The following is a 273486-nucleotide window of genomic DNA, read 5'->3' as shown; positions in this document are numbered from 1 at the left end:
ATCAACCCTAATCTCAACTGCGACAACTTTTTTGTGGGTCGGTGGCTTTGTACTGAAGGGACTATGAACTGATAAGCTGCAGTAAGTTCATGCTCAGTTCAGAAAATATATGCATCATTGTACGAATAAAGAGGATGAGCTTTGACGTCGTCTAAGGCATCGTTTCTCCTCTAGTAATTGTTATTCCCTTGATGAGTTATTTCTTCACCTTGGAAACTGATGGACGTTGTTATCAGTCATTATGGCTGCAGCAACTTATTCCGTTTTATATAACACAGCAAATTAATTAAACTTTTCTAGTAGTGTTATTTGTTTTCTAGTAGTTACAAACTAGTTAATCAAAGTCGAGTGACATAACTGACTTGATCATATCATGCGACTAATGACAACTGTTTATAATTTACATTACCAAACCGAAACTTCCCAAAAACAATAGAAGGTTTTCCCAACACTATGCCTCATATACATTTATTCAAATACCGAGCAAGTCACAAAAATATCAAATTTAAAAGTAAAGACCAAATCGGATTAATAGTCCATGTGGTTATAGGGTATTCGGAAGAACGACTCCATTGTAAAAGATATAGGAATTAAGCTTTTGTGGTGAGATCCGTTGGGATTCAAAGCCAAAATTGAAAGTTTAGCTAATTCTTCCGTTAATTGGTTGGAATGACTCCCCTTCATTGGAGACTGTGTGCTTCATTACATTTGAATTTACTTGGCTTAACTGGTTTTCGATTTCCAAATTAATGTGCTTGGTTTTCAGGCTTCTTCTTCTTTATGATATGTGTTTTTTCTTTTTTTTCCTAACCCATTTCGTTTGAGTCGGGTTTCTCCGGAGTGTTGGGAAATTGCAAGGAAAGATGAAACAGGTTGATGAGTCCATCCAAAAAGTCATGTACTTGAACTGTTGGGGTTAGGGCTGAGGTTGCCGGAGTTTGGGATTTCCGGTGGAACATAGTTAGAGATTTGATTGGGAGTTTCTCCGTTAAAGAGCGTCATGAAAAAACGTAGTTGAAAAACGGACAACTCAATTATGAAGACACTAGTAAAAAACAATAGGTTGCACGACGACATTTTGCGCGATGAACAAAAATTCGTCGCACAAGATGCACTTGCGCGATAAAAAAAAACTTCGTCGCACAAAATAGAAAAAATAGAGAAAATAAATAAATTAAACTTGCGCGACGAAAATTTCATCGCTTTACGTATTCTTGCGTGATGAATATTTTTTGTCAGCTTAAAGTCAGCAAGAAAACACGGGTAATTTAATTTGCCGGGAAAAACTTGTGCGACGAAATGTTACTTTTGCGCGACAAATATTTGTCGCGCAAGTTCCACCAACTTTTCACCTTCCAATACATCTGAATCAGGTAAATCTGAGGCTATTTAATGCAGATGTTTGAGCGACAAAGAGTTCGTCGCGTAAAGATCCTAACTTTGCTATAAATAGGCACTTCTACTATCCTTTTCTTCACAATTCTGTTCGTGCTAAGATGGCGGATAAAAACAACAATGAGAGTGTGCGCAAGGCCGACGCGCATGATATGAGAGAACATTTTGCGTTTGCTCATGCAATTGCTACAACTATGAGGAATAATTGCCCCACTGCTGAGTGGCGTTCTTGGAAAGATGTGCCGGGAAATGTGAAAAAGCTTGTGATGGATGAACTATTAGTAAGTATATTGTTGATGGATCAATAATTTAGTTTGTGAAATTTTTAGTTATATGTTGGAATTAATTATATGTATAAATGTGTAACAGCGTAAGTACGTTTTTGATGATGAACCAAAAGAACAATTGATGAAGTTGCTGGAGGATGCGTTGGAGCAAGGTTACAATATGTGGCGTTATGAAGTCTTGACCTAATGTAAGCACCCTGGTTATGGTTTATATGTGTTTTTAATCTTTAATGAATATCGTACTTATGCTGAAAATAATTTTATGGATGAAGACATAAATTATTTGTAGAATAAATATTTAAGGTATTAACTATTTTTAGAATAATATATTAGGTATTAATTATTTATAGAATAAATATTTAAAGTATTAATTAATTTAAGAATAAATATTTAAGGTATTAAATCGTTTGTGAATATTTGTTTGTAATTACAAAGTTTACGTAAACATAGATATCTATGTTTACGTATATCTATGTTTACGTAAACTTTGTAATTACAATTATTTTATTCTATTCGTCACTCAATATATTGCGCGACGAATACATGTGTTTGTCACGCAGTGCGCTGTCTGAATGCGTTCAAACCTTCCAATTTATTGCTCATTAATGACACATTTTGTGCGACGACTATTTCGTCGTTCAAATTGGCCTTAGTGCTATATAAACACAGTTTCAGAGTCGAAGTTTTCAAAAAAAAATTTGTTTAAAAAAGAATGGCCGATTATGGGGAAGGCTTTGGGAAAAAGAAAGTTGTAGTACGAGTAGAAAGGTACCAACGGAAGCAAGTGCCGTACTTTGAAGGCAAAAATTTGGCTGAGGTGTACGCCGAATTCATTTATGACATTGGGAATTTGGTGCGGAGGGATTGTTCTGCCGAGTTTGAGTCTTGGAAAAAGGTCCCTGAGGAGCTGAAGAAGTCCATGCTGGGAGAGTTATCGGTAAGTTTATGGTAAATAATGAAAAATTATTTTTGATAAAACGTAATATTTTTTAAATTACTAATTTATTGTTATTGGCATTAATGTAGGTTCATTGGGATATTGATGAAACCGATGAGAAGCAACGAATTTATGTGGATGGGCTTTTCAAGCAGAGATTCCGGAAGTGGAAGTTTGATGTGTTGCAGGCGAGGGAGGATTGAAGTTGATGAGGGTTGGTTTTTTTTTGTTTTTTGTTTTTTTTAAAATAAGATTTTGTGGACTTTATGTTGAATTTAATGAATAAATATATGTTATGTGGATGAGTATTAATATTTGCAATCATTATAATTTTTATTTGGGATCCTAAATTAGTTTTGTTAATTAATTTAATGTTTAATTAGGTTTGAGTTTTTGATTTATAATAAAATAAAAATTTACAGTACATACAAATAAAGAAGGAAAACATAAAAAATAAAAAATATAATTTTTAGCGCGACAAACGTCTTCTTTCGTCTCGCAAATAACATTTGAGCGACGAATACAAGCATTCGTCGCGCAAGAAATATTTGCGCGACGAAAAAGTTTTCTTCGTCGCTCAAAGGTTCTTTGCGCGACTAACATATTATTCGTTGCGCAAAATCATTCGTCCTTTTTTTATCTAAAATCAGCCTTGTGCAGAGGCAAACTGCAAAAAATTTGTAGATTGTGCCTCTGCACTCATCCCTGTGATTTTGCTGAATCTGGTATACGTCATTTTCATTTTCTCTCAATTTCATCATCTAAACTACTCCCTCCATCTTCTCTAGGTTGATCGAGCTATCTCGGTGTGTCTGGTAAGCGTTTTTTGTCGTTACGGTAAAAGTATTAATGTAAATTCATACTAACGCCATTAATTTCGTTCTCTATAGGGATATTGTGTGTGATTAGCCATTGGTGGATAACGATTGAAAAGGTAATTTTTTTCGTTTTATTTTTTAAACATACACCATTAATTAAATTATGTTGAACTTAGTTTGTTATGTTTATATTGTGCTATGAAATTATATTTATATTATGTTGTTAAATTTGTACTTAACGTACAAATATGTGTTGTGATGTACGGAGTTAATTGAAATTAACTTCGTACTTGTTTTTTATTTTTAGTAAAACTTAGTTTCCCGTTTAAGGATTAGTTGGATTTTGCGCATGGATGTGAAAGCATGACTGCGGTCCAATTAATTCTTGAATTGTCCCATTATTTGGACAGTTTGGGAATGCACGGTTATGACTCGTAGTTTATGGTTGAAGGATTAGGTTTCAGTAGTGGAGATTTTGGTATCATCTCTCTACGTTCTTCGGGTCGTACACCTGAAGAACTGTATCGAGATGCTGCCGAAATTCATCCACGTCGAAATCTAATCAGATGTAGCTGTAACTTATGTGACATAGGGTGACATTATCAGTTTGTATGAAGTTGTTGTGATTGTTGTAGTGTGATTGTTGTATTGTTATTGTGGTTCCAAGAATTATGGACAAGACGTGGATACAGAACCCGAATAGATGCACAGACGCATACTTGGATGGAATCGAGGATTTTATTGACTTTGCAAGTACACATAACTCGGGTGCAACTAGAATTCGGTGTCCTTGTAGGAGGTGTAACAACACGTTAAGGGAGACAATAGAAAATGTTCGATTTCATTTAGTAAGGAATGGAATGATTGAGACATATAATACTTGGAACCATCATGGGGGACAATTAGACAATGCTTCGTCTTCAAATGCCACAAGAATGGATTATGTTGAACCTATTGTCGATCCTAATGAACAAGTCATGGATATTATAAATGATGTTTTTCCATTTGCATCGACAAACACCAATAATGAAGAGGAAGATGACGTGCCTACACCAATGGACAGTGCAAATTTCGAACAATATGAAAAACTATTAAAAAATGCCAACCAAGAGTTATACTCGGGGTGCGAAAGTTTTTCCGTTCTCACGACCATTGTGGAACTAATGCATGGAAAAATAAAGCATTGTATGTCGAACCAGTGTTTCGATTACTTTTTGGGGGTTTTCAAGAGAATGCTTCCATAGGGCAATTGTTTGCCGAAAGACCATATAGACGCGCAAAAGGTGTTGAAAGGTCTTGGATTGGGTTATGAAAAAAATTCATGCTTGCAAAAACAATTGTATTTTATTCTACAAAAGTATAAAAACATTGGATAAATGTCTTGTATGCAATGAGTCGAGGTTCAAAATGACATCTCATAATAGAACCACTAAGATCCCACAAAAAGTCATGTGTTATCTGCCCCTGAAACCTAGGTTGCAGCGATTGTATATGTCGTCGCATACTGCCACAAACATGAGATGTGATGTGACATCCTGCATATGGGGAAGCATGGAAAGAGTTCGATCGAACGTTCCCCGAGTTTGCTGCTGATTCTCGTAACGTTAGATTGGGACTTGCCACTGACGAATTTAATCCGTTTGGGGTTTTAAACCAACACCACAGTACTTAGCCGATTTTCGTATTGATAACTGAGGATCTTGGTAGGTCAATCGATGTATACTTAGGACCATTGCTGGATGAGCTAAAAGATTTATGGATACACGGTGTGCGCACATACGATAAATGTATTGGCAAGATGTTCACTTTGCGGGCTGAAGTGATGTGGACTATGAACGATTTCCCCACATATGCAATGGTTTCCGGGTGGAGCATCCTGTATGCAAGGAAGACGTAACAGCTAGTTGACACGCTGGAAAAGTTTGTTACCTTGGTCATCGAAGATGGTTGCCTTGGGACCACGAGTGGTGAGAGAAGGATAAAGAGTTTGACAGGGAGAAAGAGCATCGCCTCAGACCCAGAGAATGGTCCGGTGCTCAGATTTTGGAACAGCTTAACCGTTTTGATTTTGCTCATTTCGGGACCAATGTCACTAGGACAAGACCTGCTACACATATGAATTGGATGCACAAGTCTATGTTTTTTGAGCTCCCGTATTGGTCTAAACTAAATTTGAGACACAACCTCGATGTTATGCATGTTGAGAAAAATGTATTTGACACATTGGTCAGCACAATTCTAGATATTAAAAGCAAGACAAAGGACACGATCAAAGCTCGTCTTGATTTGGAACGAATGGGAATACGATGAGGTTTATGGATGAATAGGGACAATGATAAAGGCAAAAGGGATCTTGCATTTTTTTTCAATGAAACCAAATGACAAGAAAGAATTTTTAAAGTTTTTATCGTCTGTAAAGTTTCCCGATGGGTATGCTTTAAATATCGCGCATTGCATGAATGTTGACGAGGGTAAATTAGCTGGCTTAAAGAGTCATGATTGCCATGTGGTTCTGCAACGCCTACTTCCTGTGGGTATTCGACATCTCTTGCGAGTGTAGTGAAACCAATCATGTTGTCCAGTTTTTTTTCGCAATTGACGTAAAAAACGTTACAAAGAACGGACGTTAATCAGTTGCGCCATGACATTGTGTAAGTTCTATGAAAGTTTGAGATGATATTTCCTCCATCCTTCTTCACAAGTATGATACACATGATGGTTCACTTACCAGAAGAGGCATTGCTTGCTGGACCAGTTAATTTTCGATAGATGTATCCAATAGAAAGGTATATATTCCTCATCTTTTTTATTAATCGATATTAAATATATTACGATTAGTAATATGTGTATCGTATCATTTTCTTTTGGCAGGCTTCTCGAAGACTTGAAGAAAAGTGTACGAAACAAAGCGAAGCCCGAAGGATCCATTATACAAGCTTGGGTGTCATATGAGGCACTTGTATTTTGTGGAATGTATTTAAAAGATGTTGAGACAACTTTCAATCGTCCTCCTTGGAATAATGACGGGGGTGTGAGAAAGGAGAAACTTTCAGTTTTTGCCAAGGTCGCTCGACCATTCGGAGATCCGATTTGTGGCGAGTCATTTTCCAAGAAGGACATGGATGTAGCACATTGGTTCGTACTCAACAATTGTGATGAGACACTGTCACACCTAGACGAGCATGAAAATATGATGAAGCAGGCACATCCTTCACATTTGTATGCCAAGAAACACCGTGAATTGTTTCCACAGTGGTTTCTCGAATATGTAAGTTTGAAGTGTTTTGTATTGGACATATATATTGTACCAATTAAGTTGCTCAAACTAACAAATTTAAATTTTTGTCTAATATTAGGTGAATCAACTGAAAGCATCGAATTTCCCCGTGTACAGTGAAGAGTTATATAACTTAGCGTTCGGACCAATTCACGTTGAATTGTACTCGGGCTGCCATGTCAACGGCGTCAAGTTCTTAACGGGTGCACGAGATGACAAGTTGTGTACACAAAACAGCGGTGTTCATGTCCCCGGAGGAGGCGAAAGTATAGACATTGAATTCTATGGCAAACTAACAAGTGTCATGTAATTGCTTTATAAAGACCGGTGCCAAGTGATCCTATTTAAGTATCGGTGGTTTGATACACACCCAAATAGGCATGGAAGTGTGAAAACAGATCATGGATTACTATCAGTGAACACTACCAAAACTTGGTACGATGACGACCCTTACATATTAACAACCAATGCAAAACAAATTGTGTATCTAGATGACCCTAAATCCGGGAGGGGTTGGAAAGTTGTTCAGAATCATAGGCACGTGTATGCTTTACCAGAACAAGACCGTACTGACGACGACATCAACAATGTTGCTGACCAACGTCTTGAATCTTTCATGGAAAGTGGTGCGGAAACACTCCGAGGTACTAATCTTATCCAAGAACCATTTCAGATAAATAGAGTATCTTCAATCGAAATACCGATTCAGTCCATCACGATTGACCTTGGTAATATTCCACAATATGATGGTCCAGTGCGCATGAACGACGATGGTGACGTACCTATCGATGATAAGGAATGGGAGACTGAAAAGGATGATAGTGACGAAAGTGAAAGTTATTATAGTTCGTATTAAGATTAAGGCAATTTATTTGTAATTTTTTTGTAAAACACATGAAATGTTTAATGCATTATATAGAGTAACGGAAAAAATGGTATGAATGATTCCCATTTTATATGTGAATTACTTTGTAAATAAAGTTGTTTTGTTTGTATTTTATAATAAATTGTAAACAAAATAAAAAATAAAAAAAAACCAATTTAAAACACAATTGTGTGACGCATAAAATTTTTGTGGTCGTGCAAATATACTTTCCGCGATGAAATATATGTATTCGTCCTTGTGGCCTAAATCTAACCTAAGATATGTTTCTGGATTGAGGATATAGCATAGAAGTAACTCGGGAAAGTGTTTTCTAGATTTTCCGGCGAGCACCGTCACTTTCGAGGCAATTTTCGGCCAAACTACAACGATTTAGCCAGTGTGCAAGGTATCAATCTCTTCGTCTCGCCAAGTACTACAACTTTCCTTTTTGTTTCACCCAATTGTGTTGAGTATTGAAGAAGTTATACTCATTTGAATCTTACCCAGTTTCCGGCGACCTCCGAGGTTTTCAAGACATTTTCCGGTCAAACCATGGAGAGTTAGATGTCCTGTCAGGTATCATGCTCTTCGTCTCTTCGAGAACTACAACTTTCGTTTTTGAATCACTCGATTTCGTTGAGTTTTGACAAAGTTATGGCCGTTTAACGTTGATGTAAAATTCTAGCCTTCTTCTTCCTTGGGTCCGGCGACCCATCAAGAATAGGCATTTTGGGGCTTTCCTGCCGTGCCCAACCCAAACCCATTTCTGTTTTCTTATTATTTTGTTTTATTAAATTGTTTAAGTTAGTGGCCTTTGGGCTATTGTAAATCAAGGCCTTGGGCCCATCCTCCTTAAAAGCCAAAAACCATTTACTTTAAGTTGTTTTATCTTATTTACTAAACTAAAGGCCTTTAGGCCATTTTCCTTTAGGGTCTTAGGCCCGTGCATCCTAAGACAACCCTCTAACCTTTCAAAACCCTTAATCCTAACCAGTCCAAACCCTTTATGGGAAATATTCTGTTAGGGAATATTCTAAGAATATTCTATTGACTTTTACAAAATTTATCCGGGACCCTTCTTAGGGTAATTCGACGTCCTGAATCCGTTTCCAACATCCGTTTTCCCAAATTCAATTGTTATAATAGATTTTTATTAATTAGACCATTTATGTGCTTAGGGGCAATATTTGTGATGTTTTCGTGGTTGCTAGTTTGCGTGGCTCTTCGGCGGCTAAGTACTGTGAGTGGATCCCTTTTAAAAATGCATGTTTAATAGTAGAAAGGCATACATAAAAGGCATGATTTAATGATTACGTTTTATGAAACGCTTTGAGATAACATGCTTACTGAGGCTAGTTTGAATTATTACTATTTTTCCTATAACCCGTGTTCTTATAGAATATCTGATGGATGACGATATGATATTTAGAACATGTTTCGAACACCTTTTTATGGTATAGATGATGGATGACTTTATACTATGAAGTTGTTTTTCAATATATATATGTTCAGTGGTTTTGTACTTACCTAGTGGTCATTTCCGCTACGGGACGTAAGGATAGATTCTGGTTCATCCCAGACGACGGTTTGGTGTTAGCATAGGGCCTGGAGTGTGTTTCCTCTGGCTATTTAGCACAGGGACGGGGAGCCGGCATGAGGCCTGAAGTGTATTTTCCTTTGATTGTCTGCTCAGAGACGGGGAGCCGGCATGGGGCCTGGGGGTTATCGGACAATTCACTAGTGATTATTATATATACAAGTTATGATTTGAGACATTGCACGGCATGCTAGGTTTCGGAAAACCTATGTTTATCATGATATATATGTGTTTTCATAAAACCTGGGGGTTAGTACGTTGATAACTGTTGTACTATATATATATATATATATATATATATATATCAAATTGGTCCACTCATGATTGTTTTGCGCCCCCTTCAGAACTTAGAATCGAGACATACAATTCCGGCATCAAAGCACTTCTGCATTGGCATCTTCGAGTCCTCTCGGTGTAGGACCCATTCATTGTTCATTCAATTTTTATATTATTTCTTTTAGTATTCTAGTTAGTTATATGCTCTGAACACGTTCTTGAAATGCATATTCATTAGTCTTTTATATTTATAAGTCTTATTTACTCCTTATTTTCAGCTTTTGCACTCAATAAATGACTTTCGACACCCTCGGGTGTCAGCTAGCACATGCCTATCCTGGTATTTGGGGAATATCAGGATCGGGGCGTGTCACCGGGAGTTTGATGATCCGCATGTCGCTCTTGAGGAGGGATGTCCGAAAGAGTTGGAGGACCGACAAGACAGTTGGGTTTGGCTTTGAGGTCATTTTAAGGACCCAACATATGTGGTGCGTTTTTAATGACGACTTCTTTCATTTTACTTTTTTTATTTTTTAATAATGTTTATTATTAGTTTTTTTAATTTTCTTTAACTATTACAACTAATACATTTATTTTTTGTATAACAGAAGAAGGTGAAGGCGAACAAGATCAATCGAGAGAAGAAGACTCTTATCCACCATTCGAGTTCGAGGCCTTTCTCTTATAGGATGGAGGCGCAACGGAAGGTATATATTACAACTTTCATTTCCAATTTTAAAATGTTGCTAATAATTTTTTTTTCGTACTAACATTTTCCTTATCTTTTTCGATTTTAGGAGGGTTCAAAATTTCCGGAGATCAACGTCTTTGCTGACGTTTATGTTGGGCCTGGGAATGAGTTGACCCAGTCCCTTCATGTAAGTAATTTCTTATGCATTAAACATTTATACTAATTCTTTCATATTGTTTTCTATTACTAATCCATGTTTTTTTTCACAGGCAACTATGGTGGAAAAACGACAGGTGGTGCTTCAGGAGTCCGCCTCCCACCTTCCCTCGGACACGCCGATGGAGTCTGTGGATCCCCCTGAGGATGTAGGGTTTCACATTGTCACAGAGACGTTGGACCAGACTTTCGGTCGGAGGCCAGGGACATATTGTCGGGGGATGGGAAATGCCAGGCCTCGGGAGACTGGAGCCTCGTCATCCTCGCAGTCAAAGACCAAGGTTACGGCTTTGACGCAGGAAGTCGTTGGGCTGAGGAGTGAGCTGGCATCGTACAAGTCTCAAATGTCAATGCTTGTACAAGCCCTCAGTTCCTTTGGAATACATCTCCTCGGTTTTTCTACACCATCGCCCTCATAGCCCTTCCACACCGAGCAAGCACAGCAATCAGGCCTGTTGACCTCCGACCCCGTCCCCAACCAGCAGCAAGATTACGAAGCACCTCCGAATGACATGCCTATAGATTTTGCCTCTTTGTTTTCGTAGTTTTGTTCCCTTTTTTTTATAAACTTTATATTTGTACGTACATTTTTATTTATATTATAAATAAAAAAATTATTCATTAATTTTTTTTTTCTTTCTCATTAGTATGAAATCTGTTTTTTTTTTTTTCCTTTTATTCTATTTTTTAATTAAAAATTACACGTGCGCGACGACGAAATGTCGTCGTGCAAAATTAAGCGCGTCTTACTCTTCGTCGTGCATTACCACGCGCCTACTATAGATTTCTTCGCGCAAAAAGTTTTGAGACAAATTACCCACAAACGCACTTGTACTCATTTATATCGTACAACGAAAACCTTTGTCTGTATAACTTTCACGCAATGACTAGTAAAGCGTCGCGCAATTGTTAAGATGCGCAAAAAATTTGAAGATGTTCGTTGCACAATGTCTTTTTTTTCACGAGCTTTGCGCGACAAAATATGCGCGACGATTTTTTGGTTGCCATAGTTTATGTGCGACCAAATAATTCTTTGCGCGACAAAATGTCCCTAGTCGCGCAAACTATTTAATTTAGTAGTGAGATAACTCGGATGGAATGATTTATGTAAATTGTACAAATCTTAAGAGTGGTGATAAAATCATGAGTAAGAGATCTCAACGGTTTAGGTGTTTCAATTGTGTTTTTATAAACTTTATATGTCAGTATTATTTACAATTGTTTCTCAATTGAAAACAATTGTACTACGAACTAACATCCACAAATCCTCAATTGACAAAGGAAGCAATGTTTAATACTACAAAGTAAACATTAATAAAAGAAAAGCTATATGAACTGAAATGTTAGAATGAACAACTCTCCAATCAGTTGTTATAATTGAAAGGTTTTAACCATCAACTCTATAATCTGTTAGAATCAATGTCTTCAAATGGTTCATTTGAAAAAATTGAGACCCTTATGCATTGAAAGGTTCAAATCTTTCATTTGAAAAAATTGAAACCGTTATGAAACTGAAATAAAGGAGAATAAGATGAAACGCGGATGAAAATTTTGACCGAATTTGGTACAATTTGAATGAAAAAAGTTGATCAATTGAGTTTCATTTTTCAAGTTGAAATTTTATAAAAATGAATCAATTACGGTGAGTGTTGTGGTGGTTCAAGGTCCTGCCAACTAAGGGCCTAGGTGGACATCCGGCATGAAATCCTTTCAGCTAAGCCAGAGGCGATCATCTTTCGCTCGCGGAGATGCATCATCAGATTTCCGGCCATTATCTGGCGCAGTTTGGGTTGTTTTCCAGAGTGTTGGGAATCGCAAGCAGAGACGAAACCAGACATACAAGTCTATCCAAAAAGTCACCTACTCGAACTGTGGGAGGATTCTCTCGGGATCAACTTTGTGAGGATATTAATATTTGTGTTTAATTTTAAATAAAAAAAATCAAATAATTTCAAACTGCACGATACACAGTCAATGGCTAAGATGTGAGGATCATAGGATTCCTGCAATTTGGATCCAGATGGGATCCAAATCCTTATAATACACAGGCGGCTAAGCCTGCCCAATGATATTCGCATTATGCACAACACAGTTCAGATAGATTTATTAAACAAATATATGTAGTTACTTTGGATAAGCCGTCTGGTAATCTTTGCTCCTCTACCTAGCTATAAATATGACTCTGCACTGCCTCAAACCATCAACCACACTAAACACGATTAGCTTCTTACTAAAGCTAATCAATTAGAATTCCATTGTTCAAAAAGGAAAAATTAAGACAGTGGAGATGGCTAAGTCTGGCAACAAAATGGCAACACTTCTTAACTTGATTCTAGTGCTCTCTCTAGTTCTCATGATTTCCATTGCTGAGAGTAGAAAGCTCGGCGGTAAGAATATTTATTCCATTAATTTCATTTTCATCATCTACATACATTAATCACTTATTGCGTTTAAAATTTAAATTAATTCTTTTTAGTTTCAAATAAATATTAAAATAAGTTTCAAGTTTCTATATTAATGCAATGCAATGTTCCACTTGAATTTGCAGAAGAGGCTGTGGCTTGCGACTCGGTTTATGGTGCCGAAGAGGGTGATACATGTGAATCTGTTATTCAAAAGTTCCAATTGGGTGCTGACTTCTTTCTTTCAATCAACCCTAATCTCAACTGCGACAACTTTTTTGTGGGTCAGTGGCTTTGTACTGAAGGGACTGTGAACTGATAAGCTGCGACAAGTTCATGCTCAGTTCAGAAAATATAAGGATCATTGTATGAATAAAGAGGATGAGCTTTGATGTCGTCTTAGGCATCGTTTCTCCTCTAGTAATTGTTGTTTTCTTGATGAGTTATCTTTATCTTGTAAACTGATGGATGTTGTCATCAGTCTTCAGTGTTTAATGCAATGTCGCCCAGCTGCATGGGCTATATATATGGCTGCAGCAACTTATTCCGTTTTATATAACACAGCAAATTAATTAAACTTTTCTAGTAGTGTTCTTTGTTTTCTAGTAGTTGCAAACTAGTTAATTAAAGTCGATTGACATAACTGACTTGATCATATCATGCGACTAATGATAACTGTTTATAATTACATTACCACACCGAAACTTCCCAAAAACAATAGAAGGTTTTCCCAACACTACGGCTCATATATATTTATTCAAATACCGAGCAAGTCACAAAAATATCAAATTAAAAAGTAAAGAAAAATCGGATTAATAGTCCATGTGGTTATAGGGCATTCAGAAGAATGACTATGTTGTAAAAGATATAGGAATTAAGCTTTTGTGGTGATATCCGTTGGGATTCAAAGCCAAAATTGAAAATTTAATTAATTCTTCCGTTAATAGGTTGGCGTGACTCTCCTTCATTGGAGACTATGTGCTTCATTACATTTGAATTTTCTTGGCTTGCTTGGTTTTTTATTCCAAATTAATGTGCATCATGGTTTACATGCTTCTTCTTATTCATGATATGTGTTTTTTATTTTTTTCCTGACCCATTTCGTTTGGGTCGGGTTTCTCCGGAGTGTTGGGAAATTGCAAGGAAAGATGGAACAGGTTGATGAGTCCATCCAAAAAATCATTATTGAAACCGGTTTGTATGGATAGGTTGTATGTATGAGTTGTCATCCTCACTTTAGCTAAGTAGGCTAAAGTCACTTTCCATAGCTTGTCATTCACCTTACATCAACCTTTCCATAGCTTGTCATTCACCTTACATCAACCTTTCTTAGTTGCTTGTAAAAGCTTCTTTACTTGTAATTTGGTTTTTGCTTTTCCACTTGTTAGGGCATATATTAGGGATTGTGTTTGTGTAGTTATCCTACAATCTATTGTAGCTTTCTTTTGGCTCTCTATAAGAGTTGTCTTCACTCTCTTGTAACATTTATAATGAAATATACAACAAATATTGAAACTAAAACTCAACATGGTATCAGAGCAGGAACCATAGGGTCCTAACTCTGTTCTTTTTTTTACTTATTCATTTGCTCATCATCGATAGAGATGGCAGAAGAAAATGTGTCTAGTGCCGACAGTACCTCATCCTCCTCCCCAAACTTAACCCAAGGGGTTGAGAACAATCCAAATCAACGACTCTGCTCGGTGCTACTGAACGAGTTCAACTATCTTCCTTGGTTAAAAGTTGTGTCACTTGCTTTAGGAGGAAGATCGAAGCTAGGGTTTATCAATGGAAGCTATGAGCCCCAGAATCCACTTCACCAACTTACGATGAATGGCATACTACTGATCAGCTGGTCATGTCCTGGTTACTTAACTGCATGGAGCCAAAACTGTCTGAGCTTTTCAGCTACTCAGAGTCTTCCCTTCTCTTATGGGAGTCTGTTAAAGACATGTATGGCAGCTAAAACAACTCAGTTTGCATCTTTCAACTGAAGAAGAGTGTGGCTAGTTTAAAGCAAGGTGATCACTCATTTGTTCAACACCTTGGAAGTATGAAATCCATATGGAATGAACTCGATATGTATCGTCCACACACGACTGATTCCGCTGTGATACTGAAAATGGCTGATGAAGACAAGGTTTTTCAACTCTTAGCAAGCTTAGGAACGGAGTATGAAGACATGTGTAGTCACTTGTTAATGACTTAAGAGCTGCCCTCCTTTACCACTGTGTGTCATGCAGTCCAGAGAGAAGAAACTCGACGAAGAGTGATGAACGTTGAGCCCAAATCCAACTCTGAAGCTAGGGTTTTCACGACAAATCACAAAGCAACTGGTGATAGGGTGCTTGGCAAGAAAGTAGACTGGAAATGTTTTTATTGCAACATGAATGGACATTTGAGAGAAAAATGTTGGATTCTTCATTCGGAGTTAAAGTCTAAGTTTGATAGGGAAGGCAGGATGATCAAAGATAGGAAGGGTGGAGTCACTCCAAAAGCATTTCATTCAGCTTGTTCCTCAACTGATGGGATGGCTAATTTCTCAACAAATCATGTGTTCTTAATCAACGAGTTTGCTGCTTTTCTTCAAAAGAAGTAAGGAAGCACTGAACTTGATGAAATGACACCTGAAAACCCTATTGCAATGCCAGGGAAATTTGCTGGATTCTTGGCTGACTCGAAGAACACATCGAAAGGCAATATTTTAGGTATTATCAATGCCATTTCCACTACTCTTAATGCAAATGTTACACATGATTTTTGGATTATTAACTCTGGTGCCACTGATCATATAACTAATAAACCCTCTAGTCTCCATGATTTTCAAAGAACTATTGATCCAATTCATGTATCTGTTGCAAATGGGAAAGGGGAACCTATTCTAGGGAAATGAAAGATTAGATTGCTAAGTGAGCATACTGATTCCACTACTCTTTATGTACCTTCTTTTCCTTTTCAACTCTTGTCAATAGGAAAAATCACAAAAATCTTAAAATGTCTTGCCATATTTTCCCCTCACAATGTTGTGTTTCAAGACCGAGTTACTCATAAGAAGATTGGTGAAAGGTTCTTCTTGAATGGACTCTACTATCTCTCAAAGAAGTCTAATTTTGTCAAAAAGCTCAGTGTCAACTTAAGTCAAGTTCAGGAACACCAACTCTGGCATCAACGCCTTGCCCATCCCTCAGAACATGTGATGACCAAGTTGTTTCCCTTTTTTTTTTGTAAAAACACACTGGAGTGTGAAACTTGTCAAATGTCAAAAGCCACTAGATCCTTTTGTTTCCTTTAATTCTAGAACTAGTAAACTTTTTTAGTTTGTTCACTCTGATATTTGGGGTCCTTCTCGTGTAGAATCCTTTGATGGGTATAGATATTATGCTACATTTATTGATGACTATTCTAGAGTAACATGGTTGTATCTTTTAAAACTTAAAAGTAATTTTTTGATGCTTTTAAGGACTTTCACAACCTAATCAACAATCAATTTTCATCTAAGTTATATATGTTAAGATCGGATAATGGTACCGAGTACACTTCCAATAACATAAGTAATTACTTAAGCAATCATGACATTTTGCATTAAACAAGCTGTGTTGGTACACCACAACAAAATGGTGTGGCAGAGAGAAAGAATCGAGACTTATTGGAGAAGATTCGATCACTTATGATCCAAATGAATGTTCCTAAGAAATTTTGATCTCAAGCTCTACTCACTGCCATGTACATCATTAATAGACTGCCAACTTGGGTGTTGAATACTAAATCTCCTTTTGAAGTCATGAAAGGCAGGCCTATAAGCTTGTCTCACCTCAGGACCTTTAGTTGTACTTGTTATGTGTACATTCAAGCTCTCCATCGTGACAAACTCGACCCTCGAGCTGTCAAATGTGTGTTTATGGGATACGCCAATTCTCAAAAGGGTTACAAAGTGTACAACCCTAACATGGGGAAGCTGGCAGTCTCTAGAGATGTGCGATTTGATGAATATTCACCTTATTTCCACAAAAAGGTTGGAGACTAATGCTAATATGGAAGATCTTATGGACCTATTTCCACTACCTATTCCAGCAGAAATTCATGAAGTCACTCCTGCTCATATCAGCACTGATAATTCTCAACTCACTAAGAGTGTAACTGATGCAGTGCCAAGCTCTTTTGAACCATCAGAAGCTCAACCAAATCAGCAAGCTATAAGTGCACTAAGAAGAAATCCTACACGAGATAGACATCCACCAGTGAGGTTACAAGAGTATGTTACTTACACTGCAAGACATCCTATCTCTGCAGCCATTTCTTATCACAGATTCTCATCTTCTCATACTTCTTTCCTTAACAAAGTGTCCCACACTTTCGAACCAAGGAATTTTCATGAAGCCACATGCATGCCTGAGTAGCAAGATTCTATGGCTAAAGAGCTTCAAGCTCTAAATGGCAACCAGACATGGAGTGTGGTGGATCTTCCAAATGGCAAGAAGGTCGTGGGAAGTAGGTGGATATATAAGACCAAATTCAACTCCAATGGAAGCATTGAAAGACACAAGGCATGGTTAGTAGCTCAAGGCTTTACTCAAACCTATGACATTGACTATAAGGAGACCTTTGCTCCTGTTGCCAAAATGAACACAATGAGGGTATTGTTATCTGTGGCAATCAATAATGCATGGCCCTTATTCCAAATGGATGTGAAGAATGCATTTCTTCATGGGGATCTTGAAGAAGAAGTGTACATGAAGTTGCCTCATGGTCATCCAAGAGAAAATGAACCCAACAAGGTCTGCAGACTTCACAAAGCCATATATGGTCTCAAACAGTCCCATCGAGCTTGGTATTCGAAGCTTAGTTCATTCCTTGAAGCTGCAGGGTTCAAAATGAGTCATGCTGACTCTTCTTTATTTGTTCGAAGTAGTATTGCTGGCAAATTGGTTGTGCTTAAATATGTTGACGACCTAATTATTACAGGTGACAATATAAGTGAAATCAAGACGCTTAAGCAGTCACTTCACCAAACATTTACCATTAAAGACTTGGGGCCTTTGAAATACTTTCTTGGAATTACGGTGCCTACCTCTTCAAAGGGATTGTTCTTGAATCAAAGAAAGTATGTTCTCGATCTTCTAGATGAAGCTAACATGATGGAATGTAAACCAACTCGGACACCCCTAGCTAGCAAACTTCAGTGGCATGAAAAAGGTGAACCTCTCTCGGACCCTAGTGTTTATCAGCGAATGGTTGGGAAACTTATTTATCTCACTATTACTAGGCTTGATATCTCATATTCAGTTAGCCTAGCCAGTCAGTTCATGCACTCTCCTACTCTAGTTCACTGGGAAATCGTCAAGAGAATACTTCGATATCTCAAGGGCTCAGTAGGAAGGGGGATAATTATGAAGAACAATGGATCAAATCACATCTTGGCCTATACAGATGCTGATTGGGCTGGAAATGCCTTTGATCGAAAATCCACAACAGGTTTTTGCACATTTGTTGGAAGGAACCTTGTCACTTGGAAGAGCAAGAAACAAACTGTTATTGCTTGATCTAGTGCCGAAGCTGAGTATAGGGCTATAGCAGCAACAGCCTGTGAACTCATATGGTTGAAAGATCTTCTTTCCGAGCTCGGATTCACAAGCATGGCACATATGTCCCGTATTGTGATAACCAAGCTACCATGCACATTGCCTCCAATCCAGTATTCCATGAAAGAACCAAACATATTGAAGTTGACTGCCATTATATTTGTGCTCAAGTTCAATCCAAGGTGATAGACACCATGTTCACACGCAGCCACGATCAACTTGCTGATTTATTCACAAAAGCACTAGACTCTACTCAGTTTCAGCATTTGTTATGCAAGCTTAGATTAATCAATCCCTTGATCCAGCTTGAGGGGGTTGTATGGATGGGTTGTATGTATGAGTTGTCATCCTCACTTTAGCTAAGTCATAGGCTAAAGTCACTTTCCATAGCTTGTCATTCACCTTACATCAACCTTTCTTAGTTGCTTGTAAAAGCTTCTTTACTTGTAATTTGGTTTTTGCTTTTCCACTTGTTAGGGCAGATTTTAGGGATTGTGTTTGTGTAGTTATCCTACAATCTATTGTAGCTTTCTTTTGGCTCTCTATAAGATTTGCCTTCACTCTCTTGTAACATTTATAATGAAATATACAACAAATATTAAAACAAAAACTCAACAATCATGTACTTAAACTATAGGGGTTAGGGCTGAGGTTGACGGAGTTTGGGATTTCTTGCAGAACATAGTTGGAGATTTGATCAGAAGTTTCTCCGTTAAAGAGTGTCATGAAAAAACGTAGTTGAAAAACGAACAACTCAATTATGGAGATAACTCAGATGGAATGATTTATGTAAAATGTACAAATCTGAAGAGTGGAGATAAATCATGAGTAAGGGATCTCAATGGTTTAGGTGTTTCAATTGTGTTTTTATAAACTTTATATGTCAGTATTATTTATAATTGTTTCTTAAGAGAAACAATTGTATTACGAACTAACATCCACAAATCCTCAATTGACAAAGGACAAAGCAATGTTTAATACTACAAAGTAAACATTAATAAAAGAAAAGCTATATGAACTGAAATGTTAGAATGAACAACTCTGCAATCAGTTGTTATAATTGAAAAGTTTGAATGATAAACTCTGCAATCTATTAGAATCAATACGTCTTCAAATTGTTCATTTGAAAAAATTGAGACCCTTATGAATTGAAAGGTTCAAATCTTTCATTTGATAAAATTGAAACCCTTATGAACTGAAATGGAGGAGAAGAAGATGAAACACGAATGAAAATGTTGATCGAATTTGGTACAATTTGAATGAAAAAAGTTGATCAATTGATTTTCATTTCAAGTTGAAAATTTTATAAAAATGAATCAATTACGGTGAGTGTTGTAGTGGTTCAAGGTCCTACCAACTAGGGGCATAAGTGGACATCCGACATGAAATCCTTTCAGCAAAGCCAGAGGCGATCATCTTTCGCTCGCAGAGGTGCATCATCAAATTTTCGGCCATTATCTGGCGCAGTTTGGGTTGGTTTTCTAGAGTGTTGGGAGTTGCAGGGGAGAGATGATGAGTAGAATTTGTTGGTACCACACATATTGGGCCTCAGACTTTGACACATTGGGCCTCAACATTTGGGCCTCATTACCCATCCCATAATTATGTAAAAGGAGGAGCCCCTTATTCTATAAAAGGGGACTCATCCCCCTTCACAAATGAGACTCTGGGATACCCCCAAAACATACAAGTCTCAAACAACTCCGAGACAACACTCTCTTCCTCAGGGGGACTCCCCTTGAGCTTGTAATCCATACATACAGTTACATACATACATAATTAACATCAGTGTGGACGTAGCCCAAACATTGGGGTGAACCACGATACATCTTTGTGTTCTTGGGCATTTGCATGATTCACGGTCGGATTTACGTTGTTCCAAGACCTTCCAGTTTTGTGCATCAACATTTGGCGCCGTCTGTGAGAATCGATACAAAAAGCTATGTTGGTTCTCTCTATATTTTTCATCTCACCATCGTGAAACCTTCACAACCTCACCACTGTCCACTGTGGATCTGCAAAACCCAAGAAACAACCAACTCATCTCTGCTCATCTATCTCGCTCAACCACCACCTACATCGAGCACGGCCCCTGTACCTCCTCAACCAGATTACACTGACCCCACAGCTACCTTGACAGTGAAGAGTTATTGACCCAGTCCAAATACCAGAGTGAAGAAAATCCAGAAAGCAACAAGCTTTGAATGCGAGTGCAACTCGGGTGAGTCAGTGACCGAATCAGGAGGACCCTGTCGAGTCCGAGTTTGAGGGTGGCGGTAGAAAAGAAGTGGGTGGGCAGAGAGTACATCTCTCCCCGCGAGCTGGAACCTTCTCCCTCATTCCTTCAATTTTCTCTCGTTGTCTCTAATTTTCCCACCAAGCAAAAACCAGAAGAAAACTAGAAACATTTGCTTGCACGATCTCTGAAGCAAAATCCTTCACACCCAAAAAAAGCAAAGAGCAAGAAGGACTAGACCACTCTCTCTCTGTTTTCTCCATCTGAATCCCCAACAAATGGCCTCGCAAAGGCTTTTATCCTCTCTTGCCCAGTCCTCCGTTCACCGGGTGCCGTCTAAATCTTCGATCTCAACATCTAACCCGAGGGTCACATCCCCATCTCCGTCTTCCCGATCCGCTTCTCTCTGCGGCTATCTTCTCAACCGCACTGCTCAGTACGCGACCACCGCCGTCGAACCCCAGATGGTTTCAGCGTCTCCGAAGAGCAAAGATTTCAGGAAGGGAAAAATCATCGACGAATTCACCGGGAAAGGCTCGATCAGGCAGGTATGCCAGGTGATCAGAGTCGTCGTCGATGTGAGGTTCGAGAAGGGGCTTCCCCTCATCCCGAGCCAACCATATACAATCGACAGTCAAGATCAGAGCTTTTCCGTCGTCATCTCACCGGAGTGCCATGGATTCTGGTACGACGCCGTTCTGGTGGTTCCCGCAGTCGTTTTCATGGTGTACTGGCGTTTCAAGCCAAGAAGAACGTCATCAAGCTCTCCAATGAAGGATCATACATCATGATATCCTATTATGCCCTTATCTAGGTCGCCAGCCTTCTCAACCTCGCTTGGTGCGCCCTTCAGGCATGGCAGTGCTCAAGAGGATTATGCAAGTGGGGTTGAAGCTTTAGCTCTTACTTTCTTGGTCTCTGGGATTGTTGTTAGTGCAGTCATGTAAGACGGATCTGCTCACAATTCGGGAAAGCAACAATAAAAGCAACAACGAGCATCACATCTGACCCAATATGTCGGGAAAGCTTCGAACCCCATGCCCATTTTCTGAAAAAGCCATGAGAAAGAAGGAGATAAGATCATTTTCTTTTTTTTTTGTTATTTTATTACTTTATTATTGTCTATTAACATGATGGCATATTAGTTAAATAATAAAATCGTTCATTTACATGTGATATCACAATGATCATTATCATAAAACGTGGTAAAAGTCTGTACATCCATTACACCATTTACATTATATAATGATTTTGTCACATGCTCACTGTCAAAAACATTACAAAGCACATCACATAAAGTTATATATATATATATATATATATATATATATATATATATATATATATACATACATACATACATACATATATATATATACACACATACATATGTATATATATATGTATACATATATATATATATGTATGTATGTATATATATATATATATGTATATCTATATATATGTATATATATGTATATCTATATATATGTATATATATGTATATGTATATATATGTATATATATGTATATCTATATATATGTATATATGTATACTTTAGTGGAGTGATGATTGACGAATGGAGCAGTAGCTCCTCATTGTTTAGGCTCTGCATCTTTCTCTTTTCTCTGCCAAAAGAAATAAAACACTTTACTTTTTCTTTTCAGCAGACATCATTATGTTTTCATCATTTATTTAATATGTTATTGATATATGTTATGCTGAAAGTAATTTTTATTATTTAAACGTTATGATAAACAAAAGGAAAAAATAAAGAAAGCTTTACCTTTCCTTTTCAAAAAACATCATTATATTTCATCATTTATTTAATATTTTATTGATATTATATTATGATATTTGTTAACATGTTGACTAGTGACATATATTTAACTCAAGTACACGTCCATTATTTATTCATGGCCTAGAATATTATGATTGCCATTAAACTATGTCACTTATACAACATGTGATTTACCACACGGCTGAATAAATTATTTATTTATAGAAGGCACATAGTACAATATTTTGCCTTGACAAACTTTGTAAATTTAATTTATTCATTATACGGTCATACTTATACTGTCATTTATTGTCAGAAATTATTGAGCAACTAGATCCACTGATCAACATTGTTGCTGATTAAAGAAGTCTACCAATTTATAGACTGATGAGCCACGTGCTCATGGTAATCTCTTGTCTGACCGGACACCCATTTGCTCGGACATTCGCTTATTGGGACACCTATGTGCCTGGACCCAACTCGATGACCTTACAGATAGCCCTAACTTGATGACCCTCTGTATGGCCCCAACTCAAAGACCCGACTTGCAGACTAGATCCGTGGATCCGACACATAGACCCAATATGCGAACCCGACAAACGGACCCGAATCATGTCGAGAATCAACTCATACTGAGTGCATGTCGACATAAAGTAGATACTTGCAATGAGGAATACCATGAGCCGAGCCACCTCATAGCGAGCATAGTCTCTAGCCGAGTAGCCTCGCAACGAGCATCGCCTCCAACCGAGCAAACGCCTCGCCGCGAGCATAGCCTCTAGCTAAGCAGCCTCGCAACGAGCATCACCTCCAATCGAGCAGTCTCGTAACGTGTGATACCTCTAGCCGAGTATTGCTTTATGTTGAGCATTGCCTTGGGTTGAGTACTGGTTCAAGACATCTAGCTACTTCGGCCCACACATGGACTGGATTTGAAGTCTCCAGCCAAAAGACTCTCTTAACTGAAGATTTGGGGACTACTGTTGGTACCACACATATTGGGCCTCAGACTTTAACTCATTGGGCCTCAACATTTGGGCCTCATTACCCAGCCCATAATTATGTAAAATGAGGAGCCCCATATTCTATAAAAGGGGACTCCTCCCCCTCACAAATAAGACTCTAGGATACCCCAAAAACATACAAGTCTCAAACAACTCAGAGACAACACCTCTTCCTCAGGGGGACTCCCCTTGAGCTTGTAATCCATTCATACAGTTACATACATACATAATCAACATCAGTGTGGACGTAGCCCAAACATTCGGGTGAACCACGATACATCTTTGTGTTCTTGGGCGTTTGCATGATTCACAGTCGGATTTACGTTGTTCCAAGACCTTCCGGTTTTGTGCATCAACAGAATTTATATTATATATTTAACCCTATTCTTAGTATATTTTGGAAGAATTTTGATACTTTGAATTGTATTTCTAATATAGGACTTTTAACTTCTTCTGGAGCAAAATATGGTCAAATGGACGAATTTTCGAGTAATTTTAGTTGGAGGACGGTCGCGAGTCACTTAGCTTAATCTTATCAAAATATCATATTTTTCCACCAAGCGGTTATTTTCTGGCAATAAAATAAATGAGTGATGCGCAGTACTGAAATAGTGACGTTTTAGGCTTGAATTGCGTTTTTGGAGCCCAAGATGACCTCGGATGGGTTGTGGCCTTCTGGAGATGTGTTCAAAACGTCTTGATCTTCAAAACAAGCTATCATGGGCTGGATTTGGAGGATATATGAGGCTAAAACGTAGATGGACAAGTGCTTCGAAGATTCTCCTAGTTTAATTAGGACTTTATTTTCTAAGATATTTTATTATTATTTAGTTTCCTAGTTGGAATAAAAGACCTATGTCTTAGGGTCTGTGCGATGGCTTAGCAGATATATTGCTTTGTCGTCTACAGTTTTTCTCCACGCTTATTGTTATTCAACTTCAGAGACAAAAAACGTTGCTAGGGTTCTTGGAGATTTTCTACTTTAAGGTGTTATTCCTTTTATTCTTAATAATATTTTTTATGATTTCAATTATGAATATGCGTAACTAATTCCTTTTGTTAGAGCGAAGCCTTGAGCTTTAGCATAAATATGTGATTTTTATTTAATTGCTTATGATTGATTACATGCATACTTTGAATTATTGATCACTGAGATTAAAACTATCTAATTGTCTTAATGCCTGATCACCATTAGGATCTTTAGAAAAGTATTTTGATGCAATTTTGGTTGGAATGTTCCCTGAAATTGACGTTGGCTTCTTGTGATTAATAATTGTAATTTCACTTAGGATGAACACCACGTCTTAAGGGTTGCATGGTTTTTCAAAAGGTTTTCTTATAGCATAATGAGTCTCTCATGTTCAGATTTGATCCGAACGTCCGGACGGGTTGCATGTTAGATATACATTCTATGTTGGAGGTTCCAAGTAGAATATAAATTAGGAAGACCTAACCTTCAAAGTGGCATGTGTAGATTATAAGTAATTGGTTAAAATACATAGGATTGTTAGGTGATAGTGGAACCCTAGTACTCTTATAAATTGGTATTTAAAACTCTTTTCTTTTGTAATATTAGTTTTTAATTAAAATTCGTTTGTAATATTATCCAATTTCAGAATCTCTTTTCTCAAATTTTAACTAATTAGGAATTGTTTCTACATAAATTATCCAAATAGTTCTTGAGGAGAACGACTTTGCATAAGCATCTATACTACAACATCCTTGTATTCTTGCAAGTATTTCATGTGATTTTGACCCTATTTGCATAGATGTTAAAAATCATATCAAGAGACGAAACCAGCCCTACAAGTCTATCCAAAAAGTCACCTACTCGAACTGTGTGGGGCTAGGGTTGAGGTCTTCTGGCGACAATTAGTTGGAGATTTGAATTGGGAGTTGCCGTTGACTTGTTACAGAGTTGTGAAAAAAGATGATCAGATGAAATGAACAACTTGTGGATGAAAACATTTATGTAAATTGTAGAAAAATCTTGAAATTGTGGTGATGAAATGGAGAATATTGATGAATAAGTGATGGCTGTTTTTAGTATTTCAAATATATAAATGAATACACAATTCCCTATTACAGGGTAGATTAAGAACGGCTTTACAAATTTCTCCTCTTGATTTCTTTTAGTCCTCCTCCTCTCTTTGGATGACTATGTCTCCTCTTGTTTCTTCTCATTAATAGTTTAACTTCAGTCTATTTTATTGTTTCTTCAATTAAATTTTGATCATAAGACGGTAATTATTCAGTCAATTCTTATATACTAACTAATTAATACATGCATTTAGTTGATTCCAGTGTCTCAAATACATATGTGTGTGTGTGTGTGTGTGTGTCTACATATAAACTGAAATATTAATGGATTTTGATCCATTACTTTCTGCTATAGGTTGAAGGACGACTAAGCTATTCAGACAAAAACAAAAAAGAATGAAGAAAAAAAGTAAAAAAATGTTGAGCGCAGCAGGACATGACATATAAATTATAATACGGAAGAGATCCAAATCCTTATAATACACGGGCGGCAAAGCCTGCCCAATGTCCAATATTCGCATTATGCACAACATAGTTCAGATAGATTTATTAAATAAATATATGTAGTTACTCTGGATAAGCCGTCTGGTAATCTTGCTCCTCTACCTAGCTATAAATATGGCTCTGCACTGCCTCAAACCATCACCCACACTAAACACGATTAGCTTCTTACTAAAGCTAATCAATTAGAATTCCATTGTTCAAAAAGGAAAAATTAAGACAGTGGAGATGGCCAAGTCTGGCAATAAAATGGCAACACTTCTTAACTTGATTCTAGTGCTCTCTCTAGTTCTCATGATTTCCATTGCTGAGAGTAGAAAGCTCGGCGGTAAGAATATTTATTCCATTAATTTCATTTTCATCATCTACATACATTAATCACTTATTGCGTTTAAAATTTAAATTAATTCTTTTTAGTTTCAAATAAATATTAAAATAAGTTTCAAGTTTCTATATTAATGCAATGCAATGTTCCACTTGAATTTGCAGAAGAGGCTGTGGCTTGCGACTCGGTTTATGGTGCCGAAGAGGGTGATACATGTGAATCTGTTATTCAAAAGTTCCAATTGGGTGCTGACTTCTTTCTTTCAATCAACCCTAATCTCAACTGCGACAACTTTTTTGTGGGTCAGTGGCTTTGTACTGAAGGGACTGTGAACTGATAAGCTGCGACAAGTTCATGCTCAGTTCAGAAAATATAAGGATCATTGTATGAATAAAGAGGATGAGCTTTGATGTCGTCTTAGGCATCGTTTCTCCTCTAGTAATTGTTGTTTTCTTGATGAGTTATCTTTATCCTATAAATTGATGGACGTTATCATCAGTCTTCAGTGTTTAATGCAATGTCGCCTAGCTGCATGGGCTATCTATGGCTGCAGCAACTTATTCCGTTTTATATAACACAGCAAATTAATTCAACTTTTCTAGTAATGTTCTTTGTTTCTAGTAGTTACAAACTAGCTAATCAAAGTCGAGTGACATAACTAACTTGATCATATCATGTGACTATATGATAACTGTTTATAATTACATTACCAAACCGAAACTATCCCAAAAACAATAGAAGGTGTTCCAACACTACGGCTCATATAAATTTATTCAAATACCGAGCAAGTCACAAAAATATCAAATTAAAAAGTAAAGTCCATATCGAATTAATAGTCCATGTGGCTATAGGGTATTCAGAAGAATGCCCCGTTGTAAAAGATATAGGATTTAAGTTTTTTTAGTGAACTCCATTGGGATTCAAACCCAAAATTGAAAGCTTAGTTAATTCTTCCGTTAATAGGTTGGTGTGACTCCCATCCACCAGTGATTGTGTGCTCCATTACATTCGAATTTTCTTGGCCGCTTGCCTAGTTTTCGATTTCTAGATTAATGTGTATCTTGGTTTACAAGTTTGTCCTTCTTCATGATGTGTGTTTTTTCTTTTTTTTTCCTGACCCATTTCTTTTGGTGTGCCTTTGCATCTTGTTTTGCAGGTTTAGACTTTCTAGGTTTTCCTTTAGAGGTTTTAGGCTTTACATTCCCTCTCTTTTCTTGTATTTTGTTTGTTTTCTTAAGAGGGGTCAGGTTTATGTCTCACCCTCTTTTCTTGTATTTTTCAATTTATTATTATTTCTTATATTATCAAGAGTAAGGTTTATGCATCATGACTAAGTGTAACTTCTTTTTCTGATTCAATAAAAAATTTCCTACTATTGAGGTTTCCCTAAGAAAGAAAGAAAAATCCATGCATGAATATCTAAGGGAAAAAAAAACCTTAGCAGCTAGCATAAGGAAATGGATGGTGAGTCAATTTCATATTATATATTTTACCATATTCTTAGTATATTTTGGTTAATATTTTGGAAGAATTTTGATACTTTGAATTGTATTTTCAATATAGGTCTTTCGACTTCCTCTGGAGCAAAACAGGACCAAATGGACAAATTTTGGAGTAATTCCAGTTGGAGGACGTTTGTGAGTCACTTAGCTTGATCGTATCAAAATTTGGGATTTTTTCACCAAACGGTTATTTCTGGCTATAAAATAAAGGAGCGATGCGTGTTGTTGGAAAATGAAGTTTCTGGGCTTATACTACGTTGTTGGAGCCCAAGATGACCTCATATGGGTTCGTGGCCTTCTGAAGAAGTGTTCAGAATAGTCCAAGCTATTAATCCAGCTATTTTGGGCCAGTTTTGGAGCTAATTTGGGTTCAAAACGTGGCTGTGCAAATATTTGGACAAATTTACCAAGTTAATTTAGGATTATGTTTCTTATTTTATTTCAATTTATTAGGTTTCCTAGTTTTATCCTAAGACCTTTTAGGGTTTTATTTTGTATGAGTATAAATAAGATATTTAGCCTTTAGGTTAAAAGGGGGGGGGGGGGAGAGAACGCATGAAATTTTTGGGAGATAAGATTTTGTGCGAAACTTAGAGATTTCAAGACTTTTACTTTCAAGGTGTTTTCACTATTTTTCTATTTCAATAAAGACTTTATGATTTTTATTATGAATATGCGTAACTAATTTTCTTTTGCTAGGGTGAGGCCATGATCCTTAGCAAGAATATGTAGTTTCTTCTTAATTTGCTTATGAATTCATGCATGCAAGTTTTGAATTTTTAATCACTTATTTAAATTATCTATTTGTCTTAGTGATTCGCGACCATTAGGATATTTAGAAAAGTAATTTGATGCAATTTTGGCGGAGGGTTGTCCCTGAAATTGACTAAGGCTTCTTGTGATTAATATGTGTAATCTCTTAGGATGGATGACACGTTTTAAGGGTTATATGGTTTTTCAAAAGGTTTTCATAAAACTTAATGATTCTTACATGTTCACATTCGATCTGGACACCACAAACAGGTTGCATGTTAGATATACGCTCTATGTTGGAGGTTCCAAGTAGGATATATTTTAGGAAAACCTAACCTTCAAATTATGCATGTATGGTTCATAAGTAATTAGAAGAGCTACATAGGGTTGTTAGGGTGATAGTGGAACCCTAGTATCTTCTCATTTTGAATTCTAAAAATTGTTTCTTTCTCCTTCTTTAAAATTGCAGTTTTAAGTAATCTTTTTAATTAAATTCGTTTTTCTTAATTTAGGTCATTAAATCACCTTTTTCCAAAATTTTGTTCTAAATAATTAGTTGAGAATTGATTTGGCGTTAACCTATTTAAATTAATCCTTGTGGAGAACGACCTTGCTTGAGCCAACTATACTACGACAATCTTGTTTCTCTTGCAAGTATTTTAGGTGTTTTTAACCCTTTTGCGCAGGTGGTAAAAATCCTATCAAGAAATTGGCGCCGCTGCCGGGGATTGATTTAATATAGATTTTTGTTTATCTTATTCACAAATAATTATTCCCGTTTATAATTAAAAAAACAATTAATTTCATTTTTTTATTATATTTTATTCTCTGCAGATTGTGCATTGCATGGTTTGTACCAGATCATAAAAACAGCAACTTGCAGATTTTGATTCAGAACCTGAACGAACAGCTAGACAAAGACGAAGAGAGAAGAATCTGCAGTGGGAACCTTCACTGCAGGAAACAATTTTGCATATCCTGTTTACTGGGGTTTTGGATAGCACAGAAGTTATGGCATTTTTTCTACCAACAGCGGGTCAACCACTGAGGGAATCCCTAGCAGCTCATGCCATAGAGGTGCCAAGCTGCATTACCTATCCTGAAGTTGAAGATAGGTCTACGTTTGAGATACGACATCATATGTTGGAGATTTTGCCCTCTTTTCACGGTTTGTCGACAGATAATCCTAACATGCATCTAACTGAATTTCTGATGAGGTGCAAAAATATTTTGGTGAGAGGATTTTCAGCAGAATCTATCAAACTCAGACTTTTTCCGTATACTTTGGATGGTGCAAGAAAATGGTTACTTACACTTCCATCTAGAAGCATTACCTCGTGGAACCAACTCAATGCTGCGTTTTTAAGCAAATACTACCCAGCTTCAAAAACACTTGATATGCACACTCAAATTTTAACATTTGCTCAAAAGCCTAATGAAGCAATTCATGAAGCATGGGAACGTTACAAGGCTCAGGAAATGTCCACATTCAGGCATTAATGGTAACACTCAAATGAATTTATTTTACAGAGGGCTGAATTTGACTATTAAGACTCTTGTTAATGCTTCTTGTGGAGGAACATGTTCAGACAAAAATGCACTGCAAGCGTATCAATTGTTTGAGAACATGGCGACAGAATCTCAACAATGGGCAGTTGATATACCTCAGACCAAGGGTGTTTTTGAGTTGTCCAGTGGCTCACCTCATGTATCTGCACAAATAGAAAAGATGGAGAAAAAGTTAGAAAATTTTGATGCAAAATTTGACATGCTTTTACAAAGAATGGCAGCACCTGTGCAGAAGGTTGCTGTTCAGCAGCCTACTACAGCAGCGTGTACCATTTGTGGCATCACAACACATGATTTTACAGGCTGCCCACATAGGGACGCATATCCAGAGCATGTTACAAAATAGATTAATGCATTCAATAATTATCAAAGGCCTAGGAATGATCCCTATTCAACTTTTTATAACCCGGGGTAGAGAGATCACCCAAATTTCAAGTGGGATAGAGATCAACAGGTTAAACCACAGTTTCAACAACAAATACAGCAACCTGCTGCTCAAGCTAAACCTTCTTGGGAAGTTGCAATTGAAAAATTGGCAGATCACACTAAGGCAAGTTTTGATGCAACAAAACAAGAAATTCAGAAAACCAACCAAAACATTCAGAACATACAAGCAACAATGAAAGATCTACAGCAACAAATGGGGCAGTTTTCACTCCAGTTTTCGGGCAAAGAACCAGGAAAATTTATGACAACCGTGATGCAGATTGTAACGTTGTTAGAATATTGCGTTGTGGTAAAAGTTATGACAATAGTGATGCAGAAAATACAGAAAACAGTGCTGGAACTACATGGGCAGCACATGTGCAGCCACAAACAGGTTCTGAAATTTATGCAGAATCTGCACAGCCACCTGACAGATCTGAAAATACTCCAGTACCTGCTGAAGAAATTACAGAAAAGTCCGAACGAGTTTATGTGCCACCTATGCCATATCCGGAAAGATTAAAGCCACATTCAAAAGATCAACAATTAACAGATTTCATGAAGACTTTGGCTAAAGTTCAGATTAATCTACCATTAATTGAAGCAATCAAGAACATTCCCTTATATGCCAAGTTTTTGAAAGATGTGTGCACAAAGAAAAAGAAGCTTGTGGATTTCGAAAAAGTTATTCTCACAGAACAATGCAGTGCAGTTTTATTACAAAAACTACCACCAAAGAAAAAAGATCCAGAGAGTTTTACAATTTCATGCACAATTGGAAATTCTGATTTTAAACGCGCTTTAATTGATTTGGGTGCTAGTGTTAATTTAATGGCTTTTTCTGTTTTTCAGCGGCTGGGACAAGGAGAAATCAAACCAACATTAGTTATTTTACAGTTTGCAGATCGTTCGGTGCTTATCCAAGGGGTATTATTGAAGACCTTATTATCAAAGTGGACAATCTCTACCTTCCAGCAGATTTTGTGGTTTTGGATGTGGATGAAGATATGTAAACAACACCAATTATTTTGGGGCGCCCATTCATGGCAACTGCTAGAACTTTGATAGATGTGGAAGCTAGCACATTGACACTTAGAGTATAAGAACAGTCTGTTATGTTTAATTTATTTGAAGCAACTAAGAGGCCTAGTGATATGCAAGATTGTATGAGAGTTGACGTGTTAGAAGGCATCATGCATGCAAATATTATGCCCAGTTTGACAGCAGATCCACTGTTAAAATTTTACATGGTTTTGAAGACATAAAAACAGAAGATAAAGAGGCTTTCGAGTATGTTACAGCTTTGGAAAGTGTCCCTTTACACCAGCCAAAGTGGAGGCATGTTTTTGAGAGTTTGGGAGAACCAAAAACACCATTATAGCCTTAAAAAATACTACCACCTAAGCTGGAATTGAAGCCATTACTAAAACACTTAAAATATGCTTATTTGGGTGCTAATTCATCGCTACCTGTTATTGTTTCTGTAGATTTATCTCCAATTGAGGAAGACAAATTGCTGAGCATTTTGAGAGATTTTCAAGATGTCATTGGGTGGACAATTGCAGATATTAAGGGGATCATCCCAACACTCTGTATGCACAGAATTTTGATGGATGAGGGTGTTAAACCCACCATTGATACTCAACGCCGATTAAATCCAATTATGAAGGAAATTGTTCGAAATGAGGTTATGAAGCTTTTAGATGCTGGAATGATTTATCCAATTTCAGGTAGTACATGGGTAAGTCCTACTCAAGTGGTACCTAAACGCACTAGAATTACAGTTGTGAAAAATGACAATAACGAGCTTGTGCCTACACGTTTAACTACTAGGTGGTGAATGTGCGTTAACTACAGGAAGATCAATACAGGTACAAGAAAATATCATTTTCCTTTACCCTTTACTGATCAAATGTTAGAGAGATTGGCTGGTCGGGCTTTCTATTATTTTTTAGATGGGTATTCAGGTTACAATCAAATTTCAGTAGCACCAGAAGATTAGGAAAATACCACCTTTACATGCCCTTTTGGTACGTTTGCTTACAGAAGAATGCCTTTCGGATTATGCAATGCACCTGCAACATTCCAAAGCTGCATGATGAGCATATTCTCAGGTTTGGTTGAACGAGTTGTTGAGGTATTTATGGATGATTTTTCTATTTTTGGGGATTCGTTTGATCATTGTTTGCAGAATTTATCTTTGGTTCTTGAACGTTGCAAAGAAACTAATTTGGTATTGAATTGGGAGAAATGTCATTTTATGGTTAAATAAGGCATTGTTTTAGGGCACTTAGTATCTAGCAAGGGTATTGAGGTTGATAAAGCTAAGATTGATGTTATTGCTAAGTTGCCACCTCCTACTACTGTGAAGAGCATTCGTTCGTTTCTTGGGCATGCTGGGTTTTACAGACGGTTTATCAAGGATTTCTCCAAGATTAGCCAACCTTTGTGTAACTTATTGGCTAAGGATGCACAGTTTGTTTTTGATGATGCATGCTTGGAGGCTTTCAACAAGTTGAAAACACTCCTAACTTCAGCACCAATTATTGCAACTCCGGACTAGAACTTACCATTTGAATTAATGTGTAATGCATCAGATTATGCAGTTGGGGTAGTTCTTGGATAGCGGAAAGACAAGATTCCTCAAGTCATTTATTATGCCAGCAGAACTCTCAATGATGCATAGTTGAACTATGCAACCACTAAGAAAGAATTGTTAGCAGTTGTTGCATTAGAGAAATTTCGTTCTTATTTAATTGGGGCTAAGGTAATTGTCTACACAGATCATGTTGTTTTGAAGTATTTATTCTCTAAAAAGGATGCTAAACCTCGACTTATTCGGTGGATTCTTTTACTTCAAGAGTTTGATTTGGAAATTAGGGACAAAAAGGGCAGTGCAAATGTGGTGGCTGATCATTTATCAAGATTAATAAATTCTGCTACTGCAGAAGAAGACATATTGCCTCTTAATGAAAATTTTCCTGATGAACAATTGTTGGCTGTTCAGCACAAAACATTATGGTTTGCAGATTTGGTTAATTATTTGGCCAGAGGAGTTATTCATCCATATTTTAGTTATCAGCAGAAAAAGAAATTTTTGGCAGATGGGAAATTTTATTTTTGGGATGAGCCGTATCTGTACAAATATTGTCCAGATCAGAATATTCGCAGATGTATTCCAGAAGAGGAACATAACAATGTTTTACAGTTTGCACATCATTATGCTTGTGGTGGACATTTTGGGCCTAAAAGGACAGCAGCTAATATTCTACAAAGTGGGCTGTTTTGGCCTTCTCTTTTTAAGGATGCTAATAATTGGTGTAAATCTTGTGATCGGTGTCAGAGAGTGGGAAATCAGTCCAAACGGAATGAGATGCCACAACATGGTATATTAGTTGTTGAATTATTTGATGTTTGGGGTATTGATTTTATGGGACCATTTCCATCTTCACATGGCAATCAATATATTTTGGTGGCGGTTGAGTATGTTTCTAAGTGGGTCAAGGCGATTGCAGCACCAACTAATCAGGGATCAGAGGTTTTGAAATTCCTCTAGGGGTTATTTTTCCACGGTTTGGAATACTGCGAGTTATACTTAGTGATGGGGGAAAGCATTTTATTAATAAACAGTTTGTTACATTACTTGCAAAATATGGGATAACTCATCGTGTTGCCACTCCTTACCATCCACAAACATCAGGACAAGTTGAGGTTTCAAATAGGGAAATAAAGCGTATTTTGGAGAAAACAGTTGACGTCACTCGTAAAGACTGGAGTTTGAAATTAAATGATGCACTTTGGGCATACAGAACAACATTTAAAAAACCGATTGGGATGTCCCCGTTTCAGCTTGTGTATGGCAAGGCTTGTCATTTACCTATGGAGTTAAAGCATAAGGCGTTTTGGGCTATTAAGGAGTTAAATTTTGCTTACGATTCAGCAGGGGAAAAGCATAAGCTACAGCTCAATGAGCTTGATGAAATTCGTCGTGAGGCTTATGAAAATGCACGCATATACAAAGACAAAACAAAAGCATTCCATGACAAACAAATTCTCAGGAAAGAGTTCCAGCCAGGGTAGAAAGTGTTGTTATTCAGTTCCAGATTAAAGTTATCTCCAGGGAAATTGAAATCTCGTTGGAATGGGCCCTACTTGGTTACTAAGGTTTATCCACATGGAGCAGTTGATCTAACAAGCGAGATTAATGGCAACACATTCAAGGTGAATGGTCACAGGCTGAAACCATATTTGGAGTCACCCTTCAATAATGCAATCAAGTCAGTGACTATGAAAGATCCAGCGATTTAACCACCGGGCTTCTGTTCAGTCTAGCTACAGACATTAAATAAAGCGCTTATTGGGAGGCAATCCAATTTTCTAACGCTTTCTTTACTTTCTGTCTCTTTTATTTCATTATTTTCAGTCTAGATGCATCTAAATTCCTAGGCTGTCATTTAGTTTCAACAATAATCATAAAAAAAAAAAAAAACAAAACAAAACAAAAAAACAAAAACAAATAAAAAATAAAAAGTTTTTACTTGTTTAATTTTTAATTTACAGTTACTATTTTCTATATTCTATCTCTGATTTCATAATGTGGGTTTTTGCAGACAGCAACCAAAGTAACCAAGTAGATTATTCTAGGCTAGAATCATGCACCCAGCAGCAAGTCTACATTACCATTAACCACATTTCTCGACTATACTAAAATATAATGCAGAAATCTAAAGGATCTTGCAGAATCTCATATCCAGCCACAAAAAGATAGACTATTATACCTCTTTTTTGCTACGCGGCCATTTTTCAATGCAAGCCTTAGACGCCATTGAGCTGTTTTTGTGGATCTCCAGTGTTCATGCAACAAAACAAATCAAGTTGATAAGTACTGAGGAGCTTTCATTATTTTTATGCAGATCTACACCTTTTAGTTTCAAAGACGTCGGGTATGCCATTATTTAAGTTTGGGGGTGAGTTCTTTTTCCGTCCTCAGAACGGGTCAAGTCCAAAAGGTTCGTACATATGTTCAGGGGTGATCCAGGTTGTCATTCACGAATATTATAGGGAGAAGCAGTGTTCTAAGTTCCAAATGGTCCACATACATGGTCCCCATACAGATCTCAGTGTTATTTATTTTGTCCAGTAACAACAGTCTCTGGTTATTCCTTATATTAAGTTTGGGGGTGATCTCACAGATAATACATGCATGCCATACTCATCTACATAAGTTTACATATTCAACATAAAGGCTAGTAGAGATAAGGGTTATACCTTTCAAATTCGAAGTCGCTGCCACTTGGACTCTTGTTTTTCCATTTGAACCGCTGAATCTGCAGCTTGGGTGCTTTTTTTTCTCTCGGGTATCAACTGGATCCAAGCTATCTACACACACAGAGATAGAAATTTGAGATATGAACTGACATTTCACCTTATCTTTGCGGTACGTAGTAAGAACATTTCAAAACACGCATTTGTACATTTGCATGCTCGAATCTGTGCGGTCCGAGAGGTTTCTTTTGTTTTTCTCCCTACAGATGATGGATCTGTGAGTATCCTACACATATTTTCCCTTCAACTGTCATCATTCATGTAAACTAGCAGATCTTCAACACGCATGAATAGCACAGTCGCATGCGAGTATGCATTGTTACCTTTGATCTTCGATTTGTGTTATTTGTGTCTGGCTTGGCTGTTTTTTGTCAAATCTGGGGTCTTTATCCTTTCTTCCTTTGTCATGTCGTCATCCAAGCCTTCGAACTCCACTCTGTGCATAACTCAGAACACAGATGGGTGTTATATTTCTTTCCGTCTTTTGGTCATTCACATCATAGAGAAATGTTACTTAGAAACTAAAATCAGAACCAAAGTGTAGAGGAGACTGAGTTTCTACCTGCTGATGGATGAGTTTTGGATTATTAGCTATGGACCTATGAAGATTGGGTGTCGGTGCCCCTCTTTTGTTATGGATCTGAGAACCCTCGCAGAGAAACCAGTTGCATGTGTTAGTTCTGTAATTTTCCCGTGCAAATCAGCTTAATGGAACGCAATTGCAGCAAGGAAAGAGTTTTACCTTTGAGATTTCAGGTTTTGTTAACGCAGCATTAATGTTGCAATGAAGTTGGAGGAGCAGCTAGTGTTTTCCAGTGTAGAGAAATGAGAACCATTTTAAAGAAAAAAAAGGCTGAGAGAAATGTGAGACCTCTCAGTTTCTATAGAGCAACAGGCTTAGGAGTCTTCAATATAATCAGAAATAAGAGAGAGGAGAAGTTTTGAAATTGTGAGCTTTGGGCTCGAGGAAAGCAGCGAGCCGTTTGGCTCTATGCTCGAGTTTATAAGTGCAGGCATGGGAGGGAAATCCAAAGTTTTTCACAAGCCGGTAAGCATGTGAGGTGTACGGATGCATTCCGTGTGTCTTCATTGCTTTTGTATTCTTTTTAGCCCATCACGTTTGTTCTGCACAATGGGTTTACACCCACACGTTTTTCAATGGGCCCTTATGTCATCTTTCCACTGCCCAACATTTTTCCCATGCTCAATGGTTTCCAAGTCCACCCCAAGATGCTCAGTCAGCCTATATAGCGCCACTTCCAGGTCACAAGTTCGACTCCAGGTGTATCCACTTCCTTTTCTTTTATTTTATTTCTTTTGTAGTGGATCATTTTATTGTTTGCTTGTCTTTTGTTTTATTTTCTCATTTTATTTTTCGTCTTTCTCTTTCTAGTTATTTAAGGAGGATATTTATTTTTATTTTGTTGTGTTAGTTTTTTTTTCTTTCATTTTTATTCTATTTTCCACACCTTGAGGACAATGTGTGATTTAAGTTTGGGGGTGGGAATTAGAATTTTTAATTTTAATTTTTGAGTCAATAAAAAAAAATTCATTCTTTTTAAGTTAATATCCATAGATTATTTTAAACGTTAGAACAAATGGACATGGTGAAGATTAATCCCACAGTAGAGTCTTTTCTATTTATCGTTTCTTAGACACTAATTCATGGGTTATACTTTGACAAATTGCACATTCACATCAACATGGTTTTGTGGGGAGTGAGATTGAAGCATTTACTTTTAGTCTAAGTTTAATTTTAATCTTTGTTTTAAGTAAATAAAATAAATGAGCGATGTACAGTACTGAAATAGTGACGTTTTAGGCTTGAATTGCTTTTTTGGAGCCCAAGATGACCTCAGATGGGTTGTGACCTTCTGGAGATGTGTTCAGAACATCTTGATCTTCAAAACAAGCTATCATGGGCTGGATTTGGAGGATATCTGAGGCCAAAAATGTGGCTGGACAAGTGCTTCAAAGATTCTCCTTGTTTAATTAGGACTTTATTTTCTAAGATATTTTATTATTATTTATTTTCCTAGTTGGAATAAGAGACCTATGTCTTAGGGTTTGTGCGATGGCTTAGCAGATATATTGCTTTGCCGTCTACAGTTTTTCTCCACACTTATTATTATTCAACTTCAGAGACAAAAAACTTTGCTAGGGTTCTTGGAGATTTTCTACTTTAAGGTGTTTTCATTCCTTTTATTCTTAATAATTTTTTCTATGATTTCAATTATGAATATGCGTAACTAATTCTTTTTGTTAGGGTGAAGCCTTGAGCCTTAGCATGAATATGTGATTTTTATTTAATTGCTTATGATTGATTGCATGCATACTTTGAATTATTGATCACTGTGATTAGAACTATCTAATTGTCTTAATGCCTGATCACCATTAGGATCTTTAGAAAAGTATTTTGATGCAATTTTGGTCAAAATGTTCCCTGAAATTGACACTGGCTTCTTGTGTTTAATAATTATAATTTCACTTAGGATGAACACCACGTCTTAAGGGTTGCATGGTTTTTCAAAGGGTTTTCATAAAACATAATGAGTCTCTCATGTTCAGATTTGATCCGAACGTCCGGACGGGTTGCATGTTAGATATACATTCTATGTTGGAGGTTCCAAGTAGAATATAAATTAGGAAGACCTAACCTTCAAAGTGGCATGTGTAGATCATAAGTAATTGGTTAAAATACATAGGATTGTTAGGTGATAGTGGAACCCTAGTACTCTTATAAATTGGTATTTAAAACTCTTTTCTTTTGTAATATTAGTTTTTAATTTAAATTCGTTTTTAATATTATCCAATTTCAGAATCTCTTTTCCCAATTTGTAACTAATTAGGAATTGTTTCTACATAAATTATCCAAATAGTTCTTGAGGAGAACGACTTTGCATGAGCATCTATACTACAACATCCTTGTATTCTTGCAAGTATTTCATGTGATTTTGACCCTATTTGCATAGATGTTAAAAATCATATCAAGAGACGAAACCAGCCGTACAAGTCTATCCAAAAGGTCGCCCACTCGAACTGTGTGGGGCTAGGGTTGAGGTCTTCTGGCGACAATTAGTTGGAGATTTGAATTGGGAGTTGCCGTTGACTTGTTACAGAGTTGTGAAAAAAGATGATCAGATGAAATGAACAACTTGTGGATGAAAACATTTATGTAAATTGTAGAAAAATCTTGAAATTGTGGTGATGAAATGGAGAATATTGATGAATAAGTGATGGCAGTTTTCAGTATTTCAAATATATAAATGAATACACAATTCCCTATTACAGGGTAGATTAAGAACGGCTTTACAAATTTCTCCTCTTGATTTCTTTTAGTCCTCCTCTCTTTGGATGACTATGTCTCCTCTTGTTTCTTCCCATTAATAGTTTAACTTCAGTCTATTTTATTGTTTCTTCAATTAAATTTTGATCATAAGACGGTAATTATTCAGTCAATTCTTATATACTAACTAATTAATACATGCATTTAGTTGATTCCAGTGTCTCAAATACATATATGTGTGTGTGTGTGTGTGTCTACATATAAACTGAAATATTAATGGATTTTGATTCCTTACTTTCTGCTATAGGTTGAAGGACGACTAAGCTATTCAGACAAAAACAAAAAAGAATGAAGAAAAAAAGTAAAAAAATGTTGAGCGCAGCAGGACATGACATATAAATTATAATACGGAAGAGATCCAAATCCTTATAATACACGAGCGGCAAAGCCTGCCCAATGCCCAATATTCGTATTATGCACAACACGGTTCAGATAGATTTATTAAACAAATATACGTAATTACTCTGGATAAGCCGTCTGGTAATCTTGCTCCTCTACCTAGCTATAAATATGGCTCTGCACTGCCTCAAACCATCACCCACTCTAAACACGATTAGCTTCTTACTAAAGCTAATCAATTAGAATTCCATTGTTCAAAAAGGAAAAATTAAGACAGTGGAGATGGCTAAGTCTGGCAACAAAATGGCAACACTTCTTAACTTGATTCTAGTGCTCTCTCTAGTTCTCATGATTTCCATTGCTGAGAGTAGAAAGCTCGGCGGTAAGAATATTTATTCCATTAATTTCAATTTCATCATCTACATACATTAATCACTTATTGCGTTTAAAATTTAAATTAATTCTTTTTAGTTTCAAATAAATATTAAAATAAGTTTCAAGTTTCTATATTAATGCAATGCAATGTTCCACTTGAATTTGCAGAAGAGGCTGTGGCTTGCGACTCGGTTTATGGTGCCGAAGAGGGTGATACATGTGAATCTGTTATTCAAAAGTTCCAATTGGGTGCTGACTTCTTTCTTTCAATCAACCCTAATCTCAACTGCGACAACTTTTTTGTGGGTCAGTGGCTTTGTACTGAAGGGACTGTGAACTGATAAGCTGCGACAAGTTCATGCTCAGTTCAGAAAATATAAGGATCATTGTATGAATAAAGAGGATGAGCTTTGATGTCGTCTTAGGCATCGTTTCTCCTCTAGTAATTGTTGTTTTCTTGATGAGTTATCTTTATCCTATAAATTGATGGACGTTATCATCAGTCTTCAGTGTTTAATGCAATGTCGCCTAGCTGCATGGGCTATCTATGGCTGCAGCAACTTATTCCGTTTTATATAACACAGCAAATTAATTCAACTTTTCTAGTAATGTTCTTTGTTTCTAGTAGTTACAAACTAGCTAATCAAAGTCGAGTGACATAACTAACTTGATCATATCATGTGACTATATGATAACTGTTTATAATTACATTACCAAACCGAAACTATCCCAAAAACAATAGAAGGTGTTCCAACACTACGGCTCATATAAATTTATTCAAATACCGAGCAAGTCACAAAAATATCAAATTAAAATGTAAAGTCCATATCGAATTAATAGTCCATGTGGCTATAGGGTATTCAGAAGAATGCCCCGTTGTAAAAGATATAGGAATTAAGTTTTTTAGTGAGCTCCGTTGGGATTCAAACCCAAATTGAAAGCTTAGTTAATTCTTCCGTTAATAGGTTGGTGTGACTCCCATACCGGTGATTGTGTGCTCCATTACATTCGAATTTTTTTGGCCGCTTGCCTGGTTTTCGATTTCCAGATTAATGTGCATCCTAGTTTACAAGTTTGTCCTTCTTCATGATGTGTGTTTTTTCTTTTTTTCCTGACCCATTTCTTTTGGTGCGCCTTTGCAACTTGTTTTGTAGGTTTAGACTTTCTAGGTTTTCCTTTAGAGGTTTTAGGCTTTACATTCCCTCTCTTTTCTTGTATTTTGTTTGTTTTCTTAAGAGGGGTAAGGTTTATGTCTCACCCTCTTTTCTTGTATTTTTCATTTTATTATTATTTCTTATATTATCAAGAGTAAGGTTTATGCATCATGACTAGGTGTAACTTCTTTTTCTCATTCAATAAAAAAATTTCCTACTATTGAGGTTTCCCTAAGAAATAAAGAAAAATCCATGTATGAATATCTAAGGGAAAAAAAAAACCTTAGCAGCTAGCATAAGGAAATGGCGAAGAAGAAGAAAATATCTTACACATCGGTCATGTAAATAAGGAAAAGAGAGAAGGTATTAAACCCGGTAATCTGGGCAATGCAAGGTAAATATCTAATTTGGATACAGTCACGCAATTACCCTCATTGATACTACTATGTCAAGATTTCAGCAAGATGGGTCAACAACAACTCACAAACTAACCTATACCTTTCCCATCATATATCTTACCGCATGCACAACATGGCATGTACAAGGATTTTATCATAAAAGTCATCGACGTAATTAGAAGTTGAACCATTCAATATAAGTCATATTTAAACTTATCAATTATTCAATGTGAAATTCTTGTATTTTTTTAAATCATCACATAAATAAGCTTAAATCTAATTTAGTTACAAACTAGCTAATCAAAGTGGAGTGACATAATCATATATCTTACCGCATGCACAACATGGCATGTACAAGGATTTTATCATAAAAGTCATCGACGTAATTAGAAGTTGAACCATTCAATATAAGTCATATTTAAACTTATCAATTATTCAATGTGAAATTCTTGTATTTTTTAAAATCATCACATAAATAAGCTTAAATCTAATTTAGTTACAAACTAGCTAATCAAAGTGGAGTGACATAATTGACTTGATGTATGTCATGGAGTGAAATCTTTTGCAGTATTTCATGTTAGGAAACAACAAGAAAGAGAGACAAATGGGCGAGCAGGACATAGCAAATAATACAGAGACAGCTAAGCCTGCCCAATGCGTGATATTCCCAAAACACACAACACAAAATTGCCTAAACAAAAATATAATTACTTTGGGAAACCTAAGCAAACACACTAGAAAATGGACGTTAGCCAAGCCGGCTTCTAAATAGGCATACCATCTCTACCTATAAATATAGCTTTACACTCTCATCAAATCATCACCCAACACACTAAACACACTTGTTTTTTTTCATCATCTCCTTTGCTGAGGGCAGCCAAATAGGCAGAGTAAGTTTTATGGTATTAGAATTTTAATTATCGAATTATAGATGATAATCACTTATCATTGTTTTTTTTAAGGAGCTGCTATTGGGACTCTAGCAAGTATCATGCATTGCACACTCCCCTCCCCTGTGTAAAATACAAAACAAGGGGAAAATGCAGATTGACTTTTTAAGAGTGCTAACGACAGTTTTCTTTGTGGGCTTATAAGGGATATTTATATGTTGTATTTTGTGTTTGATTCCTGTTTTATGAATATTTGATGGTGTAGTTGGGTTTGGGGGTGTGAAAGCAACTGCAAGATGCCAAAACTTTTATGGGGTAGAAGCTGGGGATACTTGCAATGGAATCATGGACAAGTTCAAGCTGAGTGCTCACTTCTTTGCAATCAACCCTAACGTCAACTGCAACACCATCTGTCGGTCAATGGCTTTGTATTGCTGGAACAGCAAAATAAGTTGGGAGCCTGAAGAGGGAGAGTTCGAGTTCAAGAAAAATAAATGCACGAATAAATAGAGCACAAGCAAGAATCAGTGTTCTTTCCAGATTTCACTTTTTCTTTTAAGTTTTTCAATTTTGTTGAAAAATAAATAAATAAAAAGACGTTGTTGAATCTTATTGTTATGCTGAGCTTTGCCTCTTTATTTTTTTTATTTATTTTTAGGGAGCTTTATATATAGAGACAAAAACTTTTACCACATTTTAAGAAATTTCACTAGTTTTTAAACATGTCAAGAAGAGACAAAAATATAAAAACAACCAAAGTCAAGGCCAAAAAAATAGAAACAATGTTTTGAATACCAGTCATACCTCTAAGGCTCTAGGATTGTTAATAGAACTCAACTCTCACAACACCAACAAAATTAAGATGTGTCATGAGCTCAACCCATCCTCAACTATTTCTGCAAAATCAGTTTTGAAACAATATGTAGAATCAATTACTATCATTTATTACTAGAACCAGTTCAACCGTCCTCGACCATTTTTGCAGAATCAGTTCAACCCGTCTTCGATCATTTTTGCAGACTCAGTCCTTGACCATCTTTGCAGAATCAGTTCTCAACCATTTTTCCAGAATCAATTCAACCCGTCCTCGATTATTTTTACAGAATTAGTTCAATCCACAGCCTCAAAACCCCTAAAACCCTAAACCCCAAAACCCAAAATACAAACCCCAAAACCACAATACCCTAACCCCTAAAACCCAAACCCTAAGGGGGCGTTTGTTTGCCCTCACTAAGTATCACTAGACTAGACTGGACTAACTATTAGTCTAGTCCCGTGTTTGTTCCACAGTGGGATTATGTTTAATGAGACTAAAGGGGACTCGCACAGACAAACTCCTTCGCTAGGAGTTCTTAGCGAAAACCCCCAATACCCATGGGATTGCTAAGACCTCATCTACTCCATCTTTGTATGTTACATCTCATCCTCTCTCTGCTCTCTATTATCTTGAGCACCGACAACCACCATCACACCACAACTCGCCAACTCCAGTGAGATCACACCACCAGCCCACCACCACTCTTTCCCTCTCTCCTCACCCCGAACCCAAAATTTTGAACTAAAGAAGATCCTGCTCTTACTGTTGTTCGTCCAGCTCTAGTCGTCTACTCTGCTTCGCTGCACTTCGAACTCGACCTTGGACTCGTCTGATTCGCTTCGAACTCAACCTCGGACTTGTCGACTTCACACAATTGACGAGATCTTGTGAACCCAATGGTGGGTGAGCCACTAATGCGCTTGAAGGAATATGGGAGGCCAAGAACGCTGGACCCTACGACGGCGATGGAGAAGTTGGCTGGATTGGGACGACAACAGTGTGTTCTGAATCAAGGGCAGTAGCTTGGGATTCTTGTTTTCATTTGGTTTTGATTTAAATTGGGTTTTGATTTTGTTGATGCACAAAATCAGCGAGGACTTTGGTACAACAGAAAGGTGTCAGGTTTGTGACCTTCGCTTGGTTGCTTCGATCACTAGTGAAGATAAGTACGTAAATGAATAGGGACAGGGAACCAAACACAAGATGTATGTGGTTCACCCAGATCGGCTACGTCCACGGAGTAGAGGAGTTCTCATTAATTGTGAAGGGTTTACACAAATACATAGGTTCAAGCTCTCATTTTGTGAGTTCTAGTGAATAGTTTAGTACAAAATGACATTAGAGATTATTGTGGGAGAATGATCCTTATTTATAGAGGAGAGTTTCTAGTTTTGTTCTAACATTGACACGTGTCGTGTTATGATTGGCTTCTGATGTTGACACGTGTCGAGCTGTGATTGGCTTCTGATGTCGACACGTGTCGCATTGTGATTGGCCTCCTGGTTGAAGGGAAGCACTTCTGGGTCCTTGACGGTATAACGTTGACCGGTGCTCAGTAGTTTCGGGATTGGTCAAGTATGGTACAAACAGTGCTCCCCTAAGTTCCCGAGTGAGGAAAGCTCCTCGGTTGAGGACCTGCAAGATCTAAGCCATTGAGTAATCACGAAACTTCTAAGTACTGAAGTGTGGTATCATTTTCACGTGCCTTATCTGTCTCATATGTAGATGTGACATCTTCTCTGGAAGTACTTTTCCTCCATCCATGGGTGGTATCTTTAACCGATGAAGATGCACAAGGTAATGTATCAATTTCACTTGAAGCTTACTTGTAGTTTCGGGCTTGGTCAAGTGCGATACAAACCCTATAGTAAGAGTCCCCCAAGTCGCCAAGCTAAGAGATTTGCCGAAAGAGGTGACAGACAAGGTAAGCAGTCAAACTTCCAAGCAAGCAACCCAGGATCGGAGGTTCGACTTTGGCTTCCGGTTGATTGTTCTCCTTCTCCTTGTCTCTCATTCAGCTGCCAGGATAAAGAGAAGCAAATGGAGAAGAGATGATATGAAATACTTTTGCTTTTGAAGAAGTAACTTTCCACAGGCTTATTCTTGAACTGTGCTGGAGGGTTTTCTGGTTCCCTTCAGAGTATAAGGCCGACTCAAGAATTTGAGGGTCAAAACAAGTCCATCAAATCTAGAGTACGTTCGACCTTGATGATATGGGATACTTTTGCTGTTGACGGAATAATGAATGTGGTATGGAAAGGTGTCGTGCTGTAGTGATCTGTTTCAGCTCACCGTTGAACCTTCTGCTTCAATCTTTTGCATGGCAGAAGTGGTGTGCAACCTTTGCATTTAAATGGTCATTCAGAACATTCATTCATAGTGATTCATCCACGCTTGGCAGCTTCAGTGTAAAGAGCCAATATCTAATCAACTGTCATGAGGTATGTGCCAGTGGAATTCATGACCTTGACAGTAGTTGAGGATGAGTTCTCGAGAGCAATGCTAAGTAAGCAACCAGGCAAAGGTCTCAGGCAGTCAGTTCCAGATTGGAGGTTTGATTTCAGGTTCCGACTGATTGCTCTCTTTCTCTTTGTCCTGCAGGTGTGGACAAGGATGAAGACAAGGACAGGGAGAAAGCCTGATATGGGATACTCTTGCTTTCGACCCTGATGATATGAGATACTCTTGTTCTTGGTGTGGCTTATTTGCTGAGGTATTATCGGGGGGAAATAAAGCTGAGTATTTTGAGAGGTTATGTTGAGGGTGCTTTCTTGAATGCGAGAAAGGGTTGAGCATTTTTGCAGGTTTGCCTGTCCGTTGAGGAGGGAGGTCGATGTATATAGGGATTTCCCAATAACAAGTAGTAATGATATTCCTTTACCCTTCTTGGTCACAGCAATGTAGTGGAAGCTGCCAGCTTCACGTGTTTTAACTTTGTCAGAGCACTTTGAAAAAGTGGTATGTGGTATCTGGAAAGCTGATGTTACGTGTGAAGATTACAGACAAGCTTTATCTAAGGAAATCTGGCTCTCGAAGTTCTGAGAGCTGTGCCTCTTCGATTTTCGAACAAGCAATCCCGTCGAGGATCTGGCTTTCGAGATTCGGAAAGCGGTGCTGCTTCGGTTTTTGAGAAAGTAATTATGTTGGGAGTCTTTTCTCGAATGTGAGTAAAGGTTGGACGTTCTTGCCAGCCTGTCTTGCCGCAGAACACGAAGGTCGACACACATAGGGACTTTCCAGTTGTCAAGCAGTGGTGCTATTCCTTTACCCTTGTGGGTAATAGTAGGGTAGCTGGAACTTCGAAATTCTCGTGCCTAAACTTTGTCAGAGATCTTTGGCAAAGTTATATGTGGTATCCGAGGAGTTGATGGTGCGTGTGGAGAATGGTGATTGAACAGTAAGATTCACGTGCTTTCTATTTCACCAGAAATCTTCGACAGATTGCCCGTAATTTCCGCAAAGCTGAGTGTGCATGTGACAGGTGCTGATGAGGCTGAAAAAGCAAGTGCTTCTTCAATTTCTGAGATCGGCCCTCGTGGTCTCTGAGCAACCCAGCTTTTGAGAAAGGAAGCGCCTCTTCGATATTTGAGATCAGCCCTCGTGGTCTCTGAGCAGCCCAGCTTTTGAGAAAGCAAACGCCTCTTCGATTTCTGAAGTTCCGTTGAGTGCAGATTTTTATAGAGGCTGGCATTAAGTTCCACAGCACACCTGAATCTCCACCAGTAGAAGCTCCCTTCTTGCACTTCTAAGATCTTGATTTGTCTGACCTCTTCTCTCTTCAACACCTTTGAAAATGTCTGGCCCCTCCGACCGTCATTTTGACTTGAACCTTGGAGAAGAGGCAGCCACGCCTTCTCCAGACAACATATGGCGCCCATCCTTCATATCCTCTACTGGTTATCTTACCGTTGGGGATTCTGTGATGAAGAATGATATGACTGCTGCGGTGGTGGCCAGGAACCTTCTCACTCCCAGAGATAACAGACTACTTTCCAAACGGTCTGATGAGTTGGCTGTTAAGGATTCTCTGGCTCTTAGTGTTCACTGTGCAGCTTCTGTGTCTAATATGGCCCAACGCCTATTTGCTAGAACCCGCCAAGTTGAATCATTGGCTGCTGAAGTGATAAGTCTCAAACAGGAGATTAAAGGGCTCAAAGATGAGAATAAACAGTTGCACAGGCTCGCGCATGACTATGCTACAAACATGAAGAGGAAACTTGACTAGATGCAGGAATCTGATGGTCAGGCTTTACTTGATCATAAAAGGTTTGTGGGTTTGTTCCAAAGGCATTTATTGCCTTCGTCTTCTGGGGTTGTACCGCATAATGAAGCTCCAAATGATCAACCTCCAATGCTTCCTCCTTCTGGGGTTCTGTCCAGTACTGAGGCTCCGGATAACCACCCTCCGGTGCTTTCTCTTTCTGGGGCTCTACCGACTGCTGAGACTTCCCCTAAGCAACCTTTGTGAAGGCTCCCTTTTGTTTGTTTATTTTGACTCATGTATATGTACATATTTGTGGCTTATCGAAAATATTAATAAATAAGCTTTGCTTCATTTCAACATATTGTGTTAAATACACCAAAGCCTTCTTCAGAAAGTTCTTTGAATTTTTTCTTTTGTTGAAACTTGTATTGTTGAAGCTTTGTGAGTGAAGCATGTAGTTTGAGGTAGTGTTCCCTTAATTTCCCGAGTGAGGAAAACTTCTCGGTTGGAGACTTGAAAAATCCAAGTCACTGAGTGGTTGTGAGACTGCCAAGTATCAAGGTGCAGTAGCATATGGTGGGAGTCCCCCAAGTCTGCAGGCGAAGAAAGTTGCCGAATGAGGTGTCTCGCTTGTTACTAATTTGTCAAAGTAACGAATCCTTGTTTCGATGTCACACATTTGTATATGCCTTATCTAAAAATATTTCCAACTTTTGTGTGTTTGATGCTGCATGCTATTGACTAGACAAGATCAAGTGCAATTAGTAGCTTTTCTCTCTTTTTCATCTTTTCTTTGGTGGAATTGCTTTTCGTTTCCACTAATCAGCCTGAGTGGATGCAATATAACATCATTCTCTATAGCTCAGATCGCAAAGTCGTCTTCATGAAAGTTGTTCCTTATCTTGTGAACTACAACATATCCAAATTTGAGATCCATCGGAGTAGTACAACTCCAGAAATTCAGGTATGATGAGTAACTGTTCATCAATTTTCTGTCCCGTCAGACTTGTTGTGAGCTTCTAAACTCCATTTTTTCTTGTTCAGATCAACACACTTTCTTCATCGAAGTTGTTCCTCACCTTGTCAGCTACAACATATCCAAATTTGAGATCCATCGGAGCAGTAAAAATCCAGAAATTCAGGTATGATGAGTGACTGTTCATCATTTTTCTGTCAACCTGTCAGACTTGTTGTGAGCTTCGAAACTCCATTTTCTCTTGTTCAGATCAACATACTTTCTTCATCGAAGTTGTTCCTTATCATCTCTTTCATGACATATCAAAAATTCAGAATGAACTAACGTTTAAATATTTCCAGATCTTCGAAACATCACAGCAGTCTTTAAATCTGCGGGAATCCGACTGTCGTGTTTGGAGCCTCAACACTTTAATTTCCGTCGCTCAAACAGAAACGATTCCTTCTTGAAAGTTGTTCATCTGAACAACAACTATAGGGTGTCCAAAATTCAGCTCCACTGGAGAAGAGCAAAGGTTGCAGAAATTTGATAGATGAAAGGAGGCGGAAGAGGAAGAGAGGGAAAGAGGTTGCTTGGGTTGGATTTCTAGTTAAACTTGGGATTTTGGCTTGTTGTTTGATTTATTATAATATGTTTGGAAACATATACATAATTGCTTGTTTGGTTATGACAGGGATGTTGTGGGTGTAGAACTGATAGACGCATATTTATGCGACTTAGTTAACTAGTTTTCTTGCATTTACGTTATTAGTTCTTAGTTATTTTAGTACTTTAAGCCATTTTCGTGTGTTTGTAGGTCCAAATGGCTAAGGTAGCAAGAAAGTGCATTTTGGTGCATTTTGGAGCAGTTTTGAGCTTGTAATGGATTACATATGATATGAGCAAGATGGATGGACGAATTTGAAGACAAAAGAGGCTAGGAACATGCTAAAAATCTGGTGAAACAAATACAAGTTGCAAGAAGGGATAAATTTCTAGAAGGATTGGCCAAAACTTTACTCAAAACCATGCATACCCCATAAAATTCATCAATGCCGTGGCCTTCCCTTTGTTTTACTTCCACCAGATTTTTTAGTGATGATGCAATGCCTATCTCACTATGACATTTGAGTGGATGATGTAATGCTTAACTCACCATGACATTTGAGTGGATGATGCAATGCTTAACTCACCATGACATGTGAGTGGATGACTCAAAACCTACCCTCACCAACAATTCTCCACCTTGCCATGCCTTACCTACTTCATTCCACCAGATTTTTGCATTAAACATGTCCATCCTCTTCCTATAAATACCATGGCAGCAACCTCATTCAAATCATCCAGAAATTAACCATTCTCCAAGCCTTTCCTTGCCTCTCCTACATATCTAAACCCCTTCCCATCCATTCCTCCAAATAACCAACCCTTCAACATCATTCCAACCTTGTTGTGGCGGCAAGGAGAAGGAGAAAAGTCCTTGGACGCGCTTGCTATCCAACATGGATCGTTGGAACGTTTAGGTGCTTTCTTCCCTTTGTTTTTCAATGGTTAAATTTGTTTATCTTTGTTTTGTAATAATGAGGAACTAAACCCCCCTTGGCTAGGGGGGGATTCAAAACCATGTTTATGCTTGCTATATGATTTGATTACTTCCAATTGCGTTTCTTGAATTGTGAATTCAATTTACTTATTCGTTCGTATAAAAACTAATTTGTGTATGTTGGTTGAGAGTGCACGCTTAATTTTCATGCATGAATTTGACGCTAGAATATAAGGGAGTTTCACCTAATCGTTATGAACTTATATTCACAAGTAGTGAAGGTTGCTAGTCACAATCACGTTAAGTAAATTCTTGGCATAAGTTTCATGCAAATCATAGTAACGAGTGCCTCGTCAATGCTTATGTTTTTCATAGAACTTAATGATTCTTGCTTGTATCTCTATTATGCAATTCATGTAGGGAACTTGTAGGGAATGTTTTGGGTTGTCGTATGCAATCATCCAATCTAATAACTTGTTGAAAAACTGAGAGTTAATTAGTGCAATTCACGGTTAATTTGGGGCGTTGAGTATTCATAACTTATCGAAGAGCAATTGGAAATCATTTTGTATGCAAGCAAGACATGTGTGGAGAAGAACCCCTTAGCTAGCCTTCCATTATCCATTCAACCCAAATTTGTTTAAAATCTATTTTAAGTTTTTAGTTTATTCGTTTTTACTTTCAACTTCACCAAACTCAAATCCCCCTTTTACTTTCTTGTTTTAAAATCTTTTGTTTACATTTTTAACTTTGTTTCTTTTTGTTTTTGAGTTAATTTAGAATAGATTAGCAATCCCTCCTAATCCCCGGCCTAGAACGATACCCTACTTACATCTATACTACAATTGTCAAAAAGAGGGTTAATTTGTGTGTCAAGTAATTTTCGCATCAAGAACAAAACAAATGTTTGTGTTGACCCGTGTTTTTGTACAGGTTCAAGGGAATCTTGGTTTTGTGAACAAAATTTGTTTATTTGTCACAAGGTTTTGTGTTTGGGAAATAGTTTAATAGGTAAGGTTTATTGACTATAGATTTTTGCTTGGGTATATAGCGTGACTAGTTGAAGCTATTTTTAGGATACAAAACTTGAATTAGCTTCGCACTATCTTGACGAAGAGTGTGCGAAGCTTTTATATGTTTTGGTGTTGAAATTTTGTATTGTAGATGAAGCATTGGGGTTGAAGCTTGATAGGTGAAGCTTTAGTGTTGAAGCTTTATAGGTGAAGCTTTGTGTTTGAAGCTTTATAGGTGAAGCTTTAGGGTTGAAGCTTGATAGGTGAAACTTTATAGGTGAAGCTTTAGTGTTGAAGTTTTATAGGTGAAGCTTTGGGGTTGAAGCTTTATAGGTGAAGCTTTTGTTGGCACCATAAATTGATTTTGCTTCACACTATCTTGATGAAGATAGTGCGAAGCTTTTGAGATTGATATTTGTCCTCCATTGATGAAGCTTTTGTTGGCACCATAAATTGATTTTGCTTCACACTATCTTGATGAAGATAGTGCGAAGCTTTTGAGATTGATAGTTGTCCTCCATTGATGAAGCTTTTGTTGGCACCATAAATTGATTTTGCTTCACACTATCTTGATGAAGATAGTGCGAAGCTTTTGAGATTGATATTTGTCATCCATTGATGAAGCTTTTGTTGGCACCATAAATTGATTTTGCTTCACACTATCTTGATGAAGATAGTGCGAAGCTTTTGAGATTGATATGTGTTCTCCATTGATGAAGCTTTTGTTGGCACCATAAATTGATTTTGCTTCACACTATCTTGATGAAGATAGTGCGAAGCTTTTGAGATTGATATTTGTCATCCATTGATGAAGCTTTTGTTGGCACCATAAATTGATTTTGCTTCACACTATCTTGATGAAGATAGTGCGAAGCTTTTGAGATTGATATGTGTCCTCCATTGATGAAGCTACTATGTTCCCCCTTCGGATTTTTTTGGATTTTTTTTTTTTTTTTTTTTTTGAAGAGGGGAACTGAAACATTTGAAATTTGAAACTCCCTAGTGTTAGAAGTTTGAAGATTTTCCATGTGGGGCTTTCTCACGGTTTGAATTTGAATTTTGAATATCAATAGCCATGTTTAACTATATATAAGAAGGATAAGTTTCCATTCTTTACCTTACCTTCATTTGCTCATCTTGTAGTGATTTTTTAAGACATAGTGCTCTTTACTTGAGAGGGATTCTGACATTGCTTTGCTGCACCATCTTCAGGTTGGTAGTCTTCTCCACTAGATCGGATGTTTTCATTCTTGTTGAATTGTTTGAGTGTTCATGTATTCTGTTAAGAACATAAGGAACTGGTTGTGCTTTTCTGCATGCCCTATGAGCTTCCTTATGTTTTGATCCTTCATGTAGTGATAGAGTTTGTTTCTGTTTGTTGTAGATGTCGGAGTCTGGAAGTCTTAGTGATGAGGGCTCCCCTAGCTCTAGCTCTAGGTTTGAGCCTGCCATGTCAGGGTCTTCATGGCCTTTGTTAGAGTCTGGTATGAAAGAAACGTTGGATGATCCTCATAATTGTCAAACCTTAGCCAATATTGGTTCTTCCTCCATGCTAGTGGGTGAGGGGGTTGTTTGTGACGCCATACCCATATTTCGTTCTGATCCTCACAATTGTCAAACCTTAGCCAATATTGGTTCTTCCTCTATGCTAGTGGGTAAGGGGGTTGTTTGTGACGCCATACCCATATTTCGCTCTGAGTTCACAGCGGACCATTTAGAAAATAACTTGTTAGATAGCGAAAAGCAGCTTGAGGCCTTAAGGCGATCATGTAGTATCCCCCGTAGTGTAGGAATACGTTTGGTGCGTTGTGAAGAATTGCCTTCTGAGCCGCCCACGGGTCATGTTATGTTCTATACCCAAACATTAGTGACCTTGGGGGTAAATTTACCTTTGCATCCGTGGTTGCAACGGATGCTGTCTTTTATTGGTTATGCATGAAGAGAATAATAGAGTATATAAAAATGTGAAAGATGTTAACAGTTAGTTAAAGTTACTGTTGTAATAATTTCTTTTACTTTTGGTATCTTTAGTTTTACCACAGTTGATTGTATATATACTCTGTAATATTATTCTTTCAGATTAATGAAAAAGACTTTTCATTTCCTCAATATGGTATCCTCCGCCGGAAGTCTAACGACTTCGATCCTCTAATCATTTTCTCAGTACCCAAACAGATCCCTTCTGCTGTTTTCTTCCCAACCAAACAGATCTCTTCCACTATTTTCTTCCCTGATCCTTTGTATCCATGGCGGCTACTTCTTCTTCTCCGATGCCTGCGCACTCTCCTTCTTCTCAGGATGCTATTCCCTCTCTTTCTTCTACTCAGGTCTCGATCAATCACATCACAATCCAGAACATCGGAAGCATGGTTCAGACGAAGCTGAAACACCACAATTATCTCGTTTGGAAATCTCTCTTTGATCCGATCTTCCGTCGGTACAAGCTTGCTGGATTTGTTGATGGATCTGAACCTGCACCGCCTCAATTACTTTGTGATTCTTCAGGAAATATGATTCCTAATCCTGCCTTCGAGTTATGGTATGAAACTGATTAGAATATCATCATCTGGATTAATTCTACACTCTCTGAGGATTTGCTTCCTTTCACTGTTGGTGTTCAATCTGCTCGGGAATTATGGCAGAATCTTGAACGGAGATTTGGTGGTGTATCGCGATCTCACATTCATCAACTGCGGTCAACTCTTCAATCGATCACTAAAGGCACATCTTCCATCTCTGAGTACTTTCAGCGTCTCAAGGAAGTCACCGATGCTCTTGCGGCTGCTGGCGCCCCCGTTGATGATCATGATCTGCTGATGATCATTCTCAATGGCCTTCCTGATGACTATGATTCATTTGTTGATTCCGTCCAATTTCGTCTTGCTGATACGACTGTTGATGATCTTCATGGTTTCTTGCTTAGCAAAGAACTGGCGCTTGCACGGAAGCAGCATGCCAAAGGCTCATCTACTGAACCTTTTCAGGCTTTTCAAGCATCCTCTAACACCGCTCCTCCTTTGCTCCCTACACCATCTCTTCCCCCTAAACCTCAAGCCTACGCTGCTCAGCATCGTGATCAGCGCAATTCCTTCAACAACACTCGTACTCCGCGACATTACAACACTAATAACAATCGTAATCGATTCAATCGCTCCACCTCCAATTTTCAGAATCGCGGTGGTTCTCGTGGCGGCTCTCGGTTTTTCAATAACTTTAAACCTTCTCCTTGCCAGATCTGTGAAGACCCAGGCCACCAAGCCATTGATTGCAGTCATCGTATGAATCTTAATTTTCAAGGTTGTGTTCCTCCTGCCAAGCTTGCTATGTACGCTAATCCTCCTGGTCATTCCTCTCCTCCATGGCTCCTCGATTCTGAAGCAAGTTCCCACATGACCAATAACATTCAGAATTTGCAGAATCCACAACCATATCATGGCTCTGAGAAGGTTTATATTGGTGATGGCCAAGGTTTGTAAATCCATCACTCTGGCTCTTCTTTACTTCGCACTCCTTCTGCTACGTTTCAATTAAAGAATGTTTTACATGTTCCTCAATTAAAACATGATCTGCTTTCTGCCAATATGTTTTCTGTGGATAATTGGTGTTCTGTGACTCTGAATCCTTTTTACTTTAATGTCAAGGATCTTACTACGGGGAAGATGCTTTTTAGAGGCCCTGTTCACCATGGTCTCTATCCCTTCTCTGCCTTTCCTCCTCATTCCAGCAGATATCTTGCTACTCCTGCAATAAGGACATCACCTCATATTTGGCATCAATGCTTGGGACATCCAACGATCAAGACATTAAGATCTGTTCTTTCTCGGTCTTCCCTGCCTATTACTGCTTCTGTTGATCAGCTCTTCTGTTCCAATTGTATATTAGGCAAGTGTGCTAGGTTGCCATTTCATGCTTCTATTAGTGTCACATCTAGACCATTGGAACTTGTTCATGCTGATGTATGGGGCCCTGCACCATTACTTTCTGTTAGTGGATACAAGTTCTATGTTCTTTTTGTTGATGACTTCACCAAGTATACTTGGTTGTATCCTCTCAAACATAAATCGGATGTCTTTGTTACTTTTGTCCAATTTCAAGCTTTGGTTGAAAATGTTTCTGGCTTCAAGATTGGTACTTTACGCACAGACTCAGGGGGTGAGTTTCTTAGTTCTACTTTTAATAAGCATCTTGCTACTTGTGGTATTCAACATCATCTCAGTTGTCCGCACACTCCCCAGCAACACGGTTGTGCTGAAAGGAAGCACCGGCATATTGTTGAAACTGCCCGAACTTTATTGATTGCTTCTAAAGTGCCTCATCAATTTTGGGTGGAGGCTTTCTTCACTGCCACTTACCTTATTAATAGGTTGCCTCCTCCTTCCAAACCTTCTCCATGGGAACAGTTCTTTCGCAAGCCTCCTGATTACAGTCAGCTCAGAGTCTTTGGTTGCAGTTGCTATCCTTGGTTAAAACCCTATATCACTTCCAAATTGGATGCTAAAAGTAAACCTTGTGTGTTTCTTGGTTACAGTTTGATTCATAAAGGGTATCGCTGTTTAGATCCAATCACCAATCGAGTCTACATATCTCGACATGTATATTTTGATGAGACCTCTTTCCCCTTCCACACATTTACATCCTCTTCCCCTACTCCTTCTCCTACTACTTCCTCTCATTTTTCCCTTGACTTTCCCCACCTATATCCTCCTCCTTCTTCACCGTGTCCTGCTCCTCACCCTGCCACACCCTCTACCCAACCTCTATCTCCCTCTCCTATCTCTGCCTCTCCTTCTCCTGCCCCTCCTTCTCCCATAGCTTCCCCTACCTCTCTCCCTTCCCCTGTTATCTCTGCTCACCCTATGCAAACTCGATCTAAATCCGGCATCTTTAAACCTAAAGCATACACAGCTACTAAACATCCCTTACCCAATCCCTTAGACAGTGCATATGTCCCTTCAACCTATCTTCAAGCCTCTAAGTATCCCCATTGGCGGGCAGCAATGCAAGATGAATTTAATGCTCTGCAACATACAGGAACCTGGCAGCTTGTTCCTCATTCTCCTTCTCAAAACTTAGTCGGCTGTAAGTGGGTTTTTCGCATTAAACGCAAACCTGATGGCTCTGTGGATCGTTATAAGGCCAGATTAGTGGCAAATGGGTATAACCAGCAAGAAGGCATTGATTTTAGTGAGACTTTCTGTCCAGTGGCCAAACCAGTCACCATCCGGATATTACTTACTCTGGCAGCTCAATCTCACTGGTTTTTACATCAATTGGATGTTAGTAATGCATTCTTACATGGTAATCTGAAAGAGAATGTCTTCATGGCTCAACCCTCCGGGTTTATTGATCCCGCTCATCCTCATCATGTGTGTCACTTAAAGAAGTCACTGTATGGTTTGAGACAAGCTCCCCGGGCTTGGTTTGAAAAGCTTCAATCTGCTTTGTTTTCTATTGGCTTCCATGCTTCTCAATCGGATCACAGTTTGTTTATCCTTCACCAACCAGCTTTAGTCCTTGTTCTCGTCTATGTGGATGATATTATTGTGACCGGCCCCTCTTCTATTGCCTGTAACACTGTTGTATCTCAGTTAACTGCTCAGTTTCCTGTCAAAGATCTCGGCGATCTTCATTATTTTCTTGGCTTAGAAGTCCAGCGCTCTCCTGCGGGTGTATTCATTCATCAATCCAAATATATTTTGGACTTGCTCACAAGAACTCACATGGATGGTGCCAAACCTTGCCTTACTCCTCTCGGCTCTGCCAAACTTGATCACACTGGCTCTTTCCTTGAAGATCCTACTGAATATAGGAATATTGTTGGGGCTCTTCAGTATCTTACATGGACTAGGCCTGATCTTTCCTTTGCTGTGAACCTTGTGTGTCAGTTTATGCATTCTCCACGGGTTCCTCATCTCCAAGCTGTCAAACGTATTTTACGCTATCTCAAATGGTCTTTTGGTCTTGGCTTGTGGTTTCCCAAGGTCTCTTCTTCTCTCACCCTTACAGCTTACTCGGATGCAGATTGGGCTGGGTGCTCTTGGGACAGGCGGTCTACTGGCGGTTTCTGTATATTTCTTGGCCCTTCCCTCATTAGCTGGAGTGCTAAGAAGCAACATACAGTTGCTCGGTCCTCCACCGAAGCTGAATACAGATCCTTAGCCCATACTGCTGCTGAAATTACTTGGATTTGCAAATTGTTTGCTGATATTGGTTTTCAATTACCTGTTTTACCTCAGATTTGGTGTGATAACATTTCAGCGATTTCTTTGGCTTCGAATCCGGTCTTCCATGCTTGTACCAAGCATGTTGAAATCGACTACCATTATATTCGGGAGCTTGTTCTTGCTAAGCTTCTCACTGTTCAGTTTGTTTGCAGCCAAGATCAGCTTGCTGACATCCACACTAAATCTCTTCCTCGTCAACGTTTTCTTGATCTGAGGTCCAAGCTTTCCCTCCAATCCTCTCCGTTTAGCTTGAGGGGGTGTGAAGAGAATAATAGAGTATATAAAAATGTGAAAGATGTTAACAGTTAGTTAAAGTTACTGTTGTAATAATTTCTTTTACTTTTGGTATCTTTAGTTTTACCACAGTTGATTGTATATATACTCTGTAATATTATTCTTTCAGATTAATGAAAAAGACTTTTCATTTCCTCAATAATGCACCGGGGCAACTCAACCCTGGTTTCTGGGATACCTTGATCGGGTTTTATATTATATGGATGGAGTGTGGATTAGGTGAACCTTCCTTCCATCAGTGGCGCTACTGTTATAAGATGCGCCCGGTGAAAGCATGTACTGGTTATGATGAATGTGCATGTCGGAGTGAGAGAGAGCGTGTTGTTTTTTATAAGAGAAAGGCGTACTGCACATGGAAGAAACGTTGGTGCTTTCTTTATAATGATTGGGAGCATGCTAAGGGTGTTACGCATGAGCGACGTGTTCCTACTCACTTCCAGACTATAGGTTGTAATGTATCCATTTTCTCATTATTTGCTATTGTTGTGATTTTCTCTTGCTTCTAAGATTTTTCTTCATGCAGTGACACGAGGCACCATCAAACTCTCCGGACAGGAGCTAGCTGATGTAGAGAAAGTGCTGAGGGTGCCTAAAGAAGATAGACACTTGGGTAAGCTACGACCCTTGTTTCGAAAGTACGGTTTCCAGCCCTTAGTTTCCGAGTGCCAGAGACGAGCGAGTAAGTTGTATCCTCACTTGATCCTTGTTCTTCCCTTTTTTTTTTTATATAGATATATAATGTGGTATTCCTTACTTTGATTTTCCTTGTTCAGTGGAGAAGGTGGGCAAGAAAGTGGAGACTAGCACCAAGAAAATGAGAGTGCCCATGTTAGTTCCTTCAGAAGACATCCTGTTTCACAAGGAAGCTCGCAAGCACCGAGTGAGACCAGTCATTAAAACTAAGTCTCGAGAAGAAGTCCTCAAGGTTGCTGCCTCGAAGAGAGCTGAAGCTGAGGCCATTGGATATGCTGCTGCCATAGTTGCCGGGGAAGATAGGCGATTGTTGCCTCCTCTTCCTACTATCAATCCTATCTTTCCTCCAGTTAGGGAGCACATTGGGCAGAAAGGTGATCCTAGTTCTAGCAGCAAGGGTAAAGATAAAGAAGAGGTTGGCAGTGTCCCTTGGAAGGATTTGAAGGTTGCCATGCGGCCAAAGGACTTTGGGTATATCAATAATTGCCTGGCAGGGCGTCGATTCACTTTCGATGAGCTCGGAAAGCCTTTAGCTAAAGATGAATCAGATTGTGACCGGATGTTGAAGCTGTCTTCATATGTGAGTGTTACTTTGTCATTTCCTTGTTTTCTCCTTTTTATTAGCATTATTTTGGTAGCGATGATCGTCTTGTCATGCAGGTCATGACTGAGTATCACGACAGACTGCGAGAGGCTGAGCGGTGCAAGGTGAAACTGAAAGAGAATAAGCAGCTTGTGAATGATGCCAGGAAGACGAGCAAAGCTTTGGCTGAGGCCATTGAAGTCAGGGATCAACATTTTGAGAGTTTGAAGAGGCGGAATGGTGAGAACTTGAGACTCAAAGTACAGTTTGAGGCGACTAAGAAACAGTTGGAGACAACTATGCTCGAGGTTTCCAAGGTTAAAGGGGAGTTGGATAGTGCCTTGGTTGAGGTTTCTGAGCTGAAAAGTAGTATCCCGACTGAGAATGAAGCTGCTGTGAAGGAGTTCTTGGGTTCCCCGGCCTTTCTCCATGTCCTTAGACCTCGCTGTACCCGGGAAGTTCACTTTGAAAAAAAGGAAATGGATGGCTGTCCTTGATCGTTATGATGATGGAAGCGTTCTTCGAAAATACCGTGAAGAAATAGATGAGCATCATCAAAAAGGTGAAACCTTCAACCTTGCCGTTTATTCTAGCAGTGCAGATGAGTCTGGTGATGAGGCTAGTGCTGATAAGCAGAGTCATCAGGGTGATGATGAGTTTGGAAATGCAGAAAATGGCGGTAGGACTCATAGTGATATGATCAGGGGTTCAACCTCAGATGAGGATGACTAGAAGTGCTTTCACTTTCTGCATGTACTCTACCTGCACTAGTTTGTTGTTTGTATGGCATGTGCCATGTTATAAGCCTGAGAGTTTTTTTTTGTTTTGTATGTTTATGAGTGTTTGCATTATCAAGCAAGTGTTTGTATTGTCAAGCTTCAAGTGTTTGCCCTATCATTGATGAATGTTTGACTATGTTTGCATAGATCCTTTGTATAGTCTTGTTGACACATACTTAGATTTGATTTTGTATTGGAAACATTTGCGTTGAAGCTTCAACACTTGAGTGTTTCATTGTTCATAATGTAAAAGAGTTTAGGGCCGAGTTGGCTAAATCACCTCTTTATTGAATTCATACCAAATGGTCTTTGTTACATAGGATGCCGAACGGCTGTAGCTTAACACTTGTACAATGTGAGTCTATTTGTAATAGTACTTCAAGTGGTCAGCATTCCATGGATGGCCAAGGGTCTTGCCGTCGGAGTTTCTGAGCTTGTAGGAGCCAGGGCGGCTGATGCCGACGACCTCGAACGGTCCGTCCCAGTTAGGACCGAGTGTTCCTTCACTCGGGACCCTATCACATAGTAATCTTTTCTTCAGTACCCAGTCTCCCACTTTGAAAGAGCGAGGTTTGACCCTTGAGTCATAGTAGTTGGAAATGCGCTGCTTGTAGGCGACATTCCTCAGGTGAGCCTGATTTCTGTGTTCCTCGACTAGATCCAGGTTGAAGATTAGTTGTTTGTCGTTCTCACTCTGCATGTAATTCTGGATTCGGTATGTTGCTTGCTCAAGCTCAACCGGGACAACTGCTTCTGTACCAAAAGCAAGTGAGAATGGAGTTTCTCCTGTGGAAGTCCGATATGAAGTGCGGTATGACCAAAGAACTTGGGGTACGAATTCTGGCCAACAACCTTTAGCTTTGTCCAAGCTAGTTTTTAGAATGCGCTTGATTATTTTGTTAACGGCCTCGACTTGTCCATTAGACTGGGGATGGGCTGGAGAGGCAAAACATAAGTTGATGTTGAACTTAGAGCAAAACATCTTGAACTTCTTGTTGTCGAACTGCCGCCCATTATCTGTGACTATCGCATTGGGAATGCCGAATCTGCAAAGGATGTTCTTCCATACGAAGTCTTCTATTTTTCCCTCAGTAATGGTTGCCAAGGGTTATACTTCAGCCCACTTTGTGAAGTAGTCAACTGCAACGATTGCATAGCGGACTTTGCCCTTCCCTACAGGCATTGGGCCGATCAAATCAAGTCCCCATTGGGTGAAGGGCTAAGAGCTGATCATAGGAGTGAGCGGCTCGGGAGATGAGTGAGGGATAGTTGCGTAGCGTTGACACTTATCACATGAGCGAGATATTCTGATGGCATCTTGGTGGAGTGTTGGCCAATAGTATCCTTGGCGAAAAGTCTTGTGTGCTAGGGATCGAGACCCAGCATGATCTCCGCAGACTCCTTCATGTATTTCCCGAAGGACAATTTCCGCCTCCGCATGTGTAAGGCATCTTAGGTATGGTAGGGTAAAACCGCGCTTGTAGAGTTGGTCATTAATGATCAAGTAGCGGGCAGACTTGTATCGAATCTGCTTAGCTTGGACTTTGTCATTTGGGAGGGTGCCATGGGCAAGGAATTTATAAATTGGGGTGATCCAACTATCTCCTTGTTGTAAATTGCACACCTCCGCGACCATGGTGCTTGGTGCTACCAACAATTCAACATGAATTTTTCTCCCAATCTTGTCTTCCACTGCCGAGGCGAGGCGAGCCAAAGCGTCTGCATGACTGTTTGCCGCTCGAGGAACTTGGGTGATCTGGTAGTGGAAGTGCTTGAGCAAAAGTCGTGTTTGCGCAAGATATGCTGCCATGGAGCTATCCTTAGCATCAAAGTTGTTCGTGACTTGGTTAACCACTAATTGGGAGTCACTGAAGTTATCAATTTGTTTAACCCCAAGGTGCTTGGCCAGACGTAAGCCTGCTAGAAGGGCTTCGTATTCGGCCTCGTTGTTCGATGCCTTGAATTTGAAACGAATAGCGTATTCTATCGCCACTTTGTCCGGGGTAGTGAGGACTAATCCTGCTCTGCAGCCCTGTTGGTTGGATGAGCCATCAACATACAGACTCCATGCTGGGGTTGTTGATTCTATCTTCTGAGCTTCCGATGGTAATGAAGCTACTGCTTCAGGTGTAGAAGCAATGTCAACAGGATATGTGAAGTCGGCGATGAAATCTGCTACTGCTTGCCCCTTTTCGGCTGGTTTTGGTTGGTAGGAGATGTCAAACTCACCCAATGCTATCGCCCATTTAATCATTCGCCCAGACGTGTCAGGACTCTGGAGTATCTATCGAAGAGGGTGATTGGTAAGCACGATAATGGCGTGTGCTTGGAAATAAGGGCGAAGTTTTCGAGCAGACATGACCAATGCTAGAGCTAATTTCTCAATGTTGGAATATCGTGTCTCCGCATCTTGTAGGGCCTTGCTAGCATAGTAGACGGGCCGTTCGACACCACTGTTCTTTCGAATAAGAACAGAACTGACTGCTGAAGCCGAAACTGATAGATAGATAATGAGAGTGTCACCAACTTCTGGTTTGGAGAGCAGATGGGCTTTACTCATGTACTCTTTGAGGTTCCTGAATGCCTTGGCACATTCTTCCGTCCATGTAATGTATTTCTTATTTCTCTTGAGTGCTTTGAAGAAAGAAGCACATCTGTCTGTGGCCTTAGAGATGAATCTGGTTAAGGCTGCCACCTTGCCAGTAAGGCTTTGGATGTCTTTTGAAGTTACTGGCTCTTTCATGTCGAGGATTGCTTTGATCTTTTCGGGGTTAGCTTCAATGCCTCGTTGGCTAATCATGAAGCCTAAGAATTTGCTAGAGCCCACGCCGAAGGCACATTTGTTAGGGTTCAACCTCATTCGATACCTCTTTAGAATGGTGAAAGTTTCAGATAGGTTGGTGATGTGTTGGTCAGCATGTTTGCTCTTGACTAACATATCATCAACGTAAACTTCCATGCTCTTCCCAATCTATTCGGCGAACATTGAATTGACTAGTCTCTGATAAGTTGCTCCTGCATTCTTTAGGCCGAAAGGCATGACTTTGTAGCAATATAGTCCCCTGTCAGTAGTGAAGGCTGTGTGTTCTTGGTCTGAGGGGTTCATGAGGATTTGGTTGTATCCTGAATAAGCGTTCATGAAGCTCAAGAGCTCACACCCTGCCGTAGAGTCTATAAGTCTATCAATGAGAGGAAGGGGGAAACTATCCTTCGGGCATCCTTTGTTTAGGTCGGTGTAGTCGACACACATTTTCCACAAGACCTTTTGAAGCAGGAGACTTTCCTTGGTCGGATTTTTCTTAACAAGGACAACATTTGCTACCCATGTTGGGTAATTGACTTCACGGATGAAGCCTATGTCCTTGAGTTTTTCAACTTCTGCTTTCATCGCCTCGTATCGTTCAACATCATAAGATCTTCGCTTCTGTTTTACTGGTTTGGTCTTGGGATCAATACTCAAGTGGTGACAGATGATATCGGGAGAGATGCCCGGCATATCTTTATATGACCAAGCGAAGACCTCGGCGTTCTCTTGCAAAAAAGAGATCAGCGACAACCGAAGGGGTGGTGACAAAGTGGTGCCAATCTTCACCATGCGATTTGGATGGTCTTTGGAGATAGAGACATTCTCTAACTCTTCAGCGGGTTGTGCTTGCTGGGTGAATGAGTCATCTCGAGGGTCGTCGGGTTGACTGTTGCCATCATGAAGATCCGAGTTGGCTTCATCTGGACTGGTCTTTACTACCTGGTTATGTATAGAGAGGGTCTCCTTGGGGACAGGCAGGTGTTGTTGCTTAACTGAAGTGTTGTAACATGATCGAGCACTAAGTTGATCTCCCCTGATGTATCCATTGCCGAAAGGGGTTGGAAACTTCATCAACAACATATGTGTGGATACCATGGCCTTGAGATCATTGATGCATGTGCGCCCAAAGATGACATTGTATGCCGTCGGGCAATTGACCACTAGGAAGTTAGTGGTAATAGTAGCTGTGTAGGGGCCTGTACCAATGGTGAAGGGTAAGTGTATACTCCCTAAAGGTTGCACGATATCGCCAGAGAAGCTTATCAGAGGAGAAATCGAGCGATCGAGCAAGTGTTCAGCTACATTAAGTGCCTTGAAAGCTTCAGCAAACATGATATTGACTGAAGCACCTGTGTCTATCAGGATTCGTTCCACATCAAAATTTGCTATGTGAGCCTCCACGATCAGCGGGTCGTTGTGAGGGTATATGATACCTCTTTCTTCCTCAGGGTAGAAACATATTGGATCCCAGTTAGGCTTTTGATACTTGCCTCCCCTGATGTCTTCCACGTGAAACACTTGATGGCCAGGTCTCAAAGTTCATTCACTGTTTTTCATGGCCCTATTGGAAGATTCAGACATATGTGTGCCGCCGCTTATAGAATATATCACATTCACCTAGCGTTGGTTACGGTTATCCCTTGGAGGGTGAAGGAGGAACTGATCAATTTTTCCTTCACGTGCCAAAGCTTCAATATGATCACGGAGGATGACGCACTTCTCGCCATCATGGCCATTATACTTGTGGTAGCAGCAAAACATGCCCGTGTTTTTCGTGGACTTGTAATCTGGCTGTCTTGGCTTTGGCTTTGGTATCAAATGAGCTATACTGGGGTAGATGGCCGCACATGTAGCGTTCAAAGGTGTGTATGTCTCATACCTCGGGGGAAGGCCTGTCTTGACACGTGATTGGCCCACTGCATTGACTGCTTGGGGACGGGCGTTATTGTGACGATATCCTGAGTTATCGCGATAGTGCCCCTTATTCTTTTTATTAAAATGAGATTTGTGAGGATGAAAATCTTTCCTTTTGCCCTGGGATTGATATGTCTGCTGACTTGGCGAAGCATTAAATGAGGCAGGGGGGTGTGCTGCTACTGTTTGGAAGGTTGAGGTCTTCTCATTTGGTTGGATCTGGCTTCCACTCCCTACTTGCTGATAAGGGGTGACTGTAGGGGGTTTCCCTTGATATGTCATTGCCTCGGCGGAGGCATGGTTGTAAGCTTGTGCCATCACCTCAGAGTAAGTCTTCCAAGTGTTGGCATTGATCATGTACTTGAGGAAACAGTCACGTAAGCCTGCCGTGAAGGCCTTGAGGGCGGTCTTGTCATCTGCCTCAGTGCAACGAGAATACTCATGGCTGAAGCGGCCAGCATACTTTCGTAACGACTCGTCTGGCTTCTGGCGAATAGTGTACAAGTCATCTGCGGAATGCAAGCGATCGGTCTGGAAGATGTGTTGAGAGACAAACAGCTTCCTCAACTCTTCAAATGAGTCTACTGTCTCATGCGGAAGACGGCAATACCAGTTTAAAGCTCCGCCAGAGAGGGTGGAGGGGAAGAGAAGGCACCGTTCTTCGTCGGTGTGTCTCCGATATACCATGGTGGACTCAAAGAGGTTAAGGTGTTCAATCGGGTCTTCCTTTCCAGTATAGAGTTGTAAGCCAAGCTTCTGCTTTGTCTTTGGTTGGAAGAGGGTGTTGAGGATCCTTCTTGTGAGGGGCCCAGGCCTGGGTTGGTTCCAGTCAGGTATCTCGGCTTGACGTTCAGCCTTCAACTTGTTTACTTCCTCCAGGAGCTGTAGGACAAGGGGGTCCTGAGTGGAGTCGTGCACCACTGAAGGTTTCTTCCGTAAGTCCCCATCGCCTCTTGTAAGTAGGAAAGTTTGATCAAGATAGCGTGATTTTTCTTTGGACTCATCACACTGACTCCTAGAGTGAGTATGTCGGAACATTTCCGAGTCCCCTGTACCTTCATGTTCTTCTGGGACTTGTTGCCCATTCCCTAGATTAACTGCTGGCCTGGGTCGTGGGAGAGGACCGAGTCTTTCAGAAACTCTTGGGTCATTGATCTTCGAGCTTATGTGGATGGGATTCTCTCGACGTTGCTTTAGGAAGTCTCGACAATCGCGATAGACTGCTTTTGATCCTTCCACTCCTTCTGTGAGGATGTGCTTTCCTCTACTCCTTCTGCTTCGGGTTGAAGCAGCTGGGTTGAGAGAAGTCTCATGTTGATTATCACATTGATGTGTAGCTCGATCCTTATCAGGGATGTCCATGTTGGATATCGGTGACCCTCCGTGTTGGGGGGCATTCAGATGATTGTTGACCTCAGCAGGGGCGACGAGCTTGTGTGCTTGAGCATGCCTAGCCTCATGAAGCATCTCAAAAAGTTTTTCATACTGCTCCTGGAGAACCTCGTTCCTCATCACTATCTTGTTGTTCTGAGCTTCTAACTCATCGACTTTAGCTTGAAGAGTAACTCTATTTCCTTCCTGCTTTTGTTGCTTCATACTAGGTCCAATGGGGGTGTCATTCTGTGTGCTATAGCTTCTTTCGCTCCCCATGTCGGAGAGAGATGCTTGGCCAAAAGAGAGTGTACGAGCAGTGGAAACCAGCTTGATAAAGCTGAAGAGAGTGGGAATAAGTGTCGTTTCCCACAGACGGCGCCAAATGTTGATGCACAAAATCAGCGAGGACTTTGGTACAACAGAAAGTGTCAGGTTTGTGACCTTCGCTTGGTTGCTTCGATCACTAGTGAAGATAAGTACGTAAATAAATAGAGACAGGGAAGCAAACACAAGATGTACGTGGTTCACCCAGATCGGCTACGTCCACGGAGTAGAGGAGTTCTCATTAATTGTGAAGGGTTTACACAAATACATAGGTTCAAGCTCTCATTTTGTGAGTTCTAGTGAATAGTTTAGTACAAAATGACATTAGAGATTATTGTGGGAGAATGATCCCTATTTATAGAGGAGAGTTTCTAGTTTTGTTCTAACATTGACACGTGTCGTGTTGTGATTGGCTTCTGATGTCGACACATGTCGCATTGTGATTGGCCTCCTGGTTGAAGGGAAGCTCTTCTGGGTCCTTGACGGTATAACGTTGACCGGTGCTCAGTAGTTTCGGGATTGGTCAAGTATGGTACAAACAAATTTCAAACTGGGTTTGATGTGATCTGGAATTGGCATTTGATTTGCGTTGTAATTGTTTGAATGATCTGCACATGTGGAATGAATTTTGGGGAGAGAGGAAGAGAATGTAGAAAAAGAAAAAGAGACTAAATAATAAAATATTAATATATATTAGATTAAATAATATAATATTAAAATTTGTTATTATCTTGCTTCCAAGGTCTAAAATATCGATATTATCCCGATATTTCCATCGAAATTTCCGTGTTTTTTGAGTACTGATATTTCCGATATCATCGATATTTTAGACCTTGATAGGAACTCTATGTGGTACTAAGTCACTCATGTATCTTACCATGCAATGTATGAAGTGTAAAATATTGTACTAATTCATTATATATAAATGATTATGGTGTGTTTAAACTTCTTTCATTAATTACTACATATTTTATACACTCACAATGTTTGCCAGCTCGCTATATAATCAACTTAAATCAGTTAAATTCATCATGCAATGCATTTTCTTCCAATTTTTTTGTGATAAACTAATAGATAATTGACTAAATAAACATCCTGCAAAGTTTCAATAAAATTTTCCAAGTTTTTATTACAATTTCCGTGGTTTTTATTCAATTTTTATCGATATCGATAATATCCCAATATTTCTATCGAAATTTCCGTGTTTTTGGACTACCGATATTTCCGATATCATCGATATTTTATACCTTGTCTGCTTCTTAGTCTGACATTGCACCAAACGCTTCACTAAGCTAGTCCAGCTTAGTCTAGTCTAAGCCAGTCCAACTTTGTCCCTGAAGCTAGTCTAGTCCGAGACAATCCAGTAACAAACGCACCCTAAACCCATAAAACCCAAGCCCCTAAACCCTAAACACCAAAACCCAAAACCCTTAAAAAACCCTAAAACCCTAAACCTACCCTAAATCCTAAAATAACCCTAAACCCTAAAACCTTAAACCCTAAAACTCTAAACCCTAAACCCTTAAAACTCAAAAACCCTAACCCAAGGTTGTGCCATCACGGATAGGATTGCAAAGCAAATTGTGTATAATAAAGAGAAATTTAGTACCGATCATAAACGAAAATAAAAAAGATTAACCATTGAACTCTTGTTCTTGATCTCCCTTCCTATTGGTTTTGATCCAGGCTAAGGATAGAATTATAAAAGACACGTGATTCATGTAGTGAAGGATACGTCTATTGACCGGTAAGTATGTACAGAAAACGAGGGTAAGTGTTATTTACACAATGTCGCTAAATTTGTGAAATAACATTGTATAGTACATGCTCCATTTTCCATAATCTAATTAAATGTGCATTTTCCAATTCAAACACATCCGACAATGGGTGAAAGATGATTGGTTAGTCTTTCCAAAATGTAACGTATCGTTGCATTTAATTCACGTTAAATAAGTGTGATTTATTCTCTTTATTAAACAAATTTCGAAATTCGGATTCACATCTAAAAGTAATCATTGTGTGTTGAAATATTTGGTACTGTCAATTCGTACATTGGCAGGCGAATCGAGTGCATCAATGGTGCGGCCCCAACAATCAGTCAGGAAGTGAAAGACAAACTCCTGGGAGTCCATTGTGGTGTTTTTAGCCACGTAAATCTGGCAGCCTGACAATGTTAGTGTCATTCGTGGCAAGTTAAGAGAAATATGTTAATAATATCATCCGATAAATTAACGAAAACAACAAACATAACAAAAAGGATGAACCTTAATCTGAGATACTTTAACAAATTAACAACCTGTTTGTCTTCTCTATAAATATTGTGTACAAATAAAACTCCAGTAATTCAGCATAACCCAATGTACCATTGAAGGAGTTTTGTACAAGTGAACCAAAGTGGATTCGTCTTCAATCCAACAGACAGTCCCTTCAGTTGGGCCACATCTGATGAAGTGCAACGGAAGTTCACTGCTTGGAGAAGAAGAACTCAACTGACATATGCTTCAGGATTTGACTGGCAAATTACAATTGAAGATGAGCAGAAAAATAGGCTTGCTGAGAAATGGTAGACAAATGGGCCTTATCTTGCCTCAATTCTCGAATCTAAGTACAGGTTGAAAAACAGAGTAAGGATAATGAACATAAAATAATAGCAAATTGACTAATAAACTGGCTACAAACATATGCAAAAGGTAAAAACGAATCTGTCCAAAAAAACGAGAGAAAACATTAAATCTCGTATAGAAAGCAAACTTTAACTCAAATCGGAGCGTCTATAGGAGCCGTTTAGCATCCAACGGCTACGATTACATGGAGTCTCAGGCTAGCCCCAACGTCTAAATTTCTTCCCAACGGTCAAAAATCTCAAAATACAGAGAAAATCAATATCCTCTCTCTCTCTCTCTCTCTCTCTCTCTCTCTCTTTCACATCCAAGAATCGCAAATCAGCAGTTAACAGTACAAGAACCCATCATCTAATCTTCCATATCCTCCTAAAATCGTTCGAACCCAGTGAGCGAAAATGAGTGTTGTTGAATACCCAGACGCCATTAACGCACCAGACCTTCAGGTTTGGAACAACGCCGCCTTCGACAACGAAGACTCCGAAGGCGGCTCCTCCTTCGTAAAAGCTTCCTGGTCCGAGCTACTGCAACCCCTTTCGCTGAATCGTTCTTCCGAGTCATTTGATTCGGGTTGCAGCAAAGAGAACCTGAGCCCAGAGATTCTGAAAACCCCTGTCCGTGTCAAATCTTTGGTGCCCTTCAAGCCGCTGAACACAAATACGAATCTTGAGCCCATCTCGGTGGTCGCGAAGAAGAAGGGTATTGGGGAGGTTGAAGAAAGAGAAGAGAAAGTTCGAGATGAGGGAAAGATCGATGCTGAAATTGAAGAGATTGAGAAGGAGATTAGTCGATTGAATTCGAGGCTCGAAGCGCTTAAACTCGAAAAGGCTGAGAGAAACGAGAAGGCGGTAGAGAAGCGAGGAAGGGTTGTGGCGGCGAAGTTCATGGAGCCGAAACAGAGTGTGAATAATTTGGACGGGTTGAAAAAGATTGAGTCTTTGATGATGAGTGTGAGGCCAAAGGTTAATCGGAGAGGAATGAGTTTGGGGCCCTCTGAGATTATAGCTGGAGCAGGATTTCAGAGGCCGAGTAAGCTCGAGATCACCCCTGTTCAGGCAACGCAGAGTCGCCGGAAATCTTGCTTTTGGAAACTTCAGGACATTGATGAATTGAGGGCTACAAAAGAGCGGGGCAAGAGTTTGAGCCCGAAATCACGGAAAACTGTGTCCAAGGTTCAAGCTCCTAAACAGGCTGCGACTACTGTTGGAGGGTCTAAGAGACCTGTGAAGAAGGAAGACAAGGTTCTTGCATCAATTGAACCCAAGAAGCTTTTTAAAGACAGAGCCGAGAAGTCTGCGCCCGCCAAGAAAACACCATTCAAGCCTGGGAGGGTTGTGCCTAGCAGGTACAATCAGATAGGGAATTCGGCAGTGAGTGATGGCCGGAAGCGATCTTGGCCCGAGGATGACAAGGATGACAGCAAGAGGTGTGACAAGAGGCGGGTATCCTTGGCAGGGAAGCCGCGTGGCATTGGCCGTGAAATGTCCAGGAGTCAAGGACCGGAGTGCCGGGTGAAGAAGAGGTGGGAGATTCCAAGTGAGGTAGTGGTGTACCAAGGTGCGGCGGAGGATGGTAAGTCACCTTCAGTTGTTGCTGAGGTAGGAGATGTGCTTCCAAAAATTAAGACTGTCCGATGTGGTATTGATACTCCGAGGGGTTCGGGGCCAGCCAAAAGGGTTGCTGAATTGGTTGGGATGAAATCCTACTTTAGCACCAATGGGGAGGTTTGCCAGGGATTGAATTTTGCAGAAGCGGATGCTGAGGAAGAATAAGTGGAATCGCCGAGGAACTTCACCTCCACTGAAATTTTTAATTTTTGTTCTGAAATTTAGCTTGATTTTCGATTAGCCATAACTCTTGTTATGGAGTAACTATGCATTTTGTATTGTTTAATCGGGTTTGTAAGTCTGGTTTCTCTGCTATGCAATAATGGATGAAGCTACTTTTCTTGCTTCCTAGCAAGATGAGTTTGTTTCAGCCTTTACAATCTGAATTATCAGTCTGCTAATAAAACAGTTTCACTCAAAGAAAAATGTCGAATTTGATCATGTTTGATACAAATCTTTCGAAAATGGGCAAAGAAATTTATTTAATAGATACGATACCAATTGGCAATAGGAAGAGACACCTTCAAATCGAAAACCGAATAGTAACTCCTGCTTCTAACTACTTACAACGGTTTATTTCGTTTGAAATCCATAGGACCAGCAATTTGAACCTAATCAGTCTGCTAAAAACAACAATTTTGCTCGAAGAAAACTGTCGATATTTGAGTCATGTTTGATACAGATCATTTCGAAAACGAGCAAGGAAAGTGGACGGCAAATTCAAAGCACTATACTACACCAAACCATATCCCCAACTTCTAACTGCTTACAATCGTTTGTCGTTTGAAATCCATAGGACCAGCAAGCTCCAAACTACACGAATCCATCTCCTCTGTTAAACTCAATGCCAAGTCCACCTTCCCCATCTTCTTCAGGTTCGTGATCAGCGATCAATAAACATACAGGGAAGTTCGAATCTCCCTCACCTTCATCTCATCGAAGAATCGGCATATACAGTATGGACTGGCATGGTTTCATGAAGTAATTATAGACCTCCCCCACTGCCAATGTATGCAATGCAAGTGAGAAGAAATTAAAGTACAGAGAGTATAAAATGCCAAAGATGTTCCATGTACCGTAAAATACAATCGGCAAAGAGAAATCGACAAAATCCTTCCAAAACAAAGCTAAACAGAAACTATGCAAGCTCGTATAAAGATGTATGTTAAAATAACAGAAATTCTCTGTACATGATATCTGTTCTTTATTAAAAAAACAGACGCGCATCAATATTTTTAAAAATGTATTGATATTGGCAGTCTATTATTTTCTTTAATTAAAGAACGGACGTCATTTTCACGGACGGGCATGGTACTGAAAGTCACAACAAGAATCTTGGACAAAGAGTAACGTTGATGAAAAAGCCTAGACGCTGTCTCAAAGAAAGAATGTCCCCCATTGCGAAACCCAAATTTTTCTGTTTCTGATTCTTTACGGGAAGAAAAGGTTTAGAAAGTTACAATGGCAGAATATATTTTTCTTTAATTTAGAAATACGAAAACTGGGGAGCGACAGATTCTAATGGCCGGGGTATGCGAGGGTTCGAGGTCTAAAGGTTAATCGGACACACTGCTTTTCTGGGTCCGAGATTGACTTGTCAAACCGGAGAGTTAGGAATGGTAAAGTTAAAAGTGAATAGTATCATGAATGTTTTATTAAAATATTTTATAATAAAAAAATCAAAAGAAAACCACCTCACCACTTAGGAGCTTTTTCGGTATGCATATAACACGGGACAATAATCATATGTAATTATATAATTAAAAAAACCCTTGAAAAAAAAACCTTCTCGCTACTTAATAATAATAAGTATCGTACTGCCTAGAGTTGAAGAATCTCTCCACATAAAGGAAGTCAGCTACTAACCAATTTTTTTAAGGGAATTTTAACGAAAAGCTCCAAGTACTGTTCACTTTAATGAAAAACTACATTTTTACACTAAAAAATAAATCTTGGTACTATTCACTTTACCCTTTATTTTGTTTTTATTATTAAAACTCAAAGTTTCCAAACACTTTTCATTAGTTTTCTTTTTTTTTTAAATCATTAACTGTAATTTAGGTTTTTTGTTTCAAATAAAATTAAAATATACAAAAATAATAAAGATTATGCTAAAAAAGGAGCAAATTGCAACAAGCGTTCTCGTGGCATTCATTCGGTCAGTCAGTCATTTACATTCCACAACCATTTCGCGATTTGTCATTAAAGCATCTCCAGAGGTGGTAACATTTGGATAGCAAAAGCTAGATTAGCTATGCTGCTTTTTTTCCAAGAAAGTAACAACCTGATTAGCAAATTAAAGAATTAGCAACTCCAACGGGATCCTCTTTGGATCCTTTTGGTGAGAATATTGAAAATCTGTGAGTTATGTCTGTTCATCATTCATCGTATAATTAGTTTTTGTCAAGTACTGTTTATGTTTATTTTTAAATAAAAATATTTAAAATAATTTTTTACAATACGATGTATGACGAACATACACAATTCATGAATTCTCGAAATCCTTACAAAAAAAGATCCGTCGAGGATCCGGACTCTTAGCAACTTTGTATATTTACAAGTTCCAGTTATCAACTTTTCCAAGTTAGCAACTTTTAAAGAAATATTTTGCTTACCCTTGGAAATGCTCTTATATACTAATCAAATATGTATCGTGTGAGTCTGTGACATTGTGTTGATATTGTACGTGCCATAAAAGAATCAAATTATATACCCGAAAATTCTCATTCAATATAATGTATAGAACAACATATTACTGCAGTAAGTTCGACATATCGCACATTCAGAAGAATTGATAAAACAACCAATCTACTGCAGAAACGGCGACATTCGCACATTCAGAAGGATTTGATACAACAACATATTTACCACAGTACGTTTGACATTTCGCACATTCAGAAGAATGTACAAAAGAACATATTTACTGCAGTAAGTTTCGACATTTTGACAGTAAACGAATCACATAAGCAAATGCAAACACTCATCATGGCACAACAATGAACCTAGCTAATAAGAATAACAATTTACATGTGCCAGAAATGCGCTTTGCCCTCTTCAAATACGGCTTGAATCTCTCCCGAAAATGAATCTCCTGGTCCAGTCCGATACCACAAGAACCCTAGTTCGCCAGCTCACTTGCTTGCTGAATAACGAAACCATCGTATTAAATCAGATTCAATTGTGTGCGTATTGTATTACAACTTACAACAAGTAAGCAGATGTGGAATACCTTGCATATACAGAATACCAGAGCCATTGTGTGCTATGACCCATGGAAACCCAGTCTCCGGGTAGCTCCGCTGCTGCTTGCTCTCCCCCCAACGGAGCAAATTGCCCGAAATGCTTGTACCTAGTGATTCACAGGTTACCGTTAACACATTGGTTAGAAAAATAAAAAGAAAGCAAATGAGATATATAGTATGAACTTGATATTGTACATTGTGTCAAATGAAGAATCGTCAGAAATTTAGCATGAAAATAAGAAGGCATTTATGGAAGTTCTTGAAACTTTCATTGCCATTTTCAAATCATGAACAGAAGCTGCCATTTCATGTACTAAACATTAGGGGATGACAATTTTTGTGAAGCTATATGTGAACGAGTGATAGCACAATTTGGTTTCCACTAAATGCCATTAAGGCGAATATTTGTGTTGTTTTCCAGGTGAATCTTTGAAGTATATGGTTGAAAGACAAGTAGAAGTCAAAAAATCATATAACGTGAATAGGTTATATGACATGCAGTAATAAATGGCACGAGTGAGCACATACCGAAAGGGAAGAAACTCATGTTGCCCAGAACTTTTAAAACGCCTCGGACCTTCAGGATGCTCTTTGCAGTGCTCTCTCCGGTTAAAGCAACTAGAAAGATATGTTCCCTGTTGCGCAGCAACCTGAATGCCAAAAGAGTGTACAAATTGAGGTCCCTTTCTTATATTTGGTCGACCTGAAATCATACGTCACAACCAAGAAAGAAGTTTACTCCAACCATAAGATTAAAGACATATACCTGAGCAGTTGCAGGCAGACTCTTCATCTGTGAATCCACTTGAGAAAGGGCTAATTTAAATTCTTCCACGGTCACTTCCTTCTTATCACTACCATCGAGATCTTTCCATAGGTCTGTCACATCCTGCAGATGCCTGCTCTTTAAATAGAGTTCCACTTGGGGGTACCTTATGATGATGTCGTCAACTACATCTCGAAATTCATCAACTGTTAAGGTACCAGAGTTATCTTTGTCCGCAGCTTTAAATATGGTGAAGATATCTTCCTGAAGATGACAAGATAGTGATTAAGTATAAGTAAACAATAACACGTATAAAATAGCTTCAACTATAAGTTTAAAAAGGTTGAACACACTCTGCATACCATGATTTTACGTTGACTAATTGAAGCACAATCACCAATGGCATACACATCTTCACATCCCTTTACACGCAGCCATTCGTCAGTTACTAGAACACGTTTATCAGCCTGCACATTGAGCAGAAGATAAATTATGACTGAATAACCATGTCGCCCATAGAACAGTTGATTATACTGTAAATTCTGTATTTCTCGGTTGTGTATGTGCATAAAATTTATGAAACAAACCTGCCCAATTTGTTGCATAAAGTCCCTCACAACTGGACGAGTCCCAATACCAGTAGACCACACAACCAACCCATGTGGTATAGAGCAAACCTCTCCCTTCGATTTCACCTTCATCGTGATTTCCTTATCAGAAACACTGACAACCCGACATCCTGTTTGAACATCGATACCATCTCTAGTAAACTTCTTCTCGGCAAAAGTACTAATTCTGTCGTCAAACCTACAGTGTGAGGATATGAATTCTAGTTAGTTCTCTGAATGAACTTGCTATTTGCTCTTAGGTATAATAAAAGTTCATGATTAAATCGGGTTTATTATCAAAACGGTTCCAAAAAACAATCAATAATCTAAAACATGAGTGCATCCTTCTTACATGTTCAAGATGTGATCTCCAGATTGGATAACTGTTATTTTCACAAGATCCTTAACCATAGGATATAACTTGACTAAATCTTCTTGGAAATAATCATGCAGCTCTGCAGCAAATTCCACACCAGTAGGACCTCCTCCAACAATTACAAAATGAAGATTTCTCCTCCGCTCTTCTTCACTTAGACCTGGAAGTACAGCCATTTCAAAGCAATCTATCACACTCATACGTATCTTTTGAGCATCTTCCACTTCCTGCATGAGAAGCCAAATATGTTTCGTTAGAAAAAATTCATATCAGCACCTTATGAAAGAAGTGTAAAAGCAATACAGTTTTGCTGAAAAAGTTCAATAAACCGGACTTGCCTTCAGAAAATGACAGTTCTCCTTGACACCAGGGGTGTTAAAAGTGTTCACTTGTGCTCCTAAAGCTATGACCAAGTAGTCATATTCAAGGGAAAATTCCTTATTTCCCACCAAGTTTTGGTCAAAATTAGCCCGCAAGGAAACACTTTTATTTGCTGCATCAATCTTGACGCATTCTGCTTCCCAAAATTTGATCTCTCCATTTCTCTGCCATGAAATAAAAGTAAGGCACCCACGACTTGTATATCAAGTAAATGATGTTTAAGAAAGAAAAGAACAGTGCGATAATGCATGTCTCAATTTGAGACGAATCTCCATTAATTTTTCATATGAATTGGAAACCTTGAATTTGTCATTTACCTTTTTTATGATATTTCGAACGGGTTCTACTATGCTTCGTGCTTCAACCGTCCCACACGTGACACTCGGTAACAAGGGAGTAAACGCAAAATAATTTCGGGGTGAAACAACCTGAACATCATAAGCTGAAGCATCCAGGTACTTAAGGAAACTAGTACCAGCCCATCCTGTCCCAAGCACCACCACTCTCTTTTTCCTAGGCTCGTTTTGATTAGGATCAACAATAGGAGAGCCAACGTTGGACTGTGATTCTGCATACGCCAGGAGACCTCCGCTACTGCAATAGTCCAAACGGAAACCAAAACAGAAAAAATATGATCGACAATGAGGTTAAGCGAACGAAGTTTTCTTCTTTTTTTTATGAATTGTGCATTTTGTGTACATTTGCTTGTCTCTAAACATGTGGATGGATGTCAAATTGGCAAAAACAAAACATTGTGAACTACTAAAAAAGGTTACGATTCAAACAAAACAAAAAGGTAAAAAGACATGCTTTAATAAAGTATTATAAATCTTCAACATAACCCTTTTAGTAGTAGATCTATGTCAAGTTACTTGGAATATGTAAAGTAATTGTTAATCTACAAGCTAATCAAGCAAAAGGCTAACTTAAGGGGTGAGGATTCTTTTCCACAGTGAAAGATCACATGAAAAGAATTAACAACCTTAAAAGGCATGTTTGGTTGCTCAGAACACAGAGAGAAAATTAAATAAATTCAGCATAGCTAAGAATCCAAAACAAACATTTGCAGTCTATTTTCTCAGTAACCAAACAAAATCTAGTGTCTGGTGGCTGAGAAACTGAGATTCAAAGAAAAGTTTAGATTCAGAGTTAATGAGCTGACATTTTGCTTAAACTAGAGAAAAAAAAACTGACACTTCGTTGAAATATAACCAAAACTAAAAAAGAATGTGTCTTTATATGCTATGATAGAAAATATTCAACCCAACTCATTTTCTGGTCATGCATTTTCTCAGAAGCCAAACAGATCGAAAAGAAAATAACATGGTAGGCAAGAAAATTGCGAACCTGATAGTACAGAGCACCAGAAGCTTGGAGGCAGCAGGGTGGCCATTGAAAGCTCTTGAAGCTCTGGTGAAGAAGGACAAGATCGTCATTTGGGGTTGACCAGAATCCAGAGGCTGATCAAGTGAGAAGAGACAGGTCCTCAAATCGCTCAACAAGAGCAGGGAGTGAGTTGCGGAGCAACTGTATTATTCATTAATTGACTAAAATAAAATAAAATTAGTCATTATCTAATGGACGCGTGGCACTTGCTAACTTGAGTTATTTTGTTGGATGAGGAAACTGAGTTGGTCCCACTCCTCTCCATCGGACAGTCGACATGTAGCCTGTAGGTAGGCTGCACCCTACAGTATTGCCGATGTGTGATCCAATTATTTTGCGGTTTATCCTGAGTCATCTGTTCATCATTTACGTTTGAAATCAACGAATGTCTTCTTTCACGTTTGATTGTGATTGGATGCAACACATGAAGAACGACGTGATATCAGGGAAATGTTTTAATTTGGACGAGAGTGTCTGTCCTGCCGTACCTTTCTATTTTGTGTGGTCATAGTTAAGCCACGTCAACATTTTATATTGTTTTTTTATAGAAATAATAAACAAAAATAAATAGTAATATAAAATGTTGACGTGGCTCAACTGTGACTACACAAACAGGAGGACACCGAAAGTGAGAGAGCAGACAATCCTTGTCCTTTTAATTTTAATAGTTTAAGTATTACGTAGTGTTATCAATTATCGTCATTGCTCTATATTACGCATGATGTTCAAAAATTCAATTCCTATCGTACTTATACATGTAATGTTATAAAAAAATGACAAAACACTGACACACAACAATTAACCTGATGATCCTGTCCCACACAATAATTTTAAAAAAATTAGGGAATAAAGCAAGCAATGGCCAATGGGCAATGAACAAGACTACCTACCACTGACACAATCATGATCTATCCAACGCTTACTAAGCCACCTTATCTTCTCTCTTTTGATTGAAACAAGAACTACCTACCAAAACAACAAGATGTTCTCTTTTGCATTGGGTGCGTAGGTTTAGTGGCGTCACCTACCAATGAACGCTGTTTGCGATTTTAAAAAGTAAAACCTATATTCAATAAAAATCGGCACGTGACACATTTAGTTGGATAAGATAAGGCTATCTCTCCAAAACAACAAACATAAGTACCCTGCCTCCATTTTACATCAAAATGGGTAAACTTCACAATTGTAGGGACCCCATATACAAGGGAAACCAAATAAGGCAGAAAAAAAGTTAACATGAAACGATGCTACCTGCCTTACCTACAACATTCTTACTTAGCGATTTAAGCCATGAGATAAGAACTTGAATTTTAGAATTATAAAAACTAAATTGTTACTAGCAGTTGAGCTATTCATATCGTGAATCGATACGAATATTTGATGACTGAAAGAACAAAAGAAGAGAAAAAGAATATGAGTTTACAAGTTGCTCAAAGCCAATCTAGAAAATTTGTAAGAGAATCAACAATCAAATTAGGAATGCCAAACAGTTTTCTTTTTATTTCCCCTTTCGTTTTTCACGTCAATGCTTTATTCTCACAAAAGAAAACAAACATGAGGGAAACTCAAGTTCGAATCGTTGTTGATAAAAAATTGATCGGGCACATAGTTTCCTTGTAGTTCTAGTTGCCAAACTTTCTATTCCAACTCTAGGAAAATCCGTGTTGTCAATTATGGATATACTAATGTTAAATCCTTTGTTCTAGACCAATTTTGTTTTTAGTTTTTATCTTCTGAAAGTTAGATGTAAAAAAAATCTCCTCTTTATTCCTTTGATACAAGCGACATTCTATTTTAAACTAATACAAACGACATTCTATTTTATTTCCCTTTTGATAGAAGGGGTGTGGCGGGAACATATCTTGAAGTATGGTTACACGCACATTTGCACTTGAAAAATACATAACATAAATTTAATCTGCTGCTATTATAGGTTTAGTTTGGAAGGGCAAAAACCATACAACGCACAAACAGCTTGGGTAATGTGTAATTGAACCCTTGAAGTATTTGTATAAAATTGCTAGTCGTCGGGGTGTTTATTCTAATATACTATACTATTTTCTAAACTGCTTGCCAGTCATTGCTCTTCCAATGCCTATCGACCTTCTGGCAAACTCATGGTGACTATGTTTTGGGAAAAAATGGTAGGCGTTTCAGAAGAGTGAACATGACTGGAATTTCTGTGTGTTGAAAAGGCAGGTTCTTTGGAAGGTGGAAGAGATGTAGATTCATTGCCCTGCAGCATACGAATTATTGAAGACATTGTTGGTCGATCAGCTGGAGCTTCTTGAACACACAAAAACCCTACATGGATACACTTCAAAGCTTCATCAAGCAGACATGTTTCCCTTACTGATTCATCAATCACCTTCGTTCCTCTTCCGTCTTTCCATATCTCCCATGCCTAATAAAAATGTTGAACTTACGGTCATTTGCGAATATGGAAGGCTTAAAAACATAATGATAATGAGTTAGAGTAATTTTTCAATGCTTACCCATCCAGCAAGAGTCGGTGAATGTTCAAAGCGATAAAAATCAGCATTCTTCTTTCCGCTTACAATCTCCAATAACAACACTCCAAGGCTAAATACATCTAATTTCTCAGAGAAATGACCATATCTCGCATATTCGGGTAACATGTAACTGCTTCACATGAATAGACAGTATGTATAGAAGTAAGCAATAGAACATTACTTGAATGAAAACGTGTGCGAGATACATGTAGACTTACTATGTGCCAACAACCCTATTTGTATTTGCTTCAGTCTGATTCATCCCGAAAATGCTTGCCATTCCAAAGTTTGAAATTTTGGGGTTCAAGGTTCCATCCAACAGTATGTTACTTGCTTTTAGGTCCCTGTGGATGATTTTCAATCTCGAGTACTTGTGGATATAAAGTACTCCTTGAGCAATGCCGTCTATAATTTGAAAACGTCTTCCCCAATCTAATTCTCCTTTTTCAGATGCATCTGATGATTGGAAAAACCATGAAGAAAGATGAGCAAGTGTTTTTCTTTAATTTCCTTTTAGATCAAAAGTTGGACACGGTGCATTTGATCTTGCAGTACACGGCATTTAAACACAAGGAAAACAATTTGCAGAAACAAAGAATCAATACGTCATTATCATGCATATATATAAGTACACATACCAAACAAAAGTTTGTCCAAACTCCGATTGGGCATGTACTCGTAGATCAATATCATTTCCTCGTCTTCAAGACAGCAACCCAATAGCCTAACGAGATTGGTATGTTGGAGCTTAGCAATAAGTTTTAACTCATTCATGAACTCCTGTTGTCCTTGGCCTGACTTTTTTGATAACCTTTTTATGGCTACTTCTTGATTTTCACCCAAAATTCCCTGTACAGAGGAAGAAAAGTGCACAAGAGAAAAGTTTGTAAAAGCACAAAGGAACGGTCGTAATTTTTAAAGGATAAAATTATTTTTGAACACCCTTTTTTCTTCTCACATCTATGTGTAATTTGTCCTGTGATTCGTCTTTTTGGAATTATTTGATTCAAAAGTTATAAATAAACAAGGGTGTATGAGAAGAAAAATATAATAGTATTTGGAGTACACAATGGATGTGTCACCTTCTAGACAGGGCCAAATCCTCCCTCTCCGAGTTTATTAGCTTCGGCGAAATTGTTTGTAGCAGCTATTATAGCCCTTAAACCAAAGATAGGCAGTTCTGCATCGTTCTTTTCACCATTTCTTTTCCAATGCTCTCTTTTCTTTTCCAATGTTTTCTTCCGTAAGTAATAGCCAAAAATGACAACCAGCAAACCTGTGATTATTGAGACAATTGCAATCACAACACCAACATTCAATCCCTTGTTACTTTGAGAACTCTCAAACTCAGAAGCTGCAAGTCTGAGGTATAAAGTTCTTCCCTGTTTGTCACTTGATGTTGGTTGTTGCAAATCCAAGAGTTCTCCGTTCCAAATCGAACATCCGCTGCTGTCATAAGCAAAAGCAGTGCAAGAACAGCTTCTAAGGCAGAACGGTTCACATTCCGCAATACTCCCAACCTCCATAGTGTAATTATTTTTAGGCAATGACATGCTAGGAAGTTCAAGAAGCCGGTCTGGCTTTCTGCTCTCACTAGTAGCATTTCCACATTGCAGATCGGTTTTTCTCGAACACCCACCAGAGTAATCCTTTAAATCCCAATCTCTCTTCACCTTCAGCTCAAAACCTTTCAAGCAATTACAGGCGAGGGGACTTTCCTCATTGCAACTTCCGAAGGCCCCACACAAATCATAAACTTCGCATTGCTTTCTCGGTTGAGACCAAACCAAATTCCATTGCGTGGAATTCTCAATCCATGTCAGCTGTTGAATCTGGCCCGAAGTAAGCAACACAAATCGAGATATTCTCCTAGGATCATAAACAGAATAGGTGAAATAACCTTCGGTTGCGTTGGTAACATAGCTGAGGTTGTATATTTTTTTATTGAGCCCGGTACTTGCCAAGCGGAAAACCCTTAATTTTGCATCCCATGATCCACTGCTTCCGTTTCATGAAGTAAGAATTTGGGTTTGTTTGGTAACAGTGTTAAACCCAATTCTACCTCCTGGCAGCCAAGTATGCGTTGGATGATCAAAGCTCTGCCATAACGGCTCTGAACTATTACTAGACCCGGCTCTCAAGACCAGGTTTCCGGTATCCAAAAGACATGCAGTGGCGGAGGAGGAGGAGGTTAAATTCGTTGACCAAACAATCGCTTTGGACTAGTTAAGCAGGACTAAACTACCATCTGAAATCATTAGAACTGAAGAAAATATATCGGAAACTGGGTTTTCCCTGTTTGCCACCCAAACAATGGTCCTCTCGGATACTACTCGGTCGGTGTACCACATGCCTATGTAGAAGTTTGAAAGTTTACCTGGTTTGAAGAAACCGAGCTCAAAAATCCTACCTGGCGAGACAATGGTTTGATTGCCCGAGAGAGAATGGTTTTCGCTGATCGTGGCAGCTGCTAGGTAAACATGGTACTCGAGAAATGCACATAATAAAATAACGGAGAACATGAACTTTGAGTTTGGTTTGGTATTCATGGCTGCACAAAGAATTCAGCAGGCAGGCAAAGATTTACCGTATGCATGTTACTGGAACTTAACCTATATGCCCTTTTTGTGATGATCATTGCAAGTCAACTAAGTCAACTATTCAACCCTTCACATACGGTTCATTAGCTGGAAAATGAACAAAGTCTTTGGAAACTTAAATGCATGGGAAAGGGCATGAACATTGGCCTCACTCTGTCAAAGCTTCTGATAGTATTGCGGTTCTATTCAAATTCATCAATACTCTACGGTTACGGTTCTGTTCAAATTCATCAATACTCTATAGTCTACAATGTGTAAACCCTGGAGGCATCACATATCCAAAACCTGAGAAGAGATGGAGGTATGAGTTAGGATTAGAACATGTTCGAGTTAGATTGCTTCAACTTCAAGCTAATTTACCATACTAAGCACTCATGCTTACTGCAACTGGTAATGCTATGACGACCAAATTTCTAAACCAAATTGTTTAAATTAAATAATGTGGAACAAATAGGAAATAAGCACATTAAAAACATTCAAGTAAAAATCCAATCATCAACATCCACATCATTCGGTTACAAAATTTGGTTTAGAAATATGGTATTTCTAGCATTACTCTAATACAAATTTTGGTTCATGTGTTAGTGACGCTTTGAGCTTAAATGTTGATAATTATCATAATCTTTTCCGATCCATACAAGTTTAACTAACAAAAATTGATCACAAAAACAAAAATATGTTAAAATTTTCAAATTCCGATTACAACAAAGTTTACAACATTCATAGACAAGTAGACGTCCGTTTTTGGCCTGAATTCCAATAAAAAAATTTGTACAATCTGAACCCATCAAGAGATGATTAATCGAAGGTAATGATTTTCGCATGCCATTTTCTCCACCAAACATCCTCTTGTTTCGATCCTTGTTTGTACCAATTGATCCGCCTGCAAACAAATTAATCAGTACACAATCTAAATCCTCCAACAACAAATTGATTAGCAGGGCTTTGCGTTTGCCTGCCGATTTCTTTAATTCCAGCTCGGCCGCGAAATGCGCTGGGAACAGAAGATAGCTAATTTGATTGAATTCGAAAGCCATAATCATAGGGAAAAATAATCCACATACGAAGCCAAAAACGGCTGGGGAGAGGAAAGGTTCCATTTTCTAGGGCATTCGGTGGAGACGGGATGGGGCCTGTAGATTTTAGAAATTATTCACTATATAAATTTCTAGGGTACTCAGTGGAAACAGGGTGGGGCCTGTAGGCTACTGAGCATACATTTTGGAGTCTATTTTCTCTAATTAAATAAAGTCAGCATAGCTAGGACTCCAAAACAAACATTTGCAGTCTATTTTTCTCGGTAACCAAACAAAGTCTAGCGTCTGTTGGCTGAGAAAACTGAGATTCAAGGAAAAATTTAGATTCAGAGCTTATGAGCTATGACATTTTGCCTGAACTAGGAAAAAAATGACGCTTCATTGAAATACAACCAAAACTAAAAAAGAATGTGTCTTTATACGCTATGATAGAAAATATTTCAACCCAACTCATTTTCTTGTCATGCATTTTTCTCAGAAGCCAAACAGATCGAAAAGAAAATAACATGGTAAACAAGAAAACTGAGAACCTGATAGTACAGAGCACCAGAAGCTTGGAGGCAACAGGGTGGGCAGCCATTGAAAGCTCTTGTGCTCTGGTGAAGAAGGACAAGATCGTCATTTGGGGGTTGACCAGAATTCAGAGGCTGATCAAGTGAGAAGAGACTGGTCCTCAAATCACTCAACAAGAGAAGAGAGTGAGTTGCGGAGCAACTGTATTTTTCATTAATTACAACAACAACAACAACAAAGCCTTTTCCCACTAAGTGGGGTCGGCTATATGAATCCTAGAACGTCATTGCGCTCGGTTTTGTGTCATGTCCTCCGTTAGATCCAAGTACTCAAGTCTTTTCTTAGCGTCTCTTCCAAAGTTTTCCTAGGTCTTCCTCTACCCCTTCGGCCCTGAACCTCTGTCCCGTAGTCACATTTTCGAACCGGAGCGTCAGTAGGCCTTCTTTGCACATGTCCAAACCACCGGAACCGATTTTCTCTCATATTTCCTTCAATTTTGGCTACTCCTACTTTACCTCGGATATCCTCATTCCCAATCTTATCCTTTCTCGTGTGCCCATACATCCCACGAAGCATCCTCATCTCCGCTACACCCATTTTGTGTACGTGTTGATGCTTCACCGCCCAACATTCTGTGCCATACAACATCGCTGGCCTGATTGCCGTCCTATAAAATTTTTCCTTGAGCTTCAGTGGCCTACGATGGTCACACAACACGCCGGATGCACTCTTACACTTCATCCATCCAGCTTGTATTCTATGGTTGAGATCTCCATCTAATTCTCCGTTCTCTTGCAAGATAGATCCTAGGTAGCGAAAACGGTCACTTTTTGTGATCTTCGCTAGATTGCTCCGATCATTAGTGTGGATAAGTATATAAATGGATAGAGATAGGAAAGCAAACACAAGATGTACGTGGTTCACCCAGATTGGCTACGTCCACGGAATAGAGGAGTTCTCATTAATTGTGAAGGGTTTACACAAGTACATAGGTTCAAGCTCTCCTTTAGTGAGTACAAGTGAATGATTTAGTACAAATGACATTAGGAAATATTGTGGGAGAATGATCTCGTAACCACGAAACTTCTAAGTACCGGAGTGTGGTATCGTCTTGACTTTCCTTATCTGTCTCATAGGTAGATGTGACATCTTCTCTGGAAGTACTCTTCCTCCATCCAGGGGTGGTATCTGTAACTGGTGGAGATGCACAAGGTAATGTATCAATGTCACTTGAAGCTTACTTGTAGTTTCAGGCTTGGTCAAGCGCGATACAAACCATGTAGTAGGAGTCCCCCAAGTCGCCGAGCTAGGGGATCTGCTGAAAGAGGTGACAGACAAGGTAAGCAATCAGAGCTCCGGCTGATTGTTCACATTCTCCCTATCTTGCAGGCAGCATGAAAGATAAAGAGAAGAAAAATGAGAAGAGATGATATGGGATACTTTTGCTTTTGAAGAAATGCTAAAATGTAAACTGAATTGAAAGTAAAAGGAAAAGGAGGAATAAAAGGCAAAAGTTAAAGAATAATACCTCAATGTACCTAGCCAAGTAAATCCTGAGGGGCTCGATATAGTCCTCAAGCCCTAACGTGGCCATCGCCCACAACAAACCGTCGCCTTTGATGGTCATTCGCTTCTCCTTCTGGCACTTATCGCTGGCCCTAGACACCCCAAAAAACCCCAATTCAAAATCAACACAAAAAATTCCGATTGAAAAGCAAAGTCAATAACAGTAGAGACAGAAAGAGAGATAGAGAGAGAGGTGAAAATTACTCGCTGGTGACGAAGCTAATGAATTCGGAGACGCATTCCTGGACGGTGTTCGACTGATCGGCGCGAGCAGAGAGATGAGATCAGAAGGAGAGAAAAATTAGGGTTTGAGAGAAACCTAATCCCAAAATAGGTCGAAGAGGTATGAATGCAACTGAGAAAAGAACGGTTTGGAAGAGTGTAGAAGAGGCAGGGCATTAGTTTATTAAAAACTAAATTTACAAATTTACCCTTGGATTATTTTATGGAATCATTTTTGCTGTTTTGATTTGTTTTTGGCCTAGGGGCATTATGGTCCAAATATTTTTGTCGAAGCCAATGACACCAAATTGGCATGCTGGCTTTATATATAAGAGATATATAAGAGATTATTGACTTGATCTGCATGGTGCATTGAGATACCGTTTGGTACGCAGACGGGACGAAACGGGACGGGACGGAACGGAATAGGACGGGATGGGACGAGAAGGAACAGGATGGAACGAATGATGTAAATATTGAAAAAGATAAGAAGAAATTTTGTCATAAAATGTTTATAAATTTGTGTTCCACAGATGTGGAACGGGTCGTTCCAGGGGGAAGAGGTGGAACAAAAAATCAGCCAAATTTCGTTCCATGGGACAACCCGTTCCACAGTTTTTAGACGCACCAAACGTGGGACGGAACGGCTCGTCCCGTTCCGTCTCGTCCCGTCTCACGTACCAAACGGTGTTCCAGCTCGACAGGGGGGAATGTGAGGATTCGAATCCAATTATTCTTGCAGGCCAGCAACCCCTCTTCTCGCCGAAAGCCCATCATCACCAGCCCAATCCTCTTGTAAAAAAAACTTAAAAGTTTAACATGATCGGGAGCATAAAGTGTTTAGTGATATTTTCTAATAATAAAGGAGGCATCAAGTTCAAATCCTCATCGATAAAAAATTGATCAACTTGCCATTCGGTAGATTCTATATAATGATTGTCAACTTTTCCATTCCAACCCTAGGAAAATCCATGATATCAATTATGGATATAGTAATGTAAAATCCTTTGTTCCATACCCTTGTTTTTTAGTTTTTGTCTTCTGAAAGTTAGAAGGTGTAAAAAAATCTCATCTTTATTCTTTTGATACAAGCGACATTCCATTTTAAACTAATATAAATATGGTTGTGCCAAGGAATGCGGTCAGACCATATATTGAAGTACGGTTACGCCTGCATTTGCAGCTGAAAAATACTTAACATAAATTTAATCTACTGCTATTGTAAGTTTAGTTTGGATAGGCAAAAACCATAAAACACACAAATAGCTCTGGTTCGCGGTGTTTATTCTAATATACTATACTATTTTCTCAACTGCTTGCTAGTCACTACTCTTTCAACTCCTATCGCCCTTTTGGCAAACTCATGGTGACTGAGTTGTGAGAAAAAATGGTAGGCATTTCAGAAGAGCGAACAAGATTGGAATTTCCGTGTGTTGAAAAGGCAGGTTCTTTGGAAGGTGGAAGAGATGTAGATTCATTGCCCTGCAGCATACGAATTACCGAAGACATTGTTGGTCGATCAGCTGGAGCTTCTTGAACACATAAAAACCCTACATGGATACACCTAAAAGCTTCATCCAGCTGGCATGTTTCCCTTATTGATTCATCAATCACCTCCATTCCTCTTTCTTCTTTCCACAACTCCCATGCCTGATTAAAATGTTGAATTTACGGTCATTTGTGAATTTGGAAGGATTAAAGACAGGATGATCATGAGTTTTAGAATAATTTTTCAGTACTTACCCATCCAGCAAGAGTTGGTGAATGTTCAAAGCAGTGAAAAGCAGTATTCTTCTTTCCGCTTACAATCTCCAACAACAACACTCCAAAGCTGAATACATCTAATTTCTCTGAGAAATGACCATATCTCGCATACTCGGGTGACATGTAGCCGCTGAGAATGAATTGACAGTGTGTAGAGAAGTAAGCAATAGAACATTACTAGAATGAAAACATGTGCCAGATATATGTAGACTTACTATGTGCCAACAACCCTATTTGTATTTGCTTCAATCTGATTTATCCCGAAAATCCTTGCCATTCCAAAGTCTGAAATTTTGGGATTCAAGTCTCCATCCAACAATATGTTACTTGCTTTTAGGTCCCTGTGGATGATTTTCAATCTCGAGTACTTGTGGATATAAAGTACTCCTTGAGCAATGCCTTCTATAATTCGAAAACGTCTTCCCCAATTTAGTTCAATTTTTTCAGATGCATCTGATTGGACAAACCACGAAGAAAGATGAGCAAGTGTTTTTCTTTTCATTTTAGATAAAATGTTGGACACAGTGCATAATGTGCATCTTGCAGTAGATGACATTTGCACACAAGGAAAATAATTTGCAGAAACAAAGAATTAATAAGTCATAAGCTTGTATTTACCAAATAAAAGTTTGTCTAAGCTCCGATTGGGCATGTACTCGTAGATCAATATCATTTCCTCATCTTCAAGACAGCAACCCAAGAGCCTAACGAGACTGGTATGTTGGAGCTTGGCTATAAGTTTTAACTCATTCATGAACTCCTCGTGTCCTTGGCCTGACCTTTTTGATAACCTTTTAATGGCTACTTCTTGATTTTCAGCCAGAATTCCCTGTACAGAGGAAGAAAAGCGCACAAGAGAAAACATTTTTTGAAGTTCAAAGAAAAAACAAAATCATATTTTCGAAAGGGGGAATGATTTTTGCACAGCCTTTTTCTCTTATTTATTTTTGTCCTTGGATATTTGTTTAGGTCAGAAATAAACAAAGGTGTTCAGGAGAAGAAAAATGTACTTGTATTTAAAGCACATGGTGGAAGTGTCACCTTGTAAACAGGGCCAAATCCTCCCTCCCCGAGTTTATTAGCTTCAGCAAAGTTGTTTGTAGCAGCTACTATAGCCCGCAAACCGAAGATCGGTAGTTCTGCATCATCCTTTCCACCTCCAACATCAAATTTACTTTTACTCTCATTATGGTTCTTCTTATGCTCTCTGTTTTAGTCTTAGTGTTAGAACACGTTTGAAAGAAAAAGACAGAGAGAGAGATGAGATCGGTGGTAGCAGTACCTTTTCTTTCCCGTAGTTTTCTTCCATAAGAAATAGCCAAAAATGACAACAATTAAACCAGTGATTGTTGAGACTATTGCAATCAAAAGGGACGGCTTAATTACACCTGCAAAGAGAAGAAGAAGATTTTGTTGACAACATAAAGATAATGGCGCCAAAATAATGATCACTAATTGCGACACGAATAATCATTCTATTATTACTATTATTACGTTTTTCCTTGATGTCAGAAGCTGCAGCTCTGATGTATAGAGTTCTTCCATCACCGTCATTTGCTTCAACTTCATGCAGATTCAAGACATCTCCATGCCAGATTGAACATCCATTGTCATAGCCATAAGCAGTGCACTGGCATTCATTTAAGCAGGCTGATCTACAACTTTCGATACTTAGAAAACCTTCATATTGTCTATTATCAGGGAATGACCCGCTATTTACTTCTAGAAACCCATCTCCCGCAGCATTCCCACACTTCACACCGGTTCTTCTTGAACATCCACCAGAATAAAACTGCAAGTCCCAATCACTCTGCTGGTTTGGCTCAAAGCCCTTCAAACATTTGCAGTAGTTCAAGGATGTGGGTTTGCAACTGGAGAAAGCCCCACAAGAAGCATAAACATCACACTGTCTTGGTTGAGACCAAACCAATTTCCACTGCTTGGAATTCTCCATCCTTAGTAGCTGAATCTGTCCCGAGGCAGACAGCAAGTATCGAGATACAATTTTAGGATTCTTAGGAGAATATGTGAAATAACTTTCGTTCTCATTCGTAACATAACTATAATTGAAGAAATAATTTAGCCTCATTTCAGGAATTGCGTTGAACATATGTGAAGTTTCATCCCATGATCCGCTGGTCCAATACTGTTTAGACCTATTCCACAGTAAGATAGATGAATTGCTTTCATCCAGAGCTAGTTCAAGAGAGTAAAAACCTGGTGCAGGATCCTCCAAATTCTTCCATGAAGTGAGAATTTGGGTATGATTTGTAATTTTGTTGAATCCAAGTTTACCTCCTTGTAGCAAAGTATGGGTTGGATGGTCAAAGCTTTGCCATAAAGTCTCTGATGTATTATTACTAGAGCCCGCTTTCAAGACAAGGTTTCCGCTATCCAAAAGAACTGCTTGTACAGAACCAGAATTGGTGGTGGAGTTTAAATTTGTTGACCAAACCGGGGTTTTGGACTCGTTCACGAGTACTAAATTACCATCGAAGATGCTCAAGACCGAAGAAAATCTATCAGATACCGGTATTTCCCTATTTGCTACCCAAACAACGGTCATCTCAGATGCCACTTGCTTGGAGTACCACATGCCTATATAGTAGTTTGAAAGCTGACCTGGTTTGAAGAAACCTAGCTCAAACATCCCACCTGCAGAGACAATGGTTTGATCGCCCGAGAGAGATTGGTTTTCGCTGATGGTGTCAGCTGCAAGGGAAACATGGGACTCGAGAAAAGCACATAGTAAAGTAACGGAGAACAAGAACTTTGAGTTTGGTTTGGTATTCATGGCTGCACAAAGAATTCAGCAGGCAGGCAAAGATTTACCGTATGCATGTTACTGGAACTCAACCTATCTGCCCTTTCTGTGGTGATCATTGCAAGTCAACTATTCAACCCTTCACATATGAACAAAGTCTTTGTACAAAATCGGTCACACTTGCAGGGACGTGCTGAAATTTGATGATGTGAGGAAAAGTTTGTCCCACATCAGTGAGGGACATGCTTTGCTATGGGCTTATATGATCTTGGGTTATTCCTTATATTGCTAATTGGTTTTATGGTGAAACCCTAACTTTCTTCATGGTATCAGAGCTGGTTGTCCCATGTATGAAGGCAAACGACCACATGTGCTCCACGTCACCCTATTGTGTTGTCCACTTGTTAGGCTCGAAAATTCAACACACGTGAGAAGGGTTGTTGAGAATAATTCCCATATTGATAGGAAGTGTCCCATGTATGAAGGCAAACGACCACATGTGCTCCACGTCACCCTATTGTGTTGTCCACTTGTTAGGCTCGAAAATTCACCACACGTGAGAAGGGTTGTTGAGAATAATTCCCACATTGATAGGAAGAGAGACCTTACATAAGTTTATGATTCCCACACTAATGCTCGCTACAAATTATGGGAAGAGATGGAGCTTCGGTTCAAGAGGTTTTGAGCTTAAATGTCGTTAATTATATTAAAATGTTTTCCAATCCACAACTAACAAAAATTAATCACAAAAACAAAGATATGTTGAAAGTTTTCAAACTCCCATTACCCCAAAGTTTACAACAACATTCATTTACAAGTACAAGTCTGCTTTTGGTCTGATTCCAATCAAAAGATTGTATAATCTGAACCCGTCCATACTATAACGATCCATCTCTAAATATTACAATTTTTTTTTAATTTTAATACGTAAATTTACAAAAATACCCTCCAAAGCAAAAACTTTAACTTTTGTTGATTGCATTATTGTGTCACATAAGATTTATTCGCTTAATGTAACCTCATAGTACTCGTCGTTACAATTGAAGATATTCCTTTTGCTCGTGATCTCTCTCTCTCTAGAATTTTCTCTCTCTACAACTCTCTTTTTCCAATCAAAAAATTGTACAAAGATTCAAAATTAATAAAATTGGTCTCTAAGATTTGAAATTAATAAAATTGATTCTTGAATTTGTTCACAAACAATCATTTTAATCATTCCATAAAAATCTTTATAAAATAAGAATAAAATAACAAATTACCCCCAATGTTTTTATCAAATCATTCTAGTCTATTATTTATTATATTAAGGGTAATTTTGTCATTTTGATCCAAACTAAAATTGAAACCATTTCTATTGATTTCAAATCACAGAAACTAAAATGAGAAGTTAAACAAATCTCAAGGACTATTATGGTTAAAAAGGACAATTTAAAATGAATCAAAAAATAAAAGAAACAAAATTAGTGTGATTAGTTGTAGTGTTGTTGTTTAACTTCAGTCTTGACCAGTAACAAAAGATGAAGCTGATGACAACACTCCACTTTATGAGTTATTTCAGACCCTACACCTGATCGGAAAAGGATAAGGGTATAGTTGATGGAGAACATTCTTTAATCCTAACAAAACAATACACCCTAATCAACAAAACAAGCAATTAGCACAAAAAACAACGGATTTTGATGCAGTAATTAAGATTTAAAACCTCTGTTAAATTCATTAATATCATATGCAATGTAGCTTCGTCGAGGGGTTCTCCTTGTAAACAAGGTCTCAGCTCCACTACACCTAAAAAGGCGGATTGAATCATCACAGGCCACAACAATCACAATCAATTAACAACATAACAAACAACTAATCTAAATCTTAGACAGACAACAAACCAAACAATTGAACAAAAACATTTGACTGGGACGGTAATTATGATTAAGACCTCAGTTAAATCCATTAAAATCATATGAATGCAGTTTCACTTAGGGGTTCTCCCTGTAAACAGGGTCTCAATTCCACTGCACCTCGAAGAAGCGGATTGAATCGTCATCGGCAACACAAAGAACACAGAAATACAAAATAATAAAGAAAAACAAAATCAAATTAATAAACAGAAGGCTCAGAGTATGAAACAGCTCTCTCAATCACGAATTTTCTGAAGCAGAACTGGCGTAAAGCTGTAAAATTTAGTCATCACCGCCAACATTAATCAACAAAACCCAAAAATATCACTGACCAAAATCAGCATATCAAAAGCTTAAATGGCTCATATCAAGAAATTCAACCATTGATTATCACATTCTACTTCATCGATTGCTCTCAGAAGCGCAGATAATTTGTAATCATTGCCAAAATTTCATAAAACAATATCAAAATACATAACAAGATCGAAATTCTGAAAATTTAGCGGACGTTTTTAGAGGCAAAACTATGAGAAGAGAAAAACCCCCACGTTTGACACCACAATAGGATCTGCGCCTCCATGACTATCTCTGTTTTCGGAGATTTTTCAAAAACAGGCTTAAGGTGTGTCGAGGCGCATCGGATCGTACGCTACTGAAATTTGACGAAAAGATTTAGGGTTTTTGTGAGAGATGTAGCGGTCGATTTGACACAGAAAAGCCGTGGAGTAAAGCGAGGCTAAACTGCAACACTTGACGGCGACGTTTTAGCACGAGCATTAGGGCTTTCTTTTTCAGTGAAAGTACTCTCAGAGAAGCCCGGGGTGCATCGTGCGATGTTAAAACGGGAAATTGCAGAAATTAGAGATTAGGGTTTTGACTGTACGAATGGGAATTGGGGGAATTCTGGGAAAGCTTGGATGGAGGATGGATAGTATGAAGAGGGAGCGGGGGGTTCGAATTCAATTATTCTTGCAGGCCAGCAACCCCTCTTCTCGCCGAAAGCCCATCATCACCAGCCCAATCCTCTTGTAAAAAAAACTTAAGTTTAACATAGTCGGACGCATCAAGTGTTTAATGATATTTTCTTTCAATATTGAAAGAGGCATCAAGTTCAAATCCTCATCGATAAAAATTTGATCGACTTGCCATTCGGTAGATTCTATATGATGATTGTCAACTTTTCCATTCCAACCCTAGGAAAATCCATGATGTCCATTATGGATATAGTAATGTAAAATCCTTTGTTCCAAACCCTTTTTTTTTTTAGTTTTTGTCTTCTGAAAGTTAGAAGATGTAAAAAAATCTCCTCTTTATTTTTTTGATACAAGCGACATTCCATTTTAAACTAATATAAATATGGTTGCGCCAAGGAATGCGGTGGGAACATATATTGAAGTGTGGTTACGCCTGCATTTGCAGATGAAAAATACTTTAACATAAATTTAATCTACTACTATTGTGGGTTTAGTTTGGACAGGCAAAAACATGAAACACACAAACATCTCCAGTAATGTGTAATTGAACCCTTGAAGTGTTTGTATAAAATTGCTAGTTGCTATTACTCTTCTAATGCCTATCGACCTTCTGGCAAACTCATGGTGACTACATTGTGGGAAAAACTAGCAGGCGTTTGAGAAAAGCAAACAGGACTGGAATTTCTGTGTGTTGAAAAGGCAAGTTCTTTGGACGGCGGAAGAGATGTAGATTAATTGCCATGCAGCATACGAATTACTAAAGACATTGTTGGTTGATCAGTTGGAGTTTCTTGAACACACAAAAACCCTGTATGGATACATCTCAAAACTTCATCGAGCCGACATGTTTCCCTTACTGATTCATCAATCACCTCCATTTCTCTTCCTTCTTTCCACAATTCCCATGCCTAATTAAAATGTTGAATTTACGGTCATTTGCGAATTTGGAAGGCTTAAAAAAGGAATGATCATGGGTTGGAATAATTTTTCAATACTTACCCATACAGCAAGAGTTGGTGAATGTTCAAAGCAAAAAAAAGCAGCATTCTTCTTTCCGTTTACAATTTGCAACAACAACCCTCCGAAGCTAAATACATCCAATTTCTCAGAGAAATGACCATATCTTACGTACTCGGGTGACATGTAGCCGCTGCGCATTAATTGACAGTATGTAGAGAAGTAAGCAATAAAACATTACTTGAATGAAAACATGTGCAAATATATGTAGACTTACTATGTCCCAACGACAATATTTGTATTTGCTTCTGTTGATGCACAAAATCAGTGAGGACTTTGGTACAACAGAAAGTGTTAAGTTTGTGACCTTTGCTAGATTGCTCCGGTCACTAGTGTGGATAAGTATGTAAATGGATAGAGACAGGGAAGCAAACACAAGATGTACATGGTTCACCCAGATTGGCTACGTCCACGAAGTAGAGGAGTTCTCATTAATTGTGAAGGGTTTACACAGGTACATAGGTTCAAGCTCTCCTTTAGTGAGTACTAGTGAATGATTTAGTACAAATGACATTAGGCAATATTGTGGGAGAATGATCTCTTTTTATAGAAGAGAGTTTCTAGCTTTGTTCTGACATTGACACGTCGTGTTGTGATTGGCTTCCGATGTTGACACGTGTCGCGCTATGATTGGCTTCTGATGTCAACATATGTCGTGCTGTAATTGGCCTCTTGGTTGGAGGGAAACTCTTCTGGGTCCTTGATGGTATAACGTTGATCGGTGCTCAGTAGTTTTGGGATTGGTCAAGTATAGTACAAACAGTGCTCCCCTAAGTTCCCGAGTGAGGGAAGCTCCTCAGTTGGGGACTTGCAAGATCCAAGCCGCTAAGGAATCACGAAACTTCTAAGTACTGAAGTGTGGTATCATTTTCACTTGCCTTATCTGTCTCATAGGTAGATGTGGCATTTTCTTTGGAAGTATTTTTCCTCCATCCAAGGGTGGTATCCTTAACCGGTGAAGATGCACAAGGTAATGTATCAATTTCACTTGAAGCTTACTTGTAGTTTCAAGCTTGGTCAAGCACGATACAAACCATGTAGTATGAGTCCCCCAAGTCGCCGAGCTAGGAGATCCGCCGAAAGAGGTGACAGACAAGGTAAGCAATCAGAGTTCCCAATAATCAGTCCCAGATCAGAAGTTTGATTTCAAGTTCCGACTGATTGTTCTCATTCTCTCTATCTTGCAAACAATAGGAAGGATAAAGAGAAGAAAAAGGAGAAGAGATGATATGAGATACTTTTGCTTTTGAAGAAGTAACTTTCCACAGGCTTATTCTTGAACTGGGCTGAAGGGTTTTTTTGGTTTCCTTCAGAGTATAAGGCCTACTCAAGAATTTGAGAGTCAAAACAAGTTCATCAAATCAAAAGTGCATTCGACCTTGATGATATGGGATACTTTTGTTGTTGACAAAGTAATAGATGAATCGGCATGTGTTCTGTTACGCTTGACTCCACATGCTTCCTTGTATCCTTCTCACTTGCCCTATCTATTCCTCAGGCATATGTGGTATCTTTTCTGGAAGTATAAGACGTTGAAGATGAGTACTCAAGAGCAATGCCAGGTAAGTAATCAGGCAAAGAGTTCCAAGTAGTCAGTTCCTGACTGGAAGCTTGATTCCAAGTGCTGACTGATTACTGTCTTTCTCATTGTCTTGCAGGTAAGAACAAGGTCAAAGGAAAAGACAGGGAAAAGGCATGATATGGGATACTCTTGCTTTTAACCCTAATGATATGAGATACTCTTGCTTTTAACCCTGATTATCAGGGGGAAAATAAGCTGAGTATTTCGAGAAACTCTGTTGAGAGTGCCCTCTCGGATATGAAGAAAAGTTAAGCATTTTTTTTATTTACAAGTTTGCCTGGCTGTGGAGGATGAAGATCGACATATATAGGAATTGTCCCAACAACGAGTAGTAACGCTGTTCCTTTACCCTTCTTGGTCATAGCAATGTAGTGGGAACTGCAAGATTCACGTGTTTTAACTTTGTCAGAGCACTTTGAAAAAGTGGTCTGTGGTATCTGGAAAGCTGATGTTGCGTGTGAAGATTGTAGATAAGCTTTATCCAAGGAAATCTGGCTCTTAAAGTTCGAAGAACGGTGTCTCTTCGGTTTTCGAATAAGCAATCATGTCGGGGATCTGGTTCTCGAGATTCGGAGAACGGTGCCTCTTCGATTTTTGAGAAAGCAATCCTGTTAGGAGTCTGGCTTTCGAGATTCGAAGAGCGGTGCCTCTTCGATTTTTGAGAAAGCAATCCTGTTGGGAGTCTGGCTCTCGAGATTCGGAAGGTGATGCCTCTTCGATTTTTGAGAAAACAATCTTGTTGTGAGTCTGGCTCTCGAGAGTCGGATAACGGTGCCTTTTCAATTTTTTAGAAAGCCATCCTGGTGAGAGTTTGGCTCTCGAGATTCGGGGAGCAGTGCGCCTTCGATTTTTGAGCAAGTAATCTTGTTGGGAGTGTTTTCTCGATGTGAGTAAAGGTTGGGCATTTTTGCAGTCTGCCTTGCCACGGAGCACGGATGTTGACATACACAAGGACTTTCCAGTTATCAAGCAGTGGTGTTGTTCCTTTACCCTTGTGGTTAATGGTAGGGTAGCTGGACCTTCAAAATTTATATGTCTAAACTTTGTCAGAGATCTTTGGTAAAGTTATATGTGGTACCCGAAGAGCTGATGTTGCGTGTGGGGATTGTCGACATATTTTACTCAAGAAAATTTGCTTCTCGAAATCCAGAGAGTGGTGCCTCTTCAATTTTTGAACAAACGGCCATGCTGCCCTTTCTTTTATAGGGGCACCAATTGTGTGCAAGAAGTACGTTCAAAGAGTTATTGCTTGTAGGAATTTTCCCCTTATTTTCGTACTTCAGAGATTTATTGGACCTCATTTCTCCTTCATCATTTTTTAAAATATCTGGCCCATCCGACCGTCGTTTTGACTTGAACTTTGGTGAAGAAACAGCTATGTCTCCTCAAGACAACATATGGCGCCTATCCTTCTTATCCCCTACTGGTTCTCTTATCGTTGGGAACTTTGTGATAAAGAATGATATGACCGCTGCGGTGGTGGCTAGGAACCTTCTCACTCCCAAAGATAACAGACTACTTCCCAAACGGTCCGATGAGTTGGCTGTTAAAGATTTTCTGGCTTTCAATGTTCAATGTGCAGGTTCTGTGTCTAATATGGCCCAACGCCTATTTGCTCGAACCTGCCAACTTGAATCATTGGCGGCTGAAGTGATAAGTCTCAAACAGGAGATTAGATGGCTCAAGCATGAGAATAAACAGTTGCACATGCTCGCACATGACTATGCTACAAACATGAAGAATGAGCATGACCAACTGCAGGAATATGATGGTTAGATTTTACTTGATCATAAAAGGTTTGTGAGTTTGTTCCAAAGGCATTTATTGCCTTCGTCTTCTGGGGTTATACCGCGTAATGAAGCTCCAAATGATCAACCTTCGGTGTCTCCTCCTTTTGGGGTTCTGCCCAGTACTAAGGCTCCGAATGATCACCCTTCGGTGCCTACTCTTTCTAGGGCTCTGCCGACTGCTGAGACTTCTCCTGAGCAATCTTTGTGAAGGCTCCTTCTTGTTTGTTTATTTTGATTCATGTATATGTACATATTTGTAACTTATCAGAGATATCAATAAATAAGCCTTGCTTCATTTCAACGTATTGTGTTAAATACACCAAAGTCTTCTTCACTATGTTCTTTGAATTTTTTCTTTTGTTGAAGTTTGTATGTTAAAGCTTTGTGAGTGAAGCATGTAGGTTGAGGTAGTGCTCCCTTAATTTCCCGAGTGAGGAAAACTTCTCGGTTGAAGACTTGAAAAATCCAAGTTCCTAAGTGGTCGTGAGACTTCCGAGTATCAAGATGCAATAGCATATGGTAGGAGTCACCCAAGTCTCCGATCGAGGGAGTTGACGAATGAGGCATTTCCTTTCTAAGTGGTAGCCCAAAACTCCTCATTCATATATATTTGTTATGAAAGTTGTTAGGCCCAAAGAAGATGAGGCCTAGGCAATTTTTTTTTCGATTTTTTTTTTCTTTCGAATTTCCAATATATATATATATATATATATATATTAAAGCTTTGTAGGTGAAGCTTTGGTGTTGAAGCTTTGTAGGTGAAGCTTTGAGGTTGAAGCTTTGTTGGGTACCATGAATTGATTTTGCTTCACACTATCTTAATCAAGAGTGTGTGAAGCTTTTGTGTTGAAGCTTTGTAGGTGAAGCTTTTGTGGTGGGTGAAGCTTTTGTGGGTGAAGCTTTTATGTTGAAGCTTTGTAGATGAAGCTTTGGAGTTGAAGCTTTGTAGGTGAAGCTTTTGTGTTGAAGCTTTATAGGTGAAGCTTTGGAGTTGAAGCTTTGGTGTTGAAGCTTTTGTAGGTGAAGCTTTGGAGTTGACGCTTTTGTTGGGTAATATGAATTGATTTTGCTTCACACTATCTTAATCAAAAGTGAGTGAAGCTTTTGTAGGTGAAGCTTTGTTGGGTACCATGAATTGATTTTGCTTCACACTATCTTGATCAAGATAGTGTGAAGCTTTTGAGAATTTGTAGTTGCCCTCCATTTGTTGAAGCTTTTGTTGGTGAATCTTTTGTGGTGAAGCTTTGTAGGTGAAGCTTTGTTGGGTACCATGAATTGATTTTGCTTCACACTATCTTGATCAAGATAGTGTGAAGCTTTTGAGAATTTTTAGTTGTCCTCCATTGATGAAGCTTTGTTGAATTTCCCTTTTTTTTTTTTGGGGAAACTAGAAATTTGAAAATGTGGGAGAGACAACATATACAAATTTTGCTTCCACACTGTTGAGCAAGAGATTGTGATGCAAGCCACACCTTGTAGTAGTCGAAGGTTTGGATGAACCATATAAATTGAATTTGCTTCGAACAGTCTTGATTAAAAGTGTGTGAAGCTTTCTACGAGTTGTAGTTGCCCTTCATTGATGAAGCTTTTGTTGGCACCATAAATTAGTTTTGCTTCACACTGTCTTGATCAAGAGTGTGTGAAGCTTTTAACAATTGTGGTTGAACTCCTTTGATGAAGCTCTTGTTGGCACCATAAATTGGTTTTGTTTCATACTGTCTTGATCAAGAGAGTGTGAAGCTTTTGAGAATTGTGGTTGAACTCCTTTGATGAAGCTCTTGTTGGCACCATAAATTGGTTTTGCTTCACACTGTCTTGATCAAGAGTGTGTGAAGCTTTCAAGAATTGTGGTTACCCTTAATTGATGAAGCTCTTGTTGGCACCATAAATTGGTTTTGCTTCACACTGTCTTGATCAAGAGTGTGTGAAGCTTTTGAGAATTGTGGTTAAACTCCTTTGATGAAGCTTTTGTTGGCACCATAAATTGGTTTTGCTTCACACTGTCTTGATCAAGAGTGTGAAGCTTTTGAGAATTATGGTTGCCCTCTATTGATGAAGCTCTTGTTGGCACCATAAATTGGTTTTGCTTCACACTGTCTTGATCAAGAGTGTGTGAAGCTTTTGAGAATTGTAGTTGCCCTCCATTGATGAAGCTCTTGTTGGCACCATAAATTGGTTTTGCTTCACACTGTTTTGATCAAGAGTGTGTGAAACTTTTAAGAATTGTGGTTAACTCCTTTGATGAAGCTTTTGTTGGCACCATAAATTGGTTTTGCTTCACACTGTCTTGATCAAGAGTGTGTGAAGCTTTTAAGAATTGTGGTTAACTCCTTTGATGAAGCTTTTGTTGGCACCATAAATTGGTTTTGCTTCACACTGTTTTGATCAAGAGTGTGTGAAGCTTTCTACGAGTTATAGTGCTTGCATTGTTACAGAGGAGAAATGTTTGAAGCAAATGCAAGAGGGCTAAATAGCTTAATCTTCGTATGTCATGCACTGAAGTTGTTGTTGGCTTGCAATAAGACTTTGTTGATGACTATAACTTTTGTTGGGCATAAGTGTTTCCCTAGTTGAGTTGTTAAGCTTGAGGGTTTTTGATTATTTGTGAATGCTAGGAGTTCGCATGTATAAGTTGTACCATTCGTCTTCTGGTAGGTTGAATGAATGGTGAGTTGCTTTTATCACTTGGTTGGTGGTACGAAGGTGAGTTCTTTCATCACCTTTCATCACATTTCATCACCTGGTTGGTGGCACGAAGATGAGTTCCTTCTTCACCTGGTTGGTGGCATGAATGGCAAGTTGCCAACTGATATTAGAGTACGGGTTGTAGATTTCATCACCTGGTTGGTGGCATGAAGAAGAGTACTGGTTGTACATTTCATCACCTAGTTTGTGGCATGAAGATGAGTTCCGTCTTCACCTGATTGGTGGCATGAGTGGCAAGTTGCCAAATGATATTAGAGTACGGGTTGTATATTTCATCACCTGGTTGGTGGCATAAATGAAAGTACGGGTTGTACATTTCATCACCTGGTTGGTGACATGAAGATGAGTTCATTCTTCACATTTCATCACCTGGTTGGTGAGAATAAGAGCAAGGTGTTGAGGCACATTGTAGCATGTGTCAAATGACACAAAGTATGTTGAACCCTTTCGAAGCATAGTTGGCTTATGTATGAATGTGCTGGGATGTATGATTGAACGAATATACTGTGAAGATGTTCGTTTATTTGTATAGTCTTGTTGACATATACTTAGACTTTGTTTCATGTTGGAAGCATTCATGTTGAAGTTTTGAACCCGAGTGTTTCATTGCTAGGAATGTAAGAAGATTAGGACCAAGTTCTCTAAATCACCTCTTTATTGAATTCATGCCAAATAGTCTTCGTTACATAAGATGTCGAACGGCTGAAGCTTAACACTTGTACAATGTGAGTTTACTTGTAATAGTACTTCAAGTGATCAGCGTTCCATGGATAGCTAAGGGTCTTGCCATCGAAGCTTCTAAACTTGTAGGAGCTAAGGTGACTGATGCCAACAACTTTCAACGGTCCATCCCAGTTCAGACTAAGTGTTCCTTCACTCGAGACTCTGTCGTAGAGTAATCTTTTCTTCAATACCCAGTCCCTTACTTTAAAAGAACGAGGTTTGACCCTTGAGTCATAGTAGTTGGAGATGCGCTGCTTGTAGGCGACATTCTTCAAGTGAGCCTGGTTTCTGTGTTCCTCGACTAGATCTAAGTTGAGGGTAAGTTGTTTGTCATTTTCGCTTTGCCCGTAGTTCTGGACTCGGAACGTTGCTTACTCAAGCTCAACTGGAACAACTGCATTTGTACCAAAGGCAAGTGAGAATGGGGTTTCTCCTGTTAATGTTCGATACGAAATGCTGTATGACCAAAGAACTTGGGGTACGAATTCTGACCAACAACCTTTAGCCTTGTCCAAGCTGGTTTTCAAAGTTCGCTTGATTATTTTGTTGATGGCTTCGACTTGTCCTTTAGACTGGGGATGAGCTGGAGAGGCAAAACATAAGTTGATGTTGAACTTAGAGCAGAACATCCTGAACTTATTGTTGTCGAACTGTCGCCCGTTGTCAGTGACTATCACATTGGGAATGCCAAATCTGCAAATGATGTTCTTCCATACGAAGTCTTTTATTTTTGCCTCAGTAATGGTTGCCAAGGGTTCTACTTCAACCCACTTTGTGAAGTAGTCGACTGCAACGATTGCATAGCGGACCTTGCCATTCCCTGTAGGCATTAGGCCGATCAAATCAAGTCCCCATTGGGCGAAGGGCCAAGGGCTGATCATAAGAGTGAGCGGCTGGGGAAGGGAATAAGGAATAGTTGCGTTGACACTTATCACATAAGCGAGATGTTCTGATGGCATCTTGGTAGAGTGTTGGCCAGTAATATCCTTGGCAAAAAGCCTTGTGTGCTAAGGATCGAGATCCAGCATGATCTCCGCAGACTCCTTCATGTATTTCCCGAATTACAATTTCCGCCTCTGCGAGCGTAAGGCATCTTATGTATGGTAGGTTAAAACCCCATTTGTAAAGTTTGTCATTAATGATCAAGTAACGGGTAGCCTTGTATCGAATCTGCTTAGCTTGGACTTTATCGTTTGGGAGGGTACCATGCGTAAGGAATTTATAAATCGGGGTAATCCAACTATCCCCCTGTTGTAAGTTGCACATTTCCGTGGACATGGTGCTTGATGATGCTAACAATTCGACCTGAATTTTTCTCCCAATTTTGTTTTCCACTGCTGAGGCAAGGCAAGCCAAAGCGTCTGCATGACTATTTGCCACTTGAGGAATTTAGGTGATCTAGTAGTGGAAGTGCTTGAGCAACAATTGTGTTTGTGCCAAATATGCTGCCATGGAGCTATCCTTAGCGTCAAAGTTGTTGGTGACCTGGTTAACCATCAATTGGGAGTCACTGAAGATATCAATTCGTTTAACCCTAAGGTGTTTGGCCAAACGTAAGCCTGCTAGAAGGGCTTTATATTCAGCCTCATTATTCAATGTCTTAAATTTGAAACGAAGAGCATACTCCATTGCCACTTTGTCAGGGGTCATAAGGACTAGTCCTACTCTACAACCCTGTTGGTTGGACGAGCCATCAACATATAGACTCTATGTTGGGGCTGTTGGTTCTATTTTCTAAGCTTTCGAGGGTAATGAAACAACTTCTTTAGGCGTAGAAACAATGTCAACAGGATATGTGAAGTCGGCGATGAAATCTGCCACTGCTTGGCCCTTCTTAACTGGCTTTGGTTGGTAGGCGATGTCAAACTCACCTAATGCTATAGCCCATTTGATCATTCTCCCCGAAGTGTCAAGACTTTGGAGTATATGTCGAAGATGATGATTGGTAACCATGATGTTGGAGTGTGCTTGGAAGTAAGGGCGAAGTTTTCGAGCAGACATGACCAATGCTAGAGCTAATTTCTCAATGTTGGAGTATCGTGTCTCCGCATCTTGTAAGGCTTTGCTAGCGTACTAGACAGGCCGTTCGACATTACTATCATTTCGAATGAGAACGGAACTTACTGCTGAAGCCGATACCAATAGATAGATAATGAGAGTGTCGCCAACCTCATGTTTGGAGAGCAAAGGGGCTTTACTTATGTAGTCCTTGAGGTTCTTGAATACCTCGGCACATTCATCAGTCCAGATAATGTACTTCTTACTTTTCTTAAATGCTTTGAAAAAATGAGCACATCTGTCTGTGGTCTTAGAGATGAACCTAGTTAAGGCTGCCACCTTGCCAGTAAGGCTCTGGATGTCTTTTGAAGTTATCGGTTCCTTCATGTCGAAGATTGCTTTGATCTTCTCGGGATTAGCCTCAATGCCTCATTGGCTTATCATGAAGCCTAAGAATTTGCCAAAGCCTACGCTGAAGGCACATTTGTTGGGGTTCAACCTCATTTGACACCTCTTCAGAATGGTGAAAGTTTCAGATAAGTTAGTGATGTGTTGGTCAGCATGTTTGCTCTTGACTAGCATATCATCAACGTAAACTTCCATGCTCTTCTTAATCTGTTCGACGAACATTGAATTGACTAGTCTCTGATAAGTCGCTCCTGCATTCTTTAGGCCGAAGGACATGACTTTATAGCAATATAGTCCCCTGTCAGTAGTGAAGGCTGTGTGTTCTTGGTTCGGAGGGTTCATGAGGATTTGGTTGTATCCTGAGTAAGCATCCATGAAGCTCAGGAGTTCATACCCTACCGTAGAGTCTATAAGTCAGTCAATGAGAGGAAGAGGAACGCTATCCTTCGGGCATCATTTGTTTAGGTCAGTGTAGTCGACACACATTCTCCACAAGACCTTTTGGAGCAAGATACTTTCTTTGGTCGGATTTTTCTTAACAATGACCGTATTTGCTACCCATGTTGGGTAATTGACTTCACAGACGAAGCCTATGCCTTTGAGTTTTTCAACTTCTGTCTTCATTGCTTCGTATCGTTCAGCGTCATAAGATCTTCGCTTCGTCTCACCGGCTTGGTCTTGGGGTTAATACTCAAGCGATGACATATGATATCGGGAGAGATGCCTGACATGTCCTTGTATAACCAGGCGAAGACCTCAGTGTTCTCTTGCAAAAAAAGAGATCAATGCCAATCGAATGGGTGGTGATAAGGTAGTGCCAATCTTCACCATACGATCTGGATAATCTTTTGAGATAGAAACCTTCTCCAACTTTTCAGCGGGTTGTGCTTGCTGGGTGAAAGAGTCGTCTCGAGGATCGTCGGGTTGACTATTACCACCGTGAAGATCCAAGTTGGCTTCGTCTGGGCTGGTCTTTATGACTTGGTCATGTATAGAAAGGGTTTCCTTGGGCACATGCAGGTGATGTTGCTTGACCGAAGTGTTGTAACATGATCATGCACTAAGTTGATCTCCTCTGATGTAACCATTGCCATAAAGGGTTGGAAATTTCATCAACAACATATGTGTGGATACCATGGCCTTAAGATCATTGATGCCTGTGCGTCCAAAGATGACATTGTATGTCGTTGGGCAATCAACCACCAGGAGTTAGTGGTAATGGTAGCTGTGTAAGGGCTTGTACCAATGGTGAAAGGTAAGTGTATGCTCCCTAAAGGTTGCATGATATCACCGGAGAAGCTTATCAGAGGAGAAATCGAGCGATTGAGCAAGTGTTCAGCTACATTAAGTGCTCTGAAAGCTTCAACAAACATGATATTGACCGAAGCCCCCGTGTCTACCAGGATTCATCGTACTTCAAAGTTAGCTATGTGAGCTTCCACGATCAGTGGGTCGTTGTGAGGGTAGATGATACCTCTTTCTTCCTCAGGGTAGAAACATATTGGATCCCATTTAGGCTTTTGATACTTGCCTCTCCTGATGTCTTCCACGTGAAACACTTGTTGGCTAGGCCTTAAAGCTCGTTCGCTATTTTTCATAACCATGTTGGAAGATTTAGATATGGGTGTGCCGCCACTTATGGAATATATCACATTCACCTGGCGTTGGTTACGGTTAGCCCTTAGAGGGTGAATGAGGAATTGATAAATTTTTCTTTCACTTGCCAAAGCTTCAATATGATCACGAAGGGTGATACACTTCTTGCCGTCATGGTCGTTATGCTCGTGGTAGCAGCAAAACGTGCCTGTGTTCTTCGTGGGCTTTTAATCCGGGTGCCTCGGCTTTGGCTTCGGTATCAGGTGTGCTCTGCTGGGGTAAATGGCCACGCATGTGGCGTTCAAAGGTGTGTATGCCTCATACCTCGGGGTAAGGCCTGTCCTGACACGTGCTTGACCCACTGTGTTTACTGCCTGGGGTCGGGGATTATCGTGGCGATACCCTTGGTTATCACGGTAGTGTCCCTTACTCCTTTTACTAAAATGAGACTGGTGAGGATGAAAATCTTTCATTTTGCCTTGAGATTGATATGTCTGTTGACTTGGCAAAGTATTAAGTAAGGTAAGGGAAGGCACCGCTGCCGTTTGAAAGGTTGAAGTTTTCTCATTTGGGTGGGTATGGCTTCCACTTCCCACTTGCTGATAGGGGATGGTTGTTGGGAGTTTCTCTTGGTATGTCATTGCCTCGGCGGAGACATGGTTATAAGTCTACGCCATCACCTTAGAGTAAGTCTTCCAAGTGTTGGCATTGATCATATACTTGAAGAAACAACGGGAATACTCATGGCTGAAGCGGCCAGCATACATACGTAATGACTCGTCTGGCTTGTGGCGAATAGTGTATAAGTCATCCGTAGAGTGCAAGCGATCGGTCTGGAAAATGTGTTGAGAAACAAACAGTTTCCTCAATTCCTCAAATGAGTCTACCGTCTCAAGTGGGAGACGGCAATACCAGTTTAGGGCTCCGCCAGAAAAGGGTGGAGGGGAAGAGAAGACATCGCTATTCGTCGGTGTGCATCCGGTATGCCATGGTGGACTCAAAGAGGTTAAGGTTTTCAATCGGATCCTCCTTTCCAGTATAGAGTTGCAAGCTAAACTTCTGCTTGGTCTTTGCTTGGAGGGGGGTGTCGAGGATCCTTCTTGTAAAAGGGTCAGGCCTAGGTTGGTTCCGATCAGGTATCTCAGCTTGTCGTTTAGCCTTCAATTTGTTTACTTTCTTAAGGAACTGTAGGACAAGAGGGTCTTGAGTGGAGTCATGTACCACTGGAGCTTTATTTTATAAATCTCCATCTTCTGTTGGAAGTAAGAAGGTTTGATCAAGAGCATGTGATTTTTCCCTAGACTCGCCGTACTGACTTCCAAGGTATGTCTGTCGGAACATCTCTGAGTCCCCTATACCTTCATGTTTCTCTAAGACTTGTTGCCCTTTCCCCAAATTAGTAGTCGGCCTGGGACATGGGAGGGGACCGAGTCTTTCAGAGACCCTTGGGTCATTGATCTTCGAGCTTACATGGATGAGATTATCTCGACGTTGCTTTAGGAAGTCTTGACAGTCGTAAAAGACAGCTTTCAATCCTTCCACTCCTTCTGTAAGGAGGTGCCTTCCTCCACTCCTCCTGCTTTGGGTCGAAGCAGCTGGGTTGAGAGAAGTCTTATGTTGGTCGCCATTTCGATGAGTAGCTCGCTCCTCAACAGGAATACCCATGTCGAAGGCAAATGACCTTCCGTGTTGGGGGGTACCCAGTTGATGGTTGACTTCCACAGGGGTGATGAGCTCGTGTGTTTTAGTATATCTAGCCTCGTGGAGCATCTCGAAAACCTTCTCATACTGCTCTTGGAGGATCTCATTCTTCATCGCTATCTTGTTGTTCTAAGCCTCCAGCACATCGACTTTAGCCTGAAGAGCAAACTTATTTTGTTCATTCTTTCGTTACTTCGCACCAGGTGCAAGATGGGTGTCATTCTGTGTGCTGTGGCTTCCTTCACTCCCCATGTTGGAAATGGATGCCTGGTTAAAAGAGAGTGTACGAATGGTGGAAACCAGCTTAACAAAGTTGAAGAAAGTGGGAATAAGTGTTGTTCCCACAGACGGCGCCAAATGTTGATGCACAAAATCAGTGAGGACTTTGGTACAACAGAAAGTGTTAAGTTTGTGACCTTCGCTAGATTGCTCCGGTCACTAGTGTGGACAAGTATGTAAATGGATAGAGACAGGGAAGCAAACACAAGATGTACATGGTTCACCCAGATTGGCTACGTCTGAGGAGTAGAGAAGTTCTCATTAATTGTGAAGGGTTTACACAAGTACATAGGTTCAAGCTATCCTTTAGTGAGTACTAGTGAATGATTTAGTACAAATGACATTAGGCAATATTGTGGGAGAATGATCTTTTTTTATAGAAGAGAGTTTCTAGTTTTGTTTTGACATTGACACGTGTCATGTTGTGATTGGCTTCCGATGTTGACACGTGTCGCGCTATGATTGGCTTCTGGTGTCGACACGTGTCGCGCTGTGATTGGCCTCCGGGTTGGAGGGAAACTCTTCTGGGTCCTTGACGGTATAACGTTGACCGGTGCTCAGTAGTTTCAGAATTGGTCAAGTATGGTACAAACAGCTTCAGTCTGATTTATCCCGAAAATTCTTGCCATTCTGAAGTCTGAAATTTTGGGGTTCAACAGTCCATCCAGCAATATGTTGCTTTTAAGTCCCTGTGGATGATTTTCAGTCTGGAGTACTTGCGGATATAGAGTACTCCTTGAGCAATGCCTTCTATAATTTTAAAACGTCTTCCCCAATCTATTTCTTTTTTTTTTCAGATGCATCTGATTGGACAAACCATGAAGAAAGATGAGAAAATGTTTTTCATTTCATTTTAGATCAAAAGTTGGACACAATCAGTGGCGAAGCCACGTGAGGGCGAGGAGTGGCCGCCGCCACTTCCCTTGCCGGGAAACACCACTAGAGAGCTGGGTTCGCCACTCCTCTCGGGCCTCGTTGGAAAAACCTGGTTCATCTTCTCCTCTGTTTTTGCTGGGCAATCTGTTCTGCTGCGCGCAGCAGCAGCAGATTGCTGTTTTTTTTTTTTTTAAATCCAGGCCAAAACGACGTGGTTTTGGGCTTGGTAAAAAAAATAATTTTTTTTAAAACAAAACAGCGCCGTTTCAGCCATTACCAATCTGTTTCATTTCTCCATTGGGTTCGCAGCCACCCAATTGGGTGTCTCTTGTTTCTGATTCCCCGCGAGCTTGTACCTGTGCAACTCGAGAGTCTTGTGTTCGAGCCTGACGACAAGGATTAAAACTTCGTTGCCTCACTGGGTTGTGGTGGTGGATCTGCTCGTAGAAATCATACGGCTCCCAGATGTGGTCCAGAGGCAACGGCGGCGGCAACTGCAGTGACATCCTCACTAACGATTATGCCGTCGTTTTTGGTACTGTCTTTAATTCCATTGCTGACTCAATTCAAATTTTTATAACCCCGAAACAATAAAAGGTGAAAATTTGGGTTGTGTTTTTGTGGATTGGAAATTAATTGCATTGCATAGAATTATAGCGTAATGTTGTTATTTATTATTAATTATTGATATGAACCATTTGATGAATGAAATTGTTGATATTGATATGAATGAATATTGATGAATGAAGATTAGTGATGAATTTGTTGATTATTGATAATTTGAATTATTGAATAATTTAAATAATTACTGATATTGAGTAATTGAATTGTTAGTTTAATTAGTTATTAGTCATATAATAAAGTTACTCTAGCATTAATACATTACGAGACTGTAACTTTTTAGTTATTAGTCATAACATAAAATATCGCCAACAATAATTGTAACTTCTTTGTATTGGTATATTATTGTCTACTATGTAAAGAATTTGATTGTTCACATTGTTTTAGAACCCTTTACGCTTTTAAGTTTCGTCCCTCCGCTCGACAATTCCTGGCTTTGCCACTGGACACAATGCATTTGATCTTGCAATACATGGCATTTAAACACATGGAAAACAATTTGCAGAAACATAGAATCAATAAGTCATTAGAATGTATATATATACCAAACTCCGATTGGGCATGTACTCGTAGATCAATATCATTTCTTCGTCTTCAATACAGCAACCCAAGAGCCGAACGAGGCTGGTGTGTTGGAGCTTGGCAATAAGTTTTAACTCATTCATGAACTCCGGGTGTCCTTGGCCTGACCTTTTTGATAACCTTTTACTTGATTTTCAGCCAAAATGCCCTGTATAGAGGAATAAAATCGCACAAGAAAAAAAATTTGTTAGAGAAGTGCAAAGGAACGGTCATGTTTCTAAAAGGAGAAATTATTTTCGAACACCCTTTTTTCTCCTTCAGCACACCCATGTGTACTGTCTCGTGATTCTTTTCTTTGGAATCATTCAATCCAAAGGTCATAAATAAACAAGAAGTGTGCATGAGGAGAAAATTTTTATTTAGAGTACACAGTAGAAGTGTCACCTTGTAGACAGGGCCAAATCCTCCCTCTCCGAGTTTATTAGCTTCAGCAAAGTTGTTTGTAGCAGCTATTATAGCCCTTAAACCAAAGATCGGCAGTTCTGCATCATTCTATTCCTATGCTCTCTTTTCTTTCCCAATGTTTTCTTCCATAAGAAATAGCCAAAAATGACAACAAGCAAACCTGTGATTGGTGAGACTATTGCAATCAAAAGGGATGACTTAATTACAGCTGCAAAGAGAACAAAAAGATCATTAGGACAACATTAATATTAATGGCTCAAGACAAGAATAATCATTGTCTTATTACGTTTTTTCTTAATGTCGGAAGCTGCAGCTCTGATGTATAAAGTTCTTCCGTCACCGCCATTGTTATCACGTTCTTTCAGATCCAAGACATCTCTATGCCATACTGAACATCCATTGCTACTGGCATAAGCATAAGCAGTGCAACGGCAGTCATTTAAGCAGATTGATCTACAACTTTCGATACTAACAGCATCTTCATATTTCATATTTTCAGGCAATGAATGGCTATGTATTCCTAGAAACCCGTCTCGAGTGGCATTCGCACACTGCACACTGGTTGTTCTTGACCACCCACCAGAATAAATCTGCAAGTCCCAATCACTCTGCCGGTTTGGCTTAAAGCCCTTCAAACATTTGCACGAGGGTGTGGGATTACAACTGGAGAAAGCCCCACAAAAAGCATAAACATCACACCCTTGTCTTGGTTGAACCCAAAACAAATTCCTCTGCTTGGAAGTCTCCAACCATGTTAGTTGCTGAATCTGCCCCAAGGCAGATATGGAGCATCGAGATGCAATTCTCGGATCATAAAGAGAATAGGTGAAATAACTTTCGTTCTCATTCGTAACATAACTATAATTGAAGATATAATTTAGCCTCATTTCAGGAACCAGGTTGAAAATATGTGAACTTTCATCCCATGATCCGCTGGTCCGATACTGTTTAGACCTATTCCACAGTAAGATATATGAATTGCTTTCATCCAGGGATAGCTTAAGAGAGTAAAGACCTGGCGCAGGATCCTTCAAATTCTTCCATGATGTGAGAATTTGGGCATGATCGGTAATTTTGTTGAATCCGAGTCTACCTCCTGGTAGCCAAGTATGGGTTGGATGATCAAAGCTTTGCCATAAAGGCTCTGACGTATTATTACTAGAGCCGGCTCTGAAGACAAGGTTTCCGCTATCCAAAAGAACTGCTTGTACAGAACCAGAACTGGTGGTGGAGTTTAAATCTGTTGACCAAACCGGGTTTTTGGACATGTTCCGGAGAACTAAATTACCATCTAAGATGGTCAACACAGAAGAAAATCTATCAGATACTGGTATTTCCCCAACACTACTTGGCTGCTGAATTCTTCAGCAGCCAAGTTCTTTCCGTATTTCCCTATTTGCTACCCAAACAACGGTCATCTCGGATACTACTTGCTTGGAGTACCATATGCCTATATGGTAGTTTGAAAGCTGACCTGGTTTGAAGAAACCTAGCTCAAACATCTCACCTGCAGAAACAATGGTTTGATTGCCTAGAGAGAGATTGGTTTTCGCTAATGGTGTCAGCTGCAAAGGAAACATGGGACTCGAGAAATGCACATAATAAAATAACGGAGAACACGGACTTTGAGTTTGGTTTGGTATTCATGGCTGCACAAAGAATTAAGCAGGCAGGCAAAGATTTAACGTATGCAAGTTACTGGAACTTAACCTATAAGCCCTTAAGTCAACTATTCAACCCATCACTTACAGTTCCTTAGCTGGCATATTAGACTTTACATTTTAGAAAATACATATTGAACCCTTTAAGTGTTGTATAAAACAGCTAGTTGTCGGGGTGTTTATTCTAATATACTATACTATTTTCTCAACTGCTTGCCAGTCACCGCTCTTCCAACGCCTATCGACCTTCTGGCAAACTCATGGTGACTGTGTTGTGGGAAAAAATGGTAGGTGTTTGAGACGAACAAACAGGACTGGAATTTCTGTGTGTTGAAAATGCAGGTTCTTTGAAAGGTGGAAGAGATGTAGATTCATTGCCCTGCAGCATACGAATTACTAAAGACATTGTTGGTCGATCAGCTGGAGCTTCTTGAACACACAAAAACCCTACATGGATACACTTCAAAGCTTCATCGAGCCGACATGTTTCCCTTACCGATTCATCAATCACCTCCATTCCTCTTCCGTCTTTCCACAAGTCCCATGCCTAATTAAAATGTTGAACGCATGGTCATTTGTGAATTTGAAAGGCTTAAAAACAGAATGATCATGAGTTGGAATAGTTTTTCAGCACTTACCCATCCAGCAAGAGTTGGTGAATGTTCAAAGAGATAAAAAGCAGCATTCTTCTTTCCGCTGACAATCTCCAACAACACCACTCCGAAGCTGAATACATCTAATTTCTCAGAGAAATGACCATATCTCGCATACTCGGGTGACATGTAGCCGCTGCACATGAATTGACAGTACGTAGAGAAGTAAGCAATAGAACATTACTTCAATGAAAACATGTACCAGATATATGCAGACTTACTATGTGCCAACAACCCTATTGGTATTCGCTTCAGTCTGATTTATCCCGAAAATCCTTGCCATTCCAAAGTCTGAAATTTTGGGGTTCAAGACTCCATCCAACAATATGTTACTTGTTTTTAGGTCCCTGTGGATGATTTTCAATCTCGAGTACTTGTGGATATAAAGTACTCCTTGAGCAATGCCTTCTATAATTCGAAAACGTCTTCCCCAATCTAATTCTCTTTTTTCAGGTGCATCTGATTGGACAAACCATGAAGAAAGATGAGCAAGTGTTTTTCTTTTCATTTTAGATAAAATATTTGGACACAGTGCATTTGAACTTGCAGTACATGGCATTTGCACACAAGGAAAACAATGTGCAGAAACAAAGAATTAATAAGTCATTAGCATGTATATACCAAACAAAAGTTTGTCCAAGCTCCGATTGGGCATGTACTCGTAGATCAATATCATTTCCTCGTCTTCAATACAGCAACCCAGGAGCCTAACGAGATTGGTATGCTGGAGCTTGGCAATAAGTTTTAACTCATTCATGAACTCCTGGTGTCCTTGGCCTGACTTTTTTGATAACCTTTTTATGGCTACTTCTTGATTTTCAGCCAAAATTCCCTGTATAGAGGAAGAAAATCGCTCAAGAGAAAATATTGTTAGAGAAGTACAAAAGAACGGTCAGGTTTATGAAAGGAGAAATTATTTTCAGACACCCTTTATTCTCCTTCTGCACACCCATGTGTACTTTGTCCCGTGATTCATCTCCTTGGAATTATTCAATCCAAAGGTCATAAATAAACAAGGTGTGTGCATGAGGAGACAAATGTATTAGTATTTAGAATACACAGTGGAAGTGTCACCTTGTAGACAGGGCCAAATCCTCCCTCTCCGAGTTTATTAGCTTCAGCGAAGTTGTTTGTAGCTGCTATTATAGCCCTTAAACCAAAGATCGGCAGTTCTGCATCATTCATTTCACCTCCAGCCGCAACTTTACTTTTTGTTCCCAATGTTTTCTTCCATAAGAAATAGCCAAAAATGACAACAAGCAAACCTGTGATTGTTGAGACTATTGCAATCAAAGGGGACAACTTAATTACACCTGCAAAGAGAAGAAAACGATCATCAGGATAACATTAAGATTAACGGCTCCAAGTAAGACATGAATAATCATTCTCTTATTACGTTTTTTCTCAATGTCGGAAGCTGCAGCTCTGATGTATAAAATTCTTCCATCACCATCATTTGCTTCAAATTCTTGCAGATTCAAGACATCTCCATGCCATATTGAACATCCATTGCTGCTGTCATAAACATAAGCAGTGCACTGGCATTCATTTAAGCAGGCTGATCTACAACTTTCAAAACTAAGAGCGCGTTCATTTTGGCTATTTTCAAGCAAGGACTTGCTATTTTTTTCTAGAAACCCGTCTCCCGTAGCATTCCCACACTTCACACTGGTTCTTCTTGAACATCCACCAGAATAAATCTGCAAGTCCCAATCACTCTGCCGGTTTGGCTCAAAGCCCTTCAAACATTTGCAGTAGTTCAAGGATGTAGGTTTGCAACTGGAGAAAGCCCCACAAAAAGCATAAACATCACACTGTCTTGGTTGAGACCAAAACACATTCCACTGCTTGGAAGCATCCAACCATGTTAGTTGCTGAACCTGTCCCGAGGCAGTCATCAAGCTTCGAGTTACAATTTTAGGATTGTTAATAGAATATGTGAGATAACTTTCGTTCTCATTCCTAACAGAACTATAATTGAAGTCATTAAATAGCCTCAATTCAGGAACCATGTTGAAATTACGCAAACTTTCATTCCATGGTCCGCTGGTCCAATACTGTCTAGACCTATTCCACAAATAGATACATGAATCGCCTTCATCTGGGGCTAGGTGAAGAGAGTAAAGACCTGGTGCAGGATCCTCCAAATTCTTCCATGAAGTCAGAATTTGGGAATGATTTGTAATTTTGTTGAATCCAAATTTACCTCCTGGTAGCAAAGTATCAGTTGGATGATCAAAGCTTTGCCATAAAGGCTCTAGTGTATTATTACTAGAGCCCGCTTTCAAGACAAGGTTTCCGCTGTCCAAAAGAACTGCTTGTACAGAACCAGAATTGGTGGTGGAGTTTAAATTTGTTGACCAAACCGGGGTTTTGGACTCGTCAAACAGAACTAAGTTACCATCTAAGATGCTCAATGCCGAAGAAAATATATCAGAAACTGGTATTTCCCTATTTGCTACCCAAACAACAGTCATCTTAGATACTACTTGCTTGGAGTACCATATGCCTATATAGTAGTTTGAAAGCTGACCTGGTTTGAAGAAACCTAGCTCAAACATCCCACCAGCAGAAGCAATGGTTTGATCGCCGGAGAGAGATTGGTTTTCACTGATAGTGTCAGCTGCTAGGGAAACATGGGACTCGAGAAATACACACACTAAAATAACGGAGAACACGAACTTTGAGTTTGGTTTGGTATCCATGGCTGTACAAAGAATTCAGCAGGCAGGCAATGATTTACCGTATGGATGTTACTGGAACTTAACCTATATGCCCTTAAGTCAACTATTCAACCCATCAGACAGTTCCTAGCCGGCACATTAGACTTTGTACTTTGTAGAAAATTCTATGCATTAAGTCAACTGTTCAACCCATCACACGCAGTTCCTAGCTTGTACATTGTCCTTCCTCTGTCAAAAGCTTCTCCTAGTATTACGCTTCTGTTCAAATTCATCAATACTCCACTGTATACAATGTGCAAACCCTGGAGGCATCACATATCCAAAACCCGAGAAGAGATGGAGGTATGTGTTACAATAAGGACATGTTCAAGTTAGATTGCGTCGACTGCAGGCTAATGTACCAAACTAAGCACTCATGCTCGATACAAATTATCATAATCTTTTCCAATCCATACAAGTTTTACCAACAAAAATTGATACAAAAACAGAGATACGTTGATAATTTTCAAATTCCAATTTACCACACGTCTGTTTTTTGGTCTGAATTCCAATCAAAAGACGGTACAACATAAACCCATCCACACATGACGAATCCAAGGTCATGATTTCCACGCGCCATTTTCTCCACCAATCATCCTCTTGTTTCCATGCTTGTTTGTACCACTTGGTACTCCTGCAAACTAATTACTCACTACAAAATCTAAATCCTCCAACAACAAAAAGATCAGCTGGGAACAACAGATAGGAAGGAGTCCATTTAGCGGGCAATTCAAAAACCAAAACCATTGACAAAGAATTCACGGACGACCCTGAAAACGGCTGGGAGAGGAAGGGTTCCTTTTTTTAGGGTACTCCCCCATGGAGACAGGGTGAGGCCTGTAGGTTTTAGAAATTATTATCACTATATTAATTACTTAACCCCAATTCAGTTAATAGAAGTATCCAGCAGCAGCTATTGAGCATACATATCAATTCATCACAAGAGTCGATTCCAACAAAAAATTAGATAAAATTTAACAAAAATCACAAAATAAATGAAACAAAATTAGTGCAATTAGATGTAGTGTTGTTGTTTAACTCCAGTCTTGACCAGTAACACAGGATGAAGCTGATGACAACACTCTAATTTATGAGTTATTTCAGACCCTACACCTGATCGAAAAAGGATAAGGGTATAGTTGAAACTCAAAACCAACATTTAAACACAATACACAACAAAACCACATGACTGCAATGCCTCAGCTACATTGTTTCTGTCAAGGGATCGTAGTTTCCATGAGTAGGTTCTACCTGCACAAATGCAAGTTCTCGCTTCCGCTACGCCTCAAACACGTTGGATTGTAACATCATTGACGCCTAAACATTACTTAATCCGAACAAAATAATAAACCATATTCAACAACACAAGCAATTAGGACAAAAACAATGGATTTTGATGCTGATGAAGACTTAAAACCTCAGTTAAATCCATTAATGTCATATGCAATGTAGCTTCGCCGAGGGGTTCTCCTTGTAAACAAGGTCTCAGCTCCACTACACCTCAAAAAAGCGGATTGAATCATCACAGGCCAAAGGACAAGAAGATATCACCAAAATTTAACACACCAATCACAATCAATTAATAACATACCAAACAACAAATCTAATCTTAGACAGACAACAAACCAAACAAGTAACACAAAAACATTTTACTAGGAGGGTAAGTAAGATTAAAACCTCAGCTAAATCCATTGAATTCATATGAACGCAGTTTCACTGAGGGGTTCTCCCTGTAAACAGGGTCTCAATTCCACTGCACCTCGAACAAGCGGATTGAATCGTCATCGGCACCACCAAAAACACAGAAATCCATAACACTAAAGAAAAACAAAATCAAATTAATAAACAGAAGGCTCAGAGTATGAAACAGCTCTCTCAATCACGAATTTTCTGAAGCAGAACTGGCATAAAGCTGTAAAATTTAGTCATCACCGCCAACATTAATCAACAAAACCCAAAAATGTCACCGACCCAAATCAGCAAATCAAAAACTTAAATGGCTCATATCAAGAAATTCAACCATTGATTATCACATTCTACTTCATCGATTGCTCTCAGAAGCGCGGATAATTTGTATTCATTGCCAAAAATTCACAAAACAATATCAAAATACATAAAAAAAAAAAATCCAAATTCTGAAAATTTAGTGGACGTTTTTAGTGGCAAAACTATGAGAAGAGAAAAACCCCCACGTTTGACACCGCAGTAGGATCTGCGCCTCCATGACTAGCTCTGTTTTCGGAGATTGTTCAAAAACAGGCTTAAGGTGTGTCGAGGCGCATCGGATCGTACGCTACTGAAAATTGATGAAAAGATTTAGGGTTTTTGTGGGAGATGTAGCGGTCGATTTGACACAGATAAGCCGTGGAGTAAAGCGAGGCTAAACTGCAACACTTGACGGCGACGGCGGCGTCAGAGGGAGGACGCTTTCCGATGTCTGAATTCGTCGAAAACGGACGCATTTTTTATGTACGTCCTCCGTATATATACCATACTCATGTTGTCTCTCTCAAAAACAAGTTTAACTGATTTTCTTTTTTCTTTTTCTTTTTCTGTTTGTGTTTTTGGGCTCGTCCCGATAAAGAATCAGCACAATCATGGGTTTCAAGGTTGTGGAGATCAATAATGCCGAAACTGGCAGTGGAGCTTTGTTCGAGATTAAACTGATGTCCTTACTGATGCTAATTGTAATCAAACTGACTCTTACATTGATGGTAATTAGACTCAAATTGATGATATTAACGTTGTTAGAATGGTGCATTCGTTGGTTGATCCACACTCTTACGTTGGTTTGTTTGTTGACTTATAATTCCTATAATTTAGAATTTCCTCTTTAAGATGGATCCCCGTGTAATATGAGTAATATGAGAGAAATATATTTGTAATCTTCTGTAATTATTCTTTCCTATTTAGTTAGAATTAAGATTGTATATTCTACATTTTCCTGAGAAGAATAAACACATCATTCAAAGCATTCTCTTCTTGGCACCAGAGCCTAGTTTAAGAAAAAAACCAAAAGCCGTTCACTGTGTGCAGAACAAAACTCCTAGTCGCGCACCAGTTGTGCTACGCTGTCCGACCAGCGAGCGACGCCGTCGTTGCTGACCCGAGTCCACCGCGCCGATCCGTATCTATCATGATCCACTGCTGCATCGCACCTAGATCGAAGCTTGTGTGCCCTGTAGCTCACGAACCGACATCGAATCATTGCTGCTGCAATACCGACATCAACCCAGTTGTCGATCAGCTGCTTCTACTGCTAAATCGACGGGAACACCTCTCTTGAAATCATTGCTACAAACCAATCTGACTGAAATCAATTTGAACCCTTCCCATTTGCACTTGCGCGTGTTTTGAAAGCCCCATGAGGAAGAAGGAAAAAAACAGGAAAAAAAAAAAGAGAAAAGAAATAGAAATAGAAAAAGAAAGAAAACAAAAAGTAAATGATTGTTTTTTATTTTGAGTTTTTGAGGCCCACGGTTTGTATTGTTTTTTTATCTTGAGTTTTTGACGAAAACTTCTTGTGATTAATATGTGCAGGTGCATTTAGGATGAATACTACGTGTTAAGGGTTGAATGATTTTTTCAAAAGGTTTCACAAAACTTAATAAGTCATGCATATTTAGATTTGATCTTAATACCACAGACGGATTGCATGTTGATATACGTATATATTGGGAGTCTAAGAAGGCATATATTAGGAAAATCTAACCTTCGAAATATGCATGTATATGTCATAATTAATTGGGAGGACTATATAGGATTGTTAATGTGATGGCGGATCCTTAGTGCTTTCTTAATTTGATTTCTACAAAACTATTTCCTTTTTTCTCATTTTTAATAGAGAAAACTAATGAAAAGAGCTTGAAAACTTTGAGTTTTAACGATAATGACAAAATAAAGGGTGAAGTGAATAGTATTAGGATTGACTTTTTAGTGTAAAAATGTGATTTTTCGTTAAAGTGAACTGTACAATGAGCTTTTCGTTAAAGTTCCCTTTTTAATATTGCAGATTGGTTTACTTTTATTAATTAAATTCGTTTTATTACATTAGGTCATGAAAATCAATCATCTCAATTTTTGTTTTACAATAATTAATTGAAATTTGGTTTGTTTCGAATTATTTAATAATTCATGTGGAAACTATTTATACTACAATATCTTTGTCATTTTTGCAAGTATTATATGAGTTTTTAACACTGTTACGTGCGTGGTAAAATCCCTATCACTGGAATTTCCCTATTTGTTACCCAAACAACAGTCCTCTCAGATACCACTTGCTCTCAGATGCTACTTGCTTGGAGTACCATATACCTATATAGTAGTTTGAAAGCTGACCTGGTTTGAAGAAACCTAGCTCAAACATCCCACCTGCAAAGACAATGGTTTGATCGCCCGAGAGAGATTGGTTTTCGCTGATAGTGTTCAGCTGCAAGGGAGATGTGAGACTTCCAAAATGCACATAATAAAATAACGGAGAACTCGAACAATAAGATTGGTTTGGTATCCATTGCTGCACAAAAAAAAGAGAAGCTAGAATTTAAACTATACTGTATGAATTCCAAGTCAACTATAAAAGGGTCAAGGGTAAATGAACCTTGACAACGAAAATCTTGTTTTTCTTGATATTTAATATTGATCAGTACGTAGCTGCCATTACGACCATGTCTTCGTAGAAGGTTTTTTTATTTATATTTATTTATTTATTTATTTATTTATTTGTCAAATAAAAGCTATAGAAAATGGCATGAATATGGGTCCAGATACAATGTTACGTTCCACTTAGTGATACGATTATTATATAAGATATTACCATTGAAACATTCATTATATCCATGTATGCAAGATTTAAATGTAACTTTCCGGACTACTCAGTCAAACGTATTAGGATCGAAAATGTTGAACTTTTGTTCCTTCACTTTTCAATGATTTTGACAGTAAAATTATATTATATTATATATATACACTAAAGAGTGATGTTACTTTTACCTCAATATCTTATCTTTTCATTCACCTTTTAATGAATTTTTTAATTACAAATTTGTCCATTTACAAAAAGACTGATAAGGACATTAATTATCTTGTTTTGCTTAATTTAAAAAAAAAAAAAAAAAAACAGGTTGGGTATGGGAGACAATTTGTCTACCTTAAACCTTAACTCATATTTTTATCTCATTTCATTCAGAGAAAGTAAAAAAAAAATAGCAATAGGCTTAGAAGATGACTTTTTCATTGAATAGGTAGAAGATGAAGCTTATGAAGAAGAGGTAAAAGATTATGTTTCCATTGAAAATGTAGAAGAATAATTTGTGTGGGTCATTTGAATTTGTCTATCGTATTTTTAAATTTGTATTTGTCGAAATATTTTGAATTTGGATACCTCTGTCGTTTCCATTTGAATTTGCAGACCTTAGTGATTTTCATTTACATATTATTTCTTATATTTTTTAAGAGACAATTTTATAATTTCATATGTACATATATATTAAAGGTTATTTTGGGAATAACAGTGGTGAGAAAATAATATTTTAATTTTTTAACTTTTTAAGATGAGGGAGATTATAACGTGGGTGAGAAAAATAAGATAATGGGGTAAGTCTTGTAACTCTCGTACTAAAAGAGAAACTTTCAGGTAAATTCCCATGATGTCCTTATGGACTCAAAACACTGTTACTTTTACAATGTTCTTCCGTTTTTGCCCTTTTTCATCTTCTGTTATTTCATGTATGCCGCTGTTATCCACGTGTTGACGGTGGATGTCTCTCGAACTCTCCAGGTGTGCTTTCATTTCGATCTCCTCTGGGATTGCTGCCACGTTTTCATTGCTCTCAGCCTCCGACTGCAAATGGAGTTCAAGCTCCTCCTCACCGACCCTCCACCTCTTCCTTCATGCACCACTTCGAATCGAATCACTCGCTATCTCTCTCCAATTCATCCCATTATGATTCCACCCAATCCCATTCCTGATGGCATCGAAGTCCAAATTCCTCTTCATTGGCGGCACTTTAAAGATCATTGTCTAGGCCAGCGCCAAGGCCGGCCACCCCACCTACTTTCTGGTCCGAGAAACTACCCTCTCTAACCCGAAAAAGTCCAAATTTCTCGAGAACCTCAAGGATCTGGGCTTCAATTTTGTCCTGGTTTGTAAAATTTCCAGCATTTTGTAGCTTTTTGATCCGATTAGCCAATTGGGTTTTGCTTGATTTGAGTGGTTTTTTTATTATTTATAATTTACAGGGTGATCTGTACGATTATGAGAGCTTGGTGAAGGCGATCGAGCAAGTCGACGTGGTAATCTCGACGGTGGGGCACGCGCAGTTGGCTGATCAGGCCACACATGCTATAGAACTTACCTGGGTGATGTGCTTTGAGGTAAGATTGCTCAAGGATGTGTTCAAATAAGATTAAATTCATGTTCATAATTTTGGTATAAATGTAAATAGCGAATTTCCTTTCGGTTTTCTTTTTTTTTTTTCTCTCGAGGACCTGACCTTCTCTGTTTGCTTCCACTGATTTAGGGTTTAGGGCTGTATATTTATTTCTTTTGTGTCAATTATTAGAAAGAATGCACTGGACATGGAAATTCTTTGGATTTACAAATGGTTTTTCTGTTCAAATTTTCTTTTTGTTTTGTTTTTGTTTTTAATTTGTAGCCTCCGATTGGGTATGTGGGTGATTTTGATTTTTCTTTTGGGGGCTTTTGTTTGCAGTTTTGGAACCGCTCTCTGCTCATGCCCTATGATAGCATTGGTGACCTCCCTTTCAAAAAAAAAAAAAAAGATCTTTTCAGTAAATAGGATTTATGAAATGCTTAATTTGGGTCTGGGGTTGCTTTTTTCTCATGATAAAATTTGGTGTGTGCCATCCGGAACAGTTATTGGGCATTTTGATGAGGTTTGTTGCGGTAAAGGGGGCGGCTAGGAAAATGGTGTAATGGGTTTTCAAGAATAGCTATGCGGCTTGGAGGGATGAGACGACTATGGTGGTTTTGGTGCCTGTGGGAATGAATATTATAGGTCCATATTTTTGGGATAGGCGTCAGAGGCTGCGGTATGGGTGGTTGCTTATCATATGAAGGTCACCAATGACTAGTAGGTTTGATTTTTTGCCAATTTCTTTACTGTTATTCCAGTTTTTTAATAATTTTAAAAAGGCGTCATGGCTACAAGTGATGAGCTGGAGTATTTTTTTCAAATAACTATATTACATTTGTACTGTATGCATGCGTAAGAAAAATCCAAATCTTACTACATGATCTTAGGGCTGTGTGTTTTGTGTTTGATAAACCAATGCATTCAGAGAATACGAATCGTTGCGTCTGGTTTGGATATGTGTCTATGGTACCCCCATTTCAAGGCAAATGAGAGCGCTTGACGATGGTAACCCAATGGCTTTCTTCGTTGTTTTTCCTCAAAAAAAGTATCATGCGAAATTAAGTGTCGATTTGCTATGTATATTTTGTCGGAGTTACGCTTTGATGAGCTTAGATTCCTATAAGGTTCAATATTAAAATGGCATGAATATGCACAATGAATGGTTTGAGAGATGTTATTAGTGGTTTTGCGAGTGGTTAAACCTTCTAAGCCCTATGCTAAGAAGTCATAAGAGTCTAATCTTTTGTTTGAGAAAAGTGAGGATCCAAACAAGTTGAAAGGGAAAGAACAAACATGTATTCATACAACTATCTAATTCGATCATGTGTTGTACCATAAATCTGCACATACGATTGGATTTGCAACAATGGCAATGATGGGAAGCATTATATTTAACTACATTTGCAGATTGTACTGTAAATCAATTTTAATATTATGGGAATTTGGAGTCAGCATATCACTTTCTGCAAGACTAAAGATTGGTTTATAATAGATATGTAGATCTTCTAGAGGATAAACACTTCATCAATTCAAAGTAACATTAGTTTCTACTCAACCACTGCATGCACTTTTGGACCATTTTATATGTGAATTGGATGAGAAAATGTTTAATTTTTGTGTGTTTAGATGAGTACCCAAAATAAAACAATTCTGTCTATTGAGGATATCATTGCTCTGATTGGAGATGAGGGTGATGGAGTTATTGGACAGGAAAATTTTAGACTATTCTTTCTTCTTCCTTCCATGAAATTATAGTATCACATCAGGATACGTTTCGAGATATCTTAGTGCACTTAAAACATGCCTTAAATTTTGAAATCTGACATCATTTTGCGAATCACATTTTCTGAAGTCTTCTATGCAAAATATCCGTTGGAGTCAAAACTTGTTACTCAACCCGATCTTCTAACCAGAATAAATCTAGAGGCATCCTTGAAGTCCCTTAACTATTTTAAATAGATATCCTTATACGATCAATCCCAGCGATGTTGTATGGCACAGAATGTTGGGCGGTGAAGCATCAACACGTACACAAAATGGGTGTAGCGGAGATGAGGATGCTTCGTGGGATGTATGGGCACACGAGAAAGGATAAGATTGGGAATGAGGATATCCGAGGTAAAGTAGGAGTAGCCAAAATTGAAGGAAATATGAGAGAAAATCGGTTCCGGTGGTTGGACATGTGCAAAGAAGGCCTACTGACGCTCCGGTTCGAAAATGTGACTACGGGACAGAGGTTCAGGACCGAAGGGGTAGAGGAAGACCTAGGAAAACTTTGGAAGAGACCCTAAGAAAAGACTTGAGTACTTGGATCTAACGGAGGACATGACACAAAACTGAGCGCAATGGCGTTCTAGGATTCATATAGCCGACCCCACTTAGTGAGAAAATGCTTTGTTGTTGTTGTTGTTGTATCCTTATACGATCAATCACATGTCAGCCGCAATTGGCCGACTGTGAAGGTCACCAACTACTCAAGCAAAACCCACCTTAGTTAACTTATGAGCAATGTTTTAAACGCCTGTTAGGTGTATATTTTATGTTAGAAAATAATGTAACGATTATACCTTCATGAAAGAAGAGGTAGTAAAAAAGAAATAGATTTGATGAAGACACAGAAGCGAGTGAATCATATAGGCAGTTTGTAAATTCTTAGACCATACATCCAAACCGAACGCAGCATCAAAATTCTTTTGTTCCTCAACTAGCATTTCTTTTCTTCTTCTTCCCTCCTTCATTGACATCCTCAACTGAATACTTCTTCGTTTAATAGAGTTGCAATAATATTCCTATACATGTTGTCATACCCCCATGAGCTTGCCAAAGGTACTGACTGGTTGTTGATTTCAGGTTCACGTGCAAATGTGACTGGCGGGTCAAGTTCCATAAGGAGGTGGAAGCTGAAGAAGAATTGGCGTCACCCTTCAATTTTTCAACCAAAAAGAGGTAACCTTTATAAATGATTTATACGAGCTGTTCTGTTTTGTATCTCTGAAATTTGAGTTCTTTGACCAAAACCATGAATAGTGATTAGTAAATATTTCCCATTTTGTTTTCTAAGGGCCATTTGTGTTCTATTTGGGCTGTATTTTGAGTCATGTAATTCAAATTGCAAACAAAAGGCTATAGAAGATAAATCCAGTAGACAAGCGCTCAAGGGAAAGTTAAAATTGAAACTACACTAAGTAATGTTAAATATTTAGTCTAAATCTGAAGACCGAAAATAAAAATGACTTGGAAGCTAAACTGAGTAGAGTTAAATTTTTAGTCTCAAATATCCTTAGGCGGACATAAAATTTTGACCCCAACATCCACAACAACAACAACAACAAAGCCTTTTCCCACTAAGTGGGGTCGGCTATATGAATCCTAGAACGCCATTGCGTTCGGTTTTGTGTCATGTCCTCCGTTAGATCCAAGTACTCTAAGTCTTTTCTTAGGGTCTCTTCCAAAGTTTTCCTAGGTCTTCCTCTACCCCTTCGGCCCTGAACCTCTGTCCTGTGGTCACATCTTCGAACCGGAGCATCAGTAGGCCTTCTTTGCACATGTCCAAACCACCGTAACCGATTTTCTCTCTTCTTTCCTTCAATTTCGGCTACTCCTACTTTACCTCGGATATCCTCATTCATAATCTTATCATTTCTCGTGTGCCCACACATCCAACGAAGCATCCTCATCTCCATTACATCTACGTGTTGATGCTTCACCGCCCAACATTCTATGCCATACAGCATTGCCGGCCTTATTGCCGTCCTATAAAATTTTCCCTTGAGCTTCAGTGGCCTACGACGGTCACACAACACGCCGAATGCACTCTTCCACTTCATCCATCCAGCTTGTATTTTATGGGTGAGATCTCCATCAAATTCTCCGTTCTTTTGCAAGATAGATTCTAGGTAGCGAAAACGGTCGCTCTTTGGTATTTCCTGATCTCCGATCCTCACCCCTAACTCATTTTGGCCTCCGTTTGCACTGAACTTGCACTCCATATATTCTGTCTTTGATCGGCTTAGGCGAGGACCTTTAGATTCCAACACTTCTCTCCAAAGGTTAAGCTTCGCGTTTACCCCTTCCTGCATTTCATCTATCAACACTATATCGTTTGCGAAAAGCATACACCAAAGAATATCATCTTAAATATTAAGTTTGTGATCTTCGCTAGATTACTTCGGTCATTAGTGTGGATAAGTATGTAAATGGATAGAGACAGGAAGTAAACATAAGATGTACGTGGTTCACCCAGATTGGCTACGTCCACGGAGTAAAGGAGTTCTCATTAATTGTGAAGGGTTTACACAGTATATAGGTTCAAGCTCTCATTTAGTGAGTACAAGTGAATGATTTAGTACAAATGACATTAGGAAATATTGTGGAAGAATGATCTCGTAATCATGAAACTTTTAAGTACCGAAGTGTGGTATCGTCTTCACTTGCCTTATCTGTCTCATAGGTAGATGTGACATCTTCTTTGGAAGTACTCTTCCTCCCTCCATGGGTGGTATCTTTAACTGGTGGAGATGCATAAGGTAATGTATCAATTTCACTTGATGTTTACTTGTAGTTTAAGGCTTGGTCAAGCGCGATACAAACCATGTAGTAGGAGACCCCCAAGTCGCCGAGCTAGGGGATCTGCTGAAAGAGGTGACAGACAAGGTAAGCAATCAGAGCTCCAAGCAATCAGTCCCAGATCAGAAGTTTGATTTCGAGTTCCGGCTGATTGTTATCCTTCTCTTTATCTTGCAGGTAGCATGAAGGATAAAGAGAAGAAAATGAGAAAAGGTGATATGAGATACTTTTGCTTTTGAAGAAGTAACTTTCCACAAGCTTATTCTTGAACTAAGCTGGAGGGTTTTCTTGTTTCCACCAGAGTATAAGGCCGACTGAAGAATTTGAGGGTCAAAACAAGTCCATCAAATCTAGAGTACGTTCGACCCTGCTGATATGGGATACTTTTGCTGTTGACAAAGTAGTGGATGTATCGGCACGTGTTCTGTTGCGCTTGTCTCCACATGCTTCCTTGTATCCTTCTCACTTGCCCTATTTGTTCCTCAGGCAGATGTGGTATCTTTTCAGGAAGCATAAGATGTTGAAGATGAGTACTCGAGAGCAATGGGGTTCCAGGCAGTCAGTTCCGGACTGGAAGTTTGATTCCAAGTGCTGACTGATTGCTCTCTTTCTCCTTGTCTTGCAGGTAAGAACAAGGCCAAAGGAAAAGACAGGGAAAAAGCATGATATGGGATACTCTTGCTTTTAACCCTGATGATATGAGATATTCTTGCTCTAGTGTAGCTTGTTTGCAGAGGTATTCTCGGGGGGGAAGAAAGCTGATTATTTCGAGAGGCTTCGTTGGGAGTGCCTTCTCAGATATGAGGAAGGGTTGAGCATTTTTGCAGGTCTGCCTGTCCGTTAAGGATGGATGTCGACATATATAGGAGTCTCCCTAACAAGGAGTAATACTATTCTTTTACCCTGCTTGGTCATAGCACGGTAGTGGGAGCTGCCAGCTTCACGTGTTTTAACTCTGTCACAGCACTTTGAAAAAGTGGTGTGTGGTATCTGGAAAGCTGATGTTACGTGTGAAGATTACAGACAAGCTTTATCCAAGGAGATCTGGCTCTCGAAGTTGAGAAAGCGGTGTGAGGATTACAAACAAGCTTTATCTAAGGGGCTCTCGAAGTTGAGAAAGCGGTGCCTCTTCGGTTTTTGAACAAGCAATCCTGTCGGGGATCTGTCTCTCGAGATTCGGAGAATGGTGCCTCTTCGATTTTTGAGAAAGCAATCCTGCTAGGAGTCTGGCTCTCGAGATTCGGAGAGCGGTGTCTCGTCGCTTTTTGAGAAAGTAATCATGTTGGGAGTTTGGCTCTCGAGATTCGGAGGACGGTGCCTCTTCGATCTTGAAGCAAGCAATCTTGTTGGGAGTGTTTTCTCGAATGTGAGTAAAGGTTAGGCCTGTTTGCTAGTCTACCTTGCCACGGAGCACAGAGGTTGACCCACAGGGACTTTCCAATTATCCAGCAATGGTCTTGTTCCTTTACCTTTGTGGGTAATAATATGATAGCTAGACCTTCAAAATTTATGTGTCTAAACTTTGTTAGTGCTGTTTCTTTGCTATTCTTTTACCCTTCTTGGTCATAGCGATGTAATGAGAGCTGCAAGCTTCACGTGTCTAAACTTTGTCAGAGATTTTTGGCAAAGTTATCTGTGGTACCCGTGAGCTGATGTTGCGTGTGGAAAGTGAATGATTGAACAGTAACATTCACGTGCTTTCTACTTCACTAGAAATCTTCGACAGAATGCCCGTAATTTCCGCAAAGTTGAGTGTGCATGTGACAGGTGCTGATAAGGCTGAAAAAACAGGTGCCTCTTCGATTTCTAAGATCGGCCCTCGTGGTCTCTGAGCAACCCAGCTTTTGAGAAAGCAAGCGCCTCTTCGATTTCTGCAATCGACCTTCGTGGTCTTTGAGCAGCCCAGCTTTTGAGAAAGCAAACGCCTCTTCGATTCCTGAGATCGACCCTCGTGGTCTCTGAGCAGCCCAGCTTTTGAGAAAGCAAACGCCTTTGAGAAAGCAAACGCCTTTTCGATTTATGAGCAGGCGCCTCTTCGATTTCTGAAGCTCCATCGAGTGCGGATTTTTATAGAGGCTGGTATTAAGTTCCAAAGCACACTTGAATCTCCACCAGTAGAAGCTCCCTTCTTGCATTTCTAAGATCTTGATTTGTCCGACCTCTTTTCTCTTCAACACCTTTGAAAATGTCTGGCCCCTCCGACCGTCGTTTTGACTTGACCCCAACATCCAATTTAATTAATTCAATTCTGGTGAGTGAGTTAAGAGTGTTTCTATGACTGTATTACTGTGTTTGATAAACAAATGATGAGTTGGAAATAGTTTCTTGCTGATGTTTTTCTTAGGTGTACTAAATTGGATTTTGGTTTGGTTATTTCTGAACTTTTCACGTGACTTTCATTACCCAATAGAGAATATGAAAACCCCAACCTTAATTTCGTAAATTGATTTTGGGACATGCAAATGAAATCGGGCATGGTAAAATCTTGCATGGTAAAGTTATGACAACTTTCCCTTCGTCTGTATACTTTCATTCAATTTAATTCAAATTCAATTTATATGCAATTTAAGGTGATTCAATTCACTGAGTGATCAAATTCTGTTTTTAATTTCCTCCTTTTTGATTTTTTAGTTCAATGTTGTCGTACAAAACAAAGGAGATACCATTAATGGAGTTATGGATTTGGATGTCTTCAGTGGATTAAAACTGGATTTTTTTAACTTTATATAGTTGTAAACATATGCAATTTAGGACGAGATAGAGCCATAGGTTACGAAAAAGTCCTTGAGCATCCCCAATTTGTTTTTCTTGAGCATCACCAATTTTTGTAATGTAATATACGAATGTAAATAACACTTGATTAACATATGGATGTAACACGTATATAAACCCCACTTCTTAGCATATATGTTTTAGCACTTTCCACATCTTCAACAATGCTTCAAATCCCGTAGCAACACGCGGGTACATTTTCTAGTGTATTAACTATTTGAACACCGTCATCATATTTTTACTCCGTTTGGTGTACACATCATTTTCTTTCTAGATAAACTTTATTTCTTTGAAGTTTCTGCGGGGTGCATTCCAATTTAACCCTTTAAATGCTTGTATAAAACTTATAGTTATCATGGTAGTTCTATTCTAATTTAATACATTACTAGCCTTCATGAACGCGCGTGAGCGTGTGTAGAAGATATTTTTTAAATCACGACGTGCTACGCACAACTTACTACACACAACTTACACGTTTTAAATGCATTTATATGCATAAATTAACAAAATGAAAGTCAAATATTTGAAGTAAATAAATAATCTTAGATCATGCTAGAAGAAATCCCTCATAAATCAATTAAAGTAGTTGAATTCACATAATAAAATCGGTCTCTATAGAATTTACAATAAGAATAGAGAAAATAATATTTAATGAACAATTGATTAAATCACATTATTGCTAGTCTATTGTGAAGCTAAAGCCCACCCCCTCTCTCTTACATAATATCGTTTGTTAAAAACAAAATTATTTGACAACTAATTTAATCACATTATTATCCGCATGCGAAAAATCTTTTTTATAACCGGCATTACACGCCTCTTAAGATGTTTTGAACGTGTTTAAAAATAGAGAAAATAATATTGAATGAACAACTAATTGAATCACATTATTGCTAGCCCATTGTGAGGTTAAGTTCACCCCATCCTCCTTAGTATAGATAATGTCGTTTGTTAAAAAAAAAAATTAATCATTTGACAATTAATTTATTCACATTATTATCAACATGCGAAAACTTTTTTTTATAGAGAGAAAGAAAGGCAGGAGGAAAAACAATGAAAATGAGGAGAGAGAGAGACGTGAGGGATATGGGTGGACACGGTTTAGTTCGGTGTGGTTTTGAGTGAAACCGAAACCGAAATCGAAATTTTTTGTGGTTTGGTTCGGTGCGGTTTTGAAGCCAAAATCGAAATGAAACCAAATCGTTTGGTTCGGTTCGGTGCGGTGCGGTTCGGTTTCAAACTGTTTTGGTTTGGTTTTTAAGAAAAAAATATACAATTTGCAATTTAACATATTAATAAGCATTTCCCAGTAGCAATAGGAAAAAGACATTTGTTATATAAACAATTAGCATGTTGCATGCAGTTGTGATGTTAAAACATGTTTGTGCAACAAAAGGATGTCCCGTACAAGGTATAACATAATACAAATTGAATAACTTTGAATTCATTAAACGTGAGCGAAACTTTTATACTAGAATATGTGATATCATGCTTCAAATGAGTGGACTTCATTAGATCATTGTTCGACTCTTGATAACAAGATTATTCCACCCTTGTACATATATGTGTGTGTGTGTGTGATGGTATAAAATAACAAAGGTCCTTCAAGTTAATGAACGAAAGAAAGTGATGAATGATGATATTCTAGTGTGGTTGAGTCCGTACTAAGTGCATGGATTTTAATAAACAACCAATTAAAACATGAAATTTAATATGGACATTTAATTAAATGTTTATTAATATTTGTGGTGCGGTTCGGTTTCGGTGCAGTTTTCAAAAGTCAAAACCGAAACCAAACTGTTTTCTATGTTGCGGTTCGGTTTCAAAACCGAAACCGTTCAAAAACCGCAAACCCAAACCGTTCGGTGCGGTTCGATTTGGTTCGTGTTTTAGTTTGGTTTTTGGTTCTAAGTGCCCACCTCTAATGAGGGATGAGAGATGAGACGCGCCGGGGGGGGGGGGGAGGGATGGAACCCCTTACATTTTTTTAATCTTATTTTTTTGTCCAACAACCCATTACTTTATATTTTATTATGACTAAATTACCAAATTATCATTGCATGATTTGATATATTATTTTGGACAGGTTTTGAATGGGGTGACTCCAAAATTTTGTCGCCATTCGTGAGACTCTCGCTTAACCATATATAGATAGATATTCTCGCCTGCTTGCAAGTCAACTAAGTCAACTATTCAACCTTCACAGATTGTTTATTAGCTGCCATATGGACCAAGTCTTTGTAGAAAAAATCAATGTATGGAAAGGGCTTAAATCCTTCAATTATGGATATACTAATGTAAAATCCTCTGTTCTATACTAATTTTGTTCTTATTTTTTGTCTTTTGAAAGTTGAAAAATGTAAAAAAATCTCCTCTTTTTTCTTTTCATACAAACAACATTCTATTTTATATTAATATAAATTGGTTTGCACCAAGGGGTGGGGTGGGAACATAACTTGAAATATGGCTATGCCCATATTTGCAGCTGAAAAACACTTTAACATAAGTTTAATCTGGTGCTATTATAGGTTTAGTCTGGATGGGCATAAACCATTAAACACAAACACCAGTAATTCATTTCTCTTTCGGTGTATGCTTTCTAAGAGACTCAACCTCACAGCTGAGGGGACTTTTATTTCTCCAATTGAACCCTTGAAGTGTTCGTATAAACATATTTGTCGCAATGTCTTTTTTTCTAATTTAATACACTATTTTCTCAACTGCTTGCTAGCCACTGTTCTTTCAACCCCTACCGACCTTCTGGCAAACTCATGGTGACTGAGTTGTGAGAAAAAATGGTAGGCATTTCAGAAGAGCGAACAGGATTGGAATTTCTCTGTGTTGAAAAGGTAGGTTCTTTGGAAGGTGGAAGAGACGTAGATTCATTGCCCTGCAACATATGAATTACCGAAGACATTGTTGGTCGATCAGCTGGAGCTTCTTGAACACACAAAAACCCTACATGGATACACTTCAAAGCTTCATCGAGGTGGCACGTTTCCCTTACCGATTCATCGATCACCTCCATTCCTCTTCCTTCTTTCCACAACTCCCATGCCTAATTAAAATGTTGAATTTACGGTCATTTGCGAATTTGGAAGGCTTAAAGACAGAATGATTGTGAGCAAGAATAATTTTTAAGTACTTACCCATCCAGCAAGAGTTGGTGAATGTTCAAAGCGATAAAAAGCAGCATTTTTCTTTCCGCTTACAATCTCCAACAATAACACTCCGAAGCTGAATACATCTAATTTCTCAGAGAAATGACCATATCTTGCATATTCGGGTGACATGTAACCGCTGCACATGAATTGACAGTATGTATAGAAGTAAGCAATAGAACATTACTTGAATGAAAACATGTGACAGGTATATGTAGACTTACTATGTGCCAACAACCCTATTGGTATTTGCTTCAGTCTGGTTTATCCCGAAAATCCTTGCCATTCCAAAGTCTGAAATTTTGGGATTCAAGGCTCTATCCAACAGTATGTTACTTGCTTTTAGGTCCCTGTGGATGATTTTCAATCTCGAGTACTTGTGGATATAAAGTACTCCTTGAGCAATGCCTTCTATAATTCGAAAACGTCTTCCCCAATCTAATTCTCTTTTTTCAGATGCATCTGATTGGACAAACCATGAAGAAAAATGAGCAAATGTTTTTCTTTTCATTTTAGATAAAATGTTGGACACAGTGCATTTGATCTTGCAGTACACGGCATTTAAACACAAGGAAAGCAATATATTTGCAGAAAGAATCATAAGTCATTAGCATATATATACCAAACAAAAGTTTGTCCAAGCTCCGATTGGGCATGTACTCGTAGATCAATATCATTTCCTCCTCTTCAAGACAGCAACCCAAGAGCCTAACGAGATTGGTATGTTGGAGCTTGGCAATAAGTTTTAACTCATTCATGAACTCCTGTTGTCCTTGACCTGACTTTTTTGATAACCTTTTTATGGCTACTTCTTGATTTTCAGCCAAAATTCCCTGCATAGAGGAAGAAAATCGCACAAGAGAAGAAATTGTTAGAGAAGTAAAAAGGAACGGTCATGTTTCTGAAAGGAGAAATTATTTTCGAACACTCTTTTTTGTCCTTCTGCACACCCATGTGTACTTTGCCCCGTGATTCATCTCATTGGAATTATTCAATCCAAAGGTCATAAATACACAAGAAGTGTGCATGAGGAGAAAAATGTTTTAGTATTTAGAGTACACAGTGGAAGTGTCACCTTGTAGACAGGGCCAAATCCTCCCTCTCCGAGTTTATTAGCTTCAGCGAAGTTGTTTGTAGCAGCTATTATAGCCCTTAAACCAAAGATCGGCAGTTCTGCATCGTTGTTTTCACCTCCAGCAGCAAATTTACTTTTAGTCTCACCATATCTATTCCTTTGCTCTCTTTTCTTTCCCACTGTCTTCTTCCATAAGAAATAGCCAAAAATGACAAGAAGCAAACCTGTGACTGTTGTGACAATTGCAATCACAAGGGACGGCTTAATTAAACCTGCAAAGAAAAGAAAAAAATCACTTGGACAACATTAAGATTAACGGCTCCAAGTAAGACATGAATAATCACTCTCTTATTACGTTTTTTCTTAATGTCAGAAGCTGCAGCTCTGATGTATAAAGTTCTTCCACCACCGTCACTTGCTACAAGCTCTGGCAGAAAAACATCTCCATGCCATATTGAACAATAACTGTTGCTCTCATAAGCATAAGCAGTGCAATGGCATTCATTTAAACAGGCTGATCTACAACTTTCGATACCAAGAGCATATCCATATTGGTTATTTTCAGGCAATGAAATACTATGTATTTCTAGAAACTCGTCTCCCAAAAACCCATCACCCGTCCCATTCGCACTAGCAGCATTCCCACACTGCATACTGGTTCTTCTTGAACACCCACCAGAATAAATCTGCAAGTCCCAATCACTCTGCCGGTTTGGCTCAAAGCCCTTCAAACATTTGCAGTTGTCCAAGGATGTGGGATTGCAACTAGAGAAAGCCCCACAAAAAGCATAAACATCACACTGTTGTAATGGTAGAGACCAAAGCAAAGTCCACTGCTTCTCCAACCATGTTAGTTGCTGAATCTGGCCCGAGACAGACAAGGAGCATCGAGATACAGTTTTTGGATCGTAAAGAGAATAGGTGAAATACCTTTCGTTCTCATTCGTAACATAACTATAATTGAACATTTGATTTTCAGGAGCCACCTTGAAAATATGTGAACTTTCATTCCATGGTGCACTGATCCAATACTGTTTAGACCTATTCCACAATAAGATATATGAACTGCTTTCGTCCGGGGCTAGCTCAAGAGAGTAAAGACCTGGTGCAGGATTTTCCGAATTCTTCCATGAAGTGAGAGTTTGGGTATGATTTGTAATTTTGTTGAATCCAAGTCTACCTCCTGGTAGCCAAGTATGGGTTGGATGATCAAAGCTTTGCCATAAAGGCTCTGATGTATTGTTACTAGACCCCGCTCTCAAGACAAAGTTTCCACTATCCAAAAGAACTGCTTGTACAGAACCAGAAGTGGTGGTGGAGTTTAAATTTGTTGACCAAACCAGGGTTTTGGACTGGTTCAAGAGAACTAAATTACCATCTAAGATGCTCAAGACCGAAGAAAATCTATCAGATACTGGTATTTCCCTATTTGCTACCCAAACAACGGTCATCTCAGATACTACTTGCTTGGAGTACCATATGCCTATATAGTAGTTTGAAAGCTGACCAGGTTTGAAGAAACCTAACTCAAAAATCCCACCTGCAGACACAATGGTTTGATGGCCAGATAGAGATTGGTTTTCACCGATAGTTTCAGCTGCTAGGTAAACATTGGACTTGAGAAATACACATAATAAAATAATGGAGAACACGAACTCTGAGTTTGGTTTGGTATCCATGGCTGCACAAAGAATTCAGCAGGTGGGCAAAGATTTACCGTGTGCATGTTACTGTACTCAACCTATATGCCCTTTTCATGGTGGTCATTGCAAGTCAACTAAATCAACTATTCAACCCTTCACATTCTGTCATTAGCTGGCATATGAACAAAGTCTTTGTCACATCCCGGCCCGGGGGTCCACCACATTCCAGGCCCGCTCCACCACCGTAATACGATATTGTCCGTTTTAGATCCCTACCACGTCCTCATGGTTTTGTTTTTGAGAACTCACACGAGAACTTCCCAGTCGCCCCATCATGGGATTGACCTCGCGCGCTACTCGCTTAATTTCGAAGTTCCAATGGAACCTGAAGCCAGTGAGTTCCCAAAAGACCTCATGCTAGGTAGGGATGAGAATATACATATAAGGATCATTCCCCTGGGCAATGTGGGATCTTACAGTCTTTGTAGAAAATTCAATGTATTACGGTTCTGTTCAACTTCATCAATGCTCTACAATGTGTAAACCCTTGAGGATTCACGTATCGAACACAAGAAGAGATGGAGCTATAGGATTAGGAAATGTTCGAGTTAGATTGCCTCAGCTGCAGATCTTTTTTTTTCTTGAACACCCACCAGGGTAGTCCTTTAAATCCCAGTCTCTCTTCGCCTTCGGCTCAAAACCGTTCAAGCAATTATAGGCGAGGGTGCTCACCGCACAAATCATAAGCTTCGCATTGTTTTCTCCGTTGGGACCAAACCAAATTCCACGGTATGTCCGACAATGACAACTGTTGAATTTTCCCCGAAGTATGCGTCACGAATCAAGAAAATATCTTTGGATCATAAAGAGGGTAGGTGAAGTATGCGTCACGGAAGCAATGCATATCCAATACTGTAGGATTCACAGTATGGGAAGATACGCATTGCTTCCGTTCAGTCCAACTCAAGCGAGAAAAGACCCTGTGCAGGATCCTTTGAACTCTTCCGTGAAGTAAATATTTGGGTTTGTTGGATAACAGTGTTAAACCCAATTCTAGCTCCTGGCAGCCAAGTATGCATTGGATTATCAAAGGATTTCCATAACGGCTCTGATAACCTATTACTGGACACCGAGAAGTTTCCGGTATCCAAAAGAAGTGCAGTGGCGGAGGAGGAGGTTAAATTGACCAAACAGGGGATTTGGACTCGTTGAACAGGACTAAATTACCATCTGAAATCATTAAAACTGAAGAAAATTTATCGGAAACTGGTTTTTCCCTGTTTGCCACCCAAACAATGGTCCTCTCGGATACTACTTGTTTGGTGTACTACATGCCTATGTAGAAGTTTGAAGAGTTACCTGGTTTGAAGAAACTGAGCTCAAAAATCCCACCTGCGGAGACAATAATTTGATCACCCGAGCGAGATTGGTTTTCGCTGATGGTATCAGCTGCTAGGGAAACATGGGACTCGAGAAATGCACATAATAAAATAATGGAGAACACAAACTCTGAGTTTGGTGTGGTATCCATGGCTGCACAAAGCATTCAGCAGGCAGGCAAAGATTTACCGTATGCATGTTACTGGAACTTAACCTACATGCCCTTTTCATGGTGATCAGTAAGTCAACTAAGTCAATTCTTACGGTTCATTAGCTGGCATATGGACCGACAACGACTTATAGAAAATTCAATGTATGGAAAGGGCTTGAACATTGTTCTTCCTCTGTCAAAGATTCTGGTAGTATAACGGTTCTGTTCAAATTCGTCAATGCTCTACAGTCTACAATGTGTAAACCCTTGAGGCATCACATATCCTAAACCCGATAAGACATGGAGGTATGAGTTAGGATTAGGACATTCAAGTTAGATTGCTTCAACTGCAAGCTAATGTACCAAACTAAGCATTCATGCTTACTATAAATTATGGTTCATGTGTTATTTCAATAAGGCTACCTACGATCATGATTCCTTCGGTTCAAGAGGTTTTGAGCTTAAATGTTGTTAATTCTCATAATCTTTTCCAATCCATACAAGTCTAACTAACAAAAGTAATCACAAAAACAAAGATATGTTGAAACTTTTAAGACTCCCATTACCAAAAAGTTTATTCATTTCCATGTCTCTGTTTTTGGTCTGAATTCCTACAAACTGTACCCATCCAGACATGATTAATCTAAGGTAATGATTTCCCCATGCCATTTTCTCCACCAATCATCATCTTGTTTAAATCCTTCGACAACAAAAAGATTAGCAGCATCAATCCAAATTAAATGAAATTTAACATGAATCACAAAACCGTAAATGAAACAAGATTAGTGTGATTAGGTGCAGTGTTGTTGTTTGACTCCGGTCTCCACCAGTAACAAGAGATGAAGCTGATAGACAACACTTCAATTTATGAGTTATTTCAGACCCTACACCTGATTGAAAAAGTATAAGAGTATAGTTGAAACTCAAAAACACATTTTAACACAAGACACAACAAAAACACACAACCTAAAACTACGACTACGATGACTCAGGTACATCGAATCTGTCAAGGGATCATAGTTTCCACGAGTAGGTTCTCCCTGCACAAAAGCAGGTTCTCACTTCCTCTACGCCTCAAACACGTCGGATTGTAACATCATTGACACCTAAAAATTCAATAAACCGGACTTGCCTTCAGAAAATGATACTTCATTGAGATATAACCAAAACCAAAAAAGAATGTGTCTTTATATGCTATGATAGAAAATATTTCAACCTAACTGTAGAAACTGTATATTCAATATAATAATAATTTGAGATATGACAATGGTAACTCCCGTAATCGCTTAACACTAACTCATTTTCTGGTCATGCATTTTCTCCAATGTTTTAAAAGGCTCGCCTCAGGGCGCGCCTAGGCGCCCTGTGAGGCTGGGCTTGAGGGATGCCGCCTCTGTTTTCAGGGAGTGGGTGGAAGGCGCCGCCTAGGCGCTCCTCAAGAGAATTTTATTTTTAATTTTTTTTTATTATTACTCCCAAACCCAAATTTTGGGTAAGGTTTTAACTACCTCATACATCTTCCTTGCACTATCATCTCTCTGCCTTGTTTTCTGATTTTTATTTTTTATATAATGAATGTATGTGCCGTCTACGTGCATTGTTATATGTGTGCTCATTATACTTTTCATCCTCTATTTTATATATATAATATAATATATATGTGTATATGTATTTATAATATATGTGTGTGCTCGGGATGATTATTGATTAAGGGGTGTGATATCCACACACCCCTTTTTACTTCTTACACACCTTTTTAATTTTTAGCCGTCAGATTGGATGAATTAAAGAAGATTAAAGGACAAAAATCAACAAGGGTGTGTGAGAAGTAAAAAAGGGTGTGTGGATAGCACACCCCTTGATTAATAATCTTCTTCTTTTTTAATATAATATATGTGTACACTCCGTATATATATTAAAAAATTTAGGTCATGTGAGGCTTCACCTCATGCCTCACGTCTCGCCCACGCCTCACGCTTTTAATACATTAATTTTCTCAGAAGCCAAACCGATCGAAAAGAAATTATCATGGTAAGCAAGAAAATTGAGAACCTGATAGTACAGAGCACCAGAAGCTTGGAGGCTACAGGGTGGCCATTGAAAGCCCTTGAAGCTCTGGTGAAGAAGGATAAGATCGTCCTTGGGGAAAAGTTGACCGGAATTGAGAGGCTGATCAAGTGAGAAGAGAAGAGACTGCTTCCTCAAATCACTCAACAAGAGGAGAGTGAGTTGCGGAGCAACTGTATTATTCATTAATTAACAAAAATAAAATAAAATAAGTCATTATCTAACGGACGCGTGACACTTGTTAACTTCAGTTATTTTGCTCGATGAGGAAACTGAGTTGGTCCCACTGCTTCCCTTCGGACAGTAACGTGATTACATGTCCCTGTAGCCTGTTGGTAGTAGGGCTGGGTTCGGTTCTTTTCGGTTCGGTTTTTTGCCAAAACCGAAACCAAACCGAAATTTCGGTTCGGTTCGGTTCGGCCCATATTTTTTTCGGTTTTTTTTTCGGTTCGGTTTTTTTTTCGGTTCGGTTTTTTTTTCGGTTCGGTTTTTTCGGTTCGGTTTCGGTTTTTTTTTTTTCCTCCAAAAAATGAAAATTTAGATGTTATCCATAAAAGATTTACAACCCACCAACTGAACAAAACCCACATAAATGTTTCAAAGAATTAGACTTTCTAAGACCCTTTTGGAGCAACAAAGTAAAAACCCAGAAAACTTTACCTTGCAAATCCAACAACCAGAGAAATGAAACCAGGTGGGCCTGCAAATTTTCCCGAGAAACAAACAGAAAAAAACAGGTCCAGTAACCTAAACAAACATCTGAGACAAGTGATATGATTCAGTACTTCTAAACTCCACCTTCTGTTATGAACTTATGTTTGCATACTGCTGTACTTTTTGGCATTGGGTTGTAAAGAACAATTAACAGCTACTTCATTGCTTCATCCAGCATCCCGAAAAATGTAAATGCTTCATCCAGAATTTAATCACCAGTGCAGACATGGCGAGAGTGCAGAACAAGCAAGCATCACAGTGCAGAACCAAATTTTTTTTTTCTCAAATCGAAGATTAGATTAAACGCCAAATCCATTAAAGCATAATCAAAACTAAAGTGTTTAACTTGACAGTCGCTAATTTCATTTCAATAACAAAAACACGAACCCAAATGAAATCGATCGAAATCAATCGACGTTTTGCATGATATCCTCTGCGGTGAACTTGGTGCCTTTGTCCTTGTCAGTGACGGGGCGGCCCTTGGCCTTGCGGTCCAGCAGAGACTTGCGGTCCTTGTCGAGGCGGAGCTTGGTGATGACGACCTTGGAGGGGTTGATGCCGACATTGACGGTGGACCCGTTCACCTTCTCTCGGGTGATCCGCTCGATGTGGACCTCGTCGTCCTTGCGCACCGGCATCGATCGGACATCTGGAGGAGAGGAGGCTCGGCGAGAGAGAGGAGGCTCGGCTGCGCTGGGTTGGGGTTACACTGGAGGAGAGGAGGCTGGGAACGAGAGAGAGGAAGGGAATGAAAAAAAATAAAAGGTATGGGTATGGTTGCTAGGGTTAAAGGGTTAAAGGGTTTTGTTAAGTTCTCCAAAAAATAAAAAAACATCTCAGACATCCTGGAGGATCGAACCCGTGCCTTGGGGCTTGAAAAGGTTCACCGAAACCAACTTAGCAACAAGGTATGTTTTGTTATGATTGCATGACTAAACTATTTATAATATTTAAAAAAAAATTAAATATATATATCGGTTCGGTTCGGTTTGGTTCGGTTTCCGAACCTCAAAAACCGAAACCGAACCATTCAGATTCGGTTCGGTGTTTTTTCGGTTCAGTTTTTTTCGGCCTCGGTTCGGTTTGGTTTTCGGTTTTTTGAACCCACCCCTAGTTGGTAGGCTGCATCCTTCAGCTGACTTTTTCGACACGTGGTACTATACAGATTGCCTATGTGTGATCCATTATTCTGCAGTTTATCCTTGAGTCATCAGTTTCATCATTTACGTTCAAAATCAATTGTCGTCGTCTTTCACGATTGCTTGTGTGTGGATGCAAAACGTGAAGAACGGCGTGATATTAGGGAAATGTTTTAATGTTCATAGTTAGAGTATTACGTAGTGTTATCAATTATCGTCGTTGTTTTGTATAACTCATATATACATTAAATTTTATCAAAATTAACATAATAATGACACACACAATAATTAACCTGATGTTTCTATCCCACAATAATATTTTTGAAAATCAGGGAATAAAGCAAGTTGGCCAACGAGCAATGAACAATACCACTCCTATAAGCATGATCTATCCAATGTTTACTAAGCCACATTATCTCTCTGTTGATTGAAACAGGAATTACCTGCCAAACAAACAAGAGGTTCTCTTTTGCATTGTATGCGTAGTTTTAGTGGCGTTACTCACTCAATGAACTTTGTTTATGTTTTTTAAAAGTAAACCTTTTTTGATACATGACACATTTAATTAAACTATCTCTCCAAAACAAGAAGCATAAGTACCCTGCCTCCATTTTGGATCAAAATGGGTAACTTCACAATCGTAGGGACCCAAAATATACGGGAAGCCAAATCAGGTAGAAAAAAGTAACAAGAAACAATGCTACCTACCTTGCCTACAACATTTTTATATACCATACTCATGTTTTCTCTCTCAAACACAAGTTTAATCCTTTTTTTTTTCTTTCTCTGTTTGTGTTTTTTGGCCTGGTCCCGATAAAGAATCAGCACAATCATGGGTTTCAAGGTTGGGGAGAACAATAATGCCGAAACTGGCAGCGGAGCTTTGTTCGAGATTAAACTGATGTCCTTACTGGTGCTAATTATAACAAAATTGACTCTTACATTGGTGGTAATCGGACTCAACTAGAATGGTGCATTCGTTGGTTGATCCACTCTTATGTTGATTTGTTTTGTTGTTGTAGCTTGTAAGTGAAACTATCCAAGGTCCTTAAATTTTCTAGATCGAAGTGATATTCACTAACTGTTTGTTTAATTGATTGATTATTGACTTGATCTGCAGGGTGCATTCAGTTCCTCTATAGTTTGAGCAGACTGGTGCATGTTCGAATCCATTTATTCTTGCAGGCCAAGCAGCCCCGCTGCTTGCCGAGAGCTCATCATCACCAGCCCATACTCTCATCAATAAAATTTGAGTTTAACATGATCAGGCGCATCAAGTGTTCTAGTGATATTTTGTTTTTCAATGTTGAAAGAGGCATCAAGTTCGAATCTTCGTCGACGAGAAAACTGATCGGGCACATAGTTTACTTGTAGTTCTAGTTGCCAAACTTGCATTCGGTAGATTCTATATGATTGTCAAATTTTCTATTCCAACCATAGGAAAACCCATGTTGTCAATTATGGTTATACTAATGTAAATCCTTTGTTCTAGAACAATTTTGTTTTTAGTTTTTGTCTTCTGAAAGTTGGAATATGTAAAAAAAATCTCCTCTTTATTCTTTTGATACAAGCGACATTCCATTTTAATTTAATATAAATACGGTTGCACCAAGAGGTGTGGCGGGAACATATCTAGAAGTACGGTTACACCCACATTTGCAGCTAAAAAATACAACATAAATTTAATATGCTGCTATTATAGGTTTAGTTTGGATGGGCAAAAACCATAAAATGCACAAACAGCTCGAGTAATGTGTAATTGAACCCGAAGTGTTTGTATAAAACTGCTAGTTGTCGGGATGTTTATTCTAATATACTATATTATTTTCTCAACTGCTTGCCAGTCATAGCTCTTCCAACGCCTATCGACCTTCTGGCAAACTCATGGTGACTGCATTGTGGGAATAAATGGTAGGCGTTTGAGAAAAGCGAACATGACTGGAATTTCTGTGTGTTGAAAAGGCAGGTTCTTTGGAAGGTGGAAGAGATGTAGATTCATTGCCCTGCAACATACAAATTACCGAAGACATTATTGGTCGATTAGCTGGAGCTTCTTGAACACACAAAAACCCTACATGGATACACCTCAAAGCTTCATCGAGCTGGCATGTTTCCCTTACTGATTCATCAATCACCTCCATTCCTCTTCCTTCTTCCACAACTCCCATGCCTGATTAAAATGTTGAGTTTACGGTCATTTGCGAATTTGGAAGGGTTAAAGAAGGGATGACCATGAGTTTTAGAATCATTTTTCAGTACTTACCCATCCAGCAAGAGTTGGTGAATGTTCAAAGCGATAAAAAGCAGCATTCTTCTTTCCGCTCACAATCTCCAACAACAACACTCCGAAGCTGAATACATCTAATTTCTCAGAAAAATGACCATATCTTGCATACTCGGGTGACATATAGCCGCTGCGCATGAATTGACAATATGTAGAGAAGTAAGCAATAGAACATTCCTTGAACGAAAACATGTCCCAGATATATGTAGACTTACTATGTGCCAACAACCCTATTTGTATTTGCTTCAGTCTGATTTATCCCGAAAATCCTTGCCATTCCAAAGTCTGAAATTTTGGGATTCAAGGCTTCATCCAACAATATGTTACTTGCTTTTAGGTCCCTGTGGATGATTTTCAATCTCGAGTACTTGTGGATATAAAGTACTCCTTGAGCAATGCCTTCTATAATTCGAAAACGTCTTCCCCAATTTAATTCAATTTTTTCAGATGCATCTGATAGGACAAACCACGAAGAAAGATGAGCAAGTGTTTTTCTTTTCATTTTAGATAAAATGTTGGACACAGGGCATAATGTGCATCTTGCAGTAGATGACATTTGCACACAAGGAAAATATTGGAAGTTATTATTGGAAGTAGGGTTAAATGTTGGAAGAATAATGCAAGCTTTTGTCTAGTCTTAGTGCTAGTATAATTAAAGTGATAATGTTCCCTCATAATTGTAAAGTTAAGTTAGTGGCTTAAGTTAGGTAGGGTGGAGGCCATCACCATGTGTGCTTTGGCTGTCACCATGAGTGCTTTGGAGTGCTTTGGCTGTCACCATGAGTGCTTGGGCTGTCATTGTCCTCCACCTCTCGTTTTCCCTTCTACTTTCCCGTCTCTTCCTCTATATGTATTTTTGATCTTGTAACAGTTAATGATATGAAATAGACATCAAAACATCAATAGAAAATAATTTGCAGAAACAAAGAATTAATAAGTCATAAGCTTGTATTTACCAAATAAAAGTTTGTCTAAGCTCCGATTGGGCATGTACTCGTAGATCAATATCATTTCCTCATCTTCAAGACAGCAACCCAAGAGCCTAACGAGACTGGTATGTTGGAGCTTGGCAATAAGTTTTAATTCATTCATGAACTCCTCGTGTACTTGGCCTGACCTTTTTGATAACCTTTTAATGGCTACTTCTTGACTTTCAGCCAGAATTCCCTGTACAGAGGAAGAAAAGCGCACAAGAGAACATTTTTTGAAGTTCAAAGAAAAAAAAAATCATATTTTCGAAAGGGGGAATGATTTTTGGACAGCTTTTTTCTCCTGCACACTCCTATTTATTTTTGTCCTTTAATTCTCCTTGGATATTTGTTTAGGTCAGAAATAAACAAAGGTGTTCAGGAGAAGAAAAATGTACTTGTATTTAAAGCACATGGTGGAAGTGTCACCTTGTAAACAGGGCCAAATCCTCCCTCCCCGAGTTTATCAGCTTCAGCAAAGTTGTTTGTAGCAGCTACTACAGCCCTTAAACCGAAGATCGGTAGTTCTGCATCATCCTTTCCACCTCCACCTCCAACATCAAATTTACTTTTACTCTCAGTATGGTTCTTCTTATGCTTTCTGTTTTAGTCATAGTATTAGAACACGTTTGAGAGAAAAAGACACAGAGAGAGATGAGATCGGTGGTAGCAGTACCTTTTCTTTCCCGTAGTTTTCTTCCATAAGAAACAGCCAAAAACGACAACAATTAAACCAGTGATTGTTGAGACTATTGCAATCCAAAGGGACGGCTTAATTACACCTGCAAAGAGAAGAAAAAGATTTTGTTGACAACATCAAGATAATGGCGCCAAAACAATGACCACTAATTGCAACACGAATAATCATTCTATTATTACGTTTTTCCTTGATGTCAGAAGCTGCCGCTCTGATGTATAAAGTACTTCCATCACCTTCATTTGCTTCAACTTCATGCAGATTCAAGACATCTCCATGCCAGATTGAACATGCATTGCTGCTGCCATAAGTATAAGCAGTGCACTGGCATTCATTTAAGCAGGCTGATCTACAACTTTCGATACTAAGAGCACCATCATATTTTCTATTATCAGGCAATGACTCGCTATTTAATTTTAGAAACCCATCTCCCGTAGCATTCCCACACTTCACACTGGTTCTTCTTGAACATCCACCAGAATAAATCTGCAAGTCCCAATCACTCTGCCGGTTTGGCACAAAGCCCTTCAAACATTTGCAGTAGTTGAAGGATGTGGGTTTGCAACTGGAGAAAGCCCCACAAGAAGCATAAACATCACACTGTCTTGGTTGAGACCAAAACAATTCCCACTGCTTGGAATTCTCCATCCATAGTAGCTGAATCTGTCCTGAGGCAGACATCGAGTATTGAGATACAATTTTAGGATTGTTAGAAGAATATGTGAAATAACTTTCGTTCTCATTTGTAACATAATTATAAATGAAGTTATGATCTATCCTCATTTCAGGAAGCACGTTGAAAGTATGCAGACTTTCATTCCATGGTCCGCTGGTCCAATACAGTCTAGACCTATTCCACAATAAGATATATGAATTGCTTTCATCCGGAGCTAGCTCAAGAGAGTAAAGACCTGGTGCAGGATCCTCCAAATTCTTCCATGAAGTGAGAAATTGGGTATGATTTGTAATTTTGTTGAATCCAAGTTTACCTCCTGGTAGCAAAGCATGGGTTGGATGATCAAAGCTTTGCCATAAAGGCTCTGATGTATTATTACTAGAGCCGGCTATCAAGACAAGGTTTCCGCTATCCAAAAGAACTGCTAGTACAGAACCAGAACTGGTAGTGGAGTTTAAATCTGTTGACCAAACCGGGATTTTGGACATGTTCAAGAGAACTAAATTACCATCTAAGATGGTTAACACGGAAGAAAATCTATCAGATACCGGTATTTCCCTATTTGCTACCCAAACAACGGTCATCTCAGATGCCACTTGCTTGGAGTACCATATGCCTATATAGTAGTTTGAAAGCTGACCTGGTTTGAAGAAACCTAGCTCAAACATCCCACCTGCAGAGACAATGGTTTGATCGCCCGAGAGAGATTGGTTTTCGCTGATGGTGTCAGCTGCAAGGGAAACATGGGACTCGAGAAATGCACATAATAAAATAATGGAGAACACGAACTTTGAGTTTGGTTTGGTATTCATGGCTGCACAAAGAATTCAGCAGGCAGGCAAAGATTTACCGTATGCATGTTACTGGAACTTAACCTATATGCCCTTTTTGTGGTGATCATTGCAAGTCAACTAAGTCAAGTATTCAACCCTTCGTACACGGTTGCTGGCATACGAACCTAGTCTTCGTAGAAAGTACAACGTATGGAAAGGGCATGACCATTGTTGATGTGTTATTTCAAGTTAGATTAGGAAATGTTGGAGTGAGATTGCTTCAACTGCAAGCTAATGTACATACTAAGCACACATGCTTGCAACAAATTATGGTTCATGTGTTATTTCAATGGGGTTCAAGAGGGTTTGAGCTTAAATGTTGTTAATTATCATAATCTTTTCCCATCAATACAAGTTTTACTAACAAAAATTGATCGCAAAAAACAAAGATATGTTGAAAATTTTCAAATTCGCAGTACCACAAAGTTTACAAGAAGATTCATTTACAAGTCTAAGGGCTGGTTTGGTATTGCTGTGCTTTGAAAAAAAGCTGCTGTGAGAATAAGCGGCTATGCTGTGAGAATAAGCGGCTGTGAAATAAAGCCAGTAGAGTGTTTGGTAAACTTTTTTGTGAAAGTGCTTTTGGAAAAAAAAGCAGGATGATAGTGTGTCTTTTCATTAAAGGAGCACTGTAGCTCCGTGTGCTTTGAAAAAACTGGCTTTTTTTCAAAGCAGCAAATAGCAGCTTCAGCTTTTCCTTTGATTTTCAGCTTATTCTCACAGCAGCTTCCAAAATAAGCCCTTTTTTTTCAGTTTACCAAACACAAAAATGACCCTCAGCTTTTTTTCACAGTGATTTTTTTTAAAATCACCTCAATCCCAAACGGGGCCTAAGTCTGTTTTTGGTCTGAACTCCAATCAAAAGATTGTACAATCTGAACCCATCAACACATGACTAATCGAAGGTAATGATTTCCACACGTCATTTTCTCCATCAATCATCCTCTTGTGTTGATATTTGTTCGTACCACTTGATTCTACTGCAAACTAATTAATCACTACAAAATCTAAATCCCCCAAAAACAAAAAGATTAGCAGAGCTTTGCCTTCCTATTTTTTTAATTCCAGCTTGGCCTGGGAAAGCGCTGGGAACAACAGATAGGAAAGGGTCCATATAGCAGCTAATTCGATTGCATTCGAAAAACAAAATCATAAGAGAAAGAGAATCCACGGACGAAACGGCTGGGAAGAGAAAATGTTCCTTTTTAGGGCACTCTCAAGAACATAATCAGTGGAGACGAGGTGGGTCCTGTAGGGTTTAGAAATTATTATTACTATATAATTTACTTAAACCCAATTCAATTAATAAAAGAGTCCAGCTGCAGCAATTGAGCATAAAGATGTCACCACCAACATAAATTTAGATGAAATTTAACATGAATCACAAAACCATAAATGAAACAAAATTAGTGTCTCGACCAATAACACAAGATGAAGCTGATAGACAACACTCCAATTTATGAGTTATTTCAGACCCTACACCCGATCGAAAAAGGTAAGGGTAGAGTTGAAACTCAAAACCAACATTTCAACACAAAAAAACCAACAAACACACGAATCCTAGAACTATGATTACAATGCCTCAGCTACATCGTTTCTGTCAAGCGATCATAGTTTCCACGAGTAGGTTCTCCCTGCGCAAGGGATCGGACTTGCCTTCAGAAAATGACTGTTCTCCTTTACACCAGGGGTGTTAAAAGTGTTCACTTGTGCTCCTAATGCTATGACCAAGTAGTCATATTCAAGGGAAAATTCCTTATTTCCCACCAAAGTTTTGGTCAAAATTAGCCCGCATGGAAACATTTTTTTGCTGCATCAATCTTGACGCATTCTGCTTCCCAATATTGGATCTCTCCATTTCTCTGCCATGACATAAAAGTTAAACACACACGACTTGTAGATCAAGTAAATAATGTTTAAGAAAGAAAAGAGCAGTCGATAATGCATGTCTCGATTTGAGACCAATCTTCATTAATTTGTCTTATGATTAGGATCGACAATAGGAGGGCCAACGTTGGACTGCAATTCTGCATACGCCACGAGACCTACCACTACTCCAATAATCCAGACGGAAATCAAAACAGAAAAAATATGATCGAGAATGAGGTCAAGCGAGCGAAGTTTTCTTCATTTTTTTTAGAAATAATGCACTTGGTCTACATTTGCTTGCCTATGACAATGTGTGTTATGAACCCAAAATAGGTCTCAATTGTGATTGTCTTAATCGGTGATTTAGAGATTTAATTGAATGTTTTATGCGTTAGTTTTTATTGTTAAGGATTGCTAAATATGCCAGCTGGCATTTTAAGGAGTGGAGTCTGTATAAAAGGAGCCCAGCTCGCAGGAAACAAATCAGAACAGAATTTATAAGAAAGAAATTAAATACAAAAATATCTGGATCTCTGCTCTTTCATCTTCCTTCCCTCTTCCTTTCTATCCTCTGTGTTACTTGCAGGTTGATTAAGGGCTTAGAGATTTCGATCTTATCAATGTGGATCGAACAATTCAAACAAAAGAAAAAGGTAAAAACACATGCTTTGGTAAACTATTGTAAATCTTCAACTTGACCCTTTTAGTGGTAGATCTATGACATTTTGCTTAAGCTAGGAAAATAACTGATACTTCATCGAAAAATAAAAAAAAACTTAAAAGAATGTGTCTTTATATGTTATGATGGAAAATATTTCAACCCAATTCATGGTAAGCAAGAAAATTGAGAACCTGATAGTACAAAGCACCACAAGCTTGGAGGCTACAGGGTGGCCATTGAAAGCTCTTGAAGCTCTGGTGAAGAAGGACAATATCGTCATTTGGAAAAAGTTGACCAGAATTGAGAGGCTGATCAAGTGAGACGAGACTGCTTCCTCAAGTCACTCAACAAGAAAAGAGTGAGTTGCGGAGCAACTGTAATATTCATTAATTAACAAAAATAAAATGAAATTAGTCATTATCTAACGGATGCGTGGCACTTGTTAAGTTCAGTTATTTTACATGATGAACCGATGAGGTAACCGAGTTGGTCCCATACTTTAGTAACGTGATTATTAAAGTAATACTAAGGAGATTAAATTGTAAACTAAACTTTATAAACTAAATGATATGGAAGTTGATGATTAAATTATTGGTTAAACGTTGGTAAGCATGCTCATTTCATATTGGTGACACATTAATTAATTTGTAAATTTAGTCTCCTTAGTATTACGTTTGATATCAATCAATGTCGCGTCTTTCACGTTTGCTTATGTGTGGATGCAAATGTGATGAACGATGTGATTTTAGGGAAATGTTTTAATGTTAATAGCTAGAGTATTACGTAGTGTTATCAATTGTCGTCATGCACTGTATAACGTATGATGTTCATCAATTTGACTCATACAACATATGTACATGTAATTTTATCAAAATTGACATACATTGACACACACAACAATTAACCTAATGTTTCCATCCCATGCAATAATTTTTTGAAAAATCAGGTAATAAAGCAAGCAATGACCAATGAGCAATGAACAAGACCACCTACCACTCCCACAAACATGATCTATCCAATGCTTACTAAACCACATTATCTCTCTCTCTTTTGATTGAAACATAATGTACCTGCCAAACTAACAAGAGGTTCTCTTTTGTATTGTGTGCATAGTTTTAGTAGCGTCACTTGATAGGTATTTTACCACCTACAAAAGTAGGGATAAAATCAAACAAAATACTTGCAAGAGAACAAGGTTGTTGTAGTATAAACGGCTCAAGCAAGGTCGTTTTCCGCTGGCATTATTTAAAACAATTTATGAGAAACCCTAATCCTAGTTAACTATTTAAAAACAAAGATTAGAAAATGGTGATTTAAAAACAAAGATGAGAAACCCTAATCCTAGTTAACTATTTAAAAGGAGCCTAGCTCCCAGGAAACAAATCAGAACATAATTTACAAGAAAAAAATTAAATACAAAAATATCTGGAGCTCTGCTCCTTCATCTTCCTTCCTTCTTCCTCTCTATCCTCTGTGTTACTTGTAGGTTGATTAAGGGCTTACAGATTTCGATCTTATCAATGTGGATCGAACAATTCAAACAAAAGAAAAAGGTAAAAACACATGCTTTGGTAAACTATTGTAAATCTTCAACATGACCCTTTTAGTAGTAGATCTATGTCAAGGTACTTGGAATATGTCACATTCCGGCCCGGGGCGGATCACTTCCTGGGCCCGCTCCACTACCGTAGCACGATATTGTCCGCTTTGGGCCTCTACCCCGCCCTCGCGGTTTTGTTTCTGGGAACTTACGAGCAACTTCCCAGTAGGTCACCCATCCTGGGAGTGACCTAGCCTCCTTCTCGCTTAACATCGGAGTTCCGATGGAATCCGAAGCCAATGAGCTCCCAAAAGGCCTCGTGCTAGGTAAGGATAGGAATATACATTTAAGGATCATTTCCCTGGGCGATGTGGGATGTCACAATCTACCCCCCTTAGGCCATCTCCAACCGAAGGGTCCAGAGGGCCAGAGGGCCGAAAATAGCCCTAAAACCATCTCCAACCGAGGGCTAGGCCAGAGGGCTCTGGAATCTGGGAGGGCCCCACGGGATCGGAGAGGGCTGGAGGGCTGGCTGCTTTCGGCCAGCCAGCCAGCCCTGGGCTGGCTTATTTTTTTTTTAATGTTTTCTATTGCTGTCGGTTAAAACCGACAGCATTAAAGAGGTTTTTTTTTTTTTTAATAGTTCTACTATTAGTGTCGGTTATAACCGACACTAATAGTTTGAATGTTTTTTAATATAACGGCTAGTAGCCGTTGTATTATTAGGCTTTTTTTTTTTTTTTAATGAATTTAAACTTTTTTTTTCCCTTTTTTTTTCCTTTTCATATTAATCAAATTTTGTTTCATATTTTTTTTCAATTCTATTTTACAAAATTTGTTTCAATTTTTTTTTAAATTCTATTTTTTTCCTATAACTTCTATTTTACAAAATTTGATTCATATTTTTTTTCCTATAACTTCTATTTCACAAAATTTGTTTCATAATTTTTTTCAATTCTATTTTTTTCCTAGGCCATTTATACAACATTAAATTAAATTAAGTAACATGAAACAACATTAAACAATATGAAATAACATTAAATAACATTAACCAACATACAAATTATACAACATAAAAAAACATTTAACAACATGAAACTTAAACAACATTTTTAAAAACATTTAACAACATGAAACTTAAACAACATTTTTTTTAATGAATTTAAACTTCTTTTTTTTTTTTTTTTTAATGAATGTAAACTTCTTTTTTTCCCCTTTTTTTTTCCTTTTCATATGAATCAAATTTTGTTTCATATTTTTTTTCCTATAACTTTTATTTCACAAAATTTGTTTCATATTTTTTTTCAATTCTATTTTTTTCGTATAACTTCCTAGGCCATTTATACAACATTAAATTGTAGTTTTTAAATAATAAATTATGTTTGGCCCTATGGCCCTTTGGCCCTCGGTTGGAGACGGTTTTTTGTGACAGGGCTAAAACGAGCCCTTTGGCCCTCTGGCCCTCAGTTGGAGACGGAGGCAAATATGACCCTGTACTGTTCATTAAAATATTAATATCTTGGGGAATCTTGGAGGGCTAGAGGGCTCAAACGAGCCCTCTGGCCAGCCTTCGGTTGGAGATGGCCTTAGGGGCCCGACGTTCTCGTCGGCACACTTCCGGCCAGGGATTGGCTCTGATACCATTTGTCACATCCCTGCCCGGGGCGGACCACCACATCCTGGGCCCGTTCCACCACCGTAGCACGATATTGTCCGCTTTGGGCCCCGACAATGCCCTCACGGTTTTGTTTTTGGGAACTCACGAACAACTTCCCAGTGGGTCACCCATCCTGGGAGTGCTCTGGCTCCTTCTCGCTTAACTTCGGAGTTCCTACGGCACCCGAAGCCAATGAGCTCCCAAAAGGCCTCGTGCTAGGTAAGGATAGGAATATACATTTAAGGATCATTTCCCTGAGCGATGTGGGATGTCACAGAATATGTAAACTGATTGTAGGCCTTCAAGCTAATCAAGCAAAAGGGTAACTTAAGAGGTGAGGATTCTTTTCCACAGTGAAAGATCACATGAAAAGAATTAACAACCTCAAAAGGCATGTTTTGTTGCTGAGAAAACAGAGAGCAAATTAAATACAGGAGAAATTAGGTTCTCATCCTTTCTTTTTTCCACTTCATTGATTAAAATCTTATTCCTTTTCAATTTTTGATCAAGGTCCTTGGTATTAATAACATCATTAATTATTTCAATAATAAAATATTTTTTATTTCTAAATATATTCATTTAATGTTAAAAATGTTACAATTAGTATATTTATATTTATGACTAAATTTTTTATCATATATTTTTAGTTTTAGTTTGTATCCATTTTTAATTTGTAATTCTTTTTTAACTTGTACCATTTTTTTTTTCAGTTTTAATTTGTACCTATATATTAATTTCTTTTTGTGCCTATATTCCTTTAAAATTTTATTTGTATTTGTACCCATATATATTTTTGTATTTGTACTTTTTATTTTGCTAAATGTACCCATGCTAATTATATGTACCCATTCATATAAAACTTTTTAATCTTAAAATGTACTCATTCTTAAATATACCAATTTGTTATATGTAAAATGTACCTTTTTTTATATAAAATATATTCAATTTTTTTCTAATCTATTTTTAAACTTATATGGGTACATTCTTTTTTCTTTGATTTTAAAATGTATTCATGTCAAGTTTAATTGAAGAAATTTACTAATATTATAAAGTCTAATATCTTTTTTTTTTTTTTGTGATTTTGAAGAATGTATCCATGTTTTTGTCACAGCCCGTTCCGGAAATATATATTTCGAGGACGTGAAATGACGATGCTGCCCTTGACGTTACTAAGGTGAGTGTGTGACATACTTTGTTCATAAAGTTTATTTTCCTAAGTTTGGAAAATTTTATTAGCTTAATGGGTTGTTATTTGTGTGGTTAAGGTTTAGGGTGGACCACACACACTCAGTCTTCTCTCTCTCCCTTTCCCCCGTGCTCTCCCTTTCTCTTCCCCGTTCTATCTTCCTCACCCTTCGAAATTGTACGGACATGGACCAAGGACATCAAAACTCCACGGATCGAAGCCAAAAAGGTATGGTTCTTCATCCTTTCGACCTCCTGAGTCGTTTGGTGCTACTTTTAGGAAGTGAAACCTTCGAAATCACGTGGAACCCGAACCCCCATTTTATGTCACTATTCATGCAATCGTGATATGTTGCATTTCAGGGAATTCTAAGCTTATAGTGAGCTTAGTGAGGTCCCAATGAAGCTCGGAGTGCTTCGTTTGAAGGTTTTGGACGTTGAAATCACTAGGTTCGATTTTGGCCGGTTTTTCTTGGAATTTTTCCGGTGAGATTTAGTTGTTTTTAGAGCCTTAAAAGTAGTATATTGTGAAACTACATGCTTAGGGCTTCATTTTGACATAAAATATGAAGAAAATGGGTGAAAAATGAAGGAGAACAAGGGGATTGAAAAATCCCCAGTTTTCCGGCTACCGGAAAACACAGTCCGGCGAACCCAGGGAAGAAGACGCGCGTGGGGGGCGCGTGTCCCCGTGCCTGCCCTGGCGCATGGGGGCGCGTGCCACATCAAAAAATTATTTTAAAAATTCCTCGACGTTCGTGACGACGAGTAGGTCGATGTGGTATATTCACATACCCAAATTGAGCACCGTGTGAGAAGTTATTTCGATTTGTCGGTTATGTGTTTTAATTAACGTTTTTATAGTTGTTTCGCATATAGGTGACACCTATCCCGAGGACAAGCACATCTAGGGACGTCACAGGGGTTACGACCCATCGACTTACCAGTGAATGGGCAGTTTTGTTTTCGTATTACCTATATACTATTTATTTTCCCAGAAAATGAAATTATATGAAAATACGTTTTAAAATGTCATGCATGCATACTATGAGATATATGAATTGATAATTGATGCATTTATATATATGAATTGGTGTTGTGGACGTACAGATAAGTTTCTCGTTATTTATACGATTTATTATAATGTGAATTGCATTGAGAGCTCATAATTTGCACCCTTGGTGTTAGTGCTTATATTATTCACCGCACCGCACGCTCACCTTGGATCCAAGTAGGTGAATGTCATACAGACCATGTGAGGGTTCCGACATGCTAGTCGTATAGATCGCTAGAGGTGGTTCCGACTAGTAGGTGACTTTAGATTATGCGCGCCGATGATTGATGAGAGAAGCACTAGAGCTTATTCGTACACCTTTTCTATCGTACAGACTACCTTAGGTGGTTCCGATTGATGTGCAGAGTAGGGCCGTATAGGTCACTGTGGTGACTCCGGCTGGGTCGGATAATGAGCTATAGAATGAACCGTACAGGGCCAGCCGAAAGGTCTCCGGTTATTTCATTATATCACTTGTCATATTGATGCATCCATATTTCAATCGTTGACATTATTGCTAGGCATATTTACTGGATTTTGATAAAATTGATGTTTTGAGCAATTTGAGCAAATATTATGCTATTATGTTATTTTCTAGGAAAGTATACAGGTTTTACAGTGAGGGGTTAGAAATGTTTTAAATGAAATGTTTTAGAAAACTTTGGTTTTACTGACCCACTCAACTTTGTTTTACGCCCCTCCAGGTTCTAGTTAGCAATTGGTGGCTCACAAGGTTCTCTTCGGCGTTCTGACATACGTCCTGCATGTAGGACTCACATGCGGGTGTTGTAATTTAATTATAGTCCTACTTGACTGCACCTAGTATTTACGCTCTGAAATTGTGTGTTTTACTGTTAAACTCACTTTATCATGCTAGTTGGATATTATTGCTAGTAGTTGTTTTAAATTCCTTCATATTTCTCTTATCTTTTGCTTCCGCGTCGCACTTTTGGCTACGTCACACTCATGTGACGGCCAGCACGCCTTAATTCTAGGATTGGGGTGTGTCAGTTTTGATACAATAAATTTTTTGGTTAATTTTGATGAATGTATCCATGTTTATATACACACACACACAATAGTATATTTATTTTTTTAATATTTTTAATCCCACAATAAAAACTAAAATTTCTAATTTTTAATTTAAAAAAATATAGTAACGTACATATAAATAAATTATCACATTAATTTCAGTAACATCGATCAAAAATTAAAAACAAAGAAGATTTCAATAAAAAAATATTCATAACCAAGGACCGTATCCAAAATCTCCCTTGAATAAATTCAGCATAGCTAAAACTCCAAAACAAACATTTGCAGTCTATTTTCTCAGTAACCAAACAAAGTCTAGTGTCTGGTGGTTGATAAATTGAGATTCAAGGAAAAGTTTAGATTCAGAGTTAATGAGCTGACATTTTGCTTAAACTAGGAAAAAAACTGATACTTCATAGGAAAATAACCAAAACTAAAAAAGAATGTGTCTTTATATGTTATGATAGAAAATACTTCAACCCAATTCATGGTAAGCAAGAAAATTGAGAACCTGATAGTACAAAGCACCAGAAGCTTGGAGGCAGAAGGGTGGCCATTGAAAGCTCTTGAAGCTCTGGTGAAGAAGGACAAGATCGTCATATGTGAGATAACTTTCGTTCTCATTCGTAACAAAACTATAATTGAAGTCATTAAATAGCCTCAATTCAGGAACCATGTTGAAATTACGCAAACTTTCATTCCATGGTCCGCTGGTCCAATACTGTCTAGACCTATTCCACAATAAGATATATGAATTGCTTTCATCCGGAGCTAGCTCAAGAGAGTAAAGACCTGGTGCAGGATCCTCCAAATTCTTCCATGAAGTGAGAAATTGGGTATGATTTGTAATTTTGTTCAATCCAAGTTTACCTCCTGGTAGCAAAGCATGGGTTGGATGATCAAAGCTTTGCCATAAAAGCTCTGATGTATTATTACTAGAGCCGGCTATCAAGACAAGGTTTCCGCTGTCCAAAAGAACTGCTTGTACAGAACCAGAATTGGTGGTGGAGTTTAAATTTGTTGACCAAACCGGGGTTTTGGACTCGTCAAAGAGAACTAAATTACCATCTAAGATGCTCAATGCCGAAGAAAATATATCAGAAACTGGTATTTCCCTATTTGCTACCCAAACAACAGTCATCTCAGATACTACTTGCTTGGAGTACCATATGCCTATATAGTAGTTTGAAAGCTGACCTGGTTTGAAGAAACCTAGCTCAAACATCCCACCAGCAGAAGCAATGGTTTGATCGCCGGAGAGAGGTTGGTTTTCGCTGATAGTGTCAGCTGCTAGGGAAACATGGGACTCGAGAAATACACACACTAAAATAACGGAAAACACGAACTTTGGGTTTGGTTTGGTATTCATGGCTGTACAAGGAATTCAGCAGGCAGGCAAAGATTTACCGTATGGATGTTACTGGAACTTAACCTATATGCCCTTAAGTCAACTATTCAACCCATCACACAAGTTCCTAGCCGGCACATCAGACTTTGTACTTTGTAGAAAATTCAATGTATGGAAAGGGCTTGAACATTCTCCTACAACGTGGAAAAAGCATCACGTATCCAAAACCCGAGAAGAGATGGAGGTATGAGTTACGATAAGGACATGTTCAAGTTAGATTGCGTCGACTGCAAGCTAATGTACCAAACTAAGCACTCATGCTCGCTACAAATTATGGTTCATGTGTTAATTCAATGAGGCTACGATCATGAATCCTGCGGTTCAAGAGGTTTTGAGCTTAAATGTTGTTCATTATCATAATCTTTTCCAATCCATACAAGTTTTACCAACAAAAATTGATGCAAAAACAGAGATACGTTGATAATTTTCAAATTCCAATTTGCCACACAGCTTAGAACAACATTCATTTACGTGTCTGTTTTTGGTCTGAATTCCAATCAAAAGATTGTACAACATAAACCCATCCACACATGACGAATCCAAGGTCATGATTTCCACGCGCCATTTTCTCCACCAATCATCCTCTTGTTTCCATGCTTGTTTGTACCACTTGATAGACCTAGCATTTTGGACCCAACCTCTTACTATTAGTATTTAAATTGATGCTTAATAGGTCGGATCGTTAATGGATGAACCCGTTAACAACCCGTTAATTAACGGGTCATTTTGGGCCAACCCACTAGATCCGTTAACACCCGTTCGTTGAGGATATTTGAGTTTTTTTTTCTTGTGATACCTGCTGCTTTACTTGATCATACCTTCCCCATCCCAACTCTTTCGAGTTTCTTTTTCTTGGTTCCAAAATGTTATAGTCTGTTTCTTTTTTTATCATCGACAATCCATTGAATCAAATGAATCAGCAAATCCGGAAGGTTTTGATGAATCAAACTCTACGGATCGAACCGAAACCAGCAACCTTGAATTCAACTAGAAAAGAACCCAGTAATGTCAAGTCCCTATCGATTTTGAGATGAAAAGCTATCAACATTGTTGTTAATTTCGAGAGAAATCCCACTTGGGTTTGATCATCATGGAACCAAATCAACAATCTTTTTCCCATTTCACAGCCAAGACATTGACAAAATTACAATCAGATCTAATCACGTTTCGAATTTCTAAATCAGAACACGAAATCTTAGAATGCCAATCGAGAAAGAGAGAAATACCAGAGGGAGTTGGAAGCGGTTGGATTCTGGCAAGGATGAACAGTTAAAAACCTGTTTCTTTCTGGAGTGGTGGGCAAATTACCAAAAATTAAAAAAAAAAAAAGTTAACGGGTGAAACGATGACCCGTTACCTCAACAGGTTGAGTTTGGATGACCCGTTAACTTAACGGGTCGGATTAAACCCAATCCAAACCCAATAAACCCGACCCATTTACAGGCCTACCACTTCATACTCCTGCAAACTAATTACTCACTACAAAATCTAAACCCTCCAACAACAAAAGGATCAGCTGGGAACAACAGATAGGAAGGAGTCCATTTAGCGGGCAATTCAAAAACCAAAACCATTGACAAAGAATTCACGGACGAACCCAAAAACGGCTGAGAGAGGAAGGGTTCCTGTTTTTTAGGGTACTCCCCAACGGAGACAGGGTGAGGCCTGTAGGTTTTAGAAATTATTATCACTATATAAATTACTTAACCCCAATTCAATTAATAGAAGTATCCAGCAACAGCTATTGAGCATACATATCAATTCATCACCAGAGTCGCTTCCAACGGAAATTTAGATGAAATTTAACACAAATCACAAAATAAATGAAGATGAAATTAGTGCAATTAGATGTAGTGTTGTTGTTTAACTCCAGTCTAGACCAGTAACACAAGATGAAGCTGATGACAACACTCTAATTTATGAGTTATTTCAGACCCATAAGGGTATAGTTGAAACTCAAAACCAACATTTAAACACAATACACAACAAAACCATATGACTGCAATGCCTCGGTCCTCGGATACATCGTTTCTGTCAAGGGATGTAGTTTCCACGAGTAGGTTTGACCTGCACAAAGGCAGGTTCTTGCTTCCGCTACACCTCAAACACGTTGGATTGTAACATCATTGACGCCTAAACATTACTTAATCCTAACAAAATAATAAACATTATTCCGCAAAACAAGCCATTAGCACAAAAACAATGGATTTTGATGCAGTAATGAAGACTTAAAACCTCAGTTAAATCCATTAATGTCATATGCAATGTAGCTTCGCCGAGGGGTTCTCCTTGTAAACAAGGTCTCAGCTCCACTACACCTCAAAAAAAGCGAATTGAATCATCACAGGCCACAAGACAAGAAGATCATCACCAAAATTTTCCACACAGAAACATTTTACTAGGAGGGTAAGTAAGATTAAAACCTCAGTTAAATCCATTGAATTTGTTTGCACTTAAAATATACCCATTTTTACTTATTTGGGCAATTTGGGTAAAATATGGCATTTGAAGGATTAATATGCAAGAAAGCTAACTTGGAAAGATATTTGGTGGCAAGTGGATGGGTTTGACACTATAATATTGTTTTTCCCATTTGTTTTGGTGGTGGAGGTTTGCCAAGAGAGTTGTTTAATCAAAGATAAGTGCATGCTTTTTCATGCAAGTGGATGAGAATGCACCATGAGAGTATTCGGGCAAGGGACATGTGAAAGAAGCCAACTTGCTTCTTTTAAATGTTAGTTTATTACAAGTGGGAAAACATGTGATGAAAGCATGTGGTGGAAATGCAAGTTCCCATTTTAATATTATTTCTCCATGCAAGTTGGCAAGTGAAATGCAAGTTGTCCAAGCAATGGAATACAAACTGCCCAAGTTTCTTTCGGGCAGATGCAGTGTCTTCAGCAGGAGGGTCTCCTCCAGATCTCTATTTAAAGGAGCCCAAACACAAGGATTAAGGACACTCAAACAAACAAACAAAAGCACAAACTCTGCTCAAACCAGATTTGCCAAAAGCCTTCTTTTATCTAGTTTATTAGCTCTGCTGCTCACTTGCGGTATCGATCTCATTTGTAGCTTTTATGTTCTCATTTACAGTCATATAAATTACAAGCAATCTGCAATTTTAGTCACTTTCCTCTGTCATTTATATTTCCAAGCAACCTTGTCATTTACATATTGTTCTATCTCTCCATATAAGTAAAGTCCTTATTTTTAAGGCAAACAAAGAATCTTAATTTGAGCAACTCCCACTCAAATGGCACAATCTCTTGATTTGAAGTCAAAAGGCGCAACCTCAATCATTCAAATCTCGTCTACTAGCGGCATCTAGTAGTGGCACGCCCGCACCCACCAATCTCGTATGTGAAGTAAATCTCCGGCTTGCCCGTAAGGCGCCATGGCGGATTTAGGGAGCGAACAGAATTCATATGAATGCAGTTTCACTGAGGGGTTCTCCCTGTAAACAGGGTCTCAATTCCACTGCACCTCGAACAAGCGGATTGAATCGTCATCGGCACCACCAAGAACACAGAAATCCAAAACACTAAAGAAAAACAAAATCAAATTAATACACAGAAGGCTCAGAGTATGAAACAGCTCTCTCAATCACGAATCTTCTGAAGCAGAACTGGCATAAAGCTGTAAAATTTAATCACCGCCAACATTAATCAACAAAATCCAAAAATTTCACCAACCCAAATCAGCAAATCAAAAACTTAAATGGCTCATATCAAGAAATTCAACCATTGATTATCACATTCTACTTCATCGATTGCTCTCAGAAGCGCCGATAATTTGTAATACAACAACAACAAAGCCTTTTCCCACTAAGTGGGGTCGGCTATATGAATCCTAGAACGCCGTTACGCGCCAAAAATTCACAAAACAATATCCAAATACATAAAAAAAAAAAATCCAAATTCTGAAAATTTAGCGGACGTTTTTAGAGGCAAAACTATGAGAAGAGAAAAACCCCCACGTTTGACACAGCAATAGGATCTGCACCTCCATGACTAGCTCTGTTTTCGGAGATTTTTCCAAAACAGGCTTAAGGTGTGCCGAGGCGCATCGGATCTTACGCTATTGAAATTGATGAAAAGATTTACGGTTTTTGTGGGAGATGTATGGGTCGATTTGACACAGAAAAGCCGTGGAGTAAAGCGAGGCTAAACTGCAACACTTGACGGCGACGGCGGCGTCAGAGGAGGACGCTTTCCGATGTCTGAATTCGTCGACGGCGGCGGCGGTTGTCCACCATCGCTGTACCTCCAGTACGCGTCCGCCACGTTTGAAGCTTGTCAACCGTCACTACTTGGTTTGTAGGCTCCACGGAGAGATATATGGGGAGCGGAGAGAAAGGAAGAGCAGAGGAAGATTAAAGATTATGGATTTTCCAGTAGAGAATGAGAGAGAGGAAGAGTGAGAGATGAGAGGAGAGGAGAGGAGAGGAGAGGAGAGAAGAGGAGAGCGGAGAGGGGGCTCCCCTTCTGAGATCAGTGAATGAAAGTAACTGGAAAAAGCGTAGCTTCTCCATCCCTTTTCACGATGGCCAACACGCTTTCCTTCGAAGTTTTTATTTTCTGGTCATGCATTTTCTCAGAAGCCAAACAGATCGAAAAGAAAATAACATGGTAAGCAAGAAAATTGAGAACCTGCTGGTACAGAGAGCACCAGAAGCTTGGAGGCAACAGGGTGGCCATTGAAAGCTCTTGAAGCTCTGGTGAAGAAGGGACAAGATCGTCATTTGGGAAAAGTTGACCAGAATTGAGAGGCTGATCAAGCGAGAAGAGAGTGAGTTGAGCAGCAACTGTATTATTCATTAATTGACTAAAACAAAATAAAATTAGTCATTATCTAATGGTCCAACTGCTTTCCCTCGGACAGTAACGTGATTACATGTCGTTGTAGCCTGTTGGTAGGTTACATCCTTCAGCTGACCTTTCGACACGTGGTACTATACAGTATTGCCTATGTGTGATCCAATTATTCTGCACCTTTTTTTTTTTTTGAAGGATTATTCTGCAGTTTATCCTTGAGTCATCAGTTAAGTTTCATCATTTACGTTTGAAGTCAATCATTGTGGTCTTTGACGTGTTATTGTTCAGTATAGTGCATGACGTTCAAAAATTCAATTCCTACCACACATATACATGTGATTTTATTAAAATTGACATAACACTGACACATACAATAATTAACCTCATGTTTTCATTCTACACATAATTTTTTTCAAAATCAGGAAATAGCAAGCAATGGTCAACGAGCAATGAACAATATCACTCCGACAAGCATGATCTATCCAATGCTTACTAAGCCACATTATCTCTCTCTTTTGATTGAAACTGGAATTACTTGCCAAACCAACAAGAGGTTCTCTTTTGCATTGTATGCGCAGTTTTAGTGACGTCACTCACTCAATGAACGTTGTTTATGTTTTTAAAAAGTAAATCTTTTATTCAATAAAAGATCGATGCATAACACAATTAATTGGATAAAATGAGACTGTCTCTCCAAAACAAGAAGCATAAGCACCCTGCCTCCATTTTGCATCAAAATGGGTAACTTCACAATTGTAGGGACCCAAATATACGGGAAACCAAATCATGTAGAAAAAAAAGTAACAAGAAACAATGCTACCTACCTTGCCTACAACATTCATATTTAGCAATTTAAGCCATGAGACAAGAACTCGGCTTTTAGAATTATAAAGACTAAAGTGTTAGCGATCGGACCATTCATATCGTGAATCGATATGAATGTTTGATGACTGAAGAACAAAAGAAAAGTGAAAGAATATGAGTTTACAAGTTGCCCAAAGCCAATCGATCGAAAACTGGTAAGAGAATCAACAATCATATTAGGAATGCCAAACAGTTTTCTTTTAATTTCCCCTTTAGTTTTCACGTCTATACTTTCTTCTCACAAAAGAAAACAAATATGAGAGGAACTCAAAAGAAGAAACTTGAAGCACAAAAACTAAGCCCCAAAACGGACACATTTTATATGTACGTCCTCCATATATATACCATACTCATGTTGTCTCTCTCAAACACAAGTTTAATCCAGATTTTTTTTTCTTTTTCTGTTTGTGTTTTTGGGCTCGTCCCGATAAAGAATCAGCACAATCATGGGTTTCAAGGTTGTGGAGATCAATAATGCCGAAACTGGCAGCGGACCTTTGTCCGAGATTAAACTGATGTCCTTACTAGTGCTAATTGTAACCAAATTGACTCTTACATTGGTGGTAATCGGAGTCAAATTGATGATATTAACGCCGTTAGAATGGTGCATTCGTTGGTTGATCCACACTCTTACGTTGGTTTGTTTTGTTGTTGTAGCTTGTAAGTGAAACTATCCAAGGTCCTCAAATTTTCTAGATCGAAGTGATATTCACTAAATGTTTGTTTAATTGGTTTATTATTGACTTGATCTGTAGGGTGCATTCAGCTCCTCTATAGTTTGAGCAGACTGGTGCATGTGTTTCAGCTCGACAAAGAGAATGTTGACGGTTCAAATCCATTTATTCTTGCAGGCCGAGCAGCCCCTCTGCTTGCCGAGAGCCCATCTTCTCGCCGAGAGCCCATCTTCTCCAGCCCATACTCTCGAAAAAAAAAGTTGAGTTTAACATGATCAGGCGCATAAAGTGTTCTAGTGATATTTTGCTTTTCAATGTTGAAAGAAGCATCAAGTTTGAATCCTCATGGATAAAAAAAAACTGATCGGGCACATAGTTTACTTGTAGTTCTAGTTGCCAAACTTGCATTCGGTAGATTCTATATGATGATTGTCAAATTTCCTATTCCAACCATAGGAAAACCCATGTTGTCAATTATGGATTTACTAATGTAGAATCCTTTGTTCTAGACCAATTTTGTTTTTAGTTTTTGTCTTCTGAAAGTTGGAAGATGTAAAAAAATATCCTCTTTATTCATTTGATACAAGCGACATTCCATTTTAAATTAATATAACTACGGTTGCACTAAGGGGTGCGGCGGGAACATATCTATAAGTATGGTTACACCCGCATTTGCAGCTGAAAAATACATAACATAAATTTAATCTACTGCTATTATAGGTTTAGTTTGGATGGGCAAAAACCATAAAAAGCACAAACAGCTCGGGTAATGTGTAATTGAACCCGAAGTATTTGTATAAAACTGCTAGTTGTTGGGGTGTTTATTCTAATATACTATATTATTTTCTCAATTGCTTGCTAGTCACCGTTCTTCCAACGCCTATCGACATTCTGGCAAACTCATGGTGACTGAGTTGTGAGAAAAAATGGTAGGCATTTCAGAAGAGCGAACATGATTGGAATTTCTGTGTGTTGAAAAGGCAAGTTCTTTGGAAGGTGGAAGAGATGTAGATTCATTGCCCTGCAGCATATGAATTACCGAAGACATTGTTGGTCGATCAGCTGGAGCTTCTTGAACACACAAAAACCCTACATGGATACACCTCAAAGCTTCATCGAGATGGCATGTTTCCCTTATTGATTCATCAATCACCTCCATTCCTCTTCCTTCTTTCCACAACTCCCATGCCTGATTAAAATGTTGAGTTTACGATCATTTGCGAATTTGGAAGGCTTAAAAACAGGATCACCATGAGTTTTAGAATAATTTTTCAGTACTTACCCATCCAGCAAGAGTTGGTGAATGTTCAAAGCGATAAAAAGCAGCATTCTTCTTTCCGCTCACAATCTCCAACAACAACACTCCGAAGCTGAATACATCTAATTTCTCAGAAAAATGACCATATCTTGCATACTCGGGTGACATATAGCCGCTGCGCATGAATTGACAATATGTAGAGAAGTAAGCAATAGAACATTCCTTGAACGAAAACATGTCCCAGATATATGTAGACTTACTATGTGCCAACAACCCTATTTGTATTTGCTTCAGTCTGATTTATCCCGAAAATCCTTGCCATTCCAAAGTCTGAAATTTTGGGATTCAAGGCTTCATCCAACAATATGTTACTTGCTTTTAGGTCCCTGTGGATGATTTTCAATCTCGAGTACTTGTGGATATAAAGTACTCCTTGAGCAATGCCTTCTATAATTCGAAAACGTCTTCCCCAATTTAATTCAATTTTTTCAGATGCATCTGATTGGACAAAACACGAAGAAAGATGAGCAAGTGTTTTTCTTTTCATTTTAGATAAAATGTTGGACACAGTGCATAATGTGCATCTTGCAGAACATGACATTTGCACACAAGGAAAATAATTTGCAGAAACAAAGAATTAATAAGTCATTAGCATGTATTTACCAAATAAAAGTTTGTCTAAGCTCCGATTGGGCATGTACTCGTAGATCAATATCATTTCCTCATCTTCAAGACAGCAACCCAAGAGCCTAACGAGATTGGTATGTTGCAGCTTGGCAATAAGTTTTAACTCATTCATGAACTCCTCGTGTCCTTGGCCTGACTTTTTTGATAACCTTTTAATGCCTACTTCTTGATTTTCAGACAGAATTCCCTGTACAGAGGAAGAAAAGCGCACAAGAGAACATTTTTTGAAGTTCAAAGAAAGAAAAAAAAATCATATTTTCGAAAGGGGGAATGATTTTTGCACAGCTTTTTTCTCCTTCACACTCCTATTTATTTTTGTCCTTTAATTCTCCTTGGATATTTGTTTAGGTCAGAAATAAACAAAGGTGTTCAGGAGAAGAAAAATGTACTTGTATTTAAAGCACATGGTGGAAGTGTCACCTTGTAAACAGGGCCAAATCCTCCCTCCCCGAGTTTATTAGCTTCAGCAAAGTTGTTTGTAGCAGCTACTACAGCCCTTAAACCGAAGATCGGTAGTTCTGCATCATCCCTTCCACCTCCACCTCCAACATCAATTTTACTTTTACTCTCATTATGGTTCTTCTTTTGCTCTCTGTTTTAGTCATAGTGTTAGAACACGTTTGAGAGAAAAAAACACAGAGAGAGATGAGGTTGAGTGGTGGCAGTACCTTTTCTTTCCCGTAGTTTTCTTCCATAAGAAACAGCCAAAAACGACAACAATTAAACCAGTGATTGTTGAGACTATTGCAATCAAAAGGGACGGCTTAATTACACCTGCAAAGAGAAGAAAAAGATTTTGTTGACAACATCAAGATAATGGCGCCAAAATAATGATCGCTAATTGCGAAACGAATAGTCATTCTATTATTACGTTTTTCCTTGATGTCAGAAGCTGCAGCTCTGATGTATAAAGTACTTCTATCACCTTCATTTGCTTCAACTTCATGCAGATTCAAGACATCTCCATGCCAGAGTGAACATCCATTGCCGCTGCCATAATTATAAGCAGTGCACTGGCATTCATTTAAGCAGGCTGATCTACAACTTTCGATACTAAGAGCACCTTCATATTGTCTATTATCAGGCAATGACTTGCTATTTACTTTTAGAAACCCGTCTCCCGTAGCATTCCCACACTTCACACTGGTTCTTCTTGAACATCCACCAGAATAAATCTGCAAGTCCCAATCACTCTGCCGGTTTGGCACAAAGCCTTTCAAACATTTGCAGTAGTTCAAGGATGTGGGTTTGCAACTGGAGAAAGCCCCACAAGAAGCATAAACATCACACTGTCTTGGTTGAGACCAAACCAATTTCCACTGCTTGGAATTCTCCATCTTTAGTATTTGAATCTGTCCCGAGGCAGACATCGAGTATCGAGATACAATTTTAGGATTCTTAGGAGAATATGTGAAATAACTTTCGTTCTCATTTGTAACATAACTATAATTGAAGATAGTATAGTCCCAGATATTAACTATACTCATTTCAGGAATCAGGTTGAAATTATGCGAACTTTCATTCCATGGTCCGGTGGTCCAATACTGTCTAGACCTATTCCACAATAAGATATATGAATTGCTTTCATCCGGAGCTAGCTCAAGAGAGTAAAGACCTGGTGCAGGATCCTCCAAACTCTTCCATGAAGTGAGAATCTGGGTATGATTGGTAATTTTGTTGAATCCAAGTTTACCTCCTGGTAGCAAAGTATGGGTTGGATGATCAAAGCTTTGCCATAAAGGCTCTGATGTATTATTACTAGAGCCGGCTATCAAGACAAGGTTTCCGCTATCCAAAAGAACTGCTTGTACAGAACCAGAACTGGTGGTGGAGTTTAAATCTGTTGACCAAACCGGGTTTTTGGACATGTTCAAGAGAACTAAATTACCATCTAAGATGGTCAACGCAGAAGAAAATCTATCAGATACTGGTATTTCCCTATTTGCTACCCAAACAATAGTCATCTCAGATACTACTTGCTTGGAGTACCATATGCCTATATAGTAGTTTGAAAGCTGACCTGGTTTGAAGAAACCTAGCTCAAACATCCCACCTGCAGAGACAACGGTTTGATCGCCCGAGAGAGAGTGGTTTTCGCTAATGGTGTCAGCTGCAAAGGAAACATGGGACTCGAGAAATGCACATAATAAAATAACGGATAACGAGAACTTTGAGTTTGGTTTGGTATTCATGGCTGCACAAAGAATTCAGCAGGCGGGCAAAGATTTACCGTATGCATGTTACCGGAGCTCAACCTATATGCCCTTTTTGTGGTGATCATTGCAACTCAACTAAGTCAACTATTCAACCCTTCACATATGGACAAAGTCTTTGTAGAAAATTCAATGTATGTAAAGAGCTTGAACGTTGTTCTTCCTCTGTATGAACAAGTCTGCAGAAAATTCAATGCATGGAAAGAGCTTGAACGTTGTTCTTCCTCTGTATGAACAAGTCTGCAAAAAATTCAATGTATGGAAAGGGCTTGAACGTTGTTCTTCCTCTGTAAGAACAAGTCTCTGTAGAAAATTCAATGTATGGAAAGGGCTTGAACATTATTCTTCGTAGAAAATTCCGTGTATGGAAAGGGCTTGAACGTCGTTATTCCTATGTATGAACGAAGTCTTTGTAGAAAATTTAAGGAGAAATTAGGTTCTTATCCTTCATTTTGCTATTCCATTGATTAAAATTCTATTCATTTTCAATTTTTGATCAAGGTCCTTAAGTATTAATAACATCATTAATTATTTCAATAATAAAATATTTTTTTATTTCTAAATATATTCATTTAATGTTAAAAATGTTCAATTAGTATATTTTTATTTATGACTAAATTTTTTATCATATATTTAAGTTTTAGTTTGTACCCATTTTTAATTTGTAATTCTTTTTTAACTTGTACCAATTTTCTTTTCTTTTTTAATTTGTACCCATATATTAATTTCTTTTTGTGCCCATATTTTTTAAAGTTTATTTGTATTTCTACCCATATATATATATATTTTTTTTTTGTACTTTTTATTTTGCTAAATGTACCCATGCTAATTATATGTACCCATTCATGTAAGACTTTTTAATCTTAAAATGTACTCATTCTTAAATATACCAATTTGTTATATGTAAAATGTACCCTCTTTTTTTTATATATAAAATCTATTCAATTTTTTTCTAATCCATTTTTAAACTTATATGGGTACATTCGTTTTTCTTTGATTTTAAAATGTATCCATATCAAGTTTAATCAAAGAAATTTACTAATGTTATTAAGCCTAATATCTTCTTTTTTTGTGATTTTGAAGAATTTACCCATGTTTTGATACAATAAATTTTTTGGTTAATTTTGATGAATGTACCCATGTTTATATATATATACACACACAATAGTATATTTATATTTTAATATTTTTAATCCCACAAATTATGGTTTTTTTTAATTTAAAATCTCATTTATATAAACAACTAAAATTTCTAATTTTTAATTTTAAAAATATAGTAACGTACATAAAAATAAATTATCATATTAATTTCAGGGACCTCGATCAAAAATTAAAAACCCACAAGGTTTCACTCAAAGAATATTCATAACTAAGGACCGTATCCAAAGTCTCCCAAAATTCAATGTATGGAAGGGGCTTGAACATTGTTCTTCCTCTGTCAAAACTTCTTGCAGTATTACAGTTCCGTTCTAATTCACCAATACTCAACAACATAAAAAGTGTAAACCCTTGAGGCATCACATATCCAAAGCCGGTAAAGAGATGGAGCTTCGAGTTAGGATTAGGACACGTTCAAGTTAGATTGCTTCACCTGCAAGCTAAGCGCTTATGCTCGCTACAAATTTATGGTTCATGTGTATCAATTAGGCTACCTACCATTATGATTCCTTCAGTTCAGGAGGTTTTGAGCTTAAATGTTGTTACAACAACAACAAATCATTTTCCCATTAAGTAAGGTCGGCTATATGAATCCTATATAAATCCTAGAACGCCGTTGCGCTCTGTTTTGTGTCACTTCTTCCGTTAGATCCAAATACTCTTAAGTCTTTTCTTAGAGGTTTTGAGCTTAAATGTTGTTAATTATAATAAATCTTTTCCAATCCATAACTAACAAAAATTAATCACAAAAACAAACAAAGATATGTTGAAAGTTTTCAAACTCCCATTACCACAAAGTTTACAACAACATTCATTTACAAGTACCAAGTCTGTTTTTGGTCTGATTCCAAAGTTTGCTTATTTATATTCTTTATTCTACCAGATTTTGGGAATTACTTAATACCGGTCCCACGTGACACGCCCCGATCCTGATGTCCTCGTGACATCGGGATGATCACGTGCTGGCCGACACCCAAAGGGTGACGAAAGTCATTTAAATTAAGTAAAAGCTCATAAATAAGCTAAAACAGGCAGCAGGACTAGCCACATAATACTAAAATTCAACTTAAAATTAATAGAATTAGGATCATAACATCAGTTCAGAGCATACGTCTATTACAGAGTACAAACAGAATTCAAGATAGAGGTGTGCTATATTACAATAGATATCGAAGCAGAGGAAATATAGCACTGGATCACTGGTAGGGAAAGGCCTCGTAGCTTATATCGTAATCCTCGTTCGTAGTTCCTGAAAGGGGCGCAAAACAAACATGAGTAGACCAATTTGATATAAATATAATAAAACAGTTATCAACATACTAACCCTCAGGTTTATGAAAACATATATATATAATGTGAAACATAGGTTTTCCAAAACCTAGTATGATGTGCAGTATCTCAAATTCATAACTTGTATAAGTAATAAACACTAGTGATTTGTCCGATAACCCCCAGGCCCCATGCCGGCTCCCCGTCTCTGAGCAGACAGTCAGAGGAAAATACACTACAGGCCCCTTGCCGGCTCCCTGTCCCTGGTCTTAAATGTCAGAGGAAACACCCTCCAGGCCCTATGCCAACACCAAACCGTCGTCCGGGACGGACCGGAATCTATCCCTACGTCCCGTAGAGGAAATGACCACTAGGTAAGTACAAAACCACAGAACATATATATAGGGGTGTGCTATCCACACACTCCAAATTACTTCTCACACACCCTTGTTAATTTATATCCGTTGATCTTCTTCAATTCATCCGATCCGACGGTTGAAAATTAGAAGGGTGTGTGAGAAGTAAAATGGGGTGTGTGGATATCACACCCCTATATATATTGAAAAACAACTTCGTAGTATAAAGTCATCTATTATCTATACCACAAAGAGGTGTTCTAAACATGTTCTAAATATCATATCGTCATCCATCATATATTCTATAAGAACATGGGTTATAGGAAAAATAGTAATAATTCAATCTAGTCTCAGTAAGCATGTAATCTCATAAAGTACTTCATAAAACATAAGTATTAAATCATAATTTTCATGTATGCATTTCTATTATTAAAATATGCTTTTGAAGGGGTCCACTCACCGTACACCGATGGTGCAAAGCTATACCAAAAAGGTATAACAGAATAACCGTTAATAATTGCACCTATTCACATAAAGGAGTACATTTGGTCAAACTCTATTCAAACGATTGAATTTGGGAAAACGGACTTCAAAAACTGGTCCAGGACGTCGAAATTAGCCTAGAAGAGGTCCTGAACGAAACCCCCAAAAGTCAACTCACAAAGTCAACGTTGACCGTTGACCGATCAAAGTCAAAGTCAAAGTCAACTCTGATAGTTGACCGGGTCAACGTTGACCGTTGACCAAGTCAACAGTCAATTGGTCAAAGGTTAAAGTCAACTGGACTTGGGGTTTTGGGCTGGGCTGAAATGCCTTAAGGGTTTTGGGAAAAGGGCTTTCAGCCCCCTTAAAAGAAAATGGCCCAAAAAGGCCCTAACTCTAATTCAGAAAAATAATAAAGCCTAAAAAGGTTTTGGGCTTGGGCTAGAGGCTTAATTCTAATGGCTCGAAGGCCTTTTGTTCTAAAACAACTAACAATTAACTAAAACAATTAAAAGGAATTTGGGCTAGGGCTTTTGGGCTTGACTCCCCACTCGAGCCTAAGGCCTGCTTGCCATTGGAACCGGCCTGGGAGGCCTGGCCTCGCCAGAGCACAACCACCGGACCTTCACAACTCCGGCCGACTACCACACACAACCCTAGACTCCGATCCAGGTACCAAAACGAAGAACAAGACGAGGGGAGTGTTTTTATACCTTCCTTTCGTCGTAGAACGGCCGGAGATGGCCGGAAAAACCCCCGAGGTCGCTGGAGTTGGGTGTGCTTACACCCAGCTTGAATTCATCCCACAACCTCCCAAAAACACGATATACACTCATTTAAAACTCATTCTAGCAAGGTTGAAGGACGAAATAGAGATAATTAGGGACTTACCTAACCGGAAAAAATAGAAACTCGCCGGAGTTCCTTTCCGGGTTTCTAGGTTCACAGCACGGGACAGAGGGAGAGAGAAGGACGAGATGGTGATGACGATGGACTTCCTCGTGCGGGGAGATGGGTGCGTGCGTGAGGGGCAGAGAAAAGGGAGAGAAGAGAGATATGAGAAAGAGCCGAGAGGGAGAGAGACATGACAGACAAGAAACAGAAAATAAGAAGAAAGAAGGAGTTCATCGGGGGGGGGGACATAGAGAGAAGAATAAGAAATTGCTTGGGGTGCTGCCACGTGGCAGTGTGAGGAAGAAAAGAATCCAAGGCTTTGGATCCTGATTTGGTAGACAAAAAGGATGAAATTGATAGATTCAGAAATATTTAGGGGAAATTACACAAATATAATTTTATAAATGGGGGTGGGTGTTACACCACGGCACGGTGGAGATTCCGTAGCACGTTATGAGCATCGGGCTAAAGGGCGGTTAGGCAACTCAAGCGAACCGTTCTACCTTACTGAGATGGGCTAATTCAAACCCCTCAAGTAAAATAAGAATAGCCCCGACATTCAAAGCTCCTTTTTTACCATTAGCAAGAACTTGTTTCAGTTGCAGATCATAAGGAATTTGAACAACTGGTAATGATTTCCCCATGCCATTTTCTCCAACAATCATCTTCTTGTTTCGATCCTTGTTTGTACCACTGGATTCTCCTGCAAAGTAATTAATTACTACACAATCTAAATCCTCCAACGAAAAAAGATAATAGGACTTTACCTGCCTATTTTTTTAACTCCAGCTCGGCCCGGAACCGCTAGGAACAACAGGTATGAAGGGGTCCATGTGGCTGGGGAGAGGAAATGTTCCTTTTTTAAGGTACTCCCTAGTAGAGACAGGATAGTGCCGTCAAGTTTTAGAAATTATTTGTATAATTCTTCACTTTGATCTTTGAAATTTGAAATCAATAAAATTGATCTTTAAATTTGTCCACAACCAATCATTTTGATCATTACATAAAAAATCTCAATAACATATGAATAAAATGACAAAATGCTCCTAATTTTTGTCAAATCATTTTCTCCTATTGTTTATTATATTAAGGGTAATTTTGTTATTTTAATCCTTATTTAACATAAATTTTCACTCTCTTCTATTGATTTCAAATCTCAAAAACAAAAGTGAGAAGCTAAGCAAATCTCGGAATCATTTTGGCTAAAAAATCTATTTAAAATTGTTGATGCACAAAATCTGTGAGGACTTTGGACCAACAGAAAATGTTGAATTTACGACCTTCGCTAGATTGCTCCGGTCATTAGTATAGATAGATGTGTAAATGGATAAAGACAGGGAAGAAAACGACACAAGATGTACGTGGTTCACCCAGAATGGCTACGTCCACGGAGTAGAGGAGTTCTTATTAGTAGTGAAGGGCTTACACAAGTACAAAGGATCAAGCTCTCAATTTAGTAAGTTCTTGTGAATGATTTAACACAAATGGCATTAGGCCATATTGTGGGGGAATGACCCCTATTTATAGAAAAACTTGTAGCTTTGTCACATTGACATGTGTCATGTTATGATTGGTTCTTGATGTCGACACGTGCTGCGCTCTGATTGGCTTCTAATCTTGACACGTGTCGAGTAGTGATTGGCCTCCTGGTCGGAGGGGAACTCTTCTGGGTCCTTGACAGTATAGCGTTGGCCGGTGCTCGGTAGTTTCGGGATTGGTCAAGTATGGTACAAACAGTGCTCCCCTAAGTTCCCGAGTGAGGGAAACTCCTCGGTTGGGGACTTACAAGATCCAATCCCTTGAGTAATCACGAAACTTCTAAGTACCGAAGTGTGGTCTGATCTTCATCTGCCCTTCTCTGGAAGTACCTTTCCTCCATCCGGGAATGGTGTATTTAGCTGATGTTGACGCACAAGGTAATGTATCAATTTCACTTGAAGCTTAGTTGTAGTTTCGGGCTTAGTCAAGTGTGATACAAACCCTATAGTAGGAGTCCCCCAAGTCGCCGAGCTAGGAGATCTGCCGAAAGAGGTGACAGACAAGGTAAGCAGTCAAACTTCCAAGTAAGCAACCCAGGATCAGAAGTTTGACTTCGGCTTCCGGTTGATTGTTCTCCTTCTCCTTGTCTCTCATTCAACTGCCAGGATAAGGAGAAGCAAATGGATAAGAGATGATATGAGATACTTTTGCTTTTGAAGAAGTAACTTTCCACAGGCTTATTCTTGAACTGTGCTGGAGGGTTTTCTGGTGCCCTTCAGAGTATAAGGCCGACTCAAAAATTTGAGGGTCAAAACAAGTCCATCAAATCTAGAGTACGTTCGACCTTGATGATATGGGATACTTTTGCTGTTGACGGAATAATGAATGTGGTATGGAAAGGTGTCGTGCTGTAGTGATCTGTTTCAGCTCACCGTTGAACCTTCTGCTTCAATCTTTTGCATGGCAGAAGTGGTGTGCAACCTTTGCATTTAAATGGTCATTCAGAACATTCCTTCATAGTGACTCATCCACGCTTGGCAGCTTCAGTGTAAAGAGCCAATATCTGATCAACTGTCATGAGGCATTTGCCGGTGGAATTCGTGACCTTGACAGCAGTTGAGGATGAGTACTCGAGAGCAATGCTAAGTAAGCAACCAGGCAAAGGCTCCAGGCAGTCAGTTCCAAATTGGAGGTTTGATTTCAGGTTCCGACTGACTGCTCTCTTTCTCCTTGTCCTGCAGGTGTGGACAAGGACAAAGACAAAGACAGGGAGAAAGCATGATATGGGATACTCTTGCTTTCGACCCTGATGATATGAGATACTCTTGTTCTTGGTGTGGCTTATTTGCTGAGGTATTATCGGGGGGAAATAAAGCTGAGTATTTCGAGAGGTTATGTTGAGGGTGCCTTTTCGAATGCGAGAAATGGTTGAGCATTTTTGCAGGTTTGCCTGTCCGTTGAGGAGGGAGGTCAATGTATATAGGGATTTCCCAATAACAAGTAGTAATGCTATTCCTTTACCCTTCTTGGTCACAGCAATGTAGTGGGAGCTGTCAGCTTCACGTGTTTTAATTTTGTCAGAGCACTTTGAAAAAGTGGTATGTGGTATCTGGAAAGCTGATGTTACGTGTGAAGATTACAGACAAGCTTTATCTAAGGAAATCTGGCTCTCGAAGTTCTGAGAGTTGTGCCTCTTCGGTTTTCGAACAAGCAATCCCGTCGAGGATCTGACTCTCGAGATTCGGAAAGCGGTGCTACTCCGGTTTTTGAGAAAGTAATTATGTTGGGAGTCTTTTCTCGAATGTGAGTAAAGGTTGGACGTTCTTGCCAACCTGTCTTGCCGCAAAACACGGAGGTCGACACACATAGGGGCTTTCCAGTTGTCAAGCAGTGGTGCTGTTCCTTTACCCTTATGGGTAATAGTAGGGTAGCTGGAACTTCGAAATTCTCGTGCCTAAACTTTGTCAGAGATCTTTGACAAAGTTATATGTGGTACCCGAGGAGTTGATGGTGCATATGGAGAGCGGTGATTGAACAGTAAGATTCACGTGCTTTCTACTTCACCAGAAATCTTCGACAGATTGCCCGTAATTTCCGCAAAGCTGAGTGTGCATGTGACAGGTGCTGACGAGGCTGAAAAAGCAGGTGCTTCTTCGATTTCTGAGATCGGCCCTCGTGGTCTCTGAGCAGCCCAGCTTTTGAGAAAGCAAACGCCTCTTCGATTTCTGAAGCTCTGTCGAGTGCAGATTTTTATAGAGGCTGGCATTAAGTTCCACAACACACTTGAATCTCTACCAGTAGAAGCTCATTTCTTGCACTTCTAAGATCTTGATTTGTCTGACCTCTTCCCTCTTCAACACATTTGAAAATGTCTGGACCCTCCGACCGTCGTTTTGACTTGAACCTTGGAGAAGAGACAGCCACGCCTTCTCCAGACAACATATGGCGCCCATCCTTCATATCCCCTACTGGTCCTCTTACCGTTGGGGATTATGTGATGAAGAATGATATGACCGCTGCAGTGGTGGCCAGGAACCTTCTCACTCCCAAAGATAACAGACTACTTTCCAAACGGTCTGATGAGTTGGCTGTTAAGGACTCTCTGGCTCTTAGTGTTCAGTGTGCAGGTTCTGTGTCTAATATGGCCCAACGCCTATTTGCTAGAACCCGCCAAGTTGAATCATTGGCTGCTGAAGTGATGAGTCTCAAACAGGAGATTAGAGGGCTCAAGCATGAGAATAAGCAGTTGCACCGGCTCGCCCATGACTATGCTACAAACATGAAGAGGAAGCTTGACCAGATGAAGGAATCTGATGGTAAGGTTTTACTTGATCATCAGCGGTTTGTGGGTTTGTTCCAAAGGCATTTATTGCCTTCGTCCTCTGGGGCTGTACCTGGTAATGAAGCTTCAAATGATGAACCTCCAATGCCTCCTCCTTCTGGGGTTTTGTCAAGTACTGAGGCTCCGGATAACCACCCTCCGGTGCTTTCTCTTTCTGGGGCTCTACCGACTGCTGAGACTTCCCCTAAGCAACCTTTGTGAAGGCTCCCTTTTGTTTGTTTATTTTGACTCATGTATATGTACATATTTGTGGCTTATCGAAAATATTAATAAATAAGCTTTGCTTCATTTCAACATATTGTGTTAAATACACCAAAGCCTTCTTCATAAAGTTCTTTGAATTTTTGCTTTTGTTGAAACCTGTATTGTTGAAGCTTTGTGAGTGAAGCATGTAGTTTGAGGTAGTGTTCCCTTAATTTCCCGAGTGAGGAAAACTTCTCGGTTGGAGACTTGAAAAATCCAAGTCACTGAGTGGTTGTGAGACTGCCGAGTATCAAGGTGCAGTAGCATATGGTGGGAGTCCCCCAAGTCTTCAGGCGAAGAGAGTTGCCGAATGAGGTGTCTAGCTAGTAGTCAATGTCATGAGTAGGAAAACTTCACTTGTTTCTTTTCGAAGTGGTAACCCAGGGCTCTTTCTTCATATACTGTTTTTTGTTATGAAGATGTGTTAGGCCCAAAGAAGTGGAGGCCTAGGCCCTTTTTTTTTTTTTTTTTTTGTAATGTTTGTACAGATATCTATAATGTGGCCTTTGTCATGATTTTGGAGGATGGGTGTATTCGAATCCAATGAGGGGTAGGGTATGACTCATTATCATGTGCCATGATTTTGTCTTCCTTTAGCTTTTCTTTTGCTTTGCTTTACCATTTTTGCTTTCCTTTAGTCTTCCTTTAGCTTTTCTTCAATATAACACCATTTTCTGTGGCTCAGATCGCAAAACCATCTTCATGAAAGTTGTTCCTTAGCTCGTGAACTACAACATATCCGAATTGGAGATCCATCGGAGCAGTACAACTCCAGAAATTCAGGTATGATGAGTGATTGTTCGTCATTTGTATATCAACGCGTCAGACTTGTTGTGAGCTTCAAAAACTACATTTTCTCTTGCTCAGATCAACATACTTTCTTCATCGAAGTTGTTCCTTAACTTGTGAACTACAACATATCCAAATTTGAGGTCCCTCGGAGCAGTATAACTCCAGAAATCCAAGTATGATGAGTGACTGTTTATCATTTGTCTGTCAACCCGTCAGATTTGTTGTGAGCTTTGAAACTCTATTCTCTCTTGTTCAGATCGGTATGCTTTCTTCATTGAAGTTGTTCCTCAGCTCGTGAACTACAACATATCCGAATTTGAGATCCCTCGGAGCTGTGTAACTCAAGAAATTCAGGTATGATGAATGACTGGTTATTATTTTTCTGTCAACCCGTCAGATTTGTTGTGAGCTTCGAAACTCCATTTTCTATTGTTCAGATCAGCATGCTTTCTTCATTGAAGTTGTTCCTCATCGTCTCTTTCATAACATATCAAAAATTCAGAATGAACTAATGGTTAAATACTTCCAGATCTTCGAAACATCACAGCAGCTTCGAAATCTGCAAGAATCCGACTGTCATGTTTGGAGCTTCAACACTTTAATTTCCGTCGCTCAAACAGAAATGGTTCCTTCTTGAAAGTTGTTCATATGCTCAAGAACTATAGGGTGTCCAAAATTCAGCTCCATTGGAGAAGAGCAGAGGTTGCAGAAATTTGATAGATGAAAGGAGGCGGAAGAGGGAGAGAGAGAAAAAGTCTCTTGGGTTGGATTTCTATTTTGGGGCAGATTCCAATTTTTGTAGCACCTTCACTATTGATGAATTGCTTGTACTTTTGTCCATTATGAAACTTGGGACTTTGGCTTGTTGTTGGATCTATTATAATATGTTTGGGAACATATATAAGTGAATAAATAAGAAGGAAAATTTTGGGCCCTTGTGGGTGTAAAACAAAAAATGTTTATGTTTACCCAAGTGTTTTTGTACAAGTTCAAGGGCATCTTGGGTTTTGTGAACAAAATTTGTTTATTTGGAGCAAGGTTTTGTGTTGAAGCTTTGTAGGTGAAGCTTTGGTGTTGAAGCTTTGTAGGTGAAGCTTTGTAGATGAAGCTTTCTAGGTGAAGCTTTGATGGTGAAGCTTTGTAGATGAAGCTTTGTAGATGAAGCTTTCTAGGTGAAGCTTTGATGGTGAAGCTTTGTAGATGAAGCTTTGTAGATGAAGCTTTCGAGGTGAAGCTTTGTAGATGAAGCTTTCTGGGTGAAGCTTTGATGGTGAAGCTTTGTAGATGAAGCTTTCTGGGTGAAGCTTTTGATGGTGAAGCTTTGTAGATGAAGCTTTCTGGGTGAAGCTTTTTTGGATGAAGCTTTTTTTTTTTGGGTGAAGCTGTTTTAAGTGAAGTTTTTTTGCTGTGTATGAATAGATCTATTGTTTGGATATAAGCCATTGTTTGGTTGTTCCTTTCTTTGTATAGTCTTGTCGACACATACTTAGATTTTGTTTCGTGTTGGATATATCTGCTTTGAGGTTTCAACACTTGAGTGTTCCATTGCTAGGAATGTAAAAGAGTGAGGGCCAAGTTGGCTAAATTACCTCTTTAGTGAATTCATTGCCAAATGGCCTTCATTACATAGGATGCCGAACGACTATAGCTCAACACTTGTACATCGTGAGTCTATTTGTAGTAGTACTTCAAGTGATCAGCGTTCCATGGATGGCCAAGGGTCTTGCCATCGGAGCTTCTAAGTGTGTAAGAGCCAGGGCGACTGATGCCAATGACTTCATACGGTCCATCCCAGTTTGGACTAAGTGTGCCTTCACTCGGGACTCTGTCGCAGAGTAATCTTTTCTTTAAGACCCAGTCTCCTATTTTGAAAGAGCGAGGCTTGACCCTAGAGTCATAATAGTTGGAGATGCGCTGCTTGTAGGCGACATTCCTCAAGTGAGCTTGGTTTCTGTGTTCCTCGACTAAATCCAAGTTGAGGGTGAGTTGTTTGTCATTTTCACTTTGAATGTAGTTCTGGACTCGGAATGTTGCTTGCTCGAGCTCAACAGGGACAACCGCCTCTGTGCCAAAGGCAAGTGAGAATGGAGTTTCTCCTGTTGAAGTCCGATATGAAGTGCGATATGACCAAAGAACTTGGGGTACAAATTCTGGCCAACAGCCTTTAGCTTTGTCCAAGCTGGTTTTCAAAGTGCGCTTGATTATTTTGTTGATGGCCTCAACTTGTCCATTAGACTGGGGATGAGCTGGAGAGGCAAAGCATAAGTTGATGTTGAACTTAGAGCAGAACAACCTGAACTTCTTGTTGTCGAACTGTCGCCCATTGTCAGTGACTATCGCATTGGGAATGCCGAATCTACAAAGGATGTTCTTCCACACGAAGTCTTCTATCTTTGCCTCAGTAATGGTTGCCAAGGGTTCTACTTCGGCCCACTTTGTGAAGTAGTCCACTGCAACGACTGCGTAACAGACTTTGCCCTTCCCTGCCGGCATTGGGCCGATCAAATCAAGTCCCCACTGGGCGAAGGGCCAAGGGCTGATCATAGGAGTAAGAGGCTCTGGAGGGGAATGAGGAATAGTCGCATATCGTTGACATTTGTCACATGAGCGGGATACTTTGATGGCATCCTGGTGGAGTGTTGGCCAGTAATATCCTTGGCGAAAAGTCTTATGTGCTAGGGACCGAGATCCAGCATGATCTCCACAGACTCCCTCATGTATTTCCCGAAGGACGATTTCCGCCTCGGCAGGCGTAAGACACCTTAAGTATGGCAGGCTAAAACCTCGCTTATAGAGTTGATCATTGATGATCAGGTAGCGGGTAGACTTGTATCGAATTTGCTTAGCCTGGACTTTATCATTTGGGAGGGTGCCATGAGCAAGGAAATTATAGATCGGGGTGATCCAACTATCCCCCTGTTGTAAGTTGCATACTTCTGCGGCCATGGTGCTTGGTGTTGCCAACAGTTCGACATGAATTTTTCTTCGAATCTTGTCTTCCACAGCCGAGGCGAGGCGAGCCAGGGCGTCTGCATGACTGTTTGCCGCTCGAGGAACTTGGGTGATCTGGTAGTGGAAGTGCTTGAGCAAAAGTTGTGTTTGCGCAAGATATGCTGCCATGGAGCTGTCCTTAGCATCAAAGTTGTTGGTAACCTGGTTGACCACCAATTGGGAGTCACTGAAAATATCAATTTGTTTAACCCCGAGGTGTTTGGCCAAACGTAATCCTGCTAGAAAGGCTTCATACTCGGCCTCATTGTTTGATGCCTTGAATTTGAAACGAAGAGCATACTCCATTGCTACTTTGTCGGGTGTAGTCAAGACTAGTCCCGATCCACAGCCCTGTTGGTTGGATGAGCCATCAACATACAGACTCCATGCTGGGGTTGTTGGTTCTATCTTCTGAGCTTCCGGGGGTAATGAAGCCACTGCTTCAGGTGTAGAAGCAATGTCAACCGGATATGTGAAGTCGGCAATGAAGTCTGCCACTGCTTGGCCCTTCTCAGCTGGCTTTGGTTGGTAGGAGATGTCAAACTCACCCAACGCTATTGCCCATTTGATCATTCGCCCTGAAGTGTCAGGACTTTGGAGTATCTGTCGAAGAGGATAATTGGTAAGCACGATGATGGAGTGCGCTTGGAAGTAAGGGCGGAGTTTTCGAGCAGACATGACCAATGCCAGAGCCAATTTCTCAATGTTAGAGTACCGTGTCTCCGCATCTTGTAAGGCTTTGCTAGCGTAGTAGACAGGTCGCTCAATATTCCCATCCTTTCGAATGAGAACGGAACTTACGGCTGAAGCTGATACCGATAGGTAGATAATGAGAATGTCTCCTACCTCGGGCTTGGAGAGTAGAGGGGCTTTACTCATGTACTCCTTGAGGTTTTTGAATGCCTCAGCACATTCATCAGTCCATGTAATGTACTTCCTACTTCCCTTAAGTGCTTTAAAAAAGGGAGCACATTTGTCTGTGGCCTTAGAAATGAACCTGGTTAAGGCTGCCACCTTGCCAGTAAGGCTCTGGATGTCCTTTGAAGTTACCGGTTCCTTCATGTCGAGGATTGCTTTGATCTTCTCGGGATTAGCTTCAATGCCTCGTTGGCTAATCATGAAACCTAAGAATTTGCCAGAGCCTACGCCGAAGGCACATTTGTTGGGGTTTAACCTCATTCGATACCTCTTCAAAATAGTGAAAGTTTCAGATAGGTTGGTGATGTGTTGGTCAGCATGTTTGCTCTTGACTAACATATCATCAACGTAAACTTCCATGCTCTTCCCAATCTGCTCGGCGAACATTGAGTTGACTAGTCTCTGATAAGTCGCTCCTGCATTCTTTAGGCCGAAAGGCATGACTTTATAGCAGTATAGTCCTCTGTCGGTAGTGAAGGCTGTGTGTTCTTGATCCGAAGGGTTCATAAGGATTTGGTTGTATCCTGAGTAAGCATCCATGAAGCTTAGGAGTTCACACCCGGCCGTAGAGTCTATAAGTCTGTCAATAAGAGGAAGAGGGAAGCTATCTTTCGGACACCCTTTGTTTAGGTCGGTGTAGTCAACACACATTCTCCACAAGACCTTTTGAAGCAAAAGACTTTCTTTGGTCGGATTTTTCTTAACAAGGACCACATTTGCTACCCATGTCGGGTAATTGACTTCGCGGACAAAGCCTATGCCTTTGAGTTTTTCAACTTCTGCTTTCATTGCCTCGTATCGTTCAGCGTCATAAGATATTCGCTTCTGTCTCACCGGCTTGATCTTGGGGTCAATACTCAAACGATGACAGATGACATCGGGAGAGATGCCTGGCATGTCCTCGTATGACCAGGCGAAGACTTCAGTGTTCTCTTTCAAAAAAGATATCAATGCTAACCGAAGGGGTGGTGACAATGTGGTGCCAATCTTCACCATGCGATCTGGATAATCTCTTGAGATAGGTACCTTCTCCAACTCTTCAGCAGGTTGGGCTTGCTGGGTGAAAGAGTCATCTCGAGGATCATCGGGTTGATTGTTGCTATCAGGAAGATCCAAGTTCGCTTCATCTAGGCTGGTCTTTGTGACTTGGTCATGTACAGACAGGGTTTCCTTGGGTCCGGGCAAGTGTTGTTGCTTAACTGAAGTGTTGTAACATGATCGTGCACTAAGCTGATCTCCTCTGATGTAGCCGTTGCCATGGGGGGTTGGAAATTTCATCAACAACATATGCGTGGATACCATAGCCTTGAGATCATTGATGCCTGTGCGCCCAAAGATGACATTGTATGCCGTTGGGCAGTCAACCACTAGGAAGTTAGTAGTAATGGTAGCCGTGTAAGGGCCTGTACCAATAGTAAAGGGTAAATGTATGCTCCCTAAGGGTTGCACGATATCACCGGAGAAGCTTATCAGAGGAGAAATCGAGCGATCGAGCAAGCGTTCAGCTACACTGAGTGCCCTGAAAGCTTCGGCAAACATGATATTGACCGAAGCCCCTGTGTCTACGAGGATTCGTCGAACATCAAAGTTGGCTATGTGAGCCTCCACGATCAATGGGTCGTTATGAGGGTAGATGATGCCTCTTTCTTCCTCAGGGTAGAAACATATCGGATCCCAGTTAGGCTTTTGATACTTCCCTCCCCTGATGTCTTCCACGTGAAACACTTGGTGACCAGGCCTCAGAATTCGTTCACTATTTTTCATGGCCCTATTGGAAGATTCAAATATGGGTGTGCCGCCGCTTATGGAATATATGACATTCACCTGGCGTTGGTTACGGTTATCCCTTTGAGGGTGAAGGAGGAATTGATCAATTTTTCCTTCTCGTGCCAAAGCTTCAATACGATCACGGAGGATGATACATTTCTCGCTATCATGGCCGTTATGCTCATGGTAGCAACAAAACATGCTCGCGTTATTCGGGGGCGTGTAATCTGGGTGCCTCGGCTTTGGCTTTGGTATCAGGTGAGCTATGCTGGGGTAAATGGCCGCGCATGTGGCATTCAAGGGCGTGTATGTCTCATACCTTGGGGTAGAGGGTATCTTGACGCAGGTTTGACCCACTGCATTGACTGCCTGGGGGCGAGCGTTATTGTGGCGATACCCTTGGTTATCGGGATAGTGTCCCTTACTCTTTTTACTGAAATGAGAGTGGTGAGGATGGAAATCCTTCCTCTTGCCTTGAAATTGATATGTCTGTTGATTCGGCGAAGCATTATGCAAGGCATGGGGAAGTGCCACTGCTGTTTGGAAAGTCGAGGTCTTCTCATTTAGGTGAGTCTGGCTTCCATCTCCCACTTGTTGATAAAGGATGGTTGTAGGAGGTTTCTCCTGATATGTCTTTGCCTCGGCGGAGGCATGGTTATAAGCCTGCGCCATCACCTCAGAGTAAGTCTTCCAAGTATTGGCATTGATCATGTATTTAAAGAAACAATCACGTAGGCCTGCCGTGAAGGCTTTGAGGGCAGTCTTGTCGTCTGCCTCGGCACACCGGGAGTATTCATGGCTGAAGCGGCCAGCATACATACGTAATGACTCGTCTGGCTTCTGACGGATAGTGTACAAGTCATCTGCAGAGTGCAAGCGATCGGTTTGGAAAATGTGTTGGGAAACAAATAGTTTCCTCAATTCCTCAAATGAGTCTACCGTCTCAGGTGTAAGACGACAATACCAATTTAGAGCTCCGCCAGAGAGGGTGGAGGGGAAGAGAAGACATCGCTCTTCGTCGGTGTGCATCCGGTATGCCATGGTGGACTCAAAGAGGTTAAGGTGCTCAATCGGGTCCTCTTTTCCAGTATAAAGTTGCAAGCCAAGCTTTTGCTTTGTCTTTGCTTGAAGGGGGGTGTTGAGGATCCTCCTTGTAAGAGGGCCAGGCCTGGGTTGGTTCCAGTCAGGTATTTCAGCCTGACGTTCAGCCTTCAACTTGTTTACTTCCTCAAGAAGTTGTAGGACAAGGGGGTCTTGAGCGGAGTTATGTGCCACTGGAGCTTTCTTTCGTAAATCTCCATCTCCTCTTGGAATTAGGAAGGTTTGATCAAGGGCATGTGATTTTTCCCTGGACTCGCTGTACTGGCTTCCAGGGTATGTCTGTCGGAACACCTCTGAGTCCCCTGTACCCTCATGTCTCTCTAAGACTTGTTGCCCCTTCCCCAAATTGGTGGCCGGCTCGGGCCGTGGCAGGGGACCGAGTCTCTCAGAAATCCTTGGGTCATTGATCTTTGAGCTTATATGGATGGAATTCTCTCGACGTTGCTTCAGGAAATCCCGACAATCGCGAAAGACGGCTTTCGATCCTTCTGCCCCTTCAGCAAAGAGGTGTCTCCCTCCACTTCTCATGGTTCGGGTCGAAGCAACTGGGTTAAGAGAAGCCTCATGTTGATTATCAAATCGAGGGGTAATTTGTTCCCTATCAGGGATATCTATGTCGAATGCATGTGACCCTCCATGTTGGAGGGCACCCAGTTGATGGTTGACTTCCACGGGGGCAACAAGCTCGTGTGTCTGAGCTTGCCTAGCTTCGTGAAGTGTCTCGAAGAGCTTCTCATATTGCTCCTGGAGGACCTCATTCCTCATTGCTATCTTGTTGTTCTGAGCTTCCAACTCATCGACTTTAGCTTGAAGAAGAACTCGTTTTCCTTCCTTCTTTCGTTGCTTCGCACTATGTGCAAGGGGGGTGTCATTCTGTGTGCTGTGGCTTCCTTCGCTTCCCATGTTGGAGAGGGATGCCTGGTCAAAAGAAAGTGTACGAATGATAGAAACCAGCTTGACACAGCTGAAGAGAGTAGGAATAAGTGTCGCTTCCCACAGACGGCGCCAAATGTTGATGCACAAAATCTGTGAGGACTTTGGACCAACAGAAAATGTTGAATTTACGACCTTCGCTAGATTGCTCCGGTCATTAGTATAGATAGATGTGTAAATGGATAAAGACAGGGAAGAAAACGACACAAGATGTACGTGGTTCACCCAGATTGGCTACGTCCACGGAGTAGAGGAGTTCTTATTAGTAGTGAAGGGCTTACACAAGTACAAAGGATCAAGCTCTCAATTTAGTGAGCTCTTGTGAATGATTTAACACAAATGGCATTAGGCCATATTGTGGGGGAATGACCCCTATTTATAGAAAAACTTGTAGCTTTGTCACATTGACATGTGTCATGTTATGATTGGTTCTTGATGTCAACACGTGCTGCGCTCTGATTGGCTTCTAATCTTGACACGTGTCGAGTAGTGATTGGCCTCCTGGTCGGAGGGGAACTCTTCTGGGTCCTTGACAGTATAGCGTTGGCCGGTGCTCGGTAGTTTCGGGATTGGTCAAGTATGGTACAAACAAAAATGAATCAAAAAAATAAAATAAAAACAAAATTAGTGCGATTCGATGTAGTGTTGTTGTTTAACTCCAGTCTTGATCAGTAAACACAAGATGAAGTTGATGACAACACTCTAATTTATGAGTTATTTCAGACCCTTTGCCTGATCGAAAAAGGATAAGGGTATAGTTGAAACTCAAAACCTAACATTTAAGCACAATGCACAGCAAAAACATATAACTGCAATGCCTCAGCTACATCGTTTCTGTCAAGGGATGTAGTTTCCATGAGTAGGTTCTACCTGCACAAATGCAGGTTCTCGCTTCCGCTACGCCTTAAACACGTTGGATTGTAACATCACTGACACCTAAACATTCCTTAATCCTAACAAAACAATAAACCCTAATCAACAAAACAAGCAATTAGCACTAAAAACACTACTACAAAAGGGGATATCAGTGGCACTATAAAACCGACAAAAAACACCACTTACTGTCGGATTTTTGGTAAAAATCCGACATTAAATCGTGCAATGTCGCATGGTGAAACCGACTCCAATACTACCGTCACAAAAAGGGTACTGGCGTCGCTTATCCCTTTTAATCCGCCACTAAGAAGGAAAGTATTATAAAATAAAAAAGAACAATAGCATCGCTTAAAAGCGACATCGGTGCTTACGTCGCTTAAAAGCAACATGGAAATCTGATATGATGGCGGTCCAAACCGACATTAACTAACAAAAAAGCAATTAAAATATCACACTTACTGGCGGTCCAAACCGACATCACCTCAGTTAAATAAAATACTTAGCTGATGTCGTCCATAAGCGACATTACCTTCCATCTCGATAAATAAAATACTTAGTTGATGTCGTCCATAAGCGACACCGAATATATTAATAATAAAAAAAAAAATTTCCATTTTTAATTAATAATAATTAAAAAAATTATATAAAAATAAATCTCACCATATGTCAATGAAAAAACAAACAATTTTAGGCCTAATCGGATAAATGGTCCCTGTGGTGACAAGGTAATCGAAAGATAGCACTCGTGGTAAAAAAATTAGGATTTAAACCCTCGTGGTGCTAGTCCGTTAGCAAATTTAGTCCAAAAGTAATTTTTTCGTTAAATATCTGTTAATTAAAGGATAAACGCTTTTGGACTAAAGCCTGACAGCCTGGGATTACCATCCTGTGTACAAAATCAAAAACCCAAATGGTAAATAATAAAAACAGATAAACCTGCGATTCACATCCTCGCGGAAAGTCATGTTGCATTCCCTTCTTGACACACCCCGTCCCGAAGGAGGGCATGCTGGCCGTCACGTGAGAGTGACGTAACCATTTACACAGTTCGGAAGCTTTAAAAATACAATTACTAAGATGAAACACCCGAGGGTGAGTCCTACTTTTTTTTTTATTCTGTCAGATGACCGTTGGATTCCTCGTGGCCACCAAAGCTCTGCTATCTAGAACCTGGAAGGGCGCAAAACAAAATTGAGTGGGTCAGTAAAACAAAGTTTTTCGAAAACTTTTCATTTAAAACATTTATAACCCCTCGCTGTAAAACCTGTATACTTTCCCAGAAAATAGCATAATAGCATAATACTTTTCATAAATCTCAAATCATCAATTTTATTGTAACATCCCACATTGCCCAGGGAAGTAATCCTTAAATGTATATTCATATCCCTACCTAGCACGATGCCTTTTGGGAACTCACTGGCTTCGGGTTCCGTAGGAACTCCGAAGTTAAGCGAGAAGGAGGCCAGAACACTCCCAGGATGGGTGACCCACTGGGAAGTTGCTTGTGAGTTCCCAAAAACAAAACCGTGAGGGAATGGTAAGCCCAAAGCGGACAATATCGTGCTACGGTGGTGGAGCGGGCCTGGGAAGTGATCCGCCCCGGGCCGGGATGTGACAAATGGTATCAGAGCCAATCCCTGGACGGAAGTGTGCCGACGAGGACGTCGGGCCCATAAAGGGGGTGGATTGTAACATCCCACATTTCCCAGGGGAGTGATCCTTAAATGTATATTCTCATCCCTACCTAGCACGAGGCCTTTTAGGAACTCACTGGCTTCGGGTTCCGTAGGAACTCCGAAGTTAAGCGAGAAGGAGGCCAGAGCACTCCCAGGATGGGTGACCCACTGGGAAGTTGCTTGTGAGTTCCCAAAAACAAAACCGTGAGGGAATGGTAAGCCCAAAGCGGACAATATCGTGCTACGGTGGTGGAGCGGGCCCGGGAAGTGATCCGCCCCGGGCCAGGATGTGACACTTCTACTCGATTATAACAACAACAAAAAACAAACAAACAAACAAACAGATTAACCCCCAAAAAATTCAATCCAATTCAAAAAGCAGAAGACTTTATAACCTCCCTAATCAAACAAAACCATGTAGGCATTGAGATCATGGTACAAGGCACAACCTTTGCTGCTGCAATAGTCGAGAGCCTGAGCAAGATACAGCGCCACCCTCGCCTCCTCTTGCAAACAAAAAAGATTCAATCTTTCCTTATTTTTTCTGAAAACAAAAATCTGGGACTGAGATTTATCGAAATGTTGAAAAGTGGAGGGAGGGTTGAGTTTAACGGACTAGCAATTGGCGATTGTCCGGCGAGGCGAGCTTGTTGAATCGCTTGACGGCGATTAAGCGGCCGTTGTCGAGCTTTCCCCTGTAGACAACGTTCAGATTGGAGTTCCTCAGAATGTTGATCTTCAAAATGGTGATCCATAGCAAATCGGGAAGGAGAAGAGGAAAAACTGAAAAGGAGGAAGAAAGGGACGCACAGATGAAATGGGGAAGGAGAAGAAGAAAGACTGAAATTGGGGGAGAAATGAAAGCACAGATGAAATGGGAAAGAGAGGGGTTTAAATATGCGTACTTAGTTGGCGTCAGTTTAAACCGACATGGATTGACTGACATCGAATTAAAAACCACTGGTGTCGAATTAAATGTACATGGCGTCGGTTAAAACCGACGCCAACCTGACACACTTTTCTAACCAGTCAACTTTTTGACACTCTTTATTAAAAATACGGTGTCAGTTTAAATTAATGTTGGTGTCGGTCTTAACCGACACCAACTTCTGACACACTTTTTCAAATTCACATAGCGTCGGTTTAATGAAACTTGTGTCACATTAAAATATGATAGTGTCGGTTAAAACCGACACTAAGTTTACCAACCGGGAAATTTCCCGCCTAATATTTCAACGAATTCATCCATTTCCCGCCTAATGTTTGGGAAATTTCCCACCTAATATTTCAAGATATCCATCCATTTCTCGCCTAATGTTTAACCCAAAGAAAAAAAATAACCAGCTTTTTTTTTTTTGTGTTATCTCATATAACATTTTAAAATTTAATAAATAAAATTTAACTTGAATAAAATACATAATAAAAAACATAAATATAATTTTATTATAAAATATCATCACATGCTAATTGAAACATAGTCTAATTAATACTTACAATATATAAAATAATTAATATATTTATTCCAAGTCATCATCTGTTAGGTCGTCGTCGGTATTGGAATAATTAACGAACTTAGTAGGCAACGGTAATTATTCATGAAAATGAGTCTCTTCCACATTGTAAGGAAAGTTTCATTGTCAAGTATCCGATCTCGAAGCATATACAAACAAGTTTGACGGTTAAATTGTTGAAATTAGTTTCGTAGAATGCGTATCTCATCAAAACAATAGATTCACTAACACTTAAAGTTTATTTATACTTTCATTAAGTATAACATAAGATTTGTGGTATCCACTAGTGTAAATATTTTAAATTGAAGATCGAATTCATTCATTGTATTCATATAGGGTCAAGGAGTGTAGCTGTAAAAAAATCATCAAAATCGGAGTTAAAAGAACCGTTAAATCGTGATTTTTCGTTGATAACCGTCGAAAAGTTTTGTCCCGTTACTTGGTCTCTGAATGTTTGTTTTTTTGCGATTTTTGGCGTATGTGATCTCGAAGAATATACAAACAAGTTTGACGGTTAGATCGTTGAAATTAGTTTCGTAGGATGCGTATCTCATCAAAACGATAGATTCACTAACACTTAGAGTTTATTTATACTTTCATTAAGTATAACATAAGATTTGTGGTATCCACTAGTGTAAATATTTTAAATTGAAGATCGAATTCATTTATTGTATTCATATAGGTACGGCTGGAAAAAAATCCCAAAAATACCAAACCCAAATTCCCAAAAATTTCGGTACGGGAATCGATCTCAAGTTTTTGGGATTTCGGTAATCCCAAACCAAACCGGAAAATATATATATATATATATTATTTAATTTTTAAATATATATTTAGAATTTTAATAGCCGTTGGATTTTGTTGAAAATAAAGGGGAGTCCATAGAAAATAAAGGCTTCAATAGAAAATAAAGGGTTAAATAGTTGCACATATTGCAGTATGAATGATTTAATACTGCAGTTTATAGATAGAAAATAAAGGCTTCAATAGTTGCACATATTGCAGTATGAATGATTTAATAGTAAAAAGAACAAACTAGCGAGGGAGTGTGTTAGATTAGACCTGTTGTAGCAGAGAATATTATGTTTGTTTTGACCCTATTTGAATCAAAAGGCACAAAGACCCTTTAGCTTTATTATATTTTGGCCCCTATGTAATTGCCACTTTTTTCTCCACGTTGTAGAGGAATGGGCCAATGGCTTTGTTTTAATATGTAAAGCACTCTGTTTAGGGGACGGGCTTCTGGGTGCAAGTTATATGTTCAAACAGATTGGCACTAGCAGATTGGCAGCCCAAAAGCATAATATGTTAAAATGTTGAATTTTAGCCCAAAAGCATAATATGTCAAATTTTAGTCCAAAAGCCCAAACCCATTTCGGGATTCCTGAAAATTTGGTTTGGGATCGGTATTGAAATTGAGATTCTCGAAAATTTTGGTTTAAGAATCGGGACAAGGGTTTCGGTATGGGATCCCATACCGAACCACCCCTACATATCGGGTCAAGGAGTGTAGCTGTAAAAAATCATCAAAATCGAAGTTAAAATAACCGTTAAATCGTGATTTTTCGTTTATAACCGTCGAAAAGTTTTGTCTAGTTACTTGATCTCTGAATGTTTGTTTTTTGCGATTTTTGGCGTATGTGATCTCGAAGTATATACAAACAAGTTTGATGGTTGGATCGTTGAAATTAGTTTCGTAGGATGCATATCTCATCAAAACGATAGATTCACTAACACTTGGAGTTTATTTATACTTTCATTAAGTATAACATCCACTAGTGTAAATATTTTAAATTGAAGATCGAATTCATTCATTGTATTCATATAGGGTCAAGGAGTGTAGCTGTAAAAAATCATCAAAATCGGAGTTAAAAGTACCGTTAAATCGTGATTTTTCGTTTATGACCGTTGAAAAGTTTTGTCCCGTTACTTGATCTTTGAATTTTTGTTTTTTGCGATTTTTGGTGTACACGATCTCGAAGCATATATAAACAAGTTCGACGGTTGGATTGTTGAAATTATCAAAATGATAGATTCACTAACACTTAGAGTTTATTTATACTTTCATGGAGTGTGATATCCACACACCTCTTTTTACTTCTTACACACCCTTCTAATTTTTGACCGTCGGATTAGATGAATTCAAGAAAATTAACGGATAGAAATTAACAAAAGGTGTGTAGAAAGTAAAAAGGGGTGTGTGGATAGCACATCCCTACTTTCATTGAGTATAACATAAGATTTGTGGTATCCACTAGTGTAAATATTTTAAATTGAAGATCGAATTGATTCATTGTATTCATATAGAGTCAATGAGTGTAGCTGTAAAAAATCATCAAAATCGGCGTTAAAATAACTGTTAAATCGTGATTTTTCGTTTGTAACCGTCAAACAGTTTTGTCCCGTTACTTGATCTCTGAATGTTTTTTTTTTTTTGCGATTTTTGGCGTATGCGATCTCGAAGCATATACAAACAAGTTTGACGGTTGGATCGTTGAAATTAATTTCGTATGATGCGTATCTCATCAAAACGATAGATTCACAAACACTTAGAGTTTATTTATACTTTCATTAAGTATAACATAAGATTTGTGGTATCCACTAGTGTAAATATTTTAAATTGAATATCGAATTTATTCATTGTATTTATATAGGGTCAAGGAGTGTAGATGTAAAAAAATCATCAAAATCGGAGTTAAAGGAACCGTTAAATCATGATTTTTCGTTGATAACCGTCGAAATTAGTTTCGTAGAATTCGTATCCAATTATATAATTATTATAGTTTTTAGTGGTATAAAATTGTTAAAAACGACACCAGTCTTCAATCCACACTCATACTTTATGTTGCTTTTAAGCGACACCAATATTTAAAAAATATTTTATGTCGCTTAAAAGCAACACCAGTATTTAAAAATTATTAAATGTATGTTTACGTCAGTTTAAAAGTGACAGACATTTTATGACGTTTATAAGCGACAGTAAATCCGACGTCATGTTTAGTTAGTGTCGCAACTGTCTTATCTGCCACTATATTAGATTAAACCGACACCACCCACTGACACTATAAAACCCTTTTGTAGTAGTGAAACAACGGATTTTGATGCAGTAATTAAGATTTAAAACCTCAGTTAAATCCATTAATATCAAGCCTCGAGATACAATTTTAGGATTGTTAATTGAATACGTGACATAACTTTCGTTCTCACTAGTAACAGAACTATAATTGAAGCCATTAAATAGCCTCAATTCAGGAACCATGTTGAAAATATGCAAACTTCCATTCCATGGTCCGCTGGTCCAATACTGTCTAGACCTATTCCACAATAAGATACATGAATCGCTTTCATCCGGGCCTAGGTGAAGAGAGTAAAGACCTGGTGCAGGATCCTCCAAATTCTTCCATGAAGTCAGAATTTGGGAATGATTCGTAATTTTGTTGAATCCAAGTCTACCTCCTGGTAGCAAAGTATGGGTTGGATGATCAAAGCGTTACCATAAAGGCTCTAATGTATTATTACTAGAGCCCGCTTTCAATACAAGGTTTCCGCTGTCCACAAGAGCTGCTTGTACAGAACCAGAATCGGTGGTGGAGTTTAAATTTGTTGACCAAACCGGGGTTTTGGACACGTCAAAGAGAAGTAAATTACCATCTAAGATGCTCAATGCCGAAGAAAATATATCAGAAACTGGTATTTTCCCTATTTGCTTGCTTGGAATACCACATGCCTATATAGTAGTTTGAAAGCTGACCTGGTTTGAAGAAACCTAGCTCAAACCTCCCACCAACAAAAGCAATGGTTTGATCGCCAGAGAGAGATTGGTTTTCGCTGATAGTGTCGGCTGCTGGGGAAACAGGGGACTAACGGAGAACACGAACTTTGAGTTTGGTTTGATATCCATGGCTGTACAAAGAATTCAACAGGCAGGCAAATATTTACCGTATGGATGTTACTGGAACTTAACCTATATGCCCTTAAGTCAACCATTCAGCCCATCACACACAGTTCCTAGCTGGAACGTTAGACCGTGTACTATGTAGAAAATTCAATGTAGGGAAAGCGCTTGAACATTGTTCTTCCTCTGTCAAAAGCTTCTCCTAGTATTACTGTTATTTCAATGAGTTATTTCATGTGTTATTCAATGAGGCTACGATCATGAATCCCTCGGCTCAAGAGGTTTTGAGCTTAAATGATGTTAATTATCATCATCTTTTCCAATCAATACAAGTTTTACCAACTAAAATTGATACAAAAACAGAGATACGTTGATAATTTTCAAATTCCAATTTACCACACAGCTTACAACAACATTCATTTACAACTACGTGTCTGTTTTTGGTCTGCATTCCAATCAAAAGATTGTACAACATAAACCCATCCACACATGACGAATCCAAGGTCATGATTTCCATGCGCCATTTTCTCCACCAATCATCCTCTTGCTTCCATGCTTGTTTGTACCACTTGGTACTCCTGCAAACTAATTACTCACTACAAAATCTAAATCATCCAACAACAAAAGATCAGCTGGGAACAACAGATAGGAAGGAGTCCATTTAGCGGGCAATTAAAAAACCAAAACCATTGACAAAGAATTCACGGACGAACCCGAAAACGGCTGGGAGAGGAAGGGTTCTTTTTTTAGGGTACTCCCCCATGGAGACAGGGTGAGGCCTGTAGGTTTTAGAAATTATTATCACTATATTAATTACTTAACCCCAATTCAATTAATAGAAGTATCCAGCAGCAGCTATTGAGCATACATATCAATTCATCACAAGAGTAGCTTCCAACGGAAATTTAGATGAAATTTAACACAAATCACAAAATAAATGAAACAAAATTAGTGCAATTAGATGTAGTGTTGTTGTTTAACTCCAGTCTTGACCAGTAACACAAGATGATGCTGATGACAACACTCTAATTTATGAGTTATTTCAGACCCTTCACCTGATCGAAAAAGGATAAGGGTATAGTTGAAACTCAAAACCAACATTTAAACACAATACACAACAAAACCATATGACTGCAATGCCTCAGCTACATCGTTTCTGTCAAGGGATGTAGTTTCCACGAGTAGGTTCGACCTGCACAAAAGCAGGTTCTCGCTTCCGCTACTCCTCAAACACGTTGGATTGTAACATCATTGACGCCTAAACAATACTTAATCCTAACAAAATAATAAACATTATTCAGCAAAACAAGCCATTAGCACAGAAACAATGGATTTTGATGCAGTAATGAAGACTTAAAACCTCAGTTAAATCCATTAATGACATATGCAATGTAGCTTCGCCGAGGGGTTCTCCTTGTAAACAAGGTCTCAGCTCCACTACACCTCAAAAAAGCGGATTGAATCATCACAGGCCAAAGGACAAGAAGACATCACCAAAATTTAACACACCAATCACAATCAATTAATAACATACCAACCAACAAATCTAATCTTAGACAGACAACAAACCAAACAAGTAACACAAAAACATTTTACTAGGAGGGTAAGTAAGATTAAAACCTCAGCTAAATCCATTGAATTCATATGAATGCAGTTTCACTGAGGGGTTCTCCCTGTAAACAGGGTCTCAATTCCACTGCACCTCAAACAAGCGGATTGAATCGTCATCGGCACCACCAAAAACACAGAAATCCAAAACACTAAAGAAAAACAAAATCAAATTAATAAACAGAAGGCTCAGAGTATGAAACAGCTCTCTCAATCACGAATTTTCTGAAGCAGAACTGGCATAAAGCTGTAAAATTTAGTCATCACCGCCAACATTAATCAACAAAACCCAAAAATATCACCGACCCAAATCAGCAAATCAAAAACTTAAATGGCTCATATCAAGAAATTCAACCATTGATTATCACATTCTACTTCATCGATTGCTCTCAGAAGCGCGGATAATTTGTAATCATCGCCAAAATTTCACAAAACAATATCAAAATACATAACAGATCGAAATTCTGAAAATTTAGCGGACGTTTTTAGAGGCAAAACTATGAGAAGAGAAAAACCCCCACGTTTGACACCGCAATAGGATCTGCGCCTCCATGACTAGCTCTGTTTTCGGAGATTGTTCAAAAACAGGCTTAAGGTGTGTCGAGGCGCATCGGATCGTACGCTACTGAAAATTGATGAAAAGATTTAGGGTTTTTGTGGGAGATGTAGCGGTCGATTTGACACAGAAAAGCCGTGGAGTAAAGCGAGGCTAAACCGCAACACTTGACGGCGACGTTTTAGCACGAGCATTGGGGCTTTCTTCTTCAGTGAAAGTACTCTCAGAGAAGCCCGGGGTGCATCGTGCGTGGTTAAAACTGGAAATTGCAGAAATTAGAGATTAGGGTTTTGACTGTATGAAGGGGAATTGGGGGAATTCTGCGAAAGCTTGGATAGAGGCTGGAGAGTATGAAGAGGAAGTGGGTGGGTTGGTGTTGTTTATATAGGCATCCAAAGCCCTACGGAAACCCTAGGGCTTTTTCTTCACACTTGTTACGGTGCTAACGGCGTCGTTTCATGATTCATTGGTCTCATAGGCTTCTTATTACCATTTACCCCTCTATTATTTATATTTTTTTTTAGTATATCGATATTTTTATATTAAGATGAATGAAAGTTCGACTAAAACACATAATGAGCATACTAATTTGGTATCGAATTTGCCATTATCAGATTTGAACCTAAAATCTTTTACTTTCAAGTGAAGAGAAATATCAACCGTAATACGAGTGACATCCTCTATGATTTTTGTTCTTGTGGTTTTAACGAAGTTCCATTTCCGTCCTCTCAGTTTCGGTCGTTGCGTTTTGGTCCTTTTAAAACTCATTTTGCAAATGGAGGGTGATAGAAACCTTTTGCATTTGCATTTTTTCACTTTTCACAATATTATGTATCATTTGTTTACACAAAAAAACAAAAACTTTAAGACTTTTGACTAAGAGTTAAACATGAAGTCTAATTTTCCCTCACAATGAGTCTTTCACTCGCAAGCAACTTATGATGAAGAAATCAACAACTTGCTATTGTCTTTAAATTGTAATAGTTGGTAAACTACAAAGGATTAATTTGTTTTGACAAAACTATAGGTACCTAAACGGAACTCGGCTAAAACTACATAACGAGCCAAGTATTTTCCTTTGCGAATATCTATAGATGAGAAGACAGAAAAATCGAATTCTGCAAGAAACATTTTCAGATTGAATTGTATGGAAGCCTAGCCACGCGAAATTTCTGACGTTGATGAATCACTGAATTGAATTCTAGTAAACCGATATGAAACATTGAAGTCGAAAATAGGAAGAACAAAACAGGATCACTACACCGATCGAAATTACAGAGAGATGACATAGAAGGCACAATGCCACTGCCTTTGCAGTCCAACAGGCATATAATGGTATTCTTAGCGTTCATACTATCATCCATGTCAAATGCCGGTACCCGGCCCACTTAGCAGCAAGGCGAATTCCGATGGCTAAGCCTGCACCGAGCAAGGGCATTGGAAGCTTCCTATTAGTCACTACAATTTCCTCCTTTTTCTCTGATACCTTCTTTGAGTGGTGAAAAATGGCCAAGGCCAGATAAGATGCGATTACCAAAACTCTAACCCATGGTTCTCCTATGGCAGCCATCACAGCTGCTGCAGGCAATGCGGATGTAACATCATCCCTCTTTTTAACTAATCGTGAGTAACCGTATAACCCCAATAGAATCGTCCAGAAGAAAGGCTCTGAGATGTAACCTGCCACTGCTGCATAGGCTACTATGCCAGATGCTGTGAGAAGAAAGGGTTGACAGTTTACGGCGTTTGGAACAACAGCTTCTGCGATAGCAAGAACAATGGATGCCAGTATGATCACTGTTGTCAACTCTGGAATTGGAGCGTATGCCACTATGCCAGAGTAGAAAGAGCGTATGGCATAGAGTGTTGTTTCTATGAATCTGATCATGGAAGTAATGGGATCACCTATGAAATGGAAGATTAGGGCCAGGATAAGTTTCAAGAGGTATCCCACAAAACGGACAACGCCCACTGCAGCCTTTCTCCAGTTAGCTAATTCCAGCAAGACAGCTCTCCATGCGTAGATAAGGAACACCAATGCTGCACGATCAATGAATATAGTATTTAGTCAGCTGCATAAGCTATTTTATAGTGCAATTTGTATTCGCAGAGAAGTATTTTGAGAAAGTTAAGAAAATCAAGTTGCCCTGGTTGTAAAACTAATATGTGCAATCCTCAACCGGCAAATAAATTATAAAACAATTTGTTTGAGCTTCCATTGAGGCTTCAAACAGTTATAATGAGAATACGTTTTATAATACCACGGATGCGTGCATGTATCAGGAACTAAATAGTCTAAAACCAATACATTACCTCTCCCAACTAGTTTCTAAATTTCATAAGCATCCCTGATTCACCAAATCGTTCTATACTCATACAATCGCAATGAAAAGCCATTTGTGCGAGAGAATACCGTTAAGCATGAAGAACTAAGAAACATTAATCAGAGCACTAGTCTAAATCATCTCCCACTAACTCATAAGAAACGGCACTCTTCAAGATAAATCAAAAAACTTAATTGTATTACATCGTGTAAAGATTTAGTCCCTAATGATATGCCCAATCAGACGGAAATTAAAACTATGAGAATACTCAAATTAGCTGAAGAACCCTTCTTTTCAAACACATTGTAATGCGTACAGTTATTACAACCTGATAGCTCATTTTCCAGATGCTGGTGACAAATTCATATAATTTTCTTCACATATGCATCAAACATTTCTAAATTTGAGGAAAGTCATGGTAAAAAATTTCAATATAATTTCTAACAAGAAATTAACCAAACAAGCTGTATTTATACATGAAAGCAAGTTCCTTAATCAAAACGATATTCTACGCGCTCAAAGGGCACTGTAATTGACAACAATCCCAAATACTCAAACTTTCTCTGTTTTCTCTCCTTCATTACCAACATTTTCTCAGCAACCAAACAGATAGTAAAAAGAAGAAGAAAGAGAGGAGAACAGTTTACCTACAAGCCAAGGCCACCTAACAGGTGGGTCAGGAGCTTCCTTGGTCAAGTACCTGAACCGCTCAGGCATAGTACTCTCCCCTCTACTCTCCTCCTCAGCTGCATCAACACCCTCATTTTTCGCACTCACACAAACCCTCAACTTTCTATCAAACAAAAACCCATTTGTTTTCCCGGAAAACCCAGGAAATTTCTGAGCTTGTATTGGGTTCAAACATTGGAATTTGGGTGAATTGCGAAAAGCGATTGTTTGGATATGAGGTCGGATTCTGGGGGGAGAAAAAGAAGCGACTTTGAGTCTGAGAATGGAGGGGGTTGGAGCGGAGATGGTGGGAATGGAAGTCGCCATGGCTTGGGATTTAGAGAGGGTTTGCTGCCATTATCGGTAGCAGCGATGGAGCTGCAGAATTAGGTGTTTTGGGTTTTGAAGGTTTGGACTTTTGTTCTTTGAGAAGGAAAATATTTGGACTTTTTTTATTATAGCCCCAAAAAACTTCACAATTGACCCATGCCACACTATTAGGTCCGGCCCACTAAGACACCGAGAGAAAATGGAAGCAATTTCCGCTGTCTTTTTTTTTTCTCGTAATTTATAGCATTTAGATTGAATAAATTAAACATGAAAAATATAAACAAGGTACACCACATACATAAAGTAAAAAAAAAAAAATTCCAAAATTATATCTTAGGAGAAAAACTTCAGTAGAGCAGTCAACCTCATTGAATTACAAGGGTTAAATCATGGAATTTGATCCGTTCTGGACCTTAATGTCCGAAGCTTAGAAATCAAATCATCTGGGCTGCTGATTAGTGTGTAAAAGAAATCAAAGCCGTTGGTTTTGTGTGGTGGGCTAGGAAAATGAGTTAATGGGGATCGTTGGATTGAATTTGTGCGGTCCAGATGAATTGATCTCTAGGTTCCGGACACTAAGGTCCAAAGTGATCCAATTCCGTTAAATCATAGGCTAGAAATGCTAGTGTCATTGCCACATGGTATATCTAATGAACGCAATAATGTCTACTTGTTTTGGTTCATCTGGGCCGTGACAGCTTCTTATTTGGCGATCACACACGATTAACTATGTGATGCTGAAGATGAACTCTTGTGCAAATTTCCAAAATTAGAATTTGCAACACGGTTGTTCTAAATCCCAAATGCATTGAGTCAAGGGCTCTTACGTTGTTAGGGATGATACCTGATATGTACGAACACATTGGTGAAAACAATTCTAAGACGAAATGAAAGCCCTTGATTCAACAAGGCAGCTCAGACACAATGTTGAGTTGAGTCATTCAGAAATTCAGTAGTGAAAAAGTGATGAACAATTCTTGACAGAGACACTTGTTTTAGATCGATGTAACCGCGTGCGTGCTTCATCCACGCAGTCCAAAATAACTCAAGAACATATTTTTACATATACATCCTGGTGCCTAAAGCAACTCAATGCATCTTCGCTCTTCACCGTCTTCAAAATTCAGTCAAAACAGAAAATTAAGAGGGAATGAGAATAATGTATATGTGTCTTTGGGCATGTTTGTGAGCAAGGCATCTCTGAAGGCATCTTGAAGCTTGCCACTGGTTCGAAAGGAAATTCCTTCCTCATCATCTGATCTCTTCCAAAAATGCGGCTTCTCCATTAATGTCGTAGATTAGCACCACAAAGTACTGCATTATTTTCCACTGCTCAACATTACAATCTGCTGCATTGTTTTGCATTATTATGCCTTCAGAAGTGAACCCCTTTTAGCTATCAATTAAATTTTTTGGCCTGATTTTTAACAGGCGAAAAGAAAGCTATTCGCAGTAGGCGAAACCGGATAACTTTCCAACACCTGATACTAGTCTTGATAAACCACCCAACTAGTTCCAGATGATGCCTTCACTCCCTTCTTTTTCATTTCCCTTCTCATTCGTTCCGATTCCTCGTGCCTTCCTAAGCCAGAATATATTCTTGCTAATAGTAAATAATTGGCAGGATTATCAGGCTCAATTTTGGACAGAGCTTTCCCTGCAATCTCGGCAAGCTCCAAGTCTCCGTAAGTTCTACATGCTGAAAGAAGAGCACCCCAAGCTTTAACGGTAACCTTCACCGGCATTTTCCTTATGACCTCATATGCCTCATGCAACCTCCCTGCTCTGCTCAGAACATCTACTAAACAAGAATAGTGATCACTATTTGCTTGCACACCATAATCCTCACACATCCGACCAAAATAATGCAGTGCTTCATCGGCTAATCCTTCAGCATGGCTGCAAGCCTTCAGTACTGCAAGAAAAGTAATCTCATCAGGCTCTACTTTCGCCAATTCCATCTCTCGGAAAATTTCCAATGCAGCTCTTGCCTCCCCATGAAGTGCATACGCAGATATCAGACTACTCCATGCAACCACATCCTTTTTCTTCATATAGCGGAACAGATTACGCGCATTTGCGAGACAACCACAACGCCCGTAGGCCTCAACTAGGCCACTACTCAATTGGGAATGAGAGTCAATCTCATTTCTCACATCATAACCATGAATTTCCTTAATAAACCTTAAAGCCGCTACACCAACAAAAGCACGTAACAGAGCAAGCAGTGTTATTAAATCCGGTTTCCATCCACGCGCTGTCATTTTCCTATAGAACTCGACAGCCTTAAACGACCCATCATCCAATCCCGACATCCCAGATATAATGGTATTAAAAGTTGACACATCAGGTTCAACATCCATTGCCTCAAACAATCTCAAAGCACCAAACACATTACCGTTACGCGTATAAAGCGAAACCATAGCATTCCACACAACAACGTTCCTGTGAGGAATTTCATCAAACAGGTTGCGTGCGGTCGACAATGACACGCACTTGCCATACATGTCGACGAGAGCGGAAGCCACAAATGGGTTTGATAGGATGGAAGATTTGGTGACATGGGCATGGACGGAGACGCCGAGTTGCGGGCGGTGGACGGCGGAGCAGGACTTGAGAACAAGAGAGAAAACATGGGGGTCGAGAGAAAGGGCCAGTGAGGTCTGCATGTGGTGGAAGAGGGAAAGGGCTTTGTCATGACGGCCTTGGCTGACGTAGGAGGTTAAGAGCTTGGTGAAAGAAAGCAACCGTTGGAAGTTTGAATGGTTGTAGGACCCCATGGTGGTTTGAGCTTTGGGGATCAAACAACATCAATATTAAGTATTTGGCATTAAACAAGCAAGTTAGGTATAGTTTTGTTCCCTGATTTAGGTGGAGTGGAGCATATCAACATGTCGTTTATTTATATTATTACACGTCGTGTGTCTCACTATGTTTCGATTACATCTAAAAAAAATTACCAAAATTTAGCTCAATTAGAGTTTCGGTTTGTGAGTTAAAAATCCACGAGTCCTTGAATTTTTCACAATGAAGAGAAACTTGTTACATAACATGACTGTCTTCTAACATCAAAGACAACAAACACGCAATGATTTGTGGGCCTCTTCGCGCTTATGGTTGGGGCCGCCTGAAGCTCTGGTTTGTGAGCCTCTTCGCGCAATGATTTGTGGGCTTCTTTATAGCGAAGAAAAGATTTTTGTTTCATTGACATATAGACTCTGTAGATTTGGTGCCATCCATTGCAAGGAATCCCTCAAGACATCATCGCTCACCACCGTTGAAGAATCTACTGCTACCTCAAGATGGTCGAGAATTGGTAACGGCGGAAGATATGTCCTTCTCGTTTCTTCTGGAAAAATAAGAGCCTGAAACATTCAACAGAAAAATAGAAACCAATCAGTAACATATAGGATGAATATGTATGTATATGCACTATGCAGAATTTGGAATAACACTTAAATCACAATCGAGCATGCATGCGTAAATACCTCAGCTTCGTTAAGGGACAGGCACATTTTCCTTGAGCAATCTAACGTTCTGTTTGTGCTGAAACGAGGGAAACACTTCTCAAGAAACTTTCTGAGAGGAGAAAAATCTCTCTCTGTGAAGTTGAAGTTGATGTTAGCCTCCAATAAGTTGGGAGCAGTCAGAGAAAATTTGGACACAAAGGCACTTAATTGATCAGGAGGCAAATATCCAGTACTAAATGCAAAAAAAGCTAGATTTGGAGTATTAATTTTGACGTTTGTAGCGCAGGCATTGCGCCCACAAAATGCAAGGCGTTTCAGAAGCGGATTACTGACTTGAATTGTATCCGATGACCAGTTGCTGCATTTGTATAACGTCAAACTCTCAAGAAGGGGAAACCTTAGACTTAGGTCATCTTCAAACCCTTCACCTGAAAGATTTGTATCAAAGAACTCCAGATTTCTAAGCGATCGACAAGAGGCAATGTCGAGGTGTCCATCTATGTGCACAGTACTTGAATCACCGCTACAAAATCTATATGATTCGAGATTTGTAGCTTCAACTTTGAATCTCACCACTTTCGAACACCAAATAACTTGCAAGGATTTGAGGCTTGAGCTCGAAATTTTGCAAAGAAATAACGGACATAAAATTAATGACAGAGACTCGAGAGAAGAGCACCCGGAAAATAACCGGACAAATCCCCTGTCAGTGTTGTAACCCAAATTCATTTTTTTGAGGGTCATAGTTTTCACGGAAGGAAGGCTTATAGAACCAATGTTGTATTTTATTCTCACATTCTCCAAACTTAGAGTGGTTAAAAATTGTGCATTGAGGATAGCCCACGGTAAGCAGTAGGATATGCTTCTGTCACCACGTTTTCTTTTGAGGATGATTTCTAACTCTTTAACGTTTTTCTCAGCCGCAAAATTCAACCACTTGTTTATGATATCGGCACCTCCAGAGTACCTCATTCGAAGCCTGAATATGTTTAGGTCTTGTTCATCATTCTCACGGCACTTCAAACATCTGTGAAGGAACTGGAGGAACTTTTTCCTGTCGGGTGTGTACTCACATTCAAACAGCTGCAGATCCTCGTCGAAATTTAAGACCGGGAGGGAGGAGAAAGACCACACGCGTCTCCATTGCTTGGAAAGAATGCTGGCCCGAACAGCAAGTTTGGTGGGGAGGAGTAGGAGAATATGGTAGATAGCAGACTCAGGTAATTCAGGTCCGTACCTGTCCACGGCCAGGGCATCACACTCTTGGCTTTGAGTATCACCTTGATCTTGATCATGACTTTTGATCTTTTTTATTACGTTTGCGCTGGTATCAAAATCTTCAGTTTTTCTTTTCTTAGTACTCTTCATGGACGTACCTTCATCGTGCCGTTTGATCTTTTTGATAATGGCTGCGCTTGTATCGCAGTCTGCGACTTTTCGTTTCGTAGTCATCATAGACATATATAACATGTAGTGATCAATCAATGAATTTAGAGAACAAGAGAGACAACAATATGTATCTGCAATTTTAACAGAGAATTAATATTGTCTCTAAAAGCTTGAATAGTACACTTTTATAACCACAAGGTCAATTGCTTGCTAAGCAATCAACGTCCCAATCTCCTTTGATTCCTTTTCTTTTTAGGTATGCACTTTCCTTTTGGATTCAGAAGTTGTTTTCCAGAGTTAATTCCTCTACCATGGAAGAATCCTAGTGAAAAAAAATGCAATGGAATTGGAACTCCTATTATATGTAGGAATATGTCTTCCCTAAACCCTAAAATTAGGCATTGCAATAAATATAAATATAAATAAATAAAAAAAGAGTTGTAGAGTTCTATGCTGTATAGGAAAATCAGAAACCGCATCCGCCTCAACTTGCGGGCCAGGACAAAAGAGATTTTTCAGTGTACCGGGAACACGGCCCAATGCACATTAAAACTTAAGGAACTGAGTGTTTCACTTCAATTGCATACTCATTCAACAGTCGGGTGCATGTATTTATATTAAGTTGAAGATTACATCCAGGGTTTGATAAACCCTATTTACATGGAGTATTTGAAATTCAAAACGCAAACAGAAACGCAAAGATAGTTACAGAATCTATGACCATACAACAAACGTTTGAAACAAGTCCTAGACTCACCCAACCTCTTATGAGATAAGAATTACAAATTAACTTAAACACTTCAAGTGGTGTTTGACTGCAACAGAATCACAACTTGGTCTAATAGTGTAATAATACAATTAGTTGGAATTTTTTCTTTTACATAGCCCATACTCTTGGCACACTGAAAAATTTCTCCTAGCGCGCGGAGGCGGAACCACGGAAGTAGGATTTTGGATTTGCCACTTTTATTTCTTGTTAAATTTTTTTTCCCGGATTAAAAGTACTCATTTACCAATGAACTATGCAAGAACTACAAAACAACTACTAAAGCACTACAAGTGCAAAAAGACATTCAAATGACACCATTCAAAATGTAAATTGAAAGTTCTCTGAATGTATGGCGTTTAGTTATTTTTAAGTCACCTTTAGTTTTTGTAATACGTTCCTAACAAATTAGCCTTAGTTTAATGAAAATTTAAAATCTCTCATTCAAACAGCCTATAATTCGGATGAGTCATCCCTGCAATTTAACCCGACATAGCTCAAAGCATCTGCCTTCATAAGTTTCGCTTCAGAAAACCAAAAACGTTCAATCATTCTAACGATTGTGAAGTAAAATAAGCAAGCACAATGCACTCATCTGATAATCCAACTTGGTAAATCAATTGTTACAGTTCTAAATTTTACACTACTATTAATTAACCATGTGTAAAGATTTCATTTTCTTCATACACAGTGACGCGTAGACTATCCACAGTTGGTGCCAACCACTCCAAGGAGCTCCCCAAGTCCTCCTCTTTCACGTCTGCTGAAGAATATGTTTGTACCTCAAGATGCTCGACAGTAGGTAACGGTGGCTGGCATGTCTTTCTGGTTTCTTCCGAAAATATAAGAGCCTAAAACAATCCAGAAAAAAGAATAAACAAAATTAGAAATCAATCAATCACAATACAAATGCGGAATTTGGAATAACATATATATATATGAACAGAAAATTTACTCATAAAGAGCCTGCATGCTTGCATAAATAGAATACCTGAGCGGCATTAACGGAAAGATTTAATTTTCTAGAGCAATCAAAGTTCCCAAGAAATTTTCTCATGGAAGACGAATAAGAATCGACGATCGGATCGAAGTTGATGATGATCATAGCCTCTAACAACTTTGGAGCACTGATAGAAAAGTTGGACACCAAAGTACTGAATTGAGCTGAAGACAAATAACCTGCAGTACTGAGCTCGAAAGAAAGTAGATTTGGAGTACTAAGCGTGACCTTTGCTACATTTTTGTCGTATCCATAAAGTGCAATGTGTTTCAGCTGCTGATTATCGACGTTAATGATTGACGATGAGATGATGCAGTTATTCATTGTTAAACTCTCCAAGAGTGGAAATCTTGAATCAAGGCCATGTTCAAACCAGGCACCTTCCAAGCATCTATCAGAGAAGTTCAGATTTCTAAGTGTTTGACAAGAGGCAATATTGATTTTGCTCATGGACGTGTAGCAACTTAAAAAATATTCGAGATTCATAGCTTCAATTTCCATTCCCACGATGCTACATTGAACAACTTTCAAGGATTTGATGCTCAAACTCGAAATCTTCACATCATCCTTTATTCTACATTGATTTAATGACAAATACTCAATGGAAGGGCACCCAGAAATTAGTTGGATGAATCCAAGTTTACTCAACACTACGGTCGTGAGGGACATAGATTCCAAAGACGGAAGGCTTATACAACTCATATTGTCCACTATTCTCACATTCTCTAAATTTAGTGTAGTTAAAGACTTTGCATTGAGAATGGTTTGCGATAATTTGTATATGGCATTTTTATCAGGGCCAAGTTTTCTCTTAAGAATGATGTCTATCTCTTTAATGTTTCTCTCAACAGCAAAACTCGTCCACTTATCTATGATAGCCGTGCTTCCTCTCCCTCCGCCATACCTCATGTGAAGCGTAAGCTTGTCCACGGTGTATTTATCTTTCTCGCAACGCTTCAAGCACTTTTTCAAGAAGTCAATGAACAATTTGTGCTCGAGGGTGTGCCAATCACTGCCTGGCTCCTCATACTCATTGAAAACTAAGACTGGGATCGAAGACCACACTCGTTCCCATTGCCTGGAAAGAATGCTGGCCCGAACAGCGAGTTTGGTGGGGAGGAGAAGGAGAACTTGGGAGACAACAAGGTCGGGTAATTCGAACTCGCGTGTGACCACGGCAGTACCATGTTGGTTTTGAATGTCATGATTCTGATCCTGGCTTTTGGTCTTTTTATTTATGATTCTGATATCGTTACAAGCTTCGGCTTTTCTCTTAATCATATTGGCGTCTCTTTTTGCAAAACGGCGCTCGTAGTGATCAGATCAAAACAAGAGGACACTGAGTAACCTGATATTGTGCGATTTTAGTAGAAACAAAAACACATTGAGAAACCTGATGGGTAAGAAGAAGGATGGAAGGGTGTAAAATTGCGAAGACAGAAAAGAAGAAGCAAAGCTTCTATAATGATAACCAGAAGGCTTTTCCTACTCTCTTCCAAAAAGGCCAATTTTTAACAGACCAATCGTTTTCAACTCCTGTTCCTAATCGGAAACAACTCTCCTTTGGTTTTCTATGGCGGAATAAGAAATAAATACAATACAATCAATAAGTAATCCTTTTGGATGCAGGAGAAGGTACAGAGTTAATCATCTGATGCATCGCCAAATCCTAATAGAAAAAGAAAATTGTTTCAATAGTGGTTAGGCCATTATTTACGAAAAGAAAGCAACGGGATTCGGGATTAAGTTAAAACTCACAGTATTATGACTTCTATTTGTGACACCTAAAAACTCCTAGGATTTGAGGGTCGAAATTGAAATTTTTCTAAACCAAGTTTTGTAATTTGTCTTTGATCATCACTTCTAAGAATTGAAACACATATAAAACTACGGAGTATGCGAGATTGATGTGGGGTGTATCTAGAAAATGAGGGCGTAAGGGTATAAGAGAAAGTATGTGGGGGTGTATGAAGATAAATTTTAATTGAAAAAATAGATGTGGGGTATATTTAGTATTTCAAATGTATTCAATAACATATGGGTTGTGAATAAAACAATCCTAGAATTTAATTTTAACTTCGCTAATCTTATTTCAATTTGTGTGACACATGATCTTCAATAAATTTTATTGTATGATACTGATACTCCAAATTAGAGGAGCAATTGAGTTTTACATCATTATTTTTTTTCTCTTTTATAAATGAACTAGTTAGTGGCTTAGCAATGACATCTTTTTGGGATCGAAAGACTTACAAACACATTTCAACCCTAACCAACGTTGAACCCAGGATGTGCCTTGAGTTTGACAACATTATTTACCTATTGTTTTTCGCGTTAAGATACCATTATTTACTTGAAACTTAAGAGAATCCAAAAATAAATTTCTTAACGTGCCAAGATGTACCCATTTGATATCTCACTCTTTAATTTTTGTCAAACTCACAGATAACTAGGCCAGAAAAAGCAAAGCCATATGTAGAATAAAATAAAAGAATTCAAATTTCTTCCATTTTCATACATGGGACTTGGTCATGTGAAAGAAACAAAGATAATTTTAAAAAGGAAAACATAATTTTTAATAATCTTGTAGATTAATGGATATAATCTCATTCATTCTGGAAATATACGATTTTTAGGTTGTGAATTACTCTTTTTTTTTTCTTTCCTACTTTGGATACAACGAGACCATGAATTGTTTTCTTTGCTTTTGCCTTCCCATCACATGTTTGATCAAAAAACAAAAACATAAGTTCGGAAGCTCCACTCTTCAATTGCCTTGTACTCAATAGTCAAGAGAATTCAGCTCTGATTGGGTTTGTGCTTAATAATTTGTTTTTAATTGTTTAATTTAATTTTTCAAATACTTTATTTTTGTTAGTAATTATTTTCATTGATTTGGTATTTTGTTTGTGTGGAAACAAAAATCAAACAAAATTATGTTCTTATAACTTTCTGGATATCATGCAATCACTTTGTACTTGGTTTTAGGGTTTAGGGTGTTGATTAGTTCACTTTTATTCTTCTTAATACATAAGACCAAGTGAGAACTGAGAAATCAAACAAAATTATGAAGTCAATTTCTGATGGGTTTTTTATTTTTGGTATGAAACATTTTCTAAATTACTGTGATCTAGAGGGAGGGAGATCCGAACTCGGGTGAAGGGGACAAGAACAACCAACTTATTATTATATTGTTTGATTTAGGGTTGTTGAATTCAAGTAAATTGTCTCAGATTGTTCTGCCACAATCTGCATGTATTGGCATAAAACTTCCTTCTATCGAAAACTTTCCTCTCTTCCTCTAACCAATCTGCATATATTACTAAATTTTGATTTGATACCTTTGTATGCTTTCTTCAAGAGAAATGGCTGCTTCAGAAAACGACGAGGCACCAATGCTACATTCGCAATTCTCATATCAATATGCCGATTCTCAGTTCCAGAAATTTGAATCCATTTCCCTGGATGTGCCAAGTTCCATTTCTATGAGTTCAATGGGATCCAATGCAACTGAAACTGAACTTGGAGACCATTCAAGTCCATTCATGCATGCATGTGTTCCGTTCCAGCATTTACGAGTGTGCAAAGATTCTTATTGCACAATTTGCTCAACACGTCAGAGTCTGAAATCAGCTAAGCAGGAAAACCGAAAAGCTTCAAGGCTTTTCAATTCTAAGGTTTTGTTTTTCTCACCTTGTATTCTCACACCAAATTTAGTTCTTTTTAACTGCATTGTTGTATGTGCTTATTATAGCCCCATACTATTTGAAACTTGTGAGCTAATGTAGAAAATGTAACTTGTTAGAGGCACATTAGTCATTCATCTGAGGTTGAATGCTCTACTATAGGCAGAATGGTTAAAAGGAGAGAACTTTCTTGGACCGCGTATGTACATAAGCACCTATTTTGTCTGCTTTATTGCTCATACTGCAGGTCAGATGTCATATTTTGAGTGCAGAGAATTCGTGAAGTCCAGGAGTTTCGTTGTCGATTGGTTCTAGAATCTAAATATTTATAGAGTGGCTTCAGTTTGTTAGTGTTTCTGAATTTAAGAGATTTAAACTTAAGAAAGGAAGCTTAACTAAGAGCAAAAACAAACCGAAGAACACAATGGAAGATGAATAGTTTTCTTCTACTCTCTGTCAAATTACAGAGGAATATTTTTCTATGTTAATGAAAAAACACGAAGCACATGCTTTTACATAACTGATGTCCTAGCACTTGGGACCACACATACACTACATTTCATCCTAGACACACATCTTTCTAATCTCATGGATCACTCAACACATGGCACTCATGGCCTTTTTACAAAACTAGACATTTACACTTTGCCTCATTTGCACAAGTGAATACACCAATTCAAAACAGAAACTTATTCTAAAAAACTTTTCAGCTCAAATACTTATAATTCAACACTCCCCTTTAAGTTTTGAGCTGATTTCACACCAAGCATATCCCTGAGAAAGTTGAACCGATCCTTAGCCAAAGGTTTTGTGAAGATATCTGCAATCTGTTCTTCAGTGGGACAGTATATCAAATCAATGATTCCTTCTTGCAGTGCATCCTTAATGAAGTGATACCTCCTATCAATGTGTTTTGTCTTTTGATGGAACACAGAATTCTTTGTGATAGCAATGGCAGATGTGTTATCACAGTGAAGAGGAGTGGCTACAGTTTGTAATTCTCCAAAATCTTCCAAGACAAATCTCAGCCATATTGCTTGTGTTGTGGCTTCGGATGCGCTTATGTACTCTGCTTCTGCTGTGGACAATGCCACACAGTTTTGTTTGACAGAAGCCCAAGAGAACACACCACTGCCAAAGGAGAATGCATATCCTGATGTGCTTTTGCTGTCTTCCAATGAACCTCCCCAATCACTATCACAGAAGCCAATTAAACATGATTTTCTTCCTTTCACATACTCCAAGCCATAATCCAGAGTTCCCTTGATGTATCTGAGTACTCTCTTTGCAGTCCCATAGTGTCTATTGGTAGGACAATGCATGTACCTTGCCAATAAACTAGCTGCATACATTATATCCGGCCTTGTAGCAGTGAGATATAGAAGGCTTCCCACAATGCTCCTATACAATTCATCACTTGCAGATCCACTTCCATCATCTTTAGACAATTTTTCCGTAGCTACCAAAGGAGTTGAGACAGTCTTTGCTTCATTTAAACCAAATTTGCTCAGTAAAGAGCTAGCATACTTCTTCTGATTAATGAAGATGCAGGAATCAGTTTGTATCACTCCCATCCCAAGGAAGTGGTGAAGGAGACCTAAATCTGTCATCTCATACTTCATTTTCATATCTTCTTTGAACTCTTCTAGCATTGGTTTGCAATTGCCAGTGTAGACAATATCGTCTACATAGATAGAGACAATCAGAATATCCTCTCCCCTTGCTTTTATATACAGTGTTGGTTCACTCAAGCTTTTCTTGAAACCACACTGTGAGAAATAACTGTCTATCTCTCCATACCAAGCTCTCGGAGCTTGTTTTAGACCATAGAGGGCCTTATGAAGTTTGTACACCATTTCTTCCTTGCCTTTTACTACAAAACCTTCAGGCTGCTCAACATAGACATCTTCTTGTAGAACTCCATTCAAAAAAGCCGATTTCACATCTAGTTGATACAGTTTCCAGCTCTTTTGTGCAGCCAAAGCTATTAAGGTTCTAATGGTATCCAACCTAGCAACCGGTGCATAAGTCTCATTGTAGTCCAAACCAGGCTTTTGTGCATAGCCTTTTGCCACCAGCCTGGCTTTATTCTTCAACATTGAACCATCAAGGTTTAATTTGGTTTTGTAAACCCATTTAACCCCTATGACAGGCTTTTCAGTTGGTCTGTCAACAAGCTTCCAGGTGCTATTCTTTTCAATCATAAACAGCTCATCCTCCATAGCTTTTAACCAAGACTCATCTTGTTTGGCATCCTCATACTTCTCTGGATCCATGATACACAGATTACATTGAGCCAATACATCATTCAGATTTCTCCATTTCAAAGGTGTATTGTCAAATGCTTGATTTTTTCCTTCAATTGCATTTGACATGCTTGAAGATTCACCTAAGATAGGTGACCTTGATTCAGATTCATAGTCTTCACTATTAAGAGTTCTTCTAGACTGAGATAGAATAGGTGATGTAGGGGACAACACCATTCTGTCATTACTCTCTGTGCTTATATCACTGTGCATGAAACTTCCAGTATTAAGAAATGTTGACCCTGAGTTCTCTTCCCAATTCCAGACAGCTTCTTCATCAAACACAATGTCTCTTGACAAGAACAACTTCTTAGATAATGGATCAAACACCTTATACCCCTTCTCACAAGTTGCATACCCCACAAATACTCCTTTTAGACTTTTTGGTTCTAGTTTATGTCTCTGTTCACTTGGAACATGAACATAACACAGAGATCCAAATACTCTCAGATGAGCTATTCCTGGCTTTCTACCAGAATAAGCTTCAAAAGGTGTAATGTTGTTTAAGGCCTTTGTGGGGCATCTATTCAGAATATACACAGATGTATGCACAGCTTCTGCCCAGAGAAAGTATGGCATCCTCTTCTCATGCAACATAGATTTCGCCATTTCAATCACTGTTCTGTTCTTTCTTTCCACTACTCCATTTTGTTGTGGAGTATATGCAAGAGTAAGCTGTCTTTGTAAACCTTCTTTCTCACAGAACTGATCAAATTCTGCAGACTTGAACTCCCCTCCTCTGTCACTTCTCAATGTTTTAATCTTGAAACCACTTTGTAATTCTGCCATAGCTTTGAATTTCTTAAAACAGTTGAACGCATCTGACTTATATCTCAAGAAATAGACCCAAATCATTCTGGTAAAATCATCTATCAGCAGCATGAAATACTTATTTCCAGCAAGTGACTCAGTCTTCATAGGTCCACACAAATCGACATGAATCAATTCAAGTGGAGCAGTTGCTCTATACACCTGATTTCTAGGGAATTCTTCTCTGTGCTGTTTACCAAATTGGCATCCTTCACAGACTCCATTGTACTCTGCAAGCTGTGGCAAACCATGTACCATTTCCTTGTCTCTCAATTGTTTGAGACCACCAAAATGTAGATGTCCAAATCTCCTGTGCCAAATCTTAGTGGAGTGAGTAACACTTGCTTTCAGCACCATTTGATTTTCAGAGAACAAAGTCAGTGGATAACACCTATTTACTTTCTTTTTCACTCTCATAACCAAGCATTCTAGTGATGGACCATCATACACATTGCACATTCCACCTCCAAACACCAAGAAGTATCCATGTTCATCCATCTGACCAACACTGAGTAAGTTCTCCTTTAACCCGGGAAGATACATTACTTCTCTAACATATTTTCTCCCTTTATTTGTATCAATAACTAAACATCCCATTCCTGCAACATTCACAAGATCTCCAGTTGGCATTTGGACTTTACCAGCTACATTGGTTCTAACCTCAACAAGCAAATCGACATTTCCTGTCATGTGATTGCTACAACCACTGTCTACATACCACTCTCCATTCACCTTTGGTTCTGTGACAGTGTTGTTTGCATAAAACAGATTTCCTGTCATCTCCAGTTGACTTGCATTATTTGCCTTTTGCACTGACCTGCCTACATTACACTCCCTAGCCCAATGCCCAAATTTATCACAGTTGAAACACTTTGGTTTCCCTTTGTATCTACACTCACCAAAGTGATACTTAGAACACACTTTGCACTGAGGCTTTGCAACCTCCTGACCCACAGACTGAGGTGCATTTGCACTCTGATAATTGTGCAGAGGAGATTTCTGCTGAAATTTGGGTTTTGATTCCCATTTCTTGCCTTTAGAATTCCAATTTCTCTGAGTTCTAGATGAACTCGAATGACCACCACTCTTGTTCTGCTCCTTTGGATTCACTGAGAGTGAAGAGAATGCTCTCTCATTTGCATCAACCATATGCAAATCGAACCGTTGTTCTTGACTCTTTAAGATTGCAACTACTTCCTGCAATTCCACAGTCTCTAAGCACTTTGTATTTTCTATAACCAAACAGATAGAATCATAAGGTTTGCTAAGACTTATCAGGACCTTCTGCACTAGTCTCTCATTCGACAAAGATTCACCAAATGTTCTCATCTGATTTATTAGATCATTCAACCGTGTAAGATAGCTAGACAAAGACTCATCATCTCGCATCCTAGCATATTCAAATTCTCTTCTAAGATTCTGCAATTTCACAGATCGTACCTGATCACCACCATGATACTCTCCATACAACAAATCCCATGCCATCTTCGCTGACTCGGCATTGGCGATTCGAGGGAAGATTTGATCCGAGACTGCATTCTGAATGATTCCCAAAGCCTTTGCGTCTTGCATCAACACAGCTGACATTTCTTCATCTCCATCATCCTCCGACGATCCTTCAGACTTCTTCTTCTTCGGATCCGACGTTTTAACTCATTTCTCCACCAGATTCCACAACCCATGTGATTTGAAGATTGTCACCATTTTGATTCTCCAGAACTCGTAGTTCTCACCGGAGAAGATTGGAGTCCTCACTTCCGAGCCTCCAGATCCAGACATGGTTTTGATCTGAATCGACAACCTTCACAGAGTTTCAAGAGAGCTTCGATTGAGCTCGACAACTTCACAGATTTACGCCCAGATTGTTAAATCCAACCAGGCTCTGAGGCCATGTTAGTGTTTCTGAATTTAAGAGATTTAAACTTAAGAAAGGAAGCTTAACTAAGAGCAAAAACAAACCGAAGAACACAATGGAAGATGAATAGTTTTCTTCTACTCTCTGTCAAATTACAGAGGAATATTTTTCTATGTTAATGAAAAAACACGAAGCACATGCTTTTACATAACTGATGTCCTAGCACTTGGGACCACACATACACTACATTTCATCCTAGACACACATCTTTTTAATCTCATGGATCACTCAACACATGGCACTCATGGCCTTTTTACAAAACTAGACATTTACACTTTGCCTCATTTGCACAAGTGAATACACCAATTCAAAACAGAAACTTATTCTAAAAAACTTTTCAGCTCAAATACTTATAATTCAACACAGTTGATTGCCGTCTTGTTATCTGTTTACTTCTAGGAACTTTCTAATGCTAGTTTGAAAACTTTTATGCATTTTCAGTTTCATGTCTTTTGAATCCTGCAGATTCATATCTCTTTCTATGACGATGCTAAAGGGTGGTTTAGAAGATGTTTCTCTTTTCTAAATCAACGTATTCCAGGAGTCATGAGCCCTCACACTAAAGGTGTGCAACAATGGAATAAATTCTTTGTCTTAGCTTGCTTGGTGGCGATTTTTATAGACCCTTTGTTTTTCTTCGTGTTATCTGCGTGGAAGGTTTGTTTCCCTCATTCCTACACAAGAAGTTCGTCTCATTTCCTTCTCTTTTTCCATAGAAGATTTATTTGATGTTTGGAATTATAAAGCCAAATTCTTCTAAGTCTGGTATTTACTTTCTTAAAATACAGGAATATAAGTGCCTAGTTATCAGCAAGCCCTTGACCACAATAATGGTGTTCTTCAGAACAGTAACTGATTTGATATACTTTTTGCACATGCTTCTCCAGGTAAATGCTTTACCGTGCTTTGAGACAAGTCTTTTGTGTGAATCTGTTGTTTCTAAATTGGTAGCTTTACTACCCTCTTCTGGTTCATATGTTATAGAAGCTTATTACAGGGAAGTTTCCTCCAAGATTGTTTACAGTCTAACTTAGAGTCCGACTAATTTTTTGAAAGTGATTCTTTGCAGTTTAGGTTGGCTTATGTTGCTCCTGAGTCTAGAGTAGTTGGTGCTGGAGAGATAGTGGACCAACCAAAGAAAATTGCTCTCCATTATCTCCAGGGAAAATTTCTCGTTGACTTGTTTATCGTTTTACCGCTTCCTCAAGTAAGGCTTTATGTTCTTCTCCCTTTTTTCACAGACGCCAATTGTACATGCTTCATTTCATATTGCTACTGTCTTGTTTCTATGATTTAGCGATTTTGAATTGTTTTCAGATCATAATTTTGGCTATTTTACCACAATTTTTCGGATCATCTGGAGCAAATGACGCAAAGAATCTTCTACGCATGGCAGTTCTTTTCCAGTACATTCCCAGGTTGTATAGATTTCTACCTCTGCTTGCTGGTCAGTCCCCATATGGATTTGTGCTTGAGTCAGCACGGACAAACTTCATAATAAACCTCCTCACCTTCATGTTGGCTGGCCACGTTGTTGGATCCTGCTGGTACCTCTTTGGCTTACAGGTGTGTGGAGGCCCTTGCATGCATGAAGAGTTTCATTATTTGTTAAATTTCCCCCCTTTTATTCTCATTTCTTGTCGCAGAGGGTTAATCAATGTCTTCGAAATGCATGTCATAACTCTGATATCCCCAGTGAATTGTGCATGAAATTCATAGACTGTGGGTTTGGTGAGCAAGGATGGAAATGGGCGAACTGGATAGACAATGAGAATGCTACTACTTGTTTTAGTGAAGAGGGTTTTGCCTATGGAATCTATGTTAAAGCTGTCGATCTCACTACTGCAGATAGCGTAATAACTAAATATGTATACTCATTGTTTTGGGGATTCCAGGTATGTTATTTCCGTTATACTAATAGTTAGTTTATTTGATGATTTGATCAATTTTTGCTACAACTCTGCTCCGGTGAAATGAACGCACCCTTCTGCTAACATATTATCATATTTGGTTTTATGAAGCAAATCAGCACTCTGGCGGGAAATCAAGTTCCAAGCTATTTTGTTTGGGAAGTCCTGTTTACCATGGCAATTATCGGACTTGGCCTCTTGCTTCAATTTCCATTCCCACAATGCTACATTGAACAACTTTCAAGGATTTGATGCTCAAACTCGAAATCTTCACATCATCCTTTAATCTACATTGATTTAACGACAAATACTCAATGGAAGGGCACCCAGAAATTAGTTGGATGAATCCAAGTTTACTCAACACTACGGTCGTGAGGGACATAGATTCCAAAGACGGAAGGCTTATACAACTCATATTGTCCACTATTCTCACATTCTCTAAATTTAGTGTAGTTAAAGACTTTGCATTGAGAATGGTTTGCGATAATTTGTATATGGCATTTTTATCAGGGCCAAGTTTTCTCTTAAGAATGATGTCTATCTCTTTAATGTTTCTCTCAACAGCAAAACTCGTCCACTTATCTATGATAGCCGTGCTTCCTCTCCCTCCGCCATACCTCATGTGAAGTGTAAGCTTGTCCACGGTGTATTTATCTTTCTCGCGACGCTTCAAGCACTTTTTCAAGAAGTCAATGAACAATTTGTGCTCGAGGGTGTGCCAATCACTGCCTGGCTCCTCATACTCATTGAAAACTAAGACTGGGATCGAAGACCACACCCGTTCCCATTGCCTGGAAAGAATGCTGGCCCGAACAGCGAGTTTGGTGGGGAGGAGAATGAGAACTTGGGAGACAACAAGGTCGGGTAATTCAAACTCGCGTGTGACCACGGCCGTACCATGTTGGTTTTGAATGTCATGATTCTGATCCTGGCTTTTGATCTTTTTATTTATGATTCTGATATCGTTACAAGCTTCGGCTTTTCTCTTAATCATAGTGGTGTCTCTTTTTGCAAAACGGCGCTCGCAGTGAACAGATCAAAACAAGAGGACACTCAGTAACCTGATACTGTGCGATTTTAGTAGAAACAAAAACACATTGAGAAACCTGATGAGTAAGAAGAAGGATGGAAGGGTGTAAAATTGCGAAGACAGAAATAAAAAAAAAAGCCAAGCTTCTATATTGATAACCAGAAGGCTTTTCCTACTCTCTTCCAAATGCCAATTTTTAACAGATCAATCGTTTTCAACTCCTGTTCCTAATCGGAAACAACTCTCCCTTGGTTTTCTATGGCGGAATAAGAAATAAATACAATACAATCAATAAGTAATCCTTTTGGAAACAGGAAAAGGTACAGAGTTAATCATCTGATGCATCGCCAAATCCTAATAGAAAAAGAAAATGGTTTCAATAGTGGTTAGGACATTATTTACGATAAGAAAGCGAAGGGATTCGGGATTAAGTTAAAACTCACAGTATTATGACTTCTATTTGTGACACCTAAAAACTCCTAGGATTTGAGGGTCGAAATTGAAAATTTTACGTTTCATAACGCACATGAAGTTTAAGAGTTAAGAATTCCAAGTTACTGAAATCCATATTTTCGAGGGACATAATTAAGAATTCCAAACGTGCTCACGTATCACCCACTTGTTGTCCACGTTCGGCCACATGTGCGGGGCATGTTGAAAGTTGAATATGTGTGGATAGTGGTGACGGACAAGGCTAGCTAAGGGCTTATATAGAACCCCCAAAAGGAAAAATGGCCAATCTTTGTTAATGGAAATTGAAGTTTGCGCACTCTTTTTTCTCATGCACTTCTTCCTTTTTCGAAGCCTTACGAAATGGAGAATCAAAGAACAAAGCAAATGGACTAGTTGAGAAGAGAGCGTAAAAATTACCGTCCTTCTTTGTTCTTTTTTTTCTCTCTTTGTAAAGGAGGTCGGCCTAAATAAAATAGGTACTGATCAGAGCCAGCCCTGAGGGTGTGCAAAATGTGCCACCACACATGCCCCGATTCGCAAGGGCCGCAAATTTTCTTTACATTTAAACAAATACATATTATATACTTAAATGTGCAAGATAATAATAATTATCATACTAGCGCTAGTGGTGCAGGTCTTCAATCTTCTTGTACACGGCTTGGGTTCAAATCCTTGTAGAACTATTTTGCTATTTTTAAGCTTTGCAATAACAAAGAAAATACAGTATTAAAAAAAATGAAGGGCCTCCATCTAAATCTTGCACAGGGCCCCTAAATTCTCAAGGCCGGCCCTAGTACTAGTCCACGTACATTGAGCAAGTTCTACTTGAGTCGTTGTAGTTTCAGTTCTTGGATTTAACCTTACCTAGTTTGCTAATTGTTGCAGTATGAGAGCAACAGGATATTGCCTTCAAAATTTTCTATTTTTCATCTTTCCTCTTTTTTTTTGCGGGGTGGGAAAATCTGTCGTCAAAAACTAACAAAACCTACCAAGCTTTTGGTAATAAAACCAAACTGGACCAGTCAATGGTTCGGTTGCCCTGTTTAATTGTCGTTTAACCTAACCAAAAAGCCGATCATAGTTTATTAATTAAATGTGAAGAATACACACCGACCGTACACACACGCATGATACAAGCTTATATACGCATGATGAACAAATTTGCAAGACACAACACACAAAAGGAAGAGGATCGATAGAAACCAAAGAATACAACGATATATAGGACAGGGAAACAATTTTTGTGTATATTATGTGATGGATGAAAACTCTCAAAGCAACCATATGCTTCTACTAGGACACTACAGAGAAGGTCACTGTGGCACCAAATTACCTTACGATCCCAAAGCACCATTTAATAATAGATTCAACAAACTCAAACAGCTCACCTCCAGTAGTAGAACTACCAGATCAACTTCACTGCGACCAAACTCGCCTATAGCATACAGTGAGAATATGAACCTTCGTGGTTTGCACTCTCGCTTAGCAGATAAGGTCCTCTTTCATTCCAAAATCACTAATACAAGAAGCCAAAGGCTTGTTTCAATCAATAAACACAATTGATGAACATCTTTCTATCATCATTTGCTACATCAAATGACAGAAAAATCTTCACCAATAAGAAATTAACAAAATCAGTGCATAATTAACTTGTTCTAGAAAGGTTGGAAGAAAGCAATATAGAACCCCTTTATAATCTGGCAACTGGTAAACTCGTTACTTTTAACAAATACCAATTACCAGATTAATAAGCAGATTAAGAAAAAATTAGTAAGGGTATAATATTCAAAATGTCTTTACTAGGTGAACTAACACTATTGTGATCTAATCCAATGCCAACCACTACCCGGTACGCCTGATTATTATGAACTGCGTTTTAAATTGAATTCAAATGTCCACAAATCTTTAATGCAGAAGCACATGAGATTTCACTTTGTTTCGCTGCCAATGCTACATAGGCGATTTCTTCTTCTCTGGACATGTTTTTCATTATTTGAGAATGATATTTATTTTCAGAAGGTAAGGTCTGTTTAACATCATCATTAAACTCGCTACCATCAAATTTAAAGTATTACATAAAGGTTCATAGGCTTAAGCAAGGACATATGGTACCTAATCGAAATGACATAATTTTTCCAAACCAAGTTTTGTAATTTGACTTTGATCATCACATCTAAGAATTGAAACACATATATAGGACATTATAAAACTACGGAGTATGCGAGATTGATGTGAGGTGTATCTAGAAAATGAGGGTGTAAGGGTATAAGAGAAAGTATGTGGGGGTGTATGAAGATAAATTTTAATTAAAAAAATAGATGTGGGGTATATTTAGTATTTCAGATGTATTCAATAATATGTGGGTTGTGAGAAAACAATCCTAGAATTTAATTTTAACTTCTCTAATCTTATTTCAATTTGTGTGACACATGATGATCTTCAATAAATTTTATTGTATGATAATGATACTCCAAATTAGAGGAGCAATTGAGTTTTACATCATTATTTTTTTTTCTCTTTTAAAAATGAACTAATTGGTGGCTTCGCAACAACATCTTTTTTGGTTGAAAAACTTATAGAGACATTTCAGCCTTAACCAACGCTGAACCCAAGACGTGCCTTGAGTTTGACAACATTATTTTCCTTTTGTTTTTCGTGTTAAGATACCATTATTTACTTGAAACTTAAGAGAATCCAAAAAATAATTTTCTTAACGCGCCAAGATGTACCCATTTGACATCTCACTCTTTAATTTTTGTCAAACTCACAGATAACCAGGCCAGAAAAAGCAAAGCCATATGTAGAATAAAATAGTAGAATTCAAATTTCTTCCATTCATAGATGGGACTTGGTCATGTGAAAGAAACAAAGAGAAATTTAAAAAGGAAAACATAATTTTTAATAATCTTGTAGATTAATGGATATAATCTCATTCATTCCGGAAATATACGATTTTTAGGTTGTGAATTACTTATTTTTTCTTTCCTATTTTGGATACGACGAGACCATGAATTGTTTTCTTTGCTTTTGCTTCCCATCACATATTTGATCCAAAAACAAAAACATAAGATCGGAAGCTCCACTCTTCAATTGCCTTGGACTCCATATAGTCAAGAGAATTCAGCTCTGATTGGGTTTGTGCTTAATAATTTGTTTTTAATTGTTTAATTTAATTTTTCAAATACTTTATTTTTGTTAGTAATTATTTTCATTGATTTGGTATTTTGTTTGTGTGGAAACAGAAATCGAACAAAATTATGTTCTTATAACTTTCTGGATATCATGCAATCACTTTGTACTTGGTTTTACGGTTTGGGGTGTTGATCAGTTCACTTTTATTCTTCTTAATACATAAGACCAAGTGAGAACTGAGAAATCAAACAAAATTATGAAGTCAATTTCTTATGGGTTTTTTATTTTTAGTTTGAAATATTTTCTAAATTACTGTGATCTAGAGGGAGGGAGATCCGAACTCGGGTGAAAGGAACAAGAACAACCAACTTATTATTATATTGTTTGATTTAGGGTTGTTGAATTCAAGTAAATTGTCTCAAATTGTGCTGCCTCAATCTGCATGTATTGGCATAAAACTTCCTTCTATCTAAAACTTTCCTCTCTTCCTCTAACCAATCTGCATATATTACTAAATTTTGATTTGATACCTTTGTATGCTTTCTTCAAGAGAAATGGCTGCTTCAGAAAACGACGAGGCACCAATGCTACATTCGCAATTCTCATATCAATATGCCGATTCTCAGTTCCAGAAATTTGAATCCATTTCCCTGGATGTGCCAAGTTCCATTTCCATGAGTTCAATGGGATCCAATGCAACTGAAACTGAACTTGGAGACCATTCAAGTCCATTCATGCATGCATGCGTTCCGTTCCAGCATTTACGAGTGTGCAAAGATTCTTATTGCACAATTTGCTCAACACGTCAGAGTCTGAAATCAGCTAAGCAGGAAAACCGAAAAGCTTCAAGGCTTTTCAATTCTAAGGTTTTGTTTTTCTCACCTTGTATTCCCACACCAAATTTAATTCTTTTTAACTGCATTGTTGTATGTGCTTATTATAGCCCAATACTATTTGAAACTTGTGAGCTAATGTAGAAAATGTAACTTGTTAGAGGCACATTATTCATTCATCTGAGGTTGAATGCTCTACTATAGGCAGAATGGTTAAAAGGAGAGAACTTTCTTGGACCGCGTACGTACATAAGCACCTATTTTGTCTGCTTTATTGCTCATACTGCAGGTCAGATGTCATATTTTGAGTGCAGAGAATTCGTGAAGTCGAGGAGTTTCGTTGTCGATTTGTTCTAGAATCTAAATATTTATAGAGTGGCTTCAGTTGATTGCCGTCTTGTTATCTGTATACTTCTAGGAACTTTCTAATGCTAATTTGAAAACTTTTATGCATTTTCAGTTTCACGTCTTTTGAATCCTGCAGATTCATATCTCTTTCTATGACGATGCTAAAGGCTGGTTTAGAAGATGTTTCTCTTTTCTAAATCAACGTATTCCAGGAGTCATGAGCCCTCACACTAAAGGTGTGCAACAATGGAATAAATTCTTTGTCTTAGCTTGCTTGGTGGCGATTTTTATAGACCCTTTGTTTTTCTTCGTGTTATCTGCATGGAAGGTTTGTTTCCCTCATTCCTACACAAGAAGTTCGTCTCATTTCCTTCTCTTTTTCCATAGAAGATTTATTTGATGTTTGGAATTATAAAGCCAAATTCTTCTAAGTCTGGTATTTACTTTCTTAAAATACAGGAATATAAGTGCCTAGTTATCAGCAAGCCCTTGACCACAATAATGGTGTTCTTCAGAACAGTAACTGATTTGATATACTTTTTGCACATGCTTCTCCAGGTAAATGCTTTACCGTGCTTTGAGACAAGTGTTTCGTGTGAATCTGTTGTTTCTAAATCGGTAGCTTTACTAGCCTCTTCTGGTTCATATGTTATAGAAGCTTATTACAGGGAAGTTTCCTCCAAGATTGTTTACAGTCTAACATAGAGTCCGACTAATTTTTTGAAAGTGATTCTTTGCAGTTTAGGTTGGCTTATGTTGCTCCTGAGTCTAGAGTAGTTGGTGCTGGAGAGATAGTGGACCAACCAAAGAAAATTGCTCTCCATTATCTCCAGGGAAAATTTCTCGTTGACTTGTTTATCGTTTTACCGCTTCCTCAAGTAAGGCTTTATGTTCTTCTCCCTTTTTTCACAGACACCAATTGTACATGCTTCATTTCATATTGCTACTGTCTTGTTTCTATGATTTAGCGATTTTGAATTTTTTTCAGATCATAATTTTGGCTATTTTACCACAATTTTTCGGATCATCTGGAGCAAATGACGCAAAGAATCTTCTACGCATGGCAGTTCTTTTCCAGTACATTCCCAGGTTGTATAGATTTCTACCTCTGCTTGCTGGTCAGTCCCCATATGGATTTGTGCTTGAGTCAGCACGGACAAACTTCATAATAAACCTCCTCACCTTCATGTTGGCTGGCCACGTTGTTGGATCCTGCTGGTACCTCTTTGGCTTACAGGTGTGTGGAGGCCCTTGCATGCATGAAGAGTTTCATTATTTGTTAAATTTCCCCCCTTTTATTCTCATTTCTTGTCGCAGAGGGTTAATCAATGTCTTCGAAATGCATGTCATAACTCTGATATCCCCAGTGAATTGTGCATGAAATTCATAGACTGTGGGTTTGGCGAGCAAGGATGGAAATGGGAGAACTGGATAGACAATGAGAATGCTACTACTTGTTTTAGTGAAGAGGGTTTTGCCTATGGAATCTATGTTAAAGCTGTCGATCTCACTACTGCAGATAGCGTAATAACTAAATATGTATACTCATTGTTTTGGGGATTCCAGGTATGTTATTTCCGTTATACTAATAGTTAGTTTATTTGATGATTTGATCAATTTTTGCTACAACTCTGCTCCGGTGAAATGAACGCACCCTTCTGCTAACATATTATCATATTTGGTTTTATGAAGCAAATCAGCACTCTGGCGGGAAATCAAGTTCCAAGCTATTTTGTTTGGGAAGTCCTGTTTACCATGGCAATTATCGGACTTGGCCTCTTGCTTTTTTCTCTTCTAATTGGAAATATGCAGAATTTTCTTCAGTCTCTTGGACGGAGGTACTACTTTTACTATTATTTTCACTTCATAAATCTACTACATACCCAAGCTGCTTGAAAGGGATAGAGGTAATATCGACCACACTGCTCGTTGAATGTCTTCATAAAAACAGACGTTTACTGAAAATAAGGAGATCTATGCAAGTATTGATGTAGGGCATACGTAAGAATAGTACCAACAAGTTTGTCAGACTTGGATTAGATGTACGTACATAGTACCAATAACGAAAAGCATCACCTACACATGAAAAACGAATCATTAGCAGTGGTTCTGTATAATTTCATGAAATGTGACGATCACCTTGTTTTTTTCTCTGTCAGGAGATTTGAGATGTTATTGCGACGTCGTGACGTAGAATGGTGGATGAGCTATCGCCACTTTCCAGAAGAACTGAGAAGGTATGTTTGTATTATAACTTAATTTGCTTAAATTCTAGTCACCAAGTAATGCAAATATATCCTCGTACGTTAAAGTTTGGCATCATTGTTCTGCCGGATATAAGCAAATCTGTGCTCTTAAATTCCAGAGCGTTCTGGTATCCCCGAAAAATTTCAAAAAAACTCTAACTGCTTTGCAGATCAGCTAGAACATTCTGTAATTATCTTCAACTTTGATCCAAATAGTCATAGCGTGCACGGTGCACATTGTAAAATTTTGAGAGTAATCACAATGATTACATAGTTATGTTCGTTAATGAAGAACTTTTATCACAATTTTTTATGAATCGTCTGCAATTTACCCAATGTATTGCGTCGTGTGTGTAGGCAAGTAAGGCAAGCTGAACGGTATAACTGGTCCGCCACTAGAGGTGTAAATGAAGAAATGCTTTTGGAGAATCTGCCCGAAGACCTTCAAAGAGATATACGACGCCATCTCTTCAAATTTGTGAAAAAAGTAAGATCTCTATCATATATTCTAACAGAGTAGTCAATCTGAGGTTACATTACTTACGCGTTCTTTGCTTTTAGATGCTGCACTCGTATAAGACAATATTGGCATGGTTTTAGGATATAATGCTACCAAATTTTTGTTAATGCACCGTTTATTGTCCCATAACTTACAAGATAAATTTGCAGGTTCGGATTTTTACCCTGCTAGAAGACCCGGTTTTGGATGCAATCTGTGAGAAACTAAAACAAAAGACATACATCAAAGGAAGCAAGATCTTCTATCCTGGAGGTCTAGTTGAGAAGATGGTTTTTATCGTGCGCGGAAGAGTAGAGAGCATTGGGGAGGATGGGATTGTTGTTTCGTTATGCGAAGGAGATGTTTGCGGCGAGGAACTTCTCACATGGCGTCTCGAGCATCCTTCAGTAAACAATGGTTTTCACTTTTGACTCATTTATCACTGGTTTAAAAACATCTTGTTGACTCAAATTAGTAGTGACATGCCTAAACTTACATACTCATCCGACATGGTTTTGTTTCGTGGATGGAAAAAAAGTCAGGATTCCTGGTCGGAAATTGTTGAGCAATAGGATGGTAAGGTGCTTAAGTAACGTTGAAGCATTTTCGCTGCGAGCTGCAGATCTTGAAGAGTTCACTAGCCGTTTTGCAAGATTCCTGCGGAATGCACGAGTGCAAGGAGCCATAAGGTTTCTTCTATTTCAAGTTTCAACAAATATAGCTTTTTGCTCTTGTTTACCTCCAGTGAAATATTCATTAGAGGCAACATTTTAATCGTAAAGTTAAGCAAAACCAAACTCATTCATGCATCGTTAACATGTTGGTACGTTTTGTTAGCCATAACAATATAAACAGATTAGCTATAACATATCGACAATTTGTTCTTTAATAAACAACAAACGCTCGGTCTTGTTGTCGAACTATTATTGGTAGTGAGAGATGGTGTTCTTCTGTTTTGATAGGTATGAGTCACCGTATTGGAGAGGTCTTGCAGCAAAGAGAATTCAAGTAGCATGGAGATACAGGAAGAAGCGTCTAAGTCGTGCAAGCGTATCCCAGAACTCCTCTCCTCTGCATAGGACTTTTTGGTCGAACATCGGATGAAACGCAGCGTTTCATGTAAAGAATTATTTAATGTCTGAAATTGGTTGATATTTATTTAATCTATTTACTGTAGCTCTTAGCAAGAAGGGTCCAGAATGTCAAAAAGTTCTATTGACTCGAAATTCTGCAATTTTCTCAAGGTGCCCATTATTTTCCATATTTACAAATGAGATGAGAATTCCTTGCTAACTTGCGCACTTACCCTTTTAGTTGGTGGGAATATTTGGCGGAGCAAATGCCCTTTCACCTACCCTTTCAACTATGAAAAGTAGAAGACAAATATGACACACTGAGGAAGAGAGGAATCGAATAAATAACCTCATGTAGACGCGTGCTTGTAATTCTATACCTGAGGTTGATGACATTGTCAGTAACTTAGAATAGTTTAGACTAACATGCACCAAATTCATGCACCAAACTCTTGTACACTACGTTCGTCTTCAAGCCGATGGCATCGCCCATCGCCTTGCTCGTTATGCCCTTGGAGTTGTTAGTCCGTGGGTTAGATATACCTCTTGGCTTCATAGCCGATGTGATTTTGAACGATGTGAAGTAATTGTTATGGATTGTCGTTTTAATACTGTTTGTTTGCCCTTTTGCTATCTCAATGCAAATTTTCATTACAAATAGTAATCAAATTTCAACTTGGATTAAAGTACAAATTTTATTGGTTTCACATCATTTAGTGCATGATTTGGTGAACAAATTTAGTGTATCGAGCATTACTCTTCTGTTGTGCTACTTACACCAAATATTTGTACCATTTTTTGCACTAAATGATGTGACACTTTTTGCATCATATAAATTTTTACTACAATTATTAATCAATTTCAACTTAAATTAAAGTACAAATTTAATTGGTATCACATCATTTTGTGCAAAAAAGTTGATGTTCTCTTTAGACCAATTCCATAATTCTTTCTCGAAACAACTATCGTCTTCAACTTACCCCTACCTCATTCAAAAAAAAAAAAAAATATATATATATATATATATATTTTTTTTTTTACTATCCAAAAATTGGACTTTCAGGACAACAATAATGGTTGCTCTAAGGGAAGAATCAAATAGCATCAAACTAACTTGATAAATGTTTTGAACCACTTGAGCTACAATTACCGTAAAACGAAATACGATAATTTTCCTTTACAAAACCAAGTACACCACTAAAAATGGAAAAGTACGCACAGACCCCTGAATTTTTGGTTATTACAACAAAGCCCTGTGGAAATTCTATTAAACAGGGTGGGCCATATACTTGCGGGGAAAGAAAGGCAGACTGCGCCGGGTTTCTAAGAGTGCGAGAGAACCCACAACGCATCTCAAGAAGCCATGGCGACCGCCTTGGGCTGCCGTCTTAGCGTTCTTGCCTCCCCGGCTGCGTCCCGGTACGTTTTCTTCCTCCTCGCAGCTACACCTTCTTTTGTTCTCCGAAAACCACAAAATTTACAAACAACGACAACAACAAAGGGAAAATGAACAAAATTTGGAAACCAAAAATTAAAAACCTGATTGTTTATATAAAATCGCCGGAGAAACGTTGTATTATGCTAAAAATCGTTTCTTTTTTGGAAAAGTAGATTCGGAAGAGGGAACCATTTCTGGGTTTTGTTGGCGTCGTGCATTTTTCTCTTTTCGATTTCTTAATTCCTGGAGAAGTGGAGAATTTGGTTGTTTTTAGGGTTGTTAATAGTGTTTGTTGTAATATATCTAAATTAATTATTCTAGTGTTTGAGCTGTGGTAGGTCGTTTCTGGATTATTTGTGTTCATAATGTGGTAGATTATACTTTTAGGAACGAAAAATTTAATTCGAATTTTCGTAGTTTTGATGTTATGAAAGAGGGAAAAACTGGGAATTTATGAGATTCTGAATGTAGTTTAGAGGTTTGTTACATGAGCTGAATCTTGGTTCGTAATTTTAGCACTCTTCTTGTAAGCTCAACTTTAAATTCAAGGTCGAAAAGTAGGTCTGGTTAGAAATTAGTTATCGATAATCCCTTTGTAGGTGTATGGTATGGATTTAGATCTTCTAGGCAATGGAATGTGATTAGTTGTGTGTGTGAATCAGATTTGTATGGCATTTGGCAAATTTTATTGGCAATTTTGTGCTGACTCAATTGTTATGGTGTGGGATGCCTTCTTCCCCTGTCTCCCCAGTCATGTTTGCAGGATTAACATTCTTTGATATTTGATTTTTAAGTACTTTTTCATTCCATTAAGTCATCATTTATCGTTTGCATTAACGATCAGTAGTTAGCGCTTTAAGTGTATAAGTGGGGGACACTTTTGAGTATTGAGTAGCCTTGCTTTTGGTTAAAGGTTATGGTAGAGTTACACTTTGAACTTCTAATCTGGCACAGAGTGTGACATTCGTGAATCGCTTATTTGTAAGTGCTAAAGGAAGCCATAGCTAATTTCAAAAACTCATAAAGTTGGTTCACTTGAGAATTGAGATTATTTGGAGGATCGAAACGACTTTCCAATGACAAATATATTGTGTTGGAATTTTAGTCTATGAGTCCCTTTTTCTGAGCGTTGGACGACAGATTTTAACTGGTTTTGTTGTTTCGAGTATTTTTCCAGATTACAACAATTAACAGTCTTGAGATCCACCTTTTCTTTTTCTGGTCTGGAATAGAGAAAATTATTAGCAGCATTGGAGTAATGAAACAGGAGTTTTGCTAAGTCTATATGATTGTTTCCCAGCTCATGTTAATCAATTACATTATATTGGTCTTTAACTAGGTACAAGGATGTGAATCTAAAAAGACAGAACAAGCCCAACCGGGTTGCATGCAGATCTAACTTCAATGCAGTGCCTATACTGTCAAGTAGCAGGAGTATACAACAACCTAACCACAATCGGCATTCCTGGGCACCGAAAGGTATGCAAAGTTTCGTGTCGAGTATCATCCGTGTTTCTCATATAACCTGATTTGAAATTAATCAGTTGCTTGTGTTACCATGAGTTCTTTTAATATGTCATGTATAACAGAAGCAATGCCTTTTAGATAGGAGCATCTTTGAGATTGTTTATGTCCTTATAATCCCAAACATGTAATTTTCAGGATTGCCAAACTTGCACCTTTCTTTTACGTCATTGAGACTGTTAAGAGGGAATCAAGGCGATCAGTCACACAACATATCCATGTTACCTAGACAACGGAAATCTTCAACATTGACACAAGCAAAGAAGAGTAACTCCATCAGTATACCTTTTCCGAAGATGAAAGAGAAGCCAGAATGGTGGTGGAGAACTTTAGCATGTCTCCCCTACTTAATCGCTCTGCAGATGTCTGATACCGGGTTTTATATTCAACCCTTCACAGAACACTATGAATTGTTTGGAGACTTGGTTTATTATGTCCCAGGAGCAATAAAGAGGTTGCCATATTGGTTCACAATGATATATTTCTTCTTGGCGTATTTTGGAGTGGTGAAGAAAAAAGAGTGGCCTCACTTCTTCAGGTACCATGTAATCATGGCAATGCTATTAGAGACAATGCTGCAAGTGGTCTGGTATTCGAGCAATTTTTTCCCGCTTATACACTTCAATGGCACATTCGGCATAGAATACTGGGCAGTCGTGGCACTCGTGTACGTTTCAGTCATGCTCGAGTGTGTAAGGTGTGCTCTTGCCGGCAAGTATGTTAAACTCCCATTCTTTAGTACCCCTGCTTTAGTCCATACTCTTTTTCAAGTAGAAGGCTACCATAAACCTTTCTGAAGAGTGTATCGTTTAGTTCACAGTCCGAGTAGTTAACTTCTTGCTCTAGAGTGTATCATTTCGGCACTCACTTTTCATGTGCACCTCCATGGATTAATCGGCTTACTTTCGTAAATGGTTGTGTTACTATATGTTGATTATTTAGCTTTTTTTGTTGTTGTATTATTATACAAGATTGTCTGTCGCACGAACACTAATGACATACGATCCTCTCGTTTACGAATTGGGGAGCGTGTTTATAGACATTTTTAATGAACCACCGTGTCTGTTTTCGTTAGGTTTTGAACAAATTAAAGGCTAAAACTTGGCAACAAATCGGTAGGATTTGTTTAACAATGTTAATGGAAGAAATGTTCAAATATGGTAAAAGCCACCAAGCTTTTAAAGACGAATCCCAAGTTTTAAGCACGTTACTCACCTTGGATCAAGAAAAAAAAGGGCACTGAACTAAGATAAAGGTTTTTTTTTTTTTTTTTCTCTCTTACAAAATTTTAAAGCAAGTTGAGTAGACACATTATGTTGTTCAACTAGTTGGACTCATGCACTTAATATAACTTAATTTTAGTTCATTTTCATTAAATATACTCACAAATTAGTGTTAATCCACTCAAAAATTAATGAGAGGTGATGTGAGGACGAACTTGAGACCATTTCCAATCAAACAAAGAAATCTACCTTAAATTTTTTATTCTTGGTCAAAAAAGAATAAGAAAAATGTTGTATCATAAATCAATTGTTATGATAATATCATAAGTCAACTATGTGTTGTTATATGTTTTAACTTTTTAACACAACAATGCAAGATTATTTCATACTTTCATAACGACATCTCGTTTTTTTTGCCAATAATATTGAGGCAGCCATCACTTATTGGTACACTCGATACAATTACCAATAATTGTCATAAATCTGAAATGTGAGTTTGAGTTTCAGATGGGGGTTGCTGTGTCTCGTCCGAGAGGAAAGAAACTTTTAGGGATTAAACGAAAATGACATCACCAAATTTAATTAATTATTCTACTAACCTTTGCTTGTTCTGCTTCAATTATGCTATTTCCATCTCAATAAAACCAAATAAATGCAATAAAAATCAAATTAAATTACATACCCCTCTGCTGCGATCAGAAAATCAACTATTAGATATTGCATTTTTTTTTGGTCAATATATTAGATATTGCATTAGAAATTTAATAAAACTCTGCGATCATAAAATTGTAGTCGGAACATCCAATTGTTGCAAAAATCTATTAGATTTTTATAAAAAGACCGTTAATTTTTTTGGATCATTTAATGGTACGTCCATATAAAAAAAATAAAAAAAAATAAAAAATAAAAAATAAAAAAATAATTCTAGAGCTTCGAATTAAGAAAAAATAATATGAAAAAAAAAACAGAGAAGCAGAGGCCACTCCACTCCACACATAATTATAACACACGAACTAACCGACCAACTGTTGTTGTCTCTCTGTGAAAGAAGAAGACAGACAAAGGTCCTTTCTTCCTCACTAAATATTCACCCAATCCAAAAACCCACTACAAATTCAACCCCCACAACTCTAAATTCCCATTCCCAATTCTCCTTGTGTGACAAGATCCAGCCACTCCGTCTTTTGATCCGGATTGCGATCTCTGTTCAGAGGGGCTGCAACTTTCTCGGGAAACAAACGGGTTTTCGGGATTGGATTGGGCGCTTCAGATTTGGAACCGGTGGGGAGTAATGAGGCGGAGAGCCGCGGACTTCCGGAGGCCGCTCCGGCGGCGGTTTCCAAATGCGTTATGGTGGGCGCTGTGCGGGGTTGCGGTTTTGCTCTTCATTTTTACTTTGAGCAGAGTTAATCAGATGGAGTCCAGACCTGTCATTCCCATGGTATGTGTATATTACTTCTCTGCCCTTTTTTGTTGTTGTTTTTTTTTTTTTTTTTTTTTGTTTAGTTGGGTGTCTGAACTCTGTTTGGTTGCCTAGAAAGTGTAGGGAACTGTGGGAAAATGGAGGGGATTGGAGTATGGGATGTTGGGGGTTCTGTTTAACTTGGGAGCTGAGGTAAAAAAAATGCTGAATTGGGTTCTGAGTTTTTCAGTTTTGGGAGCTAAAACAACAAAAAGATGTAAGCTTTAGGATTTGCTAGCTACTACAGCAAAGATTTGATTTTGTATGTTTGGGTTCGGCTCGATTAGAGAAAATGAAGTGTTATTTAGTTGGGATTTAGCTCGATCTAGATGGCATCTGATATGACCTTATTATTTCCAATGATTTCGTCGAAAGGGCTGAAGAATCTGAAAACGAATAGTTAATGTATTTTGAAAGGGAGTAGTAATGTTTGTTGAATCATTGGAAATGATATGGATGTGCTTGGTTGTGTCCTTTTCAGTGTTTTCAAAGTTTTCAGGTTATTCTGCTCATGTTGTGGATTCTTGTAAAATGTCTAGAGTTGATAGATCCATAGAACAATCTAGAGATTTTATTGTCATCACAAAGTCAAGGTAGATGTCATTTTTAAGTACGCGGAGGAGTGAATGTTATAGGTCCAGTCTCCAGAACGGGAACTTTAAGACAACACATTTACTGTGGTGTGGCCAGAGTTAACTCATATAGATAACTTTATACGATTAATAATCTACTTTCGACTGATGGTGATATTCAATAAATGAAATTTAAACGTAACATGTTAAAAATGCTTGCTGAATTCGAACATTCTGTATTGGAAGTGAATACTGACAAAAGTCATATGCTCTTGATGCTGGGAAGCTGCTCTTATATGGTGGCACCAATATCATCCTTCCAGATATTGGAAAACAAATTAACTCTTTGTTTTCATCTTTTCTGTTCTGGAGGAAGTGATAAATATGCATTTACCCCCCTTATTTTGCAAACTTAACAAAATATGTGCTTGATTTCCTTCCGCAGAAATTCAGGAGTGATAGAATTATGGAAGGCCTTAATATTACCGACGAAATGTTGAGCCCCAACTCAGTTGCAAGGCAGCTCAATGACCAAATTGCTCTCGCAAAAGCATTTGTTGTGATTGCCAAAGAAAGTAACAACCTTCAGTTTGCTTGGGAATTAAGTGCCCAGATTCGCAGTTCGCAGATCCTGCTGTCAAATGCTGCAACCAGGCGAGTTCCTCTGACTGTTAGAGAATCGGAAACTGCAATCAGTGATATGGCACTTATACTGTACCAAGCACAGCAGCTCCATTATGATAGTGCTACCATGATCATGAGACTGAAAGCCAAAATCCAAACTCTGGAAGAACAAATGAGTTTGGTGAGTGACAAAAGTTCAAAGTATGGACAAATAGCTGCTGAAGAAGTCCCAAAAAGTCTCTACTGCCTTGGTATTCAGCTGACTAGTGAATGGTTCAGAAAGCCGAATATACAGAGGAAAATCAAGGACAGAAAGCAAATAGAAATGAAACTAAAGGATAACAATCTCTATCATTTCTGCGTCTTCTCTGACAACATCCTAGCAACTTCAGTTGTGGTCAATTCAACTTCTATAAATTCCAAAAATCCAGATAAGATTGTCTTCCATCTTGTAACTGATGAAATCAACTATGCTGCAATGAAGGCCTGGTTTTCCATAAACAGCTTCAGAGGAGTAGCCGTTGAGGTTCAAAAGTTTGAGGATTTTACATGGTTGAATGCTTCTTATGTTCCTGTACTTAAGCAGCTCCAAGACTCTGATACTCAGAGTTATTATTTCTCTGGAAATAGTGATAATGGGCGGACACCAATCAAGTTTCGGAACCCCAAGTATCTTTCCATGCTTAATCATCTGAGGTTTTATATTCCGGAAGTTTTTCCTGCCCTGAAGAAGGTGGTATTTCTGGATGATGATGTTGTGGTTAAGAAGGATCTATCTGATCTGTTCTCCATTAGTTTGAACGGTAATGTCAATGGTGCGGTGGAGACATGCATGGAGACATTTCACAGATACCATAAATATCTGAACTACTCTCACCCTCTCATAAGAGCGCATTTTGATCCTGATGCTTGTGGATGGGCGTTTGGGATGAATGTTTTTGATTTGGTTCAATGGAGGAAAAGGAATGTCACCGGCATCTACCACTACTGGCAGGAAAGAAATGTAGACCGGACATTGTGGAAACTCGGCACACTACCACCCGGATTGTTGACATTCTACGGATTGACAGAGCCTTTGGATGCCTCGTGGCATATTCTGGGTTTGGGCTACACAACCGTTGACCCTCACTTAATAGAGAAAGGTGCTGTGCTGCACTACAACGGCAACTCAAAACCGTGGTTGAAGATCGGAATGGAAAAGTACAAGCCCCTCTGGGAGAAATATGTTGATTATAGTCATTCGTTATTGCAACGGTGCAATTTCCATTGAGTTTTCAGGCATGGAAGTTTCGACTCTACCACGACATGGATGAGTGCTTGCAGGATTCTTGCAAGATGAAAGCATGGATGGATAGATGGATGGGGTAGTGGTTGTAAGATGGGTGGGTATTTATTTGATCCTCCTAGGTGTGTTGTAGTATAGATGATGATTTTACTTCATGTAAGCCCTTCAGAATTGTTAATGCTAACCACTATTCTTCAACATTTATTTTCTTTTGCAGTATTTGTTGGTGTAGGTTGAACTGCATAACCTTTGTTGTATCCTTATAATTTGTTTGGTCAATTGGTTGGCCAGGTTCTAGAGAAAATTCAAGATTTAACTACAACGGTACAACCATTAACGAACATTACTGGAGACGTGAGAGTAGCCGAGTTGGCTACAACTCCCTCCTTTGCCCTCAAGTTCAAATTCTCGTACACGTAATTCAGATGCTCAAGTTCAGATTTCATGCTTGTGGATTAGATTAGATTATCGCTCGATGTAATACAAACTGGTGGGAAAATGTAAAGTCTATGTTTGAACCCATAATACTTTTGTCTGCCTATCATGGTACTCGGTATGGTAGGGAGAAATCAGAATTAGTAGAGGAAGAAAAAACTATTCCATAACTTCAATTTATGGCCCATCAGGATTAACAATGTACGGAAGTGAAAATGGTGTCAAAGGCATAAGACTATAAATAAAATAAAATAGTCGACTAGGACAACAAGGTCGTTGTAGTATAGTGGTAAGTATTCCCGCCTGTCACGCGGGTGACCCGGGTTCGATCCCCGGCAACGGCGTTTATTTTTGCAATTTTTTATATCAAGCAACAAAGGACATAACAACTTTAACCCAAAAATTTTAAACTAATAACAAATTATCAGATACCAATTTATTTGCGGAAGCTAACAAAAACAAATATTGACAAATGGCAGATTCCAATGAAACCCTTCGTTATCTCTTAACTTTGCGGGCTCAATTAAATTAACACAATATTATCCCTTCGTTAACTCATAAATTCACTCCTTTCACCACCCAAAACAAAAACAACTAAATTTCCAAAGATAAATTAGTTTCATCTAACCTCTTTTTCATGTAACACTAAATAAAGTGCAAGAGGTAATTACTAGTTTGATAAATTGTGTGTAATTTCAGTACATAAATATGTTACATGCAGTGGCGGATCCAGAAAATAATATTAGGGGGGTCAGTAAGAATAGTGCTCACAGCCCGCAAATTTTTTGTTAACAGAAATAACATGCATATCGTCATTTCATCGAGTATTGGTAGGTCTGAAGTCATTTGGAAAGACATATTGCACACCTGTTAATGCCTCATTTGCGTGGGCAACTAACATGTTCCAATGATGCTCCCATATGAATGCTTAAGAAAGAAACACACTTATCTTGAACACACTAACTACGTTTGATATCATTGCATCCCATTAATATGTTTGTCCAAGAATGATGATGCTTTGTTATTCTTTGAGATCACATTTCATTTACTTTGCATTTTTGGATAGTTTTTTACTTGTTTCTTTTTTTTTCTGCCTACAATTGTAATCACAATCAACAAATAAGCCAGAGGTAAATAATATTATGAATAGACTGTAAAGGGGCAACACCTCTCTAATGCATTTTATCAAGCAGTTGAAAGACATAAATGAAAGGTAACTCCAACTTTTAAAGGGGCAGCATCCAAGTCATCCATGAACATTCACTGAAGTTTGAAGGGTCAGCATTCAAGTTATCTGTGGACATTCACTGAAGTTCGGAGGATCAGCTGACCCACCCTGCCCCTCAATGCATCCGCCCCTGGTTATATGTATCGTTATAATTAAATGATGCAAGTGTAAGAAATATTCTAAATTTATCTATATTTTATAATGACTTTATGTATTTTAAGTTTATCTCAAGATTCGTAATAACTAGTATTTTACCATTCTTCGTTTAACCTACCTCACTCCTACTACAAGTTGATAAATTTTATTTAAAATATCTCATTCAAAGTGGTGCTAACATTTTCACTTGGGTTCGAAGCTTCCCACCCTTTTCCTTCTTCTCTCCTCAAAACCCAACTCAACTATTGACAAAAGAATATATATACTGTAATGACATACAAGAAAAATATATAACCATCGAATGATGATAGTATTAAAGAGTAAAAAGTTTAATGCAATATTTTTTTGTTTGTTTGACCATAACCAAGTCATCCCCCACGAGGGCTTTTCAGTAATTCCACCCCAATATCTCACAGAGCCCCCTCATATGCCGGCACATGACCTCTTTTGCCGCCATTTCGAATGTGGTGGTTTGTTTTTGTCTCATCTGTTTCCCAAACATACGCAGAGAAAATCAAATTCTCAAATCCTCCATTTCTCTCACACACACAAGTCGTCAAAACGCTTCTCTCTCTCTCTCTCTCTCTCTCTCTCTTAAAAATTACAGACAATGAAGAATGATCAAGTGGTAACAGACCAATTCCACAAACCCAGAAGACCCAAATACCGGGAAGTAAGCTCTCGGTTTCTATCGTCGCCAACCACCGCAGAAACCACCACGCTCCCATCACCGAACCACCCCATCTCGCCGGTCCGCCGCAAACCCAAAATCGACTATTCGGGCCCCAACAGCGGACTATGGCCCTCCTCAATGTCGTCGCACAAGAAACTCGACACTCTCGCCGACCACCTCGGAAACGACGGGCGAGAAGATCGAATCGAACGTAAAGGTTCAATCTTTGACAGACAGAGGAGCTACAGAGAGTTTGGTTTGTTGGATAATCCGAAAGAAAACGCCAAAGAAAATCACAGACCCATTTTTGGTGGGTCAATGAGATACACTGGAAAATTCAATTTTCCCGGAAAATCTAACTCGTCGTCTTCGAGCAAGTTTTCGAGCAATTCAAATGTGGCTGCTCCTCGGAGATTTTCAGTGGACGAAAATGCTCTGCATCAGAAGTCGTCTCGCCGAATTTCGGATGCTCTTGATTCGGGATCGGAGTGCAGTGACGGCTATTCAGGGATGACCATGGGGTCTCCAAATGTCGGTCAGAGTGCTCGAAAATCGGGTGTGGCGGTTTCTTCTAAGTACATGAATGAGATTACTTTAAGGCATCGGAGACGGACATCGGATTCTAACATCGCAAATCCGATATCGGGAGACAAGTCTCCGAAGCTGAACAAATTCACCATTAAAAATGTGATCAGGAGGGCTCATTCGCTGACAGCGACCACACAGTGGGCGCTTTCACCGGGAAGAACAGGGTCACCGACGATGTCCGTGGAGAATAAGGGAGTTCAATTGTCGTCTTCGAGCATGAAGCCTCCTACGAGTCCCTCAAAAACCAAAGGGGTGGAGAAGTTGCTCAACTTGGGGTTGGACTTGTTCAAGACTAAAAAATCTTCTTCTTCTCCGTCTAGTGTGCTGGTGAGGTATGGTTCAGTTTCTTCGGGTTCAAGTATGACAGAGATGGGTCATCAGCTTCGGTTGCTTCATAATCGAATCTTGCAGTGGCGGTTTGCGAATGCTAGAGCTGATGTTGTGAATCAGAACATAGCAAATCAAGCACAGGTATGTCTCGGCTCAATTAGAAGTGGAAGCACTCGATATAGAGTTATATTTAGTTCGGTCAGGTTTCCGATGAAAGTCTTTTTACATTCTTAAACATTTTGTAGATCAATGTTTTATATGCTTGGGACGGTTTGATGAAGTTGCAACTTTCCGTGCTACAAAAGAAAGTGAAGCTACATAAAGAAAAGCTTGACATGAAGCTGAACTTTATACTTTATTCCCAAGTGAGTAGCAAACTACGATACATACAGATTTTCGTTAAAATATTTTATGGTGTATAGACGTTTGGATTGATTCAAACGAACTTGTGTTAATATGTGACTAATTTGTTTGTAATTTGCGTAGCTTAAGTCGTTGGCATCTTGGGGAGATATGGAAAGGCAACATACTGCAGCAGTGTGCATGATGAAAGAGTGCTTGCATTCTGTTGTTTTCACGGTGCCCCTCGTTGAAGATGCAGAGGTAGGCCAAGGGAAACTGACCCTAAGCTTTTGTCTTCGGCAAGAGAGATGTGTTTTAACAAAACTGAGTGCGCATGCAGGTGGACACTCAATCTGCTTCCACTGCTCTTCAACATGCTTCGGATCTCACAGCTTCCATTAAGTTGTTGCTTGCTGGTTTTTCGCCATTGGTATGCTTCAGTTGTTTTGTAATGTTGTATACCCGGGATTCATGTAATGTTGACTTACATTGAAGCCAATTCTTGAACAGGCTGAGCAAGCTGCTCCTTTACTATCGCAACTAGCGGAGGTGGTTGCACAAGAAAAATTGCTTTTAGAGGAGTGTATTGAGCTTTTCAGAAACATATCCACGCTAGAGGTAATAAACGGACGCTAACTCTTTTTCAATCAAGTTCCAAACTACGCCTACTAATGCTTAATGTCATGTGACCTGAACCGCGCAAAACTCGGAAAACTGACGTTGATTCTGATTTTATACGAACAGATTGAAGAGACGAGTTTGAAGTGCAGTATTATTCAGTTGGAACTTTGGAAACATGAACAAATTAATTAGCAGCAACTTAGACAAAATATATCATGTCATGATTCGCAACGAAGTTATGCATCACGGGCGCTAAGTGACATCGTATATCCTAGAAATTGTTGGCTTGGAAGATGATTGATGCATGAAACTTGCCTTTGTGGTGTATATGTGAGTATAAGCTTCTGTAAATGAGCAAGACAATTTTGGTCATTATCTTATTGAACATATTCTTTCGTGTAATCTCATTTTACTTTACGTAGATAAGGCCTTCCTCTTATGTTGCTTATAGTAGAAATATCGCTCGTAAAAAGGAAGAAAAACATAGATTGTTGATAACATCTGCTTTTTATGCTAGTTTTCACTGTACGGCACTGCTCACACTGCTAATCCTAGATGAATTGAATTATGTATCCCGTACGGTGTATTATATTTTTGTATTTCACTTGTCAAGCCACAAATTCCCATGACTGTATGGCCGTTGCACTCAAGAACTTCATTTGGGCCGGCAGCTGCCGCGACAATTTAGTGCTCATCGTGTTTCTTTTATTTGAGTAGTCCAATGGTCAACACGTACTTATGTTTCAATTTACGTATTCTCATTGAATAACAATGTAAGCTGTTACAATATTTTATACAAGAAACATCCTTATCAGTGTAGGAGTCCTAAGATAACTATGATACATTTGAATTTCAAATAAACAGCAGAAGGATAAACAATAAAATAACAACTAATTATCCTTATCAACACCCCTTTTCTTCTCCGAGATGTCCGTCCTCATAAAAAGTGAAGGTTGCTATGACCTATGAGCCTCTCACCATTCCAAACCTGAAACTGAGCTGCGAAGATGAACGATTTGTTTCTGAGTGATTCGTCTTCGTCCAAGAGATACAAGGACGTCGAGCGCCATGTCTACATCGGTGACATGCAGGATGGTGGCGATGTATGGAAAGAGACTGTCGATCTTGATGGATTCTTTAAGGAGATAGAATGTCCAACACGATATGCGAGTTGTGTGTTGGGAAAAAAAACTTAGAGTACACAACTCTAACACAAGTGTTGGAGAAACAAAACAAGTAAACAAATTACTTGTATTACACTCACAAAATATTACAACACTCAAACTCTCAAGAACACACTTGAAAAACTATGACACTCACTCACTTTCTAGAGACAAACTCTAGATCACTCACACTCTTCACAAGACTACTCTTACTTCTCACTCTCACTTGGTTGGTTGGTTGATTGGTTGCTTGATTGATACAAATGGTGTGGATGCCTTCTCCTTTTATAGGCATGGGTGGAACCTTGGAGAAGCATGTAATCATCATGCTAGAGATATCTAGATAATTCTACTAACTACTAATCTTGCATGTTGGTGGAAACCTCACCATTCTTCTAGACTCTTCCACCAACTTGAACTTTGCTAGAATTCTCTAGCATGTGTATGGATCTTTCTTTGTCCATGGGCTGGATCCATCTTGGGCCAAGGCAAGATTACACTTCAACACAAACACCAATTGGGCTGGTGTTGATCTTCAACACTCCCCCCTCAACACCAGCTCATTCTTTCCTCCATGCTGAGTTGACGACAAAATTTTTCAAACTTGCTAGTACTCAAACCTTTAGTGAACAAGTCCGCAACTTGTTCATCTGTATTGATTTGTCTCATCTCAATCTCTTCTTGCAAGACTTTCTCTTTAATGAAATGATAGTGTACCTCCACATGTTTAGTTCTTGCATAAAAGACTGGATTTTCCGCCAAGCGAATTGCCGATTGGTTATCACAGTACAATGGTACTGGATAGTCTACTAGTTGATGTAGATCACCCATCAACTGTACCAGCCATGCATTCTCTTGAGCTGCCATTGCTGCTGCTCTATACTCTGCTTCTGTGGTTGACAAAGACACCGTTGGTTGTCCCTTGCAGCACCACGAAACTACTCCAGAATCAATTCTGAAGACATACCCAGTGGGTCAATCTTCTGGTGTCATGATCTCCTGCAAAGTCTGCATCACAATAACCAACTAACTTACAGTCTTCACCTTTCTTGTACAAAAAACCATAGTCAATTGTACTCTTCACATATCTCAGTATTCATCGAACTGCTTCCAAGTCAGGCTTCTTTGGATTTTGCATGTACCGACTCATCACACCAACTGCATAAGAAATGTCAGGTCGAGTCAAGGTTAAGTAGATCAGACTACCTACCAATTGTCGATACATCGTCGCATCTTCCAAATCTTTTCCTTCACGTGCACACATTTTGGCGTTTGGCACCATCAGGGTCAAAATCAGCTTGCATTCGAGCATTCCGAACTTCTTCAACAAATCTTTGGCATACTTTTGTTGACAGAGAAATATTCCTTCTTGTGTGCGATCAACCTCTAGACCAAGGAAGTGCTTGAGTTGACCAAGTTCCTTCATCTAGAAACGGACTGATAAATTCTCCTTCGTCTGAAGAATTTCTGCCTCATCATCACCGGTTATGATTAAGTCATCCACATACACTAGCACGATAGCTAACTTTCCTTCATTGGCTTTGACAAACAGGCTGGAATCTGCAGGTGTTACTGAATAACCATTTTGTGTGAGAAACTCTGCAATCTTACCGTACCACGCTTTTGGTGCTTGTTTCAAATCGTAGAATGCTTTCCTTAATTTGCGCACGTACTCAGGATGAGCTTCGCTTTTAAAGCCCATTAGCTGCATCATGTAGATCTTCTGATCTAACTCTCCATGCAAGAAAGCATTATTCACATCCATCTGGTATAGATTCCAATCTTTGTTGGCTGCAAGTGCAAGTAGGACTCGTACTGTTGTAAGTTTTACCACTAGACTAAACGTTTCATCATAGTCTAATCCGTACTGTTAAAAGAAACCACGAGCTACCAATCGTGCCTTGTACCTCTCAATTGACCCATCTGGACGACGTTTTATCTTGTAAACCCACTTGCAGGATATGGGTTTCACATCTTTTGGCTTTGGCACAAGATCCCAAGTCTGATTTTGCTGAAGTGCATCGATCTCTTCTTTCATAGCTGTCATTCACTCAGAACTCTGCGATGCTTCTTCGAACGTCTAAGGCTCTGTTGCTTCTTCAATTATGGCTACATTGGCGTATTTAGGATTTGGCCTTCGTGTTCTTGTTGACCTTCGAAGTTGAGATTGTGGAGTTGATTCTTTCGTTTCACTAGGCCCACCTTCTTTGTTTGGTTGTTGATACATGCCAGTTTGCCAAGGATTCTGAGCCACTCTTTGTTCAACATCATCGCCATTTGGATCTCCTGATTCATTTGAACTTGGTTGGAATTGGGCAGCTTCGTCTCCCAATTTCCCCTGCAACGTATCTTCAATCTCTTTCGAATCGAGCAACAACTTATTTTCTGAGCACCAACAAGATGATGTTTCTGCGTCCCATTCTTCCTCCATATCTAGAGACGCAACGACGTCTCAGACATCTTTACTTTCTTCTCTGAGTAGGCGACATTACTTTCTGCAAGCCTTTTGAACCTGCACTCCTTCACCATGTGGCCCTTCTTTCCACAATTGTAACACTTACCCTCAAACCTTTTATTGTTCTAGGACTGACCACAGTTGCCGTGATACTTCGGAGCTCCCCTTGGTCGAGAACTCATTCCTCCTTGATAACATTTTTCCTTGTCATCATTTCTTTTATATCCACCACCAGCACGCTGCTTAAAGTTGCATTTACTTTTGGTGTAGAATGTTTCCTCCTCACCTCTTAACGAGACCCCTCCCATTTGTTTTGCCAAAGCTTCTTGATTGGCAAGCAAATTCTCAAACTCAACAAGTGATGGTTGCGTCGACCATCCTTGTACAGCGGCAACGAAACCTAGATATTCAGGTCTCAATCCATGGATAATCATTCTTTTTATCCTAGATTCTACAATTGCAGCACTAGGATCTAATTCAGAAATTTCACGGCGAATAGACTTTACCTTGTGGAAATATTCGGCAATTGTCATGTCTCGTTGGGCCATCGATAACAGCTTATTCTCGAGAAGTTGGAGTATTGTATCATTCCTCTTTGAAAATAGTGTGGCGAAGGTGTCCCACGCTTCTTTTGGTGTATTAGCCTTCCGTATATGCTCCAACATGTCATCTTCAATTGTGGTTTTTAAGGCAAACATGGCCTTACCTGCCTTGATCTTCCACTTCCTCAAAATGCCGCTAGTGTCTTCTTCCGGCTACGTAACTTCATTACCACCGACGACATCCCAAAGATTTTGGCCTTGTAGGTAAGACTTCATACACGTCGCCCATGTGTTGTAATTTTTGTTGTTCAACTTCTTAATTCCTCCAACAACTTGAAGATCTCCCATCATGTCGGCAGAACTTTGATAAGCCAAACAAGATTAACCAACAATCTTGTGAAGTACTAAACTTCTCACGATTCTTAAAAACTTCACTAGAGACGGTCCTTGATCATACTGCTCTGATACCAATTGTTGGGAAAAAAACTTAGAGTACATAACTCTAACACAAGTGTTGGAGAGACAAAACAAGTAAACAAATTACTTATATTACACTCACAAAATATTACAACACTCAAATTCTCAAGAACACACTTGAAAAACTATGACACTCACTCACTTTCTAGAGACAAACTCTAGATCACTCACACTCTTCACAAGACTACTCTTATTTCTCACTCTCACTTGGTTGGTTGGTTGATTGGTTGCTTGATTGATACAAATGGTGTGGATGCCTTCTCCTTTTATAGACATAAATGAAACCTTGGAGAAGCATGTAATCATCAAGCTAGAGATATTTAGATAATTCTACTAACTACTAATCTTGCATGTTGGTGGAAACCTCACCATTCTTCTATACTCTTCCACCAACTTGAACTTTGCTAGAATTATCTAGCATGTGTATGGATATTTCTTTGTCTATGGGCTGGATCCATCTTGGGCCAAGGCAAGATTACACTTCAACACAAACACCAATTGGGCTGGTGTTGATCTTCAACATTGTGGTGCAGCATTACAACCGGTTAGAGAGAGCGAACGAGGAGAGCAAGCTCGTCCATGATGCCAAATTCATGAAACAGCTTCGCGTGAGGATGGTTTTTGATGTTGAGTAGGTCCTTAAGCTGGTTAAACTTAAGGGGAAGTTGGAAAAGCTCGAACATTCCAATGCCGATCAGCCATAGGTTACAGGGTGCAGCGCAAGGTCATCTTATGGTCGAGAACTTCAGTGCTTAATGGCTTGGCCATGAAGCTAAAGGACATGATGGCTGATTTTCAAGGCTTAAGGACCAAAATCGCATGCGAATACAAAAAGATGGTTCATAGGAGGTCCTTCACAATCACATGTGAGAAGGCCTACAATTAAACGATTGAGAATTTGATATCGAGTGGGGAGGGAGAGACATTGCTCCTGAAGGAGATAGAGGAGCAGGGTCAAGAAATCCAAGATAGGCTCGATGCTGCTGAATGAGATGGAAAGAAGAACCTTCATTGAGTTTCACCAAGTGTTCTTTGACATGGCTACACTTGTAGATGCACAAGGGCAGTAGCTGAACGACATCGAGAGCCACATTGCACGAGTGAATTCGTTCGATCGGTGAGGAGCCCTGCAGCTAGATGCGGCTAAAGACTATCAGAAGAGTAGTAGGAAGTGGACTTGCATTGCCATAGTTATATGCACTTGTGTTATTGCTATTCTTCTTTTGCCTATTTTTCTTCACTCAGTCTAGGCACTAGGGCTAGAGTACTAAGAGCATCTCCGATGTATATGACAAAAGATATATGTCTTAATTTGATGGCCGACGTTCTAATGTTAGATTTTTTCTTCCTCTAACCCATATATTTTTTTTTGTTGTAAATGATATTTGTAGGACCATTTTTAAAATGAAATCGATTAAAAATAAATTTTCAAGATTTATAATTAGTGCAATTGGACCCATACAACGTAATAATTAAAAAAATTATTTCATATGTCAAATTTGACAGCAAAAGATTCATATATCAATTCACGTAGGATTGTCATATCGGTTGGAGCTTCTTCATGCTTTCAAATTTAATTGTGTGACATTGTACTTAAGATTTGATATTTCTTTTAAAGATGGTATGTTCAACTTCAAACATCAATAAACACTCGTATGTGCTCACACACAAAGTGTGTAAATTTTTTTACTTTAGTTGTTAAAATTGAAGGAGAGAGGAAGAGAGTGATAATTTTAGAGATGATAATTTTACATGTAGGTGAGGTTAAAAAAAATTGTAAAATTTTGTTTTGTGAAATTACTTTATTGTCCTTAACTTTTTTTGTTGTGATAAAAGACAAAGATGTATTTTCACCATCTTTTGGTTGACAAAGAGAATTTCATTAATGTAGTTTTAGAACTGTCTTTAACTTTTTTGTTGTAATAAAAGACAAAGATGTCTTTTCAATCTCTTTTTATTGACAAAAAAGATTTCATTAATGTAGTTTTAGATTAGATGGGCCTAATGGATCAGTCCTGGGCTTAATATTCTCGTTAACGCCGAAACGACAGTGTTTCAGCCCGTTTAACAGTTCGTCCTGGGCTTAATATGACCCGTAGCTCACTTGCAAAAGTATATCCTCGTATTTCTCTTTCTTTTCGCTCTCCCTCTTCGTCTTCCTCTCTCATCTGAAACCTGAAAGCCATGGCCACTCTAGCGGCGGCGGCTGCTCGTCAACTTGCAACTTCAAGTCGCATCTCCACCGCGAGGACCTCGTCTCTGACTTCCAATCTAATCCACCGCCGTGGCCTCGCCGGCGCTGCTGGTAAACCCCAAATTTTCAGTCTTGTGTTTTGTGCATTGTAAATTTCCGATCTGATTTTAATTTCAATAAAAAAAAATGTAAAATTTGCAGATCATCATGGGTCCCCAAGGGTTAATGTCTGGCAAGACCCGTTGAGCCCATCTAAATGGAAGGAAGAGCATGTCAGTCTCTCTCTCTCTCTCTCTCTCTCTCTCTCTCTCCCCATTTTTTGTGGTATTCGATCTCATGATTATATATAAATATATATTGTCGTGGTATTCAATTTCATGAAATTAGTTTCTTGTTGAAATTTAATGCGTTGTGATGTTTTGGTGCTTTTTCTAGGTTTTCATTTTTAGCCAATTTTTTGGAATTGAAAATCATGAAGAAAAAGCAAGAATCTTTATGGCTTAATGAACAACCTGTAATCAAAAGAATGGATTTTGGTTATTTTGGCCCTTATCCCCTCAATATTAATGAACCACATTTCATTTCATGTTTTATAATTAGATCAAAAGTGCACATTTTTACAGCTTCGATGTTACCGATTTCTCTTGTGATGAAACGAGTCATGATTTTTGTGGAATATAGACATTCTAACAAGAGGATTTTAGCTATGGATTAGTGCTTTTACACATTACTTCGTTGAAGTTCATTTGTGTTGTTCTTGAACCACTAGTATAATAGAAATTAGTCGGCACATAAAGTTTTGAACTTGTCTTGACTGGATTATGTACTTTTTCAGTTCGTAATTGTATCTCTATCTGGCTGGGGTCTACTCATCTATAGCAGTTACAAGTTTTTCTCTGGAGGCAAGAAGGAAGAGGTACTTTGGATTTCTTTCACCCATTAGTTTTCCAGTACAATTGATTTCACCCATTATGTAGTGATTTGTTGTGGTTGGGTACCGCCCTAGGCGTTAGACATGCAAAGCAACTTTTTTTTGTTAGTTGAACGAGCGCTGTTTTCAATTGTTTACAGTGGCTCCTGGTCATTTTTTTGGGTGCAATCGATCAGATATGCATTTGTATAGATTTTGTTAACAGTGATGCCAAAAACATAGTTTGAGCACTCACGTTGCATCTCCCACTTCATGCTCTTACAATAAATGGTTATCCTACGTTCGCCTCTTCATCGTATTTTTCTTCCTTGTGCGTTTTTGGCTGTAGGATAAAGATGGCTTGGTATTAAGTTTTTAGTGGTTCACTTCTAAGAAAATTTGCAAAATAATCATCAGATGATATTGAACCATGGGCAACAGGCTTGTTTACAATCTTCAAGTTGTTCACATATGGTCACTTGATCAAATTATCATCCGGTGTTGCTTTGCTCCTAATGCCCCACATAGAGCTATCAATCAATCGGGTTAGGTGAATTTAGGTTGGGTTGGGTTAGTATAGAGTGCTCTATTCTATGGTCAAGCATCCATTACATTGTGCCTTTTTTCAATGTGTTCGACTATGTTGGCTGGGACTGTCATAGTAATTCTAGCATCAGGGAGGAGAAAGAAAAAATGGGAACTTTAACTAAAAGCTTCCGGTACTGTTTGCTTTAATGAAAAACCACATTTTTACATTAAAAAGTAAATCTTAGTACTATTCATTTTACCCTTTATTTGGTCCTTATTGTTAAAACTCAAAGTTTTCAAGCCCTTTTCATTAGTTTTCCTAAGAAAAAATTGGTTTGAACTAGGTCGACGTCACTAGAAGTGGCCTAGGTATTTTAACGTTCCATTGACGAGTAACTGATGTTACTCTTGTTTGTTTTGGGTTGTGATTTTAGCTCTTGCTGACTAATTCTTGTTTCTTTTCAGAAACTGGTGGAAGCATCACACTGAGGTTGGGAGCATTAGATATTCCCAGAACTTCTTTGAAATAATGAGTTTTCTTGGATATAACGTGTCGTCATATTTCATTTTCGTTGTCAGCAAATGATTTCTGATCAATCTGAGATTGATACATTGAAAACAAATCGAGGTTAATGGCTTTGTTGGGAGTTCATGTCCCCCTTCAATTGTGTTCTTTTTGTAGTCACTTTTATGATTCGATGCAGTAACGTTCCATGTTTCAATAATATACTGCCATCCTCCTCCCTAGTTCAATTTTTCTTCTGCTATCTTTCAAGGGCAGTTTATCTTATCATGCTCTTGAGGAGTAATCCAATCTTACCCTTAACTTATTCTTCATAGTTTGTATTTTACCGTTTCGTCGATTTTGCCTGAGTTTCTTTCCCTTCCTCCGCATCCCCCACGGCAATGTCTCTCTTGTATTTTGGTAACTAACGCGATAATTAAAGTTTTTGAGATCGGGTTTTGCTTGTGGTGAAGCGATTCATTCGTTTTCTTGGCACTTCTTGACAAACCGTTATCCTTGGTTGTATTAGGGACAATTATTGCTAAATACAACAGCTCTTTAAGCTAAAACATGCTAAACGAACGCAGAGGCCTGACACTCTTTTTGCATAGAAGTCTTGCCAACTTGTTAAATCCGCTAAAACTCAGACTCGTCGATTTCCTCCCTGTACTCTTCTTTATCTTCTTCCAAACCGGAACCAGATTCGTCAAAGATATTATCATCGGTCACGTCTGTTTCTTGATCCTCCGCATCCGCAACTTCCAAATCTGCGTCCTGTGGATCGGCAGTGTTCATTTCTTCATCACTATCTTCCAGTTTCTTGGTATCCTTGCTGTTCAGGTTCTGTTGTTGGATGCTTCTGGCTTCGTGCTCTTCCGACTCTCCAACTTCAACTTTCTGTTTTCTATCATTATGTGTTACACTGTCGAATTTACCATTTGCTTCGCTTGTGTTGACGCGGGCAAGTTTGTTCTTCAGCTCTTCGGTGTTTTCAGAGTTTTGAAGCTCCAAACCTTTGACATCTGACGAATTAATGAGGTGATCCCCTGTTAGTTTTCTGTTTGAACCTGCTTCATCTTCTCTTCCCATTAACCCAACCTGATCATCTTTGAAGAATCTTCTGCTTCTCACACTTCCCACTCCGTCGTTCTCAAGATTTCCCCTGTTCTCCAGCCTCCTGTTTCTAGTCACTAATCTCCATTTCTTCCGTCTGTCGCCACCTTTAGGAGTCGCATAAAGTTTCTGCTTCTCGCCTGGTTCAGAGTTTTCAATGTTTCCAACATCCCCGTTTCTTGTGATCTTATTTTCTTCACCATCATTTACTTCATGATCAACATCTTTCCCGGTCGTGTTGGTAATTGTCTCAGCCTCGCTTGCAATATTAGTTTCTTTAGCACCAGTGACAAAACCACCATCTTTTCCTGTTGTGTTAGTAATCTTCTCAACTTCTTCTGTGCCACCATTCGTTTCCCTCCTATCAGTTTCTCTCTCTCCATTTCCAATTTGATCTTCTCGACCAATGGACTTATTCCCATTTCCATGCGCACCTGAAATTGTTTCCGCAATGTCCTTGTTTCCGGTGGATTCCTGCAATCGATCACCCTCTTCTTTTTTCTCAGCGACCTCTGTTTTCTCTTTTCCCGACACACTGTCATACATTATCAAATTTACAAGTGAATTTGATGGATCATCAGTGCTCACCGACATGACCCTAACCAGATCTTCAACCTGGTGTTTCAAATCCTCAATTTCAGCTTCCTTGCGCTTCAAGGTTTCTACCAATTCCATCGCTTGTGGATTTCCATTATCGGCATTCAGTCTCAGTCTCAGCACCTTGATTTCACTTTGCTTCTCCTCGAGCACAGCCTCCAGGGTTTGTAGTTCCTCTTTAAGCGAACCAATGGTGGATTTCAGCTCCGAGATTCTCCTGTCAAGCTCCATCTTCTGGGTTCTAATTGGGTATAGCTTTGCTTTAATCTCTTCGTTCTTCCTTCTCAATTCTTTGGTGTAGTCTCTCTCCTTCTGCAATATTAACCAAATAACAAAACATTACTAAATATATATAATCTAGTTAATGTTAGTTTATAAGTGTATATGCTGAAATATAATAAGAAGTCAGCTTTAAATATCAGCCCTTGGATCATAGTCCAAGTGTGCAGCTAAGATGTAATCTTAGATTAAGTAATATTTGCTCTTGCTACATGTGCTTAGTGTGTGCGTATGAATCAAATAGAGTGCAGAGTCTTTTCTTCTTCTTCAAGCTTAACTCTCTCTTTCTCTAAAACTCTCATCTTCCTCTTCTTCAGTACTCATAGATTGATTGAAACTTATATACAAGATTATAGTCTGTATGCTAACATGGCCTCAGAGCCAGGTTTGATCAATTGATACTGGGCGTTTGGATCTGTGAAGAGTGTTACCTAGAAATCGAGTCGATTGTGATCTGAGTCTAACATGGCAGGATCGGGTAGTAGTGAGGTGAGAACACCGATTTTCAAAGGTGATAATTATGAGTTCTGGAGTATTAAGATGAAAACGATTTTCAAATCTCACGGACTGTGGGATCTGGTTGAGAAAGGTTTCGAGAGTTCAGATTCGAAGGATGATGGTGAATCTGATGGAAAGAAGAAAGAAAAGGAGGAGTCGAGCAGTATTGAGAAGCTATCTCTAGCTGAGAGACTGATGAAAGATGCTAAAGCTTTGGGTCTGATTCAAGGTGCTGTTTCAGATGAAATATTTCCCAAAATCTCTTATGAAGAAACCTCAAAAGGCGCATGGGATACTCTGCAACAAGAGTACCATGGTGATAAACAGGTTAGAAATGTTAAATTGCAAGGTCTTCGTAGGGAATTTGAATATACAAGAATGGAGATGATGAATCACTTTCTGTTTATCTTACAAAGTTATTTGATCTGATAAATCAAATGCGGAGTTATGGAGAGGAGTTATCTCGAGATAGGATTGTTCAAAAGTTATTGATTAGTTTGCCATCAGCTTATGATTCTATATGCTCTGTTATTGAACATTCGAAGGATTTGGATGTGATTGAGGTACAAGAAGTAGTGGCTTCCTTGAAGAGTTTTGAGCTACGTCTAGATAGACATTCTGAGCACAAAACTGAGAAAGCATTTGCTAGTCTCAATGTGAATCCCAAACCAGCTAAATTCACTGGAAATCAAAGTGCAAGGTACCATAAGAATTGGAAAGAAAAAGGGAAGAGGTGGGATAACAAACCCACTGATGGTGCTAGAAATCCTTGTAAACATTGTGATAAGCTACATTTTGGTGAGTGCCGATTCAAGGGTAAACCAAAGTGTTATAACTGTGATAAGTTTGGTCATCTTGCAAGGGATTGTAATAGCAAGAAACCAGTGCAACAGCTCAATTATGCAAATAAGGTAGAATCTACACCCACCATGTTTTATGCTAGTAATCAAATTAATACTAGTGTAAAGGACTGTGATGATGTATGGTATGTAGATAGTGGGTGTAGCAATCATATGACTGGAATGGAGGATTTACTTGTGGATATTGATAAGAATGTAACTGCAAAAGTTGAAATGGGTACTGGACAGCTTGTTGATGTAACTGGTAAAGGGAGTCTTGTAGTTGAAACTAAACTAGGCAAGAGATATATCAAGGAGGTTATGCTTGTGCCTGGACTGAAAGAAAATTTGCTCAGTGTGGGTCAAATGATGGAGCACGGTTATTATTTGGTGTTTGGAGGTCACAAGGTGGAAATCTATGATGATAGCTCATATTCCAACATGGTTGCTAAAGTTCCAATGAAGGGAAATCGAAGTTTTCCAATGAAATTACAGACTGGAATACATATTGCTTTCAAGGAAAATGTATGTGCTTCTACTACTATGTGGCATAAAAGATTGGGACACCTAAACATGAGCAGTTTGAAATTGATGCAGGAACAAGAAATGGTAGTAGGATTACCAGAAATCAAAGTAATTAAAGGAGTATGTGAAGGTTGTGTTCTCGGCAAACAATGTAGAGAAGCATTTCCAAGGGAAGCTAATACTAGAGCATCAATTCCTCTAGAGCTTGTGCATAGTGACATTTGTGGTCCGATGCAGACAACTACAAAAGCTGGCAATAGATATTTTCTTACTTTCATAGATGACTGCACCCGGATGTGTTGGGTTTATTTTTTAAGGCATAAATCTGAAGTTCTCAGTGTGTTTAAAAAGTTCAAAGCCACTGTGGAGTTGCAGAGTGGTTATAATCTAAAGCAGCTTAGGAGTGATCGAGGAGGTGAATACACTTCAATGGAGTTTAACAAGTTTGTTGAAGATGTAGGCATGGAAAGACAACTTACCACTCCATACACACCACAGCAAAACGGTGTGGCAGAGCGAAAGAACAGAACCATTCTGGAAATGGCTAAGTGTCTCATGTTGGAGAAGGACATCCCACTTGAATTTTGGGCTGAGGCAGTTAATACCTCAGTGTATATTCTGAATAGATGTCCAACCAAAGCTTTACATAAGAAGACACCTTTTGAAGCTTACAGTGGGAGAAAACCAGGAATTAAGCATCTAAAGGTGTTTGGTTCTTTGTGTTATGCTCATGTGCCAAGTCAACAGAGACAAAAATTCGATTTGGCAAGCAAGAGGTGTATTTTCTTGGGATATGGTAGTTGTGAGAAGGGATATAGACTTTATAACATTGAATCTGGAAAGGTGACTATTTCCAGAGATGTTGTGTTTAATGAAGAAGCATGTTGGGATTGGAATGCACAGAAGGAAAGAAGGGAGAGTATCCAGATCATTGAAATGTCTGAAGGAGAACAAAACTGTGAAGGAGGTGCTTGTGATTCTGAAACACTCAGTGAAGAGAATGTTGGGCCAAGCTTAGTTACTGAGCTCTCTGATCAAGAAAGAATGACAGGTCCACAGGATTTTGATCACACTCCTCTCAAGTACAAAAACATTGCAGAAATATATGAGAAGTGTAATCTGTGCATTATAGAACCCGAATGTTTTGAAGAAGCTGCCAAGGATGAATCATGGCAGAAGGCTATGGAAGATGAAATTTCTATGATTGAGAAGAATCATACTTGGGATCTTGTTGATAGACCATTTGATAAACCAATCATTGGAGTCAAATGGGTTTATAAAACAAAACTAAATCTGGATGGTTCAGTGCAGAAAAACAAAGCACGGTTGGTTGCAAAAGGTTACTCTCAGAAGCCTGGAATCGATTTTAATGAAACTTTTGCACCAGTGGCAAGACTTGATACTGTGAGAACTTTGGTGGCCCTTGCTGCACAGAAATGATGGAAATTATTTCAGTTAGATGTAAAGTCTGCATTTCTAAATGGAGTGTTGAATGAAGAGGTGTATGTGGATCAACCATCTGGTTTTGTTATACAGGGCAAGGAAGACAAAGTGTACAGGCTCAGGAAAGCTTTATATGGTTTGAAACAAGCTCCAAGAGCTTGGTATGAAGAAATAAATTCCTATTTTGCAAAGGCTGGATTCCACAGAAGTCCGAGTGAAGCTACTCTTTATATCAAGACATCTCACAGTGGCATTCTCATTGTGTCACTATATGTAGATGATATTATCTACACTGGAAGTTCAAAGGAGATGATAGCAGAGTTCAAAGGTGAGATGATGAGACAATATGAGATGACTGATCTAGGATTACTTCATCATTTCCTTGGTATTGGGGTACTGCAGACAGATAATTACATATTCTTGCATCAAAAGAAATATGCAAAGACTTTGCTTGAGAAATTTGGACTTAGGGATTGCAAGCTGGTTGCAACACCATTAGCTATGAATGAAAGACTTACAAAAGTAGATGGAAGTGATCTGGCAGATGAGACTTTATATAGACAAATGGTGGGAAGTTTGCTATATTTGACAGCAACAAGGCCAGATATTATGTTTGCAGCAAGCTTATTGGCTAGGTTTATGCACAATCCTACCAAGAAGCATATGAGGACAGCTAAGAGAGTTCTGAGATACATACAAGGCACTGTGAACTATGGAGTTGTTTATGAGAAGGGAAAAGGAGCAGTGTTGGTTGGTTATTGTGATAGTGATTGGAGTGGAAGTGAAGATGATATGAGGAGTACATCTGGCTATGCATTCAATCTTGGTTCTGGTGTGTTTTCTTGGGCCTCAATCAAACAAAGCAGTGTTGCTCTTTCAACCGCAGAGGCAGAATACATCAGTGCAGCAGAAGCTACTGCACAGGCCATTTGGCTAAGATTTGTACTCTCTGATTTCGGGGAAGAACAAGCAGAACCAACTAAGTTGTTGTGTGATAATACTTCAGCAATTGCCATATCAAAGAATCCAGTTCATCATCACAAAACCAGGCACATTAATCGGAAATTTCATTTCATCCGAGATGCACTTCAAGATGGTGAAATTGATCTGGTATACTGCAAGACTGAAGAGCAGATTGCAGATATATTCACTAAAGCTTTGGCAAGGGATCGATTTGAATTACTGAGGACAGCTTTGGGAGTGATTTCAGCACATTACTTAGAAGGGAGTGTTAGTTTATAAGTGTATATGCTGAAATATAATAAGAAGTCAGCTTTAAATATCAGCCCTTGGATCATAGTCCAAGTGTGCAGCTAAGATGTAATCTTAGATTAAGTAATATTTGCTCTTGCTACATGTGCTTCGTGTGTGCGTATGAATCAAATAGAGTGCAGAGTCTTTTCTTCTTCTTCAAGCTTAACTCTCTCTTTCTCTAAAACTCTCATCTTCCTCTTCTTCAGTACTCATAGATTGATTGAAACTTATATACAAGATTATAGTCTGTATGCTAACAGTTAAGTCACACACTTGGTTTGTGCTGTGTTTCATGATTCAACAACTTGTTTGTGTAAATGCATTCGTGTGCTCATTGGGTAGAGATTCATGGACTCAATCTTCTACGTAATTTTTTTCTTTCTTTCTGAAACAAGCGATATTATGGGAGGGGGAGATTCAAACTCGGAACCTTAACGGAAAAGAACTGAGCAACAAGCCTCTTGCAATCATCCACATAATTAGATTAGTCTGCACTTTGAAATTCCACACTTATAAATGATTTTTGGATGACTTGTAATTCAAACAAGTAACCATTCTTGAAATCCCCATTACATCTGCTTCAAATTTTAAGGCTCCTATTAGTTAGTTTTAAGGGTTTTAATCGTGGGTAGAAGCAATAGGTCATTAAATAAAAGAATAAACAATCATAAATTTAATCATCGCACTTTGTTTTCATCCTTCAACGGCAACCAAGAAATTTAGAAAAATGAATCCCTAATAAAATAATGGACAATTAGCTGGAGTCATCACTTTTTAACATTTGATTGTAGAAATGATATTTAATAACAATGACATATTAGTCGTATATTGACATAGTAATGATATATCGATGACATAACGACCATACAACGATGACATAATGATACCTGATCATTTTTACAACTAATGTCAAAAAGTGATCATTTATGCTAAATGTCCTAAAATAATTGGTAACTGATTGAATAAGTAACGTCACAAGCACATACATGTGAGTTTGGTCAAATTAAAGGGTCGGTTTCTTTAGAATATATAGGACGTTTGAAAGTGATTTTAAAATAATTGAAAATGTTTTTAGACACACCAAATCGCTTATATTTGGCAAAAAGAAAAAAAGTAAAAATTCTTCTAAGTTTAAAAAAAATACTTGAAATATTTTCTGAAAGAAACACTGGTTATGTGCGTACTTTCTTTAGGAAGCACTTCAAGTAAAGTGGTTTTTAAAGAAGCATTTCCAAACACAACCTAGGGTCATCAATCTTTTTCCTGGGGTTAAAATGCTTAATTTTCAATGGCTTCTGGTTCTGCATATTGATATTGAAACAACAAAACAAATGCATGCAAATTGAAAGCTAAAAACAACTCTCAATTCATCACAAAAGCCGTTTTCGATTAACAGAAAGCGCTTTTAGCTATTTCAGAATAGAATTATACAGAAGTGAGTTGCACGTAGTCCCTTTGGAGACACTCGGCTTCGGTGGTTGATTTAAGGATGTAATTAAAACTGAAATAAAAAAATTTGAGTTGCATGTGAGAGAGAGAAAGAGAGACAGATAGGGAATTAGACCTGGAGGAGGTGGTGAAGGGAAAGAAGGTCGGAGTCTTTCTCATTGAGGAGGAGGTTGAAGATGCGCCGCTCCCTGAGCTTGTGGAGGAGCAACACTCCGAGCAGCGCTGCCCCGAATGCCAACACCAACATCAATCCATATGACTTCCCATTCCCTCTGCTGCCGCCGCTGCCGCTGCCACCACTTCCATTCCCCTTGCTGTGATTGTTATAAGATCCCATTCCCATCACCCTCAATGGAATATCTACCTCACTCTCCCTCTCTAATTAAGTAAGAGGCTGGTCAGAGTGTTTGCATGTTTTGGTTGCTTGCTTGTCATCTAAAATTGACCCTCCAACTAATCTAGTACAACTCTCTCTTTCTCTCTCATATAACTCACAGAGAGGAGAGAGGAGAGAGGAGAGAGGAGAGAGAGAACGGAGTTAACAAGGACGAAGTGTGAGTGAGGAATCATGGGAACCGTGCTCAGGGCACTGATATTCTGGAAACTCCACTCTTCTTTTTTTATGACTTTTTTATTTTATTTATTTATTTGAGATTTTCCATGTTTCCGTCTCTAAATTACAAAGCTGTCCTTTTGTCTTGCAAAAATATATGAGTCTTTTTAAATGATTAAAAGTATTTTTTTTAAAGAGAGATAATTGGTGATAAGGTTTGTTTATCTATTTTTTTTGGGAGGCTGAAATGCCTCACAAGTCTGTCTTCTACACTAGCGGCAGGTTTCGAACCGAGACCTTCAGTTTTTAATTTTAAGAATGCCTCGTAATCTGTCATTTACTACTAAACCACCAGCTTGTGGTTAACTAAAAGCGTTTTTAAATAAAGTATTTTTGGAATCAGTTTTTTGCATAAATATTTTAAATGCTTTTAAAACTTAAAAAATATTATAAAAAAAAAACTCTTTCGATTATTTAAACGCATTATCCAAACGAGTCACACTAGGCCAATATGTAGATGGAAATTGTTTTGATCCAAAATTATGGGGATTGCCATACTTTTTTCCCACCAAAAAATTGATTACTGAAAAATAATTTATGCAACAAAAAAAAATTACAAAATATTATGACAGATAAAAAACCACACCAATTATTTTTGTCAATAAAGAATCCCAAATTATTGAATGTAAATTGTAAGGTTTCAATTTTACTGGAAGTCCCTATCACCTTGGATTCCAAATTGGGCTAAGGCCCACCACCTTCCAAAACCCGATCCAAATTCACAACCCGCCACAACGCCACTACCGCCAAATCCATTCATTGGCGAGCCGTTCTTTGCACTGTCGACGGACGCTTCCGGGGCCAACACACAAAGGTAACTACTTCACCGTATAAAGTTTCTACCTTTATCTGTTTTCCCTCCGAAATCGCCTCCCATGTCGGATGACATCTTCGGCGAAGATTTTCTGAATTTGGAAGCGACCCACCAAAAGGAAGGTTTCGAGGAAGGCTACAGAGACGGCTTGGTCGCTGGAAAGGAGGAGGCGAAGCCGACGGGTGTCAAAACCGGGTTCGAGGTGGGCGAGGAGCTCGGGTTCTACAGGGGATGCGTGGATGTTTGGAACTCCGCGATCCGGGTCGACCCAACCCGGTTCACGCACCGGGTACAGAAGGCGGTGAGGCAGATGGAGGAGATGATTGAGAAGTACCCGATCATGGAACCGGAGGACGAGAGCGTCGGGGATGTGATGGAGGCTCTGAGGTTGAAGTTCCGGGCGGTTTGTGCTTCGTTGGGTGTGAAATTGGAGTATAAGGGGTACCCAAAAGGTGCTTCTGAGGCTACGGAGACGTCATTTTGAGAGGGTTGTCGTCGTTTTGGTGGAATTAGGGTTAAAGGTGGAAACTTTGGTTATGGGGGAGTGTTAGTGTTCTTGATATGTATTGAAATTACTTTTGGTTCTGGTGTGTGACTACTGACTAGTTTTGTCTAAATTAGAATACAATTGTGCAGTTTTTTCGTCTTTTCGATTTGTTAGTCATTTTGTTTGTGGCATGTTATGAATTCTGTTGTGTTCTACTTGTTGTGCAAGAAATGTATGAAAATTTTATCAGCAGAGCATGGTTTATTTCGAATTTCGGTTTTGTTGAGATGCTTTTATCATCAGCCACTAGTAGCTACCTGAACTTGTGGCTAACGTTAGATGAGATTGTGATCAGATAAGAACAATGGCCACATTGTTTTTTGGTGGTGTCTTTTTCGTTATCGTAATCTGTAAGGATTTTCTGCAGTTGGTGATGAGCAGGAGGGAGAGAAAATGTTGAAGTCGATGCTTGGTTGCTGCAAGGTTTACATATCCGAAAGCAGAAACAGGGCAGCGCTGGAATCAATCGAACGGGCTGCTAAGCTTTTCTCGGAAGCACCGATTGTGAATAAGTTCGAAGATGAAACGTACAACAGAGTTGGTTACACACTTGTCTCTACGTTGGCTCCAAAGCCGTCTGTAGATCGTAGTCCTTTGAAGATGGCAGTGCTTGCCATGGTCAAGGCTGCTTTCGAAACAATTGATCTCGAGTCACATTGTGGAAGTCATCCGCGGCTCGGAGTTGTGGATCATATATGCTTTCATCCCCTTCTCGGTGCTTCTTTGGAGCAAGTGGCTGGTGTTGCCAACTCTTTGGCTGCAGAAGTTGGCTCTAGTCTTCAAGGTTTGCTTTTATTCTCTTCTTTTCTTAGGGTTAATGCCCCTAAGTTGCTATATACAAATTATGTGATAATTTAGAAACAGTCGAATTCGAACAATATGCGACAGTTTACCTAATATATGAATTGCTAATATCTTAAATGTGGCCTGCAGTTCCTACTTTTCTCTATGGAGCTGCCCATGAAGAGGGAAGAACGCTTGATTCAGTCAGAAGAGAGTTAGGTTATTTCAAGCCGAATTCTAGCGGAGAACAATGGGTTGGGGGACCGAAATCAGATTACTTGGCGCTGAAGCCGGACAAGGGTCCCCCTCAAGTGACTCAAGGAAGGGGTGTCATTGTGATTGGAGCAACCCGGTGGGTTGATAACTATAATGTCCCGGTCATCTCTACTGATATTGCTGCTGTTCGTAGAATTGCAAAACGAGTGAGTGGCAGGGGAGGCGGACTTGCTTCGGTCCAAGCCATGGCACTTGCGCACGGTGAATCCATCATCGAAGTCGCTTGCAATTTGTTGGAACCAGAGAAGGTGGGAGGAGATAGGGTTCAACTTGAAGTTGAGAGGCTTGCAAAGGAAGAGGGTATGAGAGTTGGGAAAGGCTACTTCACTGATTTTTCTCAGGAAAGATTAATTGAAAGTTACTTGAAGTCGGATTTCAGTACAAACAAAATGTGTTTCTAGATTGTAAAAGCACTTTTAATGTGCACTAGGACACATATTACTCCTAATAAAAGTGCTTCTAGCTTCTAGCTTCTTTTTTTCTTTTTTTTTGTCTAGAAGCACTCTAAAACAAGCTCTCAGTCACTGTCGATTACTTACATCCCGTGATGAGACTTATAACTTGTTTGGTTGAAGTTTCCCCATCCATCGTTGTCAACACAACCTCCAAACATTGGTTACTTCCTATTTATTTTTCAATTAACTTGAAACTTTGTCATTGTTCTTGGTGTGTAGATAGAATCAATGTATCTTATTTCTTAATCTTATATATATTTTTTATAATATAATTATGGAAGTTGTATTTGGTGCTTCATGATTTAGTACATCATCCGACAAAGCATGGCAATTATGCATATCCATATATTTGATTCGGTGCACAAATCCTTCATCTATTAGTACATGACAACATTCTGAATGGTAGTTGAAATTTTGTGAAAGAATTGTATCTTCCTTTTTAGAGGTCGCACTTGGTGCGATGGCAAGTGCCTTCGCCCATGAGCGGTAGGTCTCGGGTTCGAGACTTGGGAGCAGCCTCTCCATAAATGGGGGTAAGGCTAGCCGACATTCACCTCTCCCAGATTCTGCGTAAAGCGGGAACCTTGTGCACTGGGTACGACCTTTTTTTTTTTAATTGTATCTTCCTTTTTCTTTTCTTTTTTTTAAGAAAAGAAATCAACTGGTGATGGAGCCATGACAATTTACCATTTCAGAAGTTACTCCAATTACGGACTTCAAATTCAGGATCAGTTGTATGAACTGCAGACTTAGAATTCGCTCCAACTACTGGGATGTGGAAAAAGCTCAGCTTTTATAGAACGGTCCAGAGATGATAGGTCCTTTTTCTGAGAACCTGTGAGGACCTCCTTTTTCTCACAAGCAAAAAAAAATGGGAAGAATGGAGTCGAGGTTGAGCCATCACCACAAAGGAATATAAAATAGAATGGTGCTATTAGGAGAGCATTAGATATGAAACCCAATTAAGAGAAGAATGGTGCTCTCGATTAAATTACAGTTTCCATTCTACTTTTTTTTCGACAGAGGGGTGGGAGAAATTGGAAGAAATTGAAATTAATACAACCACAAAGGAAATACCTTTTTGTAGCTTCGAAGAGAATTTTAATTTTCCTAGGGCACTGTGAAATCGGGTCGCATTGATCTCCTTCAAAGTAAAAAATTTGAGTGTGAACCCTATTTTTATTTTTTTAGGTGTTTTGATTTTGTTTTAGTGTAACAAGATTATATAAACTCAATAGTTTTTTTACCGTTAGATTAATCTTATGACTAATATAAAAGAAGTCTTTACATCTTTATAAAAAAAACCTTGGGAGAGCACTTTTGGATAAGATAGAGAAACGCGTAATTTTATAAAATCAGTCAAACTTAAGAACATAAATTTTGCTTTGAAATTGTTAAAAGCGCTCGATCTTCGAGTATTCACTACAACACGAATCACACACAACAAATTGATATACTAAAAATCTCTGATAAAATATTCATATGTAATCTAATGTAGAGAGTACCTTACATGGTCCGTTTTAGAGATAAATGGTGTACTAATTCACATATTCTGAACCACTAGAGTCTTCCATGTAACTCCCGACCCGTTTGATCTAAAATCCAACAAATGCGTCAATAATTTGTAGGACAATGTTAATAGTTGCACGTGGGGGTTAGGTTTTCACGTTTACCTAACCCTAGGCTGTTTTAGCCCCACCTCCAAAACTGCTTCTGAGTACCTTTCAATTAAAGGAAATATCCATAAAAAGAAGATAAAAGGTACCTTATCAGAAGAGAGGATCGGAGATACTCCGATCACATCTGGTCATCGTATATTGTGCGGTTAGTTTTTATCAGGTATTATTTATATTTAATTTTAAATAAAAAAATTACAATAATTTCTAACCATACGATGTACGATGAACAAATGTAATTGAATGATCTTCTCATAATTCTCACAAAGAGAATCCGGTGAGAATCCTCTGGTCTTATCAGAACCCTAATTCTGGAGTTGTTTCCAGAAAAATGCAGATAGATAAACTACATCATTTTGCAGATGTAAACTTATTCCAAGTTAAATAGAAAAGCGTGCTATATCTCTATCTAACTTTCGAATCTCCCTTCCAGCAATTTAAAGATGACAAATTATAACAAAAAAATATATATGCTTTTACATTCTGTAATTTTAGCGTGCTATATTTAAGAATGCAGGCTAAATATAAGAATATCTTTAGAGATAGCTTGAAAAAAAAACTTTTGTGCTAAGCTGCTTATACATTCACCATGCGGTTTTGTTAATTTATTAGATATTGAGAATGGACTTGTCAAATTGTGGGGACATTCGGGGATACGGATGCCGCGTCAATGCTGACTCGTCAACTTGGCTTTTATATAAAAGCACTTATCAATCTATCAGATCTCAAGAAGCAGAAAATAATTTTCAGCTGCAAAGACTAAACATTGGAGAGAGCAGAAAATGGATTTCAGCCAAGGATGCAAGGTAACAACTCTTTCTTCTTCTTCTTCTTGAGTGTAGACGCTTCGGCTTTCCCGGCCTTGCATGCATCGCCTCTGTCTGTATCTCTCGTTAAGTCACGTGGTCACGTCACTTAATCACTGTGATCATTTAACGTGTTCTTTGACAAGAGATATGTAAGTTTTTCCGGTTGTGTGCAATATTATCTTTAATTTCTCACCGATTATATGTGCGATTTGTTAATCTGTAGGAACAAGAACCATACATCTAAAATCATTTATGTTGGCTTTATTTGTAATGTTCTACAAACAAATTAGATGATTGAGATTGAAAATAGAAGACCTAAACAATTGTGAAAATCAAATTTAACGACTTAAAACACTCATAACTATGAATAATGAGTAACATTGATGTCACCCTCAAAACCATGAGCTGTTAATCAAGGCTTTCTGTGGGCTAATACCTGCGGGGAAGGAGAAACCATGATCAACCAGAAGAAACTGTATTAAATTATTAATAATTAATAAACATAATAGCCATACACTTGTCAGTATCCTAGTGGAAGTTCATGACATGATGTGATTCACGTGAAGACGATATTCTTACTTAATGTTTCTTGACTTTAAATAATCAAGTGATTAAGACCATTTTAATTTCTAATTTTCCACTATATTACTTGACATAAAGTCCACTGCATTATGCAGACGTGACTTAAATAGCATGTATGTTCCTTTGCACTTGAGTTTGAACTTCTTTTTGTTAAATTAGAGTAGTTTAAAACATTGTTTTACGTATGATTTCATTTTATTTCGTTAAAACTCGTGAATGAGATATTATTGACGCTAGGACAAGAAGAAGAAAACAATAGACCAGTCCATGCTACTCTGCTGCAAGCTTTACATATCCGAATCACGAAACCTCGCTGCCCTCGACACCATTGAGCGTGCCGCTAGGCTCGACCCGGAGTCAGTCATAGTTAACAAATTTGAAGACCGAGAATACAATAGGGTCCGGTACACTATTGTGTCATATGTCATGCATGATAGCACAGGAAGTGCCATATACAGCCCCTTGCAGCAAACTGTCATGGCCATGACAGAGGCAGCCTTTGGAGCCATCAACCTTGAGCAGCACTCGGGCGCTCACCCTCGGTTGGGGGTTGTCGATGACATTGTCTTCCACCCGTTGGCTCGGGCATCTCTGGATGAAGCTGCTTGGCTTGCTAAGGCAGTGGCCGTGGATATTGGTAATAGATTCCAAGGTTAGTCCTAAGGTTTTGAACACCATTTTTATGCTGAGTTTGAATCTTTCAGCCCGTAATTTAGGTTAATTTAGCGTAGATTATAGCACAAAAAAAAATTGAAAACATAAAAAGCTAATCTTTTAACTTGTACTGCAGTGCCAGTGTACTTGTATGCTGCGGCACACCCTACAGGCAAGGCCCTAGACACGATCAGGCGTGAGCTGGGCTACTACAGGCCAAATTTCATGCCAGATGCTCTCCAAGAAAAGCCCGACGAAGGCCCAACTTGCGTATCTCCGGCAAGAGGTATCACAATGATCGGGGCACGTCAGTGGGTCGGCTTGTACAACATTCCCATAATGTCCACGGATGTCGCGGCCACTAAACGGATTGCACGGATGGTGAGTGCCCGAGGGGGCGGACTCCCAACCGTGCAAACACTAGGATTATTGCACGGTGAGGACTCGACTGAGATAGCTTGCATGCTCTTAGATCCCAACCAAATCGGAGCGGACCGCGTCCAGATCTACGTCGAGATGCTTGCGGCACAAGAAGGGTTGGATGTGGAGAAGGGGTACTTCACTGATTACTCACCAGATATGATTACTGAAAAATACATGAAACTAATTTCATCTGCAGAACAATGATGGCAAGTGGATATTGTGAACTTGGATCTTCTATTTATATTTCTAAAAGAAATTCAATGTCTTTTTACATCGCGATTGTAAATCTATGGATAAATTAATCTACATTTCGGTTTTTTTCCAACTCTTAGCCCTGCTCTGTCATGTACATTGCTTTTTTCGAAAATCTTCGGACAATAGAGTATGAAGCAGCTCTTGGAACCTCTCCGAACCAGGACCTGGCTTAAACACTGAATCGTTACCACGCACGGAGCATGGGTCAGCCCCGCCTTCAGGGCTGCCTATGCACCACCCCCCAGGTGCAAACCGGTTTGTGCGACCTAGAAGCTCTTTATCAATTTTGTCCAACACTGGGTCATCCTTAGCAAACTTTCGAGCAAAGGGAGCGTTGCTGTTCACCATTTTGTCAAAGTCCTTCATTGACAAAGAGATGGGATGCTGCTTAGGAGGGCTGTCCCAAGCAATGTAGTGGAGATCGTGACTTATCGCAGTGTGGCGATATTCCTCATTGTCGCAAATAATAGTATGAAAATAACCTTCCGGAGAAGAAACAAAATTTGTGTAGTACATAAGCATTGTACGTGGGAGGTTATCCCATCCCCATATACAATACTCGAGAAATGATCGCGTTAGCATTACCCAAGCAGAACCTGCACACAAAGAAAATTGCAAAATAAGAGAAACTATTTATTTAAACAGAGATTGATTGCTGATTGCAACATGAAGACTGAAGTCATAAAGATTATTTCTAATCAGCAAAGCGAATCACATCTTGCAGAAGAAACGGAATTTGACATGGAAAATTTTCATCTTTGTTCTATTTCCCCCCTTTGCCGGGGCTGAAGGAAGCGGAAAGTTTTGGTGGAACATTCGACAGAAATATAGTCTTAGCTGATCCTTTTAGATTGGCTTTGTAGTTCAAATATGTATATTAGTTTGATTTGCATGTGATTTCTTTTCACAGCAAATTAGACTAGAATCACCTTCACTCCAGGTTACTGTCCAATCCAATCTATGATCTATCAGTGTGAATCTGGTGTAACTTTAGCCCCATGTAGGATGATTAAAACTCCCTTGGCCAGATTTAAACAAGCAGGGAAAATAAGCATTTCCATTCTAACACTAATAAGTTTGGAAATATGTTTGATATGTAATGTTATATAAATATTCAACAAAAAAAGATTCAATAAAAACTCATATAAATGAAAATGGGCTGACAATTATCCAGGGTGCTCTATACAGTGTGCATATATAAAAGGTGCTCTCTCTCTCTCTCTCTCTCTCTCTCTCTCTCTCTCTCTCTCTCTCTCTCTCTCTCTATATATATATATATATATATATATATATATGTATATATAATTCTAAATACCTGTGAACAACTTGAATGATGTAGGAAGTGATCGGCGCTGAGTAGTCGATGCAAGGTCAGATTTTTTTGATAAGTACAGGCCTGGATCAATTATGATAGGTTTTGCTCTTTGGTTCCTGCAAAAGAAGGCATTATAGCATAACCATGATTACGTAATGGTTAACTGCAAAAATGAAATACCCTCTTGCTAGGCTATACTTACAGTTTCCATCCAGTGAGCTGCATATGTTCAATAAAGTTGATGTTTCTGGAAATATTGGAGAAAGCATGAAGCAAATCTGCACCATTAGGAAACCGATCAAGTAACATAGAGTAGACTGTATCACAGGCACAAAGCTAAATAACAAATGTTCTGGGTGCAGCTTAATTAAACAGCACCATGAGATTGCAGTGGTAAACCAACAGGACGGAGCAGTTTTCACTCCTAGGACCAGAAAAACTCCCATAAATGAAAGGTAGCATAGATAGGCATCAGAACTGAATATCCCAAACTAATATCTTCGAAAAAATATGGTACACTGTACACATTTGATAACTGCCTTAGAAGACTCTAGAACATAGGATCTTAAAGGACTATTTCATAGACGAACAGTCAATGAGGACAGACTTCATCAGGTATTCGAGAAAAATGTCAATTCATGGGGTACCGATAGAGCATTGTGTATTAGCAGGCAAAACTTAGTTATATACATAGGGTTCATTAGCAAGCAATAATTATTATCAACAACTGCGACACGGTAAGAGATACAGAATATATTGAATCAGCAGCAAGCCACTCACTCTGCTACCACACTAAGAGGGTTGAAAATTTTGTCTTTTGAAATTCCCAACCCATCAATCTCAACAATAAACTCACTTTAACCCATTACCAAATACAGAATCCAGCTTTCCCTTCTGAGAAAGTCCGTCATAATTAAAAGTAATGCAGCTACACAAATCCACACTGCGACAATTATTATTGCTTCACAATTCAGGCAAAAAAACAAAGTTCTTAAAATGAAGAATGTGGCCAGCACCGTATTACCAGGCCATATAGAAGAAAAGAAACTCAAACACAAGCAATGGAATTGCTACCCAAACCATTACCCAATGCACAAAATATGTACCAAATACCTCTAACTATCGAGGCAGGAAACATTATGCAATCATATTACAACATCGATCATGAATCATGATCAACAAAAGTAACAACGAGCAAAGAGAAAAGTCTGATACTAACCATCTTGTGTCATGAGAGGATAATCTGATGCACTGAGGTTTATAAACCAGTCCCACTCTGAGCTCTCCTTTAATAGAATGGAAATGGCTTGCAGAGTACAAGCAATCATCGTAGGGCCCTTATAAGTCACCAAATTGGATTGAGACATAACACGCACATTCTCTACTTCACGAAAAGTAAGATCAGCCTTCACTAAACTTGCCAATTCCAACCTTTCACGAGGCGGAGCCTCAAGATCCAAATGCAGGATATATTGATTTCTTGGATGATACACCGCACTTAAAGTCCTCATCATCCTATGACTATCACCCTTTGTACCCGATATAAGATACGCTAAACTAGGTGCCCCACTTTTGGAACCCCCATTGGTGTCCAATGATCTTTTCAAATCAGATTCAACAAAATACCCACTTGAGTCATCTGGTTTTGAGAAGGGAATAATGTCGAATGACAACTTCTCTCCAGCGTGTGGAGCGGTAAAGATCCCGGAAATGGCAGAGAAAAAGAGGGTGATGAATATGATAAAGCTAGCAATGAATGGAATAGCCCAAATCCTATCACCAATCACCCTTGCTGAGTGATGATTTACATACTTCCTCATACTCGTTTACGGGTTCCTATCCAACAAAATTTCGGCTAAGAACCCTAAAACTCTATCAGCTCACAAACCCAGAAAGGTTTATCAAATTCAAAGCAAAACCGACATATTCTGAAGATTCTAGAGCTAAAGAGGAGCAAAGAGGTTCGGTTACGGAACCCTAAAACGCCACTTTAATGAGCAAATGAATAACATCTAAGCTGGGGGTTAACAATTTTCCGCAATAAAAACATGGGTTCCGATCAAAATTGCATAAATTACAGAACTTTTGGCATTGAGGAGCTATGACGGCCAAAAGGGCATGTGAAAAAATGTATACTTCATATATTCAGAGAGAAAATAGATGCTTACAGTGATACGTTGGCACCGAGGAGTAACGTCAAAACGAATTTAAATCCATGGGAGTTAGTTCAGAGTTCCATGAATGGAAAACGTCTCTTTCGCTTAACTAACACAGATCTAACTTACCCAAATTGAAGACAAAACCAAAGTTCTAAGCATAGAAGCTTCAAGCAATGAAGTTTGGCCGAGAGAGAAAGTGAGAGATAGAGAGAGAAGGAAATGCTTACTCAGGTAGAGAGGTCCTAGAAAAGATTCAGAAACAAGAGAAAGCTTGGGACTGAGAAATCAAAGGCTTTAAGTGATGAATTTTCGCAGCTTTCTGATAAAATTAGGGTAGAGAGAGAGTGAGAGAGGGGAAATAATGGGTGAATAAGTATGAATACTTTGCTTTAACTGTGGGCAAAAGCAGAGTTTAATTAAGCAAAATTGATAATTGTTTATAGTAAATTAGTACATAGATTATAGGAAAATGAATGTACAAGAAACAAGTGATGACACCATAGATGTACCCCCACCCCCATTACCTTAATCAATATTGAAAAACACTATACATTATTGTAATTATTGTTCACATAGTTTTTTTATTTTTGAATTATGACATTAAACCTTTACATACAGGGGTAAATGAGTTCAAATCTTCTGCACCTATTTTGTGTATGGTATTTTTATAATTTTTATTATTTATTGATCCATGTTAAGTTTATGAACACCAAAATTAAAAAAGATTAAATTTATGTACATGTATAAATGAATAATAAGTGTCACAAAAAAAATCACATTCAAAATAAGAGCAGAAAGTTTAAATAATAATTATAATAATAAAGTGCAAATGATTTGAGCTCCCGTGTGAATAAGCCATGACCCCATACTTAAATGAAATTAAAAGTTAGGTGAGATTTTGAGGAAAAGGATCATTCTTTTTCTGGAGATTCTAGGAATTTCGTGATCGCGATCGTTTATTGTATATCGTGAGATCAATTTTTGTTAGATACTATTTATATATTTAATTTTAAATTTTAAAATAATTTCTGAACGCACAATGTATGATGAATGATCCCGATCACAGAATTCCCAAAAAAAAAATTCCGGTGAGGATCATTTTCCAGATTACTATAGATCACCGCCGGATCCTTTTCCAGATTTTGACTATAGATCACCTTAACTATATGAAATGATTATGTCGTAAACAAAATCTATATATTGTAAGGTGTGACTCACATATATGATACATCTTGTGGTGAGGATCCTTCATATCCACAACCAAAAATAAAAAATTGAAGTCTCTATTTTTGTTCTGGTTATACATTAATTTTTACATTCTGCTTCGTAATTAAAGAGTGCTTCTAATAAAATCATTATTCAAAAATATCAAATTTCAAACGTCTTTCAATTAGAAATAAAAATACCAATTGGTATACGGAAATTGTGAGTATTAATTTAATTAAAATCCCTATTCCCTTGAACTTGTAACTAAGTAGGTCATGAACATAATTTGTGGTCTTAGTTTGTTCAATTTGGGTGAAGTCAAGTCACACAAAGCACTCTCGTAAACTCTCAAAACTTTTGTTGCTCCACCCTGCACAGGGGCGAAAATCCATCACTGTCTTGGTCGTACCATAATAAAAAAGTGTGTCATTAATTGTTTAAGAGGAAATGAGACAAAGGATACAGTAAAGGAAAGATTTGATAAGGTATTTCAACCTCCATGAAAGTATATATGTTTGGAATGACGGAGAAAATGAAACAAAGGAAAGATTTGATAAAGTATTTCAACTCCCATGAAAGTATATATGTTTGGATCGACGGAGAAAATTAAACTCGGCATTTAGACTACAAAAGCTCATTATTTCACTAATACTTACATTCCCAAAGTCATCTGCCATTTCCTTTGTATGAAAGGAATTCACTGTACAGAAGTTAAACATTGATCAAGTTTTTCAAAACACTAATAGTCGACAATCAGTTTTGTTCAGTCATAAATTTTTGGGAGGACAAGTTGCATGATTCAAAAGCAGCTCTGATTCCTCGTTAGTTCGCTTGTAACGATTCGTCTTTCAGCAACTTACGGCTAAGTACATTTAGCAATGCTCTCGAATATTGACGAGAAGCCATTTTCCAGTCCATGCCAGTTTTCATCATTGCTTTAAACTCTTCAAAACCTATTCGCCCATCCTATTAAAACACACATCAAAATCGTTAACATGTGTAAGTCTGCAAGTATACTACTATGGTACCAACTTAACTCTTCATTTTCTGGACATCGTTCGTACTGTGTTCACAGACTGCTACGACCTTAATCCTAAACTCTAAAACTTGTGTTAGTAATATCAAACAGCAGAAAACTTAAGTTGGTACCAATAGTATAAATCAGAAAGCATATTAAGTTGGTAGATTTGTAAGAATCCAAATGGATATACTTGAAAATTAATTACCTTGTCCAAGTCAACATCGAATATGATGTCTTGGATAACCTGCTCGTTATCTGGACCAAGTTTGTCATCCAGCAATGCTTCTCTCAACTCATCGAACTCAATATATCCGCTGTTATTCTTGTCGAAATAGCCAAAAGCTTGATGGAGAAATTCATCGCTGTCTATCTTTTTTAAGTGAACAGACACCATAACGAATTCATCGCAGCTCAGTGTGCCATTTCCATCAGCATCCGCCTTTTAAATATGTACAGAGAGATTGTTAGATATGGTAGAACGTGAAAATGAAAAGAGATTTAAAAACAAAAAAACAAAAAGGTGTCGAGCAAAATAAACTCACAGCATCCAACAACATCTGCACATCAGGATCAGCGACATTGTGTCCGATCTTCACAAGACCATCTCGAAGTTCTTCAAAAGTCAAGTTTCCGTTGTTGTCAATGTCCATCATTTCGAATATCTGTCTGATTCCATCTATTTGATCCTCTGGCAAGTTATCCGCCACCACCTGAAGTTATGAATAATTCAACAGTTAACGAGGCTTGTGAAAGCATCAAAGAACCACCTTTAACAATTAGTGAAAGAAAAGAGATTCGGGAAATTGCGTACTCTAAGAACTTTCTTCTTGAACTTATTCATTAACGAGAACTGCTTGATCCTTAATGTGACATTTTCTCCCAGAGGAACATTAGGAACTTGATTCGCGTTTCTTATCCACGGATGATCTTCATATAAAATGATAGGGAATGGTTAGTACAATTTTTAAGAACTCCACTTGAGAACAACTACTGCACTTTCAAAGACATGCTAAGTGAAAGAAACACAGCCATTGTATAGTACCATATTTTTTGCTCATATACGTACCTAGGACTTCTTCAACTTTGAGCCTGTTGCAAGGATTTGGATCAAGCATGCTCCTCACTAGTTCTTTTGCTTCCTCCGAAACATTTTTCCATGTCTCCCTCTCGAAATCTATTGTACCCCGAACAATAGCCTGTGCAATTCCTTCCTCAGTTTCTGGACTAAGTATAAACCCAACATTAGAAAGCATTCTCGAAAACAATATATTCACTCATTTTTTTGCATATCATATGCACTGAAGTTAACCAGATTCTTGAGAAGAAAAAAAAAAGTTAAATTCAACCACAACCAAAATTTAAAACGAATTTACCTGCCCAAAATGGAGGCACTCCACAAAGTAGGATGTAAAGGATAACCCCTGAACTCCAAACATCAACTTCCGGCCCATAATTACGCCGTAGCACCTCCGGAGCCATGTAATATGGACTTCCAACAATTTCGTTGAATCTCTGACCTACCAAAATATTTTCAAGATTCGAAATCAACATTTGAAAAAGCAATAACAAAGAGAGGTCATGTTTTGTAAGATACCTGGTTCGAAAAATATGGAGAGGCCGAAATCAATTGCCTTCAATTCTGCATTTTCACTACCATCTGCAAAAAGGAAATTCTCTGGTTTCAGGTCCCTATGTATCACTCCATGCTTGTGGCATACCTGCAAAAAAAATAATAATGATCAATTAGATAAAACAGCCTGACAACTTCAAGAGAACGGAACTCAAAGATATTTTATATATATCTATACCTGGCAAATCTCAAGTATTGTCCTGGTAACAGTGGCGGCAGCTCGCTCCGTGTAATGCCCTTTTGCCACAATCCTATCAAAGAGCTCGCCGCCTTCGCAAAGCTCCATGACAAGATAAACTGCCTCCCTATCCTCATAAGCCTCCTTGAAGCAGACAATATTCGGATGCTTAGGCAAACGGCGCATGATCTCAGCCTCCCTCCTCACATCCTCGACATCAATCTCCGTCTTCAGCTTGCTCTTCGATATGGTCTTGCACGCAAAAGCCTCCCCCGTCTCCCTGTGGACGCATCTGTAGGTGATTCCAAACTCCCCTCGCCCTAATTCATTGCCAAACTGGTACTTGCCGAAGATGTCATTACCGGCAGTCTTGTCCAGCACCCATATAATAGTGCTGTGGTGGGGAACCGGTGCAACGAACGACCTGCGTGGCGACGAGTCGTGTACACTGCTTTGAGGTAAAGGTTTGATGATGTCTCTTCGTCTGTGGTGGAAACCTGCTTTCGCAGGTGTGCATACGCAGCTTCCCATGGGAATGAGGAAGGGGTAATTTGGTCAATTAAATCTGCAACATCGATCCCATGGGAAGAGAGAGAGGGAGAGAGAGGCAGAATGCTAGAAAGAGAGAGAGATTGAAGAGGGACACTAATTTTGGGAAATGTTTGCGTCTGGGAATAGTTTTGAAAAACAGTTGGTTTTGGTTTTAAGGCGTCCCGCCATTTTCTTAGGGTTGTTTTGTTACCGTTACACTTGACGGCACAGCTTTACTGTCGTTAGGTATACCCCCGTCGTCAATCTGTGTCATTTGGTAGCCCTGAGAACTAACGCCGTCAACCGAAGTCAACTGTGGTCGTTGCTTGGTATTTTGTTAATCAAAATTATTAATTTGCATAAATTAAGAAAATATAGCCTCATAACCATCAATCACTAGCTTTCTTTAGATGGCATATGAACACGTATAATAACAAACAGGTTGAGTTAAATATATAACATTATAGGGGTAGATCGTTCTACATTCAAATTTGCGAATTATCAAATCAACAGTTAAACGGTACCGTTTGATTCAATTCAAGCTTAAAATGAACAATATATTCTCTAATTTTAATGTGTACAAATAAGAAACTGATCGAACAGGAAATATTAACAATATTATATGCTTACTTGCAATATTTGTTATTTCTCTCACAGTTGCAATATTTGTTATTTTCTCTCACACTCCTTGGCTGCCTTTCCAAAACTCTCATGTTCCACCATATTCTCAGAATTATAGGTTTGGCCACACAGGTTGTGTGAGGGTGAGTATTAAACTTTTCAATACCGCGATGCTTCAACTTCGAATCTCCGCCTCCATCAATAAAATAAATAGTGCATACTAAACTTTTCGATGCCTTGTGAAGTTGTGGTTCTTGTGTTTAGGCCATCTGATTCAATCAATTAATAAACTTGCCGGCTTGAAGTTGACATACAATTGGTCCGTATGGCTTCATGTTAGTTCTCTGAAAATTTGACTTATTTGGCATGCTGGTCTCAATTTGTTTGAATGTTTCTGCTTAAGAGCTGCATTTTGGCTTAGTTACATAAATTACATTAGGTTTTTTTGTCAAATAAATTACATTAGGTGATTCATGTTTCATTTTCTTTTAGTTTTAGTTTGTTTCCGGTCGTTGGTGGTTCCGTCTAGTCTCAACCTTATGTAACCTGAATGCGACAGTGATCCAATAGAATGAAAAATAGCTACCAAGAGAATAGCAAATCACTAAACTCGCGAAAAATATTAATTCCGGTCGTTGGTGGTTGCCTCGAGTCTTCACCTTGTGCAATCTAATGAGTTTTCTGCCCAAAATTTAAATTTTATTTGAAAACAAGAATAAAAATTAGTTACAAAGTTGATTAATTCGATTTTTAAAATACTTTTCAATTACGAAATAAAATTCAGTCTCGTACTAAAAAAAATAAAATATTATACAAAAATATGTAGATGTTAATTAGTAATTACCTCGTCTGATGAGGCGAAGACGAAGACGAAGCCCAATCTCATCTCTGCATATCTGCATCTCCTCTTTAGCTTTGAGGTGATCCAATTCTGACCCTTATGTGCGCTGAATCCATTAGGGATTTAGGGTTTGCTTCATTGAGAAGAAGAGATTGCTAGTTGTTTGCCTGTGGAAGTGTAGGAATAGTTTGATTTTTGAAAAGCAAATCGTGGAGCCTATGGAGGCATTGAGATTAGTACAACAACAGTGGCTTGAAGTTGATGAGTTACAAAGTGAGCATAAGATGAGATGGAACGAACCGCGACGGTAAGCGGAGAGGGTGGAGAAGCATCCTACGTGTTGGGTGCAGCCTCCGTTTCGTACAATCAAAGTCAATTGTGTTGGTGCTTGGGTAAAAGAAACTGGGAAGGGAGGATATAGTTGGGTTGCCTGTGATTTTGCAGGAATCTTCAAAGGGGCAGGTGGCTTGGGAAACATCCTCTGTGAGTCCAATTTGATGGCAGATGCCGAAGCAATACGGGATGTTATGATGGCTTGCGTGGAGCGAAATCTTTTAATTTTGTTCAATTGGAAACGAACTTCAAAAGCCTTATGGAAATGCTTAATGGGATCACGTCTTTTAATGGTGTTATTGGAGGTATATATTCTTTTTCATATACAATACAATGTATTCAACAACAACTGAGGTCAGTATAGTATATTTTTGCTCATAAAGCGTGTAATAAGGCAGCACATCTAGTGGCTTCTTTTGTTTCTCGAATGAGTGGTCTCCATATTTGGGATTGTGTTGAACCATAATGGTTTTTTAATACTCTAACTTCCTATGTGAATGTGTCTATTCGGATTAAATATCATTTCAATCTTGACAAAAAAGAAAAATAGTTGCACATTCAATATAGACAGCATTAACAAAAAATATATGCGTTGACAATATGGTAGCAGAACAGCATCTCAACCAGTTGGTAAGATCAATGGCAATTCGAGGGGAATGGTAATAAAATTGTCCTTACTTTTACTCTGGAAAGTACTTGCTTTTATACAAGTCCATTAGTTTGGAAGAAGAAAGGTCAAGGACAATTATTATTCACAAACATATATTTTTTATTTTTTAATGTTTTCTTCATCTTATCACCACATATCTTTGTCGCCGTAAATTTTTGAATAATTTTAAACATTTAATTTGAAAATGTGTTGAACTTTGTAGGTATTTTTCTTGTTTTTTGGTAATTTTTGTGATTTTATTAATTTTTTTTAAAGTTGGTTTAATCATAACTGTTGAATTGAAATTTTTTTTAAATTAAAGCCTCACAAAGAGCCACGTGGGTGGAAAAGTGAGAAAGCTAGAGAACAACTTAAGGTTCGAACAAATCTGCGCTTCACGTAGTGCCGCTTGTCTGTTGGGCTTCAAGTAGGATGCAAGCCCTTGCAATGGTTGACTGCTAGGGGAATTTTCTTTTTGGGTGCGTGGTGTAGATGCTCTAATTGACCATCGGGGTCATGGCCTCCTTGGCTTCTATATATACAATTTATTTTATTTTTTGAGAGATTATATTAACAATATATATTATTGAATAAATCCAACATACTTAATATATCTTATATTTGCTTTTTCAATTAAAAATTATCTTAATACATCTCACATATTTTCTCATAATATCATCACACCCCCACATTCTCAACATACACATTACATTTTATACAAACACACTACATTTTTTATACACCCCACGTTCTTCAAATCTTATAATACTCATTTGTTTCTTGTATCTCCCCTTGTTCCAAGTTTTCCGAGTTAGTACCCTTCCCATTAAGAAAACTTTGGAAGTTCTTAGCAGTAAACCCTCCAGTTTATCAACCACAATCTGTTGCTCCTCACCTGTGAAGGTTAGTTGCGCCGAGAACTAGGAAACCATGTCCTTCATTGCACCTTCCAGAATTTCTAAATTCCACTTGGTTGTTCTAGCGATTATTTCTGCGAGTAGTCGTAGCACTCCAATAAAAATCCAGCAGACCAAACTGAAACATTCCTTATGGGATTTCGACGTGAACAAAAATCCACAGTTCAGACTACCCTCGATGCTTATGCGCCGCTGTGAAGAAACTCTCTCCAAGATAACCCTAGAGATACTGGTTATAGCAAATTGATGAATATTATTTGCTAAGAATCATACACCTCAAGATCAAAATTATTTAAAATTGTTGATTAGTAGCAGTAGTGACATTGTAAATAAATATTAGGCTTAAATAAATATTTCGTAGTATGGTTTCCTGGGAAATCACAAGCAGGTATTTGGAAGAAAGAAAGGCCTCGTATAAAAAAATGTGATCTTGATTCACAATTTGATGCCCGGCAACCTATGTTCGAGAAGACAATTATCACACTTCTATAAAGTTTAATAACCCAGAAAAAAAGAAAGGAATTGGGTAAGGAGGGATGGGCGTATAAGAAAGTGCAGTTAAGGTTTTCATACGTCGTTTTATTGGTTATAGTTTTATTCAACAATGGAAAAAGAGAGAAGTTATTTAGAATTTTTTTTTTTTTCAAACCTAATAAGGTCGACTTTGTCATTGCATATAAGTCATTTAATATTAAATTTATGGGGTGTATTCAACATTATGTGGAGTGCTAATTAAAAAGAAAAATTTTAACATTTTTTTCTTTTTTCTTTTTTCTTTTGTTAACTGTACAGAAATTGGTATTGGGTTAATGAGAAGAACAATTTGGAAATATATGAGCATATAATGTAGAGAAAATGTTCATTCTGATTCCCACAAAAATCCGAAATTCAAATACCATTAAATTGTAAAGTATTTAATTACTCTAATTTTTTTTTTTTGAAACGATAAATTTGTTAGATTAGAGAGCCAACAAGATTCAAATTCACATCGTAGTGCAAAGCCAACACTCATATTCATCATTATAGTAGAGGACTACTTGATAATTACTCCAAATTTTAGAGTTGATTTTAAAGTTTACATAAGACCAATTAAATTTTTGATCCTTGATAGTATCAAAAAAATTCATATCCAGCCCCAGTTTTTCATTTTCATTTCGCTTATCTAAACGTGACATAATCAACCAAAAAATAAAATAAAATAAAAAATCTAAACGTGCCATTGCCATAAATGCAATCTGTTTATACCATACTTAGGACCTCCGTATTTAGATCTCGTACAAATACGCAGGGGACTTAAATGTAATTATGTACTAAAGGAATGGGCAAATATGTAATAAGTGAGGAGCCCTTATTCTATACAAGGACTCCTCACCCTCACAATTATGGGAGGCCAATTCCTAGGCCCTCTCACCCTCAGAAGCCTCCTCACATCCCCTATCACATTACAGAGGTTCTCTCCCTCACCTCTCAGATAAATACAATATCAGTGTAGACGTAGCCCAAATCTTGGAGTGAACCACGATACATCTTGTGTTATTTACATTTCTTGCAGATTCACGGTCTGATTTACGTTGTTCCAAGACCTCCGGTTTTGTGCATCAACACAATCCTAGCCCGGATAGGTTTTGTTTGATTCCAGATTAGGATTGGTTATCAATTAGAGGCGGTAATTAGCATTTATATATTTTCGAGAGAGAAGCGTCGCTTCGATTTTGATTTCGATTTCTACTGAAACACGAAGCGAAGACGAAGACGAAGCCCAATCTCATCTCTACATCTCCGCACTCTCATTTTTAGCTTTAAGGTAATCCAATTCTCACCCAACATCCTCTCCTCATCGTTTGTTCGTTGGAGAGAGAAGCGCCGCTTCGATTTTGATTTCGATTTCTACTGAAACACGAAGCGAAGACGAAGACGAAGCCCAATCTCATCTCTACATCTCCGCACTCTCCTTTTTAGCTTTAAGGTAATCCAATTCTCACCCAACATCTTC

General features: G+C 38.8%; 20 protein-coding genes, 4 long non-coding RNA genes, 25 other non-coding genes and 4 pseudogenes across 75 annotated transcripts; 17 read left to right on the top strand and 36 right to left on the bottom strand.

Annotated features, from left to right (window-relative positions):
* The first annotated feature begins 9915 nt into the window (after positions 1-9915).
* On the top strand, positions 9916-11022 carry LOC126582598 (uncharacterized; annotated as a pseudogene).
* A 28685-nt stretch (positions 11023-39707) lies between these two features.
* Positions 39708-40358, top strand: LOC126582599 (uncharacterized). The gene is made up of 2 exons (XM_050246763.1): positions 39708-39869; positions 40031-40358. The coding sequence occupies exons 1-2, from the start codon at positions 39770-39772 to the stop codon at positions 40201-40203; spliced, it is 273 nt and encodes a 90-aa protein (XP_050102720.1). The 5' UTR covers positions 39708-39769; the 3' UTR covers positions 40204-40358.
* A 12123-nt stretch (positions 40359-52481) lies between these two features.
* Positions 52482-59650, top strand: LOC126582594 (uncharacterized; annotated as a pseudogene).
* Positions 59651-68685: 9035 nt separating this feature from the next.
* On the top strand, positions 68686-70435 carry LOC126582597 (uncharacterized). The gene has a single exon (XM_050246761.1). The coding sequence runs from the start codon at positions 68847-68849 to the stop codon at positions 70218-70220; it is 1374 nt and encodes a 457-aa protein (XP_050102718.1). The 5' UTR covers positions 68686-68846; the 3' UTR covers positions 70221-70435.
* Positions 70436-72846: 2411 nt separating this feature from the next.
* Positions 72847-83559, bottom strand: LOC126582595 (external alternative NAD(P)H-ubiquinone oxidoreductase B1, mitochondrial-like). 2 transcript variants are annotated; one of them, XM_050246759.1, is made up of 10 exons: positions 83495-83559; positions 75746-76022; positions 75382-75592; positions 75024-75270; positions 74651-74870; positions 74426-74530; positions 74064-74327; positions 73826-73947; positions 73285-73404; positions 72847-73197 (listed from the first exon to the last, which is right to left on the bottom strand). In XM_050246759.1, the coding sequence occupies exons 1-10, from the start codon at positions 83542-83544 to the stop codon at positions 73110-73112; spliced, it is 1704 nt and encodes a 567-aa protein (XP_050102716.1). In that variant the 5' UTR covers positions 83545-83559; the 3' UTR covers positions 72847-73109. The 2 variants fall into 2 exon arrangements, with proteins under 2 accessions (XP_050102716.1, XP_050102717.1); XM_050246760.1 differs by lacking the exon at positions 83495-83559 and adding an exon at positions 76776-76955.
* Positions 78688-82070, bottom strand: LOC126582593 (receptor-like serine/threonine-protein kinase SD1-8; annotated as a pseudogene).
* Positions 78883-87483, top strand: LOC126582603 (uncharacterized). The gene is made up of 2 exons (XR_007609558.1): positions 78883-79025; positions 86723-87483. It is a non-coding gene; the product is annotated as an uncharacterized LOC126582603 (long non-coding RNA).
* LOC126582591 (cysteine-rich receptor-like protein kinase 44) lies at positions 86418-193116 on the bottom strand. Of its 15 annotated transcripts, XM_050246753.1 has the most exons (10): positions 192201-193116; positions 154760-156551; positions 113824-113854; positions 88524-89684; positions 88312-88417; positions 88071-88236; positions 87648-87858; positions 87245-87482; positions 87009-87159; positions 86418-86915 (listed from the first exon to the last, which is right to left on the bottom strand). In XM_050246753.1, exons 4-10 carry the CDS (start codon positions 89677-89679, stop codon positions 86607-86609), a joined length of 2337 nt encoding a protein of 778 aa, XP_050102710.1. In that variant the 5' UTR covers positions 89680-89684; positions 113824-113854; positions 154760-156551; positions 192201-193116; the 3' UTR covers positions 86418-86606. The 15 variants fall into 15 exon arrangements, with proteins under 15 accessions (XP_050102710.1, XP_050102700.1, XP_050102702.1 ...); XM_050246743.1 differs by lacking the exons at positions 88524-89684; positions 154760-156551; positions 192201-193116 and adding an exon at positions 158370-159529 and having other exon boundaries at positions 112654-115739; XM_050246745.1 differs by lacking the exons at positions 88524-89684; positions 154760-156551; positions 192201-193116 and adding an exon at positions 157310-157331 and having other exon boundaries at positions 112654-115657.
* Positions 89386-162353, top strand: LOC126582601 (uncharacterized). Its single transcript, XR_007609553.1, has 3 exons — positions 89386-89412; positions 110125-110958; positions 162235-162353. It is a non-coding gene; the product is annotated as an uncharacterized LOC126582601 (long non-coding RNA).
* LOC126584060 (small nucleolar RNA snoR97) lies at positions 91265-91373 on the bottom strand. The gene has a single exon (XR_007609978.1). It is a non-coding gene; the product is annotated as a small nucleolar RNA snoR97 (small nucleolar RNA).
* LOC126584049 (small nucleolar RNA Z278) lies at positions 91494-91607 on the bottom strand. The gene has a single exon (XR_007609966.1). It is a non-coding gene; the product is annotated as a small nucleolar RNA Z278 (small nucleolar RNA).
* Positions 91722-91835, bottom strand: LOC126584043 (small nucleolar RNA Z278). The gene has a single exon (XR_007609959.1). It is a non-coding gene; the product is annotated as a small nucleolar RNA Z278 (small nucleolar RNA).
* On the bottom strand, positions 91894-91986 carry LOC126584034 (small nucleolar RNA Z223). The gene has a single exon (XR_007609952.1). It is a non-coding gene; the product is annotated as a small nucleolar RNA Z223 (small nucleolar RNA).
* Positions 92044-92132, bottom strand: LOC126584073 (small nucleolar RNA U36a). The gene has a single exon (XR_007609990.1). It is a non-coding gene; the product is annotated as a small nucleolar RNA U36a (small nucleolar RNA).
* Positions 92374-92519, bottom strand: LOC126584077 (small nucleolar RNA snoR134). The gene has a single exon (XR_007609993.1). It is a non-coding gene; the product is annotated as a small nucleolar RNA snoR134 (small nucleolar RNA).
* Positions 114998-115105, bottom strand: LOC126584062 (small nucleolar RNA snoR97). The gene has a single exon (XR_007609980.1). It is a non-coding gene; the product is annotated as a small nucleolar RNA snoR97 (small nucleolar RNA).
* LOC126584047 (small nucleolar RNA Z278) lies at positions 115396-115510 on the bottom strand. The gene has a single exon (XR_007609963.1). It is a non-coding gene; the product is annotated as a small nucleolar RNA Z278 (small nucleolar RNA).
* Positions 115656-115769, bottom strand: LOC126584045 (small nucleolar RNA Z278). Its single transcript, XR_007609961.1, has one exon. It is a non-coding gene; the product is annotated as a small nucleolar RNA Z278 (small nucleolar RNA).
* LOC126584033 (small nucleolar RNA Z223) lies at positions 115828-115920 on the bottom strand. The gene has a single exon (XR_007609951.1). It is a non-coding gene; the product is annotated as a small nucleolar RNA Z223 (small nucleolar RNA).
* On the bottom strand, positions 115978-116066 carry LOC126584072 (small nucleolar RNA U36a). Its single transcript, XR_007609989.1, has one exon. It is a non-coding gene; the product is annotated as a small nucleolar RNA U36a (small nucleolar RNA).
* On the bottom strand, positions 116313-116409 carry LOC126584078 (small nucleolar RNA snoR134). Its single transcript, XR_007609994.1, has one exon. It is a non-coding gene; the product is annotated as a small nucleolar RNA snoR134 (small nucleolar RNA).
* Positions 130196-169741, bottom strand: LOC126582590 (receptor-like serine/threonine-protein kinase SD1-8). 4 transcript variants are annotated; one of them, XM_050246740.1, is made up of 11 exons: positions 169554-169741; positions 169376-169472; positions 168640-168702; positions 164055-165787; positions 163852-163957; positions 163604-163775; positions 163160-163370; positions 162757-162994; positions 162521-162671; positions 162127-162427; positions 130196-130449 (listed from the first exon to the last, which is right to left on the bottom strand). In XM_050246740.1, exons 4-11 carry the CDS (start codon positions 165373-165375, stop codon positions 130442-130444), a joined length of 2508 nt encoding a protein of 835 aa, XP_050102697.1. In that variant the 5' UTR covers positions 165376-165787; positions 168640-168702; positions 169376-169472; positions 169554-169741; the 3' UTR covers positions 130196-130441. The 4 variants fall into 4 exon arrangements, with proteins under 4 accessions (XP_050102697.1, XP_050102698.1, XP_050102696.1 ...); XM_050246739.1 differs by lacking the exon at positions 130196-130449 and adding an exon at positions 140559-141000 and having other exon boundaries at positions 162235-162427; XM_050246742.1 differs by lacking the exons at positions 130196-130449; positions 162127-162427 and adding an exon at positions 141112-141192.
* On the bottom strand, positions 135896-136004 carry LOC126584066 (small nucleolar RNA snoR97). The gene has a single exon (XR_007609983.1). It is a non-coding gene; the product is annotated as a small nucleolar RNA snoR97 (small nucleolar RNA).
* LOC126582600 (60S ribosomal protein L26-1-like) lies at positions 138178-138727 on the bottom strand. Its single transcript, XM_050246764.1, has 2 exons — positions 138616-138727; positions 138178-138571 (listed from the first exon to the last, which is right to left on the bottom strand). Exons 1-2 carry the CDS (start codon positions 138725-138727, stop codon positions 138291-138293), a joined length of 393 nt encoding a protein of 130 aa, XP_050102721.1. The 3' UTR covers positions 138178-138290.
* Positions 139599-140430, top strand: LOC126582604 (uncharacterized). The gene is made up of 3 exons (XR_007609559.1): positions 139599-139696; positions 139842-140047; positions 140143-140430. It is a non-coding gene; the product is annotated as an uncharacterized LOC126582604 (long non-coding RNA).
* Positions 156733-156840, bottom strand: LOC126584065 (small nucleolar RNA snoR97). The gene has a single exon (XR_007609982.1). It is a non-coding gene; the product is annotated as a small nucleolar RNA snoR97 (small nucleolar RNA).
* LOC126584048 (small nucleolar RNA Z278) lies at positions 157120-157235 on the bottom strand. The gene has a single exon (XR_007609965.1). It is a non-coding gene; the product is annotated as a small nucleolar RNA Z278 (small nucleolar RNA).
* Positions 158458-158547, bottom strand: LOC126584035 (small nucleolar RNA Z223). The gene has a single exon (XR_007609953.1). It is a non-coding gene; the product is annotated as a small nucleolar RNA Z223 (small nucleolar RNA).
* On the bottom strand, positions 158605-158694 carry LOC126584075 (small nucleolar RNA U36a). The gene has a single exon (XR_007609991.1). It is a non-coding gene; the product is annotated as a small nucleolar RNA U36a (small nucleolar RNA).
* LOC126582602 (uncharacterized) lies at positions 174684-176142 on the top strand. 4 transcript variants are annotated; one of them, XR_007609554.1, is made up of 5 exons: positions 174684-174903; positions 174988-175085; positions 175169-175266; positions 175442-176000; positions 176085-176142. It is a non-coding gene; the product is annotated as an uncharacterized LOC126582602 (long non-coding RNA). The 4 variants fall into 4 exon arrangements; XR_007609555.1 differs by lacking the exons at positions 175169-175266; positions 176085-176142 and having other exon boundaries at positions 175442-175846; XR_007609556.1 differs by lacking the exons at positions 175169-175266; positions 176085-176142 and having other exon boundaries at positions 175350-175846.
* LOC126584061 (small nucleolar RNA snoR97) lies at positions 183258-183366 on the bottom strand. Its single transcript, XR_007609979.1, has one exon. It is a non-coding gene; the product is annotated as a small nucleolar RNA snoR97 (small nucleolar RNA).
* On the bottom strand, positions 191540-191647 carry LOC126584064 (small nucleolar RNA snoR97). The gene has a single exon (XR_007609981.1). It is a non-coding gene; the product is annotated as a small nucleolar RNA snoR97 (small nucleolar RNA).
* LOC126584046 (small nucleolar RNA Z278) lies at positions 191939-192053 on the bottom strand. Its single transcript, XR_007609962.1, has one exon. It is a non-coding gene; the product is annotated as a small nucleolar RNA Z278 (small nucleolar RNA).
* On the bottom strand, positions 192199-192312 carry LOC126584044 (small nucleolar RNA Z278). Its single transcript, XR_007609960.1, has one exon. It is a non-coding gene; the product is annotated as a small nucleolar RNA Z278 (small nucleolar RNA).
* LOC126584032 (small nucleolar RNA Z223) lies at positions 192371-192463 on the bottom strand. The gene has a single exon (XR_007609949.1). It is a non-coding gene; the product is annotated as a small nucleolar RNA Z223 (small nucleolar RNA).
* LOC126584071 (small nucleolar RNA U36a) lies at positions 192521-192609 on the bottom strand. The gene has a single exon (XR_007609988.1). It is a non-coding gene; the product is annotated as a small nucleolar RNA U36a (small nucleolar RNA).
* Positions 192850-192995, bottom strand: LOC126584076 (small nucleolar RNA snoR134). Its single transcript, XR_007609992.1, has one exon. It is a non-coding gene; the product is annotated as a small nucleolar RNA snoR134 (small nucleolar RNA).
* Positions 193117-193913: 797 nt separating the features above from the next.
* On the bottom strand, positions 193914-196154 carry LOC126583761 (uncharacterized). The gene is made up of 2 exons (XM_050248276.1): positions 195716-196154; positions 193914-194784 (listed from the first exon to the last, which is right to left on the bottom strand). Exons 1-2 carry the CDS (start codon positions 196062-196064, stop codon positions 194093-194095), a joined length of 1041 nt encoding a protein of 346 aa, XP_050104233.1. The 5' UTR covers positions 196065-196154; the 3' UTR covers positions 193914-194092.
* An 840-nt stretch (positions 196155-196994) lies between these two features.
* LOC126634266 (putative pentatricopeptide repeat-containing protein At1g03510) lies at positions 196995-199175 on the bottom strand. The gene has a single exon (XM_050304773.1). It carries the CDS (start codon positions 198845-198847, stop codon positions 197555-197557), a length of 1293 nt encoding a protein of 430 aa, XP_050160730.1. The 5' UTR covers positions 198848-199175; the 3' UTR covers positions 196995-197554.
* A 2970-nt stretch (positions 199176-202145) lies between these two features.
* Positions 202146-203973, bottom strand: LOC126582624 (putative F-box protein At1g49610). Its single transcript, XM_050246781.1, has 3 exons — positions 202684-203973; positions 202351-202543; positions 202146-202216 (listed from the first exon to the last, which is right to left on the bottom strand). Exons 1-3 carry the CDS (start codon positions 203971-203973, stop codon positions 202146-202148), a joined length of 1554 nt encoding a protein of 517 aa, XP_050102738.1.
* A 1372-nt stretch (positions 203974-205345) lies between these two features.
* Positions 205346-223050, top strand: LOC126634122 (probable cyclic nucleotide-gated ion channel 20, chloroplastic). Of its 3 annotated transcripts, none has more exons than XM_050304611.1 (13): positions 205346-205505; positions 206054-206369; positions 219252-219443; positions 219575-219673; positions 219856-219993; positions 220104-220352; positions 220433-220681; positions 220808-220953; positions 221275-221352; positions 221719-221848; positions 222031-222277; positions 222399-222549; positions 222823-223050. In XM_050304611.1, the coding sequence occupies exons 2-13, from the start codon at positions 206058-206060 to the stop codon at positions 222962-222964; spliced, it is 2133 nt and encodes a 710-aa protein (XP_050160568.1). In that variant the 5' UTR covers positions 205346-205505; positions 206054-206057; the 3' UTR covers positions 222965-223050. The 3 variants fall into 3 exon arrangements, with proteins under 3 accessions (XP_050160568.1, XP_050160567.1, XP_050160566.1); XM_050304610.1 differs by lacking the exon at positions 206054-206369 and adding an exon at positions 218485-218800 and having other exon boundaries at positions 205347-205505; XM_050304609.1 differs by lacking the exons at positions 205346-205505; positions 206054-206369 and adding exons at positions 217779-217936; positions 218485-218800.
* Positions 223051-224233: 1183 nt separating this feature from the next.
* On the top strand, positions 224234-226807 carry LOC126634201 (protein TIC 20-IV, chloroplastic-like). The gene is made up of 3 exons (XM_050304696.1): positions 224234-224352; positions 225711-225850; positions 226034-226807. The coding sequence occupies exons 1-3, from the start codon at positions 224297-224299 to the stop codon at positions 226690-226692; spliced, it is 855 nt and encodes a 284-aa protein (XP_050160653.1). The 5' UTR covers positions 224234-224296; the 3' UTR covers positions 226693-226807.
* Positions 226808-228110: 1303 nt separating this feature from the next.
* On the top strand, positions 228111-231280 carry LOC126583302 (probable galacturonosyltransferase 10). The gene is made up of 2 exons (XM_050247640.1): positions 228111-228559; positions 229598-231280. The coding sequence occupies exons 1-2, from the start codon at positions 228410-228412 to the stop codon at positions 231044-231046; spliced, it is 1599 nt and encodes a 532-aa protein (XP_050103597.1). The 5' UTR covers positions 228111-228409; the 3' UTR covers positions 231047-231280.
* A 488-nt stretch (positions 231281-231768) lies between these two features.
* Positions 231769-231840, top strand: TRNAD-GUC (transfer RNA aspartic acid (anticodon GUC)). The gene has a single exon. It is a non-coding gene; the product is annotated as a tRNA-Asp (tRNA).
* A 1650-nt stretch (positions 231841-233490) lies between these two features.
* On the top strand, positions 233491-235626 carry LOC126582622 (QWRF motif-containing protein 3-like). The gene is made up of 6 exons (XM_050246780.1): positions 233491-234612; positions 234717-234836; positions 234958-235074; positions 235154-235243; positions 235324-235431; positions 235558-235626. The coding sequence occupies exons 1-6, from the start codon at positions 233491-233493 to the stop codon at positions 235624-235626; spliced, it is 1626 nt and encodes a 541-aa protein (XP_050102737.1).
* An 815-nt stretch (positions 235627-236441) lies between these two features.
* Positions 236442-241321, top strand: LOC126582621 (syntaxin-124-like; annotated as a pseudogene).
* LOC126583088 (uncharacterized) lies at positions 239074-240196 on the bottom strand. Its single transcript, XM_050247385.1, has 2 exons — positions 239835-240196; positions 239074-239778 (listed from the first exon to the last, which is right to left on the bottom strand). Coding segments are annotated over exons 1-2 (603 nt in total). The 5' UTR covers positions 239837-240196; the 3' UTR covers positions 239074-239177.
* Positions 241322-242180: 859 nt separating the features above from the next.
* On the top strand, positions 242181-244368 carry LOC126582208 (uncharacterized). The gene is made up of 4 exons (XM_050246257.1): positions 242181-242376; positions 242467-242537; positions 243101-243181; positions 244169-244368. The coding sequence occupies exons 1-4, from the start codon at positions 242256-242258 to the stop codon at positions 244190-244192; spliced, it is 297 nt and encodes a 98-aa protein (XP_050102214.1). The 5' UTR covers positions 242181-242255; the 3' UTR covers positions 244193-244368.
* Positions 244369-244704: 336 nt separating this feature from the next.
* LOC126582204 (uncharacterized) lies at positions 244705-252843 on the bottom strand. The gene is made up of 2 exons (XM_050246252.1): positions 252321-252843; positions 244705-246230 (listed from the first exon to the last, which is right to left on the bottom strand). Exons 1-2 carry the CDS (start codon positions 252546-252548, stop codon positions 244845-244847), a joined length of 1614 nt encoding a protein of 537 aa, XP_050102209.1. The 5' UTR covers positions 252549-252843; the 3' UTR covers positions 244705-244844.
* Positions 252844-253477: 634 nt separating this feature from the next.
* Positions 253478-255897, top strand: LOC126582205 (uncharacterized). Of its 4 annotated transcripts, XM_050246254.1 has the most exons (4): positions 253536-253632; positions 254373-254453; positions 254547-254963; positions 255113-255897. In XM_050246254.1, exons 3-4 carry the CDS (start codon positions 254573-254575, stop codon positions 255637-255639), a joined length of 918 nt encoding a protein of 305 aa, XP_050102211.1. In that variant the 5' UTR covers positions 253536-253632; positions 254373-254453; positions 254547-254572; the 3' UTR covers positions 255640-255897. The 4 variants fall into 4 exon arrangements, with proteins under 4 accessions (XP_050102212.1, XP_050102211.1, XP_050102213.1 ...); XM_050246255.1 differs by lacking the exon at positions 254373-254453 and having other exon boundaries at positions 253478-253632; XM_050246256.1 differs by lacking the exon at positions 254373-254453 and having other exon boundaries at positions 253548-254051; positions 254535-254963.
* Positions 255898-258016: 2119 nt separating this feature from the next.
* On the top strand, positions 258017-260162 carry LOC126582441 (uncharacterized). Its single transcript, XM_050246590.1, has 3 exons — positions 258017-258175; positions 258998-259412; positions 259551-260162. The coding sequence occupies exons 1-3, from the start codon at positions 258152-258154 to the stop codon at positions 260039-260041; spliced, it is 930 nt and encodes a 309-aa protein (XP_050102547.1). The 5' UTR covers positions 258017-258151; the 3' UTR covers positions 260042-260162.
* Positions 260053-263953, bottom strand: LOC126582440 (beta-glucuronosyltransferase GlcAT14A-like). Its single transcript, XM_050246589.1, has 4 exons — positions 262627-263953; positions 261610-261685; positions 261408-261523; positions 260053-260688 (listed from the first exon to the last, which is right to left on the bottom strand). The coding sequence occupies exons 1-4, from the start codon at positions 263225-263227 to the stop codon at positions 260180-260182; spliced, it is 1302 nt and encodes a 433-aa protein (XP_050102546.1). The 5' UTR covers positions 263228-263953; the 3' UTR covers positions 260053-260179.
* A 1412-nt stretch (positions 263954-265365) lies between these two features.
* Positions 265366-268466, bottom strand: LOC126634167 (calcium-dependent protein kinase 24-like). The gene is made up of 8 exons (XM_050304656.1): positions 267602-268466; positions 267388-267511; positions 267167-267310; positions 266860-267012; positions 266605-266720; positions 266336-266503; positions 265999-266232; positions 265366-265738 (listed from the first exon to the last, which is right to left on the bottom strand). Exons 1-8 carry the CDS (start codon positions 268130-268132, stop codon positions 265595-265597), a joined length of 1614 nt encoding a protein of 537 aa, XP_050160613.1. The 5' UTR covers positions 268133-268466; the 3' UTR covers positions 265366-265594.
* Positions 268467-273486: the final 5020 nt, after the last annotated feature.

This window comes from Malus sylvestris, chromosome 9 (genome assembly GCF_916048215.2).
Source record: "Malus sylvestris chromosome 9, drMalSylv7.2, whole genome shotgun sequence".
Taxonomy (NCBI): domain Eukaryota; kingdom Viridiplantae; phylum Streptophyta; class Magnoliopsida; order Rosales; family Rosaceae; genus Malus; species Malus sylvestris.
The sequence above is the reverse complement of the archived record's forward strand: the minus strand, read 5'-3'. Positions and strand labels throughout refer to the sequence as shown.

Bases quoted from the DNA above. Each gene is read 5' to 3' on its own strand.
- LOC126582590 (XM_050246740.1), bottom strand. From the start codon at position 165,375: ATGAATACCAAACCAAACTCAAAGTTCTCGTTATCCGTTATTTTATTA. The intron at 163,371-163,603 runs GTGACACTTCCA...TCCTCTGTACAG, and splicing joins GATTTGGCCCTGTTTACAAG to GGAATTCTGTCTGAAAATCA. The intron at 162,995-163,159 runs GTAAATACATGC...TTGTCCAATCAG, and splicing joins CTTAGACAAACTTTTATTTG to ATGCATCTGAAAAAATTGAA.
- LOC126634167 (XM_050304656.1), bottom strand. From the start codon at position 268,132: ATGGGAAGCTGCGTATGCACACCTGCGAAAGCAGGTTTCCACCACAGA. The intron at 267,311-267,387 runs GTATCTTACAAA...ATATTTTGGTAG, and splicing joins CTCCATATTTTTCGAACCAG to GTCAGAGATTCAACGAAATT. The intron at 266,233-266,335 runs GTGAGTTTATTT...CATATTTAAAAG, and splicing joins TGCAGATGTTGTTGGATGCT to GCGGATGCTGATGGAAATGG.
- LOC126582597 (XM_050246761.1), top strand. From the start codon at position 68,847: ATGAGTGTTGTTGAATACCCAGACGCCATTAACGCACCAGACCTTCAG.
- LOC126582441 (XM_050246590.1), top strand. From the start codon at position 258,152: ATGGATTTCAGCCAAGGATGCAAG. The intron at 258,176-258,997 runs GTAACAACTCTT...TATTGACGCTAG, and splicing joins ATTTCAGCCAAGGATGCAAG to GACAAGAAGAAGAAAACAAT. The intron at 259,413-259,550 runs GTTAGTCCTAAG...CTTGTACTGCAG, and splicing joins TATTGGTAATAGATTCCAAG to TGCCAGTGTACTTGTATGCT.
- LOC126634266 (XM_050304773.1), bottom strand. From the start codon at position 198,847: ATGGGGTCCTACAACCATTCAAACTTCCAACGGTTGCTTTCTTTCACC.
- LOC126582595 (XM_050246760.1), bottom strand. From the start codon at position 76,864: ATGACGATCTTGTCCTTCTTCACCAGAGCTTCAAGAGCTTTCAATGGC. The intron at 75,593-75,745 runs GTAAATGACAAA...ATTTCATGGCAG, and splicing joins TTCGAAATATCATAAAAAAG to AGAAATGGAGAGATCAAATT. The intron at 74,531-74,650 runs GTTTGTTTCATA...CTCAATGTGCAG, and splicing joins TTATGCAACAAATTGGGCAG to GCTGATAAACGTGTTCTAGT.
- LOC126582591 (XM_050246743.1), bottom strand. From the start codon at position 113,962: ATGGATACCAAACCAAACTCAAAGTTCGTGTTCTCCGTTATTTTAGTG. The intron at 88,418-112,653 runs GTAATAAGAGAA...TTCTCTTTGCAG, and splicing joins TTCCGACATTGAGAAAAAAC to GTGTAATTAAGCCGTCCCTT. The intron at 87,483-87,647 runs GTAAATACAAGC...TTGTCCAATCAG, and splicing joins CTTAGACAAACTTTTATTTG to ATGCATCTGAAAAAATTGAA.
- LOC126582208 (XM_050246257.1), top strand. From the start codon at position 242,256: ATGGCCACTCTAGCGGCGGCGGCTGCTCGTCAACTTGCAACTTCAAGT. The intron at 242,538-243,100 runs GTCAGTCTCTCT...GTACTTTTTCAG, and splicing joins CTAAATGGAAGGAAGAGCAT to TTCGTAATTGTATCTCTATC. The intron at 243,182-244,168 runs GTACTTTGGATT...GTTTCTTTTCAG, and splicing joins CTGGAGGCAAGAAGGAAGAG to AAACTGGTGGAAGCATCACA.
- LOC126634122 (XM_050304611.1), top strand. From the start codon at position 206,058: ATGGCTGCTTCAGAAAACGACGAGGCACCAATGCTACATTCGCAATTC. The intron at 219,444-219,574 runs GTTTGTTTCCCT...CTTAAAATACAG, and splicing joins TCGTGTTATCTGCATGGAAG to GAATATAAGTGCCTAGTTAT. The intron at 219,994-220,103 runs GTAAGGCTTTAT...AATTTTTTTCAG, and splicing joins TCGTTTTACCGCTTCCTCAA to ATCATAATTTTGGCTATTTT.
- LOC126582622 (XM_050246780.1), top strand. From the start codon at position 233,491: ATGAAGAATGATCAAGTGGTAACAGACCAATTCCACAAACCCAGAAGA. The intron at 235,075-235,153 runs GTAGGCCAAGGG...GTGCGCATGCAG, and splicing joins CCCTCGTTGAAGATGCAGAG to GTGGACACTCAATCTGCTTC. The intron at 235,432-235,557 runs GTAATAAACGGA...TTATACGAACAG, and splicing joins GAAACATATCCACGCTAGAG to ATTGAAGAGACGAGTTTGAA.
- LOC126582204 (XM_050246252.1), bottom strand. From the start codon at position 252,548: ATGGGAATGGGATCTTATAACAATCACAGCAAGGGGAATGGAAGTGGT. The intron at 246,231-252,320 runs GTCTAATTCCCT...TTAATATTGCAG, and splicing joins CCCTTCACCACCTCCTCCAG to AAGGAGAGAGACTACACCAA.
- LOC126582600 (XM_050246764.1), bottom strand. From the start codon at position 138,727: ATGTCTGAGATGTTTTTTTATTTTTTGGAGAACTTAACAAAACCCTTT. The intron at 138,572-138,615 runs GTTCCCAGCCTC...AACCCAGCGCAG, and splicing joins TCATTCCCTTCCTCTCTCTC to CCGAGCCTCCTCTCTCTCGC.
- LOC126582440 (XM_050246589.1), bottom strand. From the start codon at position 263,227: ATGAGGAAGTATGTAAATCATCACTCAGCAAGGGTGATTGGTGATAGG. The intron at 261,686-262,626 runs GTTAGTATCAGA...CTAATGGTGCAG, and splicing joins TCCTCTCATGACACAAGATG to ATTTGCTTCATGCTTTCTCC. The intron at 260,689-261,407 runs GTATTTAGAATT...CTTTGTGTGCAG, and splicing joins ATCATTCAAGTTGTTCACAG to GTTCTGCTTGGGTAATGCTA.
- LOC126582599 (XM_050246763.1), top strand. From the start codon at position 39,770: ATGGCTAAGTCTGGCAACAAAATGGCAACACTTCTTAACTTGATTCTA. The intron at 39,870-40,030 runs GTAAGAATATTT...TTGAATTTGCAG, and splicing joins TGAGAGTAGAAAGCTCGGCG to AAGAGGCTGTGGCTTGCGAC.
- LOC126634201 (XM_050304696.1), top strand. From the start codon at position 224,297: ATGGCGACCGCCTTGGGCTGCCGTCTTAGCGTTCTTGCCTCCCCGGCT. The intron at 224,353-225,710 runs GTACGTTTTCTT...GTCTTTAACTAG, and splicing joins GCCTCCCCGGCTGCGTCCCG to GTACAAGGATGTGAATCTAA. The intron at 225,851-226,033 runs GTATGCAAAGTT...TGTAATTTTCAG, and splicing joins GCATTCCTGGGCACCGAAAG to GATTGCCAAACTTGCACCTT.
- LOC126583761 (XM_050248276.1), bottom strand. From the start codon at position 196,064: ATGGCGACTTCCATTCCCACCATCTCCGCTCCAACCCCCTCCATTCTC. The intron at 194,785-195,715 runs GTAAACTGTTCT...TTGATCGTGCAG, and splicing joins TAGGTGGCCTTGGCTTGTAG to CATTGGTGTTCCTTATCTAC.
- LOC126582205 (XM_050246256.1), top strand. From the start codon at position 253,694: ATGTCGGATGACATCTTCGGCGAAGATTTTCTGAATTTGGAAGCGACC. The intron at 254,052-254,534 runs GTGTGAAATTGG...GTAATCTGTAAG, and splicing joins GGCGGTTTGTGCTTCGTTGG to GATTTTCTGCAGTTGGTGAT. The intron at 254,964-255,112 runs GTTTGCTTTTAT...TGTGGCCTGCAG, and splicing joins AGTTGGCTCTAGTCTTCAAG to TTCCTACTTTTCTCTATGGA.
- LOC126583302 (XM_050247640.1), top strand. From the start codon at position 228,410: ATGAGGCGGAGAGCCGCGGACTTCCGGAGGCCGCTCCGGCGGCGGTTT. The intron at 228,560-229,597 runs GTATGTGTATAT...TTCCTTCCGCAG, and splicing joins CCAGACCTGTCATTCCCATG to AAATTCAGGAGTGATAGAAT.
- LOC126582624 (XM_050246781.1), bottom strand. From the start codon at position 203,973: ATGATTAAGAGAAAAGCCGAAGCTTGTAACGATATCAGAATCATAAAT. The intron at 202,544-202,683 runs GTATTCTATTTA...GGATTGTTTTAG, and splicing joins TTTCCGTTAATGCCGCTCAG to GCTCTTATATTTTCGGAAGA. The intron at 202,217-202,350 runs GTTAATTAATAG...GGTTTTCTGAAG, and splicing joins AAATGAAATCTTTACACATG to CGAAACTTATGAAGGCAGAT.